This window comes from Psittacula echo (assembly GCF_963264785.1).
Source record: "Psittacula echo genome assembly, chromosome: Z".
Lineage (NCBI taxonomy): Eukaryota > Metazoa > Chordata > Aves > Psittaciformes > Psittacidae > Psittacula > Psittacula echo.
The window spans coordinates 86,264,724-86,544,000 of NC_137742.1; the positions used below are offsets into that span (position 1 = coordinate 86,264,724).

Consider the following 279,277-nt stretch of genomic DNA (forward strand, 5'->3'; position numbering starts at 1 on the left):
CCCTGCTGAGCAAAAGCAGCGGTGATGCTGAGCTGTGCAAGTAGATGGAGACATGGGGCTGGCCCTTGTGTCTCTCCCACAGGAGCTGTGAGGTGATGGTGTTAACATGGCTGCTGAATTCTGCTGGGTGTTCTGGTTTAGTCCTTCCTGCAGTGACACCTGAATGATTTCCCGCCTCTTTCTGAGCCAGCTGAAGCTGTTAACTCCACAGTGCTCCTCTGACAAACTGAGTGCACAGGTAGGGAGCATAAAGCAGCTTTTCCCGAGTCTATGAGGGGTTCTATAGTGAGCAAAGCAAGGAGCTGGATTTGGGTCTCCGTTGACGAACCTCTGTTAGCAGTTTCCTGCCCAGGCAGTGTTTGTCTTGCCTAGGTGTCCTCCCACAAGCAGAGGGGGAACAGCAGCAGCTCTCTTGCTTGTCCTCAGCTAGTGAGGGCCTGGGGCTGGGTTTTATACCTACATGCTTGCTGCTGTCACTCTGGCTCGGCAATAAGTTTGTGCAGGCTCTCCAGAGACCTGACATTCAAAAAGAAGTGGAAAGCATTCTAAAACATTTCTTATATATACATATGTATATGTAATACATGTAGATTTAATGCTATTTTACAACAATAGTATTTTAACAATATAAGCTCTTTTGTTTGTCAAAGGAAAAACTTCACTGAAAGGAGTTAATCCAGGCTGGTCTCTTGGGTGCTGTGGTTTGCAGGGAGAGGGGCAGGCAGCACCCACCAGCCCCTTCAGCACCAGTGCTGCCAGTACTTCTGGGTACCAGGCATTTACCTGCTGAAAGTTCAAGAAGCAATACATGAGTTCATGCATTTAAGGGTTAATGGAGTTAAATGAGCCCAGACATCCCAGCCTTTCCCTACAAAAAGCAAGCCTGAATCAGCTCCCAGAACCAGGTGGCAAAGCAGTGTGAGGTGAAATGATGATTGGTTGGGTGAATAATTACTGAACACTGGAGGAAGCAGGGTGAGGTGCTGCAGGGACCATCACCCACACAGGTCCCACGAGCATTTTCTCCTTGAAGGTAATCTGTTCTGTATATATGTGTGGTTAAAAACCTGAAGAGGTGGCTGAGACCCGAGTTCCTCTTTCTCTAACTCTGCTGAGTGAAGAATTTCAGGGAGCAACCCACTGGGTGAAGTCCAAGTGTTTGATAAGCACTTGGTGTTTCACCCTGTTGCTTCCCACTTGGTAAGGAAAGATTCCAGGGTGAGGGGTGGCTGGGCTTAGCGGGACTTGGGTGTCTGGATGCAGCGGTGTGTCTTCATGGAGAATCCTTGGCTGGGGCAGGACAGGCTCCCCTTAAGCCGGCAGCTGCAGTGTGGAAGGGTAAATACTGGGGCCGTTCAGGGAAGTGGGGTGTTAAGTGGGTGTGGGTGCTGGAGCAGGAGGAGGACGGGCACTCCCATCGAGGAGAGCACAGCATCCAGGCAGGGAAGGGGCCTCTCTCCCTGCTGTTATTTTTAGTATCTCTTCCTCCGCTCCTCCCTCTGGGGCGCAGCCGGAGCTGGGAGCCGCGGGCAGCCAGCGCAGAGGATGAGGGGCTCTGCTCCAAGAGGAACAAGAGGTACGAGAGCTGTGCTCTTGCCGCGGTTACTGGCGGGGATGCTGCGGCGGGGGCTTCGCTGTGCTGCCTGCTCACAGCACTGGGCATCTCGCCTGAGCAGAGCACCGCCTGTTCCTGTTTAGGCCGCGGCCGCTCGCTCCCAGCCTGCTTCCTTGTGCTGAGAGCTGACGAAGCTCAGCGCCGCGGCCAGCAGCACCCCCCTGTCCTGTGAGATCCGAACCCTGCCGTCCTCACTGGGGCAGGCACCCAAGTTGGAACTAAGCCAAGCCACCGCACTCGCCGGCCATGAACCCTGCTTCTCAGTGGCTGAGTCATTTGCTTCGTTGAAGTAACACTAATAATTTTGACTTTCTGCCTGCCTTCCTGCTCTCAGGCCATGTTTTTAAGCTTTTCCAGGCAATCACTACATCACTCTTACTTTCTAAGAGAGTCAGGGTCCTTTTTACATGGCTCCAAGGGCTCAGGCTTTAAGGAAAAATATCATAGTGAAAATTAAAGGAGCTGAGCATGTGAGATTTCATGCGGAGCAATGAGCAGTTTAACATTTAGTGACATAGTTTAGCGGTGGACTTGGCAGTCCTGGGGTAATGGTTAGACGTGGTGATCTTAAAGGGCTTTTTCAACCTGCCTGATTCTATGACTTTGACAGACACGTATTACAGGCAGTGTTAAAAGCAGCTAAAAGTGGGAAAGTCTGAGGTGATTGTCAGAGAAAATGCTAAAGCAAGTTCCTGGGAAGGAAGCAGAACTGTAGCCCTTGGCTGTTGTAGCTCTAGCTGGGTGGAAAGGGGGTTGTCACTGATACGATGGTAGATAAGATAGCAGAGCTGCTATGCTCCTGCCACCTCACACTCAAATGAGTCACACTTCAAAGCTATTCTAGAAAAATGTGCACTTGTGTTCCTCTCTGCATCATTACTCCCTACTTCCTTCATGGTTTCAACTCTTATCCTGCTTTGAGGATATCTAGAAGTGCAGATTTTCATTCAACTGAAACCAGTGATGCTGGGATAATGCTGTGATGCCAGGGCCTGGGGCTTCAAAAGTGGGAAGGCATGCCATGAAACTGAGATTGAGTTCCACACTCCAGTGCTAGCCTAGGAAGGGGAGTGTTTGCATTCAAAAATCCCTCACTTGTTTATGAGAGGGTTGAAAAAATATGTCATGTTGATGGTTTTATTTGTGTGGGAATCCAGAAGATGAGTACAACACACTTTGGAAGAAGGCAAATGAAGTTAGGTAGTCTGATGCTACAAACCTCAGCCTTCTTCCTGGGCACTTACTCTTTTGCATTAGATTTCACATGAAACGTAGATTTCTGAGAACTGGGTTCACAGTAATGAAACATTTTTTTCAGACTTTCAGATCTCATCACACACAAGAACCATTGTAATTCAACTACTGGTCTCTACAATAGGCCTTCTGCATCACTGTCAGTAAAAAATGGATATGTGAGGCTGTTTTCTCCTGTAAAGTATCACCCAGCTTCTTAGGACTGGTTGAAAAAACTGTGCAAAACAACTGGCCAATAGATTTCCTAATTCTTGTGTTCAATTTCAAAATTCAGTGGAATTTCAAAATGGAAAAGATTTTGACCTCTTTTATGATCCTGCTGCACTGGTTTGATAAATAAATCCTAATGTGTGTCTGTCTTTTCTTGTTTTGTTTTTCTGAACAGAGACTTTTGAGAATTAATTGCTGTTTTGGAAGTTTCTCCCACTTTTATTCTTGGCTGAATCAGGAAAATGCCTGCTCCAGCTCCAGAACTGTGGAACTGCATCCCAGAAGAAATCCTTATCCAGATTTTCCATTATCTTTCTCTTCGAGATAGATACGCAGTCTTCCAGGTGTGCAGACAATGGGCTGCAGCTGTATCTTCTAGCTCTGTCTGGTACTTCACAGAGATCAGGTAAGAGGAATGGGGTTCTAATGTCCAAGTGTCTTTGCAGGTGTAACTAGATCATTGTTTCCAGTGCATGTCAAACATTTCCATCGCTTTGCTATGACATTATTGACATTGTGACTTCTATGTGTGATGATATTATCTTACATGTCTGGCATCTGTTTATATAATAGAGAAAATTGTGTTATATGCTGTGTTTTTTCAGTTGCTGCTAGTGGTTTGAGTTCTGTGGGAAATATTACATTCTTAGGTACATTGTTGCAAGTTGCTATTTGTAAATGACAGGGGACAAAGTTACTGAATCGTTGTACTTCTCCTGATGCTTCTCTGATGGATCTTTCTGGGAACTGACTCTTCTGACCTCCTGACTCCTTCAGTGTTTGGCCTCATAGTGACTCTCCAGGCAACGAGTGTGAAGAAACGCCTGGAGGATCTTGTTGATGTTTGCAGAAGCACTAGTAAAGGAGAGTGTCTGCTCTGTGGTCACCAAGCTCAGCATTCACAGTGACTGAGAGTTTGTTTTCCCCTTCCAGCTGTGATTCGGAGGATGAGGAAGGCATGCTGCAGAGCCTGCTCCAGTTCCTCAGCCAAATCAAGCACTTGAAGATCGTGTTTGACCAGTCCAAAGAGGTCAACCGGAAGAATGTGAGACGCATCTTGGATGTGTTGGCAAAGAAGAACCACAAGCTGCAGCAGCTGTGCGTTGTGTGCCGCGGGGAGAACCCCTATTTCTACTCTGGCCAGGACATTCTACAGAGCATACAAAATATGTGTGACACTAAAAACCAGATAGATCTTCAGCATATTGATTTTCGGCAAATGCCTTTCACTCTCAATGATGAGCTTGTTGAGCTCTTAGCTACCACTAACCCAAACCTGCGCAGTTTGTTCATCAACAACCGCACCCTGGTGTGCAACGTGGCTCCAGACACCATTAGGAAAGTTCTCAGAGCATGTCCCAAACTCTCAGCCTTGGGGGTTTACTATGCCAGTTTGTCTGACGATGTGTTTGAGGAACTGCTTAAGCCTGAAAGAGCAGCTTTCACCCATTTAGACATTTTCTGTGAACGTCTGGATAAATATATTCCAGTGATCTCAGAAGAGCTCTGGGCTGCTGTAAGCCAAAAGCATCCTCAACTCTGTGTAGACCTAGAGTTTGATCATACAGTCCCTGCCTGCAAAATACCATGCATCCTAAAGCTGAATATACCTGTGAGCACACTGCAACTTAACACCTATAATTACATGATAAATCAGATTAGGTTTGTCACCCAGAACTACAGCAGTACTTTAAAGAAGCTGACGCTGCAAACCACCTCCTCGGAGGACTTAAATTCATCTCTGGTGGATCTGGCTAGACAGTGCAGAAATCTGTTGGAGATCCACTGCTACTGTGTGGTCAGCCAGGAGGTGGTAGAAGCATTCCTCATGCACTGCCCCCATCTGAAACAGTACACTCTGAAGGTCACCAAGGAAAGGCACCCCTGGAAACCAGTAACAGTTCAGTGACCAGTCTTTTTAGTTCTCTGCTTCTTTGTGTAGCAGGAAAGCCAGATTTACCCTTTGCAGGTTTTTACTGAGGAGCTCAGTGAAACTTCATTTTTTGATTCTGCATTTTAAAAGAATCTTGAAGTCAAGCACTTTGTGTCAGGCACCCAGCAACCACTTAAATAGACAGTTAAGGAGGTGGCAGCATCAATGCAGCCATTTCCTGCCCAGTGGGGTACATAGCCATGCAGATTCAGTGAGCTATAGAAATGAACTGTGGTCATCTGATGGAAAATCCATTCTAACCTTGATAATTCCTCTTTTAGCATTTCTGTGATGGTGAGCTCACCTGTTATCAGGTAACTTCCAGCTTGGAGGGATAGAACAGGAGCTGAATTATGTTAGAAAATTCAAGCAGAAGAAAAAGCACTGAAGGAAAATAATTCACCAGGTAGTTATAACAGGCATGTAGTCTGCAAATTCACTTGTCCATCTTGTCTTTCTCTTGCTCAGAAATGCAAATTTCCAGGTTGTAAGTTTGAATGCAAAGACCTTTGCTTTTGTTACATTGTTAGTATTTCTCAGGAGCATCAAGAGAACTAACAGTTTTTGCATCTGATATCTGCATTCGCATGCAAATTATCTTGCCTCTGAATTAGGAGATATGTGTGTTGGTCTATTGTAACAAAAAATTTGGTGAATGATATTTGAAAAGCAGTTTCTGAGTTGAAATGACCCTGGGATAAAGCTACACTGGGAGCACCTATTTAGAGCTATCTAAAGCATTTATAATAAGAACAACAATAAGAAGAAATAATAAAAATAAAAATATTGTTGTCATCTATATTCTACGTGTAGCTGTTTTTATCAACCTTTCTTCTCACCCAAAAGCCAAATAATTTATCTTGACAAGTAACATGGGATCTGTAGCCAAACCAGCTTACAATTCTGACTTTTCAAAACCTTGCTGGAGATGTGCAGTCCTGAGATCTGGCCAGCCCTTGTTTATCTGTGCCAGCCAAAGTTTAGGACAAGGTGATTCCAAAACAGCAATTCCTGTGTCTTCACCAACCAGGCATTGCTGTGCCTGCGTGTCCCAGAGGCTCTCAGCAGTGGATTCACCCCGGTGAGTTGCCAGGCTCACAGCAGAAGGTGCCCAGCACGTGTTCCCTGTGCATGACGCTGCGTGTTTATTCACAGTGCTGAGAGATCGGCTGCAGTGCACTTTCATTCTGTGTATTGTTCTCCAGGGCTGGTGATGCCATCGCATTGTGCTGAGTTTTGAAGAGTGCGAGCAGCACTGCTGATGTGACTCCCTGGGAGCCTACTTTCCACTGGCCCAGGATAAAATTGGGTGGTTGGTTCTGTGAACCCGAGAGCAATGGGGCTGGAGTAGCTGGGACACTGGAAAACTATGCAGGATTCACCCAGCTCTCTGGTGATGGATGGATACTCCAGCAATGTGCCAGCCTTCCTAACCAAACTCTGGACGCTGGTGGAAGATCCTGAAACGAACCATCTCATCTGCTGGAGTACTGTAAGTACAGCAGCTATGGGGTGTCACCAAGTGCCTGCAACACCAGAAAAACACAGGTTTGAGGCCTGAGCACTGCATTGCACAGCAACTTCCCTTTGCTTTACAGTGCTGATAGCTAACTAGGAGAGTGAAAGGACTGACATTTCATCAGGAAGCCTTTTAGATATACTTGATATTATTTATCTGCAATATTGTGGCTTTTCTGTTTGAAAGGGACAACTGGTTTGGGAGTATTTTAGTAACAATATATACACATTTCACTTGAAGAGTCTTAAAGGGTGTCTGATACCGAACCTTGTAAAAAAGCCAGACTATTTGAGGAGGGTTTTCATTTCAATTGAATCTGCACTTTCCTAAGATCTTCTAGAAAAGGTGCAAAGTCCTTAAAAATTTCCACTGCTATTTTTATTACGATTAAGAAATATGCAACATTCACAAATGCCTTGGGAGCAGGCAGCAGATTAACAGCATTCAGACATCGGGCTGAAACTTATAGTTTAAACAGATCTCAGACTGGCACTGTAAATCACTCGCATTTTGGAAGAGCTTTACTTGATTTTTCAATGAGTCTTTGTGATGATCATGGCGATGTGTGTACAGCTTCATAAGGATAGATTGCTTTGCTTTGGCTTCTTATTTGTCACTAAGGCATTAATATAGTAAGTGCAATCAGATAATTGGAATTATTTATTTATCCCCCTCATATGGCATTTTGATACCACATTGTGCTTTTGATGTAAGAGTTGTTGCAAATAATGTGATTTGTCTTTATCAGGGAGTTAGAAGTCATGGGCATTAACGTGTTCTCCAAAATTGAGAATCTATAACAAAAGCAGATTTAAGGGTGCAGGGGAGGGAAGTCTAAAGCAGCCTTTCTGAGCCTTTCTGTCATATATTTGTGTCCAGTAGAGTTTTCTTTGAAGACATGAGATAGTATTTGAGCTGCATTATTATCCAAGGTAATGGTTGCTTTCTGATGTTGGTATTACATGGCCATACCTTTGAGAACCACCAAGTTTTGGTATTGTGTGTTTTAAATGAGGACTTTCAATCTTGGAAGGATGTTCTAATGTGCATGAATAGTCCCCTATCTGTTACGTCATTATTTCTGACTCACCACCACCACCATGCTTTGCTTTCCTACAGCACAACACAGGCTACAACAAAATTCTAACAACATAACAAATTCTACAACTACAAATTCTAACAAAAGCTACGTTCTTGGGACGTTTTGGTAAGGCTTTCAGATGTCTAAGTTTCCCAGGTTGCATGTTCCCATGTTTCCCATGTGTTTCCTCTTATATCCATCAGTGTTGTTGGAGCTGAGAAATTGTGTGCATGCCTAAGATTTCTGTACACAATCAGAACTCTTAGAAAATAGGACCTATGAAGGAGAAGAGATGGAGAGGAAATGTGATAATGGTTTATATATACACTGAAGGCAGTTATAAGATGGAAAGCAAAAGTCTGCTGTCTGTGCCCATGGTAGATTGGACAAGAAGTAATTAAATGAGTAGGTTTTTTTTAAAATGGAAGATGCAGTTAGGAAGAACTGGCAAATTCCTGATGTAGCTTGCCTGGGCAGGGCACAGGGTGTCTGTCATTGTGTGTCTGTCAAAAACAGTGAAGATAAGCGTCTGCCAAGACTGAGAGTCAATTTTGCTTTGGGCAGAGAAGACTTTCAGAGTTTGTCCCAGCTGGTACCCCTGCAATGTAAGTCAAGCTGCTGTATGGGAACAAGCTGGTACATGCCGGGTTCATTGGTGAACACACAGTAACTCTGAAGTTTCTAGTGTCTGCAGGATCCCTTTCAGGTGTGCTGGCTTCTGAGTACACTACATCTGCAGAAATGCAAAGGAATGACCTCTCAAGAGGGGCCATAAGGAGATGTTCAGGTCACAAAAGCCTTGTGCTTCTCATTTTGCATAAGCATGTGCAGCCTGGGATGCACAGCTGTATCGCAGACAGTGCGTGGACAGAAGCACAAGAGAAGCAGGATAAACCAGCTCTGTCCCCAAGGCAGCCTTTGCAGTGCTGGGAAACCCTGGTCCCTGCTGTCGTATCTGCAAGCTTGGCCTGTGAGGATGCTTCCAGCATAGAGGTTATTAGTGAATCTCTTAAGTTCTGGATCAGCCTTTGCTTCTGCTGCATGGGGTAAGGAATGATAGGAAAAACCCTGGTGATCGTCAGAGGGTGCTGTCGAGGCAAACAGTCCTGCGCAGTGTTTGTAGCAGTGAGCAAGGAGCAAGAAGTACAGCTGACCCAAAGCAGCACGTCTGTGGGCATGCAGGATTGTTGGAGCTGACAAATGAGCCAGAGCACAGAGGGAATGGAGGAAATTCACACTGTTTGGTGATGAAGATGTAGTGGCAACAAGTAGGGCAGCAGGGTTTGCCATGGATGCATGGTGGGTCCTGCACTGGGCACTCAGGGTCCTCTGTCAAGTACCTGTCTGGTGTGAAATAACCCCCCTGGCTGATACACTGCTTGACTGCTGGTAATAATGCTGAACACAGCAGGAGGATGACAGTGGCTGTGTTGGTCTCAGATCCCAGCCTTGCCAAAGTCTTGCAGACCCTGGTGTCTTTGGCTTGCTGTCCCTTGAAACTTGGCTGCAGCTGGTTTGGTAAGTCCCTAACATCTGCTGGTGGCTTTGCAGTGGCATAGGTCTCTGCATTTTGCCTGTCTCTATAAAGCTGAAAGCTTTGATTGCACACCTGGGTGGCTCCCCTGGCAGCTTTCTGCAGCTTCTTCTCCACAATCAAACCCAGTGTTTGCCCCTCAGTAACATTCTCTGCAAGTTTACAAAAGCACACTGTGTGCTGCAAAGCCTGAAATAATGATCCTTCATTCCTCCAAATTCCCACGTGCTGCTCCCCATCCTGAGCAGAGAGGGGATTTAAGCTTGTTTCCCCAATCCCCATATCCTGGAGACATTGAGGCTGCTGACACTGGGCATTTAGAAAACGTTGTTTAAAATTAATTGACAGTTCTTCTGTCCCTTATAAAGCTTGCATGAATTGCTGTTTGCAGAATGTTTCAAGGCAGCTTCAGTGTGTTGTGTCTCACAGGCCCTCTCTGTATGAGCTGAACTCTCAGCAGGTAGAAAACCAGGCAGGGGAAGGACATGACCTGCAGTGTGCCTGTCTCTGCCAACAATCCCAGGAACTTTGCATTGCTTTGCAGTCATGAATCTCAGCAGTGCAACCCCAGGAGCGGGTATTTTATCTGGTTAATATGCATGTTGCTAGCTTGGACTGTAGAGCATCACTGTTAACATATTGCAGTTGTCCTTGTGTCTGTGTGCTTTCAAAGATAATCAGGAGACAGTGCATAGAGCTTCAGGATCAGTGTGGTGTCTCCAGAGATGATGTGTTTTCTTGCCTTGCTGTGCTCCTTGTGCCATATTTCCAAGCTGCAGTCCCTCTAGGACAGCTGGGCTCTGAAGCAGATGGGTTGGGTTAGACCTATGCAAGCAGATCGAAGGGTTATAATGGCAGTTTCTACCTTTCAGGACCTCTTCAGACATCAGAATCTTTCTGTGAGGTCCACACAAAGGGGCCTGATCACAGGCTAACAGCATCTGAGTGCAAATGTCTGTGGTTTTTCTCACATCTCACATCACCTTAGTTGAGGTTCTCAACTAAGCACTGGCAAAGCTTAGTAGGAAAAGATCAAAACTGCAGTTGCAGAGAACTGATTGTACCAGAACTGAAAGGAGCACATGCGTCACTGAAGGATGTTGTCACTGCTTTTAGCTTCAAGGTGACAGTTCTGAGAGCATGACTTGCCCTGCTGTAGGACTCAAGGGAACCACCACCTCCCGTGCCGCTCTTGTAGTCAGGAATGCTCCTCTGACAGCGACTTTGTCCTTGTCTCCTTTGCAGAATGGCACCAGCTTCCATGTGTTCGACCAAGGACGCTTTGCCAAAGAGGTGCTGCCCAAGTATTTCAAACACAACAACATGGCCAGTTTCGTCCGGCAGCTGAACATGTGTGAGTTCAACCTCCTGAGCCTCTCCATATGGGGGTCCTACAGACATGGGGGTGACAGAAAGAGCAGGTGGAAAGGGAGCATGAAAGAGAAGTGTGAGTAGAAAAGTTGAGATCTCCCATTTATGCATTGCTGGGCATTATTGATTTTCCTGAAGGGGACTTGCCTGTGAGACCCCAGGGGATCCCAGACTTCCTTGCACTGACCTTTGATTCCAGAATGAAATTTCTGTTAGATTACATTGTGAGATGTACAGATTTTAAGTACCAGGTTTTCTGCTTCTCAAATTGCCTCAATTTCATAACCTATTTTTATTTCTTTTCCATTTTATTCTATATGGGGCTTTTTCCAGCAGCCTGATACTGTGCCACCTCCCTCAGAAACTGCTACTTCTGGGGATAGCACGCCTAGACCTTACCCATTTCACCAGCTGTATCACTGAACTAATAACACAGTACTTCTCCCTGTAAACCTTGCCTTGCTGATCGTTTTCACTCCTTAAAGCAGGTTTAGGTGTAGTTTTCAGACATATCTAGCTTGTGACTGTGTTAAGTGTGGTTCTTTTGTGATGATAGCTTTCGGAAGTTTTTTTAATGACCAATTCACAAAATTCTCCATTGAAGTTTTAACTTTGATATTTAACTATACAGTAGCACTACTGTACTTTTTAGGCCAGCCATTAGATATGTTTTAGAAATGTTTCTAGGGCTTCAGAGAAGTACTCAAAGTAGATTTCTAAATGTGCATGGAACGCTTTTTTGGGTCACCTGCTGCTGGTCTGTGCCTTTGAAAATTCTTCTCCTGAATCCTTTGGCTTGCAAATCCCAGACTGGTTTGGGTTGGAAGGGACCTTAAAGCTCACCCAGTTCCAGCCCCTTGCCATGGGCAGGGACACCTTCCAGTAAACCAGATTGCTCCAAGCCCCGTCCAACCTGGCCTTGAACACTGCCAGGGATGGGGCAGCCACAGCTTCTCTGGGCAACCTCAAACCAGAGATTTCATAAGAGGGAGCATTTTAGCTCCTGTCAATCCAACGCGCTCAAGGGATTGCTGGCAAGTCCTCCATGGTGTGGGCCAGCAGCTGGGGTGGCCAGTGGGGTGCTCAGTGCTTTCCTTTGTGCTGGATTTCTTGTAGATGTGGCCCAAAAGCATGCCCAGATGCAGGGAGGGTGCACAGCTTGAAAAAGTGGGGGGAAAGAACAGAAACATCCTCAGAAGTGATGGGGTGGGAGGTGAGAAGGAAGGCCTGGTCTGTCAGCCCTTCATCTGCACCCTCTCACTGCAGATGGCTTCAGGAAGGTGGTGAACATCGAGCAGGGAGGTCTTGTCAAGCCTGAGCGGGATGACACCGAGTTCCAGCACCTCTGCTTCCTGCAGGGCCATGAGCACCTCCTGGAGCACATCAAGAGGAAGGTGAGGGGACACAGGATGGGGGGACCCCTGGTGAGCCTCTTCGGTGGGAAGAAAGGCTGAGGCATGGCAAGTCCCTGGTCCAGAAGGTTCCACACCACCCGTGTGGAGAGGCTACTTGGTGCTTCTTCAAAACATCCCTCAGCAATATGCCCCACAACGTAGTCTCTGTGTGGAGATGTAGCTCTCTTGGTTTGCTTTAGGCCTGTTGTCTCTTTATTTTGTTTCCCTCAGGTCTTCTGCTAGGAGAGAAGTAATGAATACTTGTTTCCCATCCCTCAGGCATCTTGAATAGGAAATGCCCCAGTAGGAGCCTTCGGCCTCCTAAATCCCCTTTTTGGGGGTGGATTGAGCAGAACAGCACTCCATGGTCATTGTGAGGGTTTATACCACAGCTGCATTCCTATCTTTGACTCCCCAAATGCTTTATTGCTTTCAGACCACAGGGCCCTGTCCTATGGACCGCTCAACCAAATTCCACAATCACCCCGTGGTCTGGTTTCTGTCCATCTCCATGGACAGTTGGGGCAGGGGTCCTTGGTGTGCAAGCCTGGACTTTCATTAGAGTTTTGACTGTGGTTATTTGCTCTGTTGTCAGTATTACAAGATCTTCGTGTAGTGCTGCACGGTCAGGCCTGATTCCACCTCTGCTTTTGAATTGTTAGAAGTACAGCGTAACTCCTGCAGGGTATACCGACAGTCATCTCCTGTTATTATAGAAGAGAGAACCTTTTTCTGTCCTCTGTTTCCTGTTTTTTAGCCTGTTACTGATGCCCAGAAAAGGCTGTCCTCTCTGAATTAGCACTGCAGCTCCAGGAAAGGGGATTCAGCAAAAGACTTTTGGAAATCCAAATGTAGTACATCAGTTTGACAGCCTCATCCATGTAAAATACAAAGCTGAACTGAGTCTTTCTGAAGCTAAAGTAGAAAGATTTAATCAAACAAGCCAGTTCAATTCCTCCCTGCTCCTCAAAATACATTGTTTGTTCTTCTTTCTCCCAAGCTGATTTGAAATAAGTTCCCCCTCTGCTGAGAAATGTTCTGCTGCCAACACACCCTCTGCATGAAAGGATTTGTCCCACTCTTTGCTCTGTTTTATCCCTTTGGCCCTTGCAATAATACCTTAGGGATAGTTCAGACTCTTCTGCGTGTTGCCTTTCCCACCATTTCAGCACATCAGAGCCCAGCTAGTGGAAGTCCTGCCCCCAAGCCACAGCAAGGACTCTGCCCATGGCCCTTCTCGTATTGGTAAAATCCATGTTTGATTTTCCCTCCTCAGGTGTCAGTAGTGAAAAGTGAGGAGACCAAGATGCGTCAGGAGGACCTTAGCAGGTTGATATATGAGGTACAGATACTGAGAAGTCAGCAGGAGAACATGGAGTGTCAAGTGCAGGACATGAAGCAGTAAGTTGAATTCTACTTAGTCTGCATTTGCTTCTCTAGAGTTGTTGGTCTTGGGGGATGTTTGAAAGAAAGAGCCATGTGGGATTTCTATGCAGATCCTGTGATCTGCAAAATATGAATAAATGCTGAGCCTTTTTTCCCCTCTGTGAAATGCAGACAAATTTTCTTCATCTGTGTTTTCCCTTTATAGATGAGGATCAGAGGCAGCCATATAGGAAACGTGTATATCACAGAATCATAGAAGTTAGGTTTGGAAAGGACCTTAAGATCATCTAGTTCCAACCCCCCTGCCATGGCCAGGGACACCCCACACTAAACCATGTCACCTAAGGCCTCATCCAACCTGGTCTTGAACACCGCCAAGGATGAAGCATTCACAACCTCCCTGGGCAACCCATTCCAGTGCCTCACCACCCTCTCAGTAAAGAATTTCTTCCTTATATCCAATCTAAACTTCCCCTGTTTAAGTTTGAACCCGTCACCCCTTGTCCTGTCACTACAGTCCCTGATGAAGAGTCCATCCCCAGCATCCCTGTAGGCCCCTTCAGATACTGGAAGGCTGCTATGAGGTCTCCATGCAGCCTTCTCTTCTCCAGGCTGAACAGCCCCAACTTTCTCAGCCTGTCTTCATACGGGAGGTGCTCCAGTCCCCTGATCATCCTCGTGGCCCTCCTCTGGACTTGTTCCAACACTTCCATGTCCTTTTTCTGTTGAGGACACCAGAACTGCACACAATACTCCAAGTGAGGTCTCACGAGAGCAGAGTAGAGGGGCAGAATCACCTCCTTCAACCTGCTGGTCACGCTCCTTTTGATGCAGCCCAGGATACAGTTGGCTTTCTGGGCTGTGAGTGCACACTGAAGCCGGCTCATGTTCATTTTCTCATCCACCAACACCCCCAAGTCCTTCTCCTCAGGGCTGCTCTGAATCTCTTCTCTGCCCAACCTGTAGCTGTGCCTGGGATTGCTCCGACCCAGGTGTAGGACCTTGCACTTGGCATGGTTAAATAGTTAAACCACTTCCATTGTTAAACCATGTCCATTTAGTCACTGGATGTGGTTTTATAAATCAGGTACTCTCAGAGGTTTTTACTTGCCTCCAGAATTTTAATACTTGCAGAGAACTCTGTTTAAAAAGCACTTCAATAATCAGAAAGACCCCAAAACCTTTTTTTACACTGAAAGCTGGTATACATACATCACCAGATGACCCTGGCATCCCAGGCTTTGACAGAACACCTCACACTGGGAAGCTTTATTCCAGCCCAGCATCCTACGTGCCATAGATAAATACTTCTATCCTACCTCAGTTTTTAATGATTCCCACACTTAGTATATGCATGAAAACCACACTATGCAATCCAGGTGCAGTGGCAATGAAAGAGTTTCTAGGCTTGTATCTTATTTTATTTTTAGGGAATTCTAGTATCGATGATTTGGCCTTCATTTTAGTTTATTCTCCCTTTGGATTTGCTTGCTACCTTCCTCCATCTAGCAAAAGGCAAAATTGCATTCAGCTGAAGAAAATAATACAAATTTTATAAAGTAAGACAGACTAGAAATCCCAGGCTGAAGCCATGGTGAGCAACCATTAAGGACATAACTCCAGTACGATCTGTCAGACTAAGGAACCTGCTTTGCTGAAAATCCTGTCAGTACCACTTCAGAAAGTTCACTGCAGAGATTCTGGCTGCGGTACTAGGGCAGCTACTGTGCTATTTCGAGCCCTGGCCCTTATCTTCCAAGTTCTAGCATCAATCCACACTAGAAAAGCTAAAAAATCCCAAAGGATTTATAAATTTCACCTGTATGATAGGTTTTGCTGGCCTGACAGTTTTTATACATCCATATACTCAAGATAGATTGGCTGACAAAATTTTCTGCTCATGGACTTGGCTGGCATCCTAATTTGCAGGTAGCGCAGTAAATAAACTCAGCATCTTCTCATCCCACTTTCTGGGCTGATTGTTCAAGGAAGTCTGCAAACTCCCCTGTGTGCTGTGTCTGCAGACAGAAATGAAATATGCTCTATGCAGTTGCAAGCTGGACACCTGCCTGTGCTGGATGAAATCAGTGACTCCCACTAATAAAATCCTTATAGTCCTCCCAGTTCAAGGCTCTAAGGCTCTAAGATACAGAAGCTGCTCCAGTCACTCCCGAACATACCTCAAACCACCACGTGTTTGAGGTTTCAGTGGGCAGAATACATAGGCTCTCTATCAATAGGATCTCTTGGCCCCTGGAGGCACTGAGGCAGTTGTGGAGAGGTTGGGCTTTCTTGCCTCCTGCAGGAAGAACAGTCTTGGTATTCAAAATCATACCAAGTCACAAATCAGGCCTTGCTGAAATTCTGAGTTTGGCCCAAATGCCCCATGATATCTTCACATGTGACCTCTTGTACTCTCCCCTATAAACACTGACTTCTCTTTAATTTGTTTTTCCTCCATGATTTGTTCTTTTGAGGTCAAGGAAAAACAAGGAAAGCAACTGTGTGACCCTGTTTGAGACACCTGAAAAGAGCCAAGCACTGCAAGAGCCCCAGAGTGGGTCAGACTTTGCACAGTTGGGTATGCTGTGCATCATGGCAGCACCAGGGGCTGTTGTGATGCTTCTGTGCTCACGGAAAATTTCTTTTTTTCTCTTTCAGGCAAAACGAAGTTCTTTGGCGGGAAGTTGTTTCTCTCCGACAGAACCACTCACAGCAACAGAAAGTGATCAACAAGGTAATGGTCGTTTTAGCTGCAAACTCACTTGTGTGCCATAGTGTATGTCCTCTTCTGATTTTTGTTTTGCTTGTCCCATAATCTTCTCCACACTGATATTGTGGTATATTTAGTTTCCCTCTCTCCCAAACTATGATGCTCTTACGTGTCCTATGGAAAGTGGCCATTAACAAAGCACAGATTATGCCTTTGAGCAAAAGATTTTAATTTCCCTGTGAGTCCTTGCTGATGGTGATGTTAGAAACCACTTTTCTGTGAAGACCTGAGCAAGAGAGCACAACTCTAACTAATTGCCCTGTATTGGCTGAGTTGTGGTTGTAGAAGTGCCTTTGGACTTCTGTTTCCTTCCTACAGCAGAGGAACCTCCCCCTTCTGCCAGCATTGAAGCTGCAGGCAGCAGAATTGTTTAGCTATTCCCACGACGGGGACCTCCAGCAACTGTTACATTTGCTGGTGTTACTGGTATAGAATCATAGACTGGTTTGGGTTGGAAAGGGCCTTAAAGCTCATCCAATTCCAACCCCTGCCATAGGCAGGGACGCCTTCCACTAGAGCAGGTTGCTCCAAGCTCTGTCCAACCTGGCCTTGAACACTGCCAGGGATGAAGCATTCCCCAGTTCTTTGGGCAGTTGTGGAATTGCTGGTTGAGGAATTACTGTACAGCCTTGTAGACCCAAGGAGAGCTGCAGAACCATTTCCCTTAATGCCTAGCATGACCAGTGCTAGAAAAGGCCTCTCCAGTGATTCCCAGATGGTGCTGACGTGACTAAGCATGTCACATTGCTCAATCCTCCTGGGAGCCACGTTCTGACCTTCACGTGGCATCACAGAGTCACAGGACCAGATAGAAATGCACGCGGCTATCAAGCCTTCCTCCAGCTCTGAGGCTGGGCCAGCCACACCGCTCATGGTGGAAACATTTATGCAACTCTTTTTTGTTATATTGAGCAATGAGTAAGAGACAGCTGTGATATAATAATGCTCTCTTTGTCTGGAGGGCAAAGCAGAGCATTAGGCTCAAGCTGACCTGGGAATACGTTGCCAAGTGATTCCTTTCCAAAGCCATTCTGCATCCTTTTTAGAGTCCTCTTCTGTCGTTACTGAATTTCACAGAGCTGAAGAACTCATCTAAAAGAGATGAAAACTCCATCCAGGGTCTCCCCTAGGGGATTGCCTCTTTCACTTGCAAAGTCTTTTGTCAGACTTTCTAGAGCCTCTTGTAAAGGTCTCTAAAGACTTTTATGGAGGAAAAGTCTAACTTCAGGCCTAGGAATATTTGCATATGTACTTCACAGGCAGATTCCCAGGTCTAATCAGGGTAACTGGAGTTCTGCTTGCACAGAAGCAAAGAGAGAAGGCACTCAGCACACGCATCTGCCAGCCTTTGTGCAAAGCAGGCACCTGGCTGAGTTCCTTGAAAGCCAGACAGGTCGTTTGAGTTCTTGGAATGCTTGGAGGTGTCTTGGGCTCCAGTGTCTCTTTCCATTTGGCTCCCACATTCCATGGCTGCTCCCAGCTTTGGGGTGGTGTCAGGAGGGAGGAATGCGTGAGATAAGGATGGCTGAGAGCAGGGAGTGCTGAATCACTCTGCTGATGAACAGTGAATTTTGATCTCTCCTGACAGCTGATTCAGTTTCTGTTTGGCCAGCTCCAATCAAGCCCTAGCAGCACTGGGATAAAGAGGAAGCTGTAAGTACCCTTGTGTGGTGCGCACACGCTCACGGGTGCATAATGCTGCCCCTCACTAAAAGCACAAGCTCAGCTTGCCCAGGCGGGCGGTCACCGGACCAGGGCACCATGGTGATGGGAAATGAATGGGCTGAACTGCCGAGTCAGACCTGCTGACATGCTCCATTCAGTGGCCTTTAGAGAAGCACCGTGTCAGCTTGTGACCTTTGCTGGGGAAACACAGCTCACAGTGGGAGGTGGGAGCACTGATTATTGGGAGGGTAAAGGGCAGGACCCCACCGGTGGTCCTACAGTTTTGCCACTTGCCATCAGCAGGAGCAGGGCCTGCACAAAGTAGGAGCAGAACACAGCTAGCCCATAGGCACCTTTAGATTGATCCACAGTCACTGCATGAGGTGTGTCTTCAACACAGGTTTGGTGACAGGTAACCTGCAGGCCTTACAGAGAAGGTGGAAAAAGATTTTAGCTGAGATAAATAAGATAAATAAGCTCTTCATGGACAGGGTTGGTATGTCTGTAGGTGTCACAGGAACTTCTGACCCGGGAGCCTTTAAATGGGTTAGTTGCCGAAGTTACTTTGATAATAAGTGTTGGATGGGGGGGGGGGTGTCACTTGTGGCCCTTGGAGCAGAGAGCTGGATGCTTAGAAATTCATAATTGTCTCAGGGCTGACTATGATATCTCACTGGGTGCTGAAGGGCAGATTATGCTGCAGCGAGGCCCATGTCAGGGTGATTCAAATGTTCTTTTCTATTCTGTGTCTTTAGTTAATGTCATAAAATAGGAACAGACTCTTAAACAAGCTGTTAGACCACACTGAGATCTCAAGCACTGTGGTCACTGCAACCTGCTGTATAATGCCCTTCACTGTGGGATCTAATTGGGCTGACCCAACCCATACGTTCTCCCAGCATATCCAGCTCCAGTGTCTGTAGAATGAAAGGAGCTAGGAATGATCTTCTGACAAGCCTGTTTGACATTACTGGGGGAAAACCTGTTGGCTTTCTCTGCTGCACCCCACCAAACCCCTGTCTTCTAAAGGATTACTGAAGATGCTTTTCCTGGCTGCAGAACATCAGGAGGAGAAAAGGGATTTGCTAGGCAGCTTTATAGGATCATCACAGCAGTAACAATAGTGGGTGTGCAGGAAAATATACCAGTTTCCAGCTCCTCTGGGACTGTACCACAAGCCCAAAGACTGCCACCCAAGCAGTTTCATGATGGGAAAGGTAGTGCCAGTTTGAGGCTCCTCATTTTCTCTTGGTTTCAATTATTTACTAAACGTAAAGCACTACTGTACAGGACCCAGCACACAGACCGCTTCTTATTGCCAGTGACCACATCTGCAAAAGTCTGTCAACCATTTATTAAAAGCCTGTATGCAATGAGTTTAGGCTGTACTCTGCTTCATGTCTCCCTCTGCTTTGTTACTTACTTAATGGGTGGCATGGGTTCCTTCTATGCAGTGCTATGTACGAAGATCTAGCCTTGCCAAAGAGGCCCTGAGCTCGAGGGAGCTGGTAACAAGGCCACATTCCCAGTACTGTACTAATAATTCCAGTGTAGCTACCTTAAACAACTGAGGATCCAGCCTAGAACTTGAAAACACCAGCAATTAGAAGAAAGCATGAATTAAATTTCTTCAGTTCAAAATATGAATTGGTTATTTTACTTTTATATTTCAAATGAGATCTAGAAAACCTAGATCATCTCTTCTCTATATGGCTAATGCCCTTTTTTAACTGTGACCTCAAAAACTGTTTCCCTTCCTTGTCCATAACTGGACAAGAAAGCACCTTACAGCTCAGGAAAAGCAGAGTACCAGGGCAAAATAATCCTTGCCTGAGAGATGTTTCTCATATAGACAACCAGAAACCAGTCAGTTATGTCCTGGGAAAACAAACCTGTTTCTCTTCACAGACCTCTGATGCTTGACAATGGGATCTCAGCTCCACAAGTGGCCAAGTTCAGCCGGCATTTGTCTACAGATCCCCTTCATGACCCCTATTTCATACAGTCGGTAGGTTTACGGCAGCCTCTGAGCTTTGTGGGATTTCTTTGCCTGGGGTGGGAAAATGTTTGAAGCAATAATACAGGTTACACAGCAAGTAGTTTGACAAGAGCTTGGCAGAAAAGAGGCTTGCCACGCTGGGTGACATTCATTATTTCTTCAGCTTCCCTGTTTCAGGAGGGGCACGTGCTTTCATGCTCTTGTGCTGCTGTGTTGATGTGGGAGGGAAAGACAGCCCCTGCACACCAAACTCTCCATGTTGTTACCCCAGCCTGGCTCACCTTAAGGGCAGAGAGGAAGAAGTATGTTCTAGCAGGGAGTACTATGATCTTTCTGACCAGAGCCAGGTTATTGCAGTTACTGACAGACAATGGCTCCTAAGAGGGGAGCTGTGCTCTGTTGGATCTTTCCCTCCAGAGGAAGCCAAGCAGTCTAGGCAAAATGTCAGCCATGGCAAACCCTCTCCGTAGCTGACACTTTGGTCACAGTGCTTATTTTGCACCTGCACCTCTGTATGGTTGGAGGAAAGACCAGAGGAAATTATATTGTTGCATAGTAGGTAAAAACCTTTCTTGGTTTCTGTACAAAGAGGACTCAGGGGCATGGTGAGCAAACTGTGTCTCAGAAAGGGCCTTGGACTTGTTCTGGGCCCCAGAAGAATAAATACGATTTTTGCTTTCCTTTTAAGCCATCAACGGAACCTGCCTCTTGCTTAAACAGCCCCACAGTTGCTGGAGGACCCATCATATCTGATGTAACTGAAGCATCACCATCCAACATAATAAATATGCAGTCTCCTCCTGAAAATGACAGGTAAACATGTTTGTGATTAAAACCAGGGTGAGTCAGGTGTGGAAATGCACAACTTTACATGAGTTTTTCCTGGCCATAAAACTACCAAAGTCTCTGTCTGATTCACAAATCTCTATAGAAATGGTGGGCTGGAATATTTTATCCAATGTAGGTCAGATTGTCAGAATTAGGGAGGGGTAATAACAGCATAAATTTGGAAACAAAGTCATAACTTTCGTGCTGAGAACCTCCACTAACCTCTTGGAGAAGTATTCCATGGTTTTTTATGTTTTGTTCTCAGAACAGGGGCTCTCTCAGACTTTATCAAATAATGAGGTACTAACACTTGTGGTGCTTGTTGAGAGAGAGAAAGAAGTTTCCTTTTTGGCTTTGGCAAAGAAGAAGCAGAATCAAACTTGTTCATCTTTCTGCTAATGAGAACAGAAGGGCTGCATCACAACAACTTCCGATGTTTGACAGCTTTTCTGTGAAAAGGCCCCAGTAACTTAGGAACTGAAGGCAGAGGTATTTTAATGCTTATCTCTTCCTGCCACAGACATGCAGAGTATTTAGGGCTAGTAGCAGAATAGAGCTAATAGTATCAGTGGAAAGTAAGTAGACAGATGAATCATGGAAACAGTTTCTCAGGCATAGAGGCAAGGTAGTTATACTTCAGAAATTGCCTGTAAATCTGCTTCGTCATTGAAACCATAGCCCTAAAATTAGCTAGAAACATGTAAAGAGCTCCAGATAAGGAGCAGCAGCAACAGCAAAACCACTACCACCACCAGCAAAAACCAGGAGCCATTTCTAAAGCAGAAAAAGTCGAATTATAACCTTCAAGTTGCTTATTTCTGCTAATTACTGAGTGCCATCTGGTGGCCTCTGATCTGTGCTGTGCCTGAGGATCTGAGCCATCCATGGCCCTCATGAGCTTAGCACTGTGCTACTTCCTAAACCAACATGAGCTTCTGGTGGGAGTTTAGGATTAATGAGATGAGAAGATTATCTGAAAGGAATGCTGAGGAAGGCTTTGTAGTGTCACATCCCATCCCCTAGGTGTGACACGCCTGTGTGTTGTCATACAGCAAAGCTAGTCTGTAAGTGGTGTAAGACAGTATTTTTCCAGTATGGCTTTCCATGCCCTGTGCCTATTGATCTACATGACTTTGTCCCTTTGGCTCCAGTTGTGCAGGATCCCAGGAAGCTGTAAAATCACCTACTAGTAGTATAGAGTAGATTTTTACATACAAAATGCTGCTATTCAAAACTTCAGTGTCTGCCTAGCAATAACAGGGAGTGCCTTTTCCACTGGAAAAAGGCAGACCTCTGATTTCAAACCAGTAAAACATCTGACTGGGACTGTCAGATCTTGACAGCTTCTGTTCCAAATCCTTCAGAGCCCAAGGTCCTGACCTGTGTTATTGAGATCTAGAATGCTTGCTGGTTGAATCCGAACTCCAGCATGGAAAAGGTCTTACCAATCCCATTCCTATCTCTAGGGTGGAGACTTTTTCAGGGGAACCTCCCTAGCCTTGTGACCCTTTAGCTCATCTGAGGAATGATTTACACATGGAAGTGTATTTTCCATATTTGCATACAGTGAAAGGGGCAAATTCTGTATAACTCTGACTGATAGAGTAACTGAAGGTATTCCAGATGAGCATGTTTTTAGATCCTGCTGAAAGGTTGCTGATTTCTTTTGCCTGTCTAGGGAAGCGGAAAGACACTGTGGGGCAGTTTGGGAACTGAAAGCAAGCCCTTGTGCTACTCCACTTCCCAGCAAGGCCTTTGTGGAGCAGGTGTGTGTGTGGTGCTAAGTCTTGTCTCTGATACAGAGAGAAATGTCTCATGCTGATCAAGGAAGAGCCAGTCAGCCCTGGAGTGAAAGCCACCACCGAGCCTGATGTCCCACTGCCAGGCTGCCAGGCTTGCTCTGAGCCCCCCGTGCTCCCGGTGGCCATGGTTCAGTCTGTTCTGGAAGGCAAAGGGAGCTGTGGCACAGCCCCTCCAGGGACCTCGCAACCATCTGAGAGAAGAGGCAGAAGGGCACTGCTGGACAGGTGAGGGGCGCAAGGGACTGCTGTGGCCCTGTGTGTTCATGGCCCTCTTTTCTCATTCACAGCAGGGAAAGGGAGGCTGAATTTGTCATCTAATGCAGCCTGGTGAGCTCCATCCTGTACCTGTGGCACCTGCTTAGAGAATGCTTGAAGCCCAGGGGACAGTTCACAGGGGTAGGGGGATCTGTGGGTGAGTTTGCTTGAGGGACCCAACAGAGAAGGAGCTGTCAGAGCATGTGTGTCAGAGCCATGGAGCAGGAAGAGGGTTTTCTCAGTGAGAGGGATTTGCCCAAGTTCCGAGTGTCCATATCTACAGACTTGCAGGCCACTGCACCACACTACACCTCCAATAACTTTGGTGCCCTCTGCCACTTGTTTTGTTGAGTCATTACGTAAAGTCTTAAGGAAATATTTGTCAGTGGTGTTTCTGTGCAGTGAATGAGGTGTCGTTTGTGTGCCGGTATGCAGACAGTGATGGACAGTGACAATCAGTAAGTAGGGCATATATTTGATAAGGCAACAAAGCATTTATCAGGTCCAGGCTTGGGCTTGAGAAGAAAATAATTTGCCCGCTGTCTTCTCCTGTCCTGTACTGTGAAGTCAAATAGACTTTTCTCCTCAGTCTGTTCTCCCTGTGCATCTCCTCCTATCCCCTTTCCAAGATGACTTTCTTCTCTCAGTGCTAGATCTGTCCTCAGAGAGCAGTCATCATGTGGCTGCATGCTTTGGGAAGGCACTGGGGAGCTGACACCACAAGAGATCTGGTTTCCCCATCTCTGACTTAGAGTGAAACCCCACAGAACTTAGCTGCGTTGCCATGCCTGCCTCCTTGAGCTGGGGGGGCTCAGTAAAATGCCAGGTATCCAAAGCAAGACTTTATAAAAGGGTGCAAAATCATGCCTTAAAATCATGAAATAGCAGGTGAGTCGACTCACAGGGATGGAGAGTAGGCAGTTTATGTTCACTGAGTGCAGGAGTCTGGTACAAAGGGATGGAGGTTTCATTATTTTGGAGCCAGGCCATGCAGGTATCCTGCATGTGACAGTCACCCAGAGGATGATGTCCTCTGGCAAGGGGCTTTAGCACAGTGCCATTAGGCTCAGCCAGAGGGCAATCAGGGTAAGCCACTTCTGGAGCTGGAGTCAGCCATGGGCTGAGGTTGAAATCCCAGTAGCACCAGTGTCATGGATGAGTGCACAGCAGACTTCAGCTGGAGGAGAGCATAGTCTACAACTGCAGAATTCATTCTTGATGGCAACTGCGGCAATGTAAGGAGAACTGGGCAGAAAAACTATAGGGTTATCAGAAAGACTTCTATTTTCCTTTGATTCCTTACAGAGAACCAAATTCCTCCTTCTGAACCCACTGGGTCCTTCAAATCATTTTATTAGAAGAAAAATAATCCTAAAAAATCCTTGAAAAATAATTTCAAGGCAGGCTGCCTTGAAAACCATTAGTTAATTCAGCCATTTTGGACCCAGTAGGATGGGAATACAGCCTGTTCTGCATCCCAAGTGCATCTCTAGGATTTCTTCTAAGGAGAGCTTTGCATATCCCAGTCTTGAGGAGATGTGCACAGACTCTCCATCCCCAAACTACATGTCACCCAGGAAAGTAGTCCCACTTGTTTTACTGCCAGCCCAGCTCCCTGTGTGCTCTGCTGGGTTATGCTTCTGGGACTAAAGCAAGTTATATGGCATAAACCCAGGCTGACAGTGAGCTTTAGGTTTTCAGAAAGAGATTTAAGGATAAACTCATGTTGGAAGGCTGCTCAGTCCTGCTTTCTATATGTATCTATGCAAGTCTCATTCATGGCAATATTTCCCCTTGTCTTTTCTCAGAACAGATATTTCAGATCCCTTGGAGGGCTCTGACTGGAGCTTGGAAGGGCTGCAGCTGCTGCTGAGGAGCCAGCAGTACAGCCTGGAGCCAGCCAGCCTCTTGGATGTGAGTGTCCGGCTGCAGGGAACAGTTGTGGGGTTCACAGTGGTACTTTGGGCTGTAAATCAGACAGACACACAGACCATGCTGCTTGTCCTGCTGTGGCACCTTATCTGTCACATGCTGCCACTACCCTATTTTGACCTGCTCGAAAGAACTGGCAAGATTTCAGACTTTAAATGATGCTTTTTTGCATTTGTTCTGAAAATACATGTTTGAACTTTACGGAGCACAAAACACAGTGCATTTGATGGAGACATCAACACGAGACCTAACACATTTATGTAAAATAGGTTTAATACAACTGTCTAGCTAGTTTGGTAATTGCTTTGAGTAGGTTAGAGTATTTTCTGCATATTCTGCATCTTAGATACTCTGAGACTGTTTAGGTCTACTACGTTCCCCTCTTCTTCACATTATGGGAAGTGTAGCTGATGTCAGATTTTCTCTCTGCCTAGATATTTTTCTGTCTTCAGTTCTTAGGTCACTTTTTTTCTTCAGAAATGGATAGTGCCTTTTTTCTTAACTACATATGCAGCAGTATGAAGGTTTGTTTATCTCTTTCTCTCTCCCCCTATACATATAGTTAGTATATGAAAGTTTTTTGCCAATAATCAAATAACTCTGTATAGAAGAATCTATATGTCAAATATATGCTCCCTTGAGGAGGAGCTTCAAGTACAGACACACGGTAAACTTGCATGGATAAATAGGAATGAAAAATCATTTAAAAAAATCAATCTTATTCTCTTAAAGCCAATTCCCAAGTGTCTGTGACTGATTTTGACTTTTACTTTACTTGCAGCAGCAAGTCTTGTGGCTCAGCACAAGTGCCCACCACTGCGCCCTTGCTGTTCTAGCTGTGTTGCAGATCAATGCTCATGGAGCCTGTCACTTCAGTCAGTATGTTGTAGGAGCTGAGGCACAGGCCAGAATTGCTTTCTGGCATCTCTGCCAGCACTGTTGTGACCCCAGCAGGCAGTCAAGGCAGGCAGATGAGCATTGGAGTATCTTAAACCATGACATCTTTGAGCCCTCATTGTATTTTTCTCTCAACAGGTCTTCAATCCCAATTTATCTTTCAATGAGTGGAATTTGACTGAAATGGAAGCTAGTCTGTCCCCGGTAAGCAATGTGTGTTTCTGAGACAGTAATAATAATAATGATGATGATGATGCAAGGCTTGTGCATAACTGAAGAATGCTGAGATATTTTACAGACAGAGGGGAGAGTGTTAAAGCACAGCAAATACACATCTGCTGCGGCTAGGCTGAGAGTGCTACCTTATACTCTTGAGCTGCCTTTCCCACTAATCCAGAGCTTGTTTAGAAACTCACTGATGTTGTGGAGTCTTTAATTGAAACTGGCTCTGAACTTTCTCTTGGCATGAATATCAGATACTGCTAATGCCGAAGATGCATAAAGTGTCTTTGTGCCAAAGCTCTTTATAAAGTGCAGCCATTTCTGTGCATCTTGGGAGCAGTAAACCCATATGTAATTAGAGGTTCATGCATGCCCCTACATAAAAAACAAGGAGGAATTGCTTAGCAGTATTTGTTTGGGATTGACATTGACACAGGCATTTCTGAAGTGCACATGGTGATTTAATAAGCAGTGAAAGAAATGTGTGTTTTGTGGCTGGGTTCTTTTTCCTGCTGGAGGGAGGGTGAATTTTCAGAGCCCTCATTGCCAGCCAGGTAGGATAAAGACTTGGATGGTTCTGCCATCTCTACAAATGTGCAAGCAATGTGTAATCTATTTTAATGAAGTGTGAAATGTCTCTAAGCCTGCTTCATGATATCACTGTCCTTTTTAAGTTTTGATTTAATAATTTCAAATTTATTAGGTAATTCTACTTCCTGAGTGTTAAGAGGGAGAGTCTTTGAAGAGATAGATAATATCAGCAAGTTGTGGAAGCCAGCGACAGTCTCTTTTTAAAAGGATTGCATTAGAGAAAAGGCCAAGGAGGAAGCTACAATGTTCTATAGTTCAGTTCTCAAGTCCACTGAATTTCCCAGCATCTGGTGTAGCCTCCCAGAGATAGGCTTGCTTGTCCTACAGGAAGTTCTGAGCACAGAGAAGCCTGGAGGGTAATACCTGCTGCACTTCTGTGCCTAGAAGTGCCATGCAAGCAGAAGCTAGTTGTACTTTAAACAGTCAAAGGCAAATGAAATGAAGATTCCATTTATATGGAAATGGAAGGAAATCCATTCAAATATGAAAGATTCCTTTCATATTTGTTGCTGGCTGCAGAGGACTCTGGGTTTGCTTTGTCTGGCAGCCAGGTGGGGATAGCCAAAGTGACACTAGTCTGGCCTCCTTGTACGGCATGACCCTCATGCCATTCTAGCCAGTGCTGACAGGGGGTTACATCTCTCCATTATTACATTATTACATCTCATCCATATCCAGGGGGATACCCTCTCCATCAGGCATTCTTCCCTTGAGCACACACTTTTGGCTGTTTTAGCAAAATGGAGGAGAGGCAGGGCAGGGAGCGCAGCGTTGATGAAGCACTGATTTTTCAGAAATGGTCTAGTTCTAACGAGCTCCCATCTTTGTATAATTGTACATTGTAGTTTATATTTTTGCATCAAGATGCAGCGTCTCACAGTGGATCTGGAGAAGAATGCAACTGAGCTGTCCTCAAAAGTGTTCAACCCACCATTTAACAGCACCTGTCCAGGTAGGAGCACTGGCAGCTCTTGCAGACTCGAGAATGGGGATGTAATGAAGGTGTTAAACATGTCAGCAGCTAGATGCGATGTCCAGCACTGACCATTTGCCTCTTTGAGGGAACAAAACATATTGGTTATTTGACTTTCACAATTGTCAATCCGCAATGTTTCCATATGTCGTGGTTTAAGCTCAGGCCGTAAATTAGAACCACGCAGTTTCTACTCCCCCCCCCTCCCTGAGGGATGGGGAGGAGAATCAAAAGAATGTAACTCCCTCAAGTTGAGATAAGAACAGTCCAGTAACTAAGGTATAACACAAACCCACTACTGCTGCCACCAATAATAATAATGATAAGGGGAATAACAAGGGAAGAGAATACGATACCGCCCGCTGGAAAAGAGCCTGACAGAGAAGAGGACGTGCCCTTCCAGGTAGCTCCCAGTTACCTCCCCGGGCATGACGTGCTGTGGTATGGAATACCTCTTTGGCTAGTTTGGGTCAGGTGTCCTGTCCCTGCTTCCTCCAGGCTTCTCCTCCTCCTTGGCAGAGCATGAGACACACAAAGTCCTTGGTCAGGGTAAACATTCTGACCAGCAACTGAAAACATCGGCTTTATCAGTATTATTCCCAGGCCGAAAGTCAAAACCACAGCACTGCACCAGCTACTAAGAAGGAGAAAAACTGACTGCTGTTGCTGAACCCAGGACACCATAACAACTGTAAGCTAGTTACTGAGCAGTGGGAAAAGTATGGACGATAAACTGAGGCTTAAATGTAATTGAACTACCTCTGTTTCTGCTTGGGTCTGCACTGTATCTGCTGGTATCTCTTCTACCTGTTCATTGCCATCTAAGAGCAATGTGGGGATCTAAGTGGGTAGGGGTAGTAAGGACTGCACTGTGTTTTCTTTTCCTCCTGCTGCAGAGAGGTGACCCGGTAGCTGCTAGCAGTCAGAGGCAAAGGTTATGTCTCAGCTTCTCCAGACGTTTTACCAGACCTCAAGGGAACTGTCCAGCTGACCTTCTCTCACCCACTGATTCTGATCAAGTGTGTCATTGACCTTAGATATGAATCCAGAAGTGTTTTCCTGGTCTTGGAATAGTGATATTATTTTCACGTGTATTCAGCTGGGATAGACCTGAAAGAAAAGTTTTTGTGAGCCTCCACTTGCTACTGTAGCCACCTGAGACCAATCCAGAATCTGGACATGTTGTGTGTTGTTCAAGGACTTCCAGTCTCCACTTTAAACTCAGCATCTTGCACGAGCATCGAAGGTGTTAGAAGCCCAGCTGTATTGGAGAGAATTCTTCAGCAGGCTGGAGCTGAACTGCACAGGAGGAGCATCCTGTGAACTGCACAGGAGTTTGCAAAGCCTTTCTGGTCGCTGCAGGGGCATGGTGCTGGAATAGTGGGTCAATTAACAGATGTCTCCTTCTACAAAGATGAGGAAAACCAGACAATTCTTGAGTGGAGAAGAGAAGCTTTCCAGTGTCTCCAACCATTTGGTCATCCCTCTTTGACTTCTTGTGAGGCACCTAAGCATTCAGGCAGAAACCAGCTTGGCAACCTGCAGAGATTACTATCGATTTTAATGAGCATTTGAGTGAGTCCGAGTTTGACTCAAGTGTTTCTAAGCATTTTTTTGCCTGGAATGAGGCCCCTCACCTCCTGATGCAGTGGGGATTTGCCACTTTTCAGTTCTACATACATAAAGCCTGGTAACTTGCCTTCCAGAAACTAAGTTTTCTCTTGTCCATTTGCCTTATAGGAAGAGATGTCATTCTTGAAAGCACCCAGCAGTTCCTTGTTGATCGTCAGTCAGTCTCTGGAAACGACCTCATCAACTTGCCTGAAAGTTCATCACTTTATGTTCCATCTGGCAGTATGGCTTCGTACCTGTCCTCTGTGGGTGTCCAAGGGGAGATCCCATTAAACCTGAGCTCCTCAACTGACAACAACCAGTGATTTAGATTCCAAAAAATGTCTCCCTCCCACCCATCCAAGCATCCACAGGTTTGAATGTAAAGAAACAAAAGTGACTCAGAAACCCACAAGAGAGTTGCTTTTTGTGCCCTTTCTTTTTGAGTAGATGGAAATGGTCAGTCGCTGTTGCATTACCCTGTCTGCACCTGGATTTCAGTGTTTGCCCAGGATAGCAAGTTTAAATGAAATACTGCTTCTGGTGCTTGCTCCTGTGGGGAGTGAGAACTTGACAGGTTTGGGGCTTTTTTGCCTTGTAAATGCTTTTAGAAGTTTCAAATCTAATAAAATTTAAGTGAAGAATAGCTTGAAAGTACATCAGGGACTTCATAAAATATAATGATCCCAACTAGTGTCTGCCAACAGCAAACTACTGGATTTTATTGGGGCAGCACAGATTAGCTAAGATGCCTGACCCTTCTGGATGCTGTTTTTTTTAATAGGAAAATAGTTCTATATGCCAGTCCAATGCTCTAAAAATATTCCTCTATCGATTTTCTGGATTTTATGGGATGTAGTTGTGCCTCTTCTTTATCGTCCTAGGGTGAGTAGGAAAATTAAGATCTCTTCTGGTGTGCAGAAGATAATTTTCTGAGTGACCACTCAGAATGTGTCTCTGGCTCCCAGTGGAGCTACAGACCACTACAGAACCCAAAACATCCTGTGCTGAGTTGAAGGGGTTTGTTGTTTGGGATGGTTTTCGCCCAAATTTATTTCCTTTAACATACAAACAAAAGGAATAGATTCTTCTGCATGCACGATTTTCCACTTTGCAAAGAGGACAAAGGAATTGGACTCTGGGTTTTGGTGCTGGCTAAGTATTCTATGTCCAGTCCAATGTTTTTTTCCCTTTGGCTTTGACCTGTTCTATTTCTCCTGATGATGTGCCTGTTGGTTTATTGATGTATAAAATCTGATGAACCAGTTTAATAGATTGGATCCCCTTTTTAGAAGGGTTCTCAGCTGCTCAATGTAGGAGAGAGGCAGAAGGGTTAGTCCACCATATCCACTAACTTTCTTCCTGTCCTTTGTGCATCTGAGACCAGCCTCCAAAGGCTGAATTAATCTTCCTTCTCCATGTGGTTTCTGACAACTGATTTTCTCAACAAAGCAGAGCTTTGTTTTTTATTCTAGTAGTTCTAATGAGAACGTATTATTTATCTCAGTAGCTTCTGAGTTGCTTTTCCTTAGGAAAGCTACCCAAATGCAGTAAGAAAGATCCAGGAAATTCAGCTAACTCAGGCCTCCTAAGGGCTTAGACAGGGAGGTGTGAGCTGTGCCAGTATCATTTGAAGAAATACTCTGCTTGCTTCCGTTGCCATGGTGATTCTTGGTTCTAAACTGTATTTCTGAGCATCCACCCCAAAATGTAGTCAGTTAATCAGCTGAATGCAGGCTCACATTCTCCTTAGTAAGATGACCATGTTTTCAGTGGACCTTCCTGTCACAGCCCTTCCCTCCATCCATTTATCAGTATGTGAAAGACGTGTTAGTTCAGAAACATTAATTTTTGAGCATGTTTTTCCCCAGGTAGTTACTGTGTGCTGGGAGCTCTGACACCACTGTGGTGGTGCAGACTTTGCAGGAGTGAGGTTGTGAGAGCTTCTGAATTAATTCCAGCCGCTGGTTGTTTTTGCTCAGGACTGAGGGGAGAATGCTGGCAGCCCCCATTGGCCTGGTATTTAGATGATGTGCTTGAGTGAAGGTTTCCCTTTCTGGCAGATTTGTGCTTTGACAGTTCACCTAGATTAATGCATTTGCCACTGTATTTTGTCATTTCCAGAGATGGAAAGTGGTTGAGTTGCACTCTGTTTACTTCTTTTCTCGTGATTAAAAACTGTCTGGTGTCTCCTATTACCTGTATGTTGTCCCCATTCAAGATTTGCATCCTTCTCTGAACCTTCACATGCTAGATTGCCTTAATGTTAACCCTGAATGTATTGATTTGGTAAGGTTTAAGCATGTGCTTAACTTCAAGCTCCTAGTAGTTTTCCCATATTTTTATGAAGCCTATTGCATGCTTGAGGTTAGACATGTGCTTCCAAGTCTCACTGGTTTGTCTAGTTAGGGTTGAGAATGAACCACCTTAGGAGAGCTACTCATCGGTAGGCAGAGGTGCAGCTCAGATAGCACTGGGCTGCAGCATTTTAACAGTGCCAAGAGGCAGACTGCACCCTCTGTGAGGAGCCCCTCAGGGTGGCTCTTGGGTTGTTCTTTAGGCTTTGTGCTCTACTATAAACAAAGATTGCAGCTCAGTGGTGAGGGAGGAATCTTCAGGAACAGTATTTGAGAGCCAGACCTGTGAAGAAGCAAGCTTGTGTTCCTTGGCTTTTTACATTGTTAATTTGACTTGAAGGTGATGTGCTGAGACTGCGTTTTTGCACTATGCTGTATATTTGTAAAGTTTTACAGAAAACACTAATTAAACATGTTTCCTTTTTCTCATTTAGTCCTGCTCTGGCATTTCTGTCATTACTTTCCCCTACCCCTTACTCCTTTCCTCCTTCCCAAGTCTTCACCAATAAATAAAAATCCCTCCAGGAGTTCAGGACAGTTACCTGTGAGATGATGTAGGGCTCTCTGATGAGACGATGTAGGGCTCTCTGATGAGACCTGGTGGGTAAAATGTGGCACAGTAAACACAGCTCAGAGAGCAGCTGAATTCTAGCAATTAAAATGCCTGTAAGGGTGGGTGTATCTGGTAAAATCAGGATAAAAGAATCAATAGTTCTTTTGCAACTCTTACCTTTATTTTCTTGCTTTCAATGGTAACAGAGTTCAAGCTTCACTCTTGCAATTACCTTCTATATAAGCACTTCCCTTTTGTAACTGGGACATGATCAGATGGTCCTTCCTGCTTGTTTTGTCTTAGGGCATGATTCGGAGAAATCTCCAGGAACCCGCCAACAAAGTTTAAGTTGACAAGCAGGTATTTATTGCGGTGCCGGAGCACACGGGGGATAGCTCCTCCTAGCGTGCGGAATTGCTAAACTAAGCCGTTCTTATATAGTCGCTAATCATACATATTCATTATGTATATACATGCATATTCATGAGGTTACTTATGTATTACATCATTCTTCTAGAACGTTTCCCCACGTGCATATAAAAATGTGGCTGTGGTCTTTGGAGGTCATTTACTTCTTCCAACAATCGTCATCACATTTGGCAGTCTTTGAAGCACTTGCAGTAGATAATGCTTACAGCAGCCTAATTGGTTCGGTAACACTGCAGACATAATCATCCTGTCCTTCTACTTATCAGTTAGCTTAGCTGCAGCCCATCCTGGACACCTGCTAGTTTCAGATATTCTTTATCTACATGTCCTGTTTTTCTATCCTGTTTTTCTTACACTTATTTTTGTACTAAGGCCATAAGGACCTAAAACTACACCAGCCACAATGGTTTATCTTATACAAGGGTTCTCATTATGTTCTGTAGTTGCACTCTATTTTTTTTTCATCTGTGAAACATGTACCTCAGTTATTTTCCATTGCTACTGTTACAAAGCCATCAAACTTGAGGTTACTTAGAACTGATTCTACTTGCTTACAAAGGTTTGTATTTCGTTTTGTGCCTCCTTGTCTCAGGCAGTAAAGGGTAACAGGACAGGTATTAATATGCAGCACAAAAACGCACAACCCCAAGCTATAAGTTTTCTCTCAAAAAAGGGGAGATGTTTGTTAGATGAAGCTTACAGATGTTGTTGGCACCATTTGCAGCTTTCCAAGGAGAAGATTCTTGGGAGGATGCTTCCAGATAAGCCTGTCCTCCAAGGCCCTTGCTCATGCTCCTGCCCTGTCCTGGAGGCCGTGGATTTTATCAGCATGTTTGTACTCACAAAAGGTGGAAAATGGCTGAAGTTTAAAGCAAGTGTGTTGTCTTCCCTGAGGGCTTTTTACGATTGTGTTAGTTAGGACCAATTCCCTTGCCACCAGATGGCACCTAACCCCAGCTAGTTGGAAATCCATCTTTTTAACAAGCCCATAGTAGTATTTCTTTTCTTTAAATGTGCACATCTACGAGACCTGTTCAATTCTGTTTATTAAATCCTATTAGACATTTATAGAAATATGAAAAAAGGCATCCACCTAAACTTGGGTGTGGCTTAATGAAGTGAGGTCACTTAATGCCTAACCTGTTCCTCATGTTGCTGTTAAATCACAAAAACATCAGCAGTTGAAGATGAGGCCAACTCATTGTGTTGTGCTTAAACAGTGTGCAATTAATTTTTTTAACCTCCTGTGTGAGGAAAAGGAGCCATTAATGCCTCAGCAGAATTGGCCAAGGGTTGTCCAAGTGGTGCTGGACAGGAATCTTTTGTGGTGTTGCAGAGGAAGCACTGCTCTCAAGCAGTATCTGCTTCCTCAAATTTTATTCTCCAGCTCAGAAGAGGGGAAATAAGAGAGAACCTGGCTGAGGCATCACTGCTATTATCTTGCATTTCACTTTGGCACAAGACTATGACTGTGATATAAGAGAGAAGCAAATGGAGGAAGAATGGCTTTGATCGGCTTTTTACACCAAAGGTGCCCTTCTGCCATGACTACCAAGCTGGTTATTTTTCTGTTATACTTGAAATTCAGATCTTGACACACATCACACAATGAAAAATGATGAAAATGGCAGATACAAGCATATGCTTCGTCACAAATCGCCCTAACAGGTAAGACCAGATGTTCATGCATGGACACTAGTTCTGCATCTGGTTTTGCATAAACAATGATGTCTATGAATGTTGGATCCATAAAAGACCATGTTGAGAAGCAATCTCCATTTGTCATCAAGGTTCATCTGATATGAAATACGAGATTATACAAGTTAAAATATATGTGTTTGCAAGTAAAATCTTTATTTAGTTCAAGTGAGAGAAACATGTTACAGTATGCACTGAAAGTACATATGTAATGAAACCTTAAGACATAAACATTCATATATATAATTCCTAGGATGCAAGGGAAAAAATGACATCACAGAAATTAATTTAACTGTAACACAATAGTGCACTCACAAAGGAGCAAATGCTGCCAGCTGCCCTGAATACTTGGAGGTTTTTTGCAAAGTGATTAATCTAAACCACTCTCACCGTCCTTGTCATCCCACACCTCGTGAGAACATCCTTCACTCTCAGCTGGGTACTGTGCTTCTTCATTGCTGCCATTCCCTGTTGAAAGCATGAAGGCAAAAGGCAAGTGAAACTCACCAGTGGTCTGTAATACTGGAAAAAGAAATGTAGAGCCCAAGTTTTAAAGAACATTCAAATAAAACTCAGCAAGAAATCCTGTGTAGAAAAAGAAAAAAATAACATTTTAGTTCCTTATTTATTGGGATTCCCACATAAATAAAAGGAAGAGGTGACTGTTAACTAACCAGGGTTTGAAAATTTTCTCAACAAGAGAGCTGAACAAATCTTTACTTTTAATATGTATGTGCCAGCCACTGTTTTCTCTGTTATAAATTATGTCCCTGCAAACTTACCATCCTCTTCTGTTGGGCTTGGGTCATCTGGTTGCTTGTAGACTGGTGACAAGAGTAGATTATCCTCGGGCTCAGTGTTAATCTCTTGTATCAAAGGTCTTGAGGGGGTTGTTTGTTGATCTTTGATCTCCTGGTATCTTTTGGAATTAGCAGGCTGTGTAAAGAAGCTTTCAACAAGCGGTCTTAAGTGCTCCTTTCCATGCTCTTTATGTATCTTACATGCATTTGAAAAGATTGCTGTTGGAACTTCTTCTGAATTCTCAAACATGTTTTTATTGTTTTCCTCTAATGCTGAATTGCTGTAATTTGTCACTTCAGAAATTATTTCAATCTTTGGGTGATATTCCTGCTGTAAAGGTGAAAAATCTAATTAAAAAGATATTATTCTAGATAATAGTATATATATTATAACATATAATATATAATATATATATAAAATATATAATATATATAATAATATAATAGATAAGATAAAAGGTGGGTAAATATCTCTTGGACCCACATAACAGCTGTCAGCTTTGATGTGCCATTCTCCCAGAATGTATGGCAAATGTGCTTCACCCATAGCTCTGCTCTCTGTGGGTGAATCTTGGGTTAACTATTCCTCAGGCATTAGTGATGAACTACTAACCAGTAGTAAAAAGAAGACCTGTTTCTGCAGTTCAGCAATGTGGGGGCTCAGTTCTGTTACTTTACCTCCAAACAGAGGGATCTGACTAATATCTTCATCTGACATCACTTAAGAACCAAACACTATTCACAGTGTGACAGTGCTAGCATATCCTCTTTGCTCCCTTATCTTCTTTAAATTGGAGGCTTTGTTGCAAAGATATTTTTCAATGCCGTTATTAGTTGGTGACCAAAAGAGTAAATAAATTCCGTGCCTTATCAATCATAGAACGGTTTGGGATGGAGGGGACCTTAAAGCTCATATAGTTCCAACCTCTTGCCATGGGACACCATCCACTAGACAAGGTTGCTCCAAGCGCTGTCTAACCTGGCCTTGGAACACTGCCAGGGATGAGGCAGCCACAGCTTCTCTGGGCAACCTGCGCTAGTGTCTTACCACAATTAAGAACTTCTTCCTAATGTCTAATCTAAATCTAGCCTCTTTCAGTTCAAAACCCTTTTGCCTTGTCCTATCACTACATGCCCTTGTCAAAAGCCCCTCTTCAGGTTTCTTGTAGCCCCTTTAGGCACTGGAAGCTGCTCGAGGGTCTCCCCAGAGCCTTCTCGTCTTCAGGCTGAACAAGCCCAGCTGTCTCAGCCTGTCTCCAGAGCAGAGGTGCTACAGCTCTCTGAACATGTTTGTGGCCTCCTCTGAACTTGCTGAAGCAGGTTAATGTCCCTCCCCATCTCCCACATCGGATTGTACTTACAGTTATCAAGAGCTGCTGCTTCTTTTGTGCATAAATTCGATCTCCCACTAAGTGCAGTGCTCTGGTTCTGAAGCTCTCCTGCATTTCCATCCTTGTCACATTTGTTTAATCAACTTAAGCAGCCTGTGAGACCATGCAATGTTTTCAGCCATTGCCTGCCTCAAGGACTGAGCAAAGTGCTCTTGGCAATATGGGATTGTCATCTTGCAGACAGCTATCATTTTGTGCTTCAAATGTGCTGCAGCAACATTTTGGATTACAATCTAAACTCAGTTTTAGCACAGTATGGCCCCAGGACAAACAGATCAGGTTAAATCCACTTTCTATAAAAATGATTGATTTGCCTTACGCTGACTGAAGGAAAAGTTCTCATTAGCTTGGAGGGACTTGTAACAACATGCACTGTTATTGGCCTCTGTCTCCAGCAAGGCAAGTATGAGCTAATATCAGCAGAAGAATCAATGCTGTGCAGTTCATCTTTGTTGCTCTCTTTTTCTTTTTCCTCTTCTGTTTCTGTTTATAGACTTTTGCCTAGAAGATTATTTTGAGCCCAGCATAATGCTAATGTGGGCATGAATTGCCTTGTATCTGACTAGCATGCAGTGGAGCCGAGAAGTTTCAATTTTTCTGTGTTTTCAGTTGAAAAGACTGATTTTATTCAGTTGGAGGCATTTTGTTCTATCTCTTCAGTCCTGTGCAGCATATTAGTATTGTAAAATATATTTTAAGAGTCATTTTTGTAAACCCACTACATGCTACTAAGAAATTAATCTTAGAATTAAGCTAAGAAATTAAACAGCTGCATTACTTGATCTTAGGTGTTCATTCTTCTATTTTTGTAATACAACAATATAAAACCTTAAATTAAGAAACTATTTACAAGAGAAGATCTTCTGAAACATCCTTTTTAGTTTATAAATACATGACTGATTGCATTTCCCAGAACCATTTCACAACAGAGATTGTCCTCATTTTGCAAGACAATTTGTAAATGTGTTTAGGGAAGCTCCACCACTGGAATGAATAAAACCTTACCTTTTGAGCAAAACTTCCCTCTTCTGGGGGAAATTCATTTACATCAGTGTCTTCTAAATCAGGCAATTCCTGAAAACAATAATGAGATTATTGGTCAGTGGGAAAAGCTACTCTAACCAATAAAATCTCTTTCTCATGTGGAATCTTCTTAAAATCCATGCTTTTCTGGGTAAGAAGCCACAGCCAGCAATACCACACTGTCATTTTCTCCAATGTGGCAGTTTCCTCTGTTAAACACTTGTGGGAAAAGGAAAATTCATCTGTCTCCAGAAATAGCAGATGGGAAGGCAATAACCTTAATGTCAGCCTGAATGCTGTTTTCTACTGTGCTGTGTGGTCATGAAGGAGAAAAGGATAAACAGCAAGGCATTAACAGGATTTTAAAAGCAAGCATGGTTTACATCTATTAGCTGTTTCATAGCTATTCAATAGACTTCACCTCCGGCTGCAACTCATGTTCATGGAGAACGACCTGCAGTCTAAACTCTGTTAACCTAAATACATCCAATAACACAATATTTTTCTGTGAATGCCTCATAATTAGGGATACAGAACTGCAAACTTCCTGAGAACTGAGGCATGTGCAGCAACAGGAGCTTGTTTCTGCTTGACAGAGGAATGTCATAGAATCATACAGTCATAGAATAGTTAGGGTTGGAAAAGACCTGAAGATCATCTAGTTCCAACCCCCCTGCCATAGGCAGGGACACCTCACACTAAGCCATGCCACTCAAGGCTTTGTCCAACCTGGCCTTGAACACCACCAGGGACGGAGCATTCACAACTTCCCTGGGCAACCTATTCCAGTGCCTCACTACCCTAACAGTAAAGAATTTCTTCCTTATATCCAATCTAATAACCACCACATTACAAACCCTCCTCCACTTTTCTCCTTTGTATTACTATTGAGACCATCTACTGACTCCAGGAGATCATTAAAGACAATGGAGCTGCACCAGAGCTTTTCACGAGTGGCATCTTCACAGCCATTCCCTGCCATGTCAGTGCTAAGTCTCCGGAAAATCCACATAGCATAAGTTTTGGAGGTTGTTGCAAGATGCTTTTGCCATTACTAAATATCAGTTGAAGAATAAAGTAGCATAGAATGTGAAATGTGTATTTGTGTGTGATTTTACTTTGTTTCTTTTTCTGCAAAATTACAATAGTCATACTTTTTATGTGTCAGAAGAAACCCCATGCATGTATGTTGAAGTGTTTATTTTATACCATGTTAAAGTTTGTGCAAAGGAGCTTGCTATGGTGCCATATAGCACCAAGAAAAAAAACAAACACTGAATCTATGAGATCTTTATATTTTGGGTACCTACAGTACCACTATTTCTTTAAAGCTTTTATGTCAGCCCCTGCAAGATCTGCTTACAAAAATAATATTGTATATACTTGAAATTGCTGTCAATTTTCTCCACTGTCCTTGTTAAACCTGTTATTAAAACTAGTCAAATTGGAGCACACAGCAGTAAGCCCTCTACTGAAGAAGTGGCTAGAGCCCTTTGATAACAGGATGGCTTTTTTTTTTTTTTCCCCTGGGGAAGATATAAGAGGCTTTTCTAAAACATTCCAGAAACAATTTAGTTACGGGTGGCAGTATAAAGGATCAAAGAGCATATTAAGTGGTCTGGGAAATCATAAACTCAGAAGTTTGTTATTGCTAGTAATGTCAGAATCTGACATGGTCAGTTTAGCAGCAGTGTTATAATTAGGATATATTGAATAATTCTTCTCTGAAGTGAGATTGTATTTTTCAGCGGCACACATGTCCTCTCATGGTTAAATGTGGTTAAACATGTTTAAATGTTTGCATCATCAAATAGACATCTTAGATAATAAAAGATCATATTATAAATGTCAATTGCTTATTATATACCTGAATAATACACATTCTGCTTTTCTTAGAAACATACTTAAAAGTTATATTTTGAGAAGTAATTTATAATATCTAATACTGATAGATAACATTTACAGTGTGGCTATTTCTTCCTTATGCTTTTTCTGCGATAGTTCACATTTTTAACCTTATATTTCATTTGAGTTTTGCCTAAGAGGAGGCATGTACCCACTAGATTCCTTTTGTTGTGAGTTCTGTTTTTTAAACGAGAACCCTCATGAACTTCTCCAGAAAAATCAGAGATAGAAGGTCAGCTGCAGGTGATTTATAGCCAAAGGACAAAATAAACTTTGGAAGTGGTGGTAAATTTTTTACACGTGCTACACTGGAGAGAATGAGTATGGGTACTACAACTTTCATTTGATGTTATGTTTTGTTTTGTTTTATTTTCCTTCTATTTTTCTTACCAGTAGACCTTTCTTAGAAACCTGGCCATACAGTTTTATTAGCCAGGATGTTACAAGAATTAATTTGGGAGCAGGCAATAATGAAATGTGAACTTCTCAAAATCTGAATCCAATACCTACATCAAGACAAAGTTTTTCCAGTGTATCCAGTTTGGTTTGTTCAGTTTCAGCATATTGATCCAGTTCAGGAAGTATGGCCTTTCCACTAGCTGCCTTCTCTCTTGGTAGATCTAAAGAATAAACAATACTCAGTTGCAGAGAACTGACTGAATGAAAGACTATCTGTATTGCAACAGCAAGCACTGCAAAATCAGATTGCTGGGGACCTGACTACCACTGCAGAATTCACAGCTGAACCCTGAACTGTATTACATCATACACCTGGTCTCCCTTATATTGTATAAATTAATGTTGGCATTTTGCAATAATATATTCCACGTGTCTAAAGAAGGATGCTTCCCTGTGTGAAGGCACAAAATCACCTCTAGAGTGATGTCCAGCTTCTGTGGGATGTTTATTCCTGCTTTATATAGCAGAAATTGCAGGATGAGCCCTGGGAAATTTCTGTTGTTGTAGTTAAAGAATATTTTATCCAATATTACTTAATTGTCACCTAGTCACTATGGAAATCTAGTGGGATGTTCCTATCTATGTGTCAGTTGGTTTGAATCACAGCAGAGGCAGTGCTAAGAGTTTGGCTCATCATCTCTGCATCCTCAGTTTGGTTTGATTCTTTACCATGTACATTACCACCTGTCTCCTTGTTGAAGTTTGGGCATTTGTTACAGTTTGATTCCTGTGCATCCTCTTGAATTCTAGCAGATGTGAAATCTGTGTTACCTATTCCATTTCGTAAAAGTGTTATCACTTCATCATGACCATCAAAACTTTCATTTCTAAATTTGTCAGTCTTCTCTTGAGTTTCTTCCTCTTCTGACATATTTGAAGTCTCCAGTGTATTAGAATTTCCATCTTTGTCATCTGAATTTTCAGGTGCCCCTACAAAAGAAACAAGTTCATTAAAACTGCTGAGTTAATCTACCATTACTCATTCTAAATATCCAAACTTTACTAGATAGTCTTAATAATCTGGCCTAAAATATGCATCAAAACCTCCTACTTGGTTTGAGCAGTTATTCATGGATCAGCAGTCCTCCTAGAAAAAACACTCCAGTAAAGAATCGCCTCGTATCTGTAGTTGACTTTGAAAAGACTCACAAGTGACTATGTACTTAAATACATGCTTGAGCAATAAGATGGATCGATCAGTGACAGATGTTAAAGTTATCCTCTCCTTTATGCAACCTACCTGCTTGCAGAAAAAGTTTCACTTTTTGGTCAACTGTGTTTGACTTCAGAGCCTGTGAAACCCAAAAACCGTATCAGATGATATATAAACAATTCTCTGTGCTGCAGTACTGCCTTGTTTGGCTTCAGTCCTGTTCATTCTGAAACCTGTGTACTTCTCTATAAAGGCTAGGTTGGAACTTGACCTATTACCAGTTGTAAAATGTTTTCCTCCTTGAACAATGTGACAGGAGAATTTGTGGCATAAAAAATGGCACTAAGTAAGTGAAGCAAATTATTGAAGACCTTCCTCTTCCTGTGCCTTTATTACCACTGCTGTAGACTCTAGGCTGAAGCTCTCACTTCTTGTGAAGGCAGGACTGGAGAGCTGTCTGGATGGGGACTGATGAGGCAGTTGTCACCAGGTATTACTTGAGCCCACAGCCCTGTTGAAGACAACACTGCTCTGCATCTTGGGGAAAGATTGCTCTTGGTGTGTAACTGCCCATGCATGCCTGCTGGAACCATTATGGCACTTACTAGCACATGGTTGCTTCAGTGAAGAGCACAAGAGCTTGAAACACTGGGACATGAGGTGATTTGTTGATTTTCTGTTTCATCAGCAGTGAAAAAGGTGATGATTGCTTAATGATTGTTGTGGTTAATCTAAGATGCACCAAGATAAATAAAGTATTGGCCATCATATTTGAAAAATCATGGCGGTCAGGTGAAGTTCCCGATGACTGGAAAAAGGAAAATATAACCCGCATTTTTAAGAAGGGAAAAATGGATGACCCAGGGAATTACAGACCAGTCAGTCTCACCTCTGTGCCTGGCAAAATCTTGGAGCAGATTCTCCTGGAAGGCATGCTAAGGCATACGAAAAACAAGGAGGTGGTTGGTGACAGCCAGCACGGCTTCACTAAGGGGAAATCCTGCCTGACCAATTTGGTGGCCTTCTATGATGGGGCTACGAAACTGATGGACAGGGGCAGAGCAGTTGACATCATCTACCTGGACTTGTGCAAAGCGTTCGACGCTGTCCCCCATGACATCCTTGTCTCTAAATCGGAGAGACATCAATTTGATGGGTGGACCACTCGGTGGATAAAGAACTGGCTGGATGGCCACACACAAAGAGTTGTGGTCAATGGCTCGATGTCCGGCTGGAGACCGGTAATGAGTGGTGTCCCTCAGGGATCGGTGTTGGGACCGGTCTTGTTTAACATCTTTGTCGGTGACATGGACAGGGGGATTGAGTGCGCCCTCAGCAAGGTTGCCGATGACACCAAGCTGTGTGGTTCGGTTGATGCACTGGAGGGAAGGGATGCCATGCAGAGGGACCTTGACACACTTGCGAGGTGGGCTGATGCCAACCTTATGACGTTTAAGCATGCCAAGTGCAAGGTCCTACACCTGGGTTGGAGCAATCCCAGGCACAGCTACAGGTTGGGCAGAGAAGAGATTCAGAGCAGCCTGAGGAGAAGGACTTGGGGGTGTTGGTCGATGAGAAAATGAACATGAGCCGGCTTCAGTGTGCTCTCGCAGCCCAGAAAGCCAACCGTATCCTGGGCTGCATCAAGAGGAGCGTGACCAGCAGGTCGAAGGAGGTGATCCTGCCCCTCTACTCTGCTCTCGTGAGACCTCACTTGGAGTACTGTGTGCAGTTCTGGTGTCCTCAACATAAAAAGGACATGGAACTGTTGGAACAAGCCCAGAGGAGGGCCACAAGGATGATCAGGGGACTGGAGCACCTCCCATATGAAGACAGGCTGAGAAAGTTGGGGCTGTTCATCCTGGAGAAGAGAAGGCTGCGTGGAGACCTCATAGCAGCCTTCCAGTATCTGAAGGTGGCCTACAAGGATGCTGGGGATGGACTCTTCATCAGGGACTGTAGTGACAGGACAAGGGGTGACGGGTTCAAACTTAAACAGGGGAAGTTTAGATTGGATATAAGGAAGAAATTCTTTACTGTGAGGGTGGTGAGGCACTGGAATGGGTTGCCCAGGGAGGTTGTGAATGCTCCATCCTTGGCGGTGTTCAAGGCCAGGTTGGATGAGGCCTTGGGTGGCATGGTTTAGTGTGAGGTGTCCCTGCCCATGGCAGGGGAGTTGGAACTAGATAATCTTAAGGGCCTTTCCAACCCTAACTATTCTAGGATTCTATGATTGTATTTCATATTGGAAAAGAAGATTCATAAATATATTCAAAAATTGCATCAGTCTGCTTCTGAACTTTTAGGAACTATTCAGCTCCTATTTGAATTATTTTAAACATTCGAATTGAAGCAGACACAAACATGTTCCAAAATAGTAACCACAAACCTTCTAGGATGTCTGTTACGTCTCCATTTCCAGATTTAGCACTTGCCTCTTTTTCTTCCATATACTTTCTTCTTTTCTTTTCCTCTGCTTTCCACCTGATTGCTGCTAAAGAATCAATGCTATCTTGGATTTTTTTTCTCTCTCTGGTTTCCCATTTTTCCCTTTCTGCTTTCTCAGCTTCCAGACCTCCAACAGCCCAGGCTTCTGCACAGGCTCTAATGAAAACACAAAAGCCTAACTATAATATAGCTATAAAAGCCCATCTTTATAAATGAGACATATATCTTATCTTGTATGTGGAACTGCAACAAAAGAACCAAAGATATCCAAATGCTGGTGACTGCACCACCAGAGATCTGCCAGGAGTGCTGAACTTGGCTCTGCTTTTCCAAATACTTGTTCCATTTCCGCAGAAATCAGGATTTGCCTTTGATCTAGAGACGTGGTGTAAAAAAATTCTGTTCAAAAATCTATTATCTTGTGAAAAAATGTTTGTTTGTTTGTTTTCTAGGTATGTTAGATGTAGAAATCTATAATACAATATCCTTGCACCCTTCATAAATTATACAGGTCAGACTTCCTTTACTTCCCTGACAATATTGGCAAAAACTGGAGAAGTGATCATCAGCATTTGAACTTTATTGCTGTGTAAAGAAGATGGCTCTGTTTCTTACCTATCTTTTGGGAAAATCGGTCTGTCATCCAGATATGTTAGTTGTTTTAGTCGAACAGTAAGTGTTTTTCTATAATTAGCAATGTTCTTTATCACTTGGTTTCCCATCAAATTCAGCACATGCTGGAGAAACAAGAGAAACCATTTTTAAAGTTGAGTTGCAAAAAGCCCCACTCTAGATATGCACTTCCCCTATAATTTTAAAAATAAGAAGTGAATAAAACATGTTGGGTGTTACAGGTAACCTACAAAACCCCAAGTAATATTTAATAACATTTCTTTTAGACCAGTACCTATTGTGAACTGGCCTACCCAATAAAACCTTTTAATGGGATTCATCTATATACATGATACAAACTTTCAGCTAGATTTGGCTTACCAAATTAGGCATGGTCTCCAGAACAGTTATAATAGCTGGATCACTTAGATTGTTGTGGGAAAGATCAAGAACAGAAATACTCAGGCATTCTTGCAAGTGCTGTATGTCTTCCACTGTTTCTAACTTGTTGTGAGCAATCTGCAGAGTTTGCAGGACCTTTAGACAAGCTGTCAGACAAGAACAGAACAGTGAAAAAAAGGCGAGAACCATTACTTCAAAGAAGGTTTTCTGGAGCAAGTAGAAAACTGCATTGTCAAAATTACAGAATCACAGAATGGTTTGGGTTCGAAAGGACCTTAAAACTCATCCAGTTTCAACCACCTGCCACAGGCAGGGGCATCTTTCACTAGGCCAGGTTGGCTCAAAGACACATCAAAATAATTGTTTATATTGAATTGGGAAGGTTTTTTTCTAAATTTGTTATTCTGCTATATGCACTTTCTGGCTATGCCTCCAAAGCTGCTTTCTTCACCCAAAAAAACCAGTTATTTGGTTTTAGGGGAGTGGTTGTTTTTAATTTGCATTTCAAAATAGTCAGTTACACAACAGCAAGAGCTTGTGTTTCAAATTACTCCCAATGTACACAAATGTAGAGGAATTATTTTTTATTTTCTATTGAAGATGGAATACATCCTTTAACAGGATAAAAGATGTAAAATATTTGGTAATCACATCTGCAGCTGTCAAAGCACACCTTAACCAAGTAAGTAATGAAAACTGGATTACCAGCCTGTCTGCAACAGCTAAATACTGAGATAGTATTAAGAAGTGAGAAAAAACTACTTAATTATACTAAGTATCCATGTGTAAGTAACTATTATATCCTTTTTGGTTTGTCATCTATTTAAAATGCAACATACATAGGTTTGACTCTTCAATAGAACCCTTGTGGACTTTGGTTTTGTGCAAAATTTTAACAGAAATAAAAACCCCCTTGAAACTAGTGCCACTAACAATAGCTTAGCTTAGTCAAAGCTTAGAAATATGGGCTCATTATAGGTTAAAACATATTCCAACAGTTCTTACAGAGATTCTCAATGGTCTTGATGTAGTTGTTACTGATATTGAGGGAATCCAGCTTTTGTAAGGGTTCAAGGTTTTCAATTTTCTTAATTAGATTGAGTTGCAGGTAGAGGCAACGCAACTCCGTCTGAGCCTCCAAGTTCTCAATTTTTGTTATGCCATTGCATTCCAGCCATAAACACTTCAACCCAGTATACTCCTCAAGATTCTCCAGGCGGTCAAATCCTGCAGGAAAAGATATTTCAAAATGAAATGTCATTGGTTGAAACCAAGTCTTTGGAAGAGTAAATTTCATTAAACGAATGCTGCTGAAACAGTCTGCGAAAACACTTGTACTCAAGTTGCTGCCAGTACTGCCACTGAATTAACTGATACAGTACATGGCCCATAAATGGCTAAAACATATATGTGCCTATTGTGGTCTATATCTCATGCAGCCCTTTAGGTGCTCAAATATCCCTGAGAAAATAGCAAAACCAGGGCCAAACTTAGAAGGTAGATTTATTATGTCCTATTTATTTAAAACAATTATGCTAAGCCAAACCAGCAAACCCTATCATGCAAAAACCTACTGCAAGATTACAAAAGCATGGTCCACGTTCATCCTAGCAACTTCTTTTTCTTTCAGTTCTATCTGAGAACATGCAGCAAGTCTTTACTGTCACTTTCTTCCTGACCTTTTTTATTTGGTACTAATAAAGTCCTCAAATCTGGAAAACAGCTTCTTTGTACAAACACATTTAAGAAGAAATATATGTGTTTTCCTCTAAATGCAACCCAGACCAGTATTTTAAGATATTTTTCAGAGGCTACTGGGTTTTCTGGGGAAAAAAGAGTGGTTCTTGACTCCTACTGATCCTTTGATGACTCCACAAAGTAAATTAGGACAATTAGATCTATAATGAGTTCACTTTTCTTCCTTCATCCTGACTCACTTTGTTTCACAATTTCATTATTATATAAAATTAAACTATGTTTCTAATTGAAAAGAACTATTAGATACCTTACTTGAATAAGCCATAAAATAGATACTCTGCTAAAATGCTACATAAGTCTAATTGGTCATGTCCACATCTTACCTTTATAATGCAAGTAAAGAGTGTCATTTAAGTATGGGGTCACGTAGAATTTCTGCTGTTTACAGATGTCTCGCAGAACCTTTTTTGTCATTCTAAAATAATGGAAGCAGAAGCAAAACAAAACAAAACAAAACAAAAGTATTTCAGTGCATATTCTGAAATCTCTGAGTCTTTACCAGATATCAGTGCAATACAATTAATCGTTCTTTTGTGCATGAGAAATAGCTTCAGCTTTCAAGACTATACTCCAAATAAAAAAGTAGTAGTTTTCTTTAGAGTGGCTTTCCATTTCTACTTGTCAGAAGTGAGTTACCATGCTCTTCCGCTAAAAACCAGAGTATATGTAGGGAATGGGTAAGGAATGAGAAAGTCCATCTTCTTGGAAAAGGTCAGCATGATTCTATGTTGTATTCTGGTTCCTTCCTCTCCAGTTCTTTCATCCATTCCTTGCTGCTTCAGTGCAGGACCTTTGCTGGCAATATGCAACATTTTTAGGAGATTAGAAAAATCAATAGACATCAACCTAACATTTTAATGAAATTCTGACTCTGAAATAGCACTCAAGGCAGTTTTAATATACAACTGTGATGGCTAGGAATGCTGCAGTAAGAAAAATAATCATACCTGTTCAACTGTAATTGCTTAGTATTCAGCTCCACTCCTTTTGGGATTCACGTAAGTGAGAAGCAAGAAAAGGCTGTTCAGGGATGCTGTGGGCTTCAGCTGAACAGTACAGGAGCAGAGGACTTGGTAAGAGAGATTGGGCAGAAAGCTACAGTGTGAAACAGTGGAGGCTGCAAGGGCAAAGCAGCCTAGCAGCCAACAGCAGCCAGACAAGGCCAAAGCTGCACATGGCAGTCAGCAGGACAGCAAAACCCCAAAGGGTAAGTAAGTACATGGGTGGCCTTAAAACTGTTAAGACAGGAATGGATCGCAGTGAAGAGTGGCAGAAGGGATGAGTTATGCCATTATCTGGGGACCATGTGCTAGACAGCACTGGATCAACAGTTTCATAGAGCAGGGACTTTGCAAAGAGTGACAGGACACTGTTTTGGGAGGCAAGCTGTCCAGGGCTACATAAAATTTAGTAACATTATAGACAAGAAACTTGGGATCCATAAGGAAAACACCTAGCAAAAACAGTCTAAAGCAGAAAATATCTGTATCTTCTTGCTTAGAAAGATCAGATTCTGTAAAACAAAATTCCTGAATAAAACTTCTAGTTGATATCCCTCACTTCAAGAAATATTTCAAGAGTACAATGTTAAATAATCCGAAATTATTTTCTACTCCTAAATTCTTTATTGACAAAATGCACTTTGCATTTGTGGTCATAAGCATTTGTAGGATAAGGTCTGTCACAGTAAGATCATCTTGGCATGAAGATATTTTCAAAATAACAAAAAAAACTTGAGTAAATGCAGTGAATTTAAACCTTTTGTAATGATTTTGCTTTTAGATATATTTACATACTAAATTAAAAATCTTGATATTGCTTAAGAACAGTCAACTAGTCAATTGAGTTCCTGTAACAGCCCTGTAAGCCAAACGTGCCTGACATAAATTGCTGAAGGAATGAAAGATTTATAAACCTTGAGCACAATCTTTAAATATATAATGTTTTCTTGTATTGTCAGGATAGGTAGATTGTTGCATGGTAGCTACTTGCAGTATATCCCACTATTTTTCATTGTGCTATTTGAAGTAGGATTTAATCAAAATATTAGCATTCTCATGTAATTTATAGGATCATAAAAGGTGTTTCTTCAGACACTAATTATCTCATGTGCAGTCACTGCTCTCTGCTGCCATTCTTCATAAGAACTTAATTCTGAAGTGTGCTAGGTTATCAGCCCAGGTTAACCAAGTTTTCTCTGTAAGTCCAGTCCACTCTACCTTCTGATAACTCAGTGAGTCTTTCCCTTGGCTTTGAAAGACTGTTAACTGTCTCTAATAGAACAGCTGCCCTAAAGCTAGCACCAATATAAACTTGGGAGTTTCACAAGCAAGTAAGCAGATACAGGAACTGAGGGTAAATCTTCACTGTTCCTTTTATATCACTTCCGTCCTGAGTTCAGCAGCAGCAGTCAGTTTTTCTCCTTCTTAGTAGCTGGTGCAGCGCTGTGGTTTTGACTTTCGGCCTAGGAATAATACTGATAAAGCCAATGTTTTCAGTTACTGGTCAGAATGTTTACCCTGACCAAGGACTTTGTGTGTCTCATGCTCTGCCAGGGAGGAGAAGCTGGGAGGAAGCAGGGACAGGACACCTGACCCAAACTAGCCAAAGAGGTATTCCATACCACAGCATGTCATGCCCGGGGATGTAACTGGGAGTTACTCGGAAGGGCATATCCTCTTCTTCTCGGTTGGGCTCATTTCCGGCGGGTGGTATCGTATTCTCTTCCCTTGTTATTTCTCTTCTCATTAGTATTATTATTATTATCAGTGGTAGCAGTAGTGATTTGTGTTCTACCTTAGTTACTGGACTGTTCTTATCTCAACTTGAGGGAGTTACATTCTTTCGATTCTCCTCCCCATCCCTTGGCGGGGGGGGGGGGGAGAGTAGACTGTGTGGTTCTGATTTACAGCCTGGGCTTAAACCATGACAACTCCATAACTAGCCTTTCAACAATGTAATTAAATAGTACCAAATGTTGAGTTTAATTTTAATAGTTGCTTGCAATGTGCTTCATCAGAGGTAACAGGAGAATAATCCCATTTCACAAGTATTAATAAAGAGCCATTGCAGCACATCCTGGTTTAGAGTGGACCACAATTAGAGCCAAAGCTTACAAAGGAGATATGTGTCTTATTGTCAACCATTTGAGGTACTTCTGGATTTCCTCTACTAAAAATTATCTTGACAACTGTAGTATCTACATTGTGATGAATTAATACTATGCATTATCTGATTTGACGCTGAGAAATGGTCAACTCTACTGAAAAATTACTCCCAAAAGAGTTTGTGAAGTTTTGTCCAGAACTATTGAACAGACTACATCGTCTGCTTAGAATGTAGTTTTAGTACTGTGGCCATAAAAAAAAACCAAAACAACCCAAACAAAAAAACCCAAGAGCTGTACAGATGCTGGAAATAGCACTGATTCCTGATTTATCAACTTTTTATCTTTATTTATCTTTAAAATTGTTCCCCTGAATTAAGGTTAACATACAGAACAGCAAAACTCCCACTGACTCCAGCAATGCCAAGATTAAAATAAAAAACTTCCTCAACAAATGTATTACCTTAGACAGCCCCTCTTTTCTTCTGTCCTTTGATGGAATAAGCTGGTGACAGATTTGTGATCACCGTCTGATTTTTGCTCTTTCTGTGGATCTGCTCTGGACACCCAGTTTATGGCTTTCTCTTGAGTTATAACATCTTTGTGAGCAAGAAAACAAGTTGCAGTTTAACAGCGTGAATGGGGAAAAAATGTCATGCTGTTAATTACCTTAAAGAAATATTGAAAAGTAATTTAATATGAACTTCAAGAAAAGAAGTGTTATAACCAAAATTTTTGCTGACATTTTTAATGAACGGAAGCTTAACTTTTTAGATGGCAAAGTGGTAAAATAAGTAGTGCCAAAATAAACTGTTGAAATCTCCATTTTATATTTTATTAGATCTGGAAGTCACTAGTCATATGATTATTATAACATACAGTGAAATAAAGTACTGGCATCTGTGTTCTTATGGTTTTAGACATCTACTATATACAACATTTAATTAGCAATAATTTGAGTTTAACAAGACTGCTAACTTTGCATGTAAAGACCACAGTAATGGTGTATCTGAATCATCACAAGCACTGTTAGTCTATCTCTTCTACAAATTCACCCTTTTGTACTCTGTGGAGGTTGTCTTCAGTGCTACACTCATTCAAGCTGTCTTTAGATTGCCATTGACTAATTGCATTTTCAATACTCTTCAGAATCTTGCTCTTCACCTTCTAGTTGCACTTGCAGTCCATACACTTCAAAAGAGACCGTGCAAACAAGACGACTGTGCCAGCTCACTTAAATATGATTGTAATTAAAACATTTAGAGGTCAGACTGGTTGTATTATTGCAACACAGGGAAAGGTATCCCTCCAGCAAGAGAAACGTAAAGGAACAGAACATGAAACAAAAAAAAAAAAAAAAAGGGCACAAGAAGACAGCAATTGAATAAGCCTCAGTTACGGCAAGATTTTCAGTGGCTTTACTAAGGGAAAGAATAAAATCATATTGCATCCAGGTGAGTAATGACAAACTTGATATTTAGGCTTTATGTTCACTAACGTTTCCTAAATTAGTCCTAGCAAGCCAGCTGGACAGGCTCACCTGTGCTGACAGAACTGCCTTCATTTTCTGTGTGGGTAGCTTCATTGTTGGTGTCATTCAGAGATTCCCCTGACAACTCTTGCACAGTCACCTCCCCTCCATGGCCTTTGTCTGAGTCTCCAAATTGTGACTGCATTTTAAGATATGTGATTTATATCAGCCAAGTCAGTATTTGATTTATCATCCAACTTCTCCAGACAAAACATCTAAAGGTTTCAGAAGGAGAACCTGTTACAGATAAGAAGACCATCATGAGTAAATTATGAAGCCTGCATGGAACCAATAACCTAGGTCTAGTCATTGTGAAGATACCAAAATGCAGGGAGAGTTTATGCTCAGCAGGGAGGAAGACAGCTGAGAAGCCTTCCAAAGTAGAGTAAGTCAACTATTCCCTTTCAAAGCTGTAGAGCTGAGGATGCAGTGATGGTGCTCAGCCTGCTCTTGCGAGATGCCTGCTTCCTGCCCCACCACAACCCGGGCAGGCTCCTGGGGCATTTTCATTTCCTCACAGGGACGGAAAATGCAGCAGCATTTCCCCTCAACACTTTTTGCTGCTATAGCCCTCTAGAGAAGAGTTCTGCCCTAAGGCGCACTACTATATTGCCCATTAAACCTCCAGCTCCCTTTACCTGACCCCAGACCCAGGCAAGGCTGGGCCGGGCGTTCGGACCCGGACTCGGAGCACCACTCGCCGCGGTATCTCCCAGACAGCAGGAGATGTAAACAGCGATGGACGGGACGGAGCGACCGCAGTCCCGGCTACAGCCCCTGAGGCGCGTGCAGCCAGATCCCCACCTCAGTCACCCTAACAGCCGCTGTCGCCATGGCGACGCAGCGCGCAGGCCCACAAGGCCCTTCGGCCTCTCCCGGCGGCCCCGCGCAGCGGTGCGGGTGGTGGCGGGAGTACAGCACCGCCAAAGGGTCTGGCCCGGCCCCGCGGGTGAGTCGCTCTGGGCCGGTAACAGCCCCGGGAGGGCGGCGGGTTCCTCCCCATGGGCCGTAGCTGAGGAGTGTTTTCCCTCCGTGACAGCCCGGCCCGGGGCTGAGCGGGATGCTGAGGCGCCGGGTCAGGCCCCTTTGTCGCTGGGGCTGGTCGGGGGAGAACGCGCCCTGAGGTTGCTGCCCTCCCGGGAGGGATGAGGCCTGCGTCCCGGTATGCGCTTGGTCACAGCGCTAACGCCAGTGGCGGTAAGCTGCCGGCTGCGGCTGTAAATCGGGTGCTGTCTAGGCGGCGATGGTGGGGTTCTGTGCTTGTTTTAAGAAATATTGACCAGTAAAAACCATGTGAGGCTTTTTATGCTGGAAGCCGGTATGCGGTGTGATACTAACGCACGGCAACGTGCCGTGATTCAAGAATTTTCAGTCCCTAGTGCCGCGGTTGGTGCTTCTGTCTCTGAGCTTGCTTTGTTTCTCCTGTAGTTTTCTGTGCTTGAAAGAGCCTGCTGTTTCTCCTGTGCTGAGCTCTCCTCCTGGTTTATTCCTGCCACTTTTGTAGGTTGTTTTTAATCTTCCAAAATTAGCTTTATATGTTGATCTGCCCCTATCTAGGAATTTCTTCACTAGAAGAATGATCAGGTATTGGAACAGGCTTCCCAGGAAACTAGTGGAATCACTGCCCCTGAAAGTGTTAAAAAACTGTGTAGATGAGGCCCTTAGTGACATGGTTTAGTGGTGGCCTTGGCAGTGCTGGTTAGTGGTTGGACTTGGTGATCTTAAAGGACTTTTCCAACCTAGTTGATTCTGTGATCTATGCTTTATTTACAGTATGATTGATCAGAGCCATTACAGTATAACTGGTTAACACCTGAATGCTTGAACAAAGGCTAAGGAGCAGGTAAACCACTGAGGATGATGGTAGTTTGATACTCAAATTTTAGCAGGCTGACTTGTGTCTTTTCTGCATCAAAATGGTGCTCAGACCTCAGGCTACAACATGCTGAATCTCAAAAGTTATCCATACAGTCTGAAAAGTTTTTGTGTCCCAAGAAGCAGTGGTAATTTTCTGTGTCTATTTTTTTTTCCAGGCTTGTGGTCACCATGGCTGCAGTGGATCGTTTCCACCTCTTGTACAGAGAGATCAGTCGTTCCTGCAATTTTTACATAGAGGCCCTGGCTATAGTTGGAGCATGGTACACAATCAGGAAGTGTACGTCCCTTGCGATTGACACTTACAGCATGCTTAGGTTGCATTTAATTCCAAAGCTGGGCGGCGAGATTGATCTTGTCAAGCGCTATGGAAAATGGGCCGTGGTCACTGGTAAGAGACTGAAGCAGAATATTTGCTTATGTGTGTATAACATACTGTGTCATACTGTAAAACTTGGTAGCATATACTGCTGGGTAAACTTTCTGTTGCAAGCTGGGGCATGTATTACCTCATGTTGTGAGTTACTCTGCATGAGCAGTGACAGTTGTACAGCACCTTACCAAATTAAATTCGTCAGGAGATGGGCAAGCTCAGTGTGTTGACAGACTGCTGGGAAAGAATCACAGAGCAGTTTGTCCCAAAACTTGAAGGTACACCCTGAACATCTACAGGTGTAGACAGAGATGCAGACAAGATCCTCTTTTTGTTACGGGGTTTTATGTGTTCAGGTTCTTCTGTAATTGAAGGAACTGTCAAAATAGAAGGCTGGGGCTGCTCTGATTTTCACTTTGGGATTTTATTTTCTGTTACAGGTAGCACAGATGGTATTGGGAAGGCATATGCTGAAGAGCTGGCAAAGCGTGGTGTCAACATTATCTTAATCAGCCGAAACAAAGAGAAGCTGGAGGCTGTATCTAAAAGCATATCTGAAACCTATAAAGTAGAAACAGATTTCATAGTAGCTGACTTCAGCAAGGGTCGTGAGTCTTACCCAGCCATTAAGGAGGCTCTGAAAGACAGAGAAATCGGGATTTTGGTGAATAATGTAGGAATGTTTTATTCCTACCCAGACTATTTTACCAGTCTGTCTGAGGATATGCTGTGGGACATGATCAACATAAATATTGCTTCTGCTAACATGATGACACATATTGTGCTGCCAGGCATGGTAGAGAAGAAGAAAGGTGCAATTGTGAATGTTTCTTCTGCATCCTGTTGTCAGCCAACACCAATGTTGACGATCTATGGTGCTTCTAAAGTAAGATGGGGTATAATGTTTAATGGTATGCACTGAAAGTAGATTATAGTTTGTTTGCATTTGTTTGGTGTTTTTCACATTCAGCAATACTTGAATTTGATTTCACAATCAGGTTTTCTAGAGATTTTTTCAAATACCAGTGGTGAATGTTACATGTATGATGCAATAAACTTTTTAAGCTCACTGGTGCTCTGAACTAAAGTCAGTGCTTCCTGGATTATGTGCATATTATGGCATAACAGTAGTTCTAGGAGAAATGTTACCTTGCTCAGAGGAATGATGTGCAAAGCAAAGTGGCAGTTCTATGAGCTGTTGCAAGAGTCAAGATTTCATCTCTCCTTTTCAGCTGAACTGTGCACACATATCTCAAGCTACTTACACACTAGTATTTGGTAGTGAGAAGAGCTATACTCATGCTCAAGCCACCACTGTGACAAGGGCTGTGGCCAAACCAAGCCACTGCTTCCACCTAACACAAAGGGACAGAAGGCTTCTTATACCATTGTCTGTACTGTATTTGGGGAAAAGTGAAAGGAAGTTCCCTCACTGTAATTATTATTCCTGAGGAGATCCAGTCACTCATGCATGGGATGGAACAGCTGAGTGATGCTGGAAGTATGAATGCTTGTGGGGATGCAGATTTACATGGGATGACCTCCTGAATCCATAAAAACAGCTGAGATTGTAGATGGGATCTTGCCTAGAAGCAGTGTCTAAAGATAAGTGGTTATTGCTCCCAGCTGTCGGTGGCTGCCCTTTCCTGTAGCCTCCCTGTGCAGCCTTGCTTCTGAGGTAGCTCTTGTAAGTACTTCCCTTTGCCTGGAGCAATACCAGCTCTTTAATACCCCAGCATATAAAACTCGCAGATTTTCTTCAGTGAGGTAACTGTTTTAGAAGTCCTATTTCTGTTGCAAAGTATCTCCCTTCTTCGTTATGCTAAGTGTATGTAGAACTGCACTCTGAACTAAAACAATTAAAAGGCTTGGATGAAAAAGAACAGAACAAAACCAAATGTATCCAAATTTCTTCCTTTAGCTGCCATTATTAATCCAAATCCTGTATCAGCAGTACAGTTTAAAGCCTGGCCTCTGAATATTATTACATGGGCATGGCGGTATGAAGAAGCTGTTCTAGCATGCTAAGCCTTTGTGCATTAACAGCATATGGTGTTTGAAGTGGTTGGATTGTTTTGTTTTCCTAAAGCAGGTGTAATAGATGCTCTTTCTCAGTGGTAACTGGCTTTGCAGCACAGCAGTAGCTTCAGCACAGCATCAGTGTTGCTGCCTTGGTAAGACTGAGCTGTGCTCATTTTTCTGTCTGATTCCAGCAATCCCAGTTACCAACTTGTGTGGGTTTGTTTTTTGTTTTTTTTTTTTTTGTATTGTAAAAGCAAAATGAGTTATATGAGGTCATACAGATGCACATAACTAAATGAATGTTTAATTTTGCATCAAAGGAGCCCCAGGAAGTAATTAACCTAGCTTCTGGGGAAGTTTAATACAAAATGCACTTGTAAATGTGTTGAAGAATGGGACTTCATTTTGTCTTTCTGACAGTAGAATGTAGTCAGCTTTGGAGTGTCTTTGCAATGCTCCCAGACTAAACAAAGTGGTTTAGATGAAATAAATGTTTCTGTGTTTGTGTTTAAGCAGAATTGTCAGATTGTTTGCCAAATTCAGAGGGTTAAGCGGTCATTTTGTCCTGCAAGTTACTGTACTGTTGCAGTTGCAGGTATTTAGCAAACAAATAACAACAAATAGAAATGTTGATAATACTTCAGAAATTTGTATTTTTATACTGGTTATTCCAGTGTCTCTTTCTGCTTTTGTCTTTCTAGACCTACCTGGACTATTTCAGTAGAGCACTACATTATGAGTGTGCCTCAAAAGGAATTTTTGTTCAGAGTTTAACTCCATTTGTCATTTCTAAATCACGCAGTGGCATAGCATCAAAGAGATCTTTCTTTTTTCCTTCTGCTGAAGAGTATGCAAGTCATGCTGTTTCTACTCTTGGGTTATCTACAAGGACTACTGGTTACTGGAAACATGCAATAAAGGTAATATAATCTATTAAACTATCTAATGTTTATCAATATAAGTTAAATAAGCTTCTAGTGTTTACTTTCCTAGGAGACTGAATGAAAACTATGCTCATATACTGAAAAAGTGCAGTATTTATTGCAGGACTGAAAGGCATTGTGCCATATTTTCTCACTAATTCTACTTTAGAAAGTTATGCTTGGGCATGCTTATTTTTAGGATGAGTGAATCCAATTCCCACTTAATGCGCAGCAAAAAATGGGAGACTTTTTATTCAGAAGTAGAGAGTATCTCATTTGACTTGGAGTATTGCTGACTGGGCAGGCATTTCACTGTTGTCTCTGCTAACAAGTATTTTTTTTCAATCTTACTTTATTTAGTATATTTCTACTTTAAGGAAGAGTGGGTAGAGAGGATGGAATAATAGCAGAAAGAAAAGCCCACATTTTTATTCTAAGCTATCTAAAAGCAGGTCCTCCATTTGTTAGCTTTTCATTTTGGAGGACAGACTCTGGGCTGCAAAGCAATTTAAGAACATTGGTCACATCTCATGTGTCCTACCTAGTGGCCTCCTATAGCATTAAGTCGAGCAGAAGGAGTTAAAAGCAGTGAGCATTAGTCCAAAAAGAATAAAAGAGACAGGAACAACTGTAGCAATTAAAGAAAGTAGACAGTATTGCTGTCACAAACTTGAACAAAGCATTTCAGGATTTATTTGCAGAACCTAGCTGTGGGGACTACTTCCAAAATGGCTAAAGATGTACTTCCAGGGGGTTCAATTTAAGGCTTAGTTTGTTAATGTTCAAGCTTTTGACTTGCTTTAGTTGTAATTTGAGAAATGGTTTGTTTACTTTAATGAAATAGATCTTAATCTGTCCCTTTGTTTCTTTTTCTCTTCTCTTCTCCCTGTGTCTCTCTGCAGTTCACATTAGGTGAGCGCCTACCTGAATGGATCTGGGCATGGCTTGCATTGTATATTTTCAGAATTACACGCAATGAAGCTTTAACATGCAAAGCGAAATAGGAGTATTCAGATGTCCTTTGGAACGAGTACTATATATTCTGATCAGAGTGCTGCCAAAATGTGTAGTGAATACTGGTGGGCTTACTGTAATTTACCCACACCTTGCTACATGTAACCTAGACATCAGAAGCCTGGATCTTCTCTGTGTTGTTGCATTAAACCGCTCTTCTGCTGCTTTCTTGTGTGACAGAGAGCTAATCTTGTTGAGGTTAACATATGTACACTTTCTCTTCAAGGCAGGAGAGCAGTTGTCTCTTGTATAGTGCTACATAATGTCAGCTTGCAAAGTTGACTGAATTTGAGAATTCCCCAAATTTGTTAGAAATGGGCCACCCCAAAACATGACACTGTTCAAAAAGACAAACCCTGTCAACTGTATTAAGTTTCTTTAACATGTAGTTTTGCAAACTTTTCTGTCTTCTAATGGCAGATATTTGTGTGTTTTAGGTGTAAATGTTGTTGCTTTTGAATTATGTTATTTAAGGAATTTCTCAAGGTGCATGGCAAAGGACTGCTGACCTGGAGATAGTTTAAATGACTGAAGAGGTAGAGCTGTAAAGGAATTTGGAGACAAGCTTGTATGCTTGCTTATTCAAAGTGTCAATGATCTTGATAATACTTTAAATATTGCTCCAGCAATCTGAAATAGAGCTGGAGAATTGAATAAAGAATATAAAAATATAAAAACATAATCACTAAAGAAAATGAAGTAACATTTTGGTTTAAAAATACTGATTAGTTTCCTAAGATGATGATAATAATAACGATAATGATAATAAAAAACTTTACTGAAATTTTGATCCTGTATGGTTTGTATGCTTTTGGTTATATAAATAAATACGTTTATGCATATGTACTTACTAGAAGTCACAAACTGCTTATATGTGTTGCAGGCTCTACATGTGGGAGTCAGGAAAGCTGCCCTTTCTGTGTGCGTGTAATTGCTACCTAAAAGAGAGACATGACCTGCATTAAGAATGTTCTCAGTCTTTTGTATTTTATACTGCCATGGGCTCCTTAGTACTGCTTCTGTGATGTTATAATGAAATCTTACACAGCAGGATGACTCGAGGAGCATCTTTTCCGTCATTGAGCTAGCATTTGTGGCTTGAATGTTTCGGTGCTTATTCCCTGATGGTGAAAAACGGGAGATCAGTACACTATACCAGCTTGCTCCTCAAAATCCCTACTGGGGATAGCACCTCTTGATAGTTGCTATGCTTGGAGTTGGAGTAGCTGCATTGTCTGTTGTAGTCAGAGTCTGAGTAGCTGCTGTACTTGTCACTGGGGTTGGTGTCACTGTGTTGGTGTCCTGGGTTCAGCAGTAGCAGTCATTTTTCTCCTTCTTAGTAGCTGGTGCAGTGCTGTGGTTTTGACTTCCGGCCTAGGAACAGCGCTGATAACACCAATGTTTTCAGTTGTTGCTCAGTAATGTTTACCCTGACCAAGGACTTCCTGAGTCTCATGCTCTGCCAGGGAGGAGGGGAAGCCGGGAGGAAGCAGAGACAGGACACCTGACCCAAACTAGCCAAAGAGGTATTCCATATCACAGCACATCATGCCCACTATATAAACTGGGGGCAGTTACCCGGAAGGGCTAGATCACTGCTGGGGTCGGGCTGGGTATCAGTCGGTGGGGGGTGAGCGGTTGTATTCTCTTCCCTTGTTATTTCCCTTATCATTATTATCATTGGTGGTAGCAGTAGTGGGTTTGTGTTATACCTTAGTTACTGGACTGTTCTTATCTCAACCCACGGGAGTTACATTCTTTTGATTCTCCTCCCCATCCCTCCAGGAGAGGGGGAGGAATAAAAGGGGGAGTGAGCAAGCGGCTGTGTGGTTCTGAGTTACAGGCTGGGCTTAAACCACGACAAGGATGTATGTACAGCAGTTGCAAGGTGTTGCTGAATAGTGCAATTGTGATTATAAAGGGGTGTTGCTCCTCCACAGTAGCTCTGCATTGGTGATGTCAAAGCCTGAAGTTCTAATAGGGACAATGCCCATAAACCTTTTATGAGTAGGTTTTATAAAGAATGAGTTAGTAGTTACCCTCATAGTCAGAAACTGAGTACAAATCTATCTGCAAATAAGTAATTCTAAGTTGTATCATTGAAATGCTTGAAAAGTTGTCCAGAGGGAAATTCAGGCCGTAATTTTTATGATGGAGCTACCTCCCTTGACACTTTGATACAGCTGTGTTACTGCAGCACCATATTCTCAGGTTTTTTTGGGTGAAGGAAGGAGAGGTATTGGGGCAAGAACCCATTCAAAGGTTTGGTCTGCCACTCACCTCATGTCAGCAGCGGCTGACCCTGGCCTCAGCTGTCCCTGGGAGCTATTTGTTTGAATTATGAAGTATAAAAGTACGTATGAAGTGTTGCGAATAACGCCTTACGCCTGTTTGCAATTGGGATTTAAACAAATACACCTGTTTTGAGGAAGGGCTTAAACGAAGCTTGAGAAATGTGAAGCTGCAGCACATTTTCACTTTCACCTCTCCCTCACGCTCGTCGGGCGCTGCCGGCCCGTGCCCGCCAGTCACATCCACAGCTCAAGCCTCTCTTGCAGAAGGAGTTAGACTCCGCTTACCTACCCCCGAGTAACCAGACTTCCACACAACTTCTCCCAGCCACCCGAGCACCGCCCCCCTCAGCGCGGCCCGTTACGCCCGCCCGCGGACTGCCGCCTCTGGGCTCTCGCGAGAACACGCTGATAAACAGTGCACAAAATGGCGGCGACAGGCCAGGCGAGGGCGGCACGGTGAGCGCGGGGGCGCGGCGTTGCTGCTGCTTGCGGGGATTGCGGGTAGTGCGGTGCCGCCAAGTGGTGTGGGGCGCGGAGCGGGGCCTGCAGCACCCGGCCGCCGTTCCCAGTGCTCGCTTCCTCTCGCCTCTGGGGCTGCCTCGTCCGCCGCCGCGCTCCGGACGGTTGCCGCTCCGCCTCACTCTCTCCCTGGCGCGGGGTGAGCTGGGAGCGGAGACGCTGCCCGGGCGGCTGCGCTCTCTGGGGCGGCGCGGGCGACTCGCGGAACCGGGCGCGGCGTAAGTGAAGATATTCGTTCGGTGGCTGCGCGGTGGTCAGGGGTGGCGGCCCCGTCTGTGGCACGGGCAGGGCTCCCGGAACGGAACCGCTGCTCCGCCAGGGTTACTCCGAGCGGAGCTGCTGAGGGGCTGGGCAAGGCTCAGTACTTGTCCAGCTCCACACAGTAAGGCTTTACACAGAATAAACAAGTGAGCGTGGTGTCCTTTTGCTTCTAGTTTCTGTATTTCATCATTATGCTTATGCACAGTCAGCTATAAGGATTTTGCTCGTTTGTGTAGTTGAATGTTTTATTGCTTTAAGGGTTATAAACAAATGAAGTGATAAGGTAGGCAGAGCTCAGCCAAGAGCACTGTAGCTATGTCTAGTTTAGGGATGAAGAGGAAACTTTTTAATCACAATTCACAGTCTGTTAGGATGTCAGAACTAGAGGGGAATGCCCTCCCTGTTACAAAGAAATACATGGGAATGCTAAATAAAGTTAAATAAAAGTGGACAGCTGTCACATGCAGACTCAATTTGTTCTGTTACTGTGCTATGAGCTCAGCCCATCCTTCTCCTAAGGAGTATGAATCCCCTCATAAGGCTCCTACTTTTCAGTCCTGATCATTGTAGTGATGTATAGTTCTGCTTCTCCAAGTGCTGTGACAGATCAGATGAATATTGCTCATTACTTGTGTCTTAATGGCCATTTACCTACCAGTTGCTGGTTAAATGTTTGGAATTTAAAAAAATGCTAGCATTACAATTTTTCTTCAATATTTCTCACACCTTGGAGTATAAAGTATGGAGGCTTCCCCTCCATGTGAGAAACACCTTCTACACCATCTTTAACTCCACATTACTATATCTGTGGTCCCAGCCCTTATTTTCTCAGGTGCCCGTGTTGTAGTAACACACATTCCACCTCAAGAAAATTTGAAGGAGTTCTTTCAAGTGCAGGAACTGAATGTTTGCTTTCTGCAGTATCTCTTTTGCTTACCAGGCTTTGACATGGAGTTTGAATCTGATTCTCCTTGTGTAAAATGACGTACCTTAGCAGAATTTGTTTACCCCATTTCTGATTGGCAAAAAAGCTACCATGCTATTCATGAAAAATTACTAAATGAAACGTAAGAACAACTTTTTCTTTATTATTTCTAATACTAACTGCAAAAGGTGTCTTTTGTGTTTTTCAGGCTCTACAGTTGCACAAACACAACTCTAATTATTTTCTTTATTGCTCTGCCTTACAGGTTGGCTTGCCATCAGCTTTGCTAATTCTTCTAAGGAGATAACTTTGCCATCAGAAATGGAGTACAGGACTCAGCTACCACATCCTGAGTGACCAAATCCTTTAATACAAAATGGAGAAGAAGCGGAGAAAGAAATGAGCCTGTTTACTAGGCTTTACCTCAGAAGACCATGAAATCTCAACTTATTTTGGACACAGCTTTAAGAAATAACCAGTTGATCAGCGCAGTGACAGCAACATTTACTGAAACAAAAATGAACTAGTTTATGAAGAAGAAAATTGTGATTTGAATATATGGAATTTTTGGAATGAAACCATTTTCTCCTGTGACCATGAAGTTTGCAAACATCTGGTTTGTTCTGGTTGTTATTTTACTCTGTGGCAAAAAACACTTCGGTACCAGACTAGAGAATTCCTCTCATGAAGCTCACATATGTCCTGGATGTTCACGCCTTACTTTGAAAGTGGAATTCACTTCAACAGTCGTAGAGCATGGTAATAAGCGTTAAGCAGTAAAAAAAGAAAAAAACCAAATCCATGAAAAGTTTGAGTGTATTTTACTGATTTGTGGTATTTGTGCAATTGTAGCATTCCGAGTTTGTGTAGAAGCATATTGTGTGCTAAATCCTCTCTATTCAAAGAGAGAAACAGATTTTTTCAAAGGTTCTTGGTTTAACTGGAAACAAGACTCAGAAAATAAGAGAAGGAAGAGAGGGGGAAATAAAAAGGATGTTAAAAGTGTAAATGGAGTGTGAAGGTTCAGGTGAGCAAGCCTCCTCACTTTGGTGTGTTTAGTAGCTGTTTTGACCTAGCCAGTGGTATCATTGAGGCTTTTTTATGAAATATAACCACAAGTGTGCCTTGAAGGGGTGAGAAAGGCAAGAAATTTCTGTGGGTTTGTTCAAGAAGAGGTGTGGAAGTGTTAATGTACTTACGGAAAGATTGTGAAGATAATTGTGAAGGGAGCAGATGAAAGACAAAGTGAGGCACATGTCGCTGCGGGGATGGCAAAAGATAGCAGTAGGATACTTCTACCCTGTGTCCACTTGCTGCCTCAGGTACCTGTGAAGTTCCTGCAGTGAAGCTGTGTGTGTCCCTGGGTGCTGACAGGCAAGATGTCAGTAGTGAAGTTTCTGAACATAGTGAGCCAAAGACCGAATGTGGTGGTGTGTGCTGGGGCTCTGCTCTCACTGATACAAATCTAGGACTGGACTGTTGGGACCACCTTTATTCTCTGTGTTGTAGTTGGTGTCAGTAATTTGCACTAATGCGCAATTCCATGTAGAGGCTAGATTCTTTAAATCATACGTGCCAAGAGGTATATTGAATTGGCATAATGGCTTTAAGCTGACAGAGGAGAGATTTAGATTAAACATTAGGAAAAAATTCTTCCCTGTGAGGGGTGGTGAGGTTCTGGCACAGGTAGCCCAGAGAAGCTGTGGCTGCCCCATCCTTGGCAGTGTTCAGGGCCAGGTTCAATGGGGTTTGGAGCAACCTGGGCTAGCGAAAGGTGGGCTAGCGTGGCAGGGAGTTGGAACTGGGTGAGCTTACAGGTCACTTCCAACCCAAATCATTCTGTGATTCTATGCTAATGAAGCAGTTTGTACTGCTGGATGTAACAGTAAGTCTGTTCTCTTTCTACTGCTCTCCTGATGTTTCACCTTTCTGTTACAATTCTACCTTCCTTTCAAAGGTTTTGATCATATGTTGCAGCTTTCCTGATAAAGAAAAAAACCAAAACAACATAGTGCAGACATAAATTGCAGATTTCTAAAAGCAACAGAAAAATGCCTCAAATTCTGATTATTTGTTCTGGGAAAAGAAAAAAAATATTTGGACCTTTGTGGTGTGAATTCATGAGTAAGCTGCTTAAACGTCATTTCTGATAAGTTGTGCTCTTGTTTCAGAGTATATTGTGGCTTTTAATGGATACTTCACAGCTAAAGCTAGAAGTAAATTTATTTCAAGTGCATTAAAAAGTAGCGATATTGAGAACTGGAGGATTGTACCTCGCAACAACCCAGCTGCTGACTACCCCAGTGATTTTGAAGTTATTCAGATCAATGAGAAACAGAAAGATGGAGTACTGACACTTGAAGATCACCCAAACATCAAGCGTGTAACACCTCAGCGGAAGGTCTTCCGAGCACTCAAATATTCAGAGTGTAAGTAATTTTCTCTGTGGTTGCATGAGATCTGCTTCAGGAAAGTGGCTCAGCCTAATTTCAGACCATCAGCTTAGCATTACACAAATGAGAAGTGGCCTGGGGTTTTCCTTTACAGAAATCTATTCTTTTGTCTATAAAATTATCAGAGTCTTGTCATACCTTTGCTAAAGTGTGGCAACAGTTCTATCTACAACACAGAAACATTTCTTTTGCAGCAGTCAGTTACCTGAGACTATGGACCATGATAATCTATAGTTGATGAAACAGAAGCTTTTACTGACTTTGATAAGAGAAAATTGATACTTGCTTGTTTAAAACTTTTGTTGTTTTGCATGTTTTTGATTTTGCATATTTTGTTTGTATATTTGCATAAAATACAATCTTTTGTGTTTTTTCTTATACTGTTTTTTCTGTTCTTCATTGTAATTCTACATAGCTGATCCAGTGTTGCACTGCAATGAAACCAGATGGACTCAGAAGTGGCAGTCATCTCGTCCCTTGAGAAGAGCAAGTCTTTCTTTAGGTTCTGGCTTCTGGCATGCAACAGGTCGACACTCAAGCAGGCGTTTGCTGAGAGCTATCCCTCGCCAAGTTGCTCAGACCTTGCAGGCAGATGTCCTCTGGCAGATGGGTTACACAGGTATGGTTTTGTCTGTTGGCCTAGAGTGGTCACCTTTGTTGAGAAACAAGGGAAGTCTGAGGAGAGGCTAATTAACTTCTATGTATTAATCTCTCGTTGGGTGCCAGTTCCAGAAAGATTGAAAAATAATTTGTTTTGAGATGCGTTGTGTACTTACAGAGTGCTGTTCTGTGTTTGTACTGAGAAATTGGTTATATTTATGATCTGTGGCTGAATTTCAGAGTTAGAAGTTCTGTTTGAGATCTATAACTTACTGAGCTTGTAAATTGCATGCCCCATTAAACAAAACTTCTCTTTAACCTGATAGATTAGATTTGCTACAAAGCTGAATCAGAAAAAGCAGTGTTTTTCTGTTATAGGTGCTGGTGTAAGAGTAGCTGTGTTTGACACTGGTCTGAGTGAGAAACATCCACATTTCAAAAATGTGAAGGAGAGAACAAACTGGACTAATGAGAGAACCTTGGATGATGGTGAGTTACTGTGCACAATTGTCCAGCTCTTTGTGACACTGGCGTGTTCTGTTTTCCATTGTAAAACTGCTGCTGTGATGTTAACAGCTGTTGAAACTGTGTATCTTGAGCTTTCAAGCTTAATTTTATAGGATCCTGAGCACTTTTGTAGTCATACCATATTCAACAAAGAGTGTTAATGTCCCAGGAGGCTGTTGCATAAATCTCCTTTGGATCACATGTGGCATTTCATCATAGCATTTGAAAAATGTCAAGGCAAGAAGACACTATGCAGGCATAAATACATTGTCAGAGTAGGTAGTGGTGAGAGAAAATGCCTCAAAGCTGTTCCTTTCCTTTTTATGTGTTCTGATATTTCCCAGTGCATGCATATTTCCATACAGAGGGAGAGCATTTTCCTTCTTTACTGTGCAATCTCAAACTAACCACAGTTTTGGCACCTTCCTGTAAAGTTCTTCTAATCTGTATAGTTCTCATCAACAATCGTTGTGCTCATGCCCATCAACAACCAAAGAACTTTTTATTTTCTGCACTATGTTTGTCTTCTCTTTTTTGTATGTTGACCTTAACTTGCCCTGACCAGTATTGCTCATATAACAATATGCTTTCACATGTTGTTAACTTCATACAGCCTGGGTCAGTGAGTCATTTGTCAATTTCTTTAGAGTTCAAGGTATGTGCATATCTTGTTCAGTCTTTTGTGCATCTTTGTAGATTTATCACGTAGGATTTCTTTGCATTGCAGCAGCTGCTTTTGGTAGCACTTTCTGTTAGTTCTGAGCCCAGATGGTTGCTGGATAGGCAGATTTGGAGTGCAGAAATACAATGTAGGCAGTTCAATAAAGCAAAAGATAAATTATTTTTTGAGCAGAGGAAAAAAATGTGTTCTGTTATCTCATTGTTCATAGAATCATAGAATAGTTAGGGTTAGAAAGGACCTTAAGATCATCTAGTTCCAGCCCCCTGCCATAGGCAGGGACAGCACACACTAAACCATGTCACCCAAGGCTCTGTCCAACCTGGCCTTGAACACTGCCAAGGGTGGAGCATTCACAGCTACCTTGAACAACCTGTTCCACTGCCTCACCACCCTCACAGTAAAGAACTTTTTCCTTACATCTAACCTAAACTTCTCCTGTTTAAATTTCAGCACATCCCCCTTGTCCTGTCACTACAGTCCCTAATCCTTAACGAAATACAATTATTGTAGAGTCAGGATAAAAATCTTTTAAGAAGTTTACATAAAAATACATTGGCCTCATGACTTGTATTACCCCAAATAACATTTTCTTTCATGAGTGCTTTGCAGGGCTCCTAATTTCATTGGTAGCAATCAGGAGTGGATAGACTAGAGAGCTTATCACTTGGAGTTTCATCAGCTGATTGTGTGGCTACACAGACTGGAAATTCTGATCCCACTGAACACAGCAGCAAAATGTGATACAGAAAGACTAGGACTGAACCCAGTGTTTGCAGTTTGTTATAAAGTCTGTTAGATTGATGTGATTTTTTTTTTTTTTGTGTAGGATGTGTTGAACGTACAAATCTTGGACAATGGGAAGGTTTGTCTTCCAATGTTTTATTTTGTTTCCTTCTTCCTGTCATAGGCTTAGGCCATGGGACTTTTGTAGCAGGTGTGATAGCCAGCATGAGAGAATGCCAGGGATTTGCTCCAAATGCAGAACTACACATTTTTAGAGTGTTCACCAATAACCAGGTAGCTATTTTACATGTGTTTCAGTTGTGCCTTTCCATATTAATGCTGTAGTAATCCTTTCCTTTGGGAATATTGCAAGTACTTATAAATGTTGACATATTTTCTTTGATAAGTGGGAGGAATAAATCTATTTATAAGCGATTTACTAAAAGGTGTCTTACAGTTTCCAGATCTGGTATATTTTTCAGAAATAATACATAAAAAGTGTTTGAGCAATCACTCAAATGAACTGAATACTAGAAATATTGGAGACTGCTGACACTTTTATGCTTTATTTTGGTGGTGTTTCTCCCCTCTGTAGTCTGAAGTCTGTATTGTCATGGAATCACTGGATTTTTCAATGATACCTTTTTTTCACCCCTTCTTTTTACATAGGTCTCATACACATCTTGGTTTCTGGATGCCTTTAATTATGCGATTTTAAAGAAGATAGATGTATTGAATCTAAGTATTGGTGGGCCAGACTTCATGGATCATCCATTTGTTGACAAAGTTAGTACGAGGAAATGTACTGGTCATGGTCTTTATATCCCTCACATGAATGCTGTACTTGCAGAACTACTTGTTTGCCACTGCTCGTGACAGATTCTCATGATGCTGACAGTTTCTGTGGAGTTTCATTTGCATGAGAGAAATTTTGTACAGTGTACAGGCTTTTAGGAATATGTTTCAGGAATGAAGAATTATGGAAAAAATGTCCTTTTACAAAATGCTGTATGTACTGCTAGAAGTACAGGCAACTAAGTAGGCCCTTATTAGAAAAAGCTTAACTGAAATCCTCCTTGTTTTGTTTTGGTTGTTTTTTGTTTGGTGTTTTTTTTTATCTCAGCATGGTTGATTTATTTCATGGTAAAAATATGTATAGTGTGAATTTAGTAGCAAATTCTCTAAGAACAAATAGGTAAAAAGTTGATTCAGCTATGTGATAAGAATGTGTTTCAGGTTAAGAATGGAATTAGGTTTTTGACTTTGTAAAAAATAAGTGGATTGTTGATACATCCTTCAAAAGCACTAAGTAAATCAATTTACATTTACAAAAAGGATAAAATCTTTCTTTGTAAAGGGTAATTAAAGGATTTTTTATGCTTAGAAATTCTTAATTTTTTTAATGATAACCTGCATTGAAATATAGTTTGATAGTGGCTTCACTACTCTCCCCAGATTGTTACTGGAAGGGGTTCAGAAGAACCGGACTTTAGCAACTGGAGTGCTTTGTTACGGATAGGAGTTTTATTTTTGATGTAACCTGAATATGAACTATCAGCAGTGTTGCTGTTGAGATTGGGTTATGGGTCACATAATCTTAAGAAAGTTTGGAGCTTAATACTGAGTATACCAGTAAGATATATTTTATAAATCTCAGTGAGAAGGAGAGGTTCAACTAATTGTTCGCTTATGTCAAGCTCCATGGAGTGTACACTTCTTAGAAAAGCCTCTTTTTTGATGGCAGAGCCTTACTGTAAACATTGTTGTAGGTATGGGAACTGACAGCTAACAACGTCATCATGGTCTCTGCTATTGGCAATGATGGCCCTTTGTATGGGTAAGTTTCAATGACCACTTCAAAGGAAAGGAAATACCTTATTATATGCTTTTGGAAGTAGTTGTGTTTGGTCAGGAAGTTTTCCCTCCTATTTTCTGTAATCTGTTTATAGAAAGTGACTCAAACTCTTTCTCCTGTCTTTACCACTTGCTGCAGTAGTTCAGCAATTTGTGAAGTACTTGGCTGAATATTTTTCACAGAAACAGTGGAAAGTCAGTAAAAGAAGAATGGTAGTACTTCCAGTTGTCATTTCCCTGTTACTTTGAGCAGGCATCTTTGGGTACTCATCTTGGGTTTAAGGAATATAGTAAGGGATCAAGCCGTAATGATTTGTGATATATTTCTAAATAAGTGCCTAAAAATAGATTTGTTTTGTCTTTCAGGATATGTGGTTTGGTAGTTACTGAGTTAGTTATTGAGTTACTAACTGCTTGAAAAGTTGCTCTTGCATTTAAAATGTAACTGCATCACACAGGGCCAAAATTTGTTTCTGTGAAGGTTAAAAAGAGTGTCTAAGAAAAACCTGATGGCAGCATGACCATTATCAGGATTAAACTCATGACTGTGTCTAGATTTGGGGGTTTGTTGTTTTTATGTTTTTGTCTTCCTGTCTACCAACTTGTTCTAGGACTCTAAATAATCCTGCTGACCAGATGGATGTGATTGGAGTGGGTGGCATTGACTTTGAAGATAATATAGCTCGCTTTTCATCTAGGGGAATGACCACTTGGGTAAGATTGTTTTTGCTATGGTCAGCCACATTTGCATCCAAAATAAAGGCCTTGGAGAGGTGGCCTTTTTGAAGGCGTAATCCTGTACACATGACATGTGTTGGAGTAACCAGTACTAAAAGATTTCATCAAGGATCAGGTCTGGATTGTAAGTCTTTAAGCAAGAAGCTTAATATTCTTTACAGGGATTTTCATTAGCCTTGGCCAGTATTGACATTCTTCATGTATTTGTAGAATATCCAGTACTTTTTGATTTACAGTGAGGACTTACATGTGTAGTTAAGTCTGCAAAACTGGGGGCCTGTTCTTGTCCTTCCTTTAGTTTAAAACTCGTAGGATTTCCAGATGCTATATCAACAAATGTTGAACTGAGGTAATGGGTACTGATTTCAGATGAGGTAGCATTGTGATCTTCATTAAAGAGACCATTACATGTTTCTGTTTTTGCTGTATCTTACTCATAAGCCAGGTAGCAATGTGGTTATTTTGTCAGTGGTTTCATTCTTAGTAGATACTAGAGTAATTGACAGTAATGTTGCCATTGAAACGCTGAAAACTTGTCATAAACAAATTGAGCCCTTCTTTAGATGGTGCTATTCTGTGATGCTCAATCTCAGCTAATTTTGTTGGCAGTTTTACTTCTGAATGGTCTGCAGTTAGTTTAAGTGGCCAAATGAAACAACCAGTATTCATTATTTATTAGGGCAACAATCCATCCATTTTCTTTCACAGGAGCTGCCTGGAGGTTATGGTAGAGTGAAGCCTGATATTGTTACTTACGGCTCTGGAGTAAGAGGTTCTGGTATGAAAGGTGGATGCCGCTCTCTCTCTGGGACAAGCGTAGCATCTCCTGTGGTGGCAGGTGCTGTTACTTTGTTAGTGAGGTAAGGCTTAAATAAAACTCTCTAAAAAGATACTTATGCAGGAGGATCATAAAAGGCCCTGTAAAGGAACCCACCAAATAAAACTGAATTATGTTCAGATGTAGAAAAACAAACTCAGAGGACAAAATCCTGTTTCTTCTGCCTGATACATTACCATGGCTACCTAGCTCTAAGTTTCCTGAGAAAAAACTGAGAAATTATTTATTTGATAATAGTCTTTAAAATATACCTAGGGAGAATTTTGTCACATTTTTTTAATCATTCTGAATTGCTGAGCTTCTGTCAGTAGTGTTGTAGAAGAGCAGCTGCTGAATGTAGGCACCTGTAGCAGTTAATTATCGAAATAAGTCATAAATTTTCTGGGATTTAGGGGTTTATGGCTATTATCTGGTTGCGTAAGTCATCTGTTACACACTGAAGAACTTGAAAGGAAGGTGAGCGTTGCAAAGCTGTACTTTGTTGTTGCTGCTGCATAAGGAAGAGATGAACCTTTTTGAGAAACATGCCAGAATTTCTGAGTCATCATCACATTTCTTACATAAAGTGGTTTGCAAAAGATACCAGCAAGTTTCGAGACACAGAGGCTTTGATTTTCAGAATACTTTATTTAGCATTTAAAGATAGTGTCCTGATTGTAATGACTGCTGGTAATGGATCACATTGTAATGAGATAAGTTAATGCAATATTAGTTTTTAAGACAAATGTGTCAGAAACTTGTCACTCTTCTTCTCAGCTGTTCCAGTGAGATATCAAGTAACAATACACAAATACGAACAGAAGATGTTACGTACAACAAAGTGATTTTTGATTGCATTTTCTTTACATCAAATGACTGTTAAGGCACAATGGTAAACAAGACTAGCTAGAAAGTGGAATAAAAATCACCTAACGTGATCTGTTGTTTCCTCCTTCAGCACAGTTCAGAAGCGTGAAATGGTGAATCCAGCAAGTATGAAGCAGGCACTTATTGCGTCAGCACGTAGACTTCCTGGAGTCAACATGTTTGAACAAGGACATGGCAAGTTGGATCTACTGAGAGCTTATCAGATCCTCAACAGCTATAAACCACAGGCCAGGTTAATTTTAATCCTTAATTAATCAATGGTAGACTATAATCTGCTTTATTTCTCGAAGAGCAGGTGATGCATGTGTAACTCAGTTGAGCAGTCTGTGCTTACGCAACGAAGAACTAGCACAGGTCTTAGGTAATCCTAAAGTGTGAATTTTGACAGCAGAATGGATGAAAAGTCAAGTATTTTCTGCAGTTTAGGGGATGAAGTGTCTGTGAGAGCTAAATTTCTTTCTTTTCTAGACTCAGATGTTATGAATAATGTAACCTAGAACTCAATGGAAAAGTACTTTAGAGAATAAGAACATTCTCACAGTGCTGAAAGGTGGTTTTTGTGTGTGAAATTTTTTTCATAAAACTTAAGAAAAAAAAAAGTTAGAGTGGAAGAGAGGAAGATTTTGGGGCAAATTTGGGAAGCAAGGTGGGAAATCTTGATAGAGTAACTATGGCATGTTTTATCTGTATTTTTTTCATTGTTATGTATAGTGGCATGTTCTGGGTTTTGGGTTTAGTTTGGGTTTTTTGGGGGTTTTTTTTTGTTTGGTTGGTTTGGTTTTGTGGGTTTTTTTTTTGTTTGTTTGTTTTTGTTTGTTTTTGTTTTTTTTTTTTTTTTGTTTTGTTTTGTTTTTTTGTTTTGTTTTTGTTTTTGTTTTTTTTTTTGTGTTTGTTTGGTTGATTGGTTTGGGTTTTTTTTATTTTTTTTTTAATTTTTAATTTATTTATTTTTTTTTAAATTTTACCTCCTTCACCCTGTAGTTTGAGTCCAAGCTATATTGACCTGACGGAATGTCCCTACATGTGGCCCTATTGCTCTCAGCCCATATATTATGGAGGGATGCCAACCATTGTTAATGTTACTATCCTTAATGGTATGGGAGTCACTGGGAGAATTGTAGACAAGGTAAGACTTAACATTGTTCCAAGTCCTGACTATTAATGTTGCTTAAACATTTATGAATTTCACAAAACAAATCAGATTTCTTACTGCTGAGAGGAAGAGATGCAAAATGTTTGATTTTAAAGGGCGCACCCTGATTAGTAAGATTTGTCAACATGACCTGTCTACAAGTTTTCAAGCAATGCATTGGTTTCAGGGGTGTGCAGTGTTTTGTCTTTGTAAAACCAGTTTGGATTGACAGGTGCTTAGAGAATACAAAGAAATCTCTGACAGAATTTAAAATCTTCTGGAAAGACTTTCCTCATCTGTGGTTTGGGTTTTTTTGTTTTTTTGTTTTGGTTTGGTTTGGTTTGGTTTGTTTGTTTTTTTTGTGGTCTGAAGCATAAGCAGTCTTACTAAAGGCATTCCAGATCATGTTTCTTCCATAGGTCAAAATGACCTGAATGTATTGACTTAACCAAGGTCTGCTGCAAAACCTGTTGTTTTACACCACTGAAATTGAGCGTGTTGGTTAACTAGCGAGATTTTTAATGATATTTTTTTTTTAATTAAGCTTTATGTAAGTTTAAATGTAGAACACATTTGGGAATTCATGCCAGTTAAATAAGGCACCTATCTCAGAGCTCCAGCCAGTGTACACAAACTTAATTTCAATATTTTATTGTGAATCCTGAGGTCTGTTTTAGATTTAAGCTTACATTAAAGAGCATTGCAGCTCTTACCCAACATCATTAGCTTGTGGTAGTGCACACAGCTGATGTAGTTTGCCTGTGTCTGTTATAGCATTAGCTCTCTTTATTACTGAAAGGAAATCTTGTGTTCTTAGCAATAAATTTTTGCACAGCACCCCAAAACATTTAAACAGGTGCACTTAGGCAGCATGCTGTTCAGATAGCTTCTTAGAGAGCCTTGCCACTGAAAAGCCTATAGTCTGGATTGTTAAGGCTGTCACGATTAGGTGACTTACCACTAATCTTTTGGGCTTTGTGGTCATTTTAAAATTTGACATAATCTTCTGAAAAACTAAGATTTATTATTTCTTCATGCAGAACATGCAAAAATTAGTGACTGTCAATACTGTTTTGCCAGTGTTTTGTATTTTCCATTTCACAGCCGGACTGGCAACCCTATCTCCCGCAAAATGGGGATAATATTGAAGTGGCTTTTTCCTATTCCCCTGTGTTGTGGCCCTGGTCTGGATACTTAGCAATTTCCATCTCTGTAGCAAAGAAAGCAGCATCCTGGGAGGGCATTGCTCAAGGTCATGTTATGATCACGATATCATCCCCTGCAGAAAATGAAGTAAGTTCTGCACATATTGGTTTTTCTGTGTTAATATTTATTAAAACTGCTTCCCAATATGTAAGTACCTTCTTTTAAGGGGTTGCTCTGGTCCCATTGTTTGAAGTGTAGGTTAGATTGGGGTCAGGAAATTGAAGAATACAAATCATTATCTTTATAGTTGAGGGCAGGATTCACCTGCGAATTCAATATGCTTTAGAATCAAAAAATCTCACTTAGAAACTGACTTCATAATTTCACCTGTTTACTGTGAATTATAAATAATGTGTTTTGATAAAGAGATTATTTTAACATTTCTTCTGGAACCATGCTTAATTGTTCCTGAGAAGTTTTTAATGTTTGGAATGATTGAACCAGATCGTAGTTGTAACATTTTAAGTATTTTATGTTCTGAGAGTAAATATTAATGTTGACTGCAGAAAAATTGCAATGGTGATTTAAGGCAAAAGTCATTTCTCTGTCTTCAGAACTGGTACTGGTGACTGAAAGTAGATTTGATACCTCCATTTTACTGGTCTTTTACAATCCACAGTTAACTGGTGAATGTTCCTGTGGGGGAAAAAGGATTTCACTGTGTTTTGTTCTGTCGTTCAGTCTAAGAATGGTGCAGAGCAGACTTCAACGGTGAAGCTTCCAATAAAAGTGAAGATAATTCCTACTCCACCTCGTAGTAAGCGAGTCCTTTGGGATCAATATCATAATCTCCGTTATCCACCAGGGTACTTCCCCAGGGATAATTTGAGGATGAAGAATGATCCATTAGATTGGTATTTATCTCAGATTGTATAAAATTTCTTGATTTTGTGTTAATGGTATGGGTTAAATCTACTGAATGCCAGAGTGCTCTGGCCTTATTCAGTGTGGCATGGGATTAGTTTTTCTAGGAAATCCATGAAAAGCACTTGGACTCAGCGTGCTTTTAGTTCAGGGTTTTTGCTGTGCTCTAAGGTTTTATTCACGTGAAATGAAAAGCTTTTAAAATGCAGATTGAAGACAGTGAGGTTTTTGTTTGGCTTTCAAAGTGCAGCATTTTTCTTTTCTGCCATAATTTCTCCCAGGAAGTTAAGGAAGCACTTTATTAGCCACTTCAGCATTCACTTATCAAAAAAAACCCCATGAGAAGTTTTAAATACTAAATCCTAAAGAAGAAAGTGGGAATGGCTGTAAGCTGGGAGAGACTATATTTAGGTAAGACATTAGGAAAGAATTCTTCACTATGACACTGGCACAGGTTTCCCAGGCAATCTGTGGCTGCCACATCCCTGGCAGTCCCTGGCAGTGTTCAAAGCCATGCTGGATGGGGCTTGGAGTAGCTTGGTGTAGTGGAAGGTGTCCCTGCCCATGGCAGGAGGTTGGAACTGGATAAGCTTAAAGATACCTTCTAACCCAAACCAGTCTACAATTCCATGAGACCCCTTGTCTGCTAAGGAAGGCTGTCTTTGAAGCAGGGAGAGGCTTGGCTGCCCTATTGTCTTTCATAAATGGAGACGGAAAGCATCCATAGGAAGAATCGTGCAACAGTGAATAAGGATTAATTGGGTCAGTGACCAAGTCATAGGCTTTGGAAAGGTATTTGGGCCATACAGGTATGGCAAATGGACAGAAACTCTCTGCTGAATTTCAGTAACTATTTACAGGGGGTCCTGTGAGTTACTTCCATTTAGTAGTTAAAATTGTTCTTACTGCTTTTTGCAAGGAGGAAGTCCTATGAAGAGCATCTGGTTTTAATGCAAGAGTGTTTCTCTGTGGGGCAGTGCAAACATGTGAATTGTGCTTTGTAAAGAAATTGCTCAGTTCCTAGCTTTGACTCTTCTCTGTAGGAGTCAGAACCAGTGTAATTTGTGAATAATTTTGCAAAGAGGAGATAGCTCTTGGAAAACTCCAGGTTTTCATTTGAGAAAAATGAAAGTTTCCTTTAGAAAGGAAACTAGGAAATAATCTATAATTAGAGGATTTACATTTGATTTCTGCATGGCAGATTTAAATGTTTTCAACGCTTTTCTCTTTTCCTAAGGAATGGTGATCATATCCATACAAACTTCAGGGACATGTACCAGCACCTAAGGAGCATGGGGTACTTTGTTGAGGTTCTTGGTTCCCCATTTACATGTTTTGATGCCAGTCAGTATGGTAAGCACGAGTTAATTACCTTGTTCTCCATACTGTTAACTTCTTCCTAAAATGGCCTTGGTTTTGGAAGACCAAGAATGTTGCAGGAATGCAAAGAAAAATTCTCATGATAGCAGAAAAATATAACAGTGGGTGTACTTACTTACATGCTGATATTTAGTTGTATAAAGTGTTGCTGCAGATGCTTGGGAGTCTAATAGAATTAGGGCAGTTTCCTACCTTTGTCATGAGAAAATGAGAGGGAAAGCCTACCTGTGAGTGGGATAAAAGCCCCTCTGTATTCAGTCCCACAAAGGCAGAACTGTACTTGCCAAAATATTTTGGCGTAGTCAAAATGAAGCATGATGTTGTCCTGGGTTCAGCAGTAGCAGTCATTTTTCTCCTTAGTAGCTGGTGCAGTGTTGTGTTTTTGACTTTCAGCCTGAGAACAGCCACTGATGATGCCAATGTTTTTAGTTGTTGCTAGATAATGTTTACTCCGACCAAGGACTCTGAGTCTCATGCTCTGCCAGGGAGGAGGGGTCTGCTAAAATGCAGCTGTAGTTTTCAAGGTCTGAATCAAAGTTTCAGAATAATTGTTTACCTACTGCAAGCCTGCTATGGGAAGTGGAGTTCCTCTGACTAGAAGTGCATGTAGTTTTGTTTGGATCAGCAGTGAATCTTCTAATTGTCCTCCTGTATCACAGTTTGGCTCAGCTTATGAAGCATGAATAGCAGTAATGTTACAGTGAACAGCCTGGTTATCTCTTGGTTTTGCTTTTACACACAGGCACTTTACTGATGGTGGACAGTGAGGAAGAGTATTTTCCTGAAGAGATCACCAAGCTGAGGAGGGATGTCGATAATGGACTTTCACTTATAGTGTTTAGTGACTGGTACAACACATCTGTGATGAGGAAAGTCAAGTTTTATGATGAAAACACAAGGTACTGATTTGTGTCAATTCTTTGGGGAATAAAATGCCATAGAATTGTCATTTTATGCACATATTACCCTAAAAATCCCAGATGCGGTACACTGCAAGATGTGATAAACTGCATCTTTAGGAGAATAGCTCCCTGCTTTATCATGATTACATTTGCCCCCTTGGTAATGTAATCTTCTTTTCAAGTCAAGAAAAACATTTACAATGAAAAGAAGTAAGAAATTGGAGACTGATAAATTAAAATGGCTGGTTTTTCACTTTCAGGGAGCAAAACAGAAAGTGTGCATTGCAGACAATATTGCCAGGTTGTGCATCCATTGTTGAAATTACTCCAGTGTATCACATAAAGTGAAAATATGCAATATGTCACCAGTGGTGATGGATACCGTCATAATTACTGTAGTTACCAGCCTGTTTCCTGTTAAGCTAGAAAAATCTTTTCTGCAGTTTGTGAGCAAGTAACATTTTGCTTTGTTAGAAAAATGAGAAGCAGATCACATCTGTCGTTTTTGCCTCTTGTGAACAAAGAGCCTAAGACTGAATTTCTTCCTAGCAAATTGAAGTTTTTTATGGAACTAAAATGCACTGAAAACTTTACATTTGTATTATTTAACTTCTGCTCAAAAGCACTGGTGTCAAAGAGACAGCTGCTCATGTGCCCCTGGAGTTATGTAAGATGTAGTTCATTATTTAAGTGACTTCAACAGAGTCTGCTTGTGGGAAGGCGCATGATTTTTTCCTTATACAAACTCTAAGAGCATATTCTGTATGCTAATAACCTGTGTTATGCTGTCATTTTCACAGACAGTGGTGGATGCCGGATACTGGAGGTGCCAATATACCAGCTCTCAATGATCTGCTTTCTGTCTGGAATATGGCCTTCAGTGATGGGCTCTATGAAGGTGATTTTAGCATGGCAAATCATGAAAGTGAGTACTGGAGTCAATCTCCTATGCAGGCTACAGTGTGTTGTTTAGAAATGAGTTTTCTGTGAGAATGAGATTGAACAAGTGTCAAGGGAACCACTCAGATTCAACGAAGAGGGTCTCATAAGCATGCTTAAATGTGTTTTAAGCATGCTTAAAATTGCTTCATTTGTAGACTGTATGTGAAACATTTTCAGTTCAGATAATGAATGTCCTCAGTTTAGACTTGTATTCCAGTATTCCAGGTGCTGACACTCTGAAGAGTATTGTTGGGGTCTGTATTTGTCTGGACTTTAAATATTAGTTGCAAGCATGAAACCTTTGGTTTTAATTTTGCAGTTGAACAGAAATTTGACATTTTGGAGGAAGAAAATTGATAGGGACCTTTTCCTTAGAATATGACACCTTAAACCTGCACCACAACATCCTGTTTTATGAGTTCTTGTTGTTGAAATCTTTTGAATTGTTCCCCATGAAATGAGTATGTTTGATTAGTTTCAAGTTCAAACTTGAACCTTTTTTGTGGTTAGACCACGGGTCTGTGATCTTACAGTTTTCTGACTTTCTAAATCTAGCCAGTCTTTCTTTTTATCTCACCAAATCACTTGATTTTTCATTCCATCGTTTTGTTCCCAAATCTCTTGGTCTTCTGACTGGTTCATTCAGAAAGTATATGTGAAAAGAAAATTGATTGAAGGAGTCAGGTTCTCTGTAGGATAAGTAATGACTGTTAATGTGAAATACTACATTTCTCACTGTATTTGATTAAGCTTTTCAGTTTAAAAAAGATAATGTCAGTCTGCTAAATGGAAACATTTGAAAGCAGTATCTAAAGGTGAACTTGCAAAAGCTGTGCTTAGAAATGTCTTCTCTGTGAATACGCATATTGATCAAAATATGCAGATTCAGAGCAGTGTTCTTGGGAATGTTTTCTTCTGTGCTTAACAGCTCACTGAAATATGGTGGGGAGGGAGGGAGTGTCATTTTTAGTCTAAACTGTGATTTTTGTGATGTCTTTCAGTGAATTATGCATCAGGATGCAGTATTGCAAAGTTTCCAGAAGATGGCATTGTCATTGCACAGAGTTTTAAGGATCAAGGTATGTGCTTCCTTTTTTTCTGTGTTTTAAGTAGAACTTCGGTGTCGATGCACAACCAGAGTTACGAAGCCTAGAGGTGTAAGATACAAGTGGCAGGTTTACAGGATTTGTCTTGCAGTTGCTGGTTACAGAGGGACAGATGTTGTCATTCGTGGAATGTCTCTATTCTCTTTTGTTAGTTCCGTAGTAGATTTTCTTGTAGGAATAGGCAAGCATGGCAGCAAAGTAAGCTGATAAAGAGCAGCATGCAGTGTGATGGCTGATTCTTAAGTTACTGTGTCCTATAGAATTCTGCAGAAGGACTAAAACAACATGAAGCAGTTTGTAAGGCAGAAGGCTATGATTTTAAACCTGTAGCTGAAAATGTTAGGATTTTTCGTTTGAGCATGTTGAAGGTAATCCAGGTTGTGAGGTCATCTTCTGCTTCTCCACCAAAGCAGGAAAAACATTAATACGGTAGGAAACTTCACAATCAGGGTCTTGGAGCAGTTCTGTTTTTATCATAACATCATGGGGGTTTTGAAAACATTTTGCATAAATGTGTGACATGAAGAGTAGTATAGCTGCAACTGTAAGTTTGCACTGTAGGCTGAGTTGACTTACAGGTAAATTGAGATGTTAATGCTTTGCAGGCTATGAAATTTATTTGTGCTTTCCTTCAGGTCTTGAAGTTTTAAAGCAGGAGACTGCTGTAGTTGAAAATGTCCCTATTTTGGGACTTTACCAAGTTCCTTCTGAAGGCAGTGGCAGGATTGTTTTGTATGGCGACTCTAACTGCTTGGATGACAGCCATCGACAGAAAGGTGTGTAAGCTTTGACATGCAAGAAGTTACTGTCTTAAGCTGATAACTGTCCTATGGGGCTTTTAGAGCTCCCATCTGTGTCTGAAGTAGCTTTTTCTTGGGACTCTAAATATTCCTAAATGGGAATTCATCTCACTTCTACAGAGCTCTGCTGAAAATGCTGTAAGGAGCAGTTACAGTAGAAAAGCCCCCCTAATTAAATAATCCTCTGATAGATGGGACCATTCCTCTCCCTATAGGTCCCTTCCCTGTTTTTCTGTTCCACAAGCTTTGGGTGTGGGGCTGATTCTGAGGCGGGTTTTTTGCAGGGTGGGGGAGAGAGGAGGATTGTTGGTTTGTTGGTTGGTGGGGTTTTTTTTTGCTTCTTTAGGGTATTTTTGCTCCACATACTTAATGTTGTGAAAAGGCCATTAGGGCATCTCTTCACTTTTTCCCCAGTTGCATTTTCAGAATGTTTACGTAGTACAATGGATCTTATGTTTTGCGTTTGCTCATCAGTGTGCCTTATTTCCTGTGAGGATTTATGGTAATGTTCAACATTTTGGTTGTATGTTACTATTTTCAGGCTATTCTACTTTGACACAAACTAGCTGGTGTAAATGTCAAAAAGTAGGGATTTCTCTTTGAGTTTTCAAAGCATTTTTCTGCAACTCCAGGTAGCAAGTGTGTGAGTTGTGTGTGATTTCTGTGACTTCTGGAGAAGCCATACTCTCTGCCTACACACTGTGGTTGGTCCTTAGAAAACCTTTTTTCTAGCACTTTATCTGATCTGACTTTTCTAAGTTTTAAGAGATTGATTGAGTTTCTAAAGACACATAAAGCACAAGCTGGTAGATTGGTGGGTTTAGAGGCCGCAGATAATCCAGTATATGAGTGAGGTCTTTTTCTGCATTTCCACTGAATGTGATGTTCAGCCTGAATTCTCCTTTTATGGTGAAAAGTACATTTATAATTCTTCAAGTTTTGTCACCAACATTTTAAAATATTGGGTTATATCATCCATCCCTTGCCTAATTTATTTAACACTTAAGTTCCTTAGCTCTTGCCTAAGGGGGCTCTCTGCCTATAACTCGTTTCTTTGTCTCCCAAATATTTTCTTTTTTATTTGAAAGATTTCTGATTTCTCCTTATCTGTCTTTGGGGGGGTTCTAGTGAGCCGCATGTCGGTACCTTGTGTGCTTGCTGTAGGTTATTGAAAGCACTTAGTATAAGAAAAGATAACGCAGCTTTAAATTAAGTAACAGAAAACAGTGCTTTGTGAGCTCCTTAATGCTGTTAAATTCAGTGTGACCTGTAAAGGAAAGAAAAAGTGAAAGGTTCTAAAGAAATCCTTTAAAATTAGCTTTTAAATTGTGAAGCAGAAGCTGTGTCTCCTACAAAGACATTGGTGGCTTTGACTGAAGTAAATTCCTAACATTAGTGAATGTAAGTCCTTAAAATCTGATTGACCTCTTTAAAAATCAAAGGTGAGGATTTAATAGACACCAGGATTATGAAGATTAATACCCATTCCCAGCCAACTGTTCCTGGGGAGAGAAGTTCTGAGAAAAATAGTTTGCTGTGTAGTTGAAATAGCTGATAAGGCACTGTCCTACTCCTGCAACTGGAAGTTTTAGAGAGTTGTGACGTTAACTGGCTGAAATGCTTAGGGGTAGCTCTGGATAAGGTTGTAGTAATTCAGGAGAGAATCAAAATGGGGGAATGAGGGTTCATGTGTTGTTGAAGTGCAAAGGAAAACCATGATCAAGTATATTGTGGCATTGATTCCCAGCCTGCTTTGTACCACAACTGCTGTAGGTACTGCTTTTGCTTTAGCTGAGACATTTCCAGAACCTTTCATTTATTTGGGTTTTTTAAGCTTGGAAAAGTAATCAATTCATAACGTTCCACTGAAAACACTACCTTGTTCTTACTTTTATTTGCAAGGTATTTATTTTGTCCTGTCTTCTCCATTTTCCTCTTAAAAATGGTGTCAGCAGCTCTCACCTTCCTGTGTTTCCACACCAAAAAATGTTTGGAATTTTTGTAAAGTGTAATTTTTGTAGTGACTTGGATGGCCTTGCACAACCTGGTATTTGAGACCTGTTGTTGTATGTCCTACTCTCCAAAAGACCCTGATTTATACATGAAAGAAGACATTTTATGACAGAACACACTGGGTTTGTGTTTATGAATGGTTGTGGGGGTGTGGGTATGTGTTGGAAGTCGCATCTTTCAGAAATTGTGCCTAGAACTTCAGCAGGAGAAAAATAAGACCCAGAAATACTGACTATACTTCTAAATATCATTATGGCCTTCTCAACAGAAAGATAAACCTGTTCAAATGTGACATAATGTGTATCTTGTTTTGGGGTTGGGGCTATGAAATCCACAGATTGCTTTTGGCTCCTGGATTCCCTCCTGCAGTACACTTCTTATGGCGTGATGCCACCAAGTCTCAGCCATTCCGAAAACAGACAGCGCCCACCATCAGGAGCAGGCTACCCTCTCCCCGAGCGGATGGAAGGTGAGGTCCTTCATTACCAAGCAACTGAGAGAACATCAGAGTGGAATTTAGGAAGACTCAGGCAGACTGAGTTTCATGCCAGTAAGGTTAGACTGGTATGAGCTCTCCAATGTTGTGTTGGTTTACTACAAGAGAGCATTTATTTTAGAGGTTTGTTGTGATACAGTTGTGATTTAACTGAAGAAAATGTTCTGTTCATAAAGTAGGAGTTTTCAGATACCTAGTTCTGCTGGGGAGCATTCTAGTTACTTGCTATACAGAGTGTGTGTAAAGCTTTCAGTCTTGTCTCACGTGCTGCCAGCAAAACCTGGATTGCTTATCACTGTAGGTGCAGTTTTACTGTTTTGTAAGGTACCCTTTGGTTAATTCTAAGCCAGATTTAGCTATGAGTCGTCATTACTGTAAAGAGCCCGTGGCTGACAGCAGCATTGTTTAGCTGGAGTGAATGTTGGTAGTTGTTATCCTACCGTCTTTCGGTAACCCAGTCTGTCTCTCCTGTGAGTTGCAGGTAACCATCTGCATCGATACTCAAAGGTGCTCGAGGCTCACTTGGGAGACCCTAAACCCAGGGCCCTTCCTGCTTGTCCTCACCTTTCCTGGGCCAAACCACAGCCTTTGAATGAAACTGCCCCCAGGTTAGTGTATGTCTGTCTTATAGTTGCACAAGAAGTCTTGTGTTCGAGTTCAGCTGAAAAATTATTTGTTCCATCTGCTTTTGAAAGGGACAGCTGGAATGCCTTTCCTAGAGAAACACCAGATTGCCAAGAGGAAATTAATGCCTCTTCAGTGAATAATTCTGACTCACCTTATTGCTACAGTATGAAAGTGGGGGGTTTTAAAAATAGTTTCACAAGTCACTGTTGTGATTGAGTGATCCCAGCTTAAAATGAATGGTCTTGCAGTCCATTGTCCATTGTCACTGCATGCCTTTGAAATAGTTTTCTGAAGCAGCTTCTTGGACAGCTTGCCTAACTCTGCCTGCTGGTTGTATCATTTGTCAAGTCACTTGTCAGCATATAGCCTGTATTTGTCTGCTGAGCTGCTAATTGTTACTTTTGGTAGTCTGTGTGCAAGAGACTTGTTAGCAAATAGTTGCCAATCCAAGTGTGAGACTATGACATCTGAATTTAGCTTTGGAGGCCTGCAAACTGCAGAACCTTTAGAATGGATCTTCTGAGTCCAAACCATTGAGTTATTTGTAGGCTCTGACTATCACTTTCTCTATATGTTTCTGCAAAATTACTTGCATTACTTAATTAAGTGGGCAGATAACTCTGTCTCTAAATTGCTTCTAGCAACCTTTGGAAACATCAGAAGTTACTGTCAATTGACCTTGAGAAAGTGGCTTTGCCCAGTTTTCGACAGAACCGACCCCAAGTGAGACCGTTGTCCCCTGGAGAAAGTGGTGCATGGGATATTCCTGGAGGTAAATATTGAAAAGTTTGAAAGCCACTGTTTTGTTTTGCTTTTCGTATAAGCTTTGAAAAAACAACCAGCACAGTCAGAAGAGAGGCCATATGTTTATTTTCAGTTGTGAAAAACATGCCAATAATAATGTGGCTATGTTGTAACAACCTAAGAGAAATAATTTTGCATGTGAATAGCTTATTCAGAAGCATGTGTGACATGCTGAGAGGAAGATTTTGATGGGTGATTTTTGGGTTGTTGAAGTTTGTTTTGGTGCTGTTTAGACTGACGGGTGTCTGTAGCAGTCTCTGTCCTTAGGAGCTGTGGCTGGATATGTCCTGCTAATTAAAATTCTGTGTGTCAGTGCACAAGAGCAAAGTTCAGAAGAGTTTGAATGGTGCCTTGGGCAAAGTGTTACACTAACAAATGATGCTGAGCACTTGGAACAGATTTAAGTCTAATGGTGGGCTGCTGTCCTGTGCAAGCTTGACACTCCAGGCCCAGCTGGGAGCAGTATGAAAGCCTCACATGAAAGCTGCTAGGCCAAAAGATACCTGCGAAAACAAGGGGTCTGATTCTGTAGCTCATCATCTATGTGCACAGTCTCTGGAGCAAGCACGCAATCACTTCCCTCATAGCATCAGGATTTGGTGTGATTTATATAAATTAGTGATAAAATCATGGTCAAGTGTTTGATCTTCCTTCTAATGCAGAACAGATGATTGTTGTTGTGGGGGAAATCTGGGTTATACTTTCATGTGTCCAAGTAAGTCGAGGTGGAAATGCTTTTCTGTAATGTTTGCATCCTTATTTTTGGTAATCAGTCTGCAGTTGTTAATCTTCCTGTCTGAAATGTAATCTGCTTAATAGCTGTTTTGTCTTTGAACTAGAGTTACTGTTGGGTCTTTTGATAGATGGTGCTAACACTGTGAAGACATTGTCGTTCATGTGGTCACTAGTCACTTCCAAACCTCTGTGCCTTTCCTAGGTATAATGCCTGGCCGGTACAACCAGGACGTAGGACAGACTATTCCAGTCTTTGCTTTTCTTGGTGCCATGGTGGTTCTGGCGTTCTTTGTGGTACAGATCAACAAAGCGAAGAGCAGGCCAAAGAGACGGAAACCACGAGTGAAGAGACCACAGCTGATGCAGCAGGTTCACCCACCAAAGACGCCTTCGGTGTGAAAGCTCTCCCTTGCCAAAGATGACCTGCTTGTACCAGCTGCTTTCCTGGGCCATCCATGGTCCCAAGTGAAAGTGCTGGTCGTGTTAGTGGTCCACATGTGACATCATCTCATAGTCTTTGGTTTCTGGAGAGTAAAAAAAGGACTTCAGTTGATCATCTGCATGTAAAACAGCAGCTTTAAGCAGCCGAAGCCACCGAAGACTTGAATACTGTTTAAATGGCTGCTTAGTCACTACATATCCCAAGAAGGGGGAAAACAGACCTTTTTTTTTAAGCTGACCAAACTAAAATTTATTTGTTTAGAGGCTATTTTCTATATTTATTTTTGGGGAGGGCGGGGGGAAAAGTCACTTTGAGGACCTCTGCTAAGGAAAAAGTGCATTTTTTTGGATGGAATGTAATTTTCTAGAACGGTATTTTGCTGAAGAGTAACGTGCACCATGACAGGAGGGAAGGGGATGAGGTAGACCAGTATAAATCAGTGAGACATACTCCTGCAGTTTATTTTTATAATGCCAACTACCATGATGTTTTTGTAATTTTTGGTCATGATTTCACCATTGTTGGTGAAGCAAATTTTCAATAAATATGTTATCTATATGAAGCAAAGACATGTGCTGCCTGACTCTGCTTTCTGCTGACAGTCACAGAGAGCAAGTTGCAGTCCAAGCTTCAGGCTTTCCTTTGGAGCACAACCTGGGGAGTGATGCAAACGGTGCTGGCCCCTCAGCAAGCACAGAAGAAACTTGTGCGGATGGCACTAGCAGCACAGTGTGGTATGTCACAAAGCCAAAACCCTTGTCTCCTTTTGTTTGTCCTGCTTCAAAGCTCACAGCTGATCAGAGATGATCAGAGGAAGGTCAGACTCATCAAAGATGCTCCAAGGGCTGGAGCATTCTGGAAACAGGCTGAGAGACCGGGCTTGTTCAGCCTGGAGAAGATGAGGCTTTGGGGAGACCTTAGAGCAGCTCCCAGTGCCTAAAGGGGCTACAAGAAACCTGGAGGGAGCTTTTGACAAGGGCCTGTGGGGACAGGACATGGAGGAATGGCTTTAAACTGGAAGAGAGTAGATTTAGATAACGTATTAGGAAGTTCTTCATTGTGAGGGTGGTGAGGCACTGGCACAGGTTGCCCAGAGAAGCTGTGGCTGTCCTGTTCCTGGCAGTGTTCAAGGCAGTGCCCCATCTCTGGCAGTGTTGGATAGGGCTTGGAGCAGCCTGAAGGAAGGTGGCAGGGGGTTGGAACTACCTGAGTATTTAAGACTCCTTCCAACCTAAACCAGTCTGTGATTCTATGACTTTTTGCAGGTTTAAATAAGGATGCCCTTATTTAAAGGCACAAGTTGCCCCTGACCATGCTGTGTTGGTTAGCATTGCCATCACTGAAATAGCTTTTCTCATTTGCAGTGAAGCTGCGAGGTTTCCCTGACAGCTGCTTTTGTCACTGTTGCAAGTAACAGTACCTTTTTCTAAGAGCAGGAGGGAGCTGGTGGCTGCCTCTGTCAGTGAACAGAAGCGATGCCCAGGAAGGAAAGTGGTTTGTACCAGCAAATGATCCTGGTGAGCATTAGGCAGTTCACTGACACCCATACCACCCTGGGCATGGCTGGAGGGGAACAATGCCAGGGACAGCCCCACTGGGCCATCTGACTACACCTACCCGGTTCAGGGCTTACAGTCATGGATTGTGGTGATAGGCCTTGGGAAGGGTGGTACAGGAGAGACGTGTTTCTCCATGTAGCCTGGAGCAACCTCCCAAGACGTGGCTGTGGATAGGGTTTTGCAGTACACAAGTGTCCTGCAAAACGGGTTAGGAAAACCCATTTTCCCTAACCCAGAGAGCAGTTGGCTTTTCCCAGGCTGCCTTCCCCTCCAAAGATGAGGATGCACTGAGTGAGGCAATATCCTGTTGCCGAGACAGAAGATGCCGAACTCTCGCTTTGGAGCTGTTACTGGAAGCTCGTTGGGCTGCTTGTGCCATCCCAATGGTGCTGGAGTGAGCCCCTGGAGTGAGTCCTTTCTCTCCAACCATGGACCTGTGCTGGCAGGAGGGGATTTTCTCCATCTCACCCATGGCATCAGGGTCTCTTGTAGGACCAACCAGCTCTGCAGGACATAATGGTTACAGAAGAGCTGTCAGTAAAGGTATAAGATCTCTAGGGCCAGACCTCAGAAGGGATTGCACGTAGCAAGGCCTAATTGTAGTTGGTGTTTTCATTTGTCCAAAACCAGGGGCTGTCGACTTGCATTCATGTACCTTTGACTGTCTTCAAAGACAGTAATGCGGAAAATAGATTGTCAATCCTTTTCCATAAAAAAGAAGAGAGAAGAGCACCTGCTGAAGGGACACAGAGCAGGTAAAGCTGCTGGCCAACAGGAACCCTTGGGTTTATGGCTTGTGGCCCAGTTGCTGGAGCACCCAGATAAATGGGAGAAAGGAAAGAAAATAAGCAAGGGAGCTCAGAGCCACTGAGCAGAGAAATTGCTTGGTGTTGCTGTGCTGGCGTGGGAGGTGGGCTGCATCCCTTTGATTTGAGGCACTCCCATCAGAGGTAGCTTGGCAAGCTTTAGTCCTAACAAGGAGGGGCACTAATGAGAGATGACAGTTCCAACGCAGCATTCAAACCAGAGTCAAGCTCTATCAAAGCACCAGTCCCAATAAGAGCCTTTCCCAGTGGCTGGTATTTTACAGCCCAGTGGCCAATTTCTAAATCGTAGAGGCCAATTATTTCCGAAGCCTTTGGTGTGCAGCTAATGAAGGCCTGGAAGGGCCCTGCTAAATGGTTATAAGCCCCGTAGGTGGCAGAGATGTAATGGAGGTGGCAGGCACAATTAGCCATCCATAATTCCTCCTAGCAGCTGATTAAAGTCTCTTTATCCGTCTTACTGAGATCAGAAGGGCACATATTTGGGAAATCAAAAATGCATTAGGGACTGTCAGCCAGCACTGGGGGCCTGTGTGCTGAGCCCTGGGGTGGTGGCATGTACTGAGAGCGGCACAGAGTTGCTGCATGTCAACAGTGTAGGGGATGAGCCCATCATCCCCATGGGGTGTAGCCTTCCCTGTGCGGGTCCCCTGTGGCATCAGTTACCCCATCCTCTTATCCTAGCACCCCCCTTCCCTGTTTGGAGCAGGGGATGGGGTGCTCCAAAGAGATGGCGCCTTACTAAGGTCTCCTGAGTGCAGGGGCACCGCAGTGGGCTTTAACTGCTGCAGAGACACTGAGGGGTGCTGGCCTTATCCTGTACTCAGCGGTGAAGCATCCATCAGTCAAATGGTCTGAAGGGTGATCACTGCAGCTCCCTTTCCTCACCCTCCCTGACCCGGGATACTTCAAAATGTCCCGTGGTGGGAATTGCATGGATGGGGTGAATACTGCTGGAACGGAGAGTCCCCAGGCTGAGCCCCGTGCTGACAGCTTCTGGGGCTGCTGGTTTTCCTTGGTCTGTACGAGCGCTTTGAGGCTTGGGGGTGCCCACAGGCAGCAGGACACGACCGCTGGTCCCGAGCTGGGGAGGTGCATGAATCGCCGTCCCCCCGCTCTCCGTCCCCCCGTCTTCAGAGCGATGACGCTGCCCTGCCCCGAGATGCGGTGGGATCAGGAGGGGGGTCTGGGGGGGGGGTGTCCCACGGCCGGCTCCTGCCCCGCCTCCCGCTGCCCACTCCCCGCTCCCCTCAGTGGGGGGGTCCGCGGAGGCCCATCGGAGGGGTTAGCGCTGCCGCGGCCCGCCCGGCTCAGAGTCCCGTCGGGATGGAGCGGACGGGAGAGGCCCGGCCCCTGCTGCCGCCGCCGGGTGCCGGCGGGCTCTCATCCGCCGGCGCCGTTTGCATTCTGCTCAAGTCGGCGCTGGGCGCGGGGCTGCTGAGCTTCCCCTGGGCCTTCGGCAAGGCTGGCGGAGCTGTCCCGGCCCTCCTGGTGGAGCTGGTAAGGAGGGAGAGGGGGGCCGGGACCGGAGCGAGGGGCTGGCGGCAGCGACGTCTCCGGGAAGCCCGCCACAGTGCTTGGGGGGCAGCGTTCATGTCCCAAGCCAGGCTGGTGGGGGAACAGCCAAGGCAGGAGCTGCCGCCTTAGAGATGCTCTTTGCATTAGCATAACCTACAGTATAATTGGGTGGCTGGTACCAATTGACAGGCTGGAAAAATTGAGGCTGTTCAGCCTGGAGAAGAGCAGCTGTGAGGAGACCTCACAGCAGCCTTCCAGTATCTGAAGGGGCCTACAAGAATGCCGGAGAGGATTCATCAGGGACTGTAGTGATAGGTCAAGAGGTGATAGGTTTAAACTTTAACAGTGGAAATTAAGTTAGATATAAGGAAGAAGTTTTTTACAGTGCAGGTGGTGAGGCACTGGAACAGGTTGCCCAAAGAAGTGGTAAATGCGCTGTCCCTGTCTGTGCAAGACCAGGGTGGACAGAAGCTTGGGCAACATGGTCTAGTGTGAAGCATCCCTGCCCATGGCAGGGGGTTGGAACTAAATGATCTTAAGTTCTTTTCCAATCCAAACCATTCTATGATTCTACCCTACGTGCCCTAAACCACCAAATCTAAACCTAAAGCATCACCTAGGGCTGGTTCTCCACCCATCTGCTGACCCGTGTTACCTAGACGGCCACCTAATCGCTGGCCATGGCCCTGCTTGTCCCCCCGGGTCTGGAAGTGATGTGATGCTTCTTGACGGCTCCTTTCCCCACAGGGCTCACTGGTCTTCCTGGTGAGCGGGCTGGCGGTGCTGGGCTACGCAGCTGCCCTCAGCGCCCAGCCCACCTACCAGGGGGTGGTCCGGGCTGTGTGTGGGGCAGCAGTAGGGAAGCTCTGCGAGGTCTGCTTCTTCCTCAACCTCTTCATGATCTCCGTGGCCCTCCTCAGGGTGGTGGGTGACCAGCTGGAGAAATGTGAGTTGTTTACCCCTGTAGCTTGCTGGGGAGTGAGGGGAAGATGGTCCCATGTGGGTTGGGAGCAGCCCCGGCATTTTCTTTGGAGCCTGAGGTCATGGAGCTCCCTGGCCCTGCCATGGTGTGATGCTCCTGACCTCCTTGGGCCATCCTTTGGGCACAACTGATCTCCCTGCTGCTCCCCACAGTGTGTGACTCCCTGTACCCCAATGGGACACTGAGTGGGGCCCCCCTGTCACCCCCCTGGTATGCAGACCAGCGCTTCACCCTCTCGGCTCTCTGTGTCTTCGTCATCTTCCCTCTCTCTGTCCCCAAGGAGATCAGCTTCCAGAAGTACTCCAGGTACCACCAGGGCCACCTCCTCCCGGGTCCCTGCAGGGCCATGGGACCCTCCCCCTTCCACCCCACTCCCCCCTGGCTGCCAGGGGTCTGCGTGCTGATGCTCTCCCATGCCCCGGCAGCATTCTAGGCACGCTGGCTGCCTGTTACCTCACCCTGGTCATCATCCTGAAATACCACCTGCAGGCAGAGAGCCTGGGCTCACCCGAGCCCTCCCAGCCCTCCAGGTAGGGGGATCAGCCTCACATCCTTCCTACTCTGGTCTCTATAGCATTAGCATGGGCAAGGGGTGGCCCTGGGTGAGGGCATAGGGAGGAATGAGCTGGGGACAGTGCTGGAAGGTTGGTGGGTGAGTGGCAGCCCCAGCTCCAGCTTTCATCCCAGCAATCCCCTCCTTCTCCCAAAATTACTGGGTGAGAGGTTCCTACTGTGGCATCCAGGCTTCACAGCTTACGCCACGCTCTGCGCTTCTTCCCCTCCATGCCACAGGGCATCCTCCTGGGCCTCCATTTTCAGCGTCATTCCCACCATCTGCTTTGGCTTCCAGGTAGGTCATCCTGGCACCACTGTCCCCTGCTGCTGGGGCAGTGCTGACAGCATCCTGGACCATGGGGACACTATTCCTTGCAGGGGGGTTGCAGGGAAGGGGACCCATTCTGCATCCAGAGGTGGCTGCAGGGCAGGACAGAAGCCCCTGGGGATGGGTGAGAGTGGGACAGGGCACCCCTGGGTGGGAGGGAAGGCATTGGGGGTGGGGGTTGTCCCTGCATGAGGCCTCAGCACCACCCCTCCTTGCTTTGCAGTGCCACGAGGCGTGCGTGGCCATCTATAGCAGCATGCGCAATCAGAGCTTCTCCCACTGGGTCACCGTCTCTGTGGTCTCCATGCTCATCTGTCTGCTCATCTACTCCCTCACGGGTAACCCCAGCACCAGAGCCCTTCACCTCCTCCTTCTCCTGCTTGTCCTCATCTTTCTCAGGGCTCCTCTGTCCTCCTCACGACCACTCAACCCACTGCTCCTTTGACAGGGCTCTATGGCTACCTGACCTTTGGCGAGGCTGTGGCACCCGACGTCCTAATGTCCTACCCAGGGAATGACCCAGTTGTCATTGTCGCCCGCCTGCTCTTTGGTGTCTCCATCATTACCATCTACCCCATTGTGGTGCTGCTGGGAAGGTGAAGGGGTGGTGGCCAGCCAGGTGTCCCCTGGCCAGTGCAGCTCCACTGGGTGCTATCAGCCTCCCTGTTCCTCCCCAGGTCAGTGGTGCGGGATGTGTGGGTGACCCCCAAGCACGGAGCCATGGCAGTGCCTGAGGCACAGGAGCAGCGGAGCCGGGTGGCACTGACAGTCACCTGGATGGCCACCACGCTCGTCATCGCCCTCTTTGTGCCAGATATCGGCAAGGTCATCGAGCTTATTGGAGGCATCAGCGCTTTCTTCATCTTCATCTTCCCAGGCAAGAGTGAGCAGTGGGAGGCAGAGGAAGGGTGCTGGTGCCAAAAGCATTGTTGGTGGAGGGTGGGTGCTGTGATGGTGATGGGTAGTCCATCCTGGCCTCATTTTGGGGTGCAGGGACACATGCATGGGGACACTGCTGCAGGGCCTGGGTGAGGGGTGCCAGGTGGTGGAGCTGAGCCTATGTGTTGGTGGCAGGGCTGTGCTTGGTGTGCATGACTGGGACCCGCACCCTTGGGCCACGCAAAAAGTGAGTGTCTGCGCACTTGGGAGTGGTGGGGAAGGGCAGGGGGACAGCATCCCATGATCCATGGCTCCAGCAGGGTCGCTGGGGTCACCCTGGCCAGGCAGGAGGAGTCTCATGAGAAGGGGAATTTGGGGCACCTGTAGGCACTGACAGCAGGAGCCTGTGGTGGGGCTGAAGACTGGGTATGGAGGGATGTGTTTCAACACTGGGGATGTGGCTGGGTACGAGAGTTGAGTCGAAGTATTGGGGAGATGCTCATAATTTGGGAATGTGCCTGTGCACCAGGGGTGTGCGCAGGAATGAGGTTGTACCTAGGTATGAGGGATGTGCACAGGGATCAGGGATATGTCTGAATATCAGACCTCTTGCAGCAAGGTTTAAAGACACTGGGGCACACAGTGGGGACTTGGGTGGGGGTCAGAAGGCCATGGTGCTCCAAGGTTGCAGAAGCCCATGTCAGGGGGACCTGGCATATTTCTGGTGAGTTTTGGGGTAGGCATGTGCCAAAGTGTGTCTGTGCTCCTGGGGGAGCAGCAGAATCTGAGTGAGGATGGAGGTGATGTGTGTGGGGTCCTATTCCCCACAGCAGCAACTGGGAGCACCCGGGGACCTTGGGGTCTTGGCCAGGAGGGTGTGCTGGGGGACGCATGGCTATCTGGGCAGGAGGGAGGGTGCCCTAGGGATGCCAAAGCACTGGGAGACCAATGCAGGCAGTGAGCAGTGGCACCAAGGTGAGCAGCAAGGACTTGGAGAGTTCCATCAGGGAGACCCACCAGAGTGTGACCCCGAGAGTGCCATCACCATGAGAGGGGACAGCACAAGCCAGGGCGATGGGGACAGCAAGGGAACAGTCCCAGCCTGCCTGGGGCAGTTCGGGAAGGCGTATAGTGCTGATGACCCCACGATGGAGCAGCAGATGGTTTGGGGTGAGTGCTACGTCTCAAGGGCTCGGTGTTGGTCAGAGGCTGTGTGCCTGGGGAGAGGGTGACAGGGATGCGCAGACCCACAGGTCGCAGGGCTGGGATGGAGCAGGGTAGGGGACATGTGGCAATGGTGCAGGGGGGCACATGGAGATTGTGTGGATGTGGCTGTGCCTGAGCATGGGTGGGGGGGCAGATGTGCCCTGTGCCCCTTCGGCAGGGCCACCGGGTGCAGGTGGAACCGGGGATGGTCTCATGGTAGTGCTGTCAGGCTTCTGACCAAGTGTTGTGTGTCGTTGCAGTGGCGACGTGCTGGAGGGGCTGCTGGGGTCTTCAGCCATCCGTGATGCAGAGGAGCATGGCAGAGGAGGCTGAGACCCCACAGAAGGCTCCACATATTCAGTGGGTTCCATGTTACTGGAGGTCAGTTTGGTCCCTCCAGCCCCTGCTCATGTTCCCACAGGGCAGCTCTCATCACCTGGGGTGTCCTTTCTGTGCTCGGTGGTGCCTTCGTCTGCGGGCAGAGCGCTGCCCTGGCCGTGCTGGGGCTGCTGCGCTGAGGGGCCATGGACCCGCCTCATCGTGCCCCCCAGTATGACGCCCCCACCATGCCCTTGGCACAGCTACACCACTGGATCTCATCACGGTTTTATTTGGCATGACCATCCCCATTATACAGAGGCTAATAAAGACAGGAGAGGGAATCGGTGAGGGCCCTGTGCCATGCACCCCCCCAAGGGACCCCCACACAAGGTGGGTTGGGGGGAGGATGAGCAGCGAGCTCCTCACATGCATGGACAGACACACAAACAGAAGTACAGACCCCAGGAAGGGGGGCATCGATCCCCACATCCACAAGGCACCCACTGCCACCATGAAGGAAACCCCTTGAGACTACCCACCCCTCACAGGACTAAGGGGCACCCCTTCCACCACCACCCTGACCACCTCCCCCCACTCGTCATGGGTCCCTATCCCTATAGGCACAGCCTTCTCCCCTGGGGACTAGCAGGGACTCCAATTTACCTCCCAGGGGGCCTTCAGCCTCCTGCTCCCACTCCCTGTTCCTCATCACTAGCTGCCACTCTCTGCCCACCTGTGCACTGGGAAGCACCCCTCCAAACCCTGTGGGAGGAAATCCCCCACAGCCCACCCCACTCCAGAAAGAGGTGACCCAGGTGCTGGGGTAGCTGGGGGGGGGGGGGCCGGGAGAACCTGTGGGGTGCTGGGGACACACACAGGGGTTTCCTTCACTGCAGACAGGTCACACTGACCCACACAGGGGTCACGGTCACCCCACAGCAGGGGAGGCACCAGCAGTCACTCTCGACTCAAGGTGCACCAGGCAGCTGCAGGGGAACAGGACCAGAGGGTCAGCCCTGTCCAGCCCTGCATCACTCCGACCCCCCACCCCTGCTCCCCACACTGGGAGTGGTGCCAGCTGCTCCTGGGTCCCTGTGCCCACCCCACGGGATGGACACCCTCCTACCTGGCACAGCCACACTGGAGATGGCCTCAGGCTGGCTCAGCGTGTCCACCTTGACGTGCTGGAAGCCCTTGCAGGTGGCACTCTGCAGGTGCCTGCATCCGGATGTGAGAGAGTGGGTGACAATGTCCCACCAAATCACCATCCAAGCCCCCTGCCACCCCATCGCCTCTGGCAAGGGCTGGGTGACAGCAGCCTCTTTACCCTCAGGCAAAGCACCCTGCCATGGCTTAGGACAGTGAGACCTCCCTCCCATCCCCTATGCCCAAAGGCACCTCCAGGTGGGACACGCACAAAGACATGGCAAGCCCCTCATATCCGTTACAGTGACAGCCCTAGCCTCACCGCTGCCATCAGACAGGGGACAGACCTTGTGGCTCAGCAGCTCCAACACCCCTCCACAACCAAGGACCCCACCCAAACCGAGGGTTTTTACCCCTTCCCTACCTCTTCCAATCCTCCTCAGTCTCCCAGAACTCATAGACAATGAAGGTGACCCCATCAGGCAGCTTCACCGCAGTGACACTGGCAGGAGTGAGGAGAGGGGTGAGCTCCAAACCGTGGGGCATCCCTCCCCCCTCCCCTCTCAGCCTCTGCAGCCCCCGATGGGTGACCCCAGCCCCAGCAGCTCAAGTGAAGGGGAACTCCCCCTTCAACACCTCACCTCACGCAGAACGGTTTTGGTGGCCAACCATCACTGCACCCCAAATCCTGGCTGTTTTGCCTCAGCCCTTCACTTGGTGGAGTGCCCCTTGCTGCAAGAGCAGCTGGACACCCCTGTGCCCACCCCCCAAACCCCTTTGTCCCCCATGCACATCTGCTGGTGGTACGCACTGGAAGCAGTCCCGCTCCCTGGCCACGCTCTTCAGGTACTGCTTCAGGGAGCTGCAGAACTCGCTTAGGTGCTTGTGCGACACCGTCATCTCATCTCGCACCAGGAGGAGGTACTGCTGGGCCCCCAAAACACAGCAGCATGACAGACCCCAAAAACATGGTGACACCCCCCACTCCAAGGGCAATGCCACACTGCAGGGACACCCCAGCACCGCAGAGTGATCTCACCGTGCAAGCCGCGCTCTCACTGTCTGACAGCTGCTGGTGCAGGTCAAACCAGAGGGTCTGGGAAAGGGGGAAAAGCAGTGGGAGGGTGGGTTGAGGTTGTGTGTCCCTCACAGGCTGGTGGGTTTCTTTCCCCAGTGTTTGGGGACATGACGTGTTGTGCCCCCTTCTCTGCAGAGAGGGATCTGAGACCCATTTGCGCCTTCCATCAGGACCCTCTGCAGAGACTCCCCAGGCAGCCAGCATCCTCACTGCCATGTTCTAACAGCAGCCCCAAGACAGCCGTCACCTTTCAGTCCCTGATTGTCCATGGGGTAGGGGAACCGTCCCTCCTCAGTGCCCACCTGTGCTTTGCCAGCCCTTGGGACACTCTATTTCCTCGGGCAACCATGACTGACACTTTTCTGCCCTCACCCTTCACAGCACCTCTCTGCCCCCATGTACAGCAGCACCTTTTCACTGTCTCCTTACATCCTGAAAGTGCAAACCAGGACGATTTTGGAAACATCTCTTGTACTAACATTTTCTCTTTCAGTCCCTAGATGGAGTAAGGCTGCCTCTACAAGAGACGTTGCCTTCTTCCTTATGTTTTTTTCTTGTTTAAATAAACTCACAGTTAATCATTCCACATAACAATAGCTGCCATCAGCTCATCAGACATAGTATCCTCCAACCCTGCCACCACCCACCCAGCTCCCACCACCATGCACGCCATGGGACAGGGGTGAGTATGGCCACTTCTTGGTCATCTCAGTGCCAATCAGGACAGGGAGCTGTGGGCCCCAGGGACAGTCCCATGTGTGGAAACGCTGGCCCTTACCTTGTCCTCCAGCTTGCCAATCAGCTCAGCCAGCCTGTTGATCTGCCCCTCCAGCCCCTCTGCCTTGGTGTCAGGGGAACCTGTGTGGAGTCAGGAGGCAGTGATGGAGAGGCCTGCCTCCATCTCCTCTCTGCCTCCCAGAGAGGCACCCCTGGGCACCTCGAGAGCTCTGCTGTCCTCCAGAGAAGTCTAGCATCACCTCCATGACGATGCTGGGACCGCAGCTCCCTTCCCTGAGCACCCTAAGTCACTCCAGGCTGTGAGTGCAGCTGGAAGCGGCCATCACTTACCACTCATGAAGGTCTTCCCCTGCTCCCTGGGGACCATCCAGCTGGTGGGAGAGTAGCTGGGCACAGGGCTGTCATACCAGGTCTCCATCAGACCATGGCCTGTCTTGCTGGGGTAGTGCCTGCAACCAGAGAGCACACAGGCTATCATGGAGGGCAGAGCTGGGCACATACAGTGCAGTGTAAGCCAGTCCCGGGGAGCTGACATTGGATCATCCTGTTTGGCACCTGTGCCACCAGACCCCTTGGAGAGCAGCAGTGCTCACACAGCACAGGCTTCCCTTCAGTGCCATCCTTCAGCATTAGAAGCAGCATCAGCAGGCTGCTCCCAGAAGCCATCACTTTTCTTTCCTGCTTAGGAAACACTAGAGCTGCCCATCTCTTGCACTCCGCAGGGATATTTACTCCTCTAGACAGATATCACGATAGTGGGGCACCTGTAGCTGTGCCCAGGCTGCTGCCTGCACCTTAGTGGGGCTGGTTTTGCAGTTGCGTGACTTTGGCTATTAACACATGGGAAAAGTGGTTGTCATGGCCGCTCGGCATGCACCCCACCGACAGGCTCTAGTTCTCCTGGAGAATGGAGACATATTCACTGTAGCAGCTGCTCCAACTTGCTGCTGCTTCTTCTTTTGGGGCTACAAAGCCCATTTGGCCTGGGTCATCCTGCATCACCTCTTGGAGAAAAGCATATATGTGTGTGTATATACACACATGTGCTCATGCATGCGCATACCCGTGAGGCATCAGTGACCACCCTGTGGTCCCCCCAGGCCCTTATTCATTTGCAGACCGGAGAGGATGCTAAGACCTGCCATCCCCACAAGGGTTTGTAGCTGCCATCCCTGTGTGGCAAGATGGGAGTGGGCTTTGGGTAGGATGACCCTCTCTTTCCTTCCTCCTCCACCAGTGGGAAGTCTGAGCTGCAGAGGCTGAGCTTCTCAAAGGGTTTTCGGTGTTTCCTTCCAGCAGCAGCAGCTCTGTGCTGCCTGCCTGCTGATGGAGGTGCCTGAGAGCCTGACTCCTCTTGGCATTTCTAGCCAGCCACGCAGCTCACACTGGAGACAACATGCTGAGTGCCAGGAGCCAATATGCACAACACTGGCCAGCACTGTCCTGTCCTCCTGTCCCTCCCCAGGCACCCAGCTTCCTCTGGAGTACAGCAGCCGGGTGTCCTCTCTGCCTTCCCTGTCTACTCTGAGCAATTTCAGCTGGCTCCTTTGGTGCAAGGTCTAGGCTGCTGTTGTTCCCCAAAATCAGCTGGTGAGACTTGACCATGCACATGGGAACATGACGAGCAGATCTGGCGCCGAAGAACATTCCCAAGATACGGAAGCAAGAACAGTGATAAAGACAGCAGGAACATCCCTGTCACTACAGACTGTGTGATAATCCCCCTGCCTGTGCTGAATAATCCCCTGTCAATAGGCAGGAAATTAGGCGATAACAGACAGAGATTTCTTTTTAATCACAATTTAATGAGGTGTCTCAGGCTTGGACATCTGCCTTTGCACTTCATTTTACAGCCCTTTATTTCGGTGCTTTTTAGGCCGCCTCTTTGTCTTCATGTGGATACAGGAGATCATCTTTTGTGGACTTGGTAGTGGTTTTTTTTTCCTATTACCACCATGAGAAAACAAATACAATACTACTCATTATGAACTGGGTCCACACATCAGCAAATAACAGCCAGCAAAGTCTTTCATGGGTTCTAATTGCTGCATCTTAAATTGGGCTTGTTTTCTCCTCATTGTTTCCCTTTTACTTTTTTTGCATAAGGTTTGACAGTCTCTTTCCAAAACAGGGAGAAGAAAGTGATATGTGGGACGAAAACCAGAGCATCCGTCCTAAGAAAGCTGGTGAGATGTCACCAGAGCTGCCCAGGGTCTCACTGCTGTCCCCAGGCAGCAACAGCTCCAGTGAGAGCAGCCCAGTGCTGCCTGTCCAGGGTGCAACTGCTGCTGATGTCAAAACCCAAACCACCAAGACCTGGCTTCTGTGAAGTGTTTGGGAACATTGGCCCCTGCAGTGTCCCAGCAGGGAGCTGGGATTTCCATGTGGCTTGGGGAAGCCAAGGCATCCCCCTGAGCATCCCATGGCCTCCTGGTTTGCAAGTACAATAGGAGCAGGATGCACTTGATCAGCATATGATGAATGGTTTCCATGGCAACTTGTCCTGGTTACAGCCGGTGACAGCAAAGTGAGTGACACAGTGACACCAAGTGACCATCTGGGCTATGCTGCCAGGTACCCCTTATATTTTAGCTCTGGCAGCACTTGAGAAAGCTTGGAACTGTCTGCTCTGCCTTCTCCAAGCTTGGTAGCACATGCCAGGCTGCTGGGATGGGGATGGCCCCCTCACATGGGACCCGAAGACACGGTACCTGTCCCCAGCACACAAGCACCTTTTGCCTCTGTGGATATCACCCCCCGGGTGCCCAGCAGGAGGGACAGCATCCCTGCCGTGGGAAGCCACTGCATGGGCTGACCCCAGACACAGCCACCCTGCTGCTAGTGCCCACATTTTGCCCTGAATGGGACCAGTGGATTTGCTCAGAGAAGCAGCCCCATGCACCCAGGGCTGTGCAGCCCCAGGGTGCTGCCCCTTGTTTGCATCTGCCCCTGCACTGCTTGTGGGTGAAAAAGTCAAGAGGGACCTTTAGGGCTGCAGCTGAGTAAGGGACAGGGCAGGACACAGTGTTGGAGGACAGCCCCAGGACCTCTCAGGAAGCTGGGAAGAGAGTATGCCAAAATCACTGTTGGTGTGGGAGAAAACTAACAGAAGTTGCAGTATTATAGAAACATTTTTATGGTAAAATACCACTTGAACCAACCTGAAAGTTGCCACTTCCAGGACAGTTGGTGTGCATGGAATCTACTCCACAATGGTTCCCTAGGCAACACAACCTAGATATCATAGCCAGGCTCTGCTGTACTCCCTGCAGACTGGGGACTGCAAACTAGGTACCATAGGGCTGATAAGCCACATAACAGCTTTCAGATGGGAAATACAAGAGACGATGTTCGTTTCTGAGCCAGCAGCTGTGGTGTAATCACTTCCCTTAGGTGAATCTTGCTAATTATAATCTCATTATAATACTAACACACACCTCCATCCCAGAGTTACCCACCTCCAAGGTATGACCACCCCTCACGGGTCACATGCTTCAAACTTTTTATCATCTGTACCTTTAAGTGAGAAGTGAAAGAATTTTATGCCATCAAGAAGAATATGACTGGAGCCACTCAAGCTCCACCTGAGAGTGAAGAAAAGTATAGAAGTGAATGAGAGAGAGGGGAAGATAGGGAAGACTCCATTGTAACTTCTGGAATCAGTCAATGGGCTGAACCTGTCTTCTACCCCATATGGATGCCTATTGGGTAAGAACTTTATCTAATGCACACTAAATAACTCATGCTTAGCTGTTACTAGTGATTATAGTATGATTGTGTATCACTTGTTTTTATGGCAGGTTTTGGTTGGTTTTGCAGACAATCCCTATTACCAACAATCACAAACCTTAATTTGTCATGATTTTATATTAATAAAAAGTGTTATTCCATAAACTGCTAGTGATTGTTCTTTGTGGGTGCCAGCTGTTGCTGACAGTGGGTAACATAAAGTGGGAAGACGCCCTGATGCTGTTGGCATGTTTCCCTGAACAAGTCAGTTGAATTGCCCTCCCATCCAGCAGGACTGTTCAGTGAAGGGTCCCTATAACAGGACTATAACACTATAATACTGGTTGGGCATAAGGGTCTTGGCTTTCCAGGGGCACTGATAGACAGATCAAACATGAGGGGTCAAGAAAATCTCTTCCCCCACCTCCATTTCACATGACAGAGATGCAAAGGGAAAAGCAGCTGTTTGCCTTTTGCTTCCTGTACACCATCTGCTGCATTTTCCCTCATCCCACAAAATCATCCTCATCCTTTCCCTCCACTCCCTGCACCAGAATCACTCTGGAAGTGAAGAGGAAGATGGGAGATGCTGCAGACCTGGCAGGGTTGGTTTGCTCATCAATGGCATCCACGGCACTCTCCACAGAGCTCAGCAGTGACTGGGTCTGGTTCGCCGTCTCCTTCAGCAGGAAGCGGGTCACAAACTGGTCCACGTTGCTGCCACTCTCGTACACCTGCCAAGGCAGACAGTGAGCATGGTAAGACCCAGCACTGACCACCCAGCACCACTGGTGGTGCAGCATCCATCCAACATCCCATGCACAAGCTGTGTCCCTAGCCATAAGGGCCACAGGAGGAATGAGCATGCACTGTCCCACCCCAAGGGAAGCATCTTCCAATACCCATAGGTCACCCAGCATATAGCCCTCCAGCATCCATCAGCCCTGGGACACACTTGTAGAAACTGTGACAAGAGGCAGTGTGGGCAACAAGGCACATAATTTATTTATCTATAAACAGAGCAACAAAAACAGGCAATTACCCAAAGCCCATTGTTGCTCACTTCACCATGATCTTAAATCTACCTTTGCCTTGCAGGACAAGACACAGCAGGTGCAGGTATGAAAAGTGCCCCCTCCTGTGCTTTGGATCCCTGCTCTGAGAGCTTCAGCATGTTATTTAGAGCCTTAATCCACACCAGTATGGCTGACCCAGTGCTAAAGTGAAAGTGGTTTTGGGACCATTAACATGGTTCTTCCAGGGCAGCTGCTAGATGAAGATGCCTTCAAGCCAGTGGCAGAAAGCTCTGGCAGGGCCCACCAGCTGTGACAAAAGAGCCTTGGCATATTTTGACATTAGGGTTTTTTTCTGAAGAGGGAGAAAAGGAAAGTTCTGTCTGTCTGGGGCCAAAGGCAGGATGTAGTGGGAATGCCTTCACAAGAAGACAGGCTGTTCCTGGGGAGCTTTGCTGAAAGACGACAAGCTGTTCGAGCAACAGTGGCTTCTGGGGTAATCCAAGCCCTCTCAAGACAGAAAACACTTAATAAAATGTATCAACAGCACAGCTGATCTGCTTAAAGCACCCAGGGTCCCTTCCTCAGCCCAGCCTTGCTGTGACCTGCCCATGGCATGGTCCTGCTCCTCCACCTCCTTCCAGCCAACCAGGTGAGGCAGGAAATGGGCACAACTCTACCAATGCTGGCACAACCAGTCCAACATTGGCCCAACACCATTTCAACACCAGCCCAACTCATCTGACCCCAGCCCAACCAGACCAAGACCAAGCCACTGGCCACACCAGGTCTGGCTAAAGCTAATCACTTGGCATCAAGAGTTGAATAAACTTGCGGTGACAAAAAAAAAAAAAAAGGCTCCTCTAAACCCAAACTTACTAACATCACTTTTTCCCAGACTTTTCCCAACCCATCAGTGCCTGGTGCGACAGCATGTGGCCCAGACAAACCCCTGCTGGGCAGCCTGACCCTGTGTGGGTCTCCTGGCACAGGACTTCTCCAGGACCTACATCTATTTGGTGCCATGACATGAGGGTGTATGCTCCCTGCTCCCTGCATGACACTGGCAATCACCAGACTCAGGGGTGAGACCGGAGTGGCCCCAGCACCACCAGTTATCTGACATGCAGCAGCACGTGAGTATCCCAAGATCCCCAGAGAAAATTATTCCTGAATTATGGTGAAGCGATTAATGAAGGTTATTTCCATGGCAACCAGAGCAGCTCTGCAAGAATCTGGAGGACCTTTATCCCGTGTATTAAATCATAAAAGAAAAATGAGATGAAATAAAAATACTTCTGGGGAAACTGGACACACAGAGCTGATTTCTCACCCCTAATTTGGTAAAGGAGCATGAATTTCTTGATGGATTCTTGAGCATCAAACTAGTGCGGCGGTTAATGTCTTGTCTCTAACACAAAACCTTGCTCCTTCCCCCTCACAACCACAGTGTTTCTTGGGGACACACATGATGTGGTGAGTATTGCCAGACAGTGATGCTGAACCAAACTGCCATGCAATGTGCTGTATTCATGATCTCCTGCAGCTGCTTGCTCTAGCACTGTTGTGTGGCAGGGTGGAAGCCATAAGGAGGGCAGGAATTGATGCTCTACATTGCTTTTTCGCCAGCACAGATCATCCCAGGGCACTGATTAAACAGGGAGAGGACTGGCTCAAGGCACTCCATGGGCTGTAGTAGACCTGCATGAGGACCAAGCACTGGGATACTCATCAGCAGCACACATGAGACCCTGCCACCTTTTGAGCCTTTCTCTAAGCAGGACCATGCTCCCTTTCACAGCCCCGGCACAGAATAGCGCACTACATCAGCACTACCATTATCTGACAGCCAGGTCAGAGTTAGGAAAGCTGACATTATCAGCACAGGATATGGGGAGATGCATCAGAAGAAGACCTCTGGAGGCTGGCTGCTCTTCCTTGCCTGCTATGGAGCTGCTGTTAGACTTTTTAGACCAGGATGCTCTTGCCACCATGCCAAGCTCAGACATCTCCTGACAGGTCCTGCCCAGTTTTTCCTCACCCTGTGTAGGCAAGCGGAGTGATGAACAGGCAGTCTGGGACCATGGATGTGGCAGCTGGTGGAGAACAGCACCAGGGCCCTTCTGTGGGAGGCATGGGCACCACCATAAACAGCAACAGAGCCAAGGGAATGATGTGAAAACATTTGATGAGAATTTGGATTGTGAAAAAAATGTGGATGCAGTCACAAGTATTCTTGGATAGTTGAGTAATCTCTTCTCTGTCTAGAAAATACAATTTGTTCAGAACATGCAGTATACACATGTACATAATATGTATATATTCTTTCTAAGCACCATATTATATATATACTCATACATATCACATCTGAGCAAGTCTGTATAGGCAGTGTATAAAATTCACTGTCAGGGTACCCCATTCCTTATCTTCCTCAGCCAGTACCCTTGGAAATTGCTCCACACCAGGCCAAATCTGTCCCTTCACCCAGGCAATTATTTTATCATTAAATACATTTCCACTATCCACACTCTGCCTAAGGAGGATATATTAAATCAATATATCTCTTTGGCGAAGACATATTTGGCATTTGGGATCAGAAACAATTACTTTTGCGGTTCCTGTGCTTCCACAGCTGCTCCCTGCCTTGCAAGAGCCCGCCTTCAGCTACCAGTCTGCCCCTGATGAAGGCATAAATACATTAGCCAGGTGCCCAAGCAAGCTCTGGTATAATTACCAACTAACTCTCACACCCAACACTGCTCTGATTGCTGCCTCAGAGGAGGATGGCTGTTCATAGTCTCAGGACTATGTCCTTCCTCACGGGTTTGATATGGACCGGCAGGCCTCTGGGAGCTGCTGCTGCTAAAGGTGAAGCTGTGTGTGCTCCTGATTGGATTATTCCTTTAATTAAGACTGCAGATTTTCTGGGACATGATTCGCCCAGCCAAGCATGGGGGCTGGATGCAAGTGTGGCGCTGGCCAGAGCTGGGGGCTGCACCCACGTCTCCCACTGCTGCTCCAACTAATTCCCCTTTAATGTCCCTTTCCAGCAGGATCCAAAACAACACTGTATTGTCATCCTCTAATAGTCACCCAGATCACATACCACATCCCCATGGATGCTCCAGTTCCATCAACTGATTTTATCCCATGCTGTTTATCCCAATCAGCTTCTTATCCAGAGGTGTGAAGAGTGTACCACCTTTTTTTCCATTTTAATCCACACATCAAATAAATGCAGTAACGTGCTGCTGTGTACCTCCACTTTTCTGCTGCTCTCCAAGACCCTACAGCATGTCTCCTGCAAATGCACAACAGAGCAGGGGGGTTGGAACTAGATGATCTTAAGGTCCTTTCCAACCCTAACTATTCTACGATTCTCTGATTCCCCAACATCCCCCCCTCCGACAATCCCACACCTTCTCTTTGCCTTGCTGCATTACAGCCTGCCCAATGAGGCTTTCCAGCACTGATTTTCAGTTAGATTAGCCAAACTGGCTGACATTTACCAAGCCTGGGGACATAGATGGTTTCCTCAATTTTTATTAACTCCAACCACGGCCAAAGCATGCCCACAGAGTGATGGCACCAAACCCAGGAGGCTTTTCAAGCAGAAAACAAAGCCAGTTCTGTTTCACCCACACTTTTCCTCCAGTTTAAGAAACAACAACAAACCATTGTTATGCCATGAAACACCCCTGTCAAACCTCATCCCAGGATGATAGAGAGTTTGTCTTCCACCTACTCCCCCCTTTAAAAACCAGGCATGTAACCTCTGAGTGGCTGATTTAAATGCAGTGCTCATAATTGCTGTTTCCTTCCAAGAGATATTTTCTTATAATTAGAATAAAACTCAGACCTGCCTCTCGCTCCTTTCCCTCCCCTCCCAACTCTAAATCCCTTCAAAAGCAGAGACCCAAAACTGATTGCCTGGCACATAATCAGTAGAAGGAACCTGAGGAGAAGAGACACTTAGATAGTTGATAAATGAAAGCATTAACATATGAAAGACCTTCAGCCTTCCCGAAACGGCTCTAAAAAATCAAATGAGACACCTGTTCAGATAAAAAAACTTCTCAATAGCATCACACGGGTTTTAGAAGTCTTTTGCTATAAAATCATCCTTTTATAAAACTTGGTATTTGACCCTTCTCAGCTCATGTTTGCCTTGTCTGGTCCTGAATTTCTTCTGCCATGGACCCTTCCCAAGCAACTTATTACAGGACTTTCCCCTTCTCATTGTTAGAAAATCTCCTTGCTGCAATATAATCCCATTATTTCTTGTTGCTGCCACATGGATGTGAAAGGAAGGTAACTGTTGGCTCATGCATGCGCTATACAAGCCCCTGAGGTCACCTATGGATGAAGCATATGGCACTTTTGCACCCTGTCTACTTACTTAGCAGACAAAGAACAGACTGGAAAATGACACAAACACCCTACTTCTGAACCCTTAGCTATAACTGGCCTTTTCCTTCACACAAGTTCCTAATTAGTTGTATTTAGTATCCACAAGACAGTAAATTAATACATATTTCATTTCAGTTTTCCAAGGAAAGTACAGATTTTGTTTTCCAAACAGGTCTTTCTCAAAAGACCCTGCAGATGTAACAACGTGGGATGGTCAAGCTGCTGAAGGATCAGCCTGGTTGTGCCAGCTGGTTATGTGTTGACGTGGTCCCTGCCTTTCCTTTTCTTGGCTCCTTCGAAGCTGCTCTAGGGCTATTTGGCAAGACCACAGCACTGATGTCTGGTGGATTTATTCCTCTCACCATGCTATTTATCTAATCCCAGGAGCAGCGGCCTTAAAATGGGAGGAAGGAGGAAGAAACAGGGGAACCATTAGAGCTGGAGCCTGGGCAGCATAATTAGGATTTCCAAAGAATCATAGAATCTTAAGGAAAGGACCTTAAGATCATCTAGTTCCAAACCGTGCCATGGGCAGGGACACCTCATACTAGACCATGTCACCCAAGGCTCCATTCAACCTGGCCTTGAGCGCTGTCAGGGATGGAGCATTTACCGCTCCTTTGGGTAACCTGTTCCAGTGCCTCACCATCCTCATGTAAAGAACTTCTTCCTTATATCTAACCTGAACTTCCCCTGTTTCAGTTTAAACCCATCACCCCTTGTCCTATCACTACAGTTCCTGATGAAGAGTCCCTCTCTGTCATCCTTGCAGGCCCCCTTCAGATACTGGAAGGCTGCTATGAGGTCTCCACGCAGCCTTCTCTTCTCTAGGCTGAACAATTTTCTCAGCCTGTCTTCATATAGGACTTGCTCCAGCCCTTGATCATCCTCGTGGCCTCCTCTGGACTTGTTCCAACGGCTCCATGTCCTTCTTATGTTGAGGACACCAGAACTGCACACAGTGCTCCAAGAAGATGCTCTTTCTTCTCAGAGCAAGAAGAGGGACACGAATTTTGCAACAACAGACAAGCAGATGAGCAGTGAATAAACATCTCTATCTAAAATGAGCTCCAAGAGAAACCTTCCTAAGATTCATCTCCCTGGCAGCCCCACTGTGCTCCTGGCAGTCTGGCAGCCTGGCTGGATCTCACGCACAGTCCTGTGGGGCTGGCAAGCAAATGTCTCTGGATGGCATTGTATGGAGAATTGGCTTTCTGATCTGGTGTCTGAACAGAGAAGTTGGGAAAAATTCAGTTCTTGTCGAACTGGAGTAGCACTTTTTGCTTTAATTTGCAGTGCAATATTTTCTTAAATTCAGAGAAGACTTGCCGAAATACTTTCTGAGAAGCTAAACAAATCACAGAATCACAGACTGGTTTGGGTTGGAAAAGACCTTAAGATCATCTAGTTCCAACCCCTGTGCCTCACCCTAGATAGATCATGTTGCTCAAGGCTCTGTCCAACCCGGCCTTGCACTCTGCCAGGGGTGGAGCATTTACCATTTGTTTAAATATGCCTTGTTTCCTGTTAGATTATTATTGAACTATAAAGTTCCGTAACTTTTCACAAAATCCACATCGTTTTTTTGCTATAGAATTTGATACTGAAATTGTTCAGAAATGTATCATTCAAAATATATGGAAAGATGACTCATCCTTTACCAATTCACCGCCCCAACACCACTCCTTTCTTTTTTAATCCAAAACCATTCACCATGAATACATCTTTAACTGCATTGTAGGACTGTTTCAAAGCTGGTGCTTCATCATAAAATCACCCATCTGAGAAAGAGGAAAAAAAGCATCTAATAATCCGTAAAACAACTTCCTCCCCATTGGGGCAGATCTCTGTGCTGTAAGGGTGAGGTTGGACAATGCTCTGAGATCCCTAGAACAGACAGACTGGCCATTTTAGCAAACATTCTGACCCCTAAAGAAGAGCCAAATGCTTCCAAGGGGGAAGATGACAAGATGTGCAGGATCTCCCAGCAGTCAGCCAGGTACAAAGTACCGGGAGATAAGCTGTCAGCCTCCTGACACAGCAAATTGCTGCTCCAGGAGCCTCAGAGACCTTGATACGAACATTAACTTTGTTCAGCAGAGCAGGAGAAAACAAGCTCAAATTAAACGAAAGGATGAGATAAAGGATTAGGTGGAGGGTGGGAGGAAAAGATAACTTTTAAGAATTAATTCTACTGAATATTTTATCCTGAGGTGTCATCATTCAAAAAAGAGCAATATCATATTTGGCAAGCTTAATTTTGGCAGGTAAGAATGCAAATGAGAGCACTCCATATTGCTGTTATGGACTGTGCTATAAAATAAGAAAAAAGCCATCCGTCATTTTCAGCATCCAAGACTGGTGGCTGCACAAACAAGCACTCCTTTGCAGTGTGCTGCTAGTGGCTGAGAGCTGGAGGAGACCCATGGCCACGCTGGCACCAGCAGCAGGGAGAGGAGGTCTGCAGCTCCCACCAAGCCCGACATCTCCTGTTCACTGTGATGACATATCATAAGGCAGAGATAAAATGGGTGAATTGTAGCAGGAACAATTTAACTCACAAAAATGACTTATGCAGACCTACTCACCCATATGTATATCCTTCTGAGCTCCCTAGCGCTGCTAGAGCATCAGCAGATGGTATTGAAGGTCAGTACACTCACTTTTCCCTTTATGATTTACATGTTCTCTCATCTATATAATGTTTCCCCAGGAAAATGTGTTTGCAGCTGGTTTGGGTACAGTTCCTGTCCATAAGACACATGTGGTATTTGGGACCCTGGCATAAAAAGGCTTTCAGGGGACTGTAATGTGTCCCCACTTGGTAATATTTCCACTCCAGGTCCATTAAATGAGACAAAAAGGATTTTGGCAAGTGACAGACTGGCAATGGAGCTGGCACCAAGCAAATAAGGAGTAAAACACTGTTCCACATCTCCTTTTACTCCCTTCCAGGACTGAAGGTGATGCTGAACATCAAGGAGGGAGTGGCCCAGGGCAACCTGCAGGTCTTCAAGCCACCTCTCCTGCTGCCCCTTACCCCTCCCTGAAGCCAGTCTCCAAATCCCCCTGAATTTGTCAGCACCCCCTTCCCTGCCCTGCTCACCCCATTCCTGGCTCTTGATGAAGCAGAACAGTGCAGCTTTTCCCCACACTGTGTTCATGAGCACCAAAGAGATCAGCTCCATTTCATTCCAGTATATGCATAAGGGCTGTTGCAATTTCATCTCCAGTTTTGGGCAGTTTTGCTTTTCAAGCTGAGAGAGGGCTTATGCTAAGGACAGTCATCAGCACTTCTTTGACCCATTTGGTCCCCAACAGGAGCATCTACAGCAAGGAATGATTTGACCTTTAAAACTGAGTTTCATCTTTGAGCGCATTCGTCAAACAGTATTTTTGGTAATTCTTTGCAGGTGATCTTAAAGTTTGCCTCATCACTAAAGTTCAGCCTTGCTAATGTTTCCATGCCCAGTACTGCAAAAAGTAAGGAGCAGAAGCAACCCCAGTGTGGCATACTCAGCAAGAACAGGGCTAGTTGAGCCTTTTGGGTTCAAAAACCCACAAAATGTGTTTTTTTAACCAAGCCAAAGCACGTTTCCCAGGGTGAGAGTGCTGTTCAGTGGTAACCATCCCTTAAGTGCTGTCCTCCTGGCTCCCCAGGAGCTGACAGGACTGGTGGAGGCATCAAGTGGACAGCCTGAGGCAGGTGGTCAGTAACAGCATTCACCTGGCTTCTATCCCCCAGCTACCACCATGCTGCACACACCTTTCTACACCCAGGCATACAAATAACATCCTTCGCGGTCACATTGGATTTGGTACCTGCTGACTGCACTATAAATCAGTAAATGATTATTGTATAAGAACATCTCCCACCATCAGCTTTTTTTAGATCTTGAAAGTTGATTCCCTTTCTCCGTAGTTTAACTTTGCATTTTCCATCATCACTGGCAGTCATTTCAACACAGAACAGACAGCATCGTATTGGAAAATAATTACAATGACAGATTTTGTTTTGCTGTATGAGACCTTCCACAACTGAATCTAATTACTGCTGATACTTTATGAGCTCCTCCAGCATGAGATAATTGCTGGTTTCTCTTTTTATGAGCAAGAAACAATCAGTGGTCTTTTAAGGTGAGAAATATAAACAGCAATTAAATACCATGGCTATCCAGACCCTCTTGTCAGCAGGTACCTCTCATCAGTAAGCCAACACAGAAGGAGGTTAGGCTTCATTTATTGTATGCACTGAATACTTCTTTAATAGAAGGGAAAAGAAGGGAATAAGGAACACGCTGAAACAATCAATACTTTTCTCCAGCTGATGAAATGCTTATTTTAATATGGAGAAGCAGGAGCATCTCACAAATAAAGCGGTTTGTTCACAAACTCTAGTGCTCAGCATCAGCACCAAGCCCTTTGCAGGACCTAGCCCTGGGGAAAAGCTGCAGAGACAGCAACTGGCTTGAGCATCAAGCATGGGAGGGCACAAAACCACACCTGGCTTCTACTAACCTGCTGCTTCAGCAGTCATTTCCCTGACCCAATATTTCTAAAAATATATTTATATGTGTGTCTCTCTTAAACATCCTGACACCAGCACAGGGCCCTGGTTACAGTGTCACACGTGGAGGAGATGAAGCAGAAGGAGACCTTTATGGAGAGACCCATCAGAGAAGAGGGAGCTCACGATGGCTTTTACATCATAAGATTGTATTGGTTCAGATCCCCAGAAGCCACCTTCTAAACTTCTAACACTTTGCTTTGGCAATCCAGACACTAAAACCAGAAAGTCTAGTAAATAAATCTTCTTTTTATTTTTTTTTTAATTTTTATTTTAGGGGAAACATAGTGAAAAAATCTCCCATCTAAAAAAAAAGCACTAATGGTTTACACGGTTTACACTTCGGAAAAGCTTCTGATGCTGCCTCGAAGTCTGTCTTATCTGAAGGCTGGAGATGAGTTTCAGTCCCACCTACAACAGCTTACTTTCTGTTTTTGGGGTGTTGCTTTCTCTTTTTACCTTCAGTTCTTTACTTGAACAAAGCCCGGGTGTTTGAACAATTCAGTGATGAGGCTTGTACCACTTCGTTCACAAAATCACAGCAGGGAGTGATGTTTCTTAAGAAATACTTTTGTTAGCTCCTCTTTGTAAAGGAGTCTTGCTCCTTTTGCTCACTTGCAAAAACTCTGCCAGATGATGAAGAGCAGCACACCCCATGGGCTGTTAAAACAGGGGTAATGAGGGCATGCTGAGGCGGCTTTAGGCATCTAGAAGGGAAATGTCTGCATTTGAGATGAAGAATCATAGAATCACAGAATGGTTGTGGTTGGAAGGGACCTTAAAGCTCATTTAGCTTCAACCCCCTGCCACGGGCAGGGCCAACTTCCACTAGATCGGTTTACTCGAAGACCCCCCAGCCTTACCTTGAGTTCCAAGAAGGACCAGATGCTGAATCAAGGAGGAAGAAGGGATTATGAATAACTATCCCACTCCTGCTTCAGATTTCTAATGCAAGGTAATAGCCACACACCAGATGCCTAATTTATAAACTGGGAATAAGCTGCCTTCCACTTGTAAATTACTGGGAGAAATCAGTCATATACATTAACCTCACATTCAAAAAGCAATGGTAGAAGACATCATGAATAGCAAGCTGGAGTGAATTACAGAGATACCTATTATCATGTTCATGTGTATTTAAAATACATATTTGGCAAATCTGACTGCCAGAAAATTTGCTAAGAATGAATATAAATGAGGCATTAAGAGACTCAGCAACTTAGAAAAAATGAACTATTACTGTTGTTCTGATTTTTTTTACCCTTTCATAATATTGATTAAAAAATCACGAACACTTCAGACAGGGCAGTGCTTGGCCAAAGACTTTTGCCATTAGTTTGTTATGGCAAGACATCAACATGTGAAATATGTCACTTCACTTTTCATGCTGCCCTCCTCACAAACAGTAATAAAGACAGATTTTGATCAAGCAAGAAAAACAGACTCTTTACTTAGAAACCAGGGGAGAGAAATTTGCTGCTTCCCATTCTAAATGCTTAAACTTCTTATCATTATCACATCTTTAATGTGGAGTCATTTGAGTTTCTAAGATAAATTAGCTTCAAAGATAAATGAAAGGGAGATTTCAATTTGGATTACTCAGTGGGCTGGAGTTGAATTGGAAAGTCCTTACAGGTGCTTGGAAAAAGCAAAACCTTCTTCCTTGGCTTCACATTACTGCTCACAAATGAAGAAAACTCTACTTTTCTCCTGCCACAGCACAAAAGAATGATGCAATTATGGTTGAAGGTAAAAATGGGAGAAGGACTTATTATCCTGAGGTAATAAATATCACTGATACAGCCAAGTTATTTTGCTAAGTGGCATGAAAAGGACAGGAAAATGGTTTCAAAGGAACAAGAGCTTTATAAACCCTTCTATCCTCCTGGTAAGACACCAAATGAATGGTGCATCTCTCAGCAGGATGTTTATCTGGCACATCAGCTTAGATTTTTCTAGGTATTCGTAAATAAACTTTGATATTCTTACCCATCAGTGCCACTGTCTAGCAGTCCGTTATTAACAGTATCATTAGGGTACATGGTGGATTATTTAAGAAGCTAGGGGTACTCTGCACATATACAATATGACATTATGTCTCAGGTCTGGTGCATGCATTATTCCCCAGTAGTCCCCCATGCAGACCTCTAGTTTCTAACACAGCAGCTGTGCACATGAATTTCTGGAGCTCAGGACATCTTCCAGCGTGGAAGCTGTATTTAGTTGCAGCTTACAACAAGAAGTTTCCGAAAGCACTCCCAGTGATGTTAACAAAACCTCATACATTGAAAATTCCACTCAAGAGACCCACAGGCTGTGTTGTCTGAAGACAGCTGCAGTACCTTCATGCTTCAGGAAACACAAAGTTTAAGCTATGGCACAGCCAAGACTGCCTGCCAGACCTAGGAAAAGTGCTGAGAAGATACAGTGCTCTGACACAGTGTCTCTAATGCACATGTGATTGGCACCTTGGTTCACAATCTGGCCAAGATTTTCAAGAATCATCCTCTGTTAACACAAGAAAATCCACTGTTGTCATGTTGCTGTGATGATCCATTTCCCACACAAATGAAACAGGATGAGGAGACAACACTGCTGAATAGGACAAAGACCTTCAGATTCAGATGCTCTGTTAAAGTAGCATTTGCATCATCGCTCTGAGTGTGCAGAGGACAAGGCACAGCAAGAAGGACTCACCCGTTTGGTGTAGTCCATTGCCTTCAGGATGGAGAGGTTCAGCATCTCCAGTGAGGCCAAGACATCTTCATAGTCTCCCATATGGTCAGCAAAATAGTCTGGGAAAACCAAGAAGGACATGATAGGAACTGTTGGTGTAACTTAATGCTTCAAGACTACATCAGGGTCTATTTATTGGTGGAAAGAAAAATCTGAAACAGTTGTTTCAAGTGTATTTTTTATAATATGCATCCTGAGCCAAAGTCACAACTTGTCCTGCAGAGAATTTTGGGACCATTGTAAAAAGAGATGTAAGGCACAGTAGCTCCAATTGAAAATAACTTAGCAGGTGCTCTATTTCCATGCCCACTTTTCCATTTCACTGTATCTTGTCTCTCTCTCTCCTAGTGCCAACATGGAGGAAGAAGTCTCAAAAGAAATAGCCTTTCCATTCCCTTGAGGGTTTTCATCACTCTAAACATCAAAATACTTGCCAGGTTCACCCCAATTTATATGAGCTGAGACTAGCCTTACATCTTTCCCTACATTCCCATCACATTTGCACAACAGCTCACAATCACAGGTTGCACAGGCTTCTGAGAACAAATTACGCCTTGAAAGGAAAAGAATGGAGCTGCAAGGTGGGGCCGAAAGCACATGTTGTCCATGGAGAGGGAGTCCAGGCTTTGTCCCTGCCATCCTCATCCTGTGAGAAGGGTGATCTGCACCAGGCTGCCATGCAGAGGCTGGATCCTCTTCACTGATGTAAAATACAGCCAAAATCAGTGTGTCCACATGCAGTCAGTGGCTCCATGGCATATATGAGCCCTGGTGTGGTTTTGTGCATGAGCTATGGACTTCTGAAATTCACTGTTCAGAATGGAAACAGACAGAAGTGAAGCACAGCAGCAAAGTGTGCAGTGAATTTGCAGCACACATGTGAAGTCACCCAGTTTGTGGGTGACTAAAAGCTGTTCCCTAAAAGCCACTGGCACTATTCTTAGTGCTAAGACATGAAGCTTCACACTGAGGTGACATCTCTGAGGAATGTAACAAGATATAAACTCCAGGAAACAACTCCACTAATTAGGTTCTCTTGGCTTAATTAGAAGTGCCTATAGCTATTTACAGCCTGAGAACATATCCAAGGGGTAGAAGGTTTTGGCAGAAACTGAAATGTAACAACATGATTGACAGTATCTCTTTGCTGCCAAACAACTTATTCTCACTGGAGTATGTTTGTGTTACTACTTTTCTTGGGAAAGAAAAACTGAGCAGATAAAGAGCAGGTAAAGACTTTTTGTAAGTGCTGAAACAAAAATCTGGAGCCAGATTTTCAAAAAGAATGAGCTGCTGTGGGCAGAGCACAGCCCTCAAGAGTGACAAAGGAGAACCCAGGAGAACAGCGTTGACTTAACTGAAGTATTCAGTTCTACTTTTTTAGCCATATGAACACCTGAGATCACCTGAGATCAGCTCTTCCTATCCTACATGGGTCTTGCTCCTACAAGTCTGCAGAGAGCAATGTGATCAATGCTAAAGAGATGAGTATCACTGCCATCCAGGGCTGGTGTGGGAGAAGCAAAGGCATTACCCACTGCCCTGGTTGTCTGCAACAGGATGATGTGCATCTCCCATTTGCAAAGTACACTGCAATTCACTGGACGGCTTGTACCATTGCCTGAAATGTCTGTGTTCCATTTAAACTGAAAGGTGGCAGGTACAGTTTAGTAGCTGTACTCACATCTCCTAGGTGTATTAAGTGCTCCCAACTCTGACTGAGAGCTCCTCTGAGAGCCACACAACCATATTTAAGTCAGTCTAGGTGCTGGCGGTTGTTGCAGAACTTGATAAGATGCTACCTGATGTGGATTAAACCATATCAAGTTTCTCATCTAAGCTGCAGGGTCAAAAAATCCCTTTTAAGATGCCTTTATCATCTTACAACACACAACCTATTTCAAGAGAGACCACAGCTTTCATTTAGCCTAAATGGAGTTTCATTTTTTTTGGAGTTCTTTTTTAAACTAATACCTATAAGAGTAGCAAGTAAATAAATTGCAGGCAAGGGCAAGTATTCAGCAGATAACAGATCTAGGCAGGATCTCATGCTCATCAATCCTTCCTCTGGCTTCCTGTGGGAGGTGATGGGTTTATCTCCATCCTCTCCTGGCAACTTCATCCCCAGGAGAGGCAGGAAGGTGGGTGAAAGCTGTGATTGTCTGATTTTATCAAACTGATGGAGAACGCACAGTGGGGTCAAACAACAGCTTTATTATCCGTTTATGTCCTGGCAAAGCTGATGGTACAAGCTGCTGGGTTTTGGTTTCTAGGGTCAGCTGGCAAGGAGATCTAACACAATGACAAAGGAGTGATGGGAGCAAGCCCATCATATGTCAGCAAACCAAAAGGATTTTATGAAAGGCTTCATTTCTCACATACTAAAGCAAGAACAAGTGGGGATAACCAGCTGAAAGGTGCTGCCTCTGCTGCAGTCTTGAATGCTCAAAACCCTGTGGAATGTTGCAGCAAGGAAGGCAAGGGAGGAGAGAAAACACTGGGAGGAGAGAAACCCAAGGCAATGTCTTGGTGCAGGCAGACCTGCAGATGGAGAGAGAAGTCTTAAAAGTACCAGGAATAATGAGTAACTGCCTGGGGGTGGCGCAAGCACCCCAGCAAGTGCCTTTCTACCTGTTCTCAGCCAGACCCCTGAAGGCTGGAATTAATGGCAAAATGATGGAGGTAAATGGTGAAGACCTGCCGAGGTGGCTTTATACGTTCTTCTGAATCCTGGCATGGGAAGGGAGAAGAGATGGATGAGCCTTCTACAGGGTCACAGACCTCTGACTCCCCATCTCCTCCCAGAAAGATAGAGCACAGGAAACACTTCCCAATAGCAAGTATCCATGGAAAACCACACCAGAGTGAGCAGCAGGAGCTCTGTGCACGAGTTACCTCCCATGGAGGCAAAGGCCTTCAGAAACCCAGCAGGAAATATTCCCTTTCTGGTCAAGGTGTGGGACAAAACATCATCAGAGATTTTCTTTTCAGCCTTTAATTTCTGGGAGCCAAGGGAGGTGCAGCAGAGGTGGTGTACACCTTAGGGAGCCTGCAGGAAAAACAGAGTTTTTCCTAAGGAGAAACGTATAGTGGGTACTGCAGACGGATACTGGTTTATTGAACTTCAGAGTGAGCTGGAAGCCATGACATTGCCAGAAATTAAATTCCATCTTGTTATTGAACGGGAGCCAAGTGCTCTGTTCAGCTCTGACCCCTTTTGTGTTGCAAGAAAATGAAGAAAATGTTTGCCAATATTTCTGCAGAATAAGGGGCAAAGCAGTAGGAGTGCTGAGACCCTTCATCTGTGCAGCCACCATGGCATCATCAGCTTTGTAATGGGTTTCATGCATCCTTTGAAAGCACACAAGGCACATAATGATTGCTTTGGCCCCAAGAGAGGGACCGCACTCACCGCACAGCTCCTTGGTGTCCACGTTGCTGGAAGAGGGGAAGGACAAAGCAGGGGAGGAAGCAGGAAAAAAAGAAAGAAAGGCAATTTTAAAGGACAGGCGAAGGCTACAGTTAGGATTTTTGCAGGCTTAACCCCAGATACCCACCTGCAACATTACCCATCCCCTCAGCATCCCCTCAGGCACCAGTGGGGACAGCCTAAGAAGCAGACAATGGTTGGTGCCACTCACGGCACGCATGCGCCTCTGCATCTTCACCATCTGCACAGGTAGGACAGGTTCATACATTATTTTGGAATTCCTTAGGGAGAAATGAGGATTTGTGCCTATGGGGGACCCAGCAAACCCCACAGCAACTCTTCTCCCTTTCTCCTAAATACCCACACCCAACAACACCCTGGTGAGGCACCCAGTGCAGCACAAGAATGTATTTTGTTCTCAGAATAAAAACTTGCAAGATCTACTTTTCTAGATGGATCAGTTCTGGGCTGTGTGCAGTTCCCAACCAGGACTCCCTCTGACAAAACAGTAGAATTACTTCTTAAATACACGAATATTTCATTTATATAACAACATAGAACATGTTTATATAACAACAGACAACCTGCTTGGGAAATGAAGATACTTGCTAATCTCTTTGTGCCTCAGATTCCAACACAATTATTAGTGCCGTTCAAGTATTGCAATAATCTCTTAATAGAATTATATTTTGTCAATCCATTTATGTTTAGAAAGATATTTCTTTAACTAAACTCATACCTGCTCTGTCTGCCCTGTCAACATAAGTGGATTAGGGAAAGAGATGTTTTCAATACTGTTTTCATTAGCGCATCCTCCTACAGCTCTACCCTGAACACTGAAATTCTCCTAACTGCTTGCCCATGCATGTTTGCATGACCAACAGGCCTGACTGCAGGCCACAGATCCTGGGCTCCTCCTTATCCCCATGACCTGACACTTTCACTTGTTTCTGGCCCTCTCCTGGGATGAGATATTCTTTTGAAGGGATGATGCATGGTGGGAAAGTGTTAATTTGGGATTGCTCTTCACTACCCACGGCCATCCTTGAACCCCATTATCAGAATTGATGACATAAAGCCAAAAAGTGCCTTTGCAGCAAGCTGAAGTACCCAGGAAAACCTAATTTCTGCTGAAATCTTTTGTCATCTTCTGCAGCAGGCTCAGACTTCGTGTGAGCAGAGCAGCTTTACCAGGCAGTGTGGTAGCAGGACTGGCACAGGCTGCATTTATCTCTCCAACAGTGTTTTAAAGTGAGCTTCTGCTTCAGCAGAGAGACAATATAGGAGCCTTTTTCTTTATATTTAGGTTCTGCCTGAGAAGATGAAAGTTTCTGTAGCTTGGGGATCCCTCTGGCCTCTCACTAGGTGGATTTCATCCCGTAAGCATGGTAGCCAGGTGCACTACAGCCAAGAGAAACAGTGTGCATTGATGATATTTGAGGAGGAAATCCCCCAAATTCAGTGTCACCCAAACCTGGGCTCTCCCCAGAAGCAGAACCCCACGTGATGGCACTGGGGACCCTTCCACTAGCACTCCTGAGCTATGGGACCTGCTGGGTGCTGGAGGCAAACACAAACATCTTGATCCCATCAGATGCTGGCTGCCAGAAAGATGCCACCCAACCTGTCTCATGTTGTAAAAGCACATTACACACACCCTCATTCCCAATTCCACTGAATATGCAGATCCAAAACACTACCCACTAGAGATGACTCCTGACTGAATAGTCCACAGCACTTCAGCAGCATGTGATGGCTAACATGGAGCCTCAGCAATTCACAGGCAGAGAATATTCAGAAGATTCATTTCCAGCACTGGCAGAGCCCCATGTCTGACCGAGGATCATGGTTGGTCTTTCATCCAAGCTCTCTCCAGCCCAGAGCCTGGGAAGACAATTGATACTCTCAGACCCATACGCAGGAGTCAGTTTTACAACAGCATTCTCCACAAAGTGCTTAAATAATATTGTTCAGAAACCAGTCCGTGTTCATAAGCACTTACTGAAGTGGTTATGGGTCGCGGGGTTATACGGCATGTTACTGAGAAAAAAAAAATGTACTCTTGTTTTCCACATTGCTTTGCATTGTAGTAATTGATCTGCCACTGCCAAAAAAGGACTTTTATTTCCTCACAACCTGCCATCATATCATTCAACCTAATTGTGCTTGAATGTTAATTTGGCTGAAGAGTTGCTTTTAATTTTAAGCTATCTTGTATTACGACTAAGCCTAAAGAAATTACTGAAGTCATAAACTGACAATAAAAAAAATATTATAATGTTCAGATGAAAATTTGTAAGTAAAAATCAATGAGTACTTGAACACAACTCAGGGCATTTCCTATGATATTTCCATCCTGTGGGAGTGTGCCTAACTGGAAGCATCGCTGACATGCGGCCACGGTCCCATCAGTGTTACGAGGGAGTTTTGTTGCCCAACATGGCCACTGCACAGGAGAACACACAACGCAAGGGATGTTGCAAAACCCAGCTCCAAACCACTTCACAAGCTGCTCTGGTAGCCTAATGGTACTAACCACCCTATGGGTGATGCCAGTAAGATGTTATGATGCAGATATTCAGTATCTGGGTTTCAAGCCTTGTAAAATAGGAGGTGGCAGCTCCCCAGAAACACCCTCACAGTCCTTAACACTTCATCCTAGGACTGCCCTTCAAAGCAGTCACATATCAAAAAGCCCTTTGACAGGAAAAGATTTAGGTGAGTATCAGTTACCTATCTTTTTCTCAGCTGGCAATTATTTAATGTTCCTGTAAGTCACAATAAACTAAAAAAAAAAATCATGACAAGTTGTTCTCATTTTTTCAGAATAAAAATACTAATAATTAAAAAAATCTTTCAGCTACCAAAACACTCGGCTGTGAATTAACTGTTAAGCTTTCTTACATTAATAGTGTGACTAATTAAAGAACTTCCTGAAGCCATAACCCAACTAAGCAAAATATAATAAAGTTCAAGTGGAAGTTTAAATGAAGAAATCATAAAGACTTCTGTCTTATACATTTTTTTTTTTGCATAGTAAAAGCCACATCTATCTGATCTCTTTCCAAAACAAAAGCCTTTCTTTCAAAGCAGAAAAAATTAAGAAAATACAAGTCTTTTTGCTGTCAGGGCTTTTTCTCTGTTTCCTAACCACAGAAACTATAACGTGGAGCAGCAACAACCTTGCATCTCCCATTTTGCTGGGGATGTGCACCTTTTGAGATTACTTTCCAAGGCAAAGATATACTTTGGAGATCCTCCATTTGCTACTTGGGACCTTATTTCTCTGACAGAAATAGGAACCAAACACAAGAGCTCAGCTTTCAACCTAGAGCACCTTCTGAAAAAGCAAATTCCAAGACATAAGTCAATTTGGTCACTAAAAGGACTGTTCATTGCTCACCACCCACCACCATTTAAATACACTGAGATAATTTAACCTGATAACCATACTGGCAATAGGGAAATAATTTTCCCTCCTGGTTCACATCCAATTATTTCAAAGAAAAATAAAAGTTCTCCAAGTGTGACACTCCTCCCTTGGATGTGGCAGTTTAAAGAGCCACAACCACACTGTGAGCATCTCTTCAGTGGGCTTAATTAAGAGCCCAGAGAGTAATTACTGCTGCATGACCAGCAAGAGGAAGTGGCTGCCCAGAATAATCGCTGTGCCTCCTGCCTACAGGAGAAATACATTCCCCTCCCCACCAAAACCCCACCCAACTTTACAACACAGTTGAATGAGTGCCTGGGCTAATGAGGATCCCTGGGAAGTCACAGCTTTGCCTGTCTGCATCCCTGATTGTAGATTATCCAACCGATGGGCTTTCACCAGAGTTGCCCATGTACTGACTTTCTGTAGCTTTTCCATGGGCTCAAGGCACTTACAAGCTTTTTTACTTCTCTACCTCCCTTTCTTGAAACATGCTGCCGTCTTTGAGATTTTATCCCAGGGAGGAGCAGAGGGTGAAATTCCCTTCTGAGGTTCCACTCAGCTAAGGAAAAGGTGCTCCTGCGGCACAATCAGAAACATAATGGGAATTCAGAAGTTGCAAATACATCAAAGTCTCATCTTCACAGTGAATTTCTCATGCAAATAGCTGCCTGGATGTGCTGCTCAAATGCCACTCAAGACCTGATCGGCTTCTACTGAAGATAACAACCCTTTTACTTGGGCAGATTTTCTTTTGCACCAGAAGCCACACAGCTTAGTTGCTTCACTGACACAGAAACGGAGGTTTTTCTGAAATCACGTTCTCCTTTTATTTCCATCTTCTCTTCACAGCTTTGGGTTTGCTACAAGGCTTTAAATGAGCATGGAAACAAATTATCCTCTAGCGTTAGCCACCTGCAAAATTCATTTTCCTTTAGGAAAGACTAAAAAACAACATGTGCAGCTGGGAAGTATTATTATATCTGATGATATGCCTTTTAGTCCCAGCAGTAAGAGTGCTGTGTTATCTCAACACCTCAGAAGTGGAAAATGTACATCCAGATGCCTACTAAGGGGTCACAGATGGTCACTCTTGATCATTACTTTCTAACTCAAAGAAAAATTTTTACACAAACCCCAGAGTGACAGAATTATTCCAGGCAGACCAAGAACAATAGTAGCTACTGAATGCCGGCCAGAAGCAGAGCAACTTTCATTCTCAAGAACTAAGCAACTTTCCAAGCCCAGCATTGTACCCTCCTGGATAACTCTGCTAAATCCTTATCAAGACCTACTCAAGAACCTCCTTCACCTGCCCACTTGTTTTAAAAATAAAGCCAAAGCAACAACAAAAAGCAAACAAAACCATTCTTATCATAAAATATAAATGAAAGACTTCCAAAATCTAAGATGCCAGATGCAAAGAAACAGCTTAAACCACATGTCATGGCTGTCCATGGCCAGCCAGCTGCAGCTTCAAATGACATAGACAAGTATTCATAACATATGTTAGTCTGAACTTTGATATCTCTAGCCATGGCAAGCTGGCAGTCAGGGCTCTGGTTCCTCATAGCAGGAACAAAACTCACAAAAATGATGTGAAGAGGCTGTTAAACTTGCCTCTTCAGCACCTCTGAAGTCCAAAACCAATGAAGCCAAGGCATAGATAAAGCAGCCAAAAGAATCCCAGCCTCTCATGACCCTATCTCAGCTGCTGGTCTTTTCCTACAGGATCCATGCCTACCTCTCCTGCCAGATCTCCTTACCTCTGCTACAGTTTCACACTCATCACTGTCCCTGAGGAATGGCTTTTGGTGTGCACTTGATGAGTTTGGAAAAAGGAAAACTATTCTACTCACGTTCTGTCAGGGGCCCCCACAAGTGACCCTGCCAGCTCCCATGGACCATGTACCCCATTCCCTAACCCATGGCTGTGCATCGGGTGTAAGACAAGATGAGCACAAGGCCATATACCCATGCTGGGGCTTGGTTTGGCTGTAACACCTGCTTACAGCAATATTCCTGCTTTGGCTTTTGCAGCTGATAAAAACAGCATGGGCACTTTGTCAGAGTGGGGAGGCTTAAACATCCCTCCTTTTTAACAGGCTTTCTGCAGCACAGCTCTCAGAGTTCCTGATTCCTTACAGAGAATCAATATCTACCATAAAGACCATTACTACATTACACATTATTTGCTTAGTTTCATTTTAAAAGACTGTTGCTCCATTTCAAGGCTAGTTGAGCTCCTCACTTCTTTGGCATACTGATGCATTCTGCCATAACAGACATTTATGAAGCAATAGCTCCTACATAACGCTAGCCTGCCCTGTGCAAGCCTCCGTGCAATGTGATTTCCTACCTACAGCTGCAGGTACAGATCAGAAACAGCATGATGAAGCCCTCAGTTGCCTTCTCACATTCCCAGAAAGTCCTGCAAACCATTCCTGATGCAGACCAGATGTTTTCATCAATAGTTTCAAGACAAAAATAACATTTTCTACATAGCGAAGTATTTGATAGAACAAAACACCTACCTCTAATCATCAAATGCACCAAGAAAAGTGTTTTAATTTGGGTAAAAATAAAACAAATGGCCTGGATGATGTTGGGAAACATGCTCTAAGCTCTCACTAGTTAAAAGAGACATAAATGTCGCTTTAAAAAAGACAGGGGCAATAAACTGGCACCTGCAAAGTACCAGACATTTGTTTGTTCATTCATCAGCAACTGCAATATGGCATTTCAGGCTGTCAGCTGGTGCCAGACTACCTTGCTTTGTCACACAGCTCCGGAGCTGGGGTCTGAGTACTGCTAATGAGCTGAGCTCAGCAACAGTGAGGCTCTGCCCTTCAGTAAATTAACATCAAAAATGCAGCATAAAGGTGTCATTTTCTGCAAAGTGCTGATCATGAAATCAGATCCCCAAACTCCATGGAGTGCAACAGAATCCCAAAGCAGAGATGCCCCACTGCTTCTTCTCATTGCCTGCCCTCCACAGAGCACTGCTCCTTGCTGCCCATGGCCACCCCACAGAGGCACTATGGATTGGGGACACCACAGGATCTGCACGCTAAGAGCAACAATAGGTAGAGTTGTTTCTTATATTTTGATTTAGGTGATTAAGACATTCTCCTCTTGCATCTCTCTTTGTACTTTGTAAAGCCATTTCACACTATATTAAAAATGATCAATGTCTTGCCTCTCTGCTTTGTCATAGGCTGCCAGAACCTCTAACCATTCACTCACACAGGAAAAGTCTCTTGAAAAAGCTTGTAAAACTTTGAACAAGATGACAACACAATAAAAAACCTGTTTACAGTGCAATTGATATCCTGAAAAACACAACAATGCAGCACACTGATTTACTAAGCTCAATCCAACAGTTAGTTTCTAAGCACAGTCACCATCTTAAGTAAAGCAGATATTTAGTACAGTACTAAACATTTTCAAAGTCTCTGTGCGTGCCAAATCCCTAATGAATTGCATCTAAACCCTCTTCTTTTTTGGGGGATGGATGACTGACGTTGAAAATCTGCTCACATCAAAGAAAAGGCATGTTTAATTACGGGAACTTAGCTGCTAGAAGGGATAGCACCTCCAAATTTATTAAGTAAGTTGTCAGTTATTACACACACATTTGGGCCCAGAGTGTATATACACCAGGTTATATGAGCTTCCATTTAATTTCTCCCCAGACAGCGCCAGGCAAACCTGGGACTATAATCCTTGGAAGGATGGCTTGTACACACCAGCAAAGAGGCAGCACAAGCAACCCCTCTTTGCTTTCAGGGCATTTCCACCAGCTTTGGAAACACAGCATGATATTTTGGTGATATTTTCATCTCGTTCCAGTGACATAATTGATTATTTGCTTTTGGCATTCTGGTCCCACACAGAGCCAGTATCTTCGGCCTGCATCCTGCATCACAGCCCACTTGTAAACTGAGCTTTCCAGCTCTCCTATGCATTTCACCAACAGTAAATACAGCAGTTGCGTCTGAGTTAACAACGCATCAATTTTGCTGTCAGGCTTGCTCAAGTTGATCTGCGTCAAGACAGATTTTTAAGTACCAACTGTTTGTGATGCATTTGGGCTGCTCTGTAATGTCAACTCTCTTCCTGGGGTAGTTACTGTAATATTTTTGGTTTGCCCAATAGGGATTCTGTAAGCAGAAAAAAACCCCCCATACATACGTTGTCCTGGGTTCAGCAGTAGCAGTCATTTTTCTCCTTCTTAGTAGCTGGTGCAGTGCTGTGGTTTTGACTTTTGGCCCGGAAACAGTGCTGATAACACTGATGGCTTTAGTTGTTGCTCAGTAATGTTTACTCCAACCAAGGACTTCCTGAGTCTCATGCTCTGCCAGAGAGGTGGGGAAGCCGGGAGGAAGCAGAGACAGGACACCTGACCCAAACTAGCCAAAGAGGTATTCCATATCACAGCACGTCATGCCCACTATATAAACTGGGGGCAGTTACCCGGAAGGGGGAGATCACTGCTGGGGTCGGGCTGGGTATCGGTCCGTGGGGGGTGAGCGGTTGTATTCTCTTCCCTTGTTATTTCCCTTATCATTATTATTATTGGTGGTAGCAGTAGTGATTTGTGTTATACCTTAGTTACTGGACTGCTCTTATCTCAACCCACGGGAGTTACATTCTTTTGAATGTAACTGTATGTAATCAGCTGTAATCAGCTACAAAAGCTATTACAAAATGTAATCAGCTACATAGCTGATAAAACTAACACCAGAGGCAAGGTTGGCCCACTGGTGAATGGGATGGGTGCCCTGGTGACAGAAGATACAGAGATGGCAGAGTTATTGAATGCCTTCTTTGTCTCAGTCTACTCTGCCGGAGGCAGTCCTGAAGAACCCAGTACTCCTGAGACCTCAGATGAAGTAAGGTCACTGGAGCAGTTTGCCTTAGTCCATGAGGAATGGGTTAGGGACCAGTTGAGCAATCTGGACATCCATAAATCCATGGGTCCAGATGGGATGCACCCGCGGGTGCTGCGGGAACTGGCGGAAGTCATTGCTAGACCACTCTCCATCATCTTTACCAAGTCTTGGGAAACGGGAGAGGTGCCTGAGGACTGGAGAAAAGCAAATGTCACTCCAGTCTTCAAAAAGGGCAAGAAGGAGGACCCGGGTAACTATAGACCGGTCAGCCTCACCTCCATCCCTGGGAAAGTGATGGAACACCTTATCCTTGATGCCATCTTAAGGCATGTCAAGGATAAGAGGGTTATGAGGGGCAGTCAACATGGCTTTACCAAGGGGAAGTCATGCTTGACCAACCTCATAGCCTTTTATGAGGAAATAACATTGTGGATGGATGATGGCAGAGCGGTGGATGTGGTCTACCTTGACTTCAGCAAAGCATTTGACACAGTCTCCCACAGCATCCTCATAGCTAAACTGAGGAAGTGTGGCCTGGATGATCAGGTAGTGAGATGGACTGCGAACTGGCTGAAGGACAGAAGCCAGAGAGTTGTAGTCTATGGGGCGGAGTCCAGTTGGAGGCCTGTATCTAGTGGAGTGCCTCAAGGGTCAGTACTGGGACCAGTATTATTTAATATATTCATCAATGATTTAGATGAGGGAATTGAGTGTACTGTCAGCAAGTTTGCTGATGACACTAAGCTGGGAGGAGTGGCTGACACGCCAGAAGGCTGTGCTGCCATCCAGCGAGACCTGGACAGGCTGGAGAGTTGGGCAGGGAGAAACTTGATGAAATATAACAAGGGAAAGTGTAGAGTCCTGCATCTGGGCAGGAACAACCCCAGGTTCCAGTATAGGTTGGGGAACGACCTGTTAGAGAGTAGTGTAGGGGAGAGGGACCTGGGGGTCCTAGTGGACGGCAGGATGACCATGAGCCAACACTGTGCCCTTGTGGCCAAGAAGGCCAATGGCATCCTGGGGTGTATTAGAAGGGGGGTGGTCAGTAGGTCGAGAGAGGTCCTCCTTCCCCTCTACTTGGCCCTGGTGAGACCGCATCTGGAATATTGTGTCCAGTTCTGGGCCCCTCAGCTCAAGAAGGACAGGGACCTGCTGGAGAGAGTCCAGCGCAGGGCGACAAAGATGATTAAGGGAGTGGAGCATCTCCCTTATGAGGAAAGGCTGAGGGAGCTGGGTCTCTGTAGTTTGGAGAAGAGGAGACTGCGGGGAGACCTTATTAGTGTATATAAATATATAAAGGGGGAGTGTCATGAGGATGGAGCCAGGCTCTTCTCAATGGCAAACTATGATAAGACAAGGGGTAATGGGTATAAACTGGAACACAAGAGGTTCCACTTAAACTTGAGAAGAAACTTCCTCTCAGTGAGGGTGACGGAACACTGGAACAGGCTGCCCAGGGGGGTTGTGGAGTCTCCTTCTCTGGAGACATTCAAAACCCGCCTGGACACATTCCTGTGTAACCTTATCTAGGTGTTCCTGCTCTGGCAGGGGGATTGGACTAGATGATCTTTTGAGGTCCCTTCCAATCTCTAACATACTGTGATACTGTGATACTGTGATTCTCCTCCTCATCCCTCTGGGAGCAGGGGGGAGGAAACGGAGGGGAGTGAGAGAGTGGGCTGTGTGACTGAGTTGCCGACTGAGCTTAAACCACAACAATACATACATACTTTTATATATACACACACACACACACACACACACACACATATATATATATAAACAAACCAGGAAGGAAAAGAATGGTTTCAATCTCCGATGCTCATTTAAAAATCACAACATAGCATTCTTGCCATGGAGTGCTTGATAAAATGCTTTAAAAACCAAAGAAACAGAAAGTTGTCCAGGTAGGCTGCTATCCACCGCTCAGCCTTTGAACCCACCAGTGTTTTCCCAATCTGACCAGTTCAGTAGTATTTTCCCAGCTGCTTTGTTAAAAGCCAACAACACCCACAAGCATGTTAAATCCTAATCAGGATTCAGATAGGGCTGCCTGATGCACGGCCCGATGGCCTTTCCCGAGAGTGTTTTGGTTTAAAAGCTTCTTTTCTTTGGTGAGACCAAGACGTTTTGCAGCTCTGTCAGCACGCAGCTGCTGAGCACCAGCTTTGGCACGAAGTATTTCTTCACTTAAATGAAAAGTAGAGCACAGCACAGTTTAAGTGACATGTTGGCACAGTGAAGAGTAAGCTACGACTCAAAAAACAGCTTCCACATAAACAGAAAGAACAAAATCCACCAAATGCCCACACTCTTGAGAGCCAGAAATTAGAGCCAGACATATAATTTTTGTGCAATCATTTTGTCCCTTTCAGAAGAGACAAGAACTGTCTCTTGAATCAGTTAATCAAAATCTCAGCTGATTATACCATCCGTAGTTTGTTTCTCAGAGAGCTAATTGAGAACATTCAATATTCAAAAATTAAGTTGGTTTCAATGGGCACATTGATCTCCATAGTGTGAGCATAGGCTCCCAGACGAATCTGGCACTCGGCTGAATCAGGTTTGCAATGCAAATAGCCAGGATTAGGGAGGGTGAAAAAAAAACCAGGAAAAACCCAATCATAATCATCATTGGTCCTTGCCCAAGAAATGGAAGTACTTTCTGTTCAAATTTGAGACGACTGGACCAAAGAAACCTGAAGAAAAGCATAGGCAGCTGTGCACTGCTGTCTCTCTGTCCACGATGAGCTCTATCAGGTAGAGCCTCCTCACACCAAAGGACACCAGACCTGATGTAGGTTGTGGGAATGCCATGTCAGAGGGCATGCCAGCAGGGACTGTGCTATCCAAATAAAGTGGTAACAATGATCTCTTCCATCAGGGGAAAATAAGTACTGGAGCACAAGGACAGAAGGATGCTACATGATCAAAGCTACTGAAGGTGTCCAGGTGTGGATCAGGGTTGTATGCTGGAAGGAGGACATAAGGAACCTCATGTTCATTTCTGATCATGTGAAGTTCCATTTCTGCACAGGTTATCAGCTGAAGCACAAGGTGTAGCTTTAGCTTCCTAGCAAGCTATCTCTTGCTTAATTCTCAGGAACAGATTTTTATCTCCTTTGCCTTTGTCTTTGACCCCACCAGAATGCCACATTGCTTTTACACAACACCATAGCAACAGTTTTTAGAGCTCAGGTTACCACCAAGACGGAGCTGTGCAGCTTCTACTGAGACATCTTGCTTTGGCTCCTCTAGTGAGGAATAGCACCAGTCCAGACCTGCAACAGCACCAGCAGCACATTGCTGGCATCTCCTCCCACTCTTTGGGTGATATGCACCATTGTAGAGCATTAAGGTCTATAGCCACAGGCACAACCACAGGGTCAAATATAAACCAGTTTTATTATCTGGGTATTGATGCAATCAAAGTAACAGAGAAACAGAATTAATCCTTGCAAACTGTCAGCCTAATTTTGAGAGCTTCTGGCCCTGTAAATGCCCTGATGATGTCTGCAGTGGGCAGAAATCAGACAAGAGTTGCGGGATTATTCCCAGCTGAGTTAGGTGAGGATGGGGACTGGGGATGCAGGGCAGGAGGGGCACAAGCTGCTGTGCTCCCTCCCTCTCCTTAGAGGCCTCAGCACTGGCAGTCATGCTCTGAATGCCTGCCTCCAGCTCAAAACACACACTCTAACCAAGTTACAACTGCAGGAGACAGCTTGCTCCTGCTCATTAGCCCTAACATAGTCTCCACAGCTTCTCTTGCACAAGTAACAGCCAGTGAAATACAGGCTTGTCCTTCCTCCTCTGCTCTGCTTCCATCATCCTTAAGGAAGCACGGCTGGCAGCTGGGCCCTGAGGAGCCGCCGTCCCACTGCATCAGTCCATGGCTGGACTCATCTCAGCCAGCTTCACTTCACCAGGCAGCAGGTTGCCCCCACAACAGCTCTGCTTGGGACTGCAGCCATTTAAACACTCATGCAGAGGGGGCCAGGTACACCCTGTCTCCCTGACAAAGCAGGGGCAGCCCAAAGCTCCCACCCTGTCCATGTAGGCACTGCAGGGCTCTTGAAAATGCTTGGAGCAGAATCCATGCTTCCTGGAAAGAACAGTGCTCTCCAGGTTAACATGCTCTGCTCCGCAGCAGGACTAATTAGTGCAGGCAGAGCAGCTCATCAGCACCATTACCTGCATCCAGGGTGGCCCTGTGCAGCCGTGCCTCCCCTCGCTCTGGGATTGAACACACAAACTCCAGCTGGTAGCTGCCCTGACTTTACCCCACTACAACCCTGTGCCCCAAAGCGACCCCAGATTACTCTGCTTTATAATACTTCTCCCTGTGGTATCTGAGCAGCAATGGGGTTGGGAGGTGGGCGGTTCCATGTTTCCGAGAAGGATGTTGTTCAGCATGCAATGGTATTGTGATCAATTTTCCCATCTATCCCCCATCATTGCCCCTCTGGACTACCACCCCATGACAGGTAACTGCCATGAAGGGCAGGAGGTGGCATGCTGCTGAATGCTGTACAGGCTGGAGAACCCCATTGCCTTCAGCTCTCCATTTGTCACAATCTTCCAGCAAATGTGACAGCCTGAGGAAGCTGTGACAGGCTTCTGAAAGGCGATAACGCTTCTGTTAATTATTCTACATGCACAATCCAGCCTTTCCTAGTGTTTGCCACTGGAGAGAAGAGCTCATTTAAAGAGACGGGGGAAATAAAGCCATTAAAAGAAGAGCTATAAGCCTAAAGAAGAGTTAACAAGTGGCAGAGCAGCAGAATGCCAATGCTGTGTTCTTTGTAACTTGTAAATGGAACTGTACAGCTCATTCAAGAAGTCCTGCTCCAGTGAGGAGGATTGTCCTCTGCAGCTATGAAAAATACAAAGGTTAGTAAGGGAATTCTTAAAATCCTGTGCCAGGGCTAAATTTGTTTGTTCAACAGCCCCATCTGACCTCCCCCTGCTTTCACAAGGACTGAGAGGTGCTCCGTCCTTCCAGTGGGATGCAGAGTGGGTCTAAGGACTAGCTCAGGGAGCTGGAAGAAGATGATAACTGTGGGTCAGACAAAGCAAGTCTTGTCCAGTATCACAGTAATGTTTTTAAAGGGTTTCATCTGGTCATTTGTGACCTTACAACTTTTTTGACTTTCCATTTGCCATGACTTTTGATACATACTGTTAGGAAAAGTTTACAAATATAAGAGGATTTCCTGGGAAACCACCAATCTAAAGCCCTGTTCTGCCACCAAACCAAGCATACATATTTAAATATGCGTGTTTACATGTCATAGACATAATTTGTGCATTCCAGTAGCATTGATATTAATAGTGACATATCATTACCTCCCCAGTAATCTTCAGGCAGCTCCCCATAAAGTACTGCTGAAACCTCCTGAAATAGCAGCTTAAAAAAAACACCTAGCAAAGTCTTGCTTTTGCCTCCTGCTTTAGCTGGGAGGAGGGAAGGAGAGCAGCCAGTGTGAGCAACAGAAAGAAAAATCCCACTTGATCATCCTTTTTAAGCAACAGCAGGTTATGAGGATAACTTTGTCAAAAAAAAAAAAAAAAAAAAAAAGTGAAATAAGTGACACATTTTGTGAAATAAGTGACACATTTTGCACGTTCCTGCTGCCAGATGAAATAACTAGTGATGATGGGACTTGTATGCTACAAGCACAGCCTTTGTACCCTGCCATGGATGGCAGGTTCTCTTATGAGGATACTGGGTAATAAACCCCAGAGTGGGTGTTTGGAGCCTGTGTCCACCATGCCACATTAACATCCTTGAGACATTTACATGGCAGTCACAAAAAAGAGGGATCCTCACTAATCCCCTGGGCTCTTTTGGGGTATCTCAGTTCAGTTCATTTCAGCATCCTCCTAACTGCAACTTACTGGCAACAAGGTGTTTCACTCGGGGACTGTGATGCCCGAGGCAGAAGCACACACTTCTCTAGCTCAGCTACTCTTGCATCCATAACCAGACTCATCTTCCCATTCCTCTGCCCAACTTTTCTCCTTTCCAGTATCATCCCAACTAAAGCAAGTCAACAAATCAGTACAGACATTCATTTTATCTCCTCCAGTAAGGCAGTTCCGTGCTCCTAAAAATACTCCAGGAAATTGAATCAACATTTTGTAATTTGGCTGGTAACAGCAATTACTAATAATCAGCAGGAACATAATTTCCTTCATTTTGTACTCTAGCTGTAACATAATTTCAATAGCAAACTTTGCTTTGCACACCAAACAAACATGATCGACAATATGAGAAAAACAGAGAGATAAAACAGTATCAAAAAATAGCCTTAAAAAGAAATAAAGTTCTATCAAATAGCAAGTAAGTGGCATTCAAACAGCCTTTTTGGAAGATAAAGTTAATATTGTTCCCCTGTAAATTGAAAGCTCCATTCCTGTTACTCAATGGCAGCACTGCTCAAAATTGCAACGCTAGTGCTTGGACACAGTGGAGGCTGAAGGCAGCATCCTTCCTGCCCCAAATCCCACTGACCTGCTGATTTACTGTGCAGAGAACAAAAGACAGGGCAAGGTGAAGGGCACACACAATTTGAAGGACTGTACGAGCTGCATGACTGAAGTCAAGCAAACTACTTGTTTCATAGTGAAAAGCACTTCTGCAGAAGGAACCCTAGCTCTTAAATAGACTGAAAGAGTTCTTGCAGATAAAAAATGAGAAATATATTCTTCCTTCAGCTTCACAAATTTCCTGTAGGTGTCAATGCTTTAAGAATCAATAAGCAAGTGCCAATTTCATGCAAGGATTTAACTTGGAAGGGTGACCAACTCATTACTTTTCCTTTCAGCCAAGAACAGCAGATGCTAAACTTCTCTGTTCAACTATCAATTCCTCATGGGTATTGATGATTGGATCAAGCTAGCTTGGCAAAAGAAAAATGTTATTGAGTTGTAGGAACTCTTGCCATGCTCAGGAGCTTCTCAGAAACCCTTCCTTGCCAGCAGCACCATTGTATAATATTTAGAAATGGCACCTTTTCTCTCTGTCCAATTTTAAAGACATCCCTTACTAAGGCTTGGAGAAAGCTGCAGATTCTCTACAATACCTAAGTAAAAATGGACTGCAATCCAATTTCCCACTTCAAGAAGACCAGAATAAACACCCACACGCACTAATCCCCCATCCACCCTGGTTTACAAGTTGACTGCATCTTTTCAAAGGCAAGATGAAAACTGATGAGCTCAGGCAATGCTAAAGATTATTTCAGAATGGAGGCACATGAGCACCCAAGACCCAGAGTCTACAGAGAGCCCACCCAGGAACATCACAATAAATAGACCTACAAGGCATAAAAGAGCATCTAATGTCTATTGAAAAGGAACCATCAGTTCCTGTGATGTAGTGAATAACATATACCCAGCTGGTCTTTAACATTTCTGATCTTGGGGTAAACTTTGGGAAGCAAACACAGATCAGGGGATCTTTTGGATGAGTGCAAAGCATGCACCACTCACACTGTCAAGACTCTGTACCTGCTGCCAGAAGGCTTCATAATTAACCAGACTACTATTTTTTTAAAGCACTTGCTGCAAGGCTTCTCATTTGAAATTAGATTCTCTTTTCATCTGCTTTTGGACAGATTTTATCTCTCCAGAGCTTTAAGAGTCACAGTGGAATAAGACTCAAAGCTGGCTTTTGTTTGTACTTCCTAACAGCCTAAGCTACTCAGGCTTTTGAAAATGGAGTCCTCTTGGAAAGAGAAAATCCACCAGTGGGCTGTGCTGTTTGTACTGGTGCCTAGGGCCACCACTACCTGCTAGCAGGGGTTCTTCCACCGGGGCTTCGTGCTGATCCCAAACATCATCAGTGCCAGACACTTGTCAGAAGGCTCACAAACACCTCAGACCACAGCAAAAGCAGTCAGAGGGGGCACTGAGGGAGAGATGGCAAAGGCAGGTGGAGCAGAAGGAAACATCAGCTGTTAATGAGCATGTCACCTTAATTTGATAGCTTGGCACAGCCTGTGAAAGCTTGCTTCTCAGTGAGAGCAGTCAGGTGCCATATTTAGCTTCAACTTTGATGTAACGTCAAACTAAAGCAAACCTAAAGCCCTCCCCTGCCATCACTTTTCCCTGCTGTTATTGAAGCTGCAATGTGCAGCGCTGCTCATGGATCTATCCCCTTGCTGCCTTGCCCAGGCTTTGTGAGGATAGAACTGCAACCACATTAGGCTGCTGAGACCAGAGCAGAGGCAAAGCATCTACAACACTGGCTGCAGGGCTTTTGCTGGCCTCTATGCAAAAGAACTTCACCTTGAAGAGAAAGAGTTTGTTTCTATTCGGTGCTAGAGCAATCACTGCTTTCCAGGGGGTATTTTGTACGGGAGGTGAAGCAGGCATGGGCCAAGTGCAGGGAATATGGAGACATCACAAAGAGACAAGATCACAAATCATTCCAGTTTGTCATGTGTAAAATAGCTGGATAGGACTATGCTTATGGAGATTCACACAGTTGCCTTTCATAGCACAGCAAAGCCTTTAGATAAAGTGGAAAAGCTGAAAAGCCATTTCAATATCCTCATAGGTAAAACTAAGCACCATTTCAGATCAGGTTGCACTAAAGAAAATGACCTGAAAAAAAACACCAAGTGAGAGAAGTCATAGTGGCCATCACAATGAGACACAAACTAAGCAGAAATGGAGATCTTGCAAAGTTCTGCAAAGCAAGTTTCACTTTGCTTAGCTCTCCGAGAACAGCATTACTACAGCACAGCCACAGCTACTTGCTGTGATCCAAAGGCCCTGTGAAATGCGAGGGTGTCAGCAGGGGGAACTTACTTGGTGTTGTCTGAGTCAATGGTATGAAAGAGCTTCTCAAGTTCTTCTTCATTGAGTGTCCCATCAGAAAAAAAGGCCTGGAACTCCTCCAGAGACAGCTTCCCATCATCTGCAAACAGCAACAGAGCCACCATTAGGGAACAGGCAAAGTGAGGGGCAAGACTGAAAATCAGAAGTTATGTTCAGATATAAAGATTGCGATCAAAATTATCTTCAAGTGCTTCTGCAGGACTGGCCCTCATGCCAGCAGCTCTGGCAGCACCAGAGCCAAGGAAGATGCATTGCTCCTGGGCACGGATGCACTGGCAGTTAGCAATTAATTGGGCTATTAACCAAGGCATGACTCAAGCCAAAATGGGAAAAGCCTGAGAGCTTCATCCTAAAAGTGACTTACATTTAAGAAATTATGGAGTGTTTTGTCTACCCTATGTTCAAATTATGTAGGATGTAAGAGACGTGTAATTGATAGGAAAAAACCCAGTACTGGAATTAACATCAGACCCAGCAGTATCTTTTGCCACCTCCATTCAGCTGCATCTTTTCCACCACAGTACGTCTCCCTGCTCTGGACAGAAATGTAAAATAGCACCTACTAAGCATAACAAGACACATCTTGCTTAAGCTGTCAACTGTTCAAACATACAAGTGCTGCGTCACCTTAATGTTGTGCCTTTACTTCTAAAGGGACCTGATGACGCACAAAATCCATCTGCCTGGCTACAGCTTGCTGGATGCCTTTTAGCTAACCTACCAGCAGGCGAAGCAGTTACAAGACAAAGGTACAACAATGTTCTTCTGGGCACCTAGAGAGGTAATTTCAGCAGCAAGCTCCAAACTCAACCTTAAATATCTATTTTAATGCTGGCTCTGGCTATTACACAGGCACTTTAGCAGCCTCATCTGCAGCTGTACAAAGAGGCTCTGCAAACATCAGTGATTGTGCAAAAGTGTCTCTAGTCTCAGCTCAGAGACTGAAAAATAACATCTGGATTTAAAAATCTGGACACAGACTTTGCATGTTATTTTACATATTAGCCCCAGTGTTTAATTTAACACTGGGGTTACCACAGCCTACTTAAATGACCAAGAAAGAAAGAAAAATCTCAAATCCATATACAAGGAGATAGAAGGAGGATTTCTTTGCAATTTTTGATGATAAGGTGACAAAGGCTTGCACTTAACTTAAACCTGGAACCTTTCTCTGAGCACTGTGGACAGGTACACCATGTCTGTAAAACCACACCTGGAAGTAACAAAGTTTGGAGAAAGCTCCTGCGAAGTTCAGCAGTAAAGCAATGAGAGGGAGATAAAAGAAACTCTAAATTTACCTCTATGTTTTTCTGATGCAAGCTGCTGACACTGTGCTCTGGTGTACAGCAGTGCCTGGGGGAATAACCAGCACACATATTATTTAGAGTCTTTCCATTCATATCCACAGAAGATTCATAAACTAAATGCTGCCTACCTCGCAGTAGGAGAATATATCATTTATTATTTAATCAAATCAATTCTAAACCCTGTTGCTTCTCTTTCAGGAAATTACACTAGAGGACAAAATTAGCCAATTTACCACATACATATCAATATTTCTTTCTCAAACTAAATAAGTCTGCTGCTTCTAAAACATACCTGAATTGCCAAATGCTAACCCAGCTTCTCTTGCCTGACACAGATAAATTTAGACCAGTGATAAATTTAGTCTAAGATAGCTATTTAATTGACAATTATGAAAGGAACACAGCAGGAGAACAGCATCTACAGCAACACCCGGTGAAAGGGGTATTATTTTCAGAACAGCACAATGGCTACAGAGAGTGCCCAGCTGCCTATATTGTTTTTCTGTGTTCCTTCCTCAAAGTGTGACCTCTTTGCAGCAGGCAGGGTGCAGAATACTAATGCACAGCTAAGAGGACGGGTCCCAGATTTGCTCTCTATTTCTGATTAAACTAAAAACATCTAAACTTTAACAAGTGCCTATTGCTTGAAGCATCCCACCAGTGTCACCTGGAGGTTAACCCAGTGGAGACGCTCTTGCTGAAGGAGATAAGAAGACTGAGCCCCCTCCACCTCCACCTCTGCATCTTGCAAAACTGGATGAGAAGCTGCTCCCACAGTGCTCCTATTTATGCAGTATCCTAGCCAAGATCAAGGTTTGGCTTCTTATCCTGACTGGCAATGAATATATGTCTTCAAGCATCAAGATCAAAAGGATAATGGCATTTCTATCCCACGAGGGCTAAACAGTTCTTTACATACAGTATGCTTTCCCTGTAAACCTTAAATCAGTGCTTTTTCATCTCAGAATTGTCCTTCCACACAGAGGGCAGGCAGAATGAAATTCCCAGGAAAGTCACATAAATCAACTTACTGGGAAACAGAAACCATAAAATGAAATTATTTCTTTTTTTCAGGAGAGTAATCTGAATTTACCATTTGCTCACCTCTGAAAGGCACAAAGGTGTTTCTAAGCTTAAGGAAAAAATAATAAACCAACCCCAAACAAGCAACTTTTTCCTTTACCTAGTTATGTTTGGTGTTATTTTTTCTCTTTTATTCTTTTTTTTATTATTATTAATGCATGCCAGGCTGCATTTTTTAAACACATTGGTGTTTAAAACCTGTGCCAAAATGCTACTCTGACTCCTGTCTTGGAGGTGATAACAAGGGAGGCAGGTACTAACTACCACAACAGGCTGGATCACTGAAAACAAGCACGTGCCAAATTTTTGTTGGCATTTATCAGCCCAAAGTAACACAGGATGAGTGAAGGATCTAGGGAAAGGAGGAGGTGACAGTGAATTTTGTTTCATTTTTGTGGTTTGGACACCTCACAGAATTAGTTGGCCCCTAGCAGGAGTTTGAGTAAAAGTGGAAATTTTACTCATAAACAATGCCCTGAGACCTTTAGCTCCCAACAAACACCACTATAGGGTACCAGTCAGTTTAGAGCTGATTGTTATTTAATACAAGCTGGAATACTGGTCTGCAAAAACACAAAGCAAAAGCCTTCCACAGTAAGGAGATAATCCTTGAGCTGCATATCTGTAATTGTGAAACAGTCTGAAAGCCACTGGCTGCTGGAGCCCAGTGGGCAAGGAAGCCTGCAGGGAACTCAGGTGATAAGAGGAAGCAGACCAGGCTGGGACTTGGCAGTGAAAATTAAAGTGGTAGAAAATGCTGGGCAAGGAGGATTGACCACAACATTACTGACACCAGGCCTACTTGCCAGCTGGTGCTGTGATAAGAGTTGATGGAGATGCTGTGCTCCAGGAGCAGCCTTATCAGGATAGTTACAGGAAAGCAGCTTTTTCTTAAAGCAGAAGTGTCTGCACTTGCCAAAGAATGGCTTATACTTCCAGGAACCTGCTTTTTGCTGAAGGTTCCTGAGCTCAAGATATATAAGTTCTCCAAATGAGCTGGCAGGCGTTGTATCAGAGTGGCAGCCTCAGTCATAGGGTTCAACCTCACCCATGCCCTGCCCTGTTGGAGCTTATCTGGGAACACTTCAGCCTTAGGTAGCTGCTTTTTATATGAAGGATAATAGAAAAATTGAGATTTCACACAAAATCTCACTGAACAAAATGAAGCTTCCATCAGTTTTAAGGTCTAGAGAAATCTTTGTGATCTTTTTCACCTGGACGACCATATTAAAGGCAGACAACCTACTTGCACCTACTCTCCCCCCTCCCCTTTAAACACAGTACTTGAAGTCAATATGTAAGCTGGCAGTGAAGACAAATGCCACCAACTACAAACCACCTAAATTGGTGCTGATCAGCTCAGAAAGGAGGTAATCAGGCCACAGCTATTCTGCCACCATTTTTTTTCCTGAGACAGTAATCTTCATTTTACTCTTGCTTTTCAAAATAATTCAATCACATGCAAACACCAAAGCAAATTATTACCAGCCAGAATTATCAAAGTTAAAATTAACTGAGGAGAGGAGGATGTAACAGAGAATATCAGAAAGCACCAGCTGGGATTTTATTATTCCTCCACTTGCCATCATGAAAATCTGAGGAGTCCAGAGGTAGTCCTTACATCTTCTAACTCACATGATCAGGCTATTCTCACCTGCTAAAGCAGCCAGGGGAAAACATCAAAATAAGATAATAAATAATCCAAAATATATGGAATCTGATGGCTGAGTTTTTGGCAGTTCATTCAGCAATATAAACAGCTTATAGCATCTACAAAATAATGCCACTGTTCTGAGCCTGAATTTGCTAAATTCATTTTCAATTACATCAGGTTGAGATTGCTCATATATTTTCTAGCTATATTATGAATGTATTTCATTACTTATTTTTATTACTCTTTAAATTCTAAAGCGCTTTGAGCCTCCCTTTGTGTGCAAGCATCACCACAGCTATGAGTAAGTAAATTGGATTTTTATTGTGGCCTGTGAATAAAAATGAAAGCTATATTTTTTATTTCTTGCTTGTGTGTGTGTGTGCGTGCAAATACACAAACCAATAAGAATATGGACTGGCTTCTACCCTGGACCCTTCCTCCAGCCCCATTAGAAGTCAGCAGGAGCAGCTTTATTCATTTAAATGAAGCTGGATTCAGGCTTGAGTTTTCAGCCTGGGCTGTTAGGAAAAATTACCTACAGGTCCACAGATCTGACTTATGAAGAATGTTTCCACTGGCCAAAAGAGGGTCGCGTTCACTGCAACACCCAAAGCAGTCTGCAGCTCCTATGTGACTTGCTGAGGCACGCAGCAGCCACCTGAAAATTATCCACCCCCTTTGACTCCAGTATCACAGTGTTATTTCGGGGCAACTAAATTGGGTTGAAACCAGCACTGGTGATTCACCTCCAGCCTTGGCTAAAGGTGCAAAGTCACAGGAGCTCTGCATGAGAAGCACAGCCCACGTTTCGGTGGCTCCTTGCAAGGACACGGTGCCATTGCTGCTGAAACGGCCCCCAACAACATCTTTGCTAATGAGATGTAACACACATCATTAAAAGGAAATTACCACAATTACTGCAATTTCCTAGCAAAAGGAATTTACTGAATGTCTCCAAAATTATCTTTCAAGGTAACTAATGCCCAGCCCAGATGTTTTCACAAGGGTTGGTACCACACCAAGGAATCTGCATAGACAACCTGAGTATCAGACTGATGTTTCATTATATATATATATGTATCAGTTGATAATCTCTGAAACACTCCTGTGCATTTCCTAATGCCAGCTGGGATTGCTGATGAGACCTGACTGGTTGATGCTGGCACAGGAATACAAAGGCTGGCACTGAAGAAGCCATAGTTTCCTAATCAAACAAAGCCTTGGTCTGAACTTCAGAAGCTGGGGTTTTGCTTACTCATCTCAGTGGAAAACACTTGATTAATGCTTTTCTTTGCACCGGGCATGATCCCCTACTTCATCTTCTTGCCACTAATACAGTTTCAAGGTGGTGTCTCCTGTCTTCTGCCAGGGACCCACCAGGTCCCACCAGCCTAACCCAGAGCACTCCTTGCTCTGGGGCAGGCTATGCATGCACAGTCCAGTGGACAATGCCACATGCAGCTCTACTTTCAGCATCACCATTTTCTTTTTGCCATCTGTTATACAAATTTGTGTGATTTTTATCTTCCTGAGACATCTTTCCTGCCTATGCTTACACAAGGCCTTGCAGAGAAATAAACCGCACATAGCAAATGAAAGAACATCTCTTAAGAAGACAGGCAATACCCCTCCCTAGTCAGTCATTCATCCTGGTAATAAAGACCAGCTCTTCTCCAGTAATTTGAAGGCACTTCTCTCCTCATCAAAGCTCAGAGTTCATCAAAGACAATATATAGCCAATTTTCCTTTCTGACCTGCAGCAGATGATGCAGCTTTGTGGTACAACAGGAACTGATGCATATTCAAAATCTTTCAGGCACAGTATATAGCAGGACTGAGTCTCCTTTCTGTGGCAGATTGAACCTTTTAATTTCTATTAAAAGTGGGGATAAAGTTACTTTCATTTCAAAATGGCCATATCAGTCAGCATAAGATGTTGAGGAATGACTTAAAAGCTTGGTTCTTGTCTAGGGTGATAAGCAACACTGCATGTAGCAAATAGAGAAAGGCTGGCAATCTTCCCTGTAGGACTTGGCCTGGATAGAAGTGGGGATTTCTACTATAGTCAGAAACCTGCATCTCATTACCACCATAAATAGCCTGTACATCAGCAGTATCCATTAACATGCCAGAATATTTCCCAAGCTGCTCAGCTTTTATCATCAAATCAAGTCTTTTGTCATCCTAAAATTAGAAGTAATTTTGAAATTACTTTTAATAGCAGCTCTAGCTAGGTATCAAATGTAGGCCGGTAGGCAGGGAGACATGCAGGAGAGATAGAGCATATTTTCTTCCACTGGCTTTTGTGTAGACTCTACCTTTTCTTTTTTTCAGTTTCCCAGATAATCCTCACCCTGCTGCAATGTGCGATTTAAATGTGGGGTTTAGGGTTTTTTCTGCACTCACCCAATGTATTGACTTTGTATGTTTTATCACAGCTATTTAGGAACTTCTTCCAAAGAAATTTCCAATTCTTTATAAATTAAATGCTGGGATCAGACTTCCTGATGGTGCAAATAGCCTGGCCAGGTTCAATGCAACTGCTGCTTAATAGAAACTGTAACAAAAGTTACCCAAACATTTAGAAGAGGACTCAGACAGAGATGCTAGCAGTCCACAAAGCTTTCTTAACCCATCATTTTCCTACAGAAACCAGGAGGTAACTTGTTTCAGTTTTCTTCTCGTTAATTAGATTTCTTTTTTTGCAGTTTCAAAAGAAAATGAAAGTCAAGAGCTGATTTCAATGCATTTGCTTCACATCTGTAGCAGCACAAGGAAAACACTGAGTCAGCCCTTCCACGAACTGCTGCTCTGTAATAATTTATGAAAACCACAGGTGATCAGGCCCCCGAGATAATTTGTATGTGGACATGTTGGTTTAGCTATGGGCACACTAGTGAGAAAACATTTGGGAAAGAAAATGTAGCTTGCAGTAAGTGACCTCCAGGAAAACAGTTCATGTTAAGAGGCAATAGGTGGACTCCCAGTGCCTGCCTCTGGGCTTCAGCCTGAGCAGCTGAGAGGGGCCAGAAAGGAGGCAGCCCAGAGAGATGCACACTAAGGGTATGTACTGGTCAGTGTGGTAGCACACCTCAGGGCTCCTCTGGGCTAAATATCATAAATATATTGCATATAATAAGTTAATAAATATAAAATTACTGGGGGCATACCTCCTTCCACCTTTCTTCACTCTCCCCCATCAGGAGATCTCTGTTGCCAAGCTGTTGCACCAAACCCAACTTACTTCCAGACTTAAAACTACCACTGCCTCTCAGTTATTTTTCATCTTAGTTGGCATCAGCCTGTCTCTTTATACTGAGTGCTATTAAAGGGCTGACTGACTTCGAATAACCACAGCTTTTTAGCACCTTTGGTTTATTTGCCCATTTAAACTGTTTCCCCTGTGGGTTACACAAGCACATGCCACCACAGCAAAGCAGCAGATTCCCATGCAGAGCTTGCAGCTTCCTGAAACAAATAGCCCGATTCTCCCTCCCAAAGGCTTTCATTCTCCATGTATTCAAAGATCTGCCTTGCTTTCTCCATCATTATTCAGCCCCATCTTTCTTTGTTGTCCTTAATGTTGTATTCCTTCTCCATTAAAGTACCTTCAGCATCTCCTTTCCCACATTTCCCACTTCCTTTTTCTTTTTGAACCCTTGAGAGTGACATGCAATGACATTGTAGATACAGTTGTACAAAACTAGAATTTCTGGTTTAGAGGAGATTCAGTGGCTGCAACACCATCAATGTTTGGCCCCTACAACTTGATACCCCAAATTTCTGATTACTGCCCAGCAGCCTGCAGACCTCTTCTTCAGTCACCTCCCTCAAACACTTTCATTTCAAAAACACCAGCAAGTTCTCCAGTACCAACCCCCTGGTCAAAGCACATGAGCTACTGTCAGCCTCTCCCAAGATTTGATCTAAAGGGGATATAAAACACAAAGACAGCCCAGCTTGTCTTTAATACAAGACCAGTCTGTGCTCTAGTAATCCCAAAACTGTAAATCCTGACTTCAAAACTTCCTCCTACCACTTAAGGCAAAATTCTCCCAAGGAGACCTTGTTAAAAGAGAACAGAACCTGCCTCCTACAGTGCCCTGAAAACAACTATTCTGCACAGGCAGTACTACAAATCATGAAAAATACACTATAATAAACAGTGGGAGAAAACATAGTATTTGGATACTCATTAAAATACTGAAGAGCATAGCTCCTATTTTCTTATGCAACAAATAGTTAATTTCTATGCATCAGCAAACCACAGTATGTTACACATTATTTCCTGCAGGGTTAAGTACTTCTTTGTATGCAGAATATAGGTGGCCTGGGAATCACAGAGAGCTATTTAAATCTGCTACTGAGCCCTGCCACCATCAAAGCAGAGGAATGGGTTTATCTTGGAGACTGTTTTGCAAATCCCTCCATGCACATCAAGAGCTACAAATGATTTGAGGCTGTTGCAAGGCTCTTATTCCTGCCATGCCATGGTCTTCCTTCAGATGCATCATACTGGATACGCTGAAAGGCAGAAAGCTGCGGGTGACAGACAGAGACAGAGAACCATGACAGCACTCAGCAGGTCTTCTATAATGAGATGGGGTCTAAGGGAGTTCATGCATTCCTGAACTCCACATTACCTTCACTTTATCTGAACAAAATGCCTCTGAGAACCCACACAGGTAACATATGCAAAGTCCCTTCCCTCCAGGGTGGCTGACAACAGACCACCAGCGCCTGACCTGCTATCTTCAGCAGCAAAGAGGGAAACCTGTGTTTCTCTGTAGGGACAATTCAAAGTATCACATCTGGACCACCCAGCTTTCAGCCTCCTTGGAAAGCAGCAGCAGATGCATGCCTGAACAGGAAAGTGAGAAAGAAGAAAATTTTAGGCAGCAGCTTCTTTATCTTAAGTCAAATCATGTGGGGAAACACCACTGCTTACTGACAGTAACTTCTCACATGTTTCTAAAACACATTACAGTCTGTACAGGACCCTCTCACTCCCGAAACAGCAGCAAAACAGGGAGACCTCTGATGAGGGAGAGAGAGGACTACATAAACTATGCTTGCAGCAATGCAGACCATAGCAGAACCCAACCTGTGGAGCTGTAGACCTGCAGCAACATTGCCAAATAAGTGCATAAATAGCAGTTTTTCTGACTACGGTATTGCCCAAACTTGGGGGTTATTTCGCTGAAAGATCAAGAAGGAGAGATATTGGCATCATACGGACCTCTTCTGCCAAATCAACATCCCTCTGTCTGATTGAGGACAACTCAGAAAACAGATTCAGAAAGGCACTGTATGTTACTGTGCTGTGCCCCAGCTGGGAACACATTAGCTGAAACATTCAGGAACTGTCAGGTCCAGGCACATTGCCAGCACATAAGTTTTCAAACTTGGTCATTAAACTTTGGCAGAAACATCAAAAAAAGTGAACCTGGGAGGAGATATCTGGAGTTTTCAATCAAGCTGAAGCAGAGGCTAACACTACCAGCTCCAGTACACCCTGGGTCTGCAACAGCCTATTAAATCCACATTCCTTGGAACGCTCAGACACAGGCACCAAACAGCCCTAAACCCCCTCTGCTCATCATTAGCCAGCCATGCTCGCTTGCTTTGTCCTCTCTAAGATGAGAAGATGTGCAGGTGAATATTTCAGAGAGCCAGGGTAGGGTTTGCACTGTTTTCAGCTCATTACACTCAGCACTCAGCTTCAAAAAAAAAAAAAAAAAAAAAAAAAGAAAAAAAAGGGAGGAAGAAGCAAGTGTTTGAGCAAAAGAGGAAAACTTTATGAAAATGCATGGTGTTTCCTCTCCAAAGTGTGGTCCTGGTGTGGCCAGGGCAAGGCAGAGAGAGAACCTCTGGGGCGTGGACTGCTCTCTGCAGGGCTTGCAGCGCCACAGTCAATCTGTTCCTCTGGGATTGCTGCTGCCAAGAGCAGCACAGGCAGGAGCTACGGGTGGCATTCCAGCTGCTGCCCTTCCCAGGGAAGCAGAGTGCTTAGTACAAAAATGGCAATGAATGCAACTGTAACATCTTGTTTGACTTCCTGAGCTATGAAAGCAGAAGCGGCATTTCAACCTAACTGGAGGGTTTAGTATAAAAGCCAGAACCAGGCCCCAGGGTACAAAGGCTGCAGGCAGTTCCCTGCAGAACGGAGGGGTCTCCCTGTGTCAGGAATGAGTCACCCAGCCATGGGCAAGTCTAAAACCTCACCTGGTTTCTGTCACTTGCATCAGTTACATTGTGATTTTGTTTTCGCCTTGTGAAATAAGCATTATTCTGTGCTTAGTAAAACACTCATAGCAGTGCTTTGCATATGCTGCAAATGACCTTTTATTACCACTGGTAAGAGGAAGGCAGTGGCACCACGGCTGTTTTGATGCAGTAGCCACTGGAGCTGTTGGCTGTTGATAAATTAGTAGCAAATTACCACGGATTAGGGAGCTACAGACTCATCGCTTTCTGCAGTCCCATGGAACAATATCCAGATTGCATTGGCAGCATCCACAGTTTTCCATTCAGCTAACAAGCTGTGCAGAGATGAAGACAGCAAATTAAACTAACTAGAAAAGCAGATCCCTCATTTGCATTCTCAGAAGGCAGAAAAAGTTACCCTACTGCATAATCATTTGTAGCATACAAGACATCCATCCTCGTGCCAGGACTCAACAGGTATGAGAATGGTAAATCAGAACCTGCATAATTAGTAACTTGTTTCCTTGTCTTAACTCCTGAATGGTGAAGCTCAGGTGTAAGCCCACAACTCTGATCTCTTGCAAAACAGATGTTTAATTTCCTCAAACTCAATGGTCTCAAAATTCCCATTGAAAAAAGTTTCAGGTTCTAAACCAAACTACTGCTCTTATTTGATGATTCCTCTCTGAGAAACTCCTTTGCCAACATCCATATCTCCTCCAAAACCTTCTTTTTGGGGGGTCATCTTTGCTTCAGGACCTGGTATAAACAAAAGCCAGTGCAGTCCCACCCTACAGGATGCTTCTGCACGTCTCCAGCACTGCTCATCCTGGCTCCCTGTGGTTACACAAGGGACACCTACGTAGCAAAACCTTGCTCAATCCAGCACAGTTGCTCTAAATTTTATGCTCTCACTTAATCAGCTTCTGCATTTCTCATTTATATTCTCAGGAAAAAATGTAAGCCCTATGCTCAATGTTCATTTCAAAAGTAGGTTAAAAAAAAAATAACAAAACAACAAAACTCGTATCAGGCTTTTTGGTTTTACAGGAAGGGAAAGATATTTTGCTCCATTTTCCACAGTACCGCATATTGTAGAGAGCAGAGAATAAACTACAGATGACAAAATACAAAATTAAACAAATTATGAATAAAATAAGAGCAAGAGCCATCACAGTGTTGACCTGCATGATGAAAACCTAACCCCGGACGCATGCCAAATGGGCACTGGTTTTACAAGTAGGTCACAGCACTGCAAAAGGCTGAGGCAGAGAACCCTCAAGTACCCGTTCTGTATACTCCACTCAAAACTGAATTGCAAAAGCAGCCCAATCTCATTAGTATCAGCACAAAAGGCAGAGCGAAAGTTGTGTACCAAATCAAGACTCTTGTTCTGAAGCACCCCTGGCACCCACATCTCAGCATCTCCCCATCAGTTCCTTTCAGCTCCCATCCCCAGCATCCCAGCCACTGACTGGAGTTCTGCAGTTCAGCCCAGCTTGCTTTAATTTACCTAGATGTAAGGTGAGAGAAAAAAGTATTTCAAGGACAAAGCCACTGGAAAAATGGTCACAAGTTTTGTTTCTTCTTTGTTTTTTTTTCCCCCAGGGGAAAATGAGGTCACATGGCTTCTCTTCTTAAAGAAAATCCCACACCCAAAGCATTTCAAGTTTTGTTTCCATTTAATTCCAACATTTTCCCCTGAACACTGACAATAACATCTCAATTTTTATTTTACCTTTCCACAGCAAACCTAAGTTTTCACTGAGTTCCTAAGTGTGAACTGCACCCACTGGTGCAGTTTTTCATTAAAAATTGAGAAACATAAATGCAGAGGAAGTTCAGGTTAGATCTAAGGAAGAAGTTCTTCCCTGTGAGCGTGGTGAGGCCCTGGCACAGGCTTGCCCAGAGAAGCTGTGGCTGCCCCATTCCCTGCAGTGCTCAAGGCACAGTGCTTGGATGGTGCAACCTGATCTAGTGGAAGGTGTCCTTGCTCGTGACAGGGGCTGGAACTGGATGAGCTTAAAGGTCCTTTCCAACCCAAACCAGTCTGGGATTCTATGAACCAATGGGGGATGAACAACGGCGTGACTGTGGGCACACAGGGGTTGTTTCCTAACACAACGCTGGTGAAGGGTCCCCCCACTCTCTCACCCAGCCCTGCTTCAGCTCATTAAAACACTTCTCCAGGAAACTGGGTTTCAGGAAGCTTTTGTGAATTTTTAATGAGGTGTGCTACATAGTTTTTGCTGAATCCACATTTTCTCCATGCTGTCTCAGCAGGATGCACTGCAGCCATGCAACCCACAGCAGCATGCAGCCTTTCCTAGCATGACCATTGGCTCAGGATCAACCAGATCCCAAGGGGACCGCACATGGGTAGCGTGGGGACATGCTGCCAGACCTTGCCACTGAATCTCTGCAATGCAAAGCTTCATGAGCCACCATCCAGGCTTAACATGGATTCAACCGATGTACTCACAGGAACACCCAGCATCACTGCTGGTATCACCGTGTATAACAGGTTCAAACTTAAACAGCTGAGATTTAGTTTGGATAACAAAGAAGTTCTTTACTGTGAGAGTGTGAGGCACTGGAACAGGCTGCCCAAAGAAGCTGTGAATGCCTTATCCCTGGCAGTGTTCAAGGCCAGGTTAAATGGGGCTTTGAGCAACCTGGTATAGTGTAAGGTGTCCCTCCCCATGTCAGGGGGCTTGGAACTAGATAATCTTAAGGTCCCTTCCAACCCAAACCATTCCATGATTCTATGATTCTATGTCCAAACCCACCAGCACAACACTGTCTGTAGCCTCTGCACAGGAAGCAACTGCTCTCTTTCCTTCTTTTCTCCTTAAGGTGTTACAAAACATGAAGGTGATGGCTGAAGCAGAAGGGGAAGTATGAGCAACCAGATGGGAAGTCAGTGCATTGTGCTGAATGAGGACGAAAACAGCAATGTGGCTCACGTAAAGATACACACCTAGTTTGACACAAAGGGTGAAGCATGAACCACCTGCTTTCAGCAGAACTAAACTAACACAGGAGCACGGCATCACTGAGGGCCTCCAGTACTTACAGTGATGCTCAAGAGTTTACAAGATAAAACCCACTAATTTGAACTTTATTCTCCTTCCCAGGCTCTGGTAACAAAATCATTGGAATCCTTTTGTAGTTAAAAAAAAAAAAAAAAGTAAAAAATCACACCAAAAAGCATCTCGATTTCTCAAAATGCCATCCCAGGAAACACTATATATATAGGAAATATAGGAAATACAAATTGCTGACATTTATTTACCCCAAGTTTGGGGAGTTCTGAGACAGGGAGCACAGCCCCACTCCATTCTGCTTGGGACTTGCAGCAGGAGTAAAGATAACCAAGCAACCAAGAAAGAAAAATCAGGAGTCACTCTGCAGATGGATATTTCACTGCAGGTTGCCCAGCTTGGCAATAGAAATACTTGAGGGAACGCTCTACTTTTTTTAAATACTCAGCATTACAAGCTTTAGCTAATGGAATAGAAAATGTTAGGTTTAGCCCTCAGTGGTATCTCCTGTGATGTTCAATCAAACACTCCTTGCATGAAGGAGGTGATTTATTAGCACAGATTGGATCCATTTGAAGCAATAAGCATCCTGGTGCAGGAGAGCGCTCATCTAAGAGCTGCATCAAACGAGCAGTTTACAGAGGTGTCTTCTGTCTTCCAGTGCTAACAGCTCACATGTCACTGCCAAACCTGCCATGGAAAACCTTTTCATAAAGCAAACAATGTTGTTGCAGCCTCAGAGGAGCACAGCTCCCTCCAGGCTCTCCTCTGCCTGTAGGAAACCTGCTAAATCTACCTGCATTTCCAAACTATTAGCACAAGCGGGATTTCTAGACCAGTTCAATGCAGAAAGCATTGAAGTTGAGACTTCTGAGCCACCCCCTATCCTTAGGAATCTGTCTGCCTTATTGTACATACCTGAGCTTGAAATGTTTGTGTCTGTCTTACATACAAAAAAAACCCAAAAACAAACCAAACAAAACCATGAAAATAATCTAGGGTATAGGAAACAAAACAGTCTTTGCAAGAACGCTGGTGTTGGTGAGGGTCATGGTGCTGCACAATGGAGGCAGTGCTGGCCAAGCAGACCGCAGGTGCTGAACTACCTGCTTTCTCCCAGGAAACCCATCTGAGCACATTGAGGGTGATCTATGATCCAGTTTCCCTCCATGAAACCTTAGCAAACTTCCCAGCAAAGAGCAAGGCCCGGCCAAGGAAGACCAGGCTGCTGCATTCATAGGAAACCTCTCACTGAGGGTTCAAGTGACATTTGGCATGGGAGATCACAGAATCATGGTTTGGGTTGGAATGGACCTTCAAAGATTATCTAGTTCCATGCCATCAGCAGGAACACCTTCCACTAGACGAAGTTGCTCAAAGCCCCATTCAGCGTGGCCTTAACACAACATTTGCTGTTTCCTGCTATTACAACCATAATCAAAGAGAAGCTAATTCCAAATCTTATCTGTCTCTCTCTCTTGAAGCATGCTGATATGCTTTGCAGAGATAAAGGCAGTTGCAGATGATGAGCTCGGTGGATTCCTGCTGTTGAAGTCCCGTGGGATATTTGTGCTAAAGAACAACCTGTCTCCTACGTCAAGATGAGCCTGTATGAATCTGCACCAAGTGCTGCAATATCTTTGAGAAACATTTAATCCTCATTCTTGTTTTAGAAAAGGATCCAAATGCTCACTGTGTTGATAATTCAAAGGTTTAGCAGTTCCAGCATCCAAGTATCAGAACAAAGAAATATAGAGTGCAGGCTTAAACCCAAATACCAAAACCGTATAAGACAGGAGATAAAAGGAGAAAAAAACCCTGCTTGTGCTACACTGCAATGGCCCAGTCCTGCTCTGTAGTGAATTATGAATATAATAAAACTGTTTTGTTTTGTTTTGTTTTGTTTTGTTTTTTATGTTGCCTTGGTTATTTGCTCGCTTCTTGTATGAATACATTTGCTTGGTTCAATGCAGGGCTTTTAAAAAAGCACACGGGAAAGAAGTGAGTGGCTCCAGTGACACACAGTTTAAAGTTCTTGGTATTTAAACAAAATACAGATCTGTTTGCCCAGCTGATCCTTCCTCTGGCTGTAGCCAGTCCCCAGCTGGGTTTTGTGCTGAAGAGCCTGAGCCTTCACCCGCAGGAGGCTGTGGCTGGGATGGGGCAGGGACATGCCCAGATGCTACTGCAGGGCACATCACCCCACAGCATTCGACTGTTAGCAAAGCAGGGCATCTCTGGTGTTAACTGCTGGCTTGGTCTGCAGAGAGGTCTTGCCTGCCAACGGATGCCTTCTGCTTTCATCTCCTCTACCCAAAGCCACCCTCAAACTTCCAGAAGTTATCTTTTGGCCCATTTCTCCCTTATTAGCTCTCCTAGATGGAGAAGAAACGAGAAAAGTAACACATATCCTACCACATTCGGGTATTGCAAATTTGCCTTTTTAGGAAACATCTACAGAAATTGTCTCCCTAGGCAATTAGGCAACACCACACCCTGATGTGAAGGACACAGCAAGCTAATAAGCACCTCTGATTGCCTGTGTTCCCTGGCTGCTGACCTTTAAAATGTCAGGGTCCTCATTTAGAAAGCAACAACTGGTTTGAAGAAGTTTCTAGTGTCGGTGTTCTTCTCAAGCCACATTTGAAGATGATGCTTTGTGAGAACATCCCCCACTGCTCTGTTTTCCTTTCCCCTCATCTCTCCAGTATTTCAGCATATATCACTTCATTCGCTCACACTGCAGTTGCTATACCAGGACTGAATATTTCTTACTATGTACAGTCCTACTTTTACAACTTCTTTGCAGTTAACTCTTCTTCCACTTAAATGCTACAGAACCACTTTCCTCTTTAGTTTCCAGCTTAAGAATTCTGCTTGCAAGATCTAAACTCTGCTGCTTTCCAGCAACTAGGTTACAGGATGCAGGGGAGAGGAAACAAGTCTGGTTCCCTTCTTTGAAAAATAGAAATATTTCATCTTGTTTTTACGGTCTTGTACAAGTACTTTCAATTATAATACACACTTTTTTCCCCACTGTTTAACACCTACCCGTTGTATTAATTGATACCACTATCGATCCTGCTACAAAAATATAACAAGAAAACTGCACATGGCTATGTTTGCATATAACCAAAGCCTGACCTCCATAAAGCCCAGGAACACACCTAAATTCCCCTTTTCCTACTCCTGGTCTCCAGTCAGAAACCCAGACAGGCAAGTTGTACCCTCCCGTTGCTCACTTTTCCCAGGTGGAAGCATTTCAAATCCATGCATGGTCGCTTCCTGCCCCTCCACCCTTCCTTTCCTCTTATCCCACCCCACAGGGAAGGCACAGGGGTTGGTGAGTGTTGCACATTAGCTATCTGCGGCGTCAAGGAAGCTGGCAGTGTGCTGCCACAGCAGGACTGTAGCTGCTCCTGACTGCCAGGAGTGCAGATTGCTCCATATATCTCCTGCAGAGCCAAAAGTAGTCCCTCTGTGCTCTACTGGGAATAACAAACCACTAAGTGGCTTCAGATATTAATTCCTAACAGGTGTGTCTATTACACATTAAGAAAGAAGGTCTGTTACATTAAGAAAGTAAAAGGTCTGTTATACTGTGAGAAACATTAAGAAAGTAAAAGTTACTTTCTCACAGTCTGTTATACTGTGAGAAACATTAAGAAAGTAAAAGGTCTGTTATACTGTGAGAAGCCTCTTAATGTGAATACACTGATTTTGGTTGGTCTTGAATTATTTGCCACTATTAATTCAAGCATTTTTAGAAACTGGGCAGGGAGGTGTAAGGGAACAAAGCAAGCAGCTTATGGTACTACAAAGGGGAGGAAGGAAAAGCATCCTTGCTTAACAGAGTGTAGCATGGTTGAAAGCCAGCAAACCAGCCGTTTGGGAAAGTAACATTGCCATGATGAACAGAAAATCCTTTGGAAAAGAAAGTAAGTCTCAGCATACTTACTAGCAGACAAGGTGAAAAACTGTGTTTCAGTGCCCACACAGCAGAGCAATACATAATCAAACCACTATGTGCCTAAAGAATACACAGGCTCTGCAAGCTCCTGGAGTTAATTATTTTGGGTTAAAAAAAATAAATCCCATGTTTACATGCCAAGCACCAGAAGCACTAAAAAGCCACCCACTCTGAAAGATGTGCCCCCGAATCTGGTCCCTTTCACAGACTGAGGTTAGGAAGGAATGGATAACAAGAGGGCTGAAACCGCTTGATGTCTGTGCTGTGCCCCACTGGGTGCCTCAATACTGGTATCTAATTAAGGCAGAAACTTGGCAGCAGGAACCAACCTCAGATCCAAACCCAAAGCCAGGGCTGAGCCATTCTTGAACCAGAGCTCAGAGGATACCAGCCCTTTAATGTTGTGTTGAGCAGCAGCACCAGTGCAGCCAGAGTATCTTCCCAGGCAGCTGAGCACAGGTTTCCCCTCTGCACTGAGGCTGCAGCAGGGTCACAGCACTGAAATTTCGACTCTAAAAATAATTTTAAATTATTTCAACCTGTGAAATTTTCTGAAAGTTTCAGACTTCTTCCAGAGCAACACACTGCCTTCCTGCTGTGCAGACAAGCAAGCATAAAGCCAAAGATGATTGGGTTCCTCTCTCTCAGGTCGATGGACATCCATTTTCACACTTTTCTAACACATCTTCCCAGGCAAAAAAATTAGTTGTTGCAGTCTTCCAGATTGTCTTTGAAGGGAATTACAGATCTGGATGTATCACTGTTTTAGCTTCAGATCTTTTTCTCTTCTGTCCAATGTATATTCCCTGCTAACCCATGGATTTTAAAAGAGTGAGAAAGATAATAGGAAGGAAAAGATATGCATGATTTATAGCTGTTCCTGGCCAATTGTCTGAACATAGGCTGCCAGAACATTTTCTCACAATTGTCTGGCAAAAATTGCTAGCAAATTATAAGGATTACTTGCAGCGGTGTATTTGTTCTGGATTCAATTTTTGGCTTATTTAATTTGAACAGCTATAATAAACCATCTTCAATAAATACAGCTGATTTGCAGAGGATACCTAATTAAAGTGATGACAGAGCTCAGTGCTGCCCCTTGCTCCCATGCCATGGAAAGCAGAGGCGTGCAAGCAACAGGGCAGGAGGCAAAAGCAATGGTTTGCCTCCATGCAGGAACTGCTCTGCTGCTCCTGAAAGGACTTCTCAGGATCTAAACTGAAAGGCAAACATTTTGAAGTCCTGCTACTGAGAAAAAGTAGCAATAGAATCTGTAAGTGAGATTTAGGTGGGGTAGCAGGAGAAATAATGCAAGATGGGGGTAACACAAGATGCTTGTGATGGTAGCAAATGCGTTTAAGGCGTTCCTATTTGCTGGTCACCTCCACCCAGGTGTGTACTGCGATTGGCATACTGCATATTGCCACTCATTTGTAATACACTGGGAGCACACAAACCCCATCACTTATCCAGTTAAAAACAAGGTAAAACATCTAGGGTTTTAGTGGACAGGAACATCTCTCCACTAAAGCAGCATCATCCATAAGTGCTTCCAAGCAAAATTCATTGAACACTGACAAGAAGCTTTGCACGAAGTCATCTCACAGCAGTTTGGAAAACACTTGTGGCAGTGACACCCTCCCACCAAGGCAGTAGGACAAAAATCAAGCCTTCTTTTTATCTTGGTTATGGCAAAGGGGCTCGGATCTTGCAAGGACAATTCCAGGGCAGGGAGAAGCAGAGTGCGCCATTGGCTCCAATGCCTGGCACAGTCCATGCTACCTTGTTAGGTGACACACAGGGGCAGCTGAGATAATAACACACAGAAGGAAACAGCAGCTGAGATCCTTCATACTAATATCTAGCAGTGGCACTCTATATCACAAGAATTTAATCAAGAGGTTCAAACCGAAACTACACCTAGCTTTGATGCAGAGGAAAGCAGCAACGCCTTTGGGTGTCCTGCATGAGGATGGAGTATGTTGCCTGCTGAAGAAGAGAGCCACTACGCAAGGTGGATGGGGACCCACACTTTGTGGGGATGTAGTCCCAACACTCAAAATGCTTAGGTCCACCCAAGGAGCTTGCCACTGCACCCAAACCATGTCCCATGGTCACTGCTACACATCAGCCGAGCCTCCAAAGCCTGCAGTCAGCTGCACCAGTTTAATCTACCTGACTACTGCAGCCAGCCAAGCCGCAAAAGTACTTTACAAGCACTTTAAAATTTCATCTCTGCCAAAAAGAACACATGAAGAATTTAGCAGGAGGAATGTTGATTTGCTGGATCTACTTTGAAAAGCTTCCTGGATACAGCAACATGAGATATTAATGAGACAGCTCAAAAAGCTCCATAGGTGTTTAACCCTCAATGTCCGTCGGTGCCCTGGCTTGCTGTTATAGACTTCCCTTTGCCTTGTGCTGCCATTTCCACATAGAAAAGACCTTCCTGCAGATACCGTCCTCCCTGAAACTGGAGCATGGCGTTATGGGAAGGTATTTCACAAAGAGTGACTCATCAGTAAGGAAAACACATGAATATAAGATTTCAACTGAAACGGCCTCCAGAACAGCTACAGCTGCAGCTCCCCAGGTCAGATGACAGCATCCAGCAATTTCCATGCTCCAGAAATCCAGGGCAAGAACCACCACTTTTAAGGCACTACCAGTAAAGCTCATGGTTTTTGGTTAAGAATCACAGTTAGGTTATAGCTCCATAAATGTTTCGTAGTGCCCTATTGCTGGCTGTCATCGTGCCATATAGACACATTTTCTGTGCAGCCCGCAATTAAATCTTTCAACTCTGGCTCTGGAAAAATGTCTTTGAAAATCCTCTTGGCTAAATGAGCGTCTTTCAGTCTCCTTGGGAAATCACGATCCCTTCACAACCTGCAATGAGGCCATTTAAGCCGTTACAATAACGTATCCCGTTCACTCCTGTCCAACCTGCAGTCTCTAATGAGATTTGCAGAAGAAAACCCACATCTCCCAACCCACAGACAGAAGAAAATAATGAACCCTGTCTTCTTTAGATTACATCATATGTCAGACCTTAATTGGTGCACTTCAAAGCAAAGCAGGAGTATTTGGAAACACTGCCCTCCAGATCAAATGTTCAGCCTTAAATTGCCAGGCTAAAGCAGTAACCTCTGCGTGATCTCCCCTCCCTGCATCTCTCAGGGATACTTGAATGCTGCTGTTTGCTTTCAGCTGTCTGTATAAAAGCAACTGAAGGGAGGAGCCAAGCAAGAGAACAGACACAGCAGAAAAAGAACATTCCTTACAGAAATGCTCAGACTCCATCACACACACAAAACCCACCCTAAAAGCTGAACAAAGCTACGCTGCCCCACTTTCCAGTGCAAAGCAATTGCATTACTCAGAGGCCAAACACAGACACATCTTTGCTCTGCCAGATCAGCATTTGTTAAGCATAGGGAGCAACATTTCCTGAGGGCAAGAGGTTTGATGAACTGCAGGAGGATGCTCAGACAGGTCTCAGACCACCCTGAACCTCTAACTGATAAATGCAGACAGCAGGAAGGCTCGACTGATGGCTCAGGCTGGAAATCCAGGCATGAGACAGACTGACAGGTGGTTTCCAATGCAAAAGCTCTGATCTAGCCTGCTTCTTTACATCTGACCCCTCTGAGCAAGGTCCAGCAGAAAACAGACGTCAGCGTTGACCCAAAGGCAGACACTCCTGCCCAGACAGCATTTGTATGAGGATGACCCCTTAGTCAGCATCACCATCTGAATTTTTGATGGGCTAAGGTGTAGGCTAATAAAATGTGAAGGTGCGAAAAAACTGTGCATTTAAGTATCAGACTGTCTTTGAGGTTCAAATCCATTTATCATCAATGCAGGAATGTCAGGAAACCTTGAAGGTCACAGCAGTTATTGACTTTTACCATGGGTTTTGCTTTGAATTTTTGAGGGAGAGAAGAGAAAGGCTTGGCAGCCAGAAGAAGGGAAGGTGCTGGGCAGAGAGGGCAGCCAGGAGATGCCAGCACAGCCCCAGAATGGACCAACATGTAAATAGCTTTACAGTCACAAGGCAGCAAGTGCCTTGGGCTGGAGAGCATGCCTGAAGAAGGCCTTAATATTAAGTGATGCTGATTGTTTCATTTTTCCTTTAAGTCTGTCTTGATATTCTAGCTGCAGATTCTACAGCAAAAGTGCGAGGACACTGGTGATGTCCACCAACACTGCCGTTAATTTGTACTTTCAATAATGAGGAGAGGGCATTCTGCACGATAGCAGTCAGGCACCTGCATTATTGGATATCAGATGAAGTGTCAGCAAGCCAGTTGCTTGGAAAGCCATGCACTCTGTTTTAATAGATCAACTTTCCAAGCTGTGGATAACCCCCCAGTGCTATTGCCAGCACGCCACCGTGTGCAGGTCACACTCAGAGCAGTAGTGACTTCATTGCCCGCTGTCCATGAATGCTTTCATGATACCTTCTATTTGGTAGCCTGTTCTCTCAGCAGAGAAAAGCTTTAGGAACAGGTCAAGAACAACAGTTTTAGAGAGTGATGGGCCATAAATTGATGCTGTGCAGAAATAAATGGGATACGGACATTTCTCTTGTGGAAATTAAAGGTCATCTGCTGGCCACACCATTGGCTTGAATTCATGGGGGATTTTGTGGGCAGGATCCAAACCTTGCCCAGCTCAAACCTGCTCTACCTTGAAGTATAAAAATACTCTATGATTCTAATATTCATTTTCTAATAAAAAATGACATGAGAAGAAAAAAGTCCTGAAAACTCTCAGCTCTTTCCTTCTCCTACACACAGGTGCACCAAATACTTTCATACCTTTGCTGAAAGTAAAAAGCAGCCCTGAAAGGGCACAAGCAGTTGAGAAATGCCTTTTCAAGCCAGTCAGTCAATGATGGAAATGAAATCCTAAGTTCAAAGTGTCAAAGGATGAACAGAAGCACTGAACACATCTAATGACAGCCTATAGAGCATGACCAGGAAATACCTGTAGAAAATTTCTCCATTATCTCTGAAATCATCATCAGGTTGATAAGCTTGTTTATTACTTTGGGAACTGCATGTTCCCATTTAAACATATGTCATCTCTTCAAAACCATGTACTGTGAACTTTGCAAGGACTTGGAAGGATAAATGAATATACAATAGAGAGCTAAGAGATGACACAGGAGTCCCAAAAACTGAAAAACAAATTCAAACTTCCTCCTTGTAAATAAAGGTTATTACACAATTTTACAAGGTACATTTTGATTGTCACATAAAATCTAAATGCAAATCTTTATTTATTTAGGAAAGAGAAATACATTTAGACTGGTCATCTGGGCATGGAAAAACCTATCAGACTTATCCATACTCAGAAAACCACTTACATGTGGGTGGCTGCTAATAGTGCTTTTGTTATGCAAGAGTTAAAATATTTTAACTTACAACTAATGATTTAATTTGGACACACCAGTGGGCTATGAATAGCTCAAAGTTTTCCCTGTGCATGAGGAGCAGTAGCCATGCAGAAAGGTAATTACTTTGGTCTGCAAGATAAGCAGTTTTGGTGAGTGGTAGCCCATTTTAGCAAGGACTGCAAGGCTCCTGAGAGCTCACAGTAAAACTGTAATTCCAAAATGCATGCAGAGGTGTGGAAGGAAGAGTTGTATGTACAGCAGGAGGCTTATTAGGTGTTTGGGGTCTTTTTGTTCTGAGATACATAAATATAGATATAGATAACAGAGACAGAGATAGAGAGATGGAGGTATCATGGTCCTTACCTAGCATCTTTTTAAGATCTGAGTAAAACACCCAAAGTTACAATGTCTTCATTTTTCTTCCTTGATGCCTTTGGTGCAATATTATTGGAGTTCCAGCTGCTACCCACCATTCAAGTCCTGTGCAAGTGAATTCTCCAAAAGGGCCTAAATTGATGAATGAAGGTGGGGAGATAAGTACTTGGAGTCTTAAACCACCTTATGGACAATTACCACTCCAAATTCCAATCAAGCAATTTTCTAAAAATGTTTCAATAAATTAACAAGGTAATTAGTAATGGATGCCTGCTATTTCTAAACTCAGAACAACTCCAGAATGGAAGGTTTTGCCCAGCAATCAGATGCCATTAATTAAAAAAAAGGATGGGCCTAGGCAGGATGAGCAGGCTGAATAGTGACAGGCTCTTGGGTTTCCGAAGTAAAGAATGGACTAAAGTGCAACCATCACTACAGGCAGGAAACCAAGCAAACAGTACATGATGTTTAGCACACGTCAGGCTAGCAGTGCTGTGCTCAGACCATAATCCCAATTTCCTGATTCAAAAATGTCTCCTTTAACCTGCAGACGAGGAGTGTACAGGGACATAAAGCATTGAAAACGAACACTAAAAACGGGGTATTTGGACCATTTGCTCACCAGTGACAGTTTTTTCTTTCCCTCTTTCCTGGCCAGAACTGAAGACGCATTTTCACCCTTTTTTGCTCAAGTTTCCTTATTAATGACTCAAGCTCAGCAAGGGGCATTCTTGGAGTGAAACAGGGAAAAGGAAACATTTGCACAGTGGTCTGGGTCCAGTTGCTGTGAATTCGAGCTCTAATCACATCCACAACAAACACCCATTTCTTCCTGTTCTAGGCTCATTAGAGATGATCAGAATCATTTCTCCAAGTGAAGGCTGAAAAGGTGAGGCTTTGAGAATAATTACTATTAAAAATCCTGCAAATTTCCCAGATCCTTGAAGTCTTGAAAGCAGAGAAACAGTCTCTGCTTACAAATGAGACACTGAGGACAGGCACACAGCCCTTAGGAAGACTGGAAATTGCTGGGCACTTCATCCACTGCTCTTTTGGAGACCCACCACAACAAGACTCATTCAGCCCTTTCCCTCCGCTGAAGGGCCAGGGCTTTCCCTGCTCTCCCACAACCATCCCTTAAGCAAGAAACCTGAACCATGAAGAAACCTCAAGCCCCAGTCTCTTCATTTCCATATTGATGATTAACAAGATTGCTTTCCACTTAGGTGGCACTTATGCCATGCCTCGGTTCTTTAACATATCAAACTGGGACTGTGAGATGTGCCTGAGGCTTTTTGTTTGCTTGATTTCCTTTTCCTCCTTTTTCCAGCTTTTGAAGTTTGTGAGCTCCACAGATGAAGAGACAGTGGTGGCAAGGGCATTATGGCCACAAAGACATCGGTCAGAGCAGTGCCAATAGTTTATACCTAGGAAGCAGATCTTGCTCTGCTCAGAAGAGCACAACCCTGCTGCCAGCTAACCAGGCTCCTTAGCCAGTTTGTTATGATGCTGATGTCCAAAGATATTTATGTTCTCTGCTTGTCAGCAGCTCTGTATGTGCCCCCAGCATTTGTAGTGCAATTTGCTATAAGGCTTCCAACACTGGGATATGCAAACCTTTACTTCCAAAGAATAACAGCATAAATCACCTTTAATGAGCTCTTAAGTGACTAACAGATATCTGTATGCAGCTATTTAAAGGGCAAGCCCTACTGGGATAGGAATGGCCATAACCCTATTGCTCTTGTTGGCTCTTAACCAAGAAGCCCTTTCCAACGACTTTCATGCATTCATTCTTCCTTTTTTCCTTTACCAGCTCTGCTACATCCTTCTACAGGCTTTCAGCTGATCATCCAGATCAACTGAAAACTGAAACCTCCTCTCACCATTTGCACTCCAGATCTCTATGTTAAATTTATAAATGAAATTGGTTTAATCCATGTTCGTACTTCATTGTATTTAATTTTTGATAACAGCAGCAGCCATCCAAGGCAGCATGTGTCGAATGGCTTCATTCCCATCCACACCTCTCTAGATATGATACATTCAAGGGAGAAGGACAATGGTTAGGGCCAGTTCTCGGCACAGAGGTCACAAGGACAGCAGCAATTGGAAGGTGCCAAACTGGCCAAACCACAATGCTAACTTCCCTGGTCACTGTCAAGTGAAATACTGCACCACTGCCAGCTACTCCTGCCATTTTCTCTAGGCACTTTATAGCCATATGCCAAGACTTTTTCTGGCACATCTTCCTTTGCATCTCTCCTATTCCATGGCAGAGATCCAGAGGAAACCACCTAACCCTCAGTACCCAGCAAGCCAGCCCCATGGATAGGCCAGACCAATGGGCATTTCCATGAACAAGATCTGATAAGTGCAGCAAAACCCATACAACTAAGCCACAAGAGTAAAGCTGGATGCACTTCACAGTTAGTTACACTCAAGACATGGCAGTTGAGTGGTGGCAGTGACTGGAGATTTCAAGATAATAAAACTCCAATTTTCAGGAAGCAACATTTTTGCAGTGAATCGCTAGCAATTAGGCTGCTCTGTCAAAATTATACAGTCTTAATCTTTCAAAGGGGATCCTGGGCTATTTAACTTGAAATTGATTAACAGCTTTCTAATGACATTATTAAAGTACACAGTAGATAATTCAGATGATTGACAGCTCTGCTTCACCAGCCTAAAACAAGGTAACTCCATTTCCCTACCATATGTCAAAGAAAATACTGTTTACTGGGGCTGGGAGGGTTACAAGACAGTAGGTGAATCTATTAGCAGAGAAAGGAAAAACACTCTTACACAGAAGAAAAAGATTATTTTGAATGAGTAACAGCCATACCCCTGCAAAGTATGACTAAAGCTAGTTGAATAATTCACTGTCAGAAGGTTACACTTCTTCCTTTTTTCAGACTATTTGCCAGTTTATCCAGGTATCTCCAATGTTCTCACCATTTCAAGGTGTGCTATCCAAACCGTTTGCTGAGTTTACCATATAGATAGTTGTAAATCCAGCTGCTTGATATTATCAATGGGGAAAAAGGTTGGGGGCTTAAATCACATTAGAGACAGAATCTCATTTTTCTGAGCCAGGAGACCAGGACATCTTTAAACGAGCAAGGGCTGCTTCATTAGCAATGTCTTAGTATGTAGACACTGAATCAAATCACCTTAATGCAAGTACCTGAACATGGCAGGGATAATGATGTGGTTTAGCATCTTGCACCAAGAATATTCAATTTTACATGAATTAACAATTTATGCTGAGGAGCTTTGGAAGGAAGGGATTGAGGGAGAATTCACATGATCAGGCTCCATAGCTACTGTGTCAGAACCAGCCACGTTGCTTTAACACCATAAGTGCCATTTTTACCAGACTGGAAGGAAAAACAGAATAAAATTTTTAAAATCAAGATGCTGATTTATGACCTCTTGACTGTAGGAAGCTGGACATTAAATAGGGCAATGCCTTAAGCTTAAAATCTCTCCCCTCTCTTACGTGACCCTTTAATCACCTGATCTCTGCATGGCAGAAGTTATGTGAGAGGTTCTAGTTAAAACTAGACACAAGAGCTGAAGTTTTACTCAGATTTCCACCTGTTATTTCTGTAGGGCTCCTACACAGGTCTATAAGAGCCAAGGAGAGCAAGAGCTGCCAGTTCTGGGTAAACCTGCCAGCACTGCCTGCCCTGGGAGCTCTGTCCCCCATATGCCACCATCATACAGCGCCATAGAATGACTCGCCTCAGCAGGTCAATTAAACAAGCAAAGTCCCTGCCAGACAAGAACCTTTGCACATGTGCAGACAGCACAAGCGTGTTAACAGAGTAAAATATTTTGGGAAACCATGAACCTGTGCTCCTGGCAGCCTGCCCAGGGCTCGGTGTCCCTTCCTGGGATTCCAACAAAAACCTAACAGTGTAGGATTTTCATTGTACAGCACACAGGCCACCCGTGGGGAAGCATGAACGCAGCAGGCTGACGCTTCCACTGCTCCTCAGAGCTGCACCAGGTAAAGCCATGAAGAGACTGAATTTTAACAAATCAATAAATTAAAGGCCAGGATGTCAAAGAGAAAACTGTGAAAAAGAGGTCCCTGGTGATATTAAATACAAGGATATTACCTCTCGCTCTGGAAACCTCTGGGCCACAGTTTGCAGGGAGGCTGTACCAAGGGAAGTATTCCTGCCTGTTTCCTGCAGCAGTTGCTGTGAGCTGCAGGGGACTGGAGAGGCAGCTGTGGGAAGCCGTGACCCCAAAAGGCTGCAGAAGAATGTACTGAGCTGATTATGAAAGGTAGCAAACTCAAGAGTTCAGCAAATATGAATGGCTGGAGCTGGCAGATGTTGTCTCAACAAAAAAGCAGCATCTAGATAAATGTAGTGAAAATCATTGCAGGACACACAGTCCTTCAGGAGACAGCCCCAAGATCACAGAAACAACCCTACTCAGTGGGACTGGAAAGCAGCCATGATGAGATTGACACATGCTGGGCCACCTCACCTTGCAGGAGCCAACATAGGGATAGAGCTGCCACTGAACTCCAAACTGCTTTGTGACAGCCTGTCATCCACATCAGAAAAAGGAAAAGGCATCGTCTTGTTTGCCTGGCAGCGTTAGTTTCATGGACAGCACTGCACTGTGTTATCCAAACAACGCAGTTGTAGGTCATGTGCATTGCAAGCAATGAGGGTGGAAGCGGAGGTGGAGATAACTCTTTCTTCATAGACCATTTGGCCATCATTAACAGCACCAGCTGTGCCTCACTGCAGTGCCTATCCAGGCTTAAAAAGAAGCTGGACAAATTTCAGTAGAGCAACTAGTGCCAGCAGCCTGGCCAGAGCAGGGCGGCACTTATCCTGCCTGTTCAGCGCTGGTGGTCTCCTCACCCCCCTGCAAGCCTAGTGCTCAGACCTTCTGCCCTGGCAGTGACAGCTCTCACCCTTAAGCAGTTCAGATTCCTGCCCAGCAACATCCTTGACAATGAACCACCAATTTAAGTACCAGACACTGGGGTAGGGCTTGTCCTGCTGGTGCCTATTCATATCACCCCAAGCTGGTTATATGTTCTGACTAGTCAGCCTGTCACCTTTACACCCAATGCATTAACAGCTAATGGGTGGCAGATACATCACTGACAATCCACATGTATTTTAACATTTTGTGACCTAATCAAGAAGAACTCCAGTTGCTCTGAACAGAATAAAGATGTTCAAACAGCATCCAGGGGAATATCTTTGAAGGGGTGAACATCTTTTCGTATCGGCACAGCATGTCCAACCAAAGAGACCACTCATCCATGAGCAATGCTCCCCATGAGCATTACATTATGGGGTACCTGACCCCCAGGAGGGTACATCTGCATGGACAGCAGCTCCATGGAGAGGCGTTTGGGTGCCCATTGTGGCTAATGGACACCCCAAGGTCAGCTCTGGGGTATTAATCTCTGTTTCTTTGCTCAACTCCAGACTCCCTCTGGTTGAATGAGCTGGACAAGAAAATGCTTTTAAGTATCGCACGGTACCTGCGCCACTCATGGTCTTCCTGTCCATATGAAGGAGAGCAGTCCTGCTTGTTATCCATATGGATTGCTTGCTCGAGCCTTACAAAGGGAGGAACATTCAGGGAGAAGACAATGGAGGAGCTGAGCAGGTTTTTCCCAGGGTGAGGGCCAGAGGTAAGAACAACATATTTGCTCTTGCTGATGGAAGGACCTTATTTGACCTTTACCTTACTTTTCGAGTTAAAACACTGAAGGAATGTTTGGTCGTTATTAGTAACAGACTACAAGGTTGCAAAACCAAGACGTTTGGATGGGTTTCAATAACAGCAAGGGAACTGGTCAGTAAACATCACCTGCTTTCCAAAGGTACATCTGTCTTCTCAGAAACCCATCACCAGAGCAGATCAGGCAGATCCACAGGCTCATCATTTCTCAATTATCACCCACCCCATTTCTCAATTATCACCCAGATTCATGTCTAGCCACCGTCACCTACAAAATACACCAAGAGAGCTGTCCCTGTGGGGAGAGCTGCACGAAATTTTAACTCCCACGACCTTGTGATGTGGTAAAACCACCAAAATGCAGCTTTACCCTCTTGAACGGGTTGGAAAGACATGTCTGCCTGTTCCTGACAGGCAGCAGCACCTTCCTTCCTGCTGCAGCGAATGAGGAATACCAGAGCTTCAAGAGCAACTTCTGAGCTTCTCTACTTGCCCATACTAGAAAAACCTTAATATTGGCACAACAGCCAAGACAAGATTTTGTACTTTGAGTTCCAGTTCCTCAGCCCCATTGCAGCTATTCTAAACTTAATTGGAATAAAAACCACAGAATCATTTGGCATAGCTCAAAAAGCAGTCATTGAAAATAACTGCATCAAGACCAGTATATTTAAGTGCATCTTTTCAAGCTTTGCTCAGGAGGGTATCATTTGTTATTGAAAAGAAAAAAAAAATAAAAAAAAATCACTGCTTTTGATTTCAAATGCCCTACACAGTGACTGACCTGGAAATTGGAAGGAAGGTCCAGCAGGACAGAGGCTAAACAGGGGCTTAGCAAGGGACAGTTTCACAGGTCAAAGCTTGGAGTGGCATTTTCAACTTCAAGCTGAGGTGGGAAACATCAGAGACACTGACAATTGTACTCCAAATGCCCCACCATCTGATGGAGAGCAAGTGGCAGGTTAATACTTCTTCATTAGAAGCTGGCAACCCCAGCACTCAGCTCCATGGAGGCAGGCACACCAGCCAGCAGAAAGCAGAGGCAGCATCTAATATTTCATCAAACAAAACCTCCTGGTCTCCAATTATGCACAATTAAGTGCTCAGGAGGCTGTGAAGTATGACAGTCTGGGTGTCAAGCAGAAATTTTCTTCTGTAAGCAGCACTTAGTGTTCTCCCCCCATTGCCAGCATTCCCCTTCCACCGCACAACTGCTCGGCTCATCCAAGCAACAAATTTCAGTGTCTTATAACTGTGTCAGTTGTTAGAATCAAATGCCCACGTTAACAGGGCATTTACTGCTCACATGGCAGCCAGCCCACAGCAGCCTTCACTGCCTTTCCTAGGGGCAGTGATACTATGTATCTATAAGACCCTGCAGAAATCAGGTAAATCCGTTTGAAATCTGCCAGGGAGAAAACGAACTCTCCTGTGTGCTCCTTTGCTTCCACATGTCCCTCTGCACACACACACAGTTTTAACACGTGTTTAATTTTCTTCTTGTACAACAGGGACTAACTAGAGACTAGCTCTTGAGATTTTAGCTAGGAGCTAAAATTCAATTGCTTTTTAGGATGGAGAGAGATCCTGGGATTGGACCCATTGCCTCTTTTTCCCATAACTGTTGCCTCACAGAAGAGCAGCTCCTTTCAGGATCCCAAGCCATGTAACCTCCACATTACTCCCCACCTAAGGGAAAGACTAGACTCAGCAAAGTTATTCAGCTTTCTACAGGCACATACTGAAAACACAAATCAATACATGTTGCTCCTCAATGCATGTATCCAGTCCTTTAGGAACCAAACTACTAATATTCACAGATTAGATTCATTTTGCAAAGCTATTCCAAGAGGTGAATTGTCACTTATCACTTAGTTGTGATTTATTTTTATGCTCTTTTTTTGTGAAATTGCCCCAAATCTGGTGAATCTCACCATGCTGACTTGCACACTAGTATCACATCTGCTCTAAGAATATCTCAGCCAAAGAAATAATGAAATGTTTTCTGATGCTTAGGCCCTATCAGCATCAGGCCCAGTAAGCTGAAAGACATTTAAATAGTTAGAGGTCACTATCAGGAAAAACGGTAATACTGACAAAAGTTCAATCAAGAAATATGAAATAGGAATATACAGACTTACCATTTTTGTCAGCTCTTCGGAAAATCTAGAATCGAAAGACAGAGAGAAACATGTTTACTATGTTGTTTGACTTTGAGAGGGTGAAGCCTTTAACACTGGGACCATGTTCAACCCCCCACACAGGGCAGGACCACACACTCTAGCTCCTTCAGCCAATTCAGGTGTTTTACTGAGCTCACTCTTCGCAGGGCTCAGCCCATCACCCCCAGACCCACATGATGGACAACCACGGCTGGAGTAGAGTATCAACATGGTTGCCTTTGGAATAACTGGTAGAAAATGGGTTGGTTAGCTAGCAAAATAAACACAAAATACTTCCAGCAGCTCCACCATCTCCCACCTCCCTTGCAGAAGAAAGACAAAACCATGGATCCAACACATCAAAAATACCCATCAAAAAAAATTATAACAGCTGTGCAGCATGCCCAGCCAATTTCTCTAGCATCAATAATATCTCTTAAAGTAGGTTTCACAGTTCTGCCCTTCTAAAATTATTTACAATATTCTTTTTTAAAAAAGCACATTTCCTCTATGGGAAAAATATTATATTTAGACTTAAAACTACAGTGTGGAGGAGCAGCCCACAGAGAGGAATCACATAGCCCTTTCAGAAGAAAATAGAATTGCAGTAATGTGTAGTATGGCTGAATTGGCAAAGGAAAAACAGCAGAAACAACTGCTATGTCTTTGACTAGTCTCATTTTAGAAATAGACCCTTGATAATGCAATTAATAGCAAAAGGCTTGTGCAAAGGTTGCAATCTTACAGGTTCCTGCAAAAAATACCTGCTGGCGCAGGTTTGGCCATAAATTACCAAAAAATTAACATGCGCAAACTGCACAGGAAAGGAAAACATTGTCATCATCTCTTCAGACCTGACCTTATTAATTTGAGCAAAAGCAGAGATTTTGACTGTACAAAGACATTTACCTGCAGAGGGAAAAGAAGCACCAGCAGGACAGATCACAGTCAGCCCTAAAATGGAATCTCTTCTTTTATGGGTCATAAAATCATTTTAAAAAAGAGAAAAATATCGGGAGAGAAACTGCTGCACAAAAAAGGAATCCCAAGAGACAAACTGAATTGCAGAATATGCTATTTAAGAAAACATAGCTTAATTAAGGAATAATAATTATTCTTTTGCCCAAAGTTCCTCCTTAGCTGCACAGAGCAAAGTCAAAGGTGGACTTTCTGGTGTACTTCAGCAGAGGCAAACACTCTCTGGTGAAGCCATACCTAAATGATGGGAGTCACCAAGTCCCAGCTTCAAGAGAGGGTCATAAAAACCCTACAAGGATTATACAGCTTGTGACCACCCCAAAACTCCTTACTTCTTGGACTGACCTTTATTTTTTTTAGATTAATTAGAAGCTTTGGGGGAAATCCTACCATCCTTATGGACTTCACTGAGGTTAAATATGGGGTTTGAAGGGCCAGACAGTCACAGCTTGTCTATGGAAAGAAAGAATAAAGCCAGGCAAGATAAGCAGGAACCCCAGCAGGCCCCATGGCTTTGGCACATGTCAGTCAGCCATGCACAACATGCACTGCCCAGAGTACAAAATACTCCTTTTTTTCTGGCTTAGACACCCCAACTCCTCACACTCCCAATGAGCACCTCCAGATGAGGCACTTTTCTTTCTAGATGCTGTTTATTTCTGAATTTGTTTCATCACCACATACTTGTATTACTATTCCCACTGCTTTGAAATAAAGACATTACACGAAGTCCAATGCAGAAACATCAAAGTCTGTTTTAAGGTCCTGTGGGAGATCGCCACACTGCTAAGCACAAATGGCAGGGGAAGAATGGAAAGGCAGAAACAATAAGTAAAACATAGCTTAAAGTGGGAAAAATCTGCAGCACTCTGCTCTGTGGAGCCACCAGCCTTGCCATGAACAGTAGGAGCAAGAGGGGAAAAAAAAAAGAAAAAAATGTTAAGAAATGGAAGTATTTATGTCCACCTTCACTAAGTGAACCTTTCAGGGCTTTAGCTCCTCCAGATACTCCTAGAAAGTATGATTATTTGTAAACAAGCACATTGATGGAAGATCACATCAGCTGTGTTACCTACTAAGGTTTATTCTACAGGACTAAGCTGTTTAGTTTTTATTGCTAATGAGCAAGATTAATTTTTCCAGCTTAACTGAACCACCTAAAATCTGCACACACACAAAAATATTCAAAACTGGACACCTGGAGGGAAAGCAGTTTAAGATAAAGACATCTGTCATCACAGGCAGGCAGTACGTCAAGGAATGAGCACTGGAATGAGCATCAGGAGGCTGATAAAGACATAATATACTCTGTGATAGCTTGGTAATGCTGCCAGAAACATTGCTTCTGTGAAGACCCAGGTTTCATGCTCTGTCACAGCAAACAAGAGCGCCCTCCCACGCACACCTGAAAATGCTCTCTGTTCGTGTCTTGAATTAGTTGTTCCACCGTGGGAAGGACGTGATATGCTTTCAGTAAGCAAAAGATCTGGTGATGGAAGTGAAAATGGAGCCCCTCATGCCTCTTCTATGGCCCAGCAAGGAAAGCCCCGGTGGCACCTCAGTGCCAGGCTCCTAGGGAGCTCAGGGGAAGGAATGCTCTAACCAGTTCCAGGAAGAGGAGAATATAAGCAGGGATGCTGTGTCATCTCCAACATAGACACTGCAAAGCCAGTCATCCCTGCAGTCGCTCTCTGCAGGCCTGCAGTAACTCTGTCACTGCTGTTCTCACTCAGCAGTGAAGTTGCTTAGACTTAGCCAAGGTAGCAGCTCTGGAGGTCAGCAGGAGGGGAGGCTATGAAATATCGATAGAGAAACATCCTGTCCTGCTATGCCCTCGGCAGCAATTAGCTTCCCATGCCTCCACCCCAGACAAGGACCATCCCCAATATGGAACAGGAGCTGGCAGCACCACACAGCCTGACCAGGGATGCTCTTTCCGTTCCATCACCCACAGTTCTCCAACCATCAGGGCTTTTAGATGGTAAATGAGAAATTATCCAGTCCAAAAAGTACTACAGCAAGCATCTCACCCATGAGCTACATTTTAAACCTATTAAGCAAGTCTCCTGAAGCACAAGTTAAGTTGCATGGTGAGCCCACAGGATGCCCACAATATGGGCCAGATTAACTTATTTTATAGGCTTTACACAGGCATGTAGTTTGTTGTCTGCAGCATACTTATCCCATTTACTGGGTTTAGATGACTATAAACTGTTTTATTTAAAGTGAGGAACATCTGTCAAGATTTCCAATGATTTTTAAAATACAGATTTTTGCTGTACTCTCAAAGGGCTACTACACATGTTTGGCTGGCAGAAGTAAGCAATTCAAAACACTAGTGGTTAATAATGAACTTAAAAAAACCCAATGCTTTCAATTTAAACATTCGTTTCTGCCTTTTCAAAGCTCCTGGATGAAAATGTGCAACACTAGAGGCTGCTTAATGGAGGTTTCCTTAGGAATTTTATTAAATTCACACAAGCACGCCACTAACCAGCCTAAGATTTATTACATGGTTTGTAGAGTTTATTGTCCCTGCAGCAGGTTGATTTAAAATAGACTGCAGCTGAGCTAGAATTTTGTCCTCCATTATAATCTTGGTGCAGAATTGAGGACAAACAAAATCTTAAGTCTCCTGGGTGAGGAAAGCCTAATGGATAACAGAGCATCCAGATATCCAGATATACCTAAAACCCCAATTAGTCTGTTCACGATGTCCCTAAATTCTTGCTCTTCCTTTCTGTTCCTCTCTCTGCAAGCCTCAACACATCATGTGGAGCTGAGATAGGGTTTTGTATCAGGTATGGCCTTTATCTCTCTAGCTCGAGGTACTGGTAGGAATGTATCCTATCTGTAGATGTAGATGTAGAATGTATCTATGTTGCTCTTTCCAGTAATAATCCAAGAATGTAATGACCTGAATCTTTTCCACTTTGGACGACATCTTTTGGCATCATCAGGCTAGCAAGCTTTGCCCATGCAAGGGGAAAGTTTTGATTTGGGTGTTTCAGAAATATGTCATTGGTGTGCAAATAATATTGTTCTTTCTGGAGCAGCTTCCCTGTCAAAGCAAGGCTGCTACAGATCTCCAGGTCTTCTGCCTCTTTCTCCCACTCCAAGAGAAGGGCAGTTAACACCATGTCTTAGCCTCTCCTTTCATTTGTACCTTTCTCCTTAGACTTTACCTGGCTGTTCTAAATAAAAGTAGCATGAGACAGGCAAGAGTTGCATTTGCTGTTACCACCCACACAGTACTAGAAGTTACTTTTCCATTAACATTCTCCCTGGGTACAGCTCCATTTCAAGCACTCGCTTACAAAGACCTTAAGAGCAAAAGAGAAAGGCTGGACTCTTTCATGCCATTATGTACCTTGCCGTGAACAATCACTGAATGCATAGAGCACAGCCCTGCTCTGCTCCTGCTTTGCACCCGTGCCCTGCTGGCATGGCTCAAGGGAATGATTGCAAACCACAGATTTCACGTAAGAGTGATGAAGGAGGAGGAAGATAGCCTTCCTTATTCACTTGGAGAAGTGAGAAGGTAAATAAGGATACAAGATGAGGAGGGAATCAACCTTAAAAACAATCCAAAAAAGCAGAAAAACAACTACCAACCAACACACAAAAAACCACAGAAGAATAAACATCGAAGCAGAAAAGAAGGGATTTTGTGGCCACAATAGCTTTGCTGCACTGGAAATTGTATTACTCACAAAGCACTTGGAAAACTCTGCCAATTCTTGGATCTGCATTTGGAAATGCACCCTTGGCACAAGCCAAATTCTCTGTATCTTCTATCCAAGCATCTCACTCAGTCCCATGGGGTTGAAAAAGTGCAAATCAGATCTGGCAGATAAGTGAGTATGCAAGAGCAGCCATTAGCAAGAGAGATGGATTTGAAATGATCTTTCTGAACCTATTGAAGAAGGAAATAGGCAGATAAGGGTCAAAATTAGTTTTCAGGAAAAGACAGTACAGATCAAACAAAAGACTTCATCTGACCTGAAATGAATAGCACTGCTTTCTTCAGGAACATTTTAAATAAAGCTGAAAAGCAATGCATTTAGTCACCATTGGCAAAGCTATATAGGAGGCAGGGATGCCAGTACCCCTTGGAGTACACAGTCCTGCCACAGGGATGCTCACTCATACCCAAGGCTGACCCTTATATTTTAGATGACAAGCAGGAGATGAGTGCTTCCAACAGGCTCTTCCTGGTGTAAACCAGATGGGGCATCTCTGCCTGCAGCCACTGTGACTGACCAGGTCTTAACGTGCACTGGAGTTCACACTCCTGACAACAATGTAGGTTTTGACAGTAACACGAAGGCAGGAAGAGATGAGCAAGTACATAAGTCAGCACTGAAGTACTCCCACTGTGGCAGAGCAATGCCTATCTAGACATTTCTCAGTCCTTAGGAACCATCCACTTCAGTTCTGTACTGCATGTGGACTCACTCATACTCAGCAAACACGATCTGATATAGGCTTACCCACACACCCACTATACTGTCCTTTCATAAGTCTTGTGATGTGTGAGGATTTGTTAAGAACTGGAAATGCAGCCCTGCGGAGAAGGACTTGGGGGTGCTGGTCGATGAAAAAATGAACATGAGCCGGCTTCAGTGTGCGCTCGCAGCCCAGAAAGCCAACCGTGTCCTGGGCTGCATCAAGAGGAGCGTGACCAGCAGGTTGAAGGAGGTGATCCTGCCCCTGTACTCTGCTCTTGTGACACCTCACTTCGAGTATTGTGTGCAGTTCTGGTGTCCTCAACATAAAAAGGACATGGAACTGTTGGAACAAGTCCAGAGGAGGGCCACGAGGATGGTCAGGGGCTGGAGCACCTCCTGTATGGAGACAGGCTGAGAAAGTTGGGGCTGTTCATCCTGGAGAAGAGAAGGCTGTGTAGAGACCTCACAGCAGCCTTCCAGTATCTGAAGGGGGCCTACAAGGATGCTGGGGATGGACTCTTCATCAGGGACTGTAGTGACAGGACAAGGGGTAACGGGTTCAAACTTAAACAGGGGAAGTTTAGATCGGATATAAGGAAGAAATTCTTTACTGTGAGGGTGGTGAGGCACTGGAATGGGTTGCCCAGGGAGGTTGTGAATGCCCCATCCTTGGCGGTGTTCAAGGCCAGGTTGGATGAGGCCTTGGGTGGCATGGTTTAGTGTGGGGTGTCCCTGCCCATGGCAGGGGGGTTGGAACTAGATGATCTCAAGGTCCTTTCCAACCCTAACTATTCTATGATTCTATGATTCTATCACCACACATGGATTTGAGCAGCAGCGTGAGAGTTTCAGCTTCCTTTTAATAAAGGGGTTTTGTCGTTGTAGGTTTAAAGCAAAGCTCAGGGCATCTTCAAGCAGTGCAGAAGGCAGAAAGAGAACATAGCATTACTACTCACATAATTAGGTATGGATAGACACTAGTTATCTACAGCAGATTACACATGCTGCCAAAGCTGAACTTTTAGCTCTGGCAGATGGAGCAGCTGTGCTCAATCCAGACCTCAGGAGCGAACACACAAAGGCAGACACCTGAGGGTGAGCACAGGATGGGTACAGACCTTTTGCTTAACCCCTTATGCTAGTTTGCCTAACATTAAATGTAAAGTGATGTTTTCCAGGTTCCTAGAGCGACACATCACCTCCACTTGATCTGCTACCACCACTGAAAAGCATCAGTCACCCCTCAGTTTTACTCATTGCATATTTTAGGCAATGCTTAAGACTTAAATATCCTCTTCATTAGTTTGCTACCAGGGTTTAGTTAACCTACAACTTTAGCCTTTTTTTTTTTTTTTTTTTTTTTAGCTGAACTCGTAAGCGTTATTCAACCTTTTTTAATCTTTTACCTGAAAAGACACAGGCAAAATGAAAGAAAAATACAGAAACCAGTCCAAAGCTAAGATTCACCCTCCAAGTGGCAGTTGCCAGGTTGATGACAATAGGTATCTAGCTCCCTTGTTGTATTTTATTCTTCCCCCACCCTCAGTTTTGCCCCACACCAACACAGTTCTGTTTCTTTGGCAGAAAGGGCACAGTGAACTTTGTACTGACCCACCAGCCATCCTCACAATATGGAGGAGTCAGAACAAGCACATTGAGGATGGCTGAATCAAAAGAAAGCCAGAACAGAAAAGGAAGAAAAAGTGACTAAAGTACCACTAGCGTCAGAGCCATCTAATTCACAGCTTAATACCAAGCGTAACCCTCCTTTCCCAGCCCCCAGTGAACTGTCTACATAGCACACCAGCTCATGCAAACGTGGTAGCTAAATATAAAATCTCACAGGTCTTTCACTTCATCCCCACCCACCGAGTCACACTGCTGCATGGCTGGGATGTTCTGCTTCCCCTGGACATCCGCATAATGCAGGAACGTGAATGAGTTAATTGGAAAACACATTCTCATCTCTTGAGGCTTCAGTGGGATGCTTTTCATGTTCCTGATAATGAATAAAAATTAACCCAAATGTGTGTTTCTCTGCTTAAACCCTTCATAAAGGGTGGGGGATAAGGGGGGTGTCTCACAGTGCACTTGAAGAGCCTTTTACAGTGAAGCCACAGTTTCAGTTTATGTTCTTACTGTAACTGGAGAAAAGGAGAGAAGGAGATTCTAAGAGAGGAGGAAAAAAATATCCCAGACCCTCAAGCTTTACACTTCCAGCATCCATTTCCTCTTTCAGCAAGTGAGAAAGGGCTTCCAGCCCCATTGTGAAAGGGAAAATGGATCAGGAGTTGCATGCCCAGCTCCATTGTGTTTCCCACTGGTTAAGGCATTCTGAAAGTTCACGGTTCATTTTCTCAGCTCAAACCTCAAAGTGGTGAAAAAAAAAAAAATCCATTTAATGATCGTAAGGTAAGATACCATCTAATGGAAAAGCAGTCTTAACTCGGGAACTTGTTGTATAAATTTAATGTTGCTTCCCGATTTCATTCATGCTCTGAAGCCCAGATTCCAGATTGTCGTAAAACTTCAGTAATTTCAAGGCAGGTTAAAGAAGAAGAAAAAAAGACACCAAAATCTAACAGAAAACCCAAACAAGTTATCTTAAAAGACATGGAGGTATTAGTTGCATTTGTCCTTTCAGTTGCCCCATGAAACGGTATTTCCTACAGCCTGCAGCTGCCTACCTGCCAGCCCATTTCACTGAGCAGGACCATCCTTAAGCACTCTGATATCCAACCCGCTTTGGAGAGTTCAATAGATGCAGCCGTGTTGGTTCATTCAGGAACCAAAATGCCTATGAGACCGGAGTGCCCAGAGATGTAGTGAGTTTTGGGTTCATTACACCAGCCCACACCAATGTCTACCGGGGATGTCATAGAAGATTCAGCAAATTATTTAGAAAACTCAAAGGCTTGCCTGGAAGTGCTACTACTGCCTAACTCTGAGGGAGCTAGAGGAGATCCTTTACTACAGCCAGTGCCCAGTTTAATTTTGCATTGACTACATTTTTATTTTTAAAGCTAGGAGATAGCAAAGCTGAGGATCTGTGTGTTTAATTACTAAACGCTGCAGAAAGACTGTGTAATTACACCGTTTTCACTCCAATTGATTCTACCCCATTCTCCCAATTCATTTAAGTGCAAACAGCCTCGTTAGCTTCCTAATCAGGAAGTCTATAAATACTGCACCCGAGGCACTAAGCACACCTCTGCCTGCCTCCCAAACCTCGGCAAGGGACCCCAGGGGTCCCACGCCGCAGTCACACGCATCCAGGACCATGCTGCCCAGCTTCCGCTGCACAGACCCTCACAGCTACAGCCCTTCTGGGACTGATGCTCAGGACCTGAAGTAGATGCTAGACCCTCGTGCACCCTTATGCCCAGCTAACCTGGGGCAACCCATGGTGCAAGCCTGGGGAGTCTGCCGGACCTGGAGTCCTGCATCCCCATCCAGTCAAGCTAATACCAGGATTAAAGACCTACAGTTCATCCCCATCCCAGCTGATCCACGGGATGCAGGACCTGGGGTGCACACCACACCCAGCTGGTTCAAAGGGTGCAGGATCCTGGCAAGGAGATAATGAATACAGGCTGCATCCCCGTGCTCAGTCAGTCAAAACAAAATGCAGGACCTGGGCTGCACCCTTATGCCCAGCCACTTTGGGGTGCAGGACACAGGAAAGGGGCTATAGGATCCTAGATGGCATCCCCATTCCCAGCCGGTCCGGGAGATGCATGACCAGGATGCACCTTATTCCCAGCTGTCGACGGTGTGCAGGGCAAAAGAGTGCAGCTCCCAGACTGCACCTCATGTGCTCAGCCAGTCCAGGGGGTGCAAGATCCAGACAAGTGGATCTTGCACCCCCCATGCCCAGCCAGCTAGGGGCACAGGATCTGGAAACGGGCTGCTGGATCTGAGCATCTTACACCCAGCCAGCCCAGGAGATAGAGGACCTGGGTGGCACCCCATTCCCAACTGGCGGGGGATGCAGGACCCGAGAAATAACCCTGATGCCAAGCCGGTCGAAGGGTACAGGATCCTGCAACGAGGGTGCAGGAGCGGCGGTGCACCGCAAGTGCCCATGCAGCGCGTGAAGGAGCAAGGCAAGCAATTACAGGAGCCGGGATACAGCCTTTTTCCAGTCTGGGAGATGGCTGGACCCGAGCGCAGCCCAGGATGCAGAACCCAGGAAACCCTCCGATCCCGAGCTGGAGGCTGGACCTGGGCAGGGGGATGTGGGACCCGGGCTGCACACCTATGCAGAGCCGGCCGGGGGTTGCAGGACCCGGGGTACAACTCGTCCCCAGAGGGTGTGCAGGACCCGGGGTAGAACCCTGCTCCCGAGCCGGTGCGGGACGTGGGGTGCGGGACGCGGGGTGCGGGACGCGGGGTGCGGGACGCGGGTCGCACTCACATCGAGGATAACGGAGGTGCCCTTCCTCTGCGCGGCGGCGGCTCCCGAGGTGAGCAGCTCCCGCTCCGCGAAGCCCTTGTCGCTCATCCTGGCCACCACCCAGCGCAGGATCCCGTCCAGCCCGCGGAGCGCTGGCGGAGGCTTGCGCAGCAGCCTCTGCACGCCGGTCCGGCAGTACCGCGCTGCCTGCTCGCACATCTCTCAGCCCGGCCTCATGCCGGAGATGGGGACTCCCTCCCACCCCCCCCGCCTTCCTCCCCCTCTTCCTCCTCCCCCACCGCCGGGCATAGGGCAGGGGCGGGCCCGAAGAGCAAGAAGGGAATTTTGGGGTAGGGGTAGATCACCCCGGAGTAGTCCCGGTGGGTGCCCATACTTCAAAGCATGCCTGCAGGCATTTTGCATCCAAAAAAGAGTATTCCTATTGTATGCCCGCTCCCCTCTGCAGCCTCCTTTACCCCTACAGCAGATTTTAGCAGCTCTTTGTAAGCAGAGCAGATTACAAATTTCTTGCTGGTAAATCAAACTTGACCCTGGCCTTTTACTCCTACTCCAGAAAGTCTGTGTACAACGAATAGCCAGAGATTCCAGCTGGGGTATTGCAGCATTCATGGCTATAGAGCTAACTACAGTGCTCAGCTGGACAAATACTTGTAACCCTGTAATTCTATGTTATGAGGATGTTCCTTTGGGATACTCCCCCGATCACATACACAGGTGAAGACCTGGACTTGCAGCAGGGGAAATGAGTCTTTTGGCCAAAAAGGCACTAAATAATTTCATCTCTCCCTGCACACTTGAGGAGATGCTCCTGGTTTTAGTTCATACCCAGAAATGCACCAGAGAACTCGGACTCAGACCCTCTCAGGGGATTCCCAGAGCACTGCAATGGTTGTTTCAGGCTCTGAATGGCCTCTCCCCCCACCCATGGCAGCAAGACCCTCTTGCAGGTAGCTTTAGGGGACTTCATGCCCCTCTAAGGGTCACATTTCCAGATTTGAACATCTCTGATATAGCGGCCAGCAAGCACAGTCTCCCCATGCAAGCCTTACACACTCCCCAGGAGCCCTATGCCTCATCTGCAGATGAGGAAGAGCACGATCACTGCAAAAGGCCTGATCAGCTACTGCTTTAAAAGAAAAAGTGACAATAAATTCTTTAAAGCACCAGAGCCCAGATTCCCCAGCAAAGCCTACCTGAAGGTATTATTTAGCCCCTTCTTCTAACTACCCATATTTGTTCCGGTAAATCAGGGTGAAATTCTTGTGTTTGAGGTGACAGAAAGGGGAATGTGCATTTTCTTCTCAGCTACTGCTCAAAGAAAAGTGAGTGGGAGCCCAGTTCTCTCTGCTGGAGTACATGAATAATGTCTGAAGGCTCCTGAAAGGCTTTTAAATAGCTGGGTCTCTGTGCCCCAGCTATTTAAAAGCTGCAGCCTCAGCTATTTAAAAGAAATAAACTAGGATGCCTGTTGGCTGAGTCCCTCTTTCACCAGGCTCTTGCCTTCCAGGGTTTCCTTCTTCTCCAGCAATATAAAATTAATGGGGGAAAACGGTGGAAATTCAGGGTATTGGCTCACAGGAGCTGTTTGAAGCACTTTAACGGCTCACAGAAGCTGTTTGGAGCACGTTAACAGCTCTGTGCTCATTTACAGGAATGCTCGGGGCACGCTGGTGTACAACCCAGCCAACGCTCAATCCCCACTTACATCTCACAGCAAACGTAATCTAAGGCAAGACTAATCATCCTTGCCACAGGCTTAGGAGTGCTGTACCCCTACACACCAACTGCTGGTGCCAAGCAGCCTGTACCCCTTGTTGGCCAGAATTACTACTGCTCTCTTCTGTACTTCTACAATCCTCAGATTAGTCATATGCTGCTTTCTGCTTCGGACATCCCTCCACTAAATGGCTGGTTCAAGCTGTATTAATCACACCCAGTTTAGGGTTACTATATGCTCATTATTTAAAACTATTTACTGAATAAGTTTATAAATAAAGTTCTTTGAATTTTCCTTTCTGCATGCTATGAAGATTCATTACGTGGCTTGGAAGTCTGGGGCAATTTCTGTGCTTTTGTCAAAATCAGTTCTTATTACTGTCAAAACCAGCTCTATGGCATTTAAATACTCATTTTTCCTCCTAAATGGATCTAGATAGAAAACAAAAAGTTTCAGCTACTCAGACATTAAAGAGAAGCCAGCCATTCACCCTGGGCTGTGTTGCTAGGGGCTGAGTTATTCCCAAGTTTCCATGAGGCTGAAGTCTTCCTTTGAGAAAAAAGTGGGAAAGACAGCTCCTACTTATCTGAGCCAGGTGATAAACACAGGAACCTCCAAGTCATGTGCTCAGGCTAGTTCCACACCACAGCCAGGGAGGAGGGCAAAGGCACAGACCTCAGGTTGGGCACTGTGTGCCAAAACTCATCCCCCGCTTCTTGTAAAGGGAAACAGGACGCTGTCTGTTGTGTGCAAATAAACACAACTGCAGCTGATACGGGGAGAGACTCCACAACTCGTAAAAGTTGTAAAGTAGGTATGCTTTTATTCAGCTCTGAGGTGCATCGGGATCGCTCCTCCAAAGTATGCACACCTCAGTGTCGTTTCCCGCTACATTTATTCTCCAGAGTTACATGCCTATACATATTTATGATCTATCCCCGCTTCGTATTATAATGAGCTAAAAAGTCCTTTGCACATGCGCAGTGCCTCCCCGTGGTCATGGGTGAGGGTCTCAGGATGAAGTAAATGAGTCTTCCTCTTGTGGGTAGGGGTCTTCAAGATGAAGTAAACGAGTTTTCCTCTTCTTAAACTTTTCACCTTTGTCACATCTGGATGCCCCAGTGATTACACAAGTAGCTGAAACCAGCCCTATCTGTCTGTCTTTGGATTAACTGATAAGTAGAGAAGAATGAGAAGGAATGGTAGAATGGGCCAACTGATATGTAGATGTGGTAAGGAGAAGGAGAAGAATGGTAAGGAGGATGGGTCAACCGATAAGGAGGATGGGCAGAAGAATGGTATGTAGAAGGCAATTTATATTTAGTGGGGCCCCTAAATTCCACAGCCTTCCAGGCGCTAGCGTTTCTTATATCAAGCCCCCTGTATCACAGCCACTGCACTGGGGCTTTGCCAACCTGTGCTACTGGTTATAGCACTGTCCAGGTCCCCAGCAAGCAGCCATCACAACCAGGGCCAGAAGAAGAAACCAAACAGGTGATGGACAAGTAGAGATGATAGGGTTTTGGCTACTGTAGGACATGTGCCTGCCTCTTTGACTGCAGCTCCCTGGCATCCAGCACACATTTTGCACTTTCATTAAAGGTGGATAGAACAGGACTGGTTGCCTTGAAAGCTTTATACATACGCATATTGCAGATGGTGAGGGGCATAAAAATAAATAGGGGAGAATAGAGAGGAGTCAACAAAAAAAGCACAGTTGATTCCACACAAAGTGCATCCCAATGAAAGTAGCAAACATTCATTACAGGTTTTGATGGACTCATTGCTCAGGCCATGTGGTGCTCAGCAGCAGCAGAGACCAGCAGGCAGCACAGCCCCTTGTCTCCACTGCTGACCCAGTGGCATTTTGCTTTCCACGCTGCTTTGTAGGTAGGCAACTCAAACCCTGCGTGACTGCAGTACCGGCGAGATGAGAGGGAAGGCAGCAGCTGCAGCTCCACCTTCTCTTCCTCGACGTTTAACAATGAGCTTCCCCAGTGCTGCACTAGCCAGACATGGAGTCCCAGACCACTACAGTCTAAATGAATGATTCAGTTGTTGAAGGGAAGGTTATTGAAAGTTGAGAGAGATGTATTCTCCCTCACCCCAGCTCCAAGTTCAGAAACTCAAAGATCTCAAGAAAAGGCTATTGCCATTCCAGTTTCATGTCTGATCCTGGCCCAAAAGTTTTTCCTCCCTGGTGCACATGGTGGTCAGCACAAAACATTGGTTTACTCCTATCATTGATGAGATTTGCTTTACAAGCTTTCATAGGGGGGCTTACTCAGGTGCAACACCCAGTTATTTTCCAGCAGCTTCTGGAAAGGCTGTTGGAGCAGGAGCTCAACCATGTGCTGTAATTTCAGAGGCCACCTGAAGAACCCAAGAGCTTCTCTGAAAGAAAGGTCTGAGACAGAGAAGAAGTCTTACCTGCACCCCAGCATGGCAAGGCTTTCATCTCCCCTTTGAATTCTGCCTTCTCCTCTCTGCCCCTCTGTGCACCACAGGGAGCTTTAGTTAATTAAAACCTTCCAACAGGCAGGACCTGCAGCCTCACTCAGTGCAAAATGTCACACACAATTAATAATATTTACTAATGACTGAGGGATTGACGTTAATCTAACGATGCAGGCAATGATGCCTGAATAGCAGGAGGAAGAAATGGCAACCCCATTACAGACATGGGAATTAGGCAGAACAACCTCACCTGCACAGCCTGGAGGCTGAAATGCTGCTTTCGTCTGTGTACTAATTTATGTTTATTATAATGCAACATGTAATTACCAGGTGATTTCATAAAGACTATACGCCAAGCTTGAAAAAGCCACACTGCCAACAGCACGAAGATCATGTACCAGTCTGAACTTAGGAAGATCCAAGGAGACCACATAAGTGAACAATGCATGTTGACTCCTAAAATACAATCTCCTCCCCTCTGCAAGTTGAGGGTGCAGAGCTCATGGTTTGGGGAGCACAGCTCCCCCATACTACTAACAAAGCATCGAGTCCAACCCAGTTACTGGGATCCTGGGTTTCTGTTCCAGGCCCTGCAATCAGGGCAGGAGCTAAAGCAAGGATGATGATTCAAATGCCCCTTTTTTGTGTCACATTGATCTTAACATTGATCTTACATCTTGCCTTAAGCCAAAGTGTAGACTTCAACTTTATCTCCAGAGCCTTTTCCAACTGGGCTTACAGAACCTGTCTTTTAAAGCACTTCTACTTGCACTGAACATCCTCTCTTGCTCCATGACCAGCACTGCAGTCGTGGGGGAATCCCTGGGGTGGGATTGCTCTGTGTGAAAGCAGGCAACAAAAAGGGTTTTTCTGAGGAATCACTCAGAAATGCCCACCAAAATGCACCTAGTTGCTACAAACAGAGAACAGGCACAGGGTGAGTTCAGGTTATTCCTGGTCACAGTCCTAAAAGCAACCCACAGGTAGATAGGAATCATTGTAAAATGAAATTACCTGAACTAACCTCACCATCAAATAAAGCTCCTGCAGCATGAGATCATAGTCCTCAGATGCCCCAGTTTACCCAGAGCTCTGAGATGGTTCTCCAGAGCAGTATGAGGAATTACTACCATAAGAAAAAATGCCAACAGATAACTAGTAACAAAAAAGCTCCAAATCATAGGAGACAGCTTCCAAGACAGACAGAGTCTCATCCAACAGAGGGCCTGGGAGTTGTGCAGCTTCTCCCAAGGTCTCAGCAGCAGCATGTTTCCTGCTTGGGGCTGCCCATGGGCTCTGGGCATCCTGTGAACACCAGCTCCCAGCTCCAGGCATGGCCTTTCATCCCCAGGCAATCTGCCACTGTTTAGTGGAAACCTTACCAACCAAAGAATATTGCACTCTCATTATTCTGAGAGGCAGTGATGCAGACAAACAGCCAGTAAAGCCCTCCTGATGGCTGCTAAATAAATACAGAGGGTGATTTTGTTCTAGTGGTTTTGCTTGTTTGGGTATTAAAGAGAGCATGACCCATCTATGTTGTTTGGGCAACTGAGAAAATGAGCATTAAACACCAAATCCCACACATCCTCACTTAAAATTACAGGCTATTGACTTGGTAGAACTCGTGATTGTGTAGTTGTAGGGAAGAGATACCGTAACATTTTTCTTGTGTGTTTATTACTTATAATAGCATTCACACACACCAGACCAAAATATTTTCCCCTTCAACATGCAATTTATGTCAGAATTTAGGTCAGAACTATTAAGAGCCTTTGGAATAAGCTATTCCATTTCTGATGAGCTTTCAAAATTACCCTTTGTTTCATGTGCCTGGTACACCTCATGTGGGTTCATATATAACAGTATAAAAAGCCCGAAAATGGGGAACTGTAGACTTTCAGATTTATGAGCCTCCCTGTGTGGGCATGACCACCAATTAAAAAAATCATTTGAGTTGCTGCACCTAAATAAATTACTATCTTGATAATTGACCTCCCCAATTGCAGCATTGAAGTGTTAATTTACACCATTTTAATGGACAAAATGTGTCTGCAAATGTATTGAAATTAGAACTATCAAGCTTCTTCATAGCAAAAGTGGGGAGGGAGGGACTGGCCTTTTCCCATTGCTCATGCCCTTTGTAACTCATTTCTAACGTAATTTCCTCCTTTGCCCAGCAGATACCACCTCCGGCTGCATTTGTGGGAGTAGAGATGATTTCCTCAATTTACTGCTCACAATAAATACCATTAATTACTGCTCAGAGGGTAAAATCTGACAGCTTTCAATGTAAGAGTGACTCCCGCTGGGGTACTCCATACAGGCATGATGGTAAAACTCCTCTGGCAAGAGCCTGGGCAGAGTCTCAGGGCACAGCCAGGACACCGGCTGAAAGCTGCCCCTAAAAGAAGGGGTACTTCTTTTAGAGAACTAAAATAGAAACCTTTCTTATTCAGCCTGTGGCTAAAGCTGTGAACCTATGGAAGTTATTCAGAAGGGCATAAATCTTGCCTGAGTATCCCTTCACCTGCAGCATTGCTCTCTGTCCTCAAAGCGATGCTGGAACTGCAGAACAGGAGGGATTTTGGCACAAAACCTGTGCCCAGAGAAGCTGAACCTACAAGCCAGGCTTGCTTCACAAAACCCTAGAGCCGTGCTGGAGTCGGAGGGTGCAAACACCCCATAACTAGCTCTGAGGGTGCCGGAAGAAGAGTTGGATGTAGAAACACAAGAGGAGCCTGGCACGCTGTGCTGACACTCGACTGCCTGAGCAGCTGCCAGGTGGCTGTAATCTGCCCTTGGCCACCCTGGGGACACCCAGGACCAAAAGTTCCACATAGCTCCAAGGATTGCTGGTGTGTTTACCTCTGCAGGCAGCCGTGCTCCTAGATGAGGTCCCTAGGGGCGGGGGATCACTGCCACAAGCACAAGTGGTAAATGAGGTTCAGGATAAGCACATGGCATGGCAGCAAGGAGAGGTTTGTCAGGGGCTCCCCAAAGGATACTACTTTCTGCAGCTCCCAGAAGTGAACTTTTCATGTACAGGTCATCAGTTTAGTAGCTTACTTAAGGCTGCTCCTTACTGCTCAACCACCAGGCACATTAATTTTTCCCTGCAGCATTTTATTCGTCCTTATTTGCCATCCTAAAAGTGACAGAAGTGAGGAAATTATTTATATCCTACACTGCTCCAGTAATGATTCACCGAGAGTTTGGCTGAGTAACATCTTCCATTTCTCCAGTCCTGCTCACCACTGAGCACACATCAAAATCACTCTATGAGCATGTTATTTGGTTTCCTGACTATGAAGCTATTTTGAAATGCTGCTTTGTTTGCTACTTTGGGATCAAATTAGTGTAACTTAATGGGTTTCACTGAGACATCAACATGCCCACAAGGCAGCTATCTATTTCCCACCACAAAAGGCTGCTCTTGAAATAGTTTAAAGGGACCACCACTAAGTGACTTTGAGCTGCTGGTGCTGGGATACATACAGAGGAGAGCTTGCTGGGATCTCATGGGGGATCTCACGACTACACAAGTGAGGCAGCTCCTGACCTGGCATCCCCAGGGAAGTGTGAAGATGAGCAGAACAGAAGGTGCATTTCCCCCATGAAATCCCTTCCATCGCCAAAGGCCAGAGCTGGAAAAGTGCCACCTTCATCCTGTGGTCATCACATGGAAATCCGCCTGCAGCCTGTGCGGCTCTGGAGAGGCTGCACTCCAGCTACATGGCATGCAAGGACATCTAGTGCCTGACGCTGAGGCTGCAAGGAGGCACTGGGGTACAGCAAAATGCTGTTTCCTGGTGGTTTATCTCCTTGTAGCAACCAAAAGTCCCTACGGATCCAGCACCAGCAGCAGTCCAGAGAGTGGGGTTCGGGAGGGAAGGTCGCTATGAGGCTCTGACATGCGTTTCAGCTGTCAGTGACATCTGAGGCTTCATCTCGCAAGCTGAGGTGCCCCAAGAGCCCATGCCCCTTCCCTGAAACACAGTTCCTCTGACAAGTCCAGTTTGGTCAGCTTTGGGCTGTTTCCCAAGCCAGACTTCGACACATCCCACACAGCTCATGGGGTAATGCACTTAACACAGTACGGCTGATGAGCATGTGAGATTTGTGTCTTCACCTACACACAGTGCCCTTCTTTCTATTCCTCCATCTGTCCTGTGAGCTCCTCAAAGCCCAGCACAGATACAGCATCCTAACGGAATGCTGCATCTGGCATGGAGCTGACCACATAGTTTGCAGCACAATAAGCTAATCTTGTTTTCAAAGGACGTACTTCCGTTCAAGCTATCCATAGTCAAACTGGAGCTTTAAAGCTGCTTAGGTAACACAAACAGGGCTTGTCAAGCCCTTGTACAAGCAGAAGTAACATGTTTCTGAGGATAATCTAAGCTGTCCACCATTGAGGAAGATGAACAATCAAGACTTCAAAACCATCTCATGGGGCTAAAAGGTCAGAGCATGCAGATTGGCACATGGGTGTATATAGGTTTATTCACAGAGCATGTTTTCACAGTGCCAGTACTGCTGATGTCCCTGCAGAGCCTCAGGATATGGGATGGCAACAGGCGAGGCAGTCAAGGTCAGAAGCTCATTGCACTGAGGTGCTGTCAACAGATACCCCTGGCTACCACCCCTCCTTAAGCAGTGGCGCTCACTCTGTAAAACAGAGATTTTCTTCAATGAGAGTTGGAGAAAACGGTTGGAGATAGGAAAGGGCCCACTGGGTCACACAGTTCAATGGAGAGCCTGAAATAATAATGGATTTGGGATGTCTTAACCTAGCCCATCCTCACAGGTAGGGATGCATCTCCCTGTGCTTAAAGGGCCTTTGCTTTCTAATGGCGAACCTGGCTGCCAGCGAGCTTCGTCTCAGTGCTGGTGGGCTTTGCAGTCGGGAGAGGGAGCTGTGCTGCTGCGGGACGGACACACGGACACCTCGCGGAAGTTGGAAAGCTTGTTTTCAAACCAGATCTTGCAGCGCACCATGCTTGTGCTTCCTAAATAAAATATTGATTTAGAGAGGTTTTAATTGAATGCATCAATGTTTTCCGAGTTGTCTTCCCCTCTCTCCTTGGTGCTTTAAAAACCCCCATGGTTATTCCCAAAGTTGGTGCAAGTTTATGCATAACTTTGGGCCTCCCTGAAAATTACTGTTTTAACTAGTTTGCTACCTCCCTGCTTGCACAAAGCCCCTGTGTGACACCCTGGCACCCGCTGGCATCCCTGTCACTCCTATCCCACCCATCAGCTCCTGATCGCGAATGAAAGATCCCAGCTCTGACCTTCCCACCACCAACTGCATCCCAAGTCACACACAGCCTAGAGGTTTTATCCTCTTAATTGGGGTTTGAATCACACCTTCAGAAGCCTGAAACTGTCTCCCAGCAAAACCTGTCCTGACAGCTTTACTGCTCTGTGCAAGTTCAGATCGGTGCTTTGGAATTGGCATGACAGCTAATCACCTGCTTGAAAACATGTCTGTGCAGTCCATACCCACATCATTACACCATACAATGTCCAAAATCTCATGATGGAAAAGATCTCCACGTTGTTCCTGTGCAAACACCCTGACCATCACTGGCAAAGCCCTGTCTGCCTTCTCCTGCTGCCAGGGCAACATGCAGAGCACTCTGCCCTGCAGAGAACAGCATCTTCTGTGGGCTCCTAAGCACCAGTCTTCCAGCACAAGCAGTAGATATCAGGCAGGGTCTATCCTTCCTCTGTCTGCTACTTAGTGATTTCAGCTAGCAAGACTCAGGGGTAGCAAATAACTTCAGGTAACTCCAACTTTGTAACTTCTGGAAGATCAAGGGGAAAAGATCCAAAGCAAACCATAAAATTAAGTGGTAAAAGACCTATTGTAATGTATTTCCAATGACGCATTCATTCTCAGTTTCTAACTGCACCTGATGGTCCATATATTTCAGTAGGAAACAATGCGGTATGAGACACATTGACAGAAATATGCAGCTAATTATTTACCATGTGAGTTTTCCCCTGAAAATGGCAGAAATAGAGCTATTAAATGGAACCATGCTATATATCCAAATAGTCTAGATTCATTGCAGCAAGCTTTGTCTCAAAAGGAGAATTTTCTTTCTTGGGTTCCTTAGCACCAACTCTCATGTGATAGAAGCCTGTTTTTTATGCTGGACCTCCAGGAAGCATGAACATCTGGTGGGATGTTGGGTATCTGCTTGCAAGCCTCCCAGCAGCATTCTTCAGGTGACACTTCAGATTTGTCAAGAGTGGCTATATTAAATTTGCTGAGAGTGGCTATATTAAATAGCAGGAAACGCTTGTGTCAATGACTGCAGAAATACAGAAATCTTGAACTGCAGTGAGGTAAGCTACCTGAATCTCTGGTTTTCTTCCTGGCAGAGAAAACAATGCTTGTGGGTTGCATCCAGGAGTTCTTTCAGATTCTTGATTGGGTTTCCTTTTTTTCTGGACAATTTTATAAGGATTCCCCCATTGCACTCACCTGCTGTCTCCGGAATAAATCTGGTGCCTTGCAGTAATGTTTCCTTCCAGTAATGTTTCCTTGCAGTAATGTTTTAATGTTTTCCACCTGACTAGGTGCACACTTGGAACCACAGATTTACTGCTTCACCTCTGCCTCCAGGATTACAGCAGGTGCCTCCAGAAGCCCATTATAGATTTGAGAACCATTCCACCTCCAGCAGACAGACTCTCAGTGCAACGCTCCTGTGTCACTATATATTCTCTAAGGCTGTGAAGCAATAGAGCACACCTTAATGGCCCATTGCAAACGTAAATTACATACAGACTTTGAGTGCAGAATGGAGATGTGAGTCTCCCACAACTACTCCTGAGAGCAGCAGGCATGGTTCAGTCCCAAAGTGCCAGCAAGCTGGAGGACACAGGGGCTGTTGGCTTAGGGAGAAATGGAGCAGGAAGAGGAGAGGAGACCAAGCCTAGTAAGAAGATCCTGGGTACCTGCAAGGCCCCCTGGGCTGGCATGGCTGCACCAGCTGTGTGTTGCTGGGACTAATCGTGTTGCTAGGAAATTCGAACATCAGGTAGATGAATCACCAATAGCTGCCAGAGGCATTTGGTTGGAATTACAACTTGCCACACATCATGATCCTGAGCCAGCTGGGGAAAAGTCCCTCTAGGAAGACATCTGAGATTTGGAAAATGGATGATGCTGGCTTACTAACCCATCCTCTTCCCCAGCTTATGGATCTTACTTATATTCTGTTGTGCTGGCAAGCTCTGTGCTGTCAATCACAACATCCCTGACAGCAAAGCTGCCTCCTACTCCCACCCCTACACACGCCAAAGCTCACCTGCCCTGGCACACTGCAGGGAAGTGCTGGATGATCCATTTTTAAGGCAAAATACAAAAGCTTTTGTGTTGGCTAATACGTTTATGAGTCCATCTGCCAAGAGGAGGCTTTCTCAATAACTTTTGAGGCTGAAATTATGACAATATAACACCATCATGTATTCATCCTCCACCAGAACAACTTGCTGCTTGTGCTTGATCTCTGTTGATGGTTCACATGCCAACCTCAAAAAAAAATCCTCATGATACAATACATTTGGGTAACAGCCTGGCCCAGTATCAACCACGAAATATCTAGAAGTATGGGCAGTACCCTGCAGCTCTGACAGCTAGATTAGATACTGCCAGGAGGCTGTATCTGGGGCCGTTCCTTCAGCAAATAAACAGTGATTTCTTTTAATATTTACTGGAATATAAGCACCATTCATTGCAGTCATGGTAGCAGGTAAGCTGGCCAGGGAGGAAGGCTTGGCAGTTCCACCCAGGGCAAGCAGACTGCAATAAATACAATACTGCACTTCTTAAATCAGCACAAGGATGCTCACCTGTGACCTGCATTGAAAGGGTTCTTGATGTAACTTAAGTTTATGACAGGCAAAAATGGAGAGAAAAGCCAGAAAGAAAAAGGCATCTGTGGCTCCCAGGAAGGCCAGTTTGAACACACCACCTTACACGACAGTGAAGCACAGGAAACTGCTTGCCCTTCCCAGACTGAAAATACAGCAGGAACCAACTTCATGCAGGGGCTGTGTGGTGTTGATGAAGGGCAGTTAAGCATCCCTAGAAAATGCCTGCTATTAATACAAAGCAACAGTATTTCCCAGCTCCCTGTAATAACCTCATTGTTCTTTCTCCACGAATGTTCTGCATTTCTCATCTAAAGAAGAGCAAGAAAATGCAGCCCAGGCCTAGCTAGTTGCTGCTTCAGCACCAGCAGAGCCTCTAGAGAAAACCACCAGTGGCGGAAGGGCTGATCATGCCAGCACACTGCCACAGTTGCCACTTTCAAATCCTCCAGTCCAAATCCAAGGAAGTTTCCTCAAATAGTTCATTTTCTTCAGGCTTGTCCTCTTTCAGCCTTTTACATCTTTGCTGCCCTGTTAAAGGCTTTCCTTCAGCTCCTCAACCTGGACAATCCCTGTTTGCTGAACCAGTGACTAGTGATGACTGTCCATCACTAGTCATTGTCCATTACTAGGACATGTCCAATCCTTCCTGCAGTTGGGGTGGCTGCCTATCTGCAGCCCACTGTAAGGATTTTGAAGCCAAACTTGGCCAGCAATCAGATTTCCTTCCTGTTTATTGAGAATGTAATTCCCAGTTGTTATTGTAAGAGCTGTTGGAAAAGAAAAACCCAACACATGCAGTGGCATGTGTTTCAAGGTATGCACATGCATACATGCACATACAACATATGCAACACATACAGTGGCAGTTTCAAGGTATGATCAAACAGAACATCCTGCTTGCTGAGCTTTTTCCATGTAATACAAACTTCAAAGTACTAAATAATTCATGAATCATCACCCTGACAAATCTGAGTATTAGGGAATCAAGAGAACATGGAAATTGTGTTTCCATACGGAAAATGTTTTGTACTAGTTCTTCCACCAAGCAGGAGCCATTGGGACTTTCTAGCCTCAGAAAGAGTGAGAATTTGGGGCTCAGGCATTTGGCCCTTAACAGAATAAACACTTCTATCCTGTGCATTTCTGCTTCCTTTATCAGTGCAGTGTTCAGAAGCTTATGTGAGGACAGGGGGAAAGGTGGTTCATCCATCCTTAATGATATTCCACTAGAGTAAGACTTTATTGTTTTAGCTGTGGGATTGCTTCCAAAGCCCTATAATTTTCTTCACCTAAAGCTGGGAAAGTAACACACAGTCTGCTTGCAAATAGGGATCTGATCCAGTGGAGCCACATCGCTTCCTCTGCAGCAAGCCATTCCCCAGCGCATGGATGGAAGGGTATCCATTACATCGTGTAAAGGAAGGGGGGAAAAAAATAAAATTTGCTGCAAATGGATGTAACAGAATTCAAGGAAGGTCACAGGGGACACAGGCAGCCTGGGAACGGGCAATTCCACCTCCCTTTGACTTGCTTTCTTTTGTTTCAGGGTGAGAACTTTTCACTTGACCGGCTCTCGGCCAGCTCCCCTGTTATATCATATCCAGATTACTCAGTGGATAAGGCATTTGGAGTGTTACATCAGAGAGGTAACACTGGTTTATATAACTTTATATTTTTCTCAGACACCTGCTTCTCCACCTTCCTGAAAAATGTTTATATAAATGTTTATATTTTCAGGAATGGGAACTTATTTATATTACCCTAAGGATGACAGTCACCTTAACTATAAAATGGGACTAGTGGTTGCTGCACAGGTACCTCCACAGCATTGCCTGGGACCTTTTTTCTGCTTCTTGCAAACACCGCTTCACCGAAACCAGAAACATGCAGGGGAAGAAATTGGTTCTGGTGAAACACAAATCTAGAGCTGTCTCTCATCCTTGAGGTAGAAGTGCTAGCCAAAAAGGAACCAGAAATCACCCTAAAATCCCAGAGGTTACAGCACTCATCGCAATATCAGAGCGCTGTGTCTGAGGCTCCGCTAAAAATCCAATCGAACACTGGTTTGTGTCTGTTCCTAATGAAAAATTTCCAAAAGTCTTACTGCCACCTCAGAGTAAAACAGGGAGGATTTTAAAGCTTTTGTTTTGAGGAGAAAACCTTCTTACTATTACACATTTTATCAGGTCAGTATCTCACAGAGGTTGTGTGCTGCCTTCTTTAACGTGCTGCCTTCTTTAACGTGCTGCCTTTAGCCATCTTATTAATTAATATTACCAGTTATTAATGCTCCTGAGAAATCTCTTTTGTTTAAACTTCATGGAAGTGAAGGATGAGATACATTTTTGCACATAGGTTACTTCAGGTACTTCAGGCAGTGTCAATCACATGTAATTCATTCATACAAAACGCAACCCTTCCTTCTTGCTGCTCATGTATCTCATTGCACATCAATTTCCTAAATTTCGTGAGCAGCTGCCGTGATAAGAGCAACATTTACAGGAAAGCTGCTCCGGCAACCCCTGTGAAAGGAAGTTTGGCAAGCAGGTACTGGAAAGGGCTCAAGGAAAACTTCAATTGCAACATCTGAGCTTGGAATTGGTGTTCTCATCCCAGCACCCAGGATGGGTCATGCTGACACGGTTCATCCCAACCAGCTGCAGGAAAACTGGTGAGGAGTGAATACCCCATATATCCAGTTTCACTTTCCTTGCATTCTACACATGTAGGGTCAGACCCGGCAGAAACTCTCCCATTCACACAGCCCCCAAGCCTATGCAGACACCCATCCATGCCCGGGCAGGACTGTCACTACTACCCTTGTGGGAGCAAGCCCACAGAACATCCCACCTGCGAAGCATGGGCTATGAAATCCTTCTAGCCCTGAGCCACGACATGTAAGCGTCTGCTGCTGCTGCTTCTTTTCCCAGGCTGCTGTTGAGTAAAACAGTAAATCCAGCACTGGCATCCCAGCCACCAGATTGAAAAAAAGAAGACAAAGAAAACTAAGCTGCATAGCGCAAGGTATTAACATGGCATAGACTTCCATTAGTTCAAATTTGCTTAGAAACGACACTGCCAAGTTAACTTCGTGTTTGTTCACCATTTTTACAGCAGCCGCTGCAGCTTAGGAAGATAAACCATGTCATGATGCCCATTACATGTATTTGTTTCCTTCTGGCCAAGGCCATACACCCCCTGTGTTCCCTTTGGTCCCCAGGCAGGATGCCTTGTGAGGGCAGGCTGAATCTGGCACAGCCTACAGTGCTCCTGGCACAGCAGCCACCGAGTCATCTGCATTAAGCATCCCACCACTTCGTCATTTGCTTGGTTTTGTTAGACCTTAATGTTTAAACTGGAAAGCCCATTTATTACCCCAAGGAATTTTTTTCTGACATACAAGTTCCCTGGCCTTTTCAGTTGAAAGGTCTGTTGGCCAGTTTATTAGCTCTGAAAGCTACTTATGCCTCCAAGACCTCTGCTGACTCGGAGTTACTGTAATACTGGATAATTTGGGTATTAATGCCAAGTTGCAAATGATGTTTGCTCCTCTGGACCTGGCTCTCAAAAGGAATGAATATTTTAGGCCTGAAACTGTGTCTGTGGTCTCGTAAAAAAGCACAGCTCTCCTCATTTTCTATTTCTTTGCCATTAAAGGAATTATTTCATCCTGCCCTTTGCTTGTCCTCTGGTTCGAGTTTGCCTCTTTGGCAAAAGGTTCAGTGGGCTATAAAGGCACAAATCGAAGTTGGAGACTTACCCAATGTAATATCCCCAAATCCACACTTTGTCATCAGCAGTAATCTTACACACTCACAACCTCTGTTGAACCTCCTTCTCATTCCCAGCTTGCAGTTGACCACTATTTCACCAAGCAATCCCCTTCTGCCCTGGCCCTGATCTAACACTGCAGCCAGACCAGCTCTGTTTACACCCAGAGATAGCTGGGCTGTAATCAAACACCCTGGCTTGGCCTGGGGACCACAGCAACTTGCAGCTGTGTCCCAGCTGGTAAAGGTTCTTCCTGTAGTTATTTCACCAGCCCCTTCACTTACAGTGAGACCGAGATGTGGAAATTCAGCTGTGGGGTAAATACCTTAAATAAATAGTGCTTTCACCTTCCAAACCAGGTTTCTCAGCTGACAGTGGTGCCAGTTGTGGAGCAGGGCCATGCTCTCTGTGCATGTATGCTGCTTGGCTCAGGATTCCCCTCCTTTCCCTCGGTTCCAGCTTGCTGCGGCATAGCTGTAAAATCAAGCTGAACTGTCAACAGTGCTTCCAAGAAATGAATACAGCCAGCAAAAATTGGGCTGGAAAACAAAACCCATGCTTCCTTCACAGAAAGTTCATGAGAGCGGCTTACTCTGCCTCTCCTCAGGCAGGCTCCTGTAAATCAATGCATTAGTAAGTCCTGCTTCTCTGAGCCAACCTTTGTAATGTGGGTGCCCGTATAGAGCAGAAAGGCACAGTCATGCTGCCAAAGGCAGAAATACGATAGGATTTTTTCTTTCCCTCACATCAGAGCAGAATCTGTCTCCAAGCTGCATAGCAGAGGATCCAGGTTTTGTCCTGGCCTTCAGGGCTTGGTCCCTAGCGACAGCAAAGAAAACTCTTCTTGGACAGCAGATCCACACAGCTTTCTAGGCTCTGGCAGAAGGCAGGATCCAGCCAACAACAGCAACAAAATTTGTGCTCCATTTTCTTACTCCCCATTTAGCCACTCTCTAATCATGAGCTTGCTTCCACCCTCGCAGCTTGCTTCAGAGCCCTGGAATTCAGATGTTTTTCCCTGGAGTCTCCAGGCTTGGTTCCAGCTTGAAATCCCTTCTGCTAGAAGCCATCCCCGCAAGTGCTTCTCAATTACAAGCAGTTTAGCACAGCCTCAGGAGCTGACGGTTAGCAGTCACTGGTTGCTGGCCTGCCCACAAACATCTGTATTTCACAAACAAAGCAGGTTGATTTAAGCCACCACTCTCTGCAACAGTCTGACAGGTCCCTAAGGGTCCTTACAAAGCTAAGACTTAGGCAGTCCTCAGATTTGCAATGTATCATAATGCTCTGTAGACCTTTTAAATAGTGGTCATTGACAAGACAAGCAGGAATGGCTTTAAACTGGCAGACAGGAGATTTAGATCAGACCTTAGGAAGAAGTTCTTCCCTGTGAGGGTGGTGAGGCCCCAGCCACAGGTTACCCTGCGGCTGCCCCATCCCTGGCAGTGTTCAAGGCCAGGTTGGATGGGGCTTGGAGCAACCTGGTCTGGTGGAAGGTGTCCCTGCCCGTGGCAGGGGGCTGGAACTGGGTGAGCTTTAAGGTCCCTTCCAAACCAAACCATTCTATGATTCTGTGAAGATGTAGCTAGATTTAGTCCTGTGCTTATAGACAGAAGAGTGGCCAAAGGAAGCGAACAACCAAAGGGGTTCCCAAGATTATTTTACAGAAAAAATTTCAATCCAGTTGATACATGAAAAATCTGATTTTTTAAGAAGGTACCCTTCTTTTAAGAAGCAAAAGCTCACAATGAACATGCTCTGACATCTCAGAAGTCCTTCACCAAGGCAAAAAGTAGAAGCAGTAGGTTTGTACATTAATTGCATAACCAAAGGTGCCTGAGTTTAGGCTTGCACAGACAGTTCTGCCGCACCCACAAGTGTGTTTATTTAAAACACATCAGCCCTGACTACAAGGACTCACCAGCACAATAAAAGCAAAAAACCACAAGTCTTTATTTCTCTTTTTTTTTTTTTTTTTTGTCTTGTTGGTAAACTTCAAATCGTTGTTTCTGTTATGGGTTCATAATTTTCCTACTGTTCCTGGCAAGCACCAGCAGGTCTCAGGAACTTGTTCTGCAGAAACACAAACTGGGGACTGATCAGTTCAAGGAGGAAACCAAAGGAGGTTGAGGAGCCCTTAAGGACAGAAAAGAGGTGCCTGACATGGAGCCCTTGTTGTGGAGTGATGAACATCATCTCTCAGCAGCAGCCAGAGATCTGATTGAAAAACTCAAACTGTTCCATGTGAATTTAGCAGAGCAGGGAAGTTGCTTGAGGCTTCCTAGACTGACCTACTCTGGTCACCGCAGCTGCAGAAGGTTCTCACTGAGCAGCATGGAGAGGACACCAAAGGACTTGCAGGGGACAAAGAAATGAAATAGAGTGGTCTTCAATTTTAAATAGCCAGTAACTTACCAAGGTAACCTCTCAACTGGCCCTCACATGCAATGCTGCAAACAGTGAGGAAAGTATTCAGCATCTCCACAGATGGAACGTGATACACACACCCAAAACTCCATAAGGAGACTTTTTTCCTGGTCCTATCACACGCTGTAGGTCAAGGTTGTAATGCAGGGGTGAATTCCACAACTAACGAAGGTGATATCTGTTGACTCTCATAGTTGATTTTTTGGAACAATAATTCATATTTGCCTCCCTGGATACAGAATGGCAACTTGGATTAGCACTTCACAGCCTTGTCCTGAGGACTCTCTGAGTAAGCCCTCACCTCTGCTCTTGATATCCTCTGCTTTGATATTCCTCTGGGGCAGAATGTAGGATATTTCCTAAGCATCGGTTTTGAAAAACCACTTCCCTTTCCAGTCCTATAATCAGCTCATCCCTTTTGGGCAAGAAAGCTGGCCATTTAAAACACAGCCACCCAAGCTCCACTGACACAGGCTGCTGCACTGGTTAGGAGCTCCCCAGTACAGGCCAAATTAGATCAGCATAATACAATGTGGAATACAGGAATGATCAGCACAAACACTGCAACTTTGACCTCAGAGATGGTAAGAGCAGCATTTCACTTCACACCAGTTCTATGCCCTTATTCCCAACACACTCTGATGCCCCTTTGTTTTTTGAAGATGCCCTTTAGTTTTTGTGCTTCCCTCTGTTTTTGATGCAGGATTTTGAGACCTAGGTGTTTTTAGAAAGGTGAACATTGATCACTGATTTTTTTTTCTTCCAGCAAGGCCAAGTGCAGGAGTGGAACAGCACAATCTTGCACTACTTTGGACCTAATCTCCTAAGAGGAGCATAAGGCAGGGTGAAAAGTGTATCAGTTCATCTCTCTTAGGGAGCTGAAAGACATACGATTTGGCAAGCACAAGGCACACCCTGGTGCTTGCCAGGAAGCTGATGAAAAGTTCATCAGATCTCTGGGTCAGAGATTCAAAATCAGAAATAAAAAACACACAGAGACTAAGTCTGGAATCCCTTTATTGAAAAATTTCATGCAAGAATAATCAGTAGAAAAATACTCAAGTATGATACAGCAACACCACAGACAAGCTCCTTATACATCAGCTTGAGGCTGATTCATCTACAAACTGCCATTGTCTCCCCATACTGAGCTTTCCAGAGGCTCAGAAGTATCCTGTCATGTCAGTGAGTTTCAGCACAGCACAGGGAGCAAAGTCTGTCTTTATGTCAAGTATCTCAAAGCTCTGAGACAGATTTTTTTTCCTGTGGGAGGTATGAAGGCCCTGTTGGTCTGTTGAGAATCCTGTTTGCAACATTAAGGCATCATTCCCTTCTACCCAAGCTCATTCAAAATGCTGACTGAAAGCCTGTAACAAAATATTTTGCCAATAAAAATCTTTTAGAAAACTAGTTTGCTATATACATCATAAAGCTATCAAAAAGTGACTGTGCCAATTTCCCCTTTACACAAATAATACTATTTTTTAAAAAAATCACATTACAATTTCATATAATATATAACATATTGCATCTTTCTGAAATGCTGTGCAGCAGAAGCCCCATACAGTACCTGGGTGGTTACAAGACAGACTAGTAGCACCCTTTAGTTCTGCTGTCTTCAACAGCAGCTGCCAAGAATTTGCCAATTGCAGTTTTAGGATTTGGAAAGTAGAAGCTGCAAGATGGTAAATGAAGTGTTTATAAATCAGTACCATTTCTTCTCAAGAAGGAAAAACCATCATCACAGGAATCTCTTGATTAAAAAGATACTGCATATTGCTTGCTGCTGCTGTCAGTGAGACAATACAGTTTGACTCTTTGATGTCAGTTTTGATTTGCAGAGTACCACTTCACATGCCAGAGAGGTACCTGAAGAATCTGTCAGTCATTTCTCGTCTAATAGGACCATACAGCCAAGGCACAGGAGCAAATAACACCACAACAGCTTACTTCATTTTTTGAAAAAACACTGTATGACACTGACATACACAGGGTTGTCAGCCTGCCATCTGGAAATAATAAAAATTGATTGTTCCACAATTCAATTATCAGTAATCTGGAAGGTGTTACAAAGAAAAGCAATCACTGTCTTGCCCTCTACTTTTCCAGGCACAAGATCCAAAGCCCCTGCAGCCTTTATGCACAGCAATGCATGCAAGGAGCTGGATCCCCATGGGTTGAAGGCACTACCATTGTGAAACCCACTCTATTTGGTAACTTAATTTTCTCAAATAACTCAGCAAGAACTTAGTAACTTTCTGGAGAACCTTGGAGAATACCAGGAGTGGGCTTTACATTTGAGGACGTACAAATCAGATGAGTTGCTTCTCCAAGAAAACAGCAGTAACCCATTCAGACACAGTTAGCATAGGGATGTTATTTGTTAGGGGGGATTTTTGTTTGCTTTCTTTAACAGAGAGCTGGCAACAGCCAGCGCCCCTCCTTGTACAAAACGTACAAAGTTATCTCCAGCTAAAGGTCCTAGAGCATAAAGTCCTTTCTCCTGGGTGGACTCATAGGTGAATGGGTCAACATCTATAGGATTCCTCTTTGGATTGACCGGTTGGCTGCTGTTCATTGCCAAGTCAATGCCATTATTTGGCAGAAAGGAGAGGTTGGGGTTTGAGCCAGTCAAAACAAGAGCCATGGAAATTTTATAAACTTTCTGGTGGCCATTCTTATCTTGAAAGATACATTTCTTGTCCTTGCCAAAGGATAGCACATGATGTTCAGGAAGGCTAACATAACATTCATAGGGCCCTGCACAAGCAGCTGACTGTTCTTTCATCATCTGATGAATTTTGTGGTATTCAGGGTACATCATTTTGGGGAGCTGGTTAAAAATAAGACCTGGATCACTGACTTTTCTCCGGAAAACATGGATTACTGGAATATTGCAATGGTGAGCAAAAAGAATCGCGTCAGCAGCTGTCAGACCAGCACCTACAATCAGGACTGGATCTGACATGATGCCAATGCTGTTATTTTTCACTGCTTCCTCTAGGGCAGACAGCTGGTGATGGACATAGGAAAGGTTTTCTCCCTTGACCCCAAGCCAAGTAGGACTATCATATGTTCCGGTAGCTAAGACCACATTCTCTGCATAGATGGAGAAGGGTTCTTTACCACCTTTCATAGTTTTGAAAAAGCCATCCACCTGAAAGACCTCTGTGCTTTTCTCATTGAAGTTCCAGAGTGAGTCATCACTATTCTCTTGCCGATCTTCTTGTGTGTGGTTGGAGATGCTACCTGCACTCACTTTCCTCACAGAGGTCACAACAGTACTGCATCTGAAATTCTTCTGCAGTCCTTTCTTCACCACATAGTGCTGGTAATATTGAGCAATGTCTTCTGCTGTGGCTCTATTATTTCTGAGGCCTCTGTAATATAACACAAATGAAGGTCAAGCAGCAGTTAAGTAAGAGACTGGAATTTCTCCCCTCTTCCACTGCCACTTCCACTTCCTCTTCCACTAAAGCCATCTATCCTTGCACTACCAGAGATGACTTAACTAGTTTCCTTAACTTCAGCAAAGTTATCACTGGTATATAGAGCTAGCACGGAGGTCAACAAGATGCTAAACAGAGGCAGCTTCCTCTAGCATGAATCTCATCACTAAAAACATGGTTTCTCATTTATGTCTTCCTCTCACATCTTGTTTTGATTCCATTTTTAACTCCTGGACTCTTGAAGACTGTTACACATCAAGAGCAGAAGCATCTCAGCCTGCACAGTAGCTGAGCTGATTATACTTGTCATTTGGGACAGCAGCAGTAGACACAGAATTTGGATGACCATGGCTTTTCCAAGCTTTATTCAGAATCCATGGTCACTGTGAGCCATTTCTCTAGTGGCTGTTAAGGACACATTCCAAGCAGCACTGCAACTTTACCTGAACCCCTGAATGCAGAATGGACTTTTACTGGGGGGTGGGAAGGTGTCCTTTCTCTCAATAGAATGATCTATAACAGATAAGTAGCTACATTCAAGAAGTCCACTCCACTCCACATACCCAAACCTCTGGATGTTTGCAAATAATCATACCATAGGTATCTTACCTTTTCTTTTGCTTTAGCCAGTCTTTGAATGGGAGATCTGGAAGCCCCATCCATTCCCCTCTGCTCAGGGTAACCATAGAGCCCTCTATAGACTGGAACAAAAAATAGAGTAAAATGACTTCCAGTTACTTAATATAAGAAGTGAAATGCAATTTTGTCATGTTTCAATATGGCACAGATAATGAAATCAGTGATTTCCCCTGATCTGCTCTCATGCATGAAGCCATCTGTGTTCTCCAAAAAGAACACAAGACTGGAAATATAAATGCATTTCACGCTTTTTTCCTTTTAAACTTTTGCTTGTTTATATACATAAAATCAGATGTGGCTGACTGGCATGTTAAAGGAGCTTTTGCCTCTCAGTCAACACATTTGGCTATCTTACTACATGTAGACCTAAGGCTTCAGTTCACATACATGCCAGGCACCTCCAGGAGCATTTCTGCCAAGGACCACATGGGGGATGGCTCTGTCGGTCTCATGCCACCAAGTGAGGACAGATTCTGCCGTTCCACCAAAGTCTGTGTCTGGACGCTGAAGAGTATCAAACAGAAGAGCCACAGGGCTGTGGGATCGTCCCTCCAAGCCTTCAGACAGATACTCCAAATCCTAAAGAGAGGCAGAAGAGATGCTCAAGATGCATGTCCTGCTAGGCAGCAGACTGCTTGTTACTCCAGTGCTTCCAGCCAGTGGTCTTGGTCTTCTGTGAAGCTTATTTACTGGCATATAGATACTGAGGACCACCACAAGGATCTTAGCAGCAATGCTGGCATTTCATAGAAGGGAAATCTGGACAACTAAAAGTACATTGCTTAAGGCTCATTCTGTCTGTGTACTTTACTGTGTTGTTATACTGTTTGTCTTTACACAAACCTGGTCCAAAATGGAGATATCTCGTGCCTCTTCCAGTTTCTTCTGAAGAATGGGATGAGGATGAAGACAGTCTCTTTTGAAGTATGGGATGTAGCCTGACAGCAAGTATGACAGACAGATTCCTGAAGGTCCATTCCCTAAAAAAGACAATGGAGAAAAATTCGTACTTCTGCAGACAGAAATGCTTCTCAATGGGCTGCTCTAATATCCTGACCAATTCAAAGGACACAACATTGCTATGGATACAGGGGACTTCCTATTCCAGGTTGACCACTGACCTATTGGACGGAGTTGGGGAGTCATTTTACCCTTATGTCCCCTTCTCGTCCTCAGTTGCACCTATTTGCATTGCAAGATCTTCAGAACTTGCTGAAAAGACGTTGGGTTAAACAAGCCAGAGGTTAACCTCACCTGAAGCTTGAAGTCTCTAGGATGCTGATGAATTGAGTTATTGCTCATTACTTTAAAGGTTTAGAAACTGGTCCCATACGGACTGGGGACCTCAGCTCTCCTGGATGCACATTTCACACCCGTGCAGAGTAGTTCATGGCGCACAGGATACAGAGTAAATCCAGAAAAGAGAGTTACTATTGGAGAGAAGGGGAAACAGCTCTTCTCAGTGACAAATTAGGGGTTTCTGGCAGTAACAGTTTTGACTAACAGGTCTTGGGGACACTTTCAAATAGGAATCAGCCCCATCATGGTACTGCAGGCAGTGTGTTAAGGAAAATGTCACTCTGCCATGCCAAGACAACTCTCCAGAATATAGCACTTTGAACAGATTGCTGGACAGCTGAACTCCTGCTGACCACCCAACAGCCAGTGGAAAAAACTTGATCTATGTGACTCCAAAGCCTAGTGAGAGCAGCGCATGGAAAGTTTTCCCATGGCTGTTCTCCAGCATGTTTAATATTTTACAGTGTCTGCATAACTAGGTGTCAGCCTCTCTGGCTGCTCAGGCATTGCTGCTCACCAGTATGTGACTAACCACCATTACATAATGCAGTGACGACGTAGGGGAGGAGAGCTGAAGTGACACAGCAGCCTGCGTTGACACATTGCCCATGCTGCATGTGTGAGTGACTGGGGCAAAGGCTGCTGCTTGTGGATCTGAGATAGAGGGAGGCTCAGGCTGTAAAGCTCAACAGTGAGCTGAGTTATGTGTCACAGGTGGGGCCAAAGTCTGAGCAAGAACCAGCAGCTGCAGGTCAGTGTTTGGAATATTCCACTTGTAGGAAAGTTATCCAAAACCAACAGAAAACAAAAGCAAACTAAACCACAGGTGTAGTAAAATATAACATTTTTCAGGTTACTACTTTGCTTTAGGAAGTACAAGAAGGTACCTAAGCTAAACTGAATCACCTGAGTGCACAACACTCAGCAACACATGGGAGGATTTACTGTGAACCACATCTGTTTGATATGGACAGTCACATGGACAGCTGCCTCTAGGGCTCAAACTATTCTAGAAAGCAACTGCTTTCATGAGATTGCCAGCACAGCAGAGGGATACCACAGGCTTCCTGGAGCAGGGCCTGGGGAAGCAGGGCCTGAACCTGCATGCAATGTCCAGCTGCATTGAAATAGCTGAGCTGCTTCAGTCCAACAGCCTCCTCAGAGTGCACATCTGCACACCAGTACTTCTGTCGCTTTAGTGAGATTTCCACACCAGATCACTGGATAGCACAAGAGATGTACCAAAATAGCCTCTCTCCCACCTAAAGGCTTGTACAACTGGGCAGTTCGAAGTCGCTCTCAGACTAGAACCTGCTGATAGTAGTAACCTTGTCAAACTTGCTGTTAGTGATAATTAAGCATGATTTATGTGGTGCTCTAACTTTGGACTACATCTCCTGGGTACTACAAATTAGGTGACAGATAAGGAAGGAGCCCAGCCCTACAAGGCATTTAAACACATGCTTAGATACACAGGGTCCAACACCTGCCCTGGAGCACAGATTGCAATCAGTCACAGAGGGAAAGGGGCTGACATCACTACTTCTGCTTTCCTCAATCACCTCACATTACAAAGCTCCCCTCCTGCAAAGGAAACAAGACCGTTACTACATAACCCGCTTTCTAAACTGGTAGAAAACCCACAGATTTTTACCATTCTATTAAATCTGTACAAAATCAGTGTAGCTGACTTGCATTTTAAAAGAACTCTGAAAATTTTCAAGAAACTTTAACAGCATCTGGAACACTTTCTACACACACAATGGGGAAAAAGATAATCAAACAAACCCACCTCCAATACAAGCACTATGGCTCATTACTTCATAGCAAGTTGATCAACTATCTGTAGTAAAAGTTTTCAAACCCTTCTAAATATCTATCAGAAAAAACAGGCCCAGCTGAACTGATGCCCAAAAGGTTGTCAATTTTACTGTTTAAAGAGAGGTATGTGTTTTAGTGTGTCAACTACCTGGTCCTCTACTTCCCACAACTCTTAGTGGTCTTTCTTTCAGTACTAGAGGGAGTTTGGCTGTTACAGAAAGGATGCAGAAACAGTGGTCAGGCATTTCTGGTTTGAGTAAGTACACTTGGAACAAAAGCTGCAGACATCAAGTCCAAAGCAACAGCAGCATGAGAGAACACAGTAATGCTGGCAAGACAAAGCTTACCTATGATCACAACAGGCAGTGGCTTGAACCCACTCTTATTCTGGGGTTTGGTCAATAATGCATACATCTTTCCGTCTGGAAGCATTTAGATCCTGGAATCTACCTGTTAAAACAAATAAGCTTTGAATTATTTACTTTTTTTGACTAAAAAAAGCCATGACTTTCTACAGCCCACAAACCCAGGTGAATCTAGATCATTATCCTTGCATTACAGACAGTCACATTACACTTCCACACTCAGGACAGGCCTCCTTATCTTTTTCTCCTCCTGCCCCCAAAAGAGAAGGATGACTCCTTGATTATATATCACCAAAAGAGAAAAAAAAAAAAAAAAAAAAAAAAAAAGGAGAGAACCCTTATCTTTCGCTTCCACACATGAATTCCAGTCCTTCCAGAAGAGCTGGCAACTTCGGAAACCTTCTGACTACAGTAACTGAAGTGTTGCAGCTTGTTAATGAAAATTTCACTTTTGCCCATACTGTGTAGAAAATGGTCATAATTATCATGAGCAGCTCATACTTTTTAAAGCAATTTGTGCATTTACTCAAGACTGCTGTCCAAAGGCTGGAGATCTCACTGCATTTTCAAATATGTACCATTCCGTCTCTAAGGAGATTTTTGGGAAGTGTTAGTTTAGTTTCTGAGCCCTCTTTGCTAGTTTTCCAGAAAATAGAGTTCTTGGTTTGAACAAGTAAATAACAACAAGTCTTGAGACAAATTATACATCATAATTATCTTGGAGACTAAGGTGTCATTAGAGTGTAATGTGCAAAACTAATAATAATTTTTAGATATTTAATTAATTTAATAAAAAAAAAAAATCAAAGTTTTTTTGTCATTCCTGCAGGAATCCCACCATGTCAAATAATGACTTTAGTTTTCCAGGGAATTCAACTATACCATCACTAATCTAGAGGAGTTACAAGTTATTTTTACCAGAATAAACATGAGATTTTTGAAATCCAGCATAAGCTTTTAGGTTATTCTACAGAGAATAGATCCTTTTATAAAGACATTATTCTCATTTTGGAAAGTTAAATTAAAAAAAAAAAAAAAAGGTGACTGAGTGGCTTGACTTTGTTCAGTACAGCATGCTCCCCACACCCTTTTCAGTGCAGAAAGATCTTTGGCAAGCACACTGCACACTTCCATAAGGTCTGGCACATCACTGTCTTTGACACAGGTATTGCAGCAAATGTCATCTTACAAGTGTAATGTTTCACTTTAAGCCTGACATTTACATGACCAGCAACTACAGTAATGTGGTAAGACCCTGGTGACTGAATGAGCACACAGAAATCCACAGGTCAGTTCAGGACTTGCAGAATCCCAGGCTTCAGGAGTCATCTTGTAAGTGGATTTGAGTGCAAGGATGTGACAATTCTAATATACACCAATATACAGCCATTGCTGGGCTAGACCCCATGACGACCGGCTTCATTCAGGTAAAGAGGCACAAAATAAGGCTTACAGGCTGAATACAAACTCGTAGCTTTGTCCAAACTTTTGGATCACAGTTTAGTAACATCTACTGGTTGCCTGTTGCCACTTAACTAAACATTAGTCTAAGACTCATACACTTTGCCTGACAGGGCAAGAATCACTTAAAACCATAATAGTGCTTTCAAATTCAAGTTATTTCAAGCATCTGGCTTTGAAGAGAGTTGGATTTCAAGAAAACTTTAGTTCTCAAGGTAACCTAAATTACCTTAGACTCATTAAGTAGATGCACGCACTATGGAAGATGAACACTTCAGTGTGTTGTGTCCATACTGAGGCATGCATCATCCCTTTATGGCATATTTAATCCAACCCTGGTAGCTGCAGGAGCACAGCTTAACTGCCCAAGTATTTCCCCAGCCTTTTGGGTAGGTTCTGCCACATGAAACAAAACCTGCACCACCTTCAGCAGATTGATGTGTAAATTTACCCCCAAATAATTCCCTATCACAAAGCTCCAGTGTTAAAATTGGTAGAGTTCAGTCCTAGCACCTGGGATGGCCAGAAACACTAAAGGAACAAGACACTGGAGTGACCAGTCAGGTATTCCCCTCAAACTAGCTAAACCAGAGTACCTATTTGAAGGGCAGCAAAGATTTCTTCTCCATGGTAACAAATAAATCCCTCTCCATGGCTGTACTACACAAGAAGACAAGTTCTTATTAATATTTCCTAACAGAGAGTGCACATCTTGTTTCTGTGAAACTATTAGGAGTTTGGAAGAGGGAAGCAAAATCTCTGGAAGCAATCTTCCAGGTTTCTGCTCCATAGCACTCTGCAGCAGCATGCATGGAAAAACTGTATGCACTCTGTAGATGGTGGTAACCCAGCAACATCCCTGAGATTTTTGCTGGAAGCAAGGACTGCTGAACCAACCCAACACAGCATGTATTCCAGGACAGCAGCAAAGCCAGCATATAAATAACAAGCCTGCAAACCCGCATGTAAGACTTGGGTGCAAAGTCATGTTGTTGTGTGCCGGCCTTTTTCTGGGTGAGCCTGAAGGGAACAAAAAGGCATAAGACAATAGAAGTCAGACTGGCAGTCCTGTTTGCTTTAGAGGAAAGGTTGCCTTGGCTCCTTGCCATTGCACTATGCCACCCTATCCCACTCTGATAGAGAGCAAAGCCAGCAGCCACTAGCTCAATGATAACGTCATTTCACCCTCCTCCTTCTCCTCCTCCATTCTGTACCTTCTGACACATGAAGAAAGAGCATTTGCTGTAATTAAACTGAACCTTAATGGCTAAAGGAGCACAACTGTTAGTCTGTGAAATTACTTGATCCATACACATACATGACCATTTTTAGCCATGGTTTTAGTCAGGATCTGGGTCCCAAAATGACCATATCAGTGCTGCATGCTTTGTTTCCTCAAGTTTTGACACTAGACAATTCTATTTACACAAGATCAACCATCAGAGATGCTTCTGTTTATTCTGGCATGTCCCTACACACAGAAGTCCCTTCAACAACCTATAGCTATCATTTGTCATATTCATAGAGATGGTGGATAATGCTTCTTTCTTAAGTAGAAAGTAAACCAGATGCTGAACCTGTTTGTAGCTATTCCCACCTTGTAGGCTAAATGTTTGACTTCTGAGGGTAAAACTGAGCTCAGAGCATTTCAGTTTCAGACCAAATGTTCACTTTTACTGCCATTTGAAGTAAAGGTGGATTTTATTTTTTTTTTTTTTTACTCTTAGAATCAAGGGACCACATGTACCTCGATAACCTGTACAACTAATACAGTGCAGCAGATGAAAGTCTGTTCTTGCAGAGGTTACTGGAAAGCATAGAGGACATTGAAGTTCATTTCAAATCTATACAGAATTAATTACCAGCAAGAGAAAACCTGAGTTAGCAAGAAACCCCAGACTGCTCTTCTCACCCTGCTTTTATGTAGAGTAAGCTGCTGGGCATTCACACTTAGTCAACTTAGTGACATTCATCTTAGGCTGGACTCCTGCTTTAGGCTTCCTAGTTTAAATGGGTGTCTTTTTCCTCCTCTTCATTTGGGAGCATGCTGCAAGCTTAACAGTTATCTCCTTGCTGATTAAGAAGCATTTCAGTGTCTATGGGATACTGGCTTGTAGTTCTGGCTTGGTACAGTACCCAGCTCATTCTGGGCCAAGTTCTCCACACCTTCTTAGCACAGCTCTAAGCCCAGAGGGACTATAACTCACAAAGTCAGTCAGTGTGGCCCCTAGTAGCTCCAGGCTTCACAAATGAAACAGATTTTAAGTGAGTAAAAGAAAAAGCAAAGATGCATTTAGCAGGACAATGACATTAAGTGATCTTCAGCAGAAATAAAAAGCCAAGTTACAACAGTCATATGCAAGCAGTTCTCCCTAGGACATCAATGAAACTTTTGCTCAAGTAAGGACCACCAAATGTAACCTGTACATGGGGAGAATTCAAGACAGCAGGGTATTCAGTAAATAAATAATGGAAGAGACTGAAAAGCTACTATGACAGTCAGGTTTAAACAGGAACAATTGTAAAAGAAAGGCAACAGTTTTCTCCAGCTTCGTTTCTCCATCAACCCATTAATTTCACCAGCAGTTTCTAAAATTTCATTATTTTTTTAAAAAAGAGCAGAAATCTCAACAGATTTTGCATTTTATACTTTCCTACAAGTTTCAGAAATTTCCCTGCTCCTCACCCCTTGCATCTTATATGCCAGGCCAGTTACCCCACAAACACAATTCAAGTATGTGGAAAAAATTCAACTTCACAATAATACCTTCCTAAAAACACCCCTGTGATATTCAGAAAAGCAATGTTACAGTATGCCAGACAGAGCTCTCCACATTTACTTACAGCCTTCTTACCTTTAACAGTAGGTCTGATGAGAAGTGGGATCTTTAGGAAAATGCCTGTACAGTCAGGAAAGCCAACCAAACTACAAACCTCAAATCCTCCCTCTGCTCTAAGGCAGCTGTTTAAATATAGTAGGCTACCAGCAAGAAGAGAGGAGAGGAGGAGCTGAAATGAACGAAGGCGGAGCAAAGAAAATAGTTATAAGCATGAGTCAGCAGAATATTTCCCTTCCCAGCTTGTGAATGAATGAGGTAGTGATCTTCCTCTTAGTAATGTTCAGCTGACTACATAACAACAGCAAAAGCAGGCTTATAGGAGCCATGCATGGCAGAAGTCCTTTTGAATAAATACCTTCCTTTTTAAACTTTAGGGTAAATTAAAATGTGAGACTTCATAAAATCCAATGATTCCTGTTGCAGAACTGGGGTTTTCCTCTGTATTTAAAAGAAAAACAGCTAGTTATAATTGCACATGGGAACAAAAGTGATAGGTAGCACTGCATGCTTTATATGAAGCCAATGATCATTTTGACCATAAAAGGACAAGAAAATGTGATTACTTTCTTCCTACTTTGGACAGTTTGTGGTTTTATTTTCCTTTTATTATTATATAATAGATACAGTGGGTGTCAAAATTCTAGTTTTTTCTTCAGTGAGATGAAGTCTTACAAACCTATTGCACAGTAGCAGTAAAAGGAGTCAGACTACTTGCCTGTAAAACTTAAAAAACACGTTGGATGAGAATATTGGTATCTTACTCAATGCAGTGGAATAATCTATTAAGGTTGCTAAATTTAAAGTGCCCTTAACAAATGAAATAAAGTTGTGCCAAAGTGTTCAGTTCAAGTCTTAAGTGAAGCATATTCTCATCTCTGGGGCTACTAGTTCCAGGGAATCAGAAGGACTGCTGATACCCAGTTAAGATGCATACTTTCAATCATGTGACATAAAAGATAAAAACAGTTCATAAGAAGGAATTCTATCCTCTTCTGACCCACATCAAAGCAGGATACTTCATAATATATTTTAGTTCCACCAGATTAATTTGTTTTAATAAATATGAAGCCATTGTTTTATTTTGAATTTAAACTAACACTGATCCCCCTGAAAATCTGACTTGGTAAATACTTGTCAAGCTGAGGAACGGGTTTTTTTAGGTCTCTTTCAAATCGCCTGGGCCTTTGTTTGCACAGAGCTTTTAAAGAACTCATACTCATTTTTTTGACAGAAGGCTTTTATATGCATTATTCAGATATTCGTGGGCAGGTAACAAATGTATCCATGTTGGTGAAGCAAAAAAATTAAGCTTTCAGAGAAACTACAATATTTATTTGGTTAGGTGATTTAAGACTGTCCTGTAACCAGTTTTTTAAAGAACACATGTTAAAGTCCATACTTGCTCATACCATTGATACAAGAGGAAAACATACAATGGTTTGGCTGGCTTTATAAGCAGTAAGATCAGGAATACTACCTGTGTATGCAAACCTGCAGAAATAAAGTTGTCTTCTCTGTACAAGGAGGAGATCCTCTCCATTTCCCACTAGAATTTGGAAAACCAGAATCTCTATTACCTCTGCAGATAAAGCCAGGATATCTTTCCAAAAACCATAAGCTCTAGCATCTATTTTGTACACAGTACAATTCTTTAGAGGAAAATGTGCATGTACAACAACAACCCACTGTCCTTTATTTGCTTCTACAATAAGACGATTGAATTCATCAATTTGGGGGCTTCTTTTTTATAGATATCTCAACAAACACACCCTATGGAATATATACCAATGTTACGGTTTCTTTTTGTGTACCTTATCTAGCAACAAATAATTCAGCTCAACACTCTTGCCTGAGCAAACTTTCCAGAAGAGGAAATAATTGTGCAATCTGCACTTGGCCTGGCAGTCAGCCCTTGACCTACAAATTTTTGTGATTCACTTACATTTTCTTCATGATTTATTGCAAGCAGTATCATTCAGATTAGTTAAGTGCGCATGTAAAAAGCTTATATAGAGATTTCCAGCATGACTTTGCACTACCTGTATTCATAGCTGTCAGAGTATGCAGTTGACTGTTTCTAGCTTCTTTCTGTGCACAAACTGACAAAAACATTTTCTTGGTACACAAATTTAAAGGGCTTCAGAGGGCTTTAGATTTGTAGAGAAAAAAAACCTCTCCTAAACTACTGATCTACAGGCTCATTCATTGATGTATATTGCACTATATTCCAGCTGAGATCCAAGGAATACACACCTCTATCACACACGGTACAAATAGATTTGTCAGCTTTAAATGGAAACTGCCAGTAAAATGAATTATTTGCAAGGGTTTCTCCCTTGTTCTTTAAACTTTTTCCTTTAAAAAATAAAATAGTAAAGCTTACACTCTAAGGAACATTATCCCCAAACCAGATACTAAGCTAGATGAGCAAGATGTCATCAAATGAGCCAGCTATGTGCGCTTGTAACTAAGAAGGCCAATGGTATCCTGGGGTGCATCAGGAAGTATAAGGCTAGCAGACTGAGAGAGGTGATCTTTTTCCTCTGCTTTAGCCTGGTGAGGCCACATGTGGAGTCCTGTGTCTGGCTCTGGGCTCCCTGGTTCAAGAAAGACAAGGAGCTACTGGAGAGGATCTAGCAGAGGGCTATGAAGATGATTAGGGGACTGAAGCATCCGTCATATGAGGAAAGGCTGGGAGAGCTAGGCCTGTTTAGCCTGAAGAAGAGAAAACCAATAGGGCATTTTATCAATGCATACATGTATCTTAAGGGCAAGTGTCAAGAGGATGGGACCAGACTCTTTTTCAGAGATGCCCAGCAACACCATAAGGGGCAACGGGTATAAACTGAAACACAGGGAATTCCATCTGAACATGAGGAAAAACATCTTTACTTTGAGGGTGACAGAGAACTGGAACAGGCTGCCCAGAGAGGTTGTGGAGCCTCTTTCTCTGGAGGTACAAAACCCACATGGACACAATCCTGTGCAACCTGCTCTAGGTGGACCTGCTTTAGCAGGGCGTTGGACTAGACGACCTTCAGAGGCCCCTTTCAACCCCAACTATTCTGAGAGCCTGTGAAAAGCAAAATAATACTAATGCAGCAGCTTGTGAAAAGCTTCTTTCATTATAAAGTTAGTTTGGTTTTTTTTAAATGGGACCTATGACATTAAAGACTGACAATGTAAAGGATTAATTGTATCTTTGTCTCTACTTGCAAAAACACAGAGCATGGAGGTAGAGCATTACATGTGCTTTTATATCAGTAAGCATTGCACATAATATAATGGTAGATAGGCAAATCATCCCCTATCAGATGAAGAATTCAAAATACTGCACCACTCAAACCCCACCTGATAAAGTTTCATCTCACAGGAAAGAGAGGGAGACTTCACTGGTAGTCATTCATTCCACCTTCAAGTCATACTCTTCAGTTCACAGTGTCAGCAATCCTGAGTTCATTTGTTGCCAAGGCCAGTCTGTTTCCCCTTTAGGTCAGTTAGAATATAGTTCTCAGAACTCCAACAAGCTGATGCTGGTTTTTACCAAGGTAAAATTTGAAGAGCATGCCAGGAAGCATGGACAGAGCCATAGCACTGTTCTGAGAGAACATTTTGCACCTGAACCATACCCTATAGCCAAGAAATTTTCTTGTTATCAATTGATTTTTCACGTCAGATCATTAAGTTCTACCCATCCATGTCCTATGCATGAAACCTGTCAGATAGCTCTGATTTAGGGGAGTTTAAGGAGTAACATACCTCTGGTATCACAATTGCTGTTAGCTCTGCTGCTGACAACTCACAGCAGAACACTTCTTGCAGTACCTCTCCAGCATCCACCCTTCCCTCTAGCCACTCTTAAGGTGTACCATCACTCTGTGAAAATTATCACGACATACTACAATGCTTCACATATTAGAACTTCATGTTCTGCTGTTTTTTCACAATTAGAACAACACTCCCAAGTGTGATCCTCCACGGGCCACAGTAGTGCTTTGATGCTTAGGCGTTTCTTTCAATTATGGTAAAACACATACATAAATTCTGCATATTTTCTGCCTAAGAGAACATTAAGTGCTTCACCCACTCCCAAGTACAGATTATTTAATCTAGGGAAGAATCTCAAATTCAAGCGTTAAAAACCCTGACCAAATGTTTTGGGTCCATATGATCTCCGTGCAGTAGCTAAAATTCAGCTTTGCTCTGTTGCTACCTAAAGCATTTCTACCTTTTTCTCACAGGAAGACTTCCACTGATAAAACTGTATGTTAGCTTATTCACCAAAACTAGAACCCACATATTTAACGATAATAAAGATTTTGACATCAATACTGGAACATTTTACCTGGTTTCTTTTTGCTTCAACTAAAAAACCCGCACATTTTTCACCAACACCACAACCCAGACCCGCATCCGCAAGATGTTCTTTGTAGATGCCCTGGCAGCCCCAGATCAGAAGCAGCAAGCTATGGCCATGCCACCTCTGATAGGAGCTGGATATCTCCTATGATAATATGTTACTTGCTCTGTTAAATGACAAAGGTAAAAAAGCCATGCGGAAGCCCAGATAATTGCTAGGCTTGACAAAAAGAGCAGCTTAGGCAACTTTGCAAGTGTGACACCCAGTTCTGCTCCCAGACCTTGCGACTTCCTACATGTGTTTGTGCTTTCACATGTCTTTCTGTAAAGAAAGATTTGGTCTGGAGTGTGTATCCTACTTTCCTGTGCCTTGGCCAAGGCCGTATTTGTTCTGTGTGCATACTTCTTGCAGTGTTTAGGCAGCTGGGTCCAAGGGGACAGAAATAAAGGTTCACCGCACCCATTTGTTATTCAAAGGAACATTGACCTCCCAGTCAGATAAATGATTGAAATGGTTCTGTCTGGGTAACCTGGAAAATTGTTTGAGGAAAGTAAATAGCAAACCCCTACATTTTGCTGTAACTATTTTTAAACAGTGAATTTTACTTTTCCCTGCTCTCAACTCACTATTTTGATATCATTCTCTGTTCTAAGAGCATTTTCTTCCTAAATCAATGAAACTAAAGCAAAGATTTTCACCACCCTTTATTGTCAAGAGGTATCAACCACTTCCACCTGTGTCTTGAAAACATCCATTTAGAAATAAACCTGGGGGCTTGAGAATCATTCATACTCCCCAGGAGGGCTCTGAAGCTCTCTGCATTCATGTAGCCATTCTCTTTGGCTACTCTGCTGTAAAGGCTTTCGTGGGCACTCTACTGGATATGGAAGATGCCTTATTGGGAGATCTTGCATGTCTTCCCCAAACAGGCTAAGGGAATCAAGCTAGGAGAGATCAAGCTAGTCTGTATAAACATACCCTGAAAAAGATGTTCCTAGCAAGTACAAAGTAGCCCACTATGCTGTGGGATATCTTGCCGAAATATAATCACTCTGACTTCACATGTGAAGTGTCCACGTAGAGAAGCGGTGCAGGGTGCTGAGTGCTTGCATATGCATTTCCCCTGGTCCCCCTTAAAAACAGGCCAGGATGATTGTCCTCTCCTCAGATGTATGGGGATGAGAGCCAAATCTAGTGTGCTTTCTACTTCCCAGCACATATGCTTCCTTTCAAAAACTCTTAGGATGCAAAGAGGTACAGTCGTTAGGCTCAAGGGACTACAGCCATGCTTGTTTCCCAGGGCTGGTCCTTGGCAGGTTATGTATTCCAAGTGCAACATGCAGAGAAAAGCTCAAATCACGTGCACTGCACTCAGATCTCCATCATGATCTCAATATTGATGTGGTTTGGGAAAAAAGTAAACACATGCACTTTAATTTCAAACAAACAGGAGCTATGACTTAGTCAAAGATTAAACTGCATATGAAGCTGGAAGAGAATTTTCCTCTTCTTATCTTAATGTCAATATATTCATAAATATTTACATGAGTTCAGGATATCAGGATCATTTGAAGACACAGCCTTTAGTCTACCATCTTACTGTCAGTGTTCAGTTATGCTCTTTTAATCTATACTGGCATTTAGCAACTGACGGCTTAATTTAATAAGCTGCTGTATCATATTATGACGTGCCAGACTGAGCAGCTTGGCAAGCATATGCCCCAAAGCAGAAAATATCCCACAAAAGCTAACATTCATGGTTTCTTGACTGGAATAACCAACAGAGAAGAAACATTAAAGTAGGAGTGACAGCCTAGCTGTGAGCACTGAGTATATTCTCTGTACATATTTTTCCTCAACACAAAACTAATTTTCAAATACAAGTGAGTAAATCAAAACTGGGAAAGAAGCAATGAGCTTCTTTAACTCAGTAACACAAAATTTCATAAAGAGGGCTGCAGAAAACTGTTAGAGATTCTTAGATTCATTTCCTTGCCATATCTTAGGCCATTTAGCCCAACTTTAGAGTTCTTTCCTTTATCAAGACCAAAAACCACTTAATCAAGTTAAAGTATTTAGTAGCATTTCTGAAAGGCTTAGAAACACATACAGCTAAGGGCCTCCAGAACTAATATAGCCCTCATCATCAATTTCCTCAAAGAAATATAAGCGTTTCTGCAGCAGAGCACACTAGTTTTTAGCTGTGAAGGTTTAGATTAGGATAGTGCTAGAGTTATCCTGTAAATTCCTACCCTCAGGATTTATTTTCATCTTTCTCTTAAGCAGCTGATACTATCAGAGGTAGATGCTGCTTAGATCTAGGTTACCCACTCTGATGTTCTTGATTTGCAGCATTTTGTTTCTGATCTAACGTTAAGAGTCTCTGGTCCCTTTCTCTTAAGAGGGCTTTCATGCACATCAAAAGATCAGCTGAAGCAATATGTTCAAACGTAAGGTTTTCTTAGACCCCAATTTTCCTTTCTAGTAGTGCCATGCACTGCAACATGAACTGTCAGGAGTGAAATCTAAAGTGCCTTGGAACTGTCCTGCATAAAACTGAATAAACCAGGATCTTTCTCAAACACGATCTTATCACTTAGTCACAATGTAACAGTAATGCATTAAAGTGTAACAAAATTATTTCATAGGTCAAGGTTTCTCACATGTAATTGACAGCTCAGTTTCTAGACTAGCTTTAGGAAGCCAGAACATGAAAGGCGTTGGCACTTGCTGTAAAATAGAATGTGCTATTTTGAAACATATGCATATATTCTGGGGTAGTTTCTGTGGTTTAAGAACATACAAAATATTCACTATGAAGTCTGAAAAGATTTGGCACACTGAATTTACCAGAATGAAAGAGGCAGGATTTCTGCACAAGAAGAAAAGCCATTCAGTGACTAATTCCCCAATGCATTTGTTTTAGAAATACCTAGTGATTCGTTTAATTCCACATTTAGCTTACAGTCACCCATTTTTGCACATGTCAAAGCTTAAAACTGAGTATAGGTCAATGAAAAAAGTGTGCAACGCTGCTGCAGCAAGAATTATATTTCAACATACGCATTCAGCATCTAACAGATTAAAAATCAAAATCCATGGAAGATCTTGTCTAAGTTGTTTTTTCTAAAGAAATTTTATTAAAGGTATCTTCCTTATTTCTTCTCCCCAGCTGTTTTACCAAAAGATCACTGCTCCTGTTTCAGGCGTATTTCTACTTGAATGACTTAGGCTTGATTTTTTTTTTTTAAGTGTGCTTTTTTTTTTTTTTCCAATCGGGCAGCTGTTTCTAGACTAGAAATGAGAGACTCTAGATCAGTCCTATGCCTTTGACAATAATTATTCTATGGAGAGAAATAACTTATATGTAATCCACTCACATTTTTGGCAGTTGCCAGACTAGCTGCAGCATTCCCCAGTTTTTCAGGTTTGCCTGAGAAATTCTCCCAAGCAGGGATGAAAAGGAGGTGTTTCTGGTTCCCTGGTCACTATTTGTCTTGATTGTGAAAATGCTAAGTTTGAATCATCACGCAAAACCTCTACCAAAGAGCCTTCTTTTGCACTGCTGACACCCCGAAGGTTAACATTCAAGGCTACCAGCAATAACTGCAGATCAGAGTTATCCTGCCATGTCATAGGTAGCTTATGACTTTCCCCCTGCTGTTGCAGCTTGCTGTGCCTCAACACATGCCTGAACTGTCACACTCGGTAACTACAGCTCCTTGTACCTGCACTGTCTGTAGAGGCACAAATGCAAGATAGGCCAGGATGACCCAAAGAGTCCATCTAGCCTGGTATCCCATCCTCAGCAGTGGGCATCAGCAGACACCCACAGAAGGGAACAGCACTTTTCCCCTACCTTCGGCTCTTTGCAGCTGAGGGAGCTGTCTGAAATCTGACTAGGTTTATTCACTTGCTAGTGCCTTCCATTTATTTTCGTTGCATTCCTAGTAATTTCACATGTGGTCTCTCGTACTTGTATAAAGGGAGACCGATCTCTCCACACCATTCAGTTCTATATACTTATATTCTTCTCAGTCTTTTTATCCCAAATACAGAAACTATTCATACCTATATGAACCTGGTTTGCCTCCTCTAGAACTTCTTCAGATCTCTCATATGCTGAGATGAGAAAAACAGCACACCATCCAGTAATCTAAGCACATAAACCTCAGATTTATGCAGCAGCCTTCTGGTTTGGAATCCCTCCTTTCCTAGTGCTTGATTTGCTTCATTACCAGTAATCACTGAGCTGACAGTTCACAGAACTATTTATCATGAACTTAGATTCAAGTTCAAGCTATTCTCTACTGCAGCTGAGCTTCCTTGCCTGGACCTGTGCCAGAGTGTGAGACAACACATAGGAATTGTGCAAAAGTGTGAAGTTATGACAGTACAGAAGCACTGCATAGCTTGTTCTTCAAACCAATGCAGTCACCCACATAACTGATAAAAAGTGGAGTGGAAAGCTTTGGAGTTTTTCTGGATACTTCTTGTTTACAAAGAAACTTCAACAAAATAACTGAAGGGCAAGCATAGTCTCACCTTGTACCTCAAGTGAGAGGTGGCCTTCAGTAAACGCAGTAGAGAAGCGTGAAGAGCTCGTATTGCACTCCATCCCCTGGCCTTGTCTGCATCTGCTCTTACCCTCACCTGGGAAAAAAGCATACACGAAGAGCTTATGCAAGTCACTCCTAGGTTTGCCTCAGGAGTGGTGTTACTTATGCATATTGAAAGAGACAAAGCACATGCACAGCAAGTAAATGCACTGAATCCTTAGCTAACCTGGAATAGACACAGTGGTTTTAAGCAGCACCAAGGTAACATGCAGGACTTCTAAAGTACTCCCTACCCTTACTGCAACACACAGATGAGGATGTTGAGTGTGGAAGAGCCAAATCTTCTGTGTCTCCTACCCACATTGCAATGTTAAACCTTCTTTTGCATGCAGGCTTGCTAGAAAAACAGCCCATTCCGTTGACCTCTCTTTGAATTTTGCTTCTCTACTTCAGGCCAACAAACCCAGCATACAACTAAGTCACTGTCGTACTACATCATTCTCCATCTATTGTCTCTTACTTTATCTTTCACAGTAACCTGTCTTATAATATTTGTTCTTCTCTCCCTGCAGTCTTCCCCTACCCTTTTCTCACCCCTGAGCCCACTGAATTGTATTAAAAGCTTTTTTATTAGTGACCATAGAGGAAGCCAGGCATTCCTAAATGTCTCAGCAGCAGGAGTAAGCCATGTGCCAGCTGTCAATTTGCTGCTGTTTGAGGTCTCCACTGTGGTAAGCAGTAACAGAAACAATTCCTGGATTTTTGGTACTCAGCATTTAGTGCATTGCAAAGTCAATGCCTCTGGAAAAAAAAAAAATCAAGTCGCACACTGTGCCAGGGGCATGATTTGTGGCACTTGGGAATTCCTGGCCCAGAATCACTCCAGCATGCTGACTGGCACTGCAAAATGCACTGCAAAAGATCAAGACTCTAGAGCTGAGAATGGAGTTTCTGGACAAATGTTTTCTACTGAAAGTACTGTTGAGAGAATTTGTATTGTATGTTTTCCACTGAACTTAAGTTGTACCTAAACATAATGAAATTTTATCAGCAAGAAAGCATATTTCTTTACTTACATCTTGACTTACATGATTTATTAAAAAAAAAAAAAAAAAAACTTAAAAATTAAAAGACTAAGAAATCTTAACATGCTTCACTCTGTTCTGAAAGGAATTCTCGTTTTCTCACATCACTTAACAATTCCACTACCATCAGGGTACATGGATACACTCAACACTTTGTTTGACTCTTCAGCTCAGCCTGTGAATAAAAATACCAAGTATGAGCACAATTGTATCGGGAAATAAACTGTACTTCACACAAGCTTTGTAAGACAAAAGAAATTATCATTGTTTAACAATTATCTTGGATTACCTTCCTTTTCTGTTTCATGTAGGTGTCCAAAGCCGTGGGACTGGCACTGATCCTGATCTCCCTTCTGTAATTGTGAGTCCAGGGTGGACTTGCTCTAGGATGGAGACCTGGGAAGAGGGAACTCTTCTGAAAAGCTTTAATTAAAAGAACAGCAAAATAACAATCTTCAGCGTACAGTTTGGTGGGGTTTTTTAGGCAGGGTTGGCAATATAATTACAAACAGAACAACTTGGAGCTATTACTGGTCAATGTCTCAGATTAATCCATCATTTCATACTCTAAACTCACTTTTTTTAATTTTATATGCATATTGCTCTCATGACACCTCACTTGGAGTATTGTGTGCAGTTCTGGTGTCCTCAACGTAGAAAGGACATGAAACTGTTGGAACAAGTCCAGAGGAGGGCCACAAGGATGATCAGGGGACTGGAGCACCTCCCAGATGAAGACAGGCTGAGAAAGTTGGGGCTGTTCATCCTGGAGAAGAGAAGGCTGCGTGGAGACCTCATAGCAGCCTTCCAGTATCTGAAGGGGGCCTACAAGGATGCTGGGGATGGACTATTCATCAGGGACTGTAGTGACAGGACAAGGGGTAACGGGTTCAAACTTAAACAGGGGAAGTTTAGATTGGATATAAGGAAGAAATTCTTTACTGAGAGGGTGGTGAGGCACTGGAATGGGTTGCCCAGGGAGGCTGTGAATGCTCCATCCTTGGTGGTGTTCAAGGCCAGGTTGGATGAGGCCTTGGATGGCATGGTTTAGTGTGGGGTGTCCCTGCCCATGGCAGCGGGGTTGGAACTAGATGATCTTAAGGTCCTTTCCAACCCTAACGATTCTATGATTCTATGTATTTTAATTTGAATTCAAGCATACGCATGATTACAAAAGAGCAGCTGCACTCACAGTTAAGTGTGGACATGTGATCAAGTACTTTTGCTGAGGAAAGGATTTGTCATAAGGCTTAGTATCCTCCAGTTCTGAAACAGACCTTTCCACTTAAGGTCAAATGTTATGGCAGCCATTGATGTCAAGAGAGAATGAGATTAAAATTATTTTACTAAAGCTACTTTTGTTATATATATTTACAGAATTATGCAAATTTGCAATATATCCCTTCAATTTTTCGGCAGCTTTTCACCTGTGTTATTAACACAAACTATTGCAATGGAAAGTAATTTTAGAAAATATGCATTTTTTTTTTTTTAGTTTCCCATAAAACCTTGCTAAAGGATTTTGAGTACCACTTAGCTTTGGGATACTTTCATATCTTGAAAATGAAATGCATACAGTATAAAGTCTTGATGGTTTCCTCTATGTTCTGTCATTTGGGAAAGGGTAAGCCAACTTGTCCTGCTGTCAATCTTGGAACACCATTAAAAGTCGGTGTGTCATTACCAAGCTGTGTTTTGAGAGTGCACTCAAAATTGCACAATGGATCATAAACACATAGAAGTGTTGCAGAAAAGAAAAAGCTACAATCAAATAACTGAGTGGCACATAAATGAACATGTTGTAGCAGAAATCCTGTTACAAAACAATGTAAGAATTGAATAATACAAGGAAAACCTCTAATCTTAACAGGGTGTTAATCTGTCACATGAGTATCATACAGGTGTGACTAAGTATCATAGAAATGCTTTCAATCACTTAAGGACACAGAAATAGTTCACAGAGATTAAGTGTCTGCTTATTAATTGCCATAAGAGAGGCAAGGAGTGAACCCAGCCACAGGGCTTTTTTAACACAAAAATTATCCTGATTTCTTCCTGTGCTACTCCTTACTGTGCCTGATCTCAAAATACGAAGCATCTCGGAAGACGTGCTAAAGCTTTCTAATACAATACGCAAAGTGATTTGTAATAGTTATTAACAATACAAGTTCATTTTTAGTTACAGAATATGATTCCCCAGGAATGAATTCACATTTGCATGCTGTGAGTAGGCTTTTTTTTCTGTCTTGAGAAGCCTGTGCAGACATCCTGCTCAGCCATGTGCCATCCTGTAACATACCCAAGCACTGTTCAGGCACATTCTGCTGTAAACAGGCATCTCTTCTGTTGCAGTTGCTAAATTCCTCAGCATCACCAGGAGAGAGTGCATTTCATATCAGTCATTCTTGGTGAAAACCCCCCAAAATCCCTGTGTAATGGGCCGGTATAGGAACTATGACTTGGCTATTCCTGCATCTGTACACATTATTTTTGAGTTTCACATCTCTCCAAGATGTTGCAATTTTCTACAGAACTGCAGTTTCTACAGAAACTTTGAATATTTTCCAATATACAAGCATTTATTTCCAAATACATATGTGAATAACTGAAACAAGAATTCTATTACAGCAAGTTTGTTGAACATGGTGTTAAAACTATTTCTATACTGCATTTATTCTGGGGGCATGTTTGTCCCACAGGTTCTGATCTTATCTTTAGCCGGTACTGAGAAATTACTTCCCTGAACTTTGGAAGGTCAACTTGTTAAACATCTATCCACTCTCCCCTACTCTTCCTAATCTTCTAGAAGTAATAATTAACTTAATTTTCTGAGAAGCGAATGGTGACTTTTCTACCCAACTCATGTTAATGTGTTTCAGATGACTCATATATTGCAACTATGCTGCCTGCAAGGGTTCTTCCCTACAAAAGTTCCTTACTGAAACTTACCAAATGATTTTTTTATGTTCCTTATTTCTTCAGCCAAGCAGCAATATACTTTTCTAAAACTTGCAAAAGATGGCTTCATGCCCTAGTACAGGTATAAGCTCGTCCAAAGCAACATGCCATGAAGCAGAGAGCTTGAGTTTGGGACTCTGTTGGGAAATGAAAAAAATTAAGTCAAGCAGAATCCCATGCCAAACCTCTTCTGCCGAATACCAACTCCAGTCCTTTAAAGATCCTGCCAATGTCTTTGGAAATTAGTTGCCCAATACCACTTTGGAAATAATACTGGCTTATTTGCTGGAGCACAGCAGATATTTCAGCAGCTTGCTGAAGGAGTGTTTGGTGCATCGAAAGATGTGCCTAGCGCAGGGAGGCAGGTTCACCAGTTGCAGCTGGCAGAGGGAGAAAAAGAGCCTTGAGGGTAATAACCCCATATCTAGCTGATTGTGTGCAACAGCTCCTTGAAGGAAACTTGCTAGTTTCAGCAGCAACCAGTTTCCACTAGTGGAGATGGGTGTCACACAAGGTGTCCATAGGACATTGCTCACCACAGAATCGCTCTAAAAACTGAGAAATACAGACTATAATGTATTGCATTTGAAAGACACTAGCCCACATCTCAACAGGTGCCTAGTCTACTGAGGAAATCACCTGTTGGGAGTCCAGCAGGTACTCCACATCCCCCTAACTCAAACAAAACCTTGCTGTTTTTTTTAAACTCCTAAAAATAAAGGTGTTTTGAAAGTAGTTCAAGACATACAGAAAGTGTCTGAGCAACACATTAAGACAAGCCTTAATTTCTAGTCTCTAGAGTTTCATTATATCAGGTATCACAAAGGAGTTCTTTCTGGCTGAGTATCAGTGATGGATGAAGGGGAATGCATTAGCTGAGATACTGTAAGAAAGCTGCCAGAATTGCATACAGCCTTAGCCAGTCAGTTCCTTACTTTCAGAAGCACATTTTTCATAAAAGCTATGATAATATTCCCCCTGGTTTTACTCAGGTTGGTGTTGAGCAAGGCAGTTAGTCTTTAAGGGATAAACAGTAAACATTTTTTCAGCTTGTAAATGCAGCTCATACATGTTAATTACACACTTTAATCTCCTCATCTGAAACACTAACAAAGATGAGGCTGTTGGAGGACTGAAGGTGCCTGTCAGCATTCCTGAAGACACCTTTTGGAACATCTTATGGTTTTTGTTTTTAAGAGGGGTCTGACCCAAAACACACCACATTAAATAGAAAGACTTGTTGAAGCAAAGGTAAGCATCCCAACTAGTTTAAAGGGCATCTGGATTAGCCTTCCTATATAATTGATATACAGGTTTTGTAATATAGGAAAAGGTACAATGTTTTTCCACACACCAAGGCAGTAATCTCAAAGTCTTAGGGAGGAACCTGGTAAAGAGAAGATCAATCAAACAGGATCAGATTGCTCCTTTTCTAGCAGGCTTCGTTTTCCTAGAAAACACACCTGTAGTTCTAAGAACGGGGGAAAAAAAAAAGCTAATATTAAAAATGAGCACAAATCTTTTCTAGAGCTTTGAGCTCAACCAGTTTCCATCCTACATCTATGAGCTTGCAGTTGTATTTATGGTAGCAGCTTCTTTATATCTACAAAACTCTTCTTCCCCTGGCTTATAGCAGCAGCCTGTGCAAATAATTCAGAGTTGATCTCAACACAGTCTGTTGCAGTCCACTATACGCTGCTTTCATTCATGTGGAAACAGGAGTTTAGAAATCCCTTTTTTGCTTTCCAAACACCTTCAGCTGCAACTTCAATTCCCTAACTGCTGCTGAGAGCAGCACAGATGGGCTCTAGTTTCTCCAATCTAGCATCTGCACATTTTTAGTACCTTACTGGGCAGAAAACTCCCAAAGTGCCAGTTTGAGACTGACAAGTACATTTTTAGCCTTTCAGCTCCAGGGTTTAATTCATACTGACAAAGGCAGAGTGGTGCTCCTACCGATGAGAGCATACTGATCAGTTGTCTCTTAGCTTCCTCCTTCGTGACTCATCTTACCAATAATGTCTGCCTGCAAGTTCAGCTTACCTTTACCCTTACGCTAACTGCCTCATTCAGGGTGTTTTCTTAGATCTGGAAAAAAAAAAAAAAAAAAAAAAAAGCTAAAAAAAAAAAAAAGGAAAGAGGAAAGAGGAAAGAGGAAAGAGGAAAGAGGAAAGAGGAAAGAGGAGGGGAGGGGGAGGGGAAGGGGAAGGGGAAGGGGAAGGGGAAGGGGAAGGGGAAGGGGAAGGGGAAGGGGAAGGGGAAGGGGAAGGGGAAGGGGAAGGGGAAGGGGAAGGGGAAGGGGAGGGGAGGGGAGGGGAGGGGAGGGGAGGGGAGGGGAGGGGAAGGGAAGGGAAGGGAAGGGAAGGGAAGGGAAGGGAAGGGAAGGGAAGGGAAGGGAAGGGAAGGGAAGGGAAGGGAAGGGAAGGGAAGGGAAGGGAAGGGAAGGGAAGGGAAGGGAAGGGGAGAAAACCTAGTTTTATCTGCATCCTACACAGTGGTCAAACAAGGAATAGGCAAATTGACCTCTCATTATCTACGATTAACAACCACAATTCAGTTGGCAGAAGAAGCTTGCTGATGACAACTCACATAAGAAGCTCAGCTGCAAGTAGTACTGAATTTGATCAAGACAACAGTACCCACAGTTTTGCATATTCCCTTCACTTGCAAGTTCAGTTTTACTATATAATCAAAGAATAAAAACTCTGATCTGAGAATTCAGAAATGGCAAGAGTTCCAATATTTTGTTGAACTAGAAGTATGCAATCTGAGTAAGTCTGAGAACCTATAAAAGATGAAGACTAACATCCAGAGAAACCAGAAGCCTGTTACTTTGCAAAGGCATCCAGCTTCCTAAGAGTGAATTATATTAGAGCAGAAAGCAGAGGGACATGATCTCTTGTTGACTGGTGCACCCTCAGTGAGATCAACAGTAAGTAATGAGTCCTACAGGAGGGATAAAAAGGTTTTCATCCTTGTCAAGGATTAGCTCAGTTACACAGCTTATTATAGCTTCCTGGATGTTCTCTATTCACTGTCCAACACTCAAATTGTTGGAAAATGTGACAGTACCACAATGACCTTACAGCAGCAGAGGGGGTTTTACTTCTGTCCTGTGCTTCAGAGCACTTTTCAGCTATGCCTAGATATTAGAAGTGTTAATTTGAATTTGGAATATGATTTTAAAAGCAATGGGTAGAAAGATTTAGAAGTCCTGTGTCTTGACACAGTTCCTTTAGTATAAAGAGTTATTCCTGAGCTCTTTCTATAGCAGCCAGGAAACATGCAGAAGAATAACAGAACACATCTATGTGAAAGGAAGAGTTTACACAGTTAGTTATTAAAAGTATTACCTGACAGATAAAAACAACCCAGATATTAAGGTTATCTCCAGACTTGAGTGACATTCAATAAATCACTTGAGCTCTCTGAACTTCCTATATTCAGACTGTAGTTGCTTTGCATGAATAGGGAGTATATTTCAAAGCATGTTTGTACAGCACTGAGAAAAATGAGATTGCAATCCCTTTTGCAGCTTCAAAAGCTAATACAAACAATTTAAACAGATAATTTCTACAGACCTATAATGATGAACATCTGGGGGTTTTTTTACCACATAATTAGAGGCCTTTTCCAAATGTCTAAGTATACTTTTCATGCCTCTGGATGAGTAATCTGAAAATCCCAGCACTTGGTATATTAACACCACAATAGAAACTGAACATATTCCAGAATTACATACTCATGATTTCTTGAAGGCTTTTAAAGTAATATACAGTTACACTTGTATTGAATCAATAAGATATATTACTCTCCATAAAAATACTACCTCTCTTCCTGTGGTATTTCATTGTCATGACTCTAAACGCAGCATGGTCCTTGTGAATTCCAGCTGACACACTCAGAAGATTTCTGGCCACATAACTGTATTAAGTGGCCTTCAGCCATATCTCCTAAAGCTTTCATCTCATACAGCTTCACAACAGGACTGATCAAATCATATGTAGATGGAGATTTCCAAGGAAAACAGCTTAACAAGCATAAAAGCTGAGTGGGATAGTCTGAACAAGGTTACACAATGTGACTGCATCCAGAGGATCTGTACCTGGTGTCCATTCTGATTCCAGTCCTAAGACACTAAAAAAATCAACCAAGCCAAAAAATCAATGGCAGCACATTAAATATATATATATATATATATAAAATGCAGTATGGGTTTCTGTATGTTAGCACTGAACAGATTCTATAAGGATACTTGACGTGCCATCTTGTGGAAACTCAGTCTGAACTACTGAGTTTAGCAACCAGAAAACCACTGAAGACATTTTAAGTCCAGGTACAAGAGAAATTCAGAGAGAGTATGATGGTCAAATTCAAATATTATCATTACAGCCTGAGGAATTAGGAAAATATGGTAACATTCAGCAAACTGCTGACTCTCAGTCTACTATTATTTGCATTATAGATACATAAATACTATGAAATCAGTTTACTTAGCCCACTTTTATCAGAAACCATCTCACTACATTCAAAAGAGCTAAAAAAACATTAGAAAAGAGTGTTCTAGGCCAGTATGAGGTACTTACTGGATGAAAAGCACTATGTAAGAGACTTTGCCTCTGAAATAATATAGCTGTCAGTTACAGCAGACAGAACAAATCCTGGGCTGACATCAGCCACCACATTCCCAAGAAAGTAACACCACAGACTTTGGGTCCATTAACTACAAGGTGGATAATAGATCCAACTCCTGTGCATACAGCATGAATGTAAGCCAACAAAAGCTAGGATAAGGTCTGCCTCATGGGACTCCAAGAAGAGCAAGTATGTGTTTTAACCTAAGGATTTTCTTTTCAATAAAAGGAGGCAAGAAAACAGCAACAAATACTTCAAAAAAGCCCTCTGTGCCTCTCATTACTGGATGCATAGAACCAGCATGGCTGCTCCTGCAGAAGACAGAAGAATACTACAGAAATTATTACACAGCTGATAAGTACTAGCAGGCATTGCATAGCTGCAATAAGCTATTAATAAGATGTTCTTTAAGACGATGAGAAGAAAACCCTTAACTACTCACATCTCAAGAAGACATTAACAATTAAATTTTATCATTTAAAAGCTAAACGAAAATTACGATCTTCCAGAAAAAGAGAATTTTCCATTTTATTTACCACATCTACTTTTCTCTACTGCAAGACTGAGCTTACAGACACTTCATAACATTCCTGCCCAATATCAAAAGTATTCATTTTTAGGTGATATCAATATTATCATGGCCAGTAGTAAGGCATATTGCTCTGATTTTCATATATATATATATATATATATATACACATGCAAGCAAATCCAACCACTTTGAAGTAACCAGTTTACTACAGACACTAGAGCAATAACAGAAAGATCAGTGTCTTCTATGCTACAGTATCTTTACATTAGCTACGCCTTTTACTTTTCCACTACCAGAAGTGCTTTGCTTTGTATAACAGAATCCTAGAATTGTTTGGGTTGGAAGAGACCTTAAAGCTCATCCAGTTCCAACACCCTGCCATGGGCAGGGACACCTTCTACTAGACCAGATTTCTCAAACCCTATCATTATTAAGCAGCATATAAAGACAATTAAAGACAACCATTTTACCAAGTAGGTGATTTAAAATCACAAAGCCCTAGTTTCAGAGATTACACCCTGACACATCTTATGATTTTAGTAAAATCTGTACTTCAAGAATCACAGAAAAAATATTTTTTTTAAAATGGTCTAAAAGCAAACTTGAGTTCCTTATATAAGGCATTCTCAATCAGAAACACAGGCAAGAGTTTCAAATTGCTAACACTTCACACTTTCAGGTTTTCTATCAGAAGGATAACACCAAGAAAATCAAAACTTTGTTCACAACAGCTGCCTCGCATTGCTTTGAAGATTAGCTGAAGTGTGAACATAGAAAGGATGGGTTTGTCCCACTCCACATCATTAGCACTACATTTAATGCAACTGACAACTTAGATGTTATTGCAACACAAACACAGTTATCTACGGCTTGACTTCAGCTCCTGTGAGTTTCCACCCTGCCAGCTCCACAGAAAACATATGCAAGATGCCCATTGCTACTCAGAGACCTGAAATAAAACCATATTTATAGACAGGAATACCCAGCAGATTAAGATCCAATTAAGCTGTCACATTACCATACAATTCCAGATGAGTTTCATGAACTATTTAACCCATATTTGATCTTGTACTATAACCTTATAAAAACCAAATTAAATAGATATCCATTAATTCTTACATTCAAAAATTGATTCAGCATTGCAGTTAAAATGAAGAAGCCTTGGCACTAAAGGGAAGCAATGTGAACAATCCCCTTATGCTTGTTCAGTGAATTCAACGTCATTGCACAGGTTTATACCCACTTGGAAAAACCTTAAAGCCTCAACACAAAAATCACTTCTATAAACTATGTTCCACTGTATCCCCTAAAGCCAGGACTCTCAGGACACATTTTGATGAAAACAAAATACAAACCCTCAGCAATAGAAACAGCCAGGTCATACTATTTGTCCATCTTTCCTGTCAGTGGTTTCTCATCCTACCAACTCTGTCCTCAGCTGTATCAACATACTGTTTGTTGTGATGGTCAATTAGAAACAGGAGCAAATTCCTATTTAAAGAGGAGAATTTGCTTGCATCTTCTCCAAGCCAGTAAATGCCAGTCCATTTTGCCTCGTTACTCAAACCACTGTATTAGTCATAGAACTATAGAATAGTTAGGGCTGGAAAGGACCTCAAGATCATCAAGTTCCAACCCCGCTGCCATGGGCAGGGACACCTCACACTAAACCATGTCACCCAAGGCCTCATCCAACCTGGCCTTGAACACCACCAGGGATGGAGCATTCACAGCCTCCCTGGGCAACCCATTCCAGTGCCTCACCACCCTCACAGTAAAGAATTTCTTCCTTATGTCCAATCTAAACTTCTCCTGTTTAAGTTTGAACCCGTTACCCCTTGTCCTGTCACTACAGTCCCTGATGAAGAGTCCATCCCCAGCATCCTTGTAGGCCCCCTTCAGATACTGGAAGGCTGCTATGAGGTCTCCACGCAGCCTTCTCTTCTCCAGGATGAACAGCCCCAACTTTCTCAGCCTGTCTTCATCTGGGAGGTGCTCCAGTCCCCTGATCATCCTTGTGGCCCTCCTCTGGGCTTGTTCCAACAGTTCCATGTCCTTTTTATGTTGAGGACACCAGAACTGCACACAATACTCCAAGTGAGGTCTCACGAGAGCAGAGTAGAGGGGCAGGATCACCTCCTTTGACCTGCTGGTCACGCTCCTCTTGATAGGATGCAGTTGGCTTTCTGGGATGCGAGCGCACACTGAAGTCGGCTCATGTTCATTTTCTCATCCACCAACACCCCCAAGTCTTTCTCCGCAGGGCTGCTCTGAATCTCTTCTCTGCCCAACCTGTAGCTGTGCCTGGGATTGCTCCGACCCAGGTGTAGGACCTTGCACTTGGCATGGTTAAACTTCATAAGGTTGGCATCAGCCCACCTCACAAGCGTGTCAAGGTCCCTCTGGATGGCATCCCTTCCCTCCAGTGTATCAACTGAACCACACAGCTTGGTGTCATCGGCAAACTTCTTGAGGGCACCCTCAATCCCACTGTCCATGTCACCGACAAAGATGTTGAACAGGACCAGTCCCAACACCGATCCCTGAGGGACACCACTCGTTACCGGTCTCCAGTCGGGCATTGAGCCATTGACCACAACTCTTTGCGTGCGGCCATCCAGCCAGTTCTTTATCCACCGAGTGGTCCACTCATCAAATTGATGTCTCTCCAATTTAGAGACAAGGATGTCATGTGGGACAGTGTCAAACGCTTTGCACATGTTCAGGTAGATGACGCCAACTGCTCTACCCCTGTCAATCAGTTCTGTAGCCCCATCATAGAAGGCCACCAAATTGGTCAGGCAGGATTTGCCCTTAGTGAAGCCATGCTGGCTGTCACCAAGCACCTTGTTGTTTTCCATGTGCATTAGCATGCCTTCCAGGAGAATCTGCTCCAAGATTTTGCCAGGCACAGAGGTGAGACTGACTGGTCTGTAATTCCCTGGGTCATCCGTTTCCCCCTTCTTGAAAATGGGGCACAAACTACATTTTTTGTTTTTCATCCCATAATTAGTATTTCATTGCTTCCAAGCTGATCAAGAACAGTGAAAGATGAAGGTAGTTCATGAATATCAGTAACTACCTGGAAAAATGGTAGTCTGAAACTTTGTCTGAGGGCTTTCATGACCAGGTCCAGGGAAGACAGCCATGGTCAGCAGAGAGCCCACATCATGAGAAAGGCTCATGGTAACAAGGCAGGTCCAAGGTCAAGCCAGGAATTCAGTGGGCACATGAGCTCTAGGGAGGATAACTAAGGTCAGAGGCAGGGTAGCAATTGCTAAACAAATGCATAGTGACAAGGTCAGAGTGAGAAGTCAGCTAGGAGCAACAAGAACCATGGTGCCACACACAGAGACTACCACATCCACAACTCAGGCAGAGACCAGAGGCCCAGAACGGAGCTTAAATGGGCTCCTGGGCACATGGGACTGGGGTGGGGGTGTAGGACGGAGTTCCCAGGTGAGGCTGTCCAGAGTCACTAAAGCTTGCCTTCGGGTTCCCACAATTCTGAAAAATAAACCCTATGAAGACACCACCAGTCTGTTCAGGAAGGCAAAGAAATAAGTTATGTCAGTAAGACCACCCTAATACTCTGAAACTCATCTTTCTGCACTAAAAATAAGCACATTCAGGAGAGCATAGCTAACTTTTCCTCCTCTTGCTGCTTGCCATATGGATAGGTAGGCAATTTCTCCCTCTTTGGTTATTAATCTGAATGGCTCATAAGCACTACTGTTCTCCTTAAGCTTTTGGTAGTTACTGTATGTGCATACACATACATATACACACACACTTATGCACATATATAGGTATGCATATGAAATGACTGGCAGCTAACTTGGGCTCTCAGATCCCAGCTGAAGGGCCAGTGAAATCAGCAAAGTTCTTCTCATTCACTTCAGTAGTCTGAATCATGCATTGGTATGCTAAATGAAGCTAAAAGGAAGAATGGAAGAAAGCGAAGGTATGTTGAGTAAGATCTTCTTGAGGAACAGTCCTTGAAAGTTTTCTAGCATGAGATAAATAAAAAATTTGCTTCTTAACAGCATGGAATTGAGCATTGATTGTTGTCTTTTGAAAGCAGTGCAGACAACATGGTTCTCTGGAGTAATAGTTGTTATAGGAATAACTACAGCAGATGATACAGAATGTTGGAGATGCATTCAGGAACCACTTACAGTTTTTAACATTTCATTCAGCTTAACCAAATTGAACTGCCTCTAGAACAGCTCTGAATCTAATGGAAAAATGTGTTTACAAGAGTAACCATAAAGATCATTTTATCTCATGTGCAACCCATGTCACTCAAACACAAAGGCAATTTTCTTCTGCGTGAAATAGGATCTCTATTTGGTCCTTTCTTCTCTCCTGGCAGTGCTCTGAGCAATGTAATCTTTGTTATTTTGGGTTTAAAAAACTTAAAACATAAACTTGACACTGGCAGTTCTTAAATCTGGATCGTAGGGACAGGTAAGACAGTTACCTGAATCACAGGAGCAGGTTTGCATCCATTACCTCATCACATCACTCTTCTAATAGGAAAGCAGAAAACTAATCTGTTTGGCCTGACAGAACCTTTTATCATGCTCTGGGCAAGAGGAAACTGAATGTAGCTGTATAGCTTCCTCTAATAAAACCTAATAAATTAAATTCCCATGAGTTTCTCACTGATATGTCCTCCAAGCAAAGCAGTTGCAGAGACCACATGACAAGGCTATGAAAGCCTAAGATCTCAATTATTCTCAAGAGAGAGAAAATGCTTCAAGCCTCAGGTGAGGACAAGCTGTTCCCTATCACCTTGTCTGACCCTCTGTACCTCTTCCGGCACCATCAGTTCTTAGGCTGCTTCATTCCACTGGCACCTTTTAAAATCCCCTTTTTTCCATCTAACAAATAAGCAAATAAAAATAGGTAAAAATACGGACTGCAAAAATTAGGGGTGGCAGCTGCAGTGGATACTGCCCAGGTGCCACGGGAAGCAACCTGGACAGCAGCTTGCACAGCCTGGAGTGCCAGGCAAGTCTCACAGGCATTTTGACTCTCAAACCTTAATGTTTCAAAATGCCCCAGATAAATTTTTGTTTCTCCTGGGAATTTTCTGTCCATTTAAAATATCTTTTGCTCTTCTGAAGCCTCAAATAGGCTACAAATCCATTGCTAAATGCTTCCTTCAGTTTGGTGTGAGGCTGTTTCCTTCCAACCTCATCATTCACTTTCACACCTAACAGTAAGGGGTATGCAATTACTTGCTGTGTCATTTGCCTTTAATTTAATTAACTTGAAAAAATATAGCAAAACCTTCCTAACCGAAAGACCTTTCAACATACATGAACTTTACCCAACATTACCTAGCTTCTACTTCAGTAATTGTTTTAAGTCCTGGTTCTGCCAGCTGCCAGGGTGAAAACTTTGACTATTTGTGAAGACATGCAGTATAATACTGGTTCATAATTCTCTGCTCTCAGGTGCGCAATCTACCCACAAGGAGAATACTCTGCCAGGTCCATCAGAACATCCTCAGAAAGCTAAAGTCTATGCCTACCTTCAAAAAGGAAATGGAAAACAGCAAGAAAGTCCACATTCCTAGAAACTCCAAAGACTTTATTAATAGAGAGAAGTGTTTGATAGTCAGGATTTATACATCCACTTTATCTCATTAGAAAGAAAAGTAAGTTTCACTCTATCATTTATACTCCAATGCCAGTGTTACAGGCAAAAAGGGCTTCAAGCAGATAACTTCTTTCCATTGGATTTTTCATCCATGATTCACAGGACAGTATTCCTGCCAGACACATGTTTTAATAGAAATGGAAAACAAGTTAGCCCGGGAATGGCTGCATCTATTCTGGGTTCAAATGAGTTTAAGTCACTTTTCTTCACAGATGAGTTTTAAAATGATGTCTAGCTTTCGTTTTGGAGAAATTGGAAGCCAGGTTTTTAAATTCTAGTCTACTAACTTGGGCACAGTAGTAATGAAGATGTATTTGTACTTTCCAGTAACTGGTGAAATACGGGGTTTTTATACAGAAGAATTTTTATATTAATTCTAAATGAGATAGGAGCTTGAAAAGATTTTTTAAGAAACAAAATCCATTAGATGAAAAGAACTGTTTTCCCTAAGCACGCAAACATTTGAATAACTAACTGACATTCCTGTCTGAGCTCAGATTGGATCCTTTATCCTTCTCTATGCCTCTTGTTGCAAGGACTCATTTATTTCGGAATTTTATTTACTGTCCAATAAATATTTACTGTACTAGAAGCTAAAATACACCCAGACTAGTGTGCTATGCTGAATAACAGTCAATGTCCTTGTTTTCAAAGACCAGTGTCCAAATAAAAGTACTGCAGAGTTAAGTTGAAGACATACTTAAACAACGTAGTTATGTGGAAGAAGGAAATGTAGAGAAAAAACCTTTCTGTGGAAATTTAGACAGTGAAAAAGGTAATTTAATTCTGCCTACCCAAGAAAAAGTTAGATAACTGGAGGCAAGGAAAAAAAACCCACCCAGAAAAATATCTTGGTTTTCTTGTTCCAAGGCATTCCAAAACTATGTGTCCTTGGAACAGTCTGAATAAAAAATCCCCCTTGTACAAAGCTTTCTGGCACCCTGCTCTCTCAGCTAACTCTGCATTCACATTCTTTTAGCCCCTCACATTGCTAAATAAATTACTTCCACTTACAAAAGCAAAATCTTGTTTGCACAAGTGTTTTCTACCTGTTGGAATGTGTCAGGGCCCTGGGAGCACCAGCAGATCCTGCTTGCCCTCATCAACATCATCTGGGGCCTCCATCCATGCGCTGTTGTACCCCTGGCCCAGGAACTGCATTTAAGCTCCAGGCCTTGCTCTCAGCCCTTACGTGAGCTGTACACAGCTTGGTGCCTTATTGCTTCTGTTTTGCCTTCAGATCTATCTTAGTACTTGGAACTCATGCAATGACAACCAGACCTGCTCTCTTCCTTGTTCAGGTACTGGAGGACTGCAGCCTTTGCTGGAAAGCAAACATCCTTTGCTGGAAAGGAAACATCCTGCCCCTGTGGTCTGGATGATCAGGTAGTGAGGTGGACTGCGAACTGGCTGAAGGAGAGAAGCCAGAGAGTTGTAGTCTATGGGTCGGAGTCTAGTTGGAGGCCGGTATCTAGTAGAGTGCCTCAAGGGTCAGTATTGGGACCAGTATTATTTAATATATTCATCAATGATTTAGATGAGGGAATTGAGTGTACTGTCAGCAAGTTTGCTGATGACACTAAGCTGGGAGGAGTGGCTGACACGCCAGAAGGCTGTGCTGCCATCCAGCGAGACCTGGACAGGCTGGAGAGTTGGGCAGGGAGAAACTTGATGAAATATAACAAGGGAAAGTGTAGAGTCCTGCATCTGGGCAGGAACAACCCCAGGTTCCAATATAGGTTGGGGAACGACCTGTTAGAGAGTAGTGTAGGGGAGAGGGACCTGGGGGTCCTAGTGGATGGCAGGATGACCGTGAGCCAGCACTGTGCCCTTGTGGCCAAGAAGGCCAATGGCATCCTGGGGTGTATTAGAAGGGGGGTGGTCAGTAGGTCGAGAGAGGTCCTCCTTCCCCTCTACTCTGCCCTGGTGAGACCGCATCTGGAATATTGTGTCCAGTTCTGGGCCCCTCAGCTCAAGAAGGACAGGGACCTGCTGGAGAGAGTCCAGCGCAGGGCAACTAAAATGATGAAGGGAGTGGAGCATCTCCCTTATGAGGAAAGGCTGAGGGAGCTGGGTCTCTATAGTTTGGAGAAGAGGAGACTGAGGGGTGACCTTATTAGTGTATATAAATATATAAAGGGGGAGTGTCACGAGGATGGAGCCAGGCTCTTCTCAGTGGCAAACAATGATAGGACAAGGGGTAATGGGTACAAACTGGAGCACAAGAGGTTCCACTTAAACTTGAGAAGAAACTTCCTCTCAGTGAGGGTGATGGAACACTGGAACAGGCTGCCCAGGGGGGTTGTGGAGTCTCCTTCTCTGGAGACATTCAAAACCCACCTGGACACATTCCTGTGTAACCTCATCTAGGTGTTCCTGCTCTGGCAGGGGGATTGGACTAGATGATCTTTTGAGGTCCCTTCCAATCTCTAGCATACTGTGATACTGTGATACTCACCTTCCCTTGCAGAGCATCCCTTTCTTGCTTCTCCCTGACAGCCTGCTTAGTGAGTAATGCATAAGAAAAGCAAATTGTTGTAAAGGAATGAAGCTGAAAAACAATGAAACCCTCCCAAAGGGAAAGGGGGCTGAAGAAATATGCAACCACAAATCTCTCCAGGTAACCTGAGCAGTCAGAGAAGGAAGGACCTAGTCATGGCTGCCAATTTGTTCATTGCTGGATGTAAAACTACTGCTGGAATCCTTCAGTAGGCTCTGATCTATATAATGACATTTTCAGCTACCCAAGGTGCATGCCTGCTGATGGCTTGTGAGAGAAAGCCATTGCCTAATGAACAAGCTGGATCTAAACAGTAGATGGAATTCCTAAATCCTTTATCTAGCTAAGGGTCTGTGTTGCTCAGTTTGTCCCTTCTCCATTCATATACAATGCAAGTTTTAAGTGTTATTGTATTTACTTATTTGTAATATATACAGAACTAACAGTGTCACAAACCATGTATAAAATGTCACTTACAAATATGAAAGATGTGATCTTTCATTGCATACATTTTTCTGAACTCTCACCCTAGCGAGCATTCTCAAAAACTTCCATCATTTGTAGGTTTATCAGAATTCAGCTGCTTTCTTAAGTCAGAACATAAAGGATATAAAGGGATAGTGTTCTGTGATCCAAATAACTCCTACATTCTGATCTTTGGCTCAGAAACAGGTTAGGGATCTATATCCTAGATGTCATAGATTCGTTTCCTGGTCTTAAAAAAAAATCCTTCTAGTTATATTTTAAGTATGTAGTATCTTGCAGACAACAGGCAAACTAAAATTAAGCCTGTCCAAAGAAGCTTAAATAAGCCTACTCACAGATGTACTTTGTTACTCATACTTATAGTTCATGCCATGAATTTAGTGTGCTAAATACACAAGTGATTATAGTCACATGGCAGTGCAGGCTTTTTCCATCCCATATGATACTCACAAGATACCACAAAGACTTAAGTATATGTTGATTTCAAAGTAAACCACCACAAACTCCCAATAGGAATGAAAAGTTCTGCTGTAGATAACATCAGTGGTAACTTAGTACAGTCACACTATGCTTACTGCAGATTGAAAAATAATGTAATGCTGTACCAAACTTCATCCTGAGAACTTTCGTACCATAATTTCTTATGGTTTCTGAAATTTGCCATCAGATCCTGTCAGAGTCTACCCAGAAACCAGAATAGGAATCAGTGAATCGTTCCTAGTTCCCAGAACCAAGCCACATATGGTTTCTAGGTAATGAATATAGAGAAAATATACTCCATAGAAAAGAGAAACTGAGAACACTGTGACATCCACAATGACTGAGGTAGGATTGCATGTTCCAGAGAGGAAGCAGCTGATGCATGACAATGAATTTAAAAACATAAAGGGCTGCTGCAGAGCTCTGGGCATACCAGATGGGGCAAGATGCAGTGCTGTAAAACTGTACCAAAGATCTAAGCAGGGCACTTGGGAAAAATTTCTCAGGAAGCAAACTGATCCATGTAATAGATGGCCTGGAACATCTAAGCTCCCTGAGGAGGCCTTGGGGTCCCTATCACAGAGGATTTCTGACAACAGGTTGAATAAACACCTTCAGTGGAAGAGAGATCTATTGATCTTTCTTGGACTATGTGGACGGATCCACCTTCAGATTGCTGCTCTAAAGCCTACTTTGAGGGGATGGAAAGAGGGGGAAATACGAGGTACCAGGATCAAATAATGAGGAACAGATGTATTCTGATTTTGCTCTTTCACTGTAGTGCTACTTTCAACAGCAGATGTGCATCTCTGAACTTCTCAGACTTGCAGTCAAGGTACTGTCCTTTACACTGGTGACACTGGCATCAGCATCCTGGTAACTGTCTACAAGGAAGCCATCATCACATTTTGTGTGGACTAATAACACTGTCTTGGTAACCAAGTGACAGAAACCTTCAAAATTCCAGATAGGTACAGAAGTCTCAGAGAGGCTTCAGTAAACTTCCATGATTTTGCATTAATTATGAATATTGGTTACAGAACACAAGAAAATCCTTTACCACCACTTTCAACATCAGTTGCATTTGCTGAATCACAGGCTACCAGATTTGAACATCGATAGAAGGAAGTCACATTATTTTTTGTGCTTTTGTTGTTTGGTTTTTTTTTTTTTTTTTTTTTTTGGGGGGGTGGTTTGTTGTTGGCTTGGTTTTTTTTTGTAAACAGTAAGGCACATTCCCAGTACACATACAATGTTTTAGAAGTCATTGTTCTCAAGTGTGGACTACAGCTTAAGAGAGAAATAAGAGTATTTATTTAGCAACTTTCAAGAGTAGACTATAACCAACAAGAGGTCATGGAGAGAAGCATCTGCAAATGTAGGAAAGCAGTTCTTCTGACATTCACATCGACAAAGCTGGCTCAAGAAAATTGGGAAGGTACCTTCGTGGGGCCACCTCTACATCAGTCCATGACAATTACAGTGGAAGAAACAGTACTGCCAGTATATGTCTACTACAGCTTCTTAGTTTGGTTTTATTCCTGCTCTTTCCACTTTTATTGAAGCAGATGTTGATCTGACAGAGAAGAATAAGGAGCTAGGAGAGACAACCACGAAAAGTGACAAGCCAGCAGCAGGGTGAGAGGACTTTAAAGGAAATACACTTCTACAAAAGTCTGGATTGCCAAGACTACTGTTATCAGAGAAAAGGAAGAGAATGTCAGGCTGAGAATTAAATTGCAGGATGACTCTTGGTGAAAGCTTAGCTATTGTATTTGTCCTGCAGCAAGAATAAGTGAGAACCTAGAGATAAAGCTAAACCCAAAGTGAGCTCTTTGACAAGTAGGACAATGATCTCCACAGGGACTTAGATAAAATGATTTGCAGAAGGAGGGAGTGTTCAGCCACCTGCTTTTACTGTACAGGTGGCTAAACACTGGAACACGCTGTGCAGACAAGTTGTGGAGCCTCCATTCCCGGATATATTTAAAACCAGGCCCTGGGCAACCTGCTCTAGTTGACCCTGCTTTAAGCAGGAGGGTTAGACTAGAAGGCCTCCAGAGGTCACTTTCACCCTTAACTATTCTTTTCAGCTACAATGAATTTAACACAATGTTAGATTATAAATATTAGCCAAGGTTTTCTTCTTGATAAAAGACATAAATAAAAAAGTAGATTTCTAAGTCATCAATAACTGACATATAAGTGGAAAATTTTGTACATGGATCACAGCAAAAAATGTGGCAGAAAAGAGGCATTCTGGCCTCCCACATGCACAAAACATACAGAGAGGATTTGGAAGATCTTCCGAAGATACATCAAAGGGAATGATCAGAGACAGGGTAGACAACTAAGAAATCACTGGAGTCAAGGGAGCAGAAGGTTTCAAAACTGTGTTTCAGTATGGTCGAGGATCGTGAGGATGAAGTTCCATTCTTGACTGCGTGTTCACTGTAGACTTTGGCAAGAACAACTATCGACTCAGGAAATAGCTCACATATTTTGCTTTACTTAACTGCTAACTAAAATATTAAAGCAATGCTTTGTTTTGGTTTTGGCTTTTTTTTTTAAACCACTAATCATCTTTTATAGTTTAAGTTATTCCTAAACAGAGAAGTTTCTGGGTAAAGTTTCGGAGAGCATGTAAGTGCCTTAGATGCTCCTAAAAAAGCTCATCTCTTGCTGTGCACTGTCAGTATTGTAGACAGCAGAACACTTAATTTGGTCCAGACATTCCTGGGTAACTGAAAGCACGACTGCAGCACATCTCTGATGTAACTCTCTTGAAAACACCAGTAGGATTTTGCACTTATTCCCATTCTTGACTAAGTCTTACTCTGTACTGTTGCTCTCTGGCCTGTGTTGCTAATGGTTTGCTGTTTTTCACAACTGAAGGATAGATACGTAAAGGTCTCCACAGCTCTTGCGTTACAGTATCAGGTGAGAATTTATTCAAAGTACTTAGTTTCTGAAATAATTAAGAACAGAGCAGACTTTAATCAAACCACATAAAGGACTACTAACGCCAGGGACAAGTGCCGAAATAATTCTGGAAAACAGTGCTTATGGTAAGGTTTCCTGAGACAGTTTGGTTTTATTTATTAATTGAAGGAATATTTTTCCTCATGCCAACACTTATGTGTGATCATAATACGTAAAAATCTACTTTCTAAAATCTGGTGAAGTTGCAGGGAAGAGTCATACAGGCTCTGTATATAAACTTAAAATGGAATCCATGTTCAGTCCTGCTTTCAGAATGTTCCACTAGTGCTGAATTCAGTGGGATCCATAATGACTGGAGGTTTACCCTCTTTATCCACTGCAGAAATGCAACTGGTATAGGCAGATCCACATTTGTTAGAGGTTTATGTTTATAGTTTTCTCTATTTGTGCTGATTGTTCACTTGATAAACAGCTTGGACTGGCTTTTCAAAGAGCCTGAGGACTTAAAATACCAAACAGAGCTGCAATCTGTTAGCTACAAAGAGAAGAGAAAGCTTGTGACTTCTCTCGAAAAGAAGAGCTAAGGATCTAATAATCCAGAAGTTCCTGTTGAAAAATGTGGCCCAAAGATGTGAAGCAGTGGTTAATATAATCAGTCACATGAAAGAAGTCTTGCTTGGTGGACTGAGCATGCAGTGCAGAAAGCCCAGAATACCTTTAGTCTTGGCTAGTCTAGCGAGCTCAGGTCTTGATCTCACAAGGCACTTACTGACTTCTACAGGCCTCCTTAGGCAGATCAGGGACACATTTAAATAACCTACTAGGTTGGAGCCAGAATGTACAGTACTGTGTAATCAAGCCCAGAAATTTACTGTAACACTAACCTGGCTCAGTTGTGATTGGAAATAATCTCTGTGTAAATACTGCTCAGAAATTATTTGGATACTGACCTTGCCAGCTGTTCGGCAGAAATTAATCCCTTTTTTCTGTACAACCCCTTTCATTTCAGTGAGGCTTTGCCACTAATGTCTCCCATAACTCCAGTTCTGGTTTTAAATCCTTTTTGCATTGCTCTCTGGAAACAAAGGAGAGTAACAAAACTCTTCTTCTTTGCACCTGCAATATAGTTTTGGCAGGCTTCCTCAGAACAGTTTGGTCTTGCACTGCCCCCTCCTCTCTTTCTTTCCTAAGTCTGTGCATCCTGACTGACCTCAATGCAGCCTTTAACACTTTGAAAATTGTAATTGCTGGGTCCTTGTTCTTTTTCTTAGCTTATCCTTTGATCACTGTTCTTACCAGATTATGCCTGGGAACAGAGAGATCTGGTGCTGTACTTATTTATTGTTCCATTTAATGGACAAAAGCCATTCACCACACTTTTCTATTGAGGAAGTTCATCATGTTTCCAAACACTGTCTAAAACTCTCTAAATTGATAAATAACCCTTGATAACACTCTAGAAATTACTGAAGTGCAGCAGGCTCACTTTTTTTTTAGGATTCCATACAAATGCTGATTTACAGATTTGCATTTAAAGTTACCAATAAATCTTTCTCCTTAAATAAGGAAAAACAGAGTCCTGGTACAAACCACATTTCTCCATCTTTCTTCCAGGTTCACTGGTCTGCACAGCGTAAAACACTGAGTGGAATTACTTCTCATCTACTTTCAGATGCCTGATGCTATTGAGTCGACATCACCAGATCTGACACCACATCTTAGACTCGCTTCAGAATGGTGCCGAAATGTTGCAGGGATTTCTAAGGTGTGAAATGGTGTGAAATAAATAAATACTCTTAAATGAGTATTATTAAGGCATAAGGTATAAGGAGCAACTGAATTGCAAATTTATGCTACATAAGCTGTTTGTTATTAACACATTATTTGACACTTAATATGCACATTGACAGAGAGGTTTTTTGTATTATTTATAAGCAATTTTTCACATTCAGAATTGTTTTATTTGAAAGGTAAAATCTTGTGTGGATAGTTTTTCTTTAGTAATTTTTTACATTACTCCATTTGTCCTGAACAGTTTTAACTGCCCCATTTTCTGCTGCTGTGCATTTAGAATTAGGGTAGAATAAATAATTTGTATGTGGAAAGAACCTACTCATGACATTTGCTTGAAAAACTGGAAAATAAGCATGGTGATCTTCCAGGTTACATTTGCTATTTTGCACAACTACTTTAGGCTTAGTGTTTTTCTCTGCAGAAAATGTAGTTTTTTATGTAGCAGATGTAGTTTGGCTACATCTGAAAATGCTGACAGATTAAACCTAAAATGGTTTAAGCACCTCAGGTGTGATGGATCAAATCCAAACACAGGTCTACCTGAATTCCTGCCTATAATCCTGGTCCAGTACCCTAGCATTGGATTTCTTTCCCATTCTTTCCCCTCCTGACTGTTCACTTCTGTGGCAGACTTCTAGATGTGTTCCAAATCATTGTCTCTAAAACAGACCTGCCAATTGGACTTGCCCCAACACTGTGACCCGAACTGCTCCAGGATCAGGCATCAGATATGTGCATGACTCCCCTAGTTCCTTAGGAAGCCAAGCAGCTGCAGGATTTCGCCCTGTGCAGCATGGGCAGATCAGTCATGGGCACACCACTAGCTTCACAGGGCATGTGCTTGAGGATCTCCACTATGGAACTAGGAGCCCTGTTTCCAATGAAACACGAACCTGGTTGACTTGTCTGTAAAACTGATTCTTGTCCATTCTGTGGGTGCTAAGAGTAAAAGACATGACATGAAAATAGCTGCCTGTGTTATATCTGTCTGTGAGAGTTTCCTATCAGGCTGTAATTGACAAGACCACATTTTTCAAATAGCTGCTGAATCCCAGGAGTACAAGTTCTGTATATGTAGCTCATCAGATGCTTTTTCCCTGTTTCTAAGAAACAAAAAATTCTGAGAAATATTTATTTCCTTGAAATACCAATATTGTGAATTAAAAATCCTTTTGGACAGGCCTATCAACCACATGGCAACATTTATCTAAATAATTCAGCAGTGACCTCTGCTGCACAACTGATGCTATTTCATATTTGTTCTGGTAAATTAAGCCAACTGTTAATACTCTTTCAGATAAGTTAAAATACCCCAATTTTTTCAAAATCACTGTCGTGGTTTAAACCAGTCGGCAAGTCAGCCATGCAGTTTCTACTCCCCCCCCACCTTTCTTCCCTCTGCTTCTGGAGGGACGAGGAGGAGAATCAAAAGAATGCAACTCCCACGGGTTGAGATAAGAACAGTCCAGTAACTAACATATAACACAAATCACTACTGCTACCACCAATAATAATAATGATAAAGGAACTAACAAGGAAGAGAATACAACACCTCACCACCCACCGACTGATACCAATACCTCGCCCCCCCCCATCCAGCAGAGTTCCAGCCCTTCCGGGAACTCTCAGTTCTACCTCCCGGGCATGACGTGCTGTGGTATGGAATACCTCTTTGGCTAGTTTGGGTCAGGTGTCCTGTCCCTGCTTCCTCCTGGCTTCTCCTCCTCCCTGGCAGAGCATGAGACTCACAAAGTCCTTGGTCAGGGTAAACATTCTGACCAGCAACTGAAAACATCGGCTTTATCAGTATTATTCCCAGGCCGAAAGTCAAAACCACAGCGCTGCACCAGCTACTAAGAAGGAGAAAAACTGACTGCTACTGCTAAACCAGGACAATCACGTATACTTAGAATCACAGAATCATAGAATAGTTAGGGTTGGAAAGGACTTTAAGATCATATAGTTCCAATCCTGCTGCCATGGGCAGGGACACCCCACACTAAACCATGCCATCCAAGGCCTCATCCAACCTGGCCTTGAACACCACCAGGGATGGAGCATTCACAGCCTCCCTGGGCAACCCATTCCAGTGCCTCACCACCCTCTCAGTAAAGAATTTCTTCCTTATATCCAATCTAAACTTCCCCTGTTTAAGTTTGAACCCGTTACCCCTTGTCCTGTCACTACAGTCCCTGATGAATAGTCCATCCCCAGCATCCTTGTAGGCCCCCTTCAGATACTGGAAGGCTGCTATGAGGTCTCCATGCAGCCTTCTCTTCTCCAGGATGAACAGCCCCAACTTTCTCAGCCTGTCTTCATACAAGAGGTGCTCCAGTCCCCTGATCATCCTTGTGGCCCTCCTCTGGACTTGTTCCAACAGTTCCATGTCCTTTTTATGTTGAGGACACCAGAACTGCACACAATATTCCAAGTGAGGTCTCACGAGAGCAGAGTAGAGGGGCAGGATCACCTCCTTGGACCTGCTGGTCACGCTCCTCTTGATGCAGCCCAGGATGCAGTTGGCTTTCTGGGCTGCGAGCGCACACTGAAGCCGGCTCATGTTCATTTTTTCATCGACCAACACCCCCATACTTGCCATAAGGTAAGAGTATTTCTCTTTTTACTAATAAAGAGGAGAGCTTCAAACCACAGAAGATTATTTTACAAGTTACTGGCGTAAAAATACCACAACTTATTTTGAATGCTTTCACTGTTTATCAGGAAAAGTATTAGCATTAAATGAACCTCAAGATACCCTCATAAAAATATTCCTTTAGTGGAAGGAACCTGAGGCACAAGTCATGGAGTGGTGTGCCCACAGTCACATCCAAAGTCAATGGCAGAGGCATCAATTTCAGGGGAAATAATGATTTCAAGCCCTATTCTTTAATCACAAGATGATCCTTCCCTTTTCTGTGCTGGATCAGAAGAATGTCAACAAACTGTAAATGGCATCTGTCATGCCTGTACATTATGCTTCACATCGTCCATGTGACAAAGCAAGATAAACTGGAAAAAATATGGGATGCTTGTTTTCAGGTCTTGACTGTACTTGATCACATGAGAGACTAAATGTCATAAAGCAAACATAAGCCTCTTCATTTGATCTTAATGAAGTACTGAGCAACCATAACGTCTGCTAGGTCAGCAGGAGCAACACTGTCTTTCCCCTTTCTTCCCATCACTAAATTTTCTCTTGCCACTCAGTCCTCCAAAGGACCAGGACCTGTCCCTATATTGCATACATGAGGAATCTGAGCCTGGCCCCCGCAATAGTCCAGTATTACTGCACAGTAATTAGTGCTCAGTCCAAAAAAGTTAAAAGCTCTCACAGAGAGAAACTGTGTGATTCCATGCTGCCCCTGCGTGGTCAAACAAGGCTGCAGCAAGCAGCAAACAAACCCTCCAGCCGTAAGCAGAAGGCTTCCTGGCAATGTTGAGAAGTTATTACGCAGTTACTGCTGCCAGTGACACCCAATTTAGCTGATAACAGGAGTAGAAAGAGTTTTCAAAACTTGAATTTCAGATGTACGTAGGCAAAGGACAGTGAGCAAGTGTAGCTTGCTTGGGTGAAACACTGGTGCCAGCTACGGATTAAGATCACACCTATGGATTTCCTCAGGAGAGCACTGGAGGGTAGGATTTACAAAGTATGAGGGCTCTGACTTCTCGACTTAGACTACTGAGCATCCAGGACTGCCATAAAAATCCCTCTTTATACATCAGTATCAGGAAATTATGGAAAAAATACAAGGTGTTTAAAAAATATAAAGTGATAACTAGTGCAACATACTGCACTGCTGATCAATGCAGCTGTTCTCAAAATACTTAACACAAATTCCAAAAGTTCGCTGAGAAGAGCATGGCAAACTGTGCTGCCCTCAAATCAGGCTTTGCTGAAAGTAAGAAAAAACACAAACCTTTAACAGAATTTGGTGAGTGATGTGCTACAAGAGCCCAGTCTTCCTGCCCAGAGGCAAAAGGTATGTAGATGTGTCTAATCATATGGCCTTGATTACAGGAAAGAGCCACAGTGATGACAATTTAAAAAGAAGCAGATGAACCCTGATGTACCCCAGTAGCTTGGTTTTGAATAATCTGGCTATATTTTTGTTCGCACTATGCATACACACATGTCCACACTGTTTCAGGCTCTATATCATTCTTATGATATTATTATATATTATATTATAATATAATATATATTATATATATATTATATTTAAATATATTATATTATATTATGATGTTATATTAATATTATAATAATATTAATATACTATATTAATTATGATATTATTATATAGCTTAATCCCCTAGCTCCTATATTGCACGTAAAAACTTCACCCCGAGTAACACACCTCTTCTGAAAGGTATTTAGTTATTGTCTGAAAAAATCAAATGGCAGACACTATACTCCTGTGCCTGTTAGATTTTGTTCCCCTGGTCAATCATACCCAGTGTTAAAAAGGCACACCTCTATTCCACACTGCCTGTTTGTGTCTCCAGCGATTTATTCATTCATTTTTTGCTAAAAGCTTATCTGTCCCATCTTGCTTCCTCATGGAAGAACTTAAAACTAGTAACCAAATAAATAAACGAAAGATACATCATTCTCTAGCATCTTGCTGTGAGGTGTTTTTGCTGGCCCTCAGGTTTTCTACAAATCATTCGCTGCTCTTTCCAGTTTTTCAACATTCTTTTCAGAGACATGCTGGAGCCAAGTGTGGATTTCCACCTTGCTGGTGCTCTCTACACAAAAATCACCACCATGTTTCTATCACCCTTGCCCTCATTTCAGTTTTGGAGGTACTGCTTTCCAGGGTAAATCTTACTGTCCAGGCTAACTAGGTTTTTTTTTCTCCATGATAGATTAGCTTCAGCCCTACTTTTATGAAAATTTTATTTTGCTGTAACAAATCCAGCAAGCAAACAATATAGCTATCTTCTGTATTTCTTTTTAATAGTCTACCATTTTAATGATATTTCACATTTATTCTCAGATTAGATGACAAGGGTATTAGGTCCTCTATAAACCACTGTGAAGCCCACTAGCGATAAATCTAATAAATGGCAGTTCTCTCCAACATCTACTGTGCTAGATTTTTCTGCAAACCAGCACATCATCAATTTCATCAATGTCTGCCTAACATTTGCAAAATGCCTGTTTAGTTCTGTAAAACTTGTTTCAAACATCGTGGCATATTAAAGGTTTTAACAAAACTGTTTGTTGCATCTATGCAGCTATCCTCTGAACTTGCAATCTCAAAGAATATAGTTTTCTCAGCAGTATTTCCTATCAAATATGTTAGCTGTCATTCTATTCTGATTACTTCTCAGCTAAATCTTTTCCTTGCTTTCTATGATTTTGCTCAAAACTTACATCAAGAAGACTTGCCTTGAGTTACTATTTCCTCTTTGAATTCTGGAAACCAGGATTCACCTTTTGTAAATCCTGGCACCAATGGTCTTCTGGTTTCACAAAATACTGCAGGTTTTACAAAACATTTAATCCCTGCAACATATTTCATGTTTGAGCCAAATAATAATCTGTATTCATACATTTAGAATGCTTTGTACTTCCATCATATTGGCACTACATTTATAACGTTTCTTGGAGCTAAGTGTAAAAATACCCCAGAAAGCTGGAATAAATAAATTATTTTAAGGATACTAAGCTAATACATACTCTGTACAAGTACATATATCCACTTAGCATTCCTGAATGTTGCCCTCTAAATGAGACTCAAATGTGCCTGCAGAGCTTGCTAGATCCATGGAATGATCTCCTATCATGACTCTATCTTTTCATCTTACACCTATTTGTTCCACACTGCTATGGCAACTCTTTGACCTATGACCAGAACTTTCTGTGCTAAGCGCTATAAATGCACATCAGCCTTGCTTCAGCCATAGCTTACAATCCTCCCAAGCAATGAGATAAAATAAGGCAAGAGAAAGCAAACTTGTGGGAAAGAAAATAGCAGCTACACGATACATCCTAGCAAGGAGACAGTATTCTCAACATATGAACTGCCTGTTTCAGGGCCAGAAACAAACCAACAGTTTTCCACCCTATATTTTTGATACTGTAATATTCCTTATTTTCTGCCTTATGTATGCAACACTGCTAACTAAGCATCTTGAGATTGTAGTTGCAAGCAGAACATAAAAAACGGAAATGAGATCATGTTACTCTGTGCTGAAAGGGACAGTGTCCCCTCTAAAGAGAATCTAAAAATAGCTCCCAGAGTCCCTCAGAATGAAAGTGGATGTTTTGCAAGTAAGGCTACAAAACTTTACCAGAAAACCCCATTGATGAAATAGCAGGGGGGAAAAAAAAAAAAAACACCAAACCATGTTCTTCCCAATACTGAAAGGATAACAGAGAGAGAGAAATTGTGGTAATGTGGTAGCTGGATAAAATTAAATTATGTCAAGTTGCAAGAAAGTAAAATGAAAACAGATTTTCTTTAATTGATTTTTATTTTTGTGGATATAGTGTCTTTAAAAATAACCTAAGTTTTTCAATTCTCAGATTTCAATACTCAAACTAGCACAAGTGACCTCATGAAACCAAAGCATTGTTGTCTTTGTGACTCTGCATATACACTGATTTTTCTGAGTATGCACAGTATTGGAAGACAAAACAGAACAGCAGCCTTTCAAATGGTATGTAATGTGTCACAAAATCAACGTAGCCTCTTACATGACAAGGATGATTTAATTTTTAACTTCTTTATTCACCTGTGTTTGATATCATTGTATCATTGATATCATGCTGTACATGAAGTACTTACCTTCTACTGCCATAAGACCAGTGAAAAACAGAAGACACTTGTGAATGGTCACTGTATGACTGCATAGAAAGCTTTATGAACAGGGTAATCCTTCTCTGTCTGCCAACCATCACTGAGGCCTGAAGACAGCTTTTGTCATGTGCAGCGTTTTCTGAACACCATTCTCAGTCAAACCTGATTCTAGTCATGACTTTTGTGATTTTACATACTGATCAGACCTACTACCATGCACCAGAACAAAGCCTTCATCTTCTGAAGTCTTTATCAGATTTCAACGCACTAACTTCTCGTTTAGAAAGAAGCTAACTCGTATGAAGCCTATCAGAAACTATTCAGAGAAACTTACTATCTTTAAGGTCCCTTCCAACCCAAACCATACTATGACACTTCCTTCATGGCCTTCCACCTTCTGACGAAGTTTCTCTAAATAAACCATGACTGTTTTCTCTAGAAGGATACATGAAACTTGCAATGCCTGTGAAACAGTCTCTGTGCTAAAAGAAATCGAACTTATTAACCAGTCTGTCAAATCACACTTTTTGGGGAGAATCAGCAAAAAGAGAAGGGAGAAGAGACTTGAGCTCTAAAATTAGAGACTTTTTCAGAAGAGGTAACAATATTAAATTATGTAGCTTTGGCCATTAGCTAATCGCTACTGCATGAAAGTAGCATTATAGCATACAATACTAGCAAAATTATTCTTTTTAAGGTAAGTGTTAAACATTCAGAAACAGATCCTAACAAAGCCAACTGAACAAGTACAGATTAAAAATCCATTATGGCCTAATAAATCCACCATTAAAGCCTTTAATACAAACTCAAGACTTTCAAAGTGCTTACTAACTCAGTGCTTTCAGAGGGCTTACCTATAAGGGAAGATAGGCGATGACTACCGGAATTTATCTTCTGTCAGGGTCCTGAGATCACGAACAGCCTCTAATTGCCCTTCCTCATCAGCATCATGTGGGACCTCCACCCATACGCTGGTTGCTTGTTGGACCAGGAACTACACTTAAGCTCTGGCCCTCAGTAGTATTTCTTCTCTAAACTGCTTTGTTGGTGTGGTTGAGTTTAGCCTGGTATTCTGCAGAGGGGGATTAGCCCTTGGTTTTGCCTTTTTGCTTGGAACCTGTGTGTTGGCTACCAGGTCTGCTCTGTTCCATGCCGCTTGCTTGGGTAAGGACATGGTCTCTGCCTACACTCTGTCCCTTGTGGCTCCTTCTCTCCTTCTCTTGCAGAGCAACACACTCTTGCAGCTTTCTGATGACAATAATCATGAACATTGACTAAAAGGAGCAACACAGTAACTTTCTTTTGATTAAACAAACATTGCAATGGATATAGAATAATCTCAATATAGCACAAATCACAATGGTGGCCTTTCTCTTACAGTTTGTTTTTGTTTCCTTGTGAACATAAGAAGTAGAATCAAGCCCATGTGAAGCTAGGTGAGACAAAGAACAGCTGGGATGGACAGAATTAAAAACCTATTTGAATTTTAAGCAGATGCATTGATGTAGAAACTAGTATATGTTGAAACTAATATATAATAATAATATAATTGCTATATATGTATAGAAACTAATATATGTTGAGAGTAATATAGCATGATTTTCTGAAGACTTGCATCTTGTGGTTAATAACTTTTTAAATCCACGTATGTTAAAGCTGCAGCATGAACCTGTGGCAGAGTCTTTAGAGTCTCATAAGAACTTACTTTTTGCTATAGCACTGCTGATTCATCTTCATGCTTGTTCTCTCTCTTTCTCTCTTCCACCAAGCTCCTTATTTTCAAACAACTTTGAGAAGTCAGTATCTTTGGGAATCTTCTTCCTGCATAAAATGTATATCAGACCTTTTCAATTATTATAACACTGAAGAAAGGGTACAGACTGAGATGTGCTATGATGGCTTTAGTGTTGTGTTCCTTGTGGACCAAGCTTTAGGAAGCTCATTAACTCTTACTTGTGAATTTTGAGAATTCAATTCTACTTAGAATTGCTATTAATAAGTTGTGACATATAATAGGAGGACCTAGTATTTCTGTCTATCGCTGTTATTAACTTCTGATTGCTTTTTCACTTTTAATTCCACCTATAGTATGCTTGTAACACATGTATTACAATGTGACCCTGCTGAGAGAACTGCACTTTTTGAAAGTATCAGGAACTGAATTTTACCACTATAGGAGCAGTGAAGTTGCTTGTTATGCCTGTGCCTGATCTGAATTCACAATGCAGCTCCAATGACTTTTTACTCTATTACAGGTGCAGGTCAGGAAAGTTAAACAACTGCTATCTGCAGACAAGTAAGAAAAAAGAGTGATGAAACTCACATGGGCCCCTGAGAGTGACATCTCATGATGATGTGGGGAGGTAAAAAACCTGTGGGGAAACCCTTAGATAACCTTAATTTTAGTTATCTGATGAAGCCACATGTAACAACTCAATTCAAATGGGGTTCACAGACCCAGTGGAGATTTTTCCTGATTTTTCAACAGTACAAAGCTAGTAAAAATGTTAAGCAGTGGAAAACGTTTGATATCACATCCTTTCTTAGAACCATATTTCACAGTTATTTTACAAAAAGGTTTGGGGTTTTTGGGTGTTTTTCAGGAAGACTATAATCTAATTATGCTTATAAGACCATGTCCAGCTATATTTGAAACGTCTTTTTGGATGGAGACTTCAGCCTCTGTGGGGAACCTGTTCCTGTGTTCAATCACCTTTACAGTGTTTTTCCATGTTTAAACAGTTTCCTGTATTTTAATTTCTGCCCATCACCTTTTGCCTACTCACTGGACAACATTAAGAGTTACTCCATCTTCTTTAATCCCTCTCATTAGGCATTTATATACACACGTAAGATCCCTCTGAGGCTTATCTTAAAGCTAAGCAATCTTCATTCTCCCAGCCTCTCCTCCTATGTCAGATACTTCAACAGCAACAGAATTATCTGATCATCTTCCTGACCTTCTGCTAGACTCACTCCAGCATGTCCATGTCTATTTTGTACTGGGAAGCTCAAAACTGTGGATGCAACTCCAGATGTGGTTTCACCAGGGATGAGCAAGATCTCTTTTGACCTACTGTCAACATTCTTCCTAATGCAGCCCAGGGTGCTTGTTGTTCTCCTTTGCCACAAATGCACATGCTGACTGGCATTCAGTTGCTTATCTAATAAGGACTCCAAAGTTCTCTTCTGCAGAGCTGCATTACAGCTGGTTGGCCCCCAGCATGTACTAGTGCCTGGGGTCATTTCTCCTGGGTGTGGAATTTGGCATTTCCCTTTGAACTCACAAGACTCCTGTTTTCTCACTCCTTCACCCTGTTGAGTTGCTTCTGAGTGGCAGCACAACCATTGCCTGTTAATCGGAGAGTCACTAAATTTGGTGTACACACTGCCAAATGTCTGCTGTTGTATTTTGCTTTAAAGGGGAAAATCTATTCTGAAGGTGTGCATACCATTGAGCAAATATACTTAATGCTAGCTGCTACCCACAATCATGAACCTGAGCCTACCTCTGACATCCACGTATGCTGGGAAGACCACAGCTTTCCCTTAAGCATGCAAGTGTAAGTGGTCATCAGCTTCTCTTGCACAATTTCTGAATGTTTCCTTTTAAATATTTTCCATACAGCTGTCTGTTTTGCTACCGCTTTCCTGTACTACTGAAGCCAAGCAGAAGTGGGTGTATTTATCACCTCAGGACATGGATAAGCCTTGGTGGGTTTTCTTCTCTCTCACAGTACAATAGGGGAATTTGCAAAAGGTCATTTATTTTTGTTGCTGCTTCCTGGAAAGAGCACAATAGAACAAAGTCCATCCCATACAGCCTGTTTTCACTCATGCCATACTGCTATTTTCAGCTTTAATAACAAAAAAGAAAAAAAGTACTTAAGGTGATATTATTAGAACAGTTTACTTTTCAGTTAAGTTCATTTGCCTGTATTAAAATGGATAGTTGGGTAATTGAGAAGTGAAGAAGCCAGAATATCAGTCCCGAAAGAAGACTATGCTGCATCATTGCAATATTTTCTTAAACTCTGTGACTATTAAGTATTCTGGTTTTGGCTTAAGTGTCTTTGCTACAGATGAAATGCTGGCTTCCAAAGAAAGCCAACAGGATAGCAAAACAAGCAACACACTACAGAGGACGGACAGCACTTCCGTTCTCTATCCTGTTTGGATGCTGCCAACATGTCCCTCTCCCTTCCTGCCCCTGTTCTCTCACCACTCTCACAGGAGAAATGATAGTGACTTCAATCACTAAGCTAATTAAAAATTTACTGAAAGAAAGTGCTAAGCAAAAACTAAAGACTGCAGTGCTTGGCCTCCTTTGAGGAGTTTGTATGCAGTGTTGCCATCTCAAGCATTCAAAAATTCAGCTTCTCAAACTAATATTTTTTTGATGAAACTATGTTTAATAAAAAACATGTCTTGTGCTCTTTTTTGCTGTCTTCCAAACTCTTGGGTCTTTAATGAATAGAGTGCAAGAGGGTTTTGATTTGGCAGCCTCCAAATGAAAGCTGAAACTTGTACTTAGCCCCTTGATAACTGCAGTATCTTTTAAAACTATTTTATTAATAAATTTGTAGTAGGATTGAAGTTCCATAAGGGTTTTTTTCTTTGTATAAAAAGACCTGCTTTCTCCTTTTTTTAAGGTGTTATCACTTTGCATCATTCATTGAGTTAATGGATTCTAGGCCAGCTAAAATTTCTCAGGTTAACAAAGCCTTCTTTGATCCGCAAAGGACAATGATCCTTGTGGCTGGAAAGACTGTTGTGAAGCCAAGGTAAATTCTTCTTTTTTTACATCCTCTGTGTTAAGTTGGCTGCATTCCACAGAAGAGAAGGAAGTACTCACCTCTAGAAGTGGTGGACTTAATTCCAGTTTAGTGTGTTAATGATCAAATTCAAAGAATACAAATGCAATAGAAGTCAATTTTAGTCGAGCACAGTTTCACCATAAGCAGACTGTTTCCCTACATGACTGAAAGTCCACTGATGTTTATTGCAGCAATTCACAATTCTTTCTCCATGTTACTAAATACAAGTGGCCTACAAGCAGAATGGCTTACACTGACACCTAAAAGCAAGTTGGTAGCAATCTGTTTATTTCAGATGCCTTTAATGTACATATTGTTGCAGCCCAAACCAAAAAAATCCCAAAGCGAGCCAACGCAAACTGCCCCGCAATGGAAAAAACACATTTAGTTTAGATTTAATAAAAAAAATTATAATTTCTTGTTGATTATTTGTGCTCAGTTGCATATTTTCATATTTCAGAACTGTCATATTGAGAAAACTAGACACTTAAGATCAAACCAGCTAAAAATCTGCCCACTTTCCAATCCAGAAAGGAAAGTGCCTCCTGGAAAAATCCAGGAGGCAAGCATGGGGTTGGTAGAGATGTTAGTGTTGTGCTCCTTTATAGGATGGGCTTCTTTTGGGGGTTTGATGAAGATGGCTGTAGTTCCTTTCTCTTGAGAACAGGTATCCTTAGGAAGGAAGGAAGTGCTTACTGTGTTCCTTTGCCTAGAAGAGCTTGAGTTTTGCTTGGTATGTGTAAAGGCTTTGAAAGCCTGCTTATATTCTCTTACATACCTATGCTATATGTTCACAGCAAGGCCATACAGTCTGGGCCTCTGTTATTTCACCATTAGTTTACTGGAACTACTTATCTGCAGGTACATAATTGATGGACCTGGAGATTTAGCATTTCTCCACCCTATCTTAGTATTGTTTAGTACACCTTGCTCCAAAATGCTTGGGATGTGGACTAGGGCACTTTTACATACCATTTAACAAGTTGAGGTATAATAAACTAAGGTCTCTGCAGTCTAGGAGCTCTTCATCTTGTTTTTCACATTTACATGAATTATGAACTGTGATACTTGTTTAATATTCCACTATTTAAACAGCTGGGTAAAGAATCAATGAATTTCTGTGGTACCATTTAATTAGCAGAGGTGCTTGACATTGCTCATTTTAGAGAAACTGCCCAAGGCCAGCAGCTGTGATACTCGAGTTTGGTCATCTCATTAATGACAAGGTGAATGTTACTATTTTCCAAAATAGCATGTCATGGGTGTTTGAGAAACCGATTTTCTTGAACAAAAAAGAAGCCTTAGTTTAACTGCAAATCCATGAAATGGACACCATAACTTTGTATCTTGAAGTATCCCACTATAGTAGGCAAGTATTGTGCCTGTTTGAAATCCTATCATCTTCTAAAGCAGCATGATTATATCATTGGCTGCACTGAAGCACTCTAGCTTAGGTTTTATAAAGGTGAAATTCAGAGCATTTAAAAACCACAAATTTGAATCCTAACAGCATTTTGAGATTCATATCCTGAAAAACACAAGGTGCCAAAGAAATTGGACCTCAGAACCTACCTACCTCTTTACTAAATTTACCCTGCACAGATGCTAAACTGGAATTACCAGATTGGGAAATGATGACGAGAACTCATCTGAAATTATCACGGTGTAGTATTTACTGAACATGCATCAGAGGCTTTGGTATTTGGGTCATCTTACTTCTTCAATCTTCTGGTACTGCGTCATTCTTTTATTGTGCATACTTTATTAATGTTTTGGTTTACGCTGCAGTCCTTTAATGATGCTTTTTGTACAGCTCCCATTTTGTTTTAAATTTGATCGTAACTGGGTTCAGTCGCTGTGACTACTGTGAGGGAGAGACTTATTAACCACTCATGTCTTAAACCATGTTATCCTTTAGGCATCACTATTATACCTGCTTTCATGATGTTAAGATATTAAGAACATGTTTGTGTTCCCTATATGCTCTTTTAGCTTGTGAGTGAGCCACAAAACCAAGATTGAGTTGAAAAAGCATATGATCTAGTTCTTGCGTTGTTATGGTTAGGTTTTAAAAGACCTTCTTCAGACGCTTTGGAATGTTTAAATATAGTGGGGTTTTACTGTCCATTGTCATTCAGGAGTTCAGAGTTTTGTCTTCTGAATTAAATAAAAAGTTGTCTTCGGGGTTTTTGAGATCCATGGCTCTTCTGTGAAAGACTTGGGCTGTCATTTAGTGTGAACAAATGTACATATGAGAAATAACATACTGTCTCTGAGTTCTTCCTGCAGTTGTAGTTGAAGGCTGTCTGCTATGTGCAATTCCAACCCTGCTGTGATGTCTGGATTCACTCACTAAATAAGGAACACTCATATAATGGTCATCTTAAGTACTCTTCAGATTATCTTCCTATTCATTTTTGTGCCCCTTGCATATGGTCACAAGTGCACTCAGTAGTATTTCTGTTAAGACCCTAGTCTGTCCCTGTCTGTGATGACAGCACACAGTCTGTAGGCATCAAGCAGCTATTGGTTTTGGCAAGAGCTGTCTGTACTTCTCCAGTATCTTTGTATTTAGGTATTTGTGTGGCAATGGATGAATCCTATGCATAGGCTATTAGAAAGATTCAGTGTCTGTCTTACCCATTATTCCTGCTGGAAGGTTTTAGTCCAAGTATTTTCTATAACAAAACAAACAAAAAAACCCAAACAAACAAAAAACACCAAACAAAAAATCCAACAACCCCTTTCTGACAGTCAAACTAAACTTTAGTTTTCTTAGTTTTGACTAATTACTGCAAAAGAGAGCACCTGTGTGAGTTTATAAGTGGTTTTTTCCTTGTCCATTATTCATGAGCTTTCATATTATTTGAGAGGCTTTAAATTTCTCTGGATAATTTATGTGTAGGTAAAATACCAACTGATTCTTTTTAATTAACATGGTCAGTAATAATGATATTTAATTAGTTCAGACTTGCACTACAGATTGGGCTGTATGTTTCGGGTTTCTCCAAATATGGATTAAAATCAAGCTTTATAGTTTCATGCTGAGATGTCTTTAAACTGAAAATAATAGTTGAAAGGAGTAAACAAATGTTCCAGTACTCTGCTTCCTTATCTAAAAATACAGAAGTACCTAACAGTACTTTAAGTGACAACGAATTTCTGCAAAATTAAGTCCTTCAAACTGTCTACAAGCTCCCCCTAAGAAGTTTCTTTAATTAGTTGTAAGGATTTTGAAGAGCTGGGATTCTACTGCAGTGCAATCTGAGCCTGACAGGCCAACACTTTAAGCAGAAGAAAACATTTTTAATGTACTTTTTACAGAAGTGTACACTATGGACACAAATGAATGAGCTGTTGATAAATCAAAGCTGAAGGGAGGAGGGTTCTGTGACCACAGCAACTTTACAATGCTTTTATCCTTCTCCAGGACTGTCACAGCCCACTTGTTTTACCTTTGCTATTTTAGCTCCCTCATACTAATTTCACTTTTGGAGGGGTGTGCTGGTCAGGAAAAGCTGATGCTGGTCACATAGCTACAGCTGTCAGGACACAACACATTGTACATGAAGGTATACTCCACATTTCCTGCTTCTGGTGTGCTTCCCCTCTGGTGTGCTTCCCCTAAGGCCACAGAGCCCTAGCCACATGATTTCTAGATATAAGGGACTTTCCCATGATCATAGGAAGATTAGGTAACTGCCCTACTGCTTGTTCCCTCACTGTTGGAGGGGCTAGGATTTGATCCAAAACCAACAGAAGTCTGCTGACAATCTCACTGACTTACACGGGCTTTTGAAATCAGACTCTGTAAGTAAAGACAGTCTTCATGGAGCGGAAAGTTTGAATAGATGTGATTGACTGAAATGATGCTTTCTCTTAAAGTCTTTACCCTGCATCCAGCAGTCCCATCAACCTTCAGTGTGAATGTATATGTTGGAGACTTAGCAGGAACACATTTAAGCCTCGCAGGCCTTTCACAAAATTAAAGATATCCTGGACTTTAAGCATTTTTTAGTCAAGCTTCCCACTCAAAGCAGGACTACCTGAAGCGCTGGTTTGGGTCAGCCATGGCTTTGCCTTGCTGAGTCTAGAAAATTTAAAGGGTAGACTCTGAAACCAGTACTGCATTACCCACCTGGTAATTTTTTTTCCTAGTATCTGGACTGAACCTCTGAAGTAGAGTCATCTGCCTATGCCACTGGTTGTTATCTGCCACTATTTAGAAGCTGGTTCTTTATAACTGACTTTCAAGCAGATGTAGGCTTCTAGTAGACACCGCCACAGCCTTCTTTTCCTGACTAACAATGGTTCCCTCAACCTCTCCTGGTAAGGTATATGCTCAGTACTTTAGATGCAGCCACGCAATTTCTGAGTACTGATGCATAATGGCTTCTCTCATCCTGCTGACTGCATTTCTAATGTAGCCCAGTATGCAGTTTTCCCCACTTGTGATGAGAGCACACTGTTGGCTCATGATCAACTTCCACCATAACCCCTACATCCTTTGCAGCAGGGCTATTCAACAGCCAATTGATACTTACTTCTTTGCAACCTTATATTACAACCGTGCTTACCTGCACTCTAACCAGAAAAACAGCTCTTTTCTTTTCTCCTGTTTTAAGATCAACTTGACTTAAAAACTCATGTTGTTGACTTGATCTACTGCAGAGATAAGCATCAGCAGCACAATCTGCTTGCAGCTCCCCACACTTTCGTGTTCAGGCTGTATCCAGTGTGGTGGTTTTCACTGTTATATAGCTTTCCCTCTTGGCATTCCTCATTGCGGAAAAAGTAGCTATCCAACATATTTTTCTGTAATCTCTCATTCATTCATTCATTCATTCATTCATTCATTCATTCATTCATTCATTCATTCATTCATTCATTCATTCATTCATTCATTCATTCATTCATTCCAGGCAGCTAACAACTCAGCTTATGAAAACCCATCTGCAGTCATGAAAGAGTTACAGTTTGTATGACCAACCAGGAAGTTTTAGATGTGTGCAGGCAGCCAATAAAAGGAGAGATCAACAGCACAGCTGACTCATGGTTAGGAAAGCTTCTGTTGCATTTGAATACAGTTCACAGCTGACTCGCACTTGGTATCTCCACCAGTTTCACCCCATCATTCCATAGTTTTTATGCCCATATTTCCAGAGGTAAGTTGATTTTTGCTTCCCATTTATTTTCCTCAGATATCTGTATATTAACAGAATGTAGAGTTTCTCTTAAGGAAAATATCTTTGCTATGAATTACTTTTTAAAAAATTACCTTTAAAATCAGAAACTTGAAATAAATGGCATTACAGCAGTCTCCCTCCTGCCTCTGCCTGCCCAGCTACAGGAGAATGACAAAGCTGTCTGAGACTTTTAGTGTCTTACTAAAAAATAATACAAAACCCTTCATTGCAAAGGTCACCTAAGAAATACTGGGATTGTGGTTTGATAGTGAGTTTCTAAAAGGGTCTAGGAGAAAAAGCATTTGGAAGAGTAGGACAACTGGAAAAAATGGCACTGGTACCAAACTTTCATTCTGGGGGGTAGAGAGAGACTTTGTTAATTGCAATTCCATGATAGTCCCATATTCCATGAGTACTCCTTCCTACTGTTTTAGGTAGCACCCTGGATAAATAAAATATTTCTCATTTTAGGGTTAGACTCTTTTGGAGATTATCAGAAAAGTTGAGGTGTGGACACAGACGTACAGACTCAAACAGAGAGAGAGTGGTACTCAGTATGTCATGCTTTGTAACAGAAAAAGGTTGAAATGGTTTTCATTTTGTTTTTAGACAATCTCCAGTTAAATTAGGTTTTTCAAATCCAAAACAGGAGCTGATGGCTAGCTCTTATTTTTATCTACATAGCCACTTAGCAAGAGTTTAAAAAACTGTTATAGCTTTACTTGATACAATTTTAATTAAAAACAGATATTTCAGGAATGGTTTAGAGCCTACATGCATTGCTTGATCTTCTTTGTACCATGTATGCTTGGAGTTGAGTAAATTCATGTGGCTATTTAAATGATTATTTATCATAGTATATAATAAAAATGAGACATAATTCTGCTCCTGACAGCTATTTGATTACTTCCTTTATATTTAGGATTAGTAGATCTGTGTGGTCTGTCTTCGCAACTTTGAAGGCTCATTTGGAAATTTATTTTCATTCAGAGGAATTTTTTGAAATTTTATGTAACTCTTAACCTGTCCATCATCCTTCTACTATATTGGATTTATTCTTTAAGGAATTCTTTCAGTGAAGCACCTAAGGCAGCTATTGCTTTTAAATCACAACAATCTAACAAAAAGCAAAAAGTTCAACTGTGCTTTCCTATCAGAATCAAATATTAATAAAGCTGAACTAGTAAATTAGCTGCTGAATTTTTTTTTGTATTTTGATTGTGGCTGGATGCAGAACTGAACCTAGTACCCCTCTGTGAACATGCCCGCATGGCACAGCTGAGATGCTGAGATTAACCGAAAATAAGTTGGTTGTGAACTAGAAACAGTTCAGCCATGGGCATAGGCTAATTTATCTTCAGGGTTTTGTTTCTATTATACCCATGGAGAACAAGTGATGTGCTCAAAGTCAGAAGACTTTCAGGCCCTCTGTATCCCAGGAGCTCTTTTTATAGAGTCCATCTTTTAGAAGGACACAATTCATGCTCAACAGTCCTTACCGGTTACTTCAAATTTTTGGCCCTGTTACTTCAGTTCCCTCATTTTTTCCTTTTCTAGTCCTAGTCTACAGGACCCTGAAGGGAGTATTCCAGTTCTTCTGACTCACTGACCACTGATCTTGCTGTAATCCTTACCAATGGTTTTATCCCAAGTATTTTCTTAACTTGCTTGTTTTCCTCTTTCACCACTGACTTTTGATTATCTCTTGTCCAGTGAAGCTACACAGAAGTAATAAAAAAATGTTACTTGTGTAGTAACACAGTGGTGCTTTGCAGAGGGTATCTCTAATCCAACTGTACTGCCATGCAATCTATCTGAGACATTCAGATGGCCCTAGAGAGATACTGTACAGAGAGAGTATTGGCCTAATTAGTGGCTGCTATAAAGACAAAACTCCATTTAGTAAAATTACACCAGCTTACAATAGCAGAAAATTTGCCTTTTACCTTGCTTTTGTGTTCACATGTGATGTTGTAATAAAGAAGATATGCAAGAATGATGTACAACACACTGACATGAGTTACTGAATAACTGCCTTTTTTATGAGAAGCAGGGAAACTATATTTGTCCACATGTAACTAAGATACTAGTTTGTTGCCTACATAATTCAGTATCAATTTAAAGTCACATTTTGTATTATAAACATTTCAAAGTCATCAGATGGAAACAATAATGAGCAATTAATTAGCACCTTGCAGACTCAGATGGCAAGTTATGGTCCAGACACTCCTTTGCAATTAGGGCGTTTTTCCTGTCTTTATGAGGAAAGTCTGACACAAATCACCCTGTTGGATTAGGGTGATAGATATTTGGGAAGTAAGGGGTAGTGCAACTTCACTGTGCTTCGGTGATAGTGACAAAATGCAGTTCTTAAAACTTTTTTCTTTCCTGCCATTTTTTCCCTGAAGCCAGACATCAAGAAATGGCTAAATCATTACCTGTGGTAGCCCAGGAAGATTTGGATGGCTTTACCTTGACCAGGACAGGCTCAGGCTTTGCACTCAAAGCTTTTCATATTTCTTGGAACACTCACATCTCTGTGAAGCTGCTGACCAGCCAGGACACTACAGAGAGGTATGTGTCTTATTTGGCCAACTAACCACAGATGGGCAGCCCAGACCTGCAGTGACGGCACCAGAATGAAACACGGATGCCCAGGATCATCAATCCCTAAACACATCTCCAGTCCTAGAAATCACAGAATCACAGAATGGTTTGGGTTGGAAAGGACCTCAAGATCACATAGTTCTAGCCCTCTGCCATGGGGTTCACTTCACACTAGACCATGTTGCCCAAGGCTCTGTCCAGCCTGGCCTTAAACACCGCCAGGGATGGAGCAGTCACAACTTCCTTGGGAACCTGTTCCAGTGCCTCACCACCCTTACAGTAAAGAACTTCTTCCTTATATCTAACCTAAACTTCCCCTGTTCAAGTTTGAACCCATTACTGCTTGTTCTATCACTACAGTCACTGGTGAAGAGTCCCTCTCTGGCATCCTTGTAGACCCCCTTTAGACACTGGAAGGCTGCTATGAGGTCTCCACGCAGCTTCTCTTCTCCAGGGACTTCAAACAGCCCCAACTTGCTTAGCCTGTCTTCATATGGGAGGTGCTCCAGCCCCCCTGATCATCCTCATGGCCTCCTCTGGACTTGCTCCAATAGCTCTATGTCCTTCTTTTGTTGAGGACATCAGAACTGCGCAAAGCACTCCAGGTGGGGTCCTACAAGAGCAAGAGTAGAGGGGCAGGATCACCTCCTTCGCCATGTTGGTCATGCTCCTTTTGATGTAGCCCAGGACACAGTTGGCTTTCTGGCCAAATCTTGACTAGCCAAGAGGCAGTTTTAGTGAGAAACAAGCTCTACAGTTTTTTACAAATATTTATAAACTTAGATCTTAATCCTGAAGTCATTAGTTATCTTTAATAATGTCTACAAACCTTGATCTGTAACACTCAGCATGCTATGGTATTATATCTTTCTGGTGGTCCCTGAAGAGATCTCAGTTGAAATTAATCTAAACCAGCATGTACAGGTGAGAGAGTAGAGAAATGGGAGGAGAGAAGGATAATGGTTGGGGTTACAGGGCAGTGAGATGTGCACATGTCCTAATTACGAAAATAAGTGACAGACATCAGCCTACTGACCACAAAATTCCAGTCTGCAGAAAGTTTCCAATAATAACCATGAGTTACTTTTGAGGAAGGAAGACCAAAGCATTTTAGGGAATGGGCTGACCAGCCTGTTTAACATAAAAGGAGTGTCTGATGTGCATCTACGGACTAGTTACTCTTGTTAACCGAGAGCACTGCCATTCAGGTGGCGTTTGTTAAAGGCAAAATATAAATGTGTTCTACTTAAATACATTGTTTCATTTTTTTCCACTATAAAGGCAGGGGAAGAAAAAATGGTATTTCATATAACTATTTTAAAATTAACAGTTTACATTGTCAGCGAGACTTCAAATGCTGCCAGATTTTGGGAATGCAAATATTAAGGGTTGGCTAGGTTTTTTTGTGGTTGGGGGGGAAGACTGCTCTTCTTTTTAGACAATAGATGTCCAGCAATTTTGTAATCTGAACGGAATTTACTTGTTTGGTAGCTTGTCTGAAGAAAAAAGTTTCCTCCATCCCCTATTCACATTTTCTTTGAATCAAATAAACAAACCCCAATCTAAAATAGTTAAAATCACAGTTAAAATTTCCTTTGCTTTGAACATGCTATCCTGATTGGGCAACTTTTCACTCAGACTTGCTCCCTTAAACTGAAGCCACTGTTTTGCTTTTCTCTCATTTCTGTCATACTGATCTCTTGTTTACATCACACAGTGTTTAGGAAATCTGGGACAATAAATTGTGTTTCACTCTGGCTGCAAAATGTTTAACTGTGTGCCCATGATAAATATTAAGGTTTGTGGAAATAAGTATTAGAACAGGCAGGGCTGTGAATTACTTTCAGTGATTAGTTTACAGGCTTGTGAAGCAGCACAGTAAGTAGGAGAAAATGAGCCTGAAGTCTCAGTGTAAAGGCTGGTTAGAATAATGAGAATGAGCTGCAGGTCTGTTGAAATCAACTGAATTTCTAATTCATGTCGATGAATTTTTAGCTTACAAGCACCACAGAGTAGAGATAATCAGATCTTTAAAATCAAGCATACAATTAACAAAAACTGAACCAGTAGCAGAAGTTTAGTTATTTCCATGAAAGTGCACAATTGAATTGATAGTTCAAGGTTTCCTGTGCATGAAGAAGTATCTGTTTGAGGTCTGTAGATAACAAAACTTTATTCATCTCATGACGAGCAAAGCAAATCTTGGCTCTTCTCTATAAATAAACTCTGTTTGAATTCAGGTCTACAGTCCAGCCACAGCTGAGCTTGAATCAAATTTGGCAAAGTCACTAGAGTGGTACTGCTTACATCAGATCTGAATTTGGCTTCCCTTTTACATTAAGCTATGACATTGTACATCATGTATCATTTATAGAACATGGTCCCATTACGTAAGCATGAAAGATCATAATTTCTTTGTAAATGTGGATCTCGCTGGTAGCAAAAGGATACAATTTCTTGGGAACAGTAAGGGGGGAAAAAAAAACCCTTGATTTTTCTTAATCTAGCATTTAATTTAATTCAGCTTTCTTCTGCTTTTGCTCTCAATCCTGGTTTAAATGTGCTCTGATGTTCATATTAAGCATCCAGAGGTCTTTCACATTATACGAGAAAATTTCATTACACAAGGGATTGCTCCATCTTCTTAGGATTGTTTGGAAGATGATATAATAATGTTTTATTGGTAGAACTTGTGTTCAACCATATGGTTGTCCTTCATTTCCATACCCTACACTCTCTCATTCGTAGCTGAAATTCCCTTCAGTCTAACCTGCCTCTACCCCTTCTTCTTTTGCCTTTTTTTTAACAGGGAGTGGAAGTTGCTACTTCAGGATATAGCAAGTGTCAAACACTATGAGTCTGAACATATCTTGCCTCCTCTTGGGATTTACCAGTATCATGGACTCGTGGGGATAGTGACTGAATGGATGAACAATGGATCCCTCCACTCGCTCATCCATGAGGTACATAAAAGAAGGCATCTTTTATGTGACAAAATTAATAACAAGGTCAGCCAACAGAGATCAGTCAGCATGTAAACTATGGACAGTAGTCACAGCCAATCTGTCTTTAGCTTATGTATTGTACTTTCATTTATTGTCAAATTAATAAGTGATTAATAACCATTTCACACTACCAAACCCTGTATTTTGTGTTACTTAGCACCAACTGTACCCAGAACTTCCACTGCCCTTACTCATAAGAATCCTGTCGGATGTGGCTGAAGGGGTATATCACCTTCACAGTCTTGGACCTGCTTTCTGCCACTGCAGTCTGAAACCTTCCAATGTGCTTTTGGATACACAGTACAGAGCCAAGGTAGGGGCTTCTACTTTTAGCCTATTCACGTCAAATCCAGGGACTGTCCTATTGTTCCATATATTTATCCCAAGAGTCAACATTTAATACCAAAGCTTGAGGTATTCTTACTAAAATTTACTTTTTCTCCTACCTCTCTAGATATCAGATTATGGTCTAATCAGCTGGAGGAAACAGCAACTGAGGTCAGATCTGGATAACTGCAATCACAGAACCTGCCAGGATTTAGTATACTTTCCTCCTGAAGTCCTTGAGGGAGGCCTTCCTTCCCAGGAAGGTGATATTTACAGGTGAATGACATTTCTAGGTCATACCTAGTCCTTGCTATTCTACAGTGTTGCTGAAATACTTATTTTCAAAGACACTATAGTAAGAATAATGCAGTAGGATTGTATTCCACATTAGGCCAATTAGAGCGGTGAACTAAATGTGAAATTCCCCATACTTGGTGAATAATATATCAAGGTTAAGAACTGTGTACAAAGTTCACCATATAAATATTTATACAATGGACCTAAAAGTTTTAAAAGTGCAACATAGCTGCCAAAACTTTCATACACAGTTAGAGACCTACTAACGACTTCACATAGTTTCTAAGCATGAGCTATTGTTGGCTTGAGTTTCGGAAGAACTGTTTACACCTAGGTGAGGCCAAATAAAAGTAAGACCTTTCTCTCAATAATGTCCAGTTAAGGCCCTATGGAATCTTTGCTGGAATAACTTACTGAGCCACTCAAGCGTTCACTACTTTTAACACAGTGATTTATACAAAGAAGGACTACCTACTGCCACACGTCCCTTTTGGATATGTTACATGCTCTGTGGTTGCCTCAATAAACGAGACAAGCTCAAACTGCAACTGCTGTTTGTATGGACATACATGTTTACAACCGGCACAGAGAGTCTATGGACCAGTATTATAAATAACTTTCAAGCATGATCACACTGCTGCTTTTAGAGCTTTTATGGAAGCAACAAATTTAAACTCCTACTTTGTTGTCACAGAGGCAGACTCTAAGATGAGTCAAATAAAGCATACACTTGAGGATACTTATAAATGATGTGACTAATCTGATGTTGTTCTTAAATACAAGATTTGTGTGTAAGAAGAGTGGAGCCTTACTTTCAGGTAGCATAATCCATTTTCCAACATGTCACTCTCATATAATTTTAGATGTCTAGATGTGACCCAATGCCTGCCATAGGTGCATGTCTAGATAGTGGTGCAACAGAGAAAACACAATATGTGTCATAAATGAAGTATTAAGTATATGTGAGTTATGTGTATGTCCATATCACATTAATACCTTCCTAGAGGTTATTTAAGTAAAAGCACTTTCAGATTTTATGTTGAAATAAGGCACAAGAGGGGGTTCTTTTAAACATTGTAATGCAGCACTACAGCAAGATACATGAGTAAGCAGATGTGTTTATCCTAGAACTGCTATTCCCCTTTTAATTGCTTTGCTTCTGACTCATCTGCAGCCTGCTTTCTCTCATCCAGCAGCCTCTGTGCTTCTGCCTCTGATTTTGCAGATTGGTCTTTTTTTATCAAACCATCATATTTTATATCATCTGATTTGTGGGTTGTATATGTAGATTTATGGTATCTCTGGAATACTTCAAAGGATGCTAGGAAAGGCAAAAGGTATTTGGAGCCCCATCAAAATTTGCTGAAACAAACAGACACACAGTGGGTCAGAATCAAGTTTTTGGTAGGTTAATTGATGTGTCTGTCAGTACCTGCTGAAAATCGACTCTTTCAGCTGCTATTTAACTTACTTCAAAACAAAATTGATAGAGAAAGCGAAACAGAAGGTTCTGAAATTCACAAGAAAAAATGGAGATAAGGAGGTAACCTGAAACGTAATTCTAATTAACCCTATGTTTAAAAAAAAAAAAAAAAAATCTGATTTATTATTTTATAAGAACAGCTCAGTTAAAAACTGAAACTTAATGCAGGAAAAAGGATCTCATCAGATTAGGAAAGCCTTGGATAGACTTTATCTCGAAAAACTCTCTTTCTCTTAAACCAATGAACTTGCTCTTGGCAATGAGAATATAAATACAGATTGCAGACTAATGGATGGCCTTTCACTGTTCTTTTTTTGTTGTTTTGGGTTTTTTTCCCCAAGTTTTGGAATCCTGTGCTGGGAGAGCCTAAGCAGACGGAAACCTTTTGAAGGTATTTCTCTCCACTGTTCATGTCAGACTTTGTATTGCCCTAGCCTTTTCCAGAATTCCCTCACTGTAGGGAAATTATGATACAAACAGCACTGTCTTTTCAGATGTCCCTTTGCCTTCTTTTATTGTTACAGCACGAAGTTCCATGTTACGGGATGTAAAGATTAGAATACCTCAACAAGTCCTCAGTGTTTCCAAAGCAGCTGATCTTTCTGATGGGGAAAGACATAGCTTCTTACCCCAGTTTTACCATATCTCTGTGCTTGCTGAAGCACTCTGTTACTGAGATGGATTTTCCACTTACCTTTAGTGAGAAAGAAAAAGGAATGTTTTAGTGACAAGCAGCTCCCTAGATGAGCAGAATGTTCATTTTTAAAGTTGCCATGGATTTCAAATCCTGATCAAGAAATGCCAGTTCATGCTGAATTCTCTCAAAGTAAGCAGGGAATCTTACTTTCTTAGATGAAAGTGTGCACCCTTTTAAAGAACTTAAGTTTGCCAAGCACTGTGTAATAATTGTCACAGTCTAGGAATGATCCCTGTTTCATGGGGGCAGAGATCAATGAACATATTCTTTGCTATGGGCTCCATTCTGCATGGCAAAACTGATGGAAGGACTCCTGTACTTTACAGGCTGAGGACCTTTAGAAAATACTGCATAGAACAAGAAAATCTTTATCCTCATGCAGCTTGTGGCTGCCATCTTGTGGCTACACACAGTAGAGCTTATTTTTTGTACAATAGGAGCTACATTGCTGTAATTCAGGTGCAAGGCTTTACATAAAACTGGGCTGAGGATATGCCATAATAATTACACTGACATATCTGTGCATGTAGTGTACAATGCATATTTACATGCCTATTTGTGACCTGGTATTCGGACAGTTCCTTATCCTGAAGCATCCTGTTGCAGTAAGTAGTTAAAGCTTATTACTACTACTATTTGTAGTAGTTATTATTACTACAAGGTTATTTACTCTTGTAAACAGCATATCTGTTTACAAAGGTGTTAATATATTTTTGCTTATTAAAAAGCAGTCTTTTTTTTAAAATACACAAAATAATTTATACTGAGTATAATCTTGAGAGTTCTGAGGTTTTTAGTTGGTTTTGCAGTGATGTTTTCCTATAAATTGCAGGTCAAACAACCCTCCTGGAAGTTTTGACAGGAATCTGCAGTAATTTACGGCCTGGCATTTCAGAGAAGTTTATACCAAGCAATTTGCCTGAGAGGAATAGACTTTTGCACTTTATCACTCTGTGCTGGCACCAAGAACCAGATTACAGACCACATGCTACTGGTAACATTCAGGATTTGCTTTCTTTGCAACATCTGTAATGGAGGTAGTCTTGCTGGGAACATTGCTTTAGCACTCTAAATCTGGGACAGTGAAGTGGAAGTAGTCTTTCAGATCATCGGAGTACTACAGATGCTTTTTCTAACTGAAGCTTCCTACCAGAACTGACTTTTCTCCAAAATTGCATATAGTATAAAGTTATAATGAGTACAAATAAAGAAACGGATATTATTAGCAATATATATTAGTTTAACAAAGATCTACGTGTCTTCAGCATTTCTTGATTCCAATGCATAACCAGTTCTCTTTCAAGTGTGCTATAGTTTACGTTAGTAGGTTATGTTTATTATGTTTCAAAGATAGACAATAAATGTTAAAATCGTGATACTTGAGGACTTTTGAGTAAATCTGCGAGCTGAAGTGCTGAGGAAGAGATCTGAATATAGCTTTCTTGTGATAGACTTATATATTCATGTGTAAAGCCTTAGCAATTATGCTCACTGCATCTGTACGAACATACAAGAAAATGTGATTTTAACGTGACTGTAACCATTCTATAAGGTCAGGTCAAAAAGGGAATGAAGAGGAGATGTAAGATGGAAGTTGTATTAAACTAATTTAATTTAGTTCATTCAGCTACTCAATATAATAGTAGTTAGTTGCAATCTGCTGATGCCTACATACATGCTTTCAAGTATGTGGTATTCAAAGTGCTTTATTACCCCTGCAGAATGTGCAGACCTTCTAAATGGAATTTTGACCAGTATAAGTAAGGAGGCAATTTCCACTGCAATCTACAGTCTGATGGATGCAAAGGTTAGTGCAAAATTAAGTTTTGTTATCCTCCAAGGACATTATTTGATTCTTTCCACTGCAATCTTTGTAGTCCAAAACCAGAAAAGGCTTTGTCTTTATTGTTTTATTTGCACGCCAGAGAGCTGGAAAGTCCCCTGTGGCACTTCATTTAGGAGTTGTAGAAAATAGGTATTGTGAGGTTCTCTAGAAACTACAACAATTCCTACCTGGAATTATAAAAATAATAATCCCAGCACTTGATCAGGCACTTGATCAGGGTAAGTGCTAGCTTCTTTCTGGTAAGCTCATGTGAGAACAAATATCAGCCTCAAATAGAGCAGATTAGGGCTAGAACCAAGGGCAATTTCTGTTGTATATACTGGTTAGAAACATTTAGTTCAAAACCTGGACAGCGTTTGTATCTGTTGTAGCAATACTAGCATCAGCACTTTTCTGTATGCTTCACTGCTTCTAAACTGACATGCTTAGGCACAAGACACTGCTTGTCCTAGAGTCTAAGAGAGTTCCCTGATACCACAGGAATAGTCAGGGAATGGTCAACAACATTGCCATGGGAAATCTGGCACAAACCTTACTGCCACAAATATAGCTATATTATATCTAGCTGACTTAGTCATAGTGGGGAAACTAGTGACACATGCTTCAGCCCTTGAGCAAGTATTATGACTCCATCTGGATTTACACAGTCAGTACTGTGTTACTGATTTCATCACTGTGCTTATGCACAGTTGTTTATGTTAATGAACCCTGGACTATTTCTACATGTTGCAATCACATTCTGGGATACAGAACAGATGATCAATGTTTTAACAGGTGGCACAGTTATAGTACAAATCATTTGTGCTACCGTTGAAGTTTATTTAGGCTTTTACTGCCAAAGATTCCATAATCTACTGCTTCCATCTCCCTTGAGCAAGCTTTTCTTTTTCTATTATTTGATAAATAAGCAAAGAGCGCTATTTATTATTCAAACAACTGAACTGATAATATGTCAAAAATGATTGTGAAAATGCTCTTCGGGATTCTTGAAAATGGATTTATTCCTAAGTGTTGAAGTATATATAGAAACATCATGGTTTAAACCCATCCAGTAACTCAGTACTATACAGCTGCTCACTCACACCTCACCTTTCCCCACCCAGGGGAAAGGGGAGGAGAACTGGAAGAACGTAAAACCCACAGGTTGAGATAAGAACAGTTTAATAACTAAAGTACAATATACTACTACTACTAATAATAAGGGAAATAACAAAGGGAGAGAATATAAACTAAAAGTGGAAAGGAAAACCACAATAAACCCAAGTGAGGCACAATACAATTGCTCACCACCCACTGACTGATACCCAGCCTGACCCGAGCAGCAATAAGTCCCTCCTGGGGGACTCCCCCCAGTTTATACACTGAGCATGATGTGCTGTGGTATGGAATAGCCCTTTGGCTAGTTTGGGTCAGGTGTCCTGTCTCTGCTTCCTCCTGGCTTCTTGTGCCCCTCCTTACTGGCAGATCATGAGAGATTGAAAAGTCCTAGATCAGGGTAAGTGCTACTGAGCAAGAACTAAAACATCAGTGTGTTATCAGCATTGCTCTCAGACTAAAGCCAAAACACAGCACTGCACCAGCTACCAGGAAGAAAATTAACTCTATCCAAGCTGAAAACAGGACACAAAACTAAAAAGTAGTTTAACAAATCAGCTGCAGATGTACAAAATGGAAAAAAGTGACAAGTATTGACACATCCTTATTGCAGACAGTTTGGCATACTAAATACAGGATGGCCTTGCTGTTTGGATGCTTAAAGGAAAACATGTTACAGCAAGTTCAGCCTCCCTCTCTGTCTCAATATAGGGCTATTTTCTCCTTCCCCTGCATGATTCAAACCAGCGTTTTATAACAAATTTGAAACAGCAGAAACAGTAACAGGATAGAGTTTTGTGCCTGCTTACATGCGTTAAAATGCAAAATTGCTCTGTGCAGTTCACCATTACTATATATCCATGTACCTTAGACCATAATATATACTGTCAGTAAAAATCACTAGTGTCAGTATAAATTCTTGCTCCTGACAACTGTTAATTGAACAAACCATATGTATACTTACTAGAGTTACTGTGCTATTTTCTTCCAGGAGACAGCACTTAATGCATGCAAAGGTTCAGAAATATACACATTGCAGACAGACATATGCAATTCAGAGGTAAGTATATTGCATGAGTCTTACAGAGTACTTCATAAGCTGCTTGTTTTTCATGCCAGTCCTCACAACGTGTAATACAAACACTGCGGGGGAGAATGTCCCTAACCCTTTTTGTCTCTAACCAGGATAAAGCCACCCAGTTAACAAACAAACCCCACTGTTTGTCTTCTTCCAAGCAGCTGACTCTTGCAAAAATAACCTCCTCCACTTAAGAGCTGCTTTGAACCTCTCCTTAAATAGGTCCTAATGGAATTGCAAAAGTCTAACCTTTCTTGTAGTGTTTTCAAAATGATGTCTGGAAAAAATCTTAGGCTGAATTCTAGCATTTTCAACCAGTTTTCTTAGAGCAAGGACAATTGTTTTGTGGTAACTCCAAAATACAGTTAACTCCCATTTTTAATGCAATTTTGGCACTTGTGGCAGGCCTGCCAATACCAAAAGATGCAGAGAGAGAACTGATGCTCACATGCTGGGATCAGAGCTAGTTTTATACACGTCAATTTCTAGTGACACCATGGCTGCAGAAGCAATCTAGGACTGCAGTAAATCCTAGGACAGTTAGCCTATGGATCTGTGCTGCCACAGTGACCCAAGGTAACTAGCTAAAGTTGAATTAAGTACATCTGTAGGGTCAACAGCTGCATAACCATACTGCCCTGCAATGTGATACCCCTGCCTTATACTCCATGAGAAAACTGCTTAGAAAAGCTTTTGGAACAAAGTTTCCAAGAATATAATTCTCTATTTTGTTCTTTTTCAGGTCATCTGTCCACAAAAAAAACCCCACTTAATCAGCAAGAAAATTCCTTTTATAGTGCCAAGCTTGTCAACTATTCTACTTGGTAGAGGTGCAAACAATGCAAGAAGAGAAAATATTCTAGAGATAGGTCTGTTGAACACTATCCCACAGAATGCAAGAACAAAGAATGGTCTCTATCTTGAAACATATTCAGCTCCAGCTATTCTAATAATACTATCAACTGTTCCATATACAAATGTTATTTCCCTTGTAAAATTGTCCCTTCTCATACTACAGCTGTGCTTTCTATTAGTACTATCCGAAGCATGAGTTCGCTGCAGAAAACCAGAGATGCCATACTATTTTTTGATTAAGTGTATAGATCAAAAAGCCTTTTTTGCTAATTTTCTTTTAGAGCTCTGACCAGTAACATACAGCTGTCTTCTCCTTGCACATCAAATATTTGACAGAACAAGTCCCTCCTGGGAACAACACTGCCTTGTCCTACAAGCAATAAATGTTTTTTTCTAATTTGCTAGTAAAAAAAGGAGATATCTTTTAAGAAGACTGTGTTGGATGGGGGCTTGGAGCAACCTGGTCTAGTGGAAGGTGGGGGCAGGGGGTTGGAACTAGATAAGCTTTAAGGTCCCTTTCAACCCAAACATGTCCATGATTCCTGGTGATTACCATTCCTGTATGAATAACTTTCTTTGCCTTTCCAATGTGGATTTGTCCTATCAAAGTGTTTAAATTTATATCAAGAAGAGATATATTTCCTAAAAACTTTTCAGTACTCCTCATGCCTTTAAACGTAACACAAAAGTTGAGCCATAGGAAACCAATTAACTTATAGCAACATCTGCATTTCCAAGCATGTTAGTTCTGATCAATAGTCAGCCAGACTTACCAACAGAATAGAATGTTCCATAACTTCAGAAACTAATTCCTACAGACAGTTTGAGAAAGTCAGATGTGTGTAGCAACATATGCAAAATATTCTTTGGAAGGGCTCAATGAACAGCTAGTAATAAATGAGTACTCTCAAGTTAGTCTTCAGTTGCAGTCTCTTACCCAGTGGCTGACATGTACAATGTCCTGTTTTTCAACTCAAGGGTCTTATCTTACTCATCTCAAACTTTTTTCAGATCATCCAGGCTCTGACAGTAGAAAATCAAATTCCTTTTGCAAGATTCCCTTATCTTGTTCAACTGCAAGCAAAGAAAGCAGTCAGCATAACAAGCCAGCACTGGCTCTGACGCACAGAGCACAACCTTTGTGTCTTGAACAAGCAGTTACAGGTAAGACACACTTTCAGTTTGAGGTGGCAATACTCTCCTTGGCCAGATCTTAATGATTAAATTGTTTAAAGTTTGGAGGGCGCTGATCTCTCTAAATTCTGTGCGCATTTTCAGGTACTTAGTCTAATAACTCCTCCAAACTTAGTACATATGTCTCACGGCTTGATTTATGTATAGCTGCTTCGATGTTCTCAGAAGTTCAAGCATTGGCCACCACGGACACTGGCTTGTTTGGGTCATATTCACACTGGTTCTGAAAAGAGCGCAATAAAAATTCAAACAGTATAGCATACAGTGAATGTGAAACACATAGTTGCTTATGTCATAGATTTATTTATTTATTTAATTTTAATCTGTGTATTTTATACTTCTACAGAAGTAGCTACTGACTACCAAGATAGCTGCGCAGGAGAGGGGACCATCCACTTCCTTACTTACATGGTCTCAGTTCTTCTACTGAACAAACAGAAAAGTCTGGCTTTTGATTTGTGAAACCTGCCTCTGCCTGTAGCTTTGTGAGCTTTTTTGCTAACTTCTGGCAAGATGGCCCATGATGTTTCTCACATCTAGATGGCTGTTCTTCTCCACTTCAACTTACTTCCAGAATTAATGCAATTTCTGGATAAATCAACAGACTAGTTCATGCAGTAGAAGTTCATCACAGATCTCTACTGGCAACAGTCAGTTATTAATTTTGTCTTGGTGCATGGTATTTACTGTACACTAAACCCACTAATGTTAGTACTAAGTATTCTAATCGGTTTGTGGAGAGACAGAACCCAAAGCTCTTGGCTGCTTTGAGGTACTTACTTTTGTTACTAGTTTGGCTTTGACATATATTCAAGTTTCCAGTTTCATGCTACATGTTTCAAACAGTCCTGCAATGCTGAATAACCTATTACCTATTCTTCCACTTTCTACAGGACAGTTTTCTCATCTATGTCAAGACAAGTTATTTTGCATAACGTTTCATACAGGTGTTAGATGAATAGCGCAAGACCTGAAAATCTCCTCCCCTTACAGTATCTGAATACTTAATAACCTTTAGAAACGTTTACCTTCTGTAATTGGATCTTCATGAGTTTCAAACAAAAAATGAAAACACATTGGACTAGTTTTGAACAAAGAATGCCAACAAACTACCTTCTCCTTTCTTCTACTGAGTTTATATTTCTGGTGTTGATGCTATCACTTGCTAACAACTTGAGGAAGAAAACAGAACTTACTTTATCTCATTTTGTTTCCTTTTCACTCAAGATCCTTGCTGCAAAGGAAACTGCTGTCAAATACTAGCCTGCCAGAGACAGCCCATACTGAACTGCATGACAGAAGGACGCCTCAACCACATCCTTGATGTCCTTCGCTCACAGCAAACGTTGTCCCGAATGGATTATGAAACAATTACCTCTTACCGCACAGTGACAGGCCGTGCTCGGGCATTGTTGGACATTTGCCTTTGCCTTGGAGAGAGGGCAGCCCAGGTGGTAGTGACTGTACTTTCAGTGACCAAATGCAGTCCTCTGGGACAAGGCAGCCATTCTCCAGACTATCCTGCTAAGGGGAACAGGCTGATGTTGTGACAGGGTTTTTTTCCAATTTGTTGCATGCATCAGAGCACTGGTAATTTGTAACAGCAATGATTCATGTTAACGCCTCATAACCCATTGATTGAAGTCACTCCTTTCTACGGAAGACATTAATGTAACGTGAAACATCAAACTGCTTAAAGTTTATGGTACTGTGCTTGTACTCAAGCTAGTTCATTAGCTAAGATTTCTGTCGACATTGCCTCCATGTTCTGCAGTTATCCTGATATCACAAAATAATATGGAATAAATTATACCAAGTAAAAGTAAAGGTAGAAGAATCAAACTGCTCTTTAGTATTTATGGTAAAAAACAAGACTCGAATGTGAAGAATGTCTTGAGTTGCAGTAGGGAAATAGAAAACATCCTAACTCCATAACATAAAAAGATCCAGAAACAGCAAAGGGAATAATAAAAATAAGTCACTTCAGAACTGATCATACAAAGTTATTAGCAAAACTCTTTCTTGCAGTTACTCAGAAAAGACAAAACTAGAATTAATAGATGTTTAAAAGGATAAGTCATATTTAAATCCTATGAATCTATTTAAATTTATTAAAGGAACAGTAAGTGGAGTAGACAGATAGTTATTTTTCTGACTTTAATTACATTTTTCTTCTTGATGCTGGTTGCAGCTATCTTTTGCTGACTTGTAAAAAGATGACTGTCTCTTGCCCTTTTTCCTATCTGCAGGTGCCCAAAAAGATTTAAAGGCCATTATGAAGACCACCTCCTTTCCCACACCCAGAGCAATTAGCAATATTCATGGAACTTTATGTTACCTGAACAAGAGCTGTTGACAAAATTAATATAAACAACAGATTAATATAAACAACAGATCTGCCTTTTTTCTCAGCCTGTTCAGTTTATTTATTAAAAATACAAATGTTTAAACTGATTTAAGGCATAAATTAATGTATTTTTGCTGGGAGTTACATGAGTATTTTTAACTGCCTTGTAACTCAACCACAATTAATTTCACTAAAAATCTACCTGTGAAATCATGTGCCTGTAACTAAGTTAGCTTACATTCCGTCAGGAAGAAGGAATGGAGAAAGCCTGAATTAAAGAGCCGTGGATATTATTTCCACCCTCTAGTGTTTCTGTAAATTCTAAAAAGAAAAGGCAGCACTCGTACATTTTTGCTTCCCTGCAGATCATGGCTGGTTATCTCTTAAATACAATTAAAAACTTTTCCATCTTTATTAAAATGTCAATGCTTGTGTCACAAGATTTCTGTCAATCCCTTAAATGTTTTCTAAGAGAGCCACTTAAACAAATAATCCTTTTTATTTAGAAAAATTTGTTAAAACTATTTAAGATTCTTTATTACCCTAAACCTTCTCTTGTTCCCTATGTCTATTTTTACAATGGGATTTTCTTTGTGTTACTATATTTCCCTTCCTCTTTTTCATGAAACCACAGGAACGTAAAGAAGAACTTACGACATACAATGTTGAAATGCAAAAAAATCATAGACAAAACCTGGAACATTACTTGTGCTGAACTGGTATGACCTCACATAGAAACTGGATTGTTTTTCTGATAGACTGCATGTCTCAGACAAGCTTTCCTAAAGCCTGTATGAGACAAAAAGATTTACAGGCAAATAAATATTTCAGCACAGGGAAACTTTCTGCAAAACAAGCCAATATGCTTTTCTCTTCCCTTCTGCTCTGACTCCTGCAGAGCTGGTTCACATGCACCCTGGCATCTCTGGCTAAAACCTTTTCTCTCCACTAAAATCAACTGTATGCCTGTATGCAAAGCTGCAGATTTACTTGTTTTACAGAAATCTCTCAAGTACAGAATTAATGAAATATTCAACAGAAGAGACATTTGGATGCTGGTTTATATCATCATGTCTTTCAAGCCCCAAATTGTAGAGTCTTTAATTTCATTTTCTAGATGAGACAAATAATACAATTTTAATACCTCAGCTGTTGCATTTTAATGTGTTTTGTAGGAATGTTTTCCGCTATTTCATTATTAGTGTATTAATATGGCAATTTAATTCATTCTCAGAATCACAGAATCATTTAGATTGGAAGGAAACCTTTAAGATCACTGAGTACCTGCCAAGTTCACCATATTCTTAGCTGAGCTGACACATTTATTTTTTTTTAATCCAATGACAACTCTCAGTTTCTCTGCCCAAACTAGCTTCCAGCAAGGAAAGTTGTCATTTCTTATTCAATGTTCCTTATGTTGATCTCCGTCAGCAACAGAAGGTGCATACACTAAGGCCAGGCCTTTCTTGCTTATAACAGTGCCAATTAACTGTACAAATTACTGTGCGTAGTGACAACTGCAGAGGTAAAGGTTCACTACGGCTTTCATACTTCAAGGTACATGCTTGGGCATGTACAGAGGATTTTTCTTGTCTGTTTTTACAGCTGACTATTTAATCACAGACCTTTTTTCCTGGACAAATGAAGCCCTTTTAAAGAATAAAATAAAATAGAATTATCAGAATTTCACAGGTGTAATTTTACTGTACAGTATATACTGGATTTAACTCCAACAGCATGTAATGCAGCTACCTTCTGATTGTTTCAGTACAACCACTGAATGTTTTTTGTTTTAATGACAAAACATTATGGGCAACTGCAGTGTATGTTATTCCAATACAGAATAATAAAAAAGAAGAACTTCTCCAGTGATACAACACTTTAGTAATAAAATTTGTTCTTTGCAATAAGGACAAATAGAGTTCTTCATGTGACACTGAGTAACCCATGTGATTGACTGATATAAGTGTGAGTTGAGGACACTTACAGGACTCAACCATAAAGTCTGTTGCATGAGATGACACTGATGACCCATCTTAACAATTAACCTAGCCATCTCCTATAGTTTCAAAATAAGCTGAGTCTTTCCATACCAGTGACACAGAGGTAAAAATACCTCCCTGACCTCCACAAGCAGTAATGTGAAACCCATAACCATGAGGTTTAGTTTTCTTTATCATATTGCCTGAGCTCTGACGTAGAAGCCCAAGTGCTTGCTCTCACTTCAATTAGTCTTTGAGATTCATGTAAAAAATAAAGACAGCAATGTCACCAATGTTGCATAAGTGATCATGTTTTATTAAATCAATGTTACAGGTAGTCAAAACGCCCTTAGTCTGTGGGATTTATACGAAGAAAAAACAGTACTGAAAAAAACAGCCATAAATTTTAACAAAAGTAACTACTTTCTTCTGGAACTAAAATATACCTGCAAGAACCTGCAGCAGTGATTTGAGTGTTTTGAAAGGTTTGATTTATGGCATTTCATGGTATGTGACTGGAAGCTGAAAAGGCTTTTCATAGTTGTGGGGATCTTGCATAACTTGGGAAACTCCTGGATCCTAATTAGTCCATCATGATTTGCTCTGTGGGACACTGTAAGCACCAAGCAATCAAGCGCCAAGTGTGGAACAAAGGAGCAAAGTTCACAACACATATAAATAGACTGCTGAGAAATCAGTTCTGAAAATTGAGCAAAGCCAATCATAATTTTAATTTCAGGGCTGAATACCTTCTAATATTAGCAAAGAGTGGATTAGAAATTGGAATAACTGTGTTGGCAGACAAAAGACTAAATGCATTAATAGGGCTATCCTATTTACTGCAAAGTCAAATGGACTGGCAGTAAATCCTCATGTGCTTCCCTCATCTTCAAGGGAATTGTGTGGAAATCTCTACAGAAAGTCTTCGGGCTTAAAATTTGGAAAACTTCACTTTTAAAGAGAGCCTAAATTTGGAGCAAATACAACTGCAGAATCCTGCAGAAGTCTGAAAGGTTTGAGAATAAAAGCTGTCCTTACCTGTTCACTCAATAATTGCTCCCACCACTGTAAAGTACTGTGCTATTTTAAGTTCTTTGAATAAAATGGGTTGGAACTCCCTCATAAAAGGTACAGATTTATTTGTATTGTAAAAATATTTCAGGGTAATTCAGTAATTAGGAGAAAAGTAACAAGAGTGCACTAAAAGCAAAGATGTATCAGTGGGGTCAGCACTGACCGGCTGTACTGCAGCACGCTGAATTCAAAGTAGCTCTGCTAAGGAACATCTGGTTGAATTTAAATTGCAAAGTTTGGACTCAGCATGGTAAGACAAACAAAACGGTGACATTGGCTTCAGCCCCTGTTAGCCCCTAGTAACTAGCTGCTTGCAAATAGGGTATCAATGTAACTACTGCCGACTACTATCAGAATCATCCGAACTTTTATGCTGCTGCTTTTAATCAGAGAGAGAGAGAGAGAGAGGTACCAGAAGTATATCAAGAGGACTGACAAAAATATAGCAGAATCTGTAACAGGAAGGAACTTTGTTGTTTTGAAGAAAGTCTGAGCAATCATATTAGAATGCTGAGAGTTGCGTAACCTTAAAAAACACTAACAGATGTCTTCAAACTGTCTCATCCAAAAGAAATTTATCTAAATACTCTGAAACTGAGTTACAAACATTACCACAAAGGACTTCATAATCTAAGCATACCCACATATTAAGCTGGGACCTGAAACAAGAAAACAGTCTTTTTAAGAAGCTATTTTTTACAGCTGGAAATCCTCCTTAGCTTATACATAATCACTTTCATTAACCTTCAAAACAGACACAGACAAGGAGCATTATCTTTGAAAATCCCTGCAGCTTTTTAAGTCTTGGTGAAAAAATGATTCTAACTCCTATGTTGTTTTCCAAGAGAAGTGAGCCAGTGATTCACCCAGTCCCATTAATAAATAGCCAGATCCTTATGAAGTTAATTCAACATAGCTAAGACAATTTATATCATCAAAGAGTCTCAGAGTTGCATGATTTATTAATCTAAAACATTGACTCAAACCATTTCTTTAAAAATAATTATAACTACAAACGATTATTTTTTCCAAATAAACCCCCAAAATTGACTGGGAAAAACATGCTGTACTGCTCATTCTGCTTGTAATAAAGAAGATTACAGCAGCAAAACCAAAGTAAAATGAATACAAAAAGTTTGGGACATTCATCAAAATAATGCTGAAAAAATACTGAAGTCTGTTGACATGTATCTTAAAATTTGGACATTTTGCTGTTGTTTCTTTGCTCTCCTAGCAAAGTTTTACTGATAACATCTGAAACTTTGCCCATACTGTAGACGATATCTATACCCACTTCTGCTTTGCAGCATGGATAGCACTGAATAAAAAAGTGCTTGTAATCATGTGCAGCAAAGATACATATAAGCAAATAATAAACTTCTATGACAGTGGGGATGACTGAGGCAGTGAAAAGGAAAAGGTACCTGAAGGGCAACAGAACCAGACAGGAGAAATAAAATTAGAAGATGGGATGTTGATGCTGATTTAACACTCTCTTTTTAAAAAAAACCCAACCCTGCAGCATAAAGAAGCCAAGTTTCCCATTAAAGAATGCTTAATGTTAATCTTCAGATTATTTAAATAAGAGTGCAGTTGGACAAGACAGAGCCATCCCACAACTGTACATTTCAAAAGCAGCATGAAAGTGATACCAAAACTCACTCTGTATAGAAAAATTACAAAAGGAACTGACATAAACCTCAAACACATGGCTGGAAGCAACATCTCCATGCTAGTTAGTACAGTAAGTTCTATGTAGCAATTGTAGCAATGAGTACTACTTACATTATAAACAACACATGTTCAGTGCTGACCTTCAAGGAGCACAGTACATGCTCACTCTTCCATGAATTAAGTCCATGAGCAACACATTCTTAGGAGACTTATGCAGTAGGGATAGGCTTAAATTCACCCTGCACACCAGAAGGAACTTGCTAACAAGCACAAAGCTGATGACTGAGCTTCAAATTGACTTAGATTTAACAGCAATTTTTACCTTGGCTCTGTCATGTTCTAAGAACATTTAATGAATATCCTGTGGATTTGGTTTCCTTAATCTGGTGCAAATTCAATTTTGGTTTGCTTAGGAGCATTTAATCTGTTTATTCTTAAAGTTTTTTGACTTGAGTTACATTTTCTACAATGACTGTAAGTAGAAAAGTTAGGGGGAAAAAAAAGAAAAAAAGAGAAAAAAGAAAAAAGCAGAGAGAGCAAAACTCACAGACTTACCAAAACTCAGCTGGACTCTGAACTAAAAGAGATGTGATCTTAACGTAACTGAATTAGCATCAGATAAAATCCTAGTGGAAACAGTATGTGTGAGTCTGTTGCAAATACCCATCTACCTGAAAGATTCTGTGTTAGTATTACAGAAAACGGAGCACTACCAATATTTGTAACAATGACTAAACACTATTACCATTTAATTACTGCTGATTCCTATTATCTTTATAATGACAATCCATCAGTTTAATATTGTAGAAATTTAAGTTATATTCTGGAGATGTCTTCTATTTTTTTTATCTTCTACCAGTTCTGCATAAGTGGCTTAAAAACAATGAAGTCATGTATCAGAGAGGCTGTTAAAACTCACAAAAGGCAGACAGGCTTTGTCTGCTGCTTTGCAGCACTGTCAGTAGTTTTAGGTGGCAACAGATTAAGCATAGTTACCTCTACCTGTACTTGCACAAGATCTAAACCGACAAAAGCCACAGAGAGTTGGAACAAAGAGAATTAAAGAGCTCAGATGACCAGGTTACTTCAGATTATGACCTGCAAATGGTGCTGTATAATTCGGAGATTACGTCTAATGTAGTTCTCTCCTGCATGTAAACCTAAAAAGTCAACTTCTAACAAAAAAAAATTTCATAACAGAATTTCTAAAAAAAATTAAAACATTAAAAAAAAATAAAAACACACCCCCCCAAAAAAAAAACCCCAACAAACTTTGTTGTTGACCAAGCACAATGTAAGGAACATTTGGAGATACAGACGGCAGCAGTCGCTTTGTATGCCGATTGACTGTGACAGTGAAGGAAAAAAAAACACGCCTCGATATATCAAGCAACCTTTGAGAGAGGATGTGGTATGGCAATTAGAAATGTAAGCCTCGTGGCCATAGAACTGTACTCCACCATCTTATTCGCTGGCACATCTATGGGTATTACAGGTTATAGTTTGCGTTTCCCTGCTCTTTTACAGCACTGTAAATCTTTATTTGCCCCTGTTTTAGGAACAAACTCACGTGCACACGGTGCATTGCGAGGCCTAGACAATCCGCCACGCTCAGACAATCTGCCAGGCCCACGACCTCTCCAGCAAACGGTCGTGATTCCCCCCAGGCAAGCGAGAGGGGGAGGCAACGTGCACGCCCGCTCCTCCTCCTCCTGCCGCGGAGGGCACGCCGCGGGGCGGGGCGGAGCGGCCGCCATGACGTTTCGCTGTGGCAACGAGTGAGCATCCTCAGAACACCAGCGGCGCTGCCGGCAGGAGGGGAGAGGTAACGTGGGCCGCCGCAGCCGCCGGCGAGGTTCCGGAGACTGGCACCGCGGCGGGGCGCGGTCTCTGTCCCACCTTGGGTAGGGTTGGCTTCCAGGGCGCGGCACATCGTGCCCGGACGTTCCCATCGCGTTCCTCTGCAGCATCCGGCCAGCCTCGGCTGACGGTGAGGGGTGGCAGTGCGACAAATGCGTGTATATTTGATTTAATTCTTATTTTTTTAAGAGTGCTAAGCCACCTTTGGGTGCCTCATCCTTGACAGCCCCGGGCGCGAAGTGGCTTGCCCCGCGCCTTATCCCCGAGGCGCGGGGCAAGCCGCTTCCCGCCCGGGGGTGTCCAGGAGGCATAAAATATGCCTAAACCTTGCTTATTTTAAAAGAAAAACAGGGTAACCGCCATCTGTGTTGGGAGGAGCAGCCACCTTGGGCTGAAATGAGCCCAATTCCTCCCTCCCTCGGCGCGACCCTGAGGGCCGGTGTCCTCAAGGCGTTCCCGCCTGTGACAGCCCGTCATGTCGCGCACATGTCGGCTTGAGGGAGGCTTTCCGGAGCCACGTGTTGTATTTAGTTTGGCAGCAGGCGGGTTATAAGGGTTGGTTTTCCGCTCGGCTTATAACGGTATGTTTTTTGGTGGCGGGTACGTGTAATTATAACTGTTCCGTTAATTAGCTATTGCAGGGAGCTGAAGTGGATTTAGCAGCACCCTCAGGCGAGCGTTCCTTTGCTTACTGGCATTTGGTAGTGATCTTGGTTGTTTATGTGTTTTCTAAGTGACACGTATTAAATGCAGCATGATTAGGTGTGACTCAAAGTTGCAGCTGAAGAGTACACGAGTGTAGATTTGTAGATAAGCTTGTGCCTTCTGACACTGCTTTTCTCCTTTTTTGAGAGGCTTCTACTTCTGTGCCCTAGCATAAAAAATAATATTAAATATTTTAACAATCTCTGTTATCGACCCTTTTTCTTTTACCTGGGGCTTATTATATAAATTTCATCAGATGTACCTCTCATTGCAGCTGCTTCATGAATTCTCAGCCTTGCTTCTGCCTAAACCAAGACTTGTCTACCACAAAATCCCGTTGTGAGCTTGCTTCTATTTTTTCCTTGGAAATACAAATTACAAGTGTGAAGGTTATAGTGGCATGTTATTTTCCACTCTAGCTAGCACGGTTCCCTAACGTTGAAGTGGCTTGGTTTGAAATCTAGTTTAATATTACTGAGGTGGATTTGTCTAGGATTAGTACTTTAGGAAATTTTGAAACTTTCTGAGACATTGTAACTTAATATCTGTTTGTGAGCTGATGACAGGTCTTTCCCTCATTGAATGTTCGTAGCTTTATTTAGGATTTGTCTAAACATGTGGGTAGTATGTGCATCTGCTGAACATCTCTTATGCAGCTGTGTCTCGGGTATTCTCTTTAATACCTTTTAAATAATAAACGTATCTTGTCCTTAAAAAAAAAAAAAATGGTGTTACAACCAATTCTATCTTATCATTTTGGTTTTTGTTGCTCTAAAGATAGCTGCGAGCCCAAAAGACTTGCTTGAACAGATTAGATCTTTACATTGGGAATTGCTTTTGTTGCAAGCGCTTCCTGTCTGCTAACTGTATGTATAGTGGAGAAGTGATTCTTGTCTCCATAAACAAGAAAAACAGACTAGACAAACTCTAAGCCTTTCCCACTTCAGTGTTCAGACTGTTACACACTGCAAGGAGTAGGCATTTCTGGGACTTACAACCTTTGCTCTGTTGGTGCTTAACTCCCTGAAGACTTTCATGCTGTTTGCCTGTATAGGGCAATCTTGACTCTTACCCAAAGGGCCAATCTTTGTGTTCAAAAATAGGAGTTTTACAGCTGGTATATGTGAATATGAGTCAAAGTGTATATGTAGTGCTATGTTACAAGAGGTATTTTATGCAAGACAACTGCCTAAGACATAGGCAAGAACACTGGAAATCTTTGCTAATGAGCGGGTACTGCATAAGAGTGCAACAAAACATAGTAAGCTTTTAGCAGTTTGGTATTTCTCATTGGTATTAACCCACTTGCAGGTTCACCCCAAGTTGAACAAATGACAGGTCAGCTGCTGCCTTGCTCAGTGGGGAAGAGGGGATCTTGGCAGATGGTTCCTCTTTCTCCTCTCTTAAGAGGAGAGCCACCCTGTAACCACAGTGTTAGTGCTTTGCTAACTCCACATTAGTCTTTATTAGCTCATTTGGTACATGGCCAAAGTATGATAGGCCTATCAGAATGTATATATTTGGTGAGACAATGAAGTGATCCTAATTTGAGGTCACTGTCCTGATTTCATATCAAAGCTTTCTATATTAACAACAGTGTCATTTCAGTAAGAAAATCTTACACTTACCAGCAAAAAGAATGTTCACAAATGCAATGATCAGCAAAAAAAAAAAAAAAAAAAAAAGTGTGTAAGACTTGTATTCCACCAAGGGTGAACAATGGGGAAATCCATGTGCTAGGTTATGTGAAGGCATAAGCCTACATTAGCCACAGCTGTCCTGTGGCAAGGCGTTGACAACATCAGAAATTATATAACTGCAGTATTACAGGATTGTTGTATGTTAGAAAATATATGCTATTTGTCTCTGGTTCTTCTCTTCCAAGCCTCTTTTATGTTTCCAGAAGACATTCTGTCTGAACAATGTATTTTAATATATGTGTTTTTTCCCCTCTCTATTGCTAACCTTGACATAGCTTCAGTTTTCTCTGGTATCTCTCTCTTTCTTTTGTAGGTGAGGTTTTTCGTTTTCTTTTTTGGGTGGTGGTGGGTTTTTATTTTGTTTTTTTGTTTTTTCGGTTGGTCAAAGCTGCTGACTTTAGTTCCAGTTAAGATTAAGTGAAGTGTTTGTAGGAGAAAAACTGCCAATAGTTTGTTTCTGTCATAGAGGTGGTGTAATAAAACACACAGCTTGGGCAGATAAGCAGTTCCTGCCCTGAAGGCTTTAAGGATATAAAACAAACAAAGTCAGAGATGAGAATGAAGTGCCAAATCTTGCGTGAGCTGTTTCACAGCTTTCATGCAAATCCTAGTTATCAGCAGGTCCCTGAGATTTGGAAAAACAAAAGCAGAGGAAGAAAGAATATTGGGAGACAAAACAATCTAGGTTGAGCAATACTGTGGTTGTTTTCTCCCCGGGTAGAGTAGGGCAAGAAGCATTCAAAGTCATCGGTGACAATACAGAACTACAGTCACGTGCTGGTAATTGAGGTGGAGGCATTTGAACGCGACAGGATCTGTAGTTACAGGTAATTAAATGTACCTCTGAACTTCAGACCATGAGGTGTATCACATTGCCTCTTAGTGCAAAACTGCCTGTGTGTAAACGCATCAGATTTGATTTGATTTGAATGATCCGATTGATTTGAATCAAATAATGAAAATGTCTGAGTATTCAAAGTAATGCTTCTGAACAGGTCATTCTTTGAAAAGTGTTGTAGGAAGAAATGGTGGTGTGGTTTGACGCTGACTGGCAAATAAGTACCACTCAGGAGGAAATTAGTGCTATTTCGGCTGTGTGGAGCAAGAAATCATAAAGCTGTATAGATAATCATGAGAATGATGTTTTACATCCATGAGTCAGTTCTCAACATATTACTCAGTTTTATCCTTTAGCTGGAAGGGCTAAGAATGAACATGGCGTATTTTCAAACTTGTCAGTCAGATGTCATAATAATACCTGTAGTATTATTGGGTTTTCTTCTGCTGACATTTGTTCAGACTGATTTGCCCTTTGAAATACACGTGCAAATAATGTCCTGTCCGAGTCAAAAATGAAAAGACTCAATTTGGAGTTGAATTTGTGAGTCACAAGTGTTCTTTACATCCACTTCTTTCAGTCAAATTAGTCATGAAGACATCTGATTAGTTGTCCGGCAGTTTTACACATCTATACTTTATCATGACTGCATCATATTTTGCAGTTGATTAGTGTAACAATTTAGATTCAGTTACACAGTAATAACTGAACTTTCTCTTGTAAAGCAAACCAAATAATCTTACAAGCTCACAAGCCACATGCCTTTTTGAAGACTTATCTCTACTAAACCAATAACAGGAAATCAACCAGTATGTTGTTGCAAATGAATTTGGCACAAGGTAGATGTAAGGATTAGTAACAAGGAGAACTGGTAACAAGGTGGTGACATGAATTGGCTTTTGTCTTCCATTGCAGTTTTGAGCACAGTTATCTGTAAAAACTGTGTGGATGCCACTCCCTTAATTAGTTTAATTTTGTCAGAGATGCTTCATAATAACAGTAAAGTTTTTAAGTTCTGAAACATCAGATTTAATTTCTGGAAGTTTGAAAATTTTTAGTCTAATTGAAAGCATGAAATTTGCTTGCTTTTATGTGGGACACTAGATAAGATGTTGACTCGTGTACCAGTGATAAAATCTGTATTTAGTAATCAACCACCTTTAAACTGTTTTTTAAATACTGAGGGAAAGAAAGGCATCCCACTAAACAGATTGAGGATCTCATTTTACATTATTTAATAGAACACAGCCTCCATTTTAATGTGGAAAAAGCTAGAATATTCATGAGTTGG

General features: G+C 42.9%; 9 protein-coding genes across 17 annotated transcripts; 6 read left to right on the forward strand and 3 right to left on the reverse strand.

The window, feature by feature from the left end:
- The first annotated feature begins 203 nt into the window (after nucleotides 1–203).
- FBXL8 (F-box and leucine rich repeat protein 8) lies at nucleotides 204–5,724 on the forward strand. 3 transcript variants are annotated; one of them, XM_080637481.1, is made up of 3 exons: nucleotides 204–238; nucleotides 3,255–3,485; nucleotides 4,013–5,724. In XM_080637481.1, the coding sequence occupies exons 2-3, from the start codon at nucleotides 3,322–3,324 to the stop codon at nucleotides 4,986–4,988; spliced, it is 1,140 nt and encodes a 379-aa protein (XP_080493607.1). In that variant the 5' UTR covers nucleotides 204–238; nucleotides 3,255–3,321; the 3' UTR covers nucleotides 4,989–5,724. The 3 variants fall into 3 exon arrangements, with proteins under 3 accessions (XP_080493607.1, XP_080493605.1, XP_080493606.1); XM_080637479.1 differs by lacking the exon at nucleotides 204–238 and adding an exon at nucleotides 1,217–1,338; XM_080637480.1 differs by lacking the exon at nucleotides 204–238 and adding an exon at nucleotides 1,537–1,576.
- Nucleotides 5,725–6,381: 657 nt separating this feature from the next.
- Nucleotides 6,382–29,171, forward strand: HSF4 (heat shock transcription factor 4; the record flags this gene model as incomplete). The annotated part of the gene is made up of 13 exons (XM_080637687.1): nucleotides 6,382–6,504; nucleotides 10,392–10,500; nucleotides 11,784–11,911; nucleotides 13,188–13,312; nucleotides 15,959–16,034; nucleotides 17,659–17,723; nucleotides 19,644–19,743; nucleotides 20,423–20,547; nucleotides 22,365–22,589; nucleotides 24,428–24,533; nucleotides 25,587–25,652; nucleotides 27,126–27,213; nucleotides 28,975–29,171. The coding sequence occupies 13 exons, from the start codon at nucleotides 6,382–6,384 to the stop codon at nucleotides 29,169–29,171; spliced, it is 1,533 nt and encodes a 510-aa protein (XP_080493813.1).
- A 5,081-nt stretch (nucleotides 29,172–34,252) lies between these two features.
- DNAAF1 (dynein axonemal assembly factor 1) lies at nucleotides 34,253–50,615 on the reverse strand (the record flags this gene model as incomplete). Its single annotated transcript, XM_080638374.1, is given in 14 exon segments — nucleotides 34,253–34,404; nucleotides 34,665–35,013; nucleotides 37,079–37,147; nucleotides 39,512–39,621; nucleotides 40,142–40,390; nucleotides 43,003–43,217; nucleotides 43,677–43,798; nucleotides 44,055–44,221; nucleotides 45,081–45,302; nucleotides 46,157–46,248; nucleotides 49,403–49,538; nucleotides 49,995–50,080; nucleotides 50,082–50,130; nucleotides 50,480–50,615. Coding segments are annotated over 14 exon segments (2,154 nt in total).
- A 1,901-nt stretch (nucleotides 50,616–52,516) lies between these two features.
- Nucleotides 52,517–56,667, forward strand: HSDL1 (hydroxysteroid dehydrogenase like 1; the record flags this gene model as incomplete). Its single annotated transcript, XM_080636789.1, has 4 exons — nucleotides 52,517–52,736; nucleotides 53,159–53,604; nucleotides 55,442–55,660; nucleotides 56,566–56,667. 4 exons carry the CDS (start codon nucleotides 52,517–52,519, stop codon nucleotides 56,665–56,667), a joined length of 987 nt encoding a protein of 328 aa, XP_080492915.1.
- Nucleotides 56,668–58,174: 1,507 nt separating this feature from the next.
- MBTPS1 (membrane bound transcription factor peptidase, site 1) lies at nucleotides 58,175–83,943 on the forward strand. 7 transcript variants are annotated; one of them, XM_080638528.1, is made up of 23 exons: nucleotides 58,175–58,203; nucleotides 60,942–61,435; nucleotides 62,848–63,105; nucleotides 63,545–63,748; nucleotides 64,108–64,218; nucleotides 65,745–65,935; nucleotides 66,311–66,427; nucleotides 67,411–67,478; nucleotides 68,107–68,209; nucleotides 68,942–69,093; nucleotides 70,009–70,170; nucleotides 70,920–71,064; nucleotides 72,151–72,363; nucleotides 72,958–73,130; nucleotides 74,378–74,493; nucleotides 75,263–75,419; nucleotides 76,223–76,347; nucleotides 77,366–77,443; nucleotides 78,106–78,246; nucleotides 80,621–80,752; nucleotides 81,261–81,387; nucleotides 82,048–82,178; nucleotides 83,148–83,943. In XM_080638528.1, exons 2-23 carry the CDS (start codon nucleotides 61,249–61,251, stop codon nucleotides 83,342–83,344), a joined length of 3,288 nt encoding a protein of 1,095 aa, XP_080494654.1. In that variant the 5' UTR covers nucleotides 58,175–58,203; nucleotides 60,942–61,248; the 3' UTR covers nucleotides 83,345–83,943. The 7 variants fall into 7 exon arrangements, with proteins under 7 accessions (XP_080494654.1, XP_080494651.1, XP_080494655.1 ...); XM_080638525.1 differs by lacking the exon at nucleotides 58,175–58,203 and adding an exon at nucleotides 59,382–59,427; XM_080638529.1 differs by lacking the exon at nucleotides 58,175–58,203 and adding an exon at nucleotides 59,382–59,427 and having other exon boundaries at nucleotides 72,175–72,363.
- A 919-nt stretch (nucleotides 83,944–84,862) lies between these two features.
- SLC38A8 (solute carrier family 38 member 8) lies at nucleotides 84,863–91,756 on the forward strand (the record flags this gene model as incomplete). The annotated part of the gene is made up of 13 exons (XM_080638375.1): nucleotides 84,863–84,904; nucleotides 86,827–87,270; nucleotides 88,036–88,234; nucleotides 88,423–88,576; nucleotides 88,696–88,800; nucleotides 89,063–89,120; nucleotides 89,377–89,491; nucleotides 89,602–89,749; nucleotides 89,831–90,036; nucleotides 90,228–90,279; nucleotides 90,940–91,202; nucleotides 91,499–91,598; nucleotides 91,660–91,756. 13 exons carry the CDS (start codon nucleotides 84,863–84,865, stop codon nucleotides 91,754–91,756), a joined length of 1,983 nt encoding a protein of 660 aa, XP_080494501.1.
- A 760-nt stretch (nucleotides 91,757–92,516) lies between these two features.
- NECAB2 (N-terminal EF-hand calcium binding protein 2) lies at nucleotides 92,517–172,561 on the reverse strand (the record flags this gene model as incomplete). Its single annotated transcript, XM_080638657.1, has 13 exons — nucleotides 92,517–92,545; nucleotides 92,686–92,777; nucleotides 93,130–93,207; nucleotides 93,517–93,629; nucleotides 93,745–93,801; nucleotides 94,562–94,641; nucleotides 94,852–94,970; nucleotides 98,848–98,984; nucleotides 110,938–111,035; nucleotides 114,389–114,414; nucleotides 131,552–131,660; nucleotides 162,497–162,521; nucleotides 172,364–172,561. 13 exons carry the CDS (start codon nucleotides 172,559–172,561, stop codon nucleotides 92,517–92,519), a joined length of 1,161 nt encoding a protein of 386 aa, XP_080494783.1.
- A 19,070-nt stretch (nucleotides 172,562–191,631) lies between these two features.
- Nucleotides 191,632–202,639, reverse strand: OSGIN1 (oxidative stress induced growth inhibitor 1). The gene is made up of 6 exons (XM_080636821.1): nucleotides 202,521–202,639; nucleotides 198,187–198,289; nucleotides 195,563–195,699; nucleotides 195,107–195,298; nucleotides 194,690–194,781; nucleotides 191,632–194,011 (listed from the first exon to the last, which is right to left on the reverse strand). The coding sequence occupies exons 2-6, from the start codon at nucleotides 198,269–198,271 to the stop codon at nucleotides 193,015–193,017; spliced, it is 1,503 nt and encodes a 500-aa protein (XP_080492947.1). The 5' UTR covers nucleotides 198,272–198,289; nucleotides 202,521–202,639; the 3' UTR covers nucleotides 191,632–193,014.
- A 51,102-nt stretch (nucleotides 202,640–253,741) lies between these two features.
- On the forward strand, nucleotides 253,742–267,356 carry LOC308232301 (receptor-interacting serine/threonine-protein kinase 2-like; the record flags this gene model as incomplete). Its single annotated transcript, XM_080638376.1, has 11 exons — nucleotides 253,742–253,896; nucleotides 256,739–256,892; nucleotides 257,092–257,247; nucleotides 257,389–257,537; nucleotides 259,383–259,432; nucleotides 260,571–260,732; nucleotides 261,460–261,545; nucleotides 263,671–263,739; nucleotides 264,500–264,668; nucleotides 265,624–265,776; nucleotides 267,034–267,356. Exons 1-11 carry the CDS (start codon nucleotides 253,745–253,747, stop codon nucleotides 267,354–267,356), a joined length of 1,623 nt encoding a protein of 540 aa, XP_080494502.1. The 5' UTR covers nucleotides 253,742–253,744.
- Between the last annotated feature and the right edge of the window lie 11,921 nt (nucleotides 267,357–279,277).

Excerpts from the sequence above, each read along its gene's own strand:
- OSGIN1 (XM_080636821.1), bottom strand. The coding sequence starts at position 198,271 with ATGCTTCCAGACGGAAAGATGTATGCATTATTGACCAAACCCCAGAAT. Across the intron at positions 195,700-198,186 it reads ACTGCCTGTTGTGATCATAG|GGAATGGACCTTCAGGAATC; the intron begins GTAAGCTTTGTC and ends TGTCTTTTTTAG. Across the intron at positions 195,299-195,562 it reads ATATCTCCATTTTGGACCAG|GATTTGGAGTATCTGTCTGA; the intron begins GTTTGTGTAAAG and ends GCCTCTCTTTAG.
- FBXL8 (XM_080637481.1), top strand. The coding sequence starts at position 3,322 with ATGCCTGCTCCAGCTCCAGAACTGTGGAACTGCATCCCAGAAGAAATC. Across the intron at positions 3,486-4,012 it reads TGGTACTTCACAGAGATCAG|CTGTGATTCGGAGGATGAGG; the intron begins GTAAGAGGAATG and ends TTCCCCTTCCAG.
- MBTPS1 (XM_080638528.1), top strand. The coding sequence starts at position 61,249 with ATGAAACCATTTTCTCCTGTGACCATGAAGTTTGCAAACATCTGGTTT. Across the intron at positions 64,219-65,744 it reads TGAGAGAACCTTGGATGATG|GATGTGTTGAACGTACAAAT; the intron begins GTGAGTTACTGT and ends TTTTTTGTGTAG. Across the intron at positions 73,131-74,377 it reads AAGAATGATCCATTAGATTG|GAATGGTGATCATATCCATA; the intron begins GTATTTATCTCA and ends TCTTTTCCTAAG.